The sequence below is a fragment of the Typopeltis vanoorti genome, chromosome 26 (genome assembly GCF_054136105.1).
Source record: "Typopeltis vanoorti isolate ZY-2024b chromosome 26, IOZ_Tvanoo_1.0, whole genome shotgun sequence".
NCBI classification, from domain to species: Eukaryota; Metazoa; Arthropoda; class Arachnida; order Uropygi; family Thelyphonidae; genus Typopeltis; species Typopeltis vanoorti.
In genome coordinates this window covers 13,810,726-14,078,476 of record NC_143574.1, presented here as the reverse complement: position 1 = coordinate 14,078,476, position 267,751 = coordinate 13,810,726, and the positions used below count along the sequence as shown (strand labels likewise).

The following is a 267,751-nucleotide window of genomic DNA, read 5'->3' as shown; positions in this document are numbered from 1 at the left end:
TGGAGATTTTCGACAAATGATATGAAGCTGACGTAGCGAAACTTATGAAGAAAGCAGCAAAAGAAAAGCCCGTTTGGAGGCAACTCCGCATTACAAAATCAAGGGGAAGAACTTGGGGGGTAGGAGTGGAGCAAAGAAATGCTATTCTGATCCTAAACAAATTTTATCTGGTGGTAACATATTACTAGCTTAAAAATAGCGCTTTTTAAAAATATATGAAATTCGCTCTGAGTTCTATACGGCAGTGAGATGAGATCTTATCTATTTTGTATTTTACTAATACGTGATTTTTAATGATTCTCTTCTGAGCATCATCATTTTTGGTGCTTGTTTTATATTTATATTATATTATAGAATACAGCGATCTCCTTGTGGTTTACTTATCTTATTCTTGTTTTTCTTTAGGTTTTCATTTGGAAAAGAGCCAGGTGGTCAGGATAGAAAATAATAATCTCTCAAATGTATCCTTTTGACTTTGACAGCATTCACCTTATGCTGAACAAAACACGTAGCTAATACTGAATCCCCGTTTGGTATGAAAATTTATAGATACCGTGATATTCGAAATAAACAACCGACGTATTATTGTATAAAAATTATTAATATAAAAAAAATAAAAATAAAAATCAGCTAATGACTTTTTGTTCCCGTATAGGGAGTAGGCGAGACCTTTATACCCTATCTAGCTTTTGGAGACTGAGTGGGCAGTTCAATCTCCATTGGTAGCCAATCAGAGATAGCTGGCCCAAGACTACCACTAAGGAATCAGCACGCAGTCAAGAAGGCGGCTAGTAAGTGCATCTGGTAGTCCCTAACCCTAACACAATATATTTAATGTCTGAAAATAGTGTGGGTTCGACGGCCGATTTTCTTCAGTTTGAGGGACGAAAAACCCAAGTTTCCGGGAGGAAACAACCTCTAGTCCCTGTCAGAGATCGATTAACTCTGGAACCGGTCGAGAAAAGGCTTAGAAAAAGTTCCTCTAGTCGGCGAATAGATTCGAACGCCTCTCGTCGTGCGGTCAAGCGCTATAGAGTGCAAACGCCACTTCTACTGAGCTACACAGGCTCTAAAAAATATTATTATTATTTTAATTTTAAAATTAAAATTTTAATGTAAAAATTCTGAATTCAATAACAGAATGGAAATAAGTGACTATCCCCCCAAAAAAGACTCTATTTTCCACGTCAACATCAGACGCATTCAAAAATACTGGCTGACCCTGCAGGCTTATCTGAAGGAAGATATAGACAACATAGAAATTTTAATACTGACTGAAGTATCTACAACAAACGAAGAGGCAACCATCTACCAAATGCCACACTTCCAACAACACAAACACTGCAGACAAACTAAACGAGGAGGTGGTATAATAATATTTACCAAATATAAACTAAAAGTAACAGAAATAAACTATAAACTATCGATACAAAATGAATAACGGAAAAAACTCACGTACAAAGATTATAATCTTTGTACATGAAAATTTAAAAATATATAAATAATTATTTATATTTTTTTAAATTTCCTAAAAAAAAAAATCAATACAATAAAAAGTTAGGAGAGATTAGCTAATTTGTAAAGTACTATCTCCCATAAAGAGGATAGACGTATTCTAATTTTTCCTAACTTTTTATTGTTTTGATTTTTTTAATTTTTTTAGGAAATTTATTGACCTTTTTAGTTATCTTACACCAGCTACTTAGGTGGCGCTTTTTGGAATTGTCAGTTATTGTTTACTTTGAGCTTAATATGTACTGAAGATGCCTGTGACACACAAGCGAAAATTATACTATTAAATAATCTTTGTACGTGATTTTTTTCCCCGTTATTAATTTTATATCGATATGTCTACTCACGGTATATCTCTTTTAAAACTTAAACTATAAACTAGAATAAGCAGAAACATATGCATCGAAATTAAAAACATCAAACAAGAAAACTCCTTGATATTAAACGCAATATACAGACCACCCAACTTAAGCACCACAAATTTTCTGGATGAATTAAACAGATGGCTTTCAGTCACGAAAGAAGGCGCCTCAGAATACTTAATAATAATAGGAGACATGAATATAAACATTAGGAACATAAATAACAACACAGAACAATACCTAGACCTCTCATCAGCATATAACATAACCCCATCTACACGAGAAGAGATAATCGAAAATGCAACAACCTCATCCTGCATTGATCACATAACTATAAGGGTCCCTCCAAACACAGCAGCCATCATAACATGCAAACTGGCAGACCATTATTTCACAGCATTACAGTTACACACTGAACCAGAACCCATAAAACTCACTGAGACTACAGAACAGTATTATAGCATTCTAAACGAAACAATAGTAAACGATGAAATCAGAAAAACATACTGGATGCAGATAGCATCTTTAGACTCTGCTGAAGCTGTATATAATAATCTTAAACTTGCATTTAATAAAATATATAACAAAGCATTAACAAAAATAAAAATACGCTCCCAAACAAAACAGAATCCGTGGATAACAGACAACATATTAAGACATACAAAGAAAAGATGCCCTATGGAAACAACTTAAGAAGTCACCAAACAATATCGCTTTACAAGCTGAATACAAAAGAAAACGGAATCTCCTAACAACACGGATTAGAACGGCAAAAATAAACTATTACAGCAACAAATTAACAAAGCTCAGAACGACATAAAGGAAACCTGGCACTGCCTCAGAATCAATAAAACACAGCTTTGTCTGCTACCCCGAATCCCTCAAACAGTTGGCAAACAACTTTTGTCAGTTGACGCTGTCCAAAAACTACAAGAAACAACCTTTCCTCACACAAACGAACATTCTCCACTAGGTCCACGAGCAACCCAGTCGATGTGGTTCCCCACAATAACAAAAGAAGAACTATCACTGCCAGTTCAACAAAGGACCAGGGATAGACGGAATCAGACCAAAAGACATCAAGAAACACTCAACCAACCTATGTCCAGTTATACAAAAACTGTTAAATAAAATCTTCAAAACGGGACACATACCTGAAACACTAAAGGCTGCATTAATCACACCCATACACAAACATGGAAAAAGAAACATTATAAGTAATTACAGACCCATCGCTACGTTGTCTGTAATCAATCAAATCCTAGAGCACATCGTGCATTGCAAACTCTCCACATACGTGGAAAAATTTCAAATCATACCCAAAACACAATATGGCTTTCAAAAAAATAAAGAAACAGCAACAACCCTGGAAGATTTCATAGACCTAATAAACGCTGCATTGGATAAAAACAGAATAACATTAGTCGTATTCATTGACTTAACAAAAGCATTTGACACACTAACACACAAAACCTTGTTAACGAAACTACGCATATCGGAATCGGAGGTCGTCTACTCCAGTGGTTTAAAGCATACATGAAAAACAGGAAGCACATCACATGTATAGGATCAGTGCAGAGCAAAGAGGTACCGATAACCTGCAGTGTACCTCAAGGAGCTGTCATATCTCCCATTCTATTTAACATATACACACACAACATAAGCCATCTTCCCTTAAAAAGTAAAATCTTCCAGTACGCAGAGGACACGGCCATAGTATCCATTCACAACAACGCAAATATCGCTTATACAAATATGCAACAAGACATCAATCAAATCACTAACTGGTTAACCGAAAACGGCATATATATAAACCCTGGGAAAACAAAGCTAATGATATTCAAAAACTCCCAAACCCTGCTCATAGAAACTAAACTCCTATACACAAAGCTGAACCTAAAACCACAACCATCACACAGGCGAAAACAACACGCTATCTCGGACTTCATCGATGCTGATCAAAGTTGGAATAGCCATACAAACTATCTACACATCAAGCCTAGGATAATAGCAAGCAAACTATACAGATTAAAAGACATAGCCCCAACACACATAAAAATACTAATCTATAAAGCACTATGTGAAAACATTTTAAGATACGCAATCACATTATACGCATTCTGCGCAGACTTAACAGGTTACAATGGTTGCAAGATAAAATGGTAAAACTGATATTCTGGGAACAACCCACACTTATGCAGGCAGCATGGACACAACACAAAATATTTAAGGTGAAACAAACACATATGCCACTACATAGTCATGTTAAAACATTACTACAGCCCAACCTATAGAGTAACCAGAACAACATATCAAATAACAAGACCACAGTCAACACACTACATAACTTATAAGTACGATAATCATTATGGGAAAGCACCCGAAACTTTTACATACCTGACATCATAAACAAACTGCCGTTCGACGACAGATATCTAGGAACATACAGAGAGCTGAAACACCCTCTATATAAATATTATAGCGACAATAAAAATTAGAGCAATTCCTGTTTCTCTCTCTTTTTCTCTCCCTCGCACGCACACACACACACACACACACACACACACACACACACACACACACACACACACACACACACACACACACACACACACACACACACACACACACACACACACACACACACACACACACACACACACACACACACACACACACACACACACACACCGAAAAAACCTGACAAACCCCTCTCAAAAAAACACCACTACAAGCACACAAACAAACACACCATGTCCAAATCAACACCTGGCTTGTGACCAGTGTAGAAACATAACCACGAAACTATCACCATCTATTATCTTCCTCAGATAAGCTCTGCAAAGAATCTAGGAAAAAATCAGAACTGCCTCCCAAACTATGATTATTATATTAGTTATTCACTTTAAAAAAATTCTGTATAATTATCACTGTTAATATTAGAGCATGCATTGTAAATGCACAATACACAGCAAAGTGTTATTAAAATTCTTAACTGAAACCCAATGTTGAAAAATTTTGTAAATTATTCTCAAGATAACTATTGTATATATACAGGGTGTTCGGGATAAATTTGACATATTTATAATTAATTATATTTTTCCGTAAGTTACATGTATTAACACACACTTCTCTTCATTTAAAAGTTTGGACCCTTCTTCATTCATATACAAGATGTCAGAAAGGATGAATAGCTGGAACCCACCTGAATCATGGAAGAGAATAACTTGTATCATGATGATTCGTGCCCGCCATCAAAATAAGGATATTACGACTGCTGCCCAATGCTCCCTGAATACAGTAAAAACAATCAGGCATGAACTAGAGACTTGCAATGGTGACTACGAGGATGTAGCAAGAAGAAAGATCCCTAGCAGACGATCTGATTGCGTTCGTACAGCAGAATTCCTCGCAAATCTGCAGGAACAGGTGTTGAAGAACCCTGGCATTGGAATTCGGGCTTTGTTCGTGGAGTTGCTAACTGTAGTCAAGCCCTGGATAACAAGGGTAGCCAATGGTAGGCCGTATGTATGGCAGCAGGATTCGGCCCCTTGCCACACCTCTGGGAAAAGTCAAAAATGGTTGTCTGAAAATTTCTACGACTTCACCAGTCCAAATGTTTGGCCTCCAAACTCCCCAGACCTTAACCCCATGGATTATTTTGTATGGGGCGCAGTTGAAAAAGACACCAATCGCACTTCCAGTAATACAAAAGCCCAGTTAATGGATAAAATTAAAACAGTTTTTGCGGCCCTTCCCAGGGAGACTGTAGCATCAGCTTGTTCGAGGTTCCGAAGCAGAATTGAAGCTGTGATCGATGCTAATGGTGGTTATTTTGAGTAAATCTTGTTGATAGTATTGTAATTAACTCTGCCTGTAATGTTTTTTTGTCAATTCATTAAATTTAATAGATACAAAGAAGATTTTCTTTTTCCTTACGAAACTGTCAAATTTATCCCGAACACCCTGTATATTTGTAAATATTTTAGCAATGAACAAAAATATTATTTATTAAAAAAATAAATTATTAAAAAAAAAAAAATCAGCTAACGCCTTTTTATTCCCGTATATACGGGAGTAGGCGAGGCCATTTAGCCCTATCTAACTTTTGGAGACTGAGTGGGCAGTTCAATCTCCACTGGTACCCAATCAGAGACAGATGGCCCAAGGCTATCACTAATTAAGCGGTACGCAGTGAAGAGAGACGGCTGAAATGTGCCGCCATCTCGTGGTCTCTAACCCTAACACAATATATTTAATGTCTGAAATAATGTGGGTTCTACGGTCGATTTTCTTGAGTTTACAGGACGAAAAACCCGAGTTTCCGGGAGGAAAAACCTGCTTGCCCGTGCCAGAGATCGACTAACTCGGGAACCGGTCGAAAAAAGGCTTAGAAAAATCTCCTCTAGTCGCCGACTAGACTCGAAACCAAGACTTCCTTCGTGCGGCCTAGCGCGATGGTGTGCAAACGCCACATCCACTGAGCTACACAGGCTGGCAAGTTTCTGTTATTCACAATTGTAATGTATTATAAATATTATAAATATTATATATATATATATATATATATATATATATATATATATATATATATATATATATATATATATATATATATATATATATATATATATATATATATATATATATATATATATATATATACAGAAAAAAAAAAGAAAAAAATCAGCTAACGCCTTTTGTATTCCTGTATAGGGTGTAGGCAAGGCGTTTTTAAGCCCTATCTAACTTTTGGAGACTGAGTGGGCAGTTCAATCTCCGCTAGAAATCAATCAGAGATAGCTGGCCCAAGGCTACCACTAATTAATCGGCACGCAGTGAAGAAGGCGGCTAGTAAGTGCCTCCATCTGGTGGTCCCTTTTCTTAACACAATATTTTTAATGTCTGAAAATAGTGTGGGTTCGACGGCCGATTTTCTTGAGTTTACGGGACGAAAAACCCGAATTTCCGGCAGAAAAAACCCGCTTGCCCGTGCCAGAGATCGAGTAACTCGGGAACCGATCGAAAAAAGACTTAGAAAAATTTCTTCTTGTCGCCGACTAGATTCGAAACCAAGAAGTCTTCCTTCGTGCAGCCAAGCACTGTGGTATGCAAACGCCACATCCACTGAGCTACACAGGCTATGAGACAATAAAATATTTAAAATAAAAAACATAAAAAAAATAATAATAATACAATATTAGAAAAAATAATAATAATTAGATCTCGGAGTCAAGGACTTATCGAGAGAGGCCATACATCACCCACACTTGCTGTCATACTTTCTTTTAAACTCATTCACCCAAGATGCACTCACTACTTCAACATGCAATCTGTTCCACTCACTCATGGTATGAAAGAAAATCTAGCTCTTACCCCCTAACTTCACACAAATTTAACTTCCTTGGATACCCTCATGTCCACTTCCCACCTTCCATATAATGGATCATTTTATCAACCGGTATCCTATAACGTCCTCAAAAGTTTATAGACCCCTCTCATATCACCCCTGTTTCTCTTGTCTACCAGTGTCAACGGTCCACATACTCTCAATCTATCCTCGTAATCTACGTCCCATAATTCCGATATCATCTTGGTGATTCTTGCAGCTTTTCCCCAGCTTCATTATCCCTTTGAGCCTCCGTAGCTCAGTCAGAATAAATAAATTAAACCTTTGGAACCCAGTAGTCCAGGTGGTTTATGTCAACGCATTGCAAACAGGTAAAATGGCTTCCATATCGTTACATCAATGATCGTTTTAACATTATAATTATTCTCTGAGTTATATTTGCAATTTTTGTAATGTGACCTTTGAACTTCAACTTGTTAGTAGAGGACCCACCAAACCAGTGACCGTAGAGTGCTGCCATCACAGTATGAGAGTGACTAATTCACTTTTAGTTGATAAACTAGCCTCAAGGAAATATATGTGTTAGAGAATAATCACTAGAGGTTTTAAGGACAATCTCGAAGCTAATATTTTAAATTCTTTATCTAAGTTCTACCAATGGTACATTAATACAGTGGATGGGGATTAGATAACGAATCCTACTCTAGACATCAACATAATCTTTTTATTCTGTTATATTTATTTACTTAAACGATTGAGAGAGAGGGAAAATAAATACCGATTTTATTTGTCGAAACGAATAATTGCAGATACAGCTAAAGAGCCAAAACAACATACCACAAATAAAACAAGATAAAGCTTAGATTAATTTCACTGGTGATCTTCCAATAATCTGACATCAGTACTGTATCGCTTAGTATAAATAACGCATACGTATAGCCAGGATCTCTCTCTGACACACACAATCTATTTCTTGGGGATTTTTTCTTTTAATTTGTGTTCAAGTTGTACGAGTGTTGCATGTAATGATGGTTAAACATCAAACGAATGATGCCTCTTATCACAATCCAACTAAAGAGAAGAAAAACAGTCGTAGCCTAATATATATTTCGTTCGTATGTAGGTTGAACTGTTTTTAGCTATATCGACAAGTGATCTACAGGCTGGTCGATGTGGCTAAAGAAGACATAAGCCAACTATGGATTATGGTTTTACGTGAATTGCATCACTGGACGTGATAAGCTCCTCTTCGCAATGAAAACAGAGGATCTCTGACCTTTTTCGCAATTAATTTGAGTACAGACATACGGAAGCACTCAGCTCTTGTCGAACTGTCATCCTGATGGCTATCATAAGTCAGTAGAGAAATAAGAATCACAATATTTAGTATCTAGGGAAAAAAAAATGATAATGGACAGGGTAAGCGCTCTGGAATTTTTATGAAAGTCTTGTTATCTGCCACTTGATGTTCTTTTAGAAGTGTTTGATATTTCCTTTTATTTCGTTACACAGCCATTTTTTGAACCGGATATTTATGACCTAAGCAGACGTCACCTTTTCGTTGTTCGCCATTCACCGTAGCCCCCACGCGCTGTTAGACTACACGTCGTGGGCGATGAAGCCTTTTGAAAGCTGTCACCCACGTCCAATGATTTAGTGTTGTCAACTTGTCTTCGAAACTTGCAACAGTCACTCACTGTTTATTTAGCCAGGTTTTAAAACTGCAACGGGCTCTGTAAAATTGTGTAGAAATGTGACTGTTCAACAATCTACTAGTTTGAATTTTAAAAATGTATTAACTATTCAAAAAATATTCGCTATGAACTGAATAGGTTCTTATTTAGTATCTCATTATTTCAGAAGTTGTTAATATGGAAGTTTTAAGGGGCCCTTACCCCTCCTCCAAAAGGAAAAAAACACTAGAACAATTTCCAAAAATGTCTTCCTAATTAAAATTCGTTTTTTTTTATTTATGTTGTGTCGTGTCTTCTATTTCTATACTACTTATGAATTAGCGTTCACATAAGGTGGATATCATCTATAGGTCTCGGGAATCATGGCCGCTGCGAACGCAAGGCGAACGAAATAGTGTTCGGGCGGACGGAGCGCAACTTCATTTGTCCGAGCTGGGCCAACGGAGATCACGGGTATCATGTATTGGCAATCACAGCAGATGCTCTGTCATAGGTGGTATGAAATGTGTATTCTCAACTCGTCCCCCCCCCCAAAGATTAAATTCTGAGTGCGTCACTGTAACTTACACATTATTCTATACATTTTATGACGAAGTCTTATATACTTGGTGCAATGCCGCTGCATCATTTGCAATGCACTAAGAAAAAAGTCTTTCCCTTGTTGCTCAGACCAATCCTCAGCTGCAAAGATGACTTCATCATCTGTGGTAATTTTTTTTTTCTTTTAAGTGTTTCTTTAAATTTTCTTTGAGACATCAGGTGCCCTGATGTCTCAAAATGACCCCAATCCTTTGAGATTGGGGTCATTTTGAGATTGACAGCAGATTCTCTCTTTTCGTTGGCATTTAAACATTTGGAGACCCACTTGAGAGCTTCGCAGTCCAACGCAGTGCTTCTGCATGTCCTGATGGTGGATAATTAGCCCAACTCGTTCCCTGGATATCTCTCAGAGTCTTTGCATTATCTTTAGCTGGTATTTCTATCATCAGGGATCATGGCATGCACTGCATCGATGTTTTCAGGTGTGACTGCTGATGCCTCCTGACCTGGAGGCATCAGCAGTTGTCTCCGGATGCACAGTTTTAAACTTGACCACCCATCGGGCAGCTGATGGATATGCTGGGACACAGTCCGCTAAATTATCATCCAAACTTTAGTGAATCTCAGTTGCTGACTTTTCTTGCAGCACGAAAAAACTTGATGACTGCCCTCACCTCTGTGTCTTCGAATTTCTGCAAATTATTATAATTTGATGAAACATGGGTTTAAAGGGTTTTAAAATATGTTCTTTCTTGTGATTATATTAGTTATCCAAAGGGTAGCCATAAAGAATTATCGAAGTTTTGACACGGATGGCTATCGTTAAATATGTAGACTAGTTTTTCGCACTAGCACGACAGGATCCAAGACACATATTGTACAAAATATTGTACAATATATGTACAAGCACAAACGGCATGTACAATTCAGTATTAATAACTAATTAATTATTAGTTTACACCAGTGCATCTTCCTGTGTCTTGAAAATGGAGTGAAAAATAGCCTCACGAACAAATTATTATTATTATTATTATTATTATTGTACGGGCACCTCAACGGAGTCCCAAGACTCAACTGGGAGATCCAAACTATCAACATGATATCCATCGTATTCCTTCTTGAAACCATATTTACTACTCCTTTCCCAACTTTCAGGGATGACCCCTTGTTCTGCTCCCTCTAGCCAAGTATTTAAACATTTCTCTGCATCTATCCTATAAAATCATTTAAGCAACTTAAACATTTCTGCCATATACTCCCTCTTTCGTCTATCAACCAACTTTTGCAATCCACAAACCCTTAAGCTATCCTCCATACACACTACTCCCCATCTTGGTTACTCGCCCCTCGATCCTCCCCACCATTTCCTCATTCGCAAGAAACCCAGGGAACCAGACCTCAGTGCAATAATCCAGATGTGGTCGTATCAAGGCCTTATAAAGAGGAATGAAAACTCCCTTATCTCTGCTTGTTAGTGTGTTCTTCAATAACTAAGTAATCTTGTGTGCTATCGTGGCTACTTTAGCAATGTGCCCTCTAAATTTCAACTTTCTCTCTACTACTACTACTCCCAAATCACTGACGTCATCAATTTCCTGGAGTACAGTTCCCTCTATGCAGCACTCAGTCTTTGTATCCTAAAATGCATAACTTTACACTTTTCCTGATTAAATCGACATCCATTTTGTATTGCCCATCTTCTTGAGTATTCTGCAATTGAGCAGGTTATTCTCTTAGTAGCAAATACTTTCTTTCCACTCTCTTCTCTTCTGAGCCTTCTCTTTCAAGGTTGTGTACTTGTCTCCATTCAGCATGTCATCTAACATTGTTTTCCTTATTCTTCCTCTGGGTCTTTTCCCGTCTATTTTTCCTTCGATGGCATCTCTTATGATTCCATTCCATCTCAGAATATATCCGATCCAGTTTTCCTTCCTTCTTTTTATCTTCTTTAACAGATTTCTTTCTTCTTCTACTCTTTCTAAGACTTCTTCATTAGTTATTTTATCTGTCCATTTGATTTTTTCCATCCTTCTCCAAATCCACATCTCAAAGCTTTCCAAAATCTTAATTTCTTCTTTCTTCAATGTCCAAATTTCAGCAGCATAGACGGCAACACTCCGCACATAACATTTTATTAGTATTATTATATTTACGGCTATTTGCCTGCTTCTGTTTAGAAGTGTCCCAGTTTAAATGCCATTGGCTCTTTTCTCCCGGATTCTTAGGGCATTGAAGATGCATATTTATCAATAAATATATGTTGCATAGAGGACAAGAAATTTGCACATACTTTTTTCTGGGTGTTGTGGCTTTTCTCTTTTCGCGTTGTCCAAACTATTGTGTGTGTGTGTGGGGGGGGGGGGAGTGGGGATTTTGGCAAGTGGGAGAATTGAAATAACAAATGGAAAAAACCCGGGTTTTTTTGAATAACATATATATACATATATATTATAAGGGATGGGCGGAGAGTTTTTTAATATTTATATGAGGCGAGAAAGAGTGAAAGGGGTTGAAAACAGCAACTGATTTTTAGACGGGGGGGATTGACGGGGTTGCGTCCGTTTCGACTATTCTTGGTCGTCGTCTGAACACATGGAGAAAGTGGATGCTATGTCAGGTCGAGTAGGTGCCTCTGCTTTTGAAGTGTTTGTGTTATCGCCTATTGGTCGGAGTTGTGACCTCAATTTTATGTTGTGTAGCTTCCAAACCTCAGAGATTATGTAGGGCCTGTGTACGTTGATAGAGTTCGCGTCACACTTTATGGCTAATGTTTCCGATATTCTAAGCATTGTTTCATTGTCTTGTCTACTATGATGGCCTTGTCGATCTGCGGGGTATGTTTTTGTTCAAGGGCGTGGACAACTATTTCCATTTTTCCTGTGCTTGGATTCGATTTTTCTTTTTGATGTTGCGTTTTTTAATATTTAAATGTTCTGGAATAGGGATGTTACAATCGCGTAACATCCCTATTCAGTGTTCTTGAAGTCTTGCCCATAAAGACCTGATGATGGAACCTGTGTAGGTAATATCACAGTCCTTTTGGCAGGGAAATGTATAGACTACGTTGTGGTGTTGAAATATTTCTTTTTGTGCCTGAGATTTAGTGGGTTTTAGGAGATTTGCCAATTTTTGGTTTGTGGTGAATACCAGTTTGTAGTCAGTGTGCTTGAAGATGTATTTGTAGGCTTTGTATGTGTTTTGGGTGTGTGGTAGTTTGATAATTTTTTGTGTGGGGGAAGTTTATTTTGGTACTTGGGTTGTTTTGGAGGTCTTGTTTACGTAATTTATTAGTTGTGTAGGATAGTTGCGATTTTCGAAGATCTGTGATAGTTTTTTTATTTCTGCGTTTAGATTACTCTGATTGGTTGAAAATTTGTACGCATTTATGAATTGTGATAAGATGACCGATTTTTTAACGGAATATGGATGGAAGACTTTATTAGTCTTTTCTTTAGGTTTCTATCCATTTTACTTCTGAATAAATTCCAGTTTCTCTTCAAGGCATCTCTTCCTATCACTATTCTTGCTTTTATGTCACTTTTACATCTTCCATCACCCTAATAACACTTCCTAGATATTTAAATGTCTTTACTTGATTCAAAAGCAGATTTAGCTTTTCCTTGGTAAACTATGCGGTAGAATCATCCTATTTCCAGATATTAAATGTACAGGTAGAAAACAGCTAAGGCCAATAACGCCAGTATATGATACTTGCTAATCGCTAATTTTGACTAGCTGTAAGAGAGTAGAGGACTAGGAAGAAAGAATTGGAAAATCCAAATTTCCACCATGGATTAACCATGCCACTCCATGTAAGATGGGTAATGAGATAAACTATTCAGTTGGAAAAATTTCTCGAATTTTAAACGGGACTCGAAGTAAACTTTTCATCAAAAGGAAAAATATTCTGATGACTTCAAGACTACACCAACTTGCAAATCCTTCGTCAGTACCGACAGCTACATCAGTAGCTCAGTCGGTACAGATGAAGCCCTTTGGTTGGTAAAGGTGTTAGGCCTTAACCCACAGCCAGCCAGGCAAACCGGACTATAGAACCCACGAAATTTAGAGACAAAGAATACTTATAGGTATAAGGCTAACCACCTTATCATCGAGTTATGGTTACAAAATCCAAGGATACTTGGAAGGTCGTGGGTGCTTGAGTGCCAGTTAGAGTCACTGATGATGATGATGCTTGGATCATAAGTGAAATGAATGCTTATGATTGCGAATAAAGCATAGACATCACAAAGAACATCCTAATTGATATTCTTCTAATACTAGACAAACAGAGGACAACAGCAGCTATGTAAGTGGATGGATTTAAACATCTGTTTAAATCGATAACGGGAGAGCGATTTAAACATTTGTTTAAATCGCTCTGTTTAAATGTGACCTTCATTCCCCTCCATTGTGAACTCGCATCTCTACTGAAGCTCTGGAAAAATGTGTCCAGTCAAAAACTCAAGCCTGTAATTCCGCTTACACTTCAGTCCAAAATAAGTGCACGAAATCATCAGCAAATCCAAAGCAGATTTCGTAAGGGCAGAAATCAATAAGCTGGAAGTTGAGTTCTCTACTCCCTAGATAAAGTTGCTGGACTAGACTTTTGCCTTTCCGGCTCTCTCTCTCTCTCTCTGTCTCTCTCACACACACATGCTCTTCACTATCTGCAAATCCCATCAGTTAATTAGTGATCATCTCATTCCTCCATTCTCTAGCAGACCTCGTTAACCTTATTCGTCCCTGGGTCACATGGATGGCATTTCCAAAGCATCTAATCGTGTCTAGCTTTTCTTTCTTTCCTTATTCTTTTTCTTTTTGAAAAAGTATTTTCCTTCCAAAACATTTCGGATAAATCAACGAAACTTCACAGGCAAATCATCCTTAAAAGGTCGCGTTCCTCTTCCAGGTTTCTGGGGTTACAGCAGAGTTTTTAACTGCATTTGTCCAACATAATATGTTGAGCGCCTAAGAATTATGACATTAAGTAATAAAATGAAGAAAATTTAAGTAAAAGCGACTAGTAGCCTCTAGTTTGGAACTCGAAAGTACTTTTTTGGAACATACGAAAATAATATTGTTAAAAATAAGTATAGGATAGTGTTAGATATAAGGGAGACTCGTACATAGGCCCTGTGGAACTGCAGCACCCCCAATTTTTCTCGATACATAAATATATTTATTAATTTATTTATATTTGCTTGTGATATTTAATTTTATCATCAAGAATCCTCTACAATTCTCTTATTTTGTATAAAAAAATAATAAAAATCCATCTTGTAGCACTTAGGAGGACGAAGGACACTAGCAACACTCTGTTTATCATAAGGCTCTAAATAGAAGGTACGCTTACTTACCGCCATTTCGGATCTAGGGTCGCCCACAGTCGCATTCGAACAACCTCCCATTATAAATGGGAGGTTGTTCTGCTCCGAATTGTATGTATGTGTATATATGTATCTATATATATTAAGGATACCAAGTAATTATATATATATATACAGTATATGTGTGTGTGTGTGTGTGTGTGTGTGTGTGTGTGTGTGTGTGTGTGTGTGTGTGTGTGTGTGTGTGTGTGTGTGTGTGTGTGTGTGTGTGTAGGAGGTATTTTACCTTGGGTATAATAAATGTTAAAGATACCAAGCTATTTTAAACCTGGTTTTACTCCATTTCCCAAGTAAGCAAACAGACAAACAAGTCAAGTTTGCGCCTGCAAGTGTTGCAAGTCTAACTGACCCTGCAAGTAGTGTAAGACCAAGGCAACTCATAGTAAAAGTAGAATAAGCTCTGATTACTAATCTTAATATTTACCCATAATGCAAAGCACATCTCCTGGAGGAGATGTATGATGCTTTGTATTAAAGGCAAGGGGCCACTACCCAGACCGGTTTCGACCTTTATTGAGGTCTCATCAGTTTGCTCACTTGGGAAGTGGAGTAAAACCAGGTTTAAAATAGCTTGGTATCTTTAACATTTATTATACACAAGGTAAAATACTTTCTACATTTATATCTCCTCCTGAGATTTTTATTTAATAAAGTTAAAACACCTTATGGTAACTTGTTCTGGTAAAATACTTATAAGCTCTGTATTACTAAAATCTTGGTATTTCTAGCCTGGCTCCCACTGATGAGACCTCAATAAAGGTTGAAACCGGTCTGGGTAGTGGACCCTTGCCTTTAATATAAAGCATCATACATCTCCTCCAGGAGATGTGCTTTGTATTAAGGGTAAATATTAAGATTAGTGATCAGAGCTTATTCTACTTTTACCATGAGTTGCCTTGGTCTTGCACTACGGGCAGGGTCAGCTAGACTTGTAACACTTGCAGGCGCAAACTTGACTTGTTTGTCTGTTTGCTTACTTGGGAAATGGAGTAAAACCAGGTTTAAAATAGCTTAGTTATGTTAACACACACACACACACACACACACACACACACACACACACACACACACACACACACACACACACACACACACACACACACACACACACACACACACACATATATACAAGGTGTCCCAAAATTCACGCAAGAAGTAATTTTGATAGAAAACACAGGTTTTAATTAAAAATTGTAATTTCTTATTGATTCATAAAGTATACAGTATAGGGTTATGCATGGAATAGCATATCGGGTAAATGGCCTCCACGGCTTTGCTGGCATATACGCACTCTTTTGTCGAAATTTTCCATGACCGTTTTGCATAAATGTGGCTGAATTTCGTTGGTACAGCGCTCAATTTCCTCCTTCAAGGCGTGGGTGGTCGTGGGCTTGTTGGCATAAACCTTAGACTTCAAAAAACCCCAAAGAAAAAAGTCCAATGGCGTTAAGTCACATGATCTGGGCGGCCAATTCTGATCACCAAAACGGGAAATTACACGACCAGGAAATGACTCATGCAGTAATTGAATTGTTTCTCGGGCTGTATGGCATGTGGCACCGTCTTGTTGAAACCACATGTCGTCCACATCCATATCTTGCAATTTAGGCACAAAAAACTGGATTATCATGTCGCGATAACGAGCACCATTAACTGTTATTGCCTTACCAGCCGCAATTTCGAAGAAGAATGGACCGATGATGCCTCCAGCCCAAAATCCGCACCAAACAGTGACACGTTGTGGATGCATTCGTTTCTCAACAATCACTCGTGGATTTTCTGAACCCCAAATGCGACAATTTTGTCGATTAACGAAGCCATCAAGATGAAAACGAGCCTCATCGCTGAAGATGATTTTGTTCGAAAAATAAGCATCCACTTGTTGTTGTTCCATAATCCATTCAACGAACTCTCTTCGCTGTGTGTGGTCATTTTTAATAACCCTGAACTGTCAGCTGTCACGCTGTCTTTTTTTTCTCGTTGGCAACACATTACCGCACAAATGGAGCTAAATTTAAATCTTGCGTGAATTTTGGGACACCCTGTATATATATATATATATGCAAACATAAATAAATATATATATATATATACTTCTATTTCAATATGAACTTTTAAAAAGCAAGCAGATATATGCAAACATAAATAAGTTATAAATTATCATTGACCTGCTTGCTTTTTTGTTTGCAGATATATGCAAACATAAATAAGTTATAAATTATCATTGACCTGCTTGCTTTTTAAAAGTTCATATTGAAATAGAAGAAAAATCTTATGAACTTGCATACAGTACCTATATTGGAAATACTGTTATTTTTTTACACAGATCACACTCGTACTTGCCGCCCATTTTGGAGCTATCTTGCCGATTAGAGCTCGTATCATTTATCAGTAAATAGAAGTGGCTGTATAACGTTCATAAACATTCATTTTTCGTGAATTCGTAAAGAAAAGACTTCCCATGTCCTTTATTATTGATTGTACTGCTTTATATGAATTAGCGATTTTGATAAAATACTGTTATTAATTTTAGAAATTCTGCATTGTCTAAATCCGCACTTTAAAATACGGAACTGAAAGTCCTGGGATTCCATGGAGGTGTCATGTAATAATATTAATAATAAAATAAAACAAAACTAGACATATGAGTTGTAATTATCTTTGAAACAATGATAATTTATAAGTAATTTATGTTTATATATATATATATATATCGTGTTTACTTCGTCTCTTTAAATATTTGGACATTACAATTAAAGACATAACATTTGTTCTAGTTTTTATTTTAGAACATTATTGGGGTTATGATAATGGATTTTATTTTTTAAGTAATTTTGAATTATACTAAACTGTATAATTTATCGATAATAAATAATATTTTTCATGTTTAATTTTTTTTTACCATAATTTTGATATTTTATCCATACACGTCTACACTGTACTTACAGTGTGCATGTATATTTCGAAAGTTGCAGATAAAAAATTTTGGTCGCCATATTTAAATTACAAATGTAATAACAAATATGCTAAACTTGCCTGTGCAGATCAAACGACTGAAGTGTGGGAGTAGAGTTTAAATAGGATTAGAATAAATGAATAAAAAAAAAACTGAAAATTCAGGGTTACTTTAAAAATTATTTATTTTTTAATAGATAATTTTATTTGTATGATTTTACCTTGCGACTAACGAAGAAATATCAAAATATTTGGTATTTATGAAAGTCGTTTAGTTTCGTATCTTCATAAAGTGGAACAAATAAAAAATAAAAATGAATGAAAGAAAAGAAAATTCAAAAATCAAACTGCAAAAAATCAACAAGAATAAGGCAAATAAATAACTTCATTACACTGCTTAATAAACGTAATATTGCTTTCCAAATTGTCTGTCTATGATATGAAACTTAACTCGGTGACTGTTCAAAATCAAGACATCGCTGGGAAGCCAAATGTATACTCTTTAACTCATGATAGGATATTTAAAACAGGAAAAAAAATAGAAAAAGAAAATACTGACGACTTCTTTGACGGGCAAAACAGCAGTGCTTTGAAGCCGCATGAAGAAGCCAAGAATATGCAGTCTCGTTCAAATTAAAGTGTTGAATAAACACTTCGGCGCCTGGTTGGCTGAGTGGATAGTGCATCCTCTCTAATTAGACTCTGGGTTCAAATCTCATACTAGCATATCTTTCGGGTGGTAGATGAATTTCATATGACCTGCCATCCTTATTTAATACGCAAGCTCTGAAGTGGTTTGTAAACTTTTTTTTTTTTTTTTTGGCCTCTATAGCAGAAATTTCCGATTACGTAACTTTAACTTACCCACAGCACTAAATGCAATAAGTTTACCACCCTCTGTGTGGGATCCACGAACGAAACCGTTGCAGAATCTGAATTTTAACTAATAAGATAGTGTCAATGATTTATTATTATTATTATTATTATTATTATTATTATTATTATTATTATTATTATTATTATTATTAATCAGTAAAAGACATTAAAATCAGCATTAACGCACTAAATAACAGGCAACTTGACGAACTCCGTCAAGAAGATCATTCTCTAAAACTACAACTACAATACGAACGTTTAAATCAGCAACAACATAAAGATCTTGTCATAAACGGTCTTCGTGAAACTGCACCTACAGAAAACCTCAGAGACGTAGTTTTAAAATTATCATGCAATCGATGTCCCCCTACAGCTTAACGACATTCAGACCTTAAATCGGATTCCTAGGAAGAGCCAAAAACAAGGCTTGTCACGAGCTGCACCAGTCATAGTTCGTCTTACAAGCAAGTCCACAAGAGACAATCTCCTAAAAGCAAGCAGACAGAAAAAACCAGTTGCCAAGGACATGAACGCATTGCAAGACAACACACCAATCTTCCTATCCGAATATTTAACACCATTCAACCAGAATCTGTTGTAACAAGCAAGAAAAAAAAAACAGAAAAAAATTACTAATTTTTGTGGATCACAGATGCCAAGATATTCTTGAGAAAGTCACAAACTTCAAAGCCGATACAAATTAAAAGCTCAGAAGACATAGAAAGGCTGCCACAGTGAAAAAAAAAACAAAAACAAAAAGTCTCCTACTTAGGCCAAAAAGAAGACCACAATAAAAATGAATGTGAACTATATCAAGACAGATGCAATAACACTAGAACATATCGGCAATTTCACTTTGATCAGACCTTTCAGATCATTCATTTGACACCCCAAACATCAGCCTACTTTCAACACAGCAATCAAATCAATAATATATATATATATATATATATATATTTACCACGAGTTGCCTCAGACCTGAAAATACTTTATGTGCAAACTTGGCTATATATATATATATATATAAAAGCAAAAAATTGAAATCTTATCCATTTGCAAACTATAAATTATCATCTATAGTAACTATCATTAACACATTATACAAAAAAAAATTGTATGAAATTCACTGTAAAAAAACAAACAAACAAACCAGAACATGTTTTGTAAATGCATAACATCCAATCATAACTTTAATAAAAAAAATCATTGAATTAAAAAAAATACTATTATCATATATATGTAATTTTTAAATTTTGTAATTTCTATAATTTTATAAGGTAATTATTATATGTATGCAAGACATAATAAAGTGAAAAAAAATTGTTATGATTCATCCCAAATCATCCCAAAACACAATATGGCTTTCAAAAAAATAAACAGATCTAATAAACGCTGCATTAGATAAAAACAGAATAATATTAGTCGTTTTTATTGACCTAACAAAAGCGTTTGACACAATAACGCACAAAATCTTGTTGAACAAACTAACGCATATCGGAATTGGAGGTCGTCTACTCCAGTGGTTCAAAGCATACATGGAAAACAGAAAGCACCCCACACGTATAGGATTAGCGCACAGCAAAGAGGTACTGCTAACCTGTGGAGTACCACAAATAGCTGCTCTTTCTCCCATTATGTTCAACATATACACACACGATATTAGCCATCTTCCCCTAAAAAGTAAAATCTTCCAGTACGCACACGACACCGCCATAGTATCCATTCACAACAACGCAAATATCACTTACACAAATATGCAACACAACATCAATCAAATCACTAACTGGTTAACCGAAAATGACATATATATATAAACCCTGGAAAAACAAAGCTAATGATATTCAAAAAATCCCAAACCCTACCCATAGAAACTAAATTTCTCACTGTCCAACATCCAACCTCCTATACACAAAGCGCTGATCCTAAAACCACAACTTATCACCTGTGTGATGGATGTGGTTTTAGGATCAGCGCTTTACACACTATCTCGGACTTCACTTTGATGCAAATCAAAATTAGAATAGCCATCTCATGCAAAACCAGCTGGAGAACACACAAAATTGACAGATTATAGACGAGTGTTATAGGAATATACTACAAACGTTTCTTATTCAAAAAAATCTTAGCTGTATCCATTACTTTGATTAATCAAAACTTCACAGTTATGTTTTTATTACTAAAACGTAGTGAAATTTAAATTTCGCATTAGATTTAGATTCTTATAGTTAAGAATTCTGTTTTGAAGCGTTTGTAACTGTATAACTACACAATAAAATAGATTTGTAGGTCGATTTGTAAAGGATCGTAAAAATCATGAAAATTAGATGTCTTAAAAAAGTCAAGTGTGCGATGTGTGTTATGACGTTAGAAGCGTAGTTTTATCATTGCTTTTTGGTTGGCTTGCAGCAGGGCTACTTGATGCATCCCTGATCAAAAGAGACGAAGGAATAAAAAGTAAATAGTATTGTCCAAAATGATCTAGAAGAGTTTTCGATTAGTCTGTCGGCAGTTAAAGTTACAACATTAAGCAATTAGCGCAATACTAAATAGCCTACATAGCTAAATCAAGCAGACAAAATTTACAGTAGAAGCCATTAAGGGTGAGTGACTGTTACCATAAATTCTCTATGCAGAGATTTGAAAAGGTTCCCACAAACCATTGCATCAGTGGCGATGGAACGTATTAGTGTTTCCCTTAATGGAAACTGGGAAGTAATTAACTAGACTTCTCCACCCACAACTTTTACATTTAGTTAATTCATCGTGAAAATATCTTAATGCTTTGTTTATTCCAAAAAGCTTTTAAAGGCTTTACCTACAAATCTACTTGCTTAGGGGAAAATTTTAAACGAATTCTCTTTCTCTTTCTCTCTCTCTCTATATATATATATTGATTTCAGTGAATATCTTTAACCCATTAAGGGTGATATTACAAAAATGATCTAGAATTGAGGTTAAACTTGAAATCTATATTTTTACAAATATTACAAACACATCATGGAATCAATACGAGAATAACGTTAGTGGATTTGATTTTATATCTTTACCTAGCATAGTTCTTCTCTTCGTTTTGTTTTATATACGTTAAAACCACAGCTTTAACTATGAAACTTAAAAAATTAACTATCCATTCACCATGCGGCAAATTTAAATTAAAATCATTAAATTAAGTTGAGCCAATTTGTGGAATAAAAGTGGCAACAGCATTTTCGTTGCACTTAGAACTTAATGTAGTCTCTCTCTCTTTCTCTGACACGCGCACACACACACACACATTCTGGAAATTAGTGTCTCCGGACAGTTAAAGAAGCCTGGATAAACACTGTCAAAGTTGAGGCCACTAAGAAAACATCTGTGCGTAGTACAATTCTCACACGTGTCACTTTGCGTTTATGGAAATACAGGTGAGTATCAAGGGAAATAAAAAGATACTATTGATTCACTAAAGAAACTCTGATAGAGAGAGGTGAGTGATTGCACGGATCTGCAGCTGCGTGTGTGATTGAAGCCAACAAGATGTTGCCACGTGCTTTATTTGGCTTTTTCTTCTTAGCTACCGAATACCATCGTCACTGGACACACTTAAGCTGCCTGTCACCAAAGTAAATGAGATACGAAGACAAAGATTCTGTATACATCGAATGGATGTTGCGCTAAATATTTCTAGCAACACCAGAATTTTCGTGGAAGGTATAGAATGATAATAATGAAAGTACAAATAAGACAGTCAGACAAAAAATAAAATATTTAAAACCGGACATATACCAAGTTAAAGACGGCCATAATCACACCCATATATAAACATGGAAAAAGAAAATTTAATCAATAATTACAGACCCATAGCAACACTACCAATTATCAATCAAATTATGGAGCGATCGTACTAAAGAAACTCAGAGCATATACAGAGAACTTTTATATTATCCCTAAAACACAATACGGTTTTCAGAAAAATAAGAAAACATTTCTCTTGGAAGATTTTACGGACGTGATTAAAACCGCCTAAGATAAAAACAAAATTGTCATGGCAGTCTTTATCGATTTCAGTAAAGCATTTGACACGCTCACACATCAAACCACATTAGAAAAGCTAAGCCATGTTGGAATAGATAGGCCTCTGCACAGGTAGTTTAGAAACTACCTTCAAAATAGAAAACATATCACACATATCGGGTCAAACCGAAGCAGAGAGCTACCAGTAACTTGTAGAGTGTCACAGAGAGCTGTTCTTTCCCCAACTCTATTCAACATTTATATACACGATATTAACCAGCTTCCTCTCAAAGGTAAGATCTTCCAATGCGCAGATGATACAACTGTAATATTCATACATAATAATGCAAACATAGCCCAAACAAATATGCAACATGACATAAATCTGCTCATCGACTGGCTCACCAAAAACTCCATACACCTAAACTCAGAAAAGACAAAATTAATGATATTCAGAAACCCACTGACACGACCAAATATATAACCATCCAACTTCCACTTTCCAACATAAAAAACACACAGAACAGCAAAACCACTACAATCACTCAGGTTGAAACAATACGATACCTTGGAATTTTCTTCGATGCAGATATGAACTGGAATAGCCACATAAACCATCTACACAATAAACTCCGAACAATAAGTGGCAAACTCTACAGATTAAAAGACATAGTTCCCACACGTCTAAAAACACTAATATACAAAGCACTATGCCAAAATATACTAAGATACGCTATAACGACGTATGCTTTCGGTGCACCCTACAAACTAAATAGATTAATGTCGCTACAGTACAAAATGATGAAACTGATCTTTTGGGAACAAAGAGAAAATAACGACCTTATAAACATTGCAATGTCGGAACACAAAATACTGACAGCAAAACATTTATGTCACTATGCAGCTTTGCAGAAACATTATTTCGATGCCAACTACAGGACAGTCAGAAATACATACCGTATAACAAGACCTCAAACAACTGATTATATCACATATAAATACAATAATCACTACGGAAAGGCCACGTAAAACTTCTACATCCCAGACATGATAAACAAATTACCTTTTGAATACAGAAACCTTCCAAACTACAATAGCCTGAATAGAGCTCTAAGGACATACTATGAACAAGAAACACGCACCCAAAATACCATACAAACTTAATGAAACACAATATATTCGTTCAGGCTTCCAGTTTAGCGACGCATCAATACATTCCAAATTATCGTGTGTGTGTGTGTGTGTGTGTGTGTGTGTGTGTGTGTGTGTGTGTGTGTGTGTGTGTGTGTGTGTGTGTGTGTGTGTGTGTGTGTGTGTGTGTGTGTGTGTGTGTGTGTGTGTGTGTGTGTGTGTGTGTGTGTGTGTGTGTTGCGTTTTCCTCCCAATAGTAATCCTACCAGGAGTTAATTTATTCCTACACGCTCCATTGCATACAATGCTTATATTACAAGTAGCTTACAAGTACTGATTAACATTTCTATTTATATTTTTGTATCAATATTCATATTTACATTTATATTTTTATATATCCATATATTAACACTATCCAGTATAATTCACATAATATTAGTATTTATGTTAGATCACAAGGACTGGAAGTTGATTTTATTAGCAAATTTAGTTCATTCTATGTAATACTTTTCGATCAGTCTCTGTCTTGACACTGGCCACTTGTCTCCGGAATCGATGACGTGTTGTATTAGGGGCATCCGGATGGAGTCCAATAGCTGACAATCGTAAAGTATGTGGTCAACAGTCTGTTGAAGGTGTGGACTGGAAATGCACGATGGTGATTGCAGGATATGGAATCTGTGAAGGTAGTGTCATAGTTTTCAGTGTCCTGTTAGTAGCGTGGTCAAAACTGGAGAAATGGCGTGTCTTTTCAGCCGAAGTCTGCTTCTGATGCTTGGAAAGAATTCTTTTGTTGTTGATCCGTTGTTATAGCAGATTTCGAGTACTTTTGGTAACTTGTTTAGAGCCGTTCTTTTCTAGCTGCTTCTTTAGCCCTCTCGTTTCCGGCTATTCCAATACCCGCAGAACTTGATTTTCCATCCCTCTAGAATACGATTTCGAACCAGATTTCTTGTCTGTTCTATCAATGCAATACGGTTGTTCTGGTTTTTAATGCCGTCTATAGTGCTTCTCCTATCATTGTAAATTGTTGCTGTCTTTTGATGAGAGGTGTTGAGTTTTAATTCCCGGAGATATAAGCGACTGAACTATAGCAAGTTGTTCTGCTTGGTTGCTGGAACAGAGAGGAAGGTTCTTGTATAATTGACTGTCTGTTGTAAGCAGTGAACGAACAACCGACGTTCCTTTAGGTTTTGCTTCCGTCAGTGTATATTTGGAATTCGTCACTTTCAGAGCTTTCCTTCTCCGCAATATTTGTTTTCTTTGCTGGGTGAGGCCACTTACTGTAGTGAAGCGGACGTTCGTAGCAATTTGGATCGATGTTGTAACTTTCGATACATCTTCCGGAAGTGACTTCATATAGAAGAGATAATCTTGTATTTTCAGGCAGATCGGTGTTAGAGCTGCAATAACGCAAGCGGCCTCGAACGATATTGTCCTGTATCTTTTAATTATACGTATGGCTATAAGGCGTCGAACTCTATTTAGTTTGGGTCGTTCTATCTTTGATTTTAATGAATGTTTCCAGGTAGGTGCAGCATAAGAGATCAGTATAGCACCGGTATATATCGTTTTTAGCGCTCATTGGCCTAATCCTCACTTAATCCTTGCCAACTTAGCTAGGAGGTTTACTACTTGTAAGCTTTTTTCGGCAACACACGAGATGTGCTTATTGAAGGTGAGTTTTTCATCTGTTATCACTCCTAGATTTTTTGCACCACATTTTTCGATGTGGAGCACTTTAGACTAGGTGCTATTGAAGGTCACTTTCTTCTCGCGTGGCCACTCTGCAATTTTAAAGAGCTCTTCGTTGGCCGTTACTTCTACCTGTAAGCCGTAGCGTCCCCGAATCATTATCATCGGCGAAGACTATGACTTTTGTTTCAGTAGTGACAGGAAGTCGTAAAAGCGAGTCGTACTGGATGTTCCAGAAACCTGGCACACAGCAGGAACCTTGCGGACAGCCTCGTTTGGCATTTTTCGTTACAGTTATGGTTTTTAGCGTCATATTGGTCATGGCTGGTCACCACGAGAACAGACTGTTTTCTGCGAACTCTTTCACCTCCATAATTGCGTCTACTGTGCTGGACTGAGGTCTGAATGTGTATTGGTTGCTACTTAATAAGTTTCTTGAGTATACGTAGTGCATTATTGGGTTTATTAGAAGTTTTTCTATACCTTACCAGCAACGTTTATGAGGCTGATTGGTCTGTATTTGTTAATTTCGTTGGATGTTTCTTTTCCTGGTTTGATTATGGGTATAATTTTTGAGTGCTTCCCTATTGAAGGAAATCGTCCTCTTTTTTAGGCATTTGTTGAAAACTGTTGTTACGAATTCGAGTGAGTCGTCGTCAGGAAAGTCTATATCTATTTCCATTCTTTGTCTGTAATTTTTGTGGATTTTTCATCTGTTGATTCATCGGGATTTATATTGGAACCAAAAGGCATCTGTTCAAGTTGATGACATTATTACAGACTCCATTAACATCAAATGAGGAGTAAGGCAAGTATGTGTGCTGTCACCTCTTCTTTTTAACATCTGCTCAGAAGCCATATTTCAAAAAGTCTTGGAAGGAAGAAAGGAAGGGATTAGTGTAAATGGTGAAAACATCAGTAACATCCGATATGCCAATGATACAGCTCTTCTGGCTGACAATATTCAGGATCTTCAAAATCTTTTGAAACTAATAAATGCAGAGAGTGAAAAAATGGAATTAAAAATAAATATAACCAAAACTAAATTCATGGTCATAAGTAAGAAACCAATTCTTAATTTAGCACTTTCTTTAAATAGGAAACAAATAGAAAGAGTGGCAAAGTTTAAATATCTCGGATGCTGGTTAAATGAAGATTGCAATCCAGAAATGGAAATAAAAGTTAGAATTGAAATGGCAAGAAAAATTTTTCTCTTGATGAAATCAACACTGTACGGTGCAGAAACTTGGACCTTGAAGACAACATCAATAAAAAGACTTGAAGCCTTTGAGATGTGGTTATACAGACGAATGTTAAAAATCCCATGGACAGCAAAAACGTCCAATCAGGAAGTACTGGAAAAAATGGGGAAATCACGTGAACTTTTAGATACCATAAAAAGAAGGCAAACTGCATATCTTGGTCACCTACTTCGTAATGAAAAATATAAGATACTTCAACTGATTATAAAAGGGAAGATAAATGGAAGAAAAAGACAAGGAAGACGAAGAAAATCTTGGCTGGCAGATATCAGACAGTGGACTGGTATGAACTCTGAGAGACTGCTCAGAATAGCTGAGAATCGCTCAAAATTTGCCAAGGTGGTCGCCGACCTCCGATAGGAGATGGCACTCAAAGAAGAAAGAAGATTCATCGGGATGAGCTTCTCTATCATAATAGCTGCAGATAGTGCTAAGTTTTTAGTGTAGGTGCCGTCCATTTTCTTGATAGTTGATAGTATAGGTGTTGTCTTGTTCTTGTTTGCTGCTCATTTATATATGCAATTCCAAGGATTCGATACGGTTGAAATTGTACAAATTTTTTCCATGATTCTGTTTCCGCGTTTGTAATTTTGGACTGATAGCTGTATTTGGCTTTATAGTAGTTCTGTCTTCTACTCCCACTCAAATCTTGGTTATTGTATGTTCTTTGGTACAGTCATCGGAGTGCGTTAACACGTTTTTATAAATTTCTCTAGGTTGATTTTATTGGTGAAGTATTTGATGTTAATGCGGTGGTTTTTGTTGTCTATTCTGTTTAAATTTTTATTTATATATATATATATATATATATATATATATATATATCTTAGTAAGTTTGACGTCTAAAAAGGCAGAAATCCATTTTCTTCTATTTCTATGGTCAATTTGATGTCTGGGTGAAAGTTGTTTAAGTGATTTAAAAAAATGTGAAGATTGTCAATACCGTGTTCCCAGATAAGGCATATGTCATCAAAGTATCAGAGCCATATTTTGGGTTTAAGTGTAGCAGAGGAGATTGCCTCTTCTTCGAAATCCTCAACTTCAAACTCAGAGTAGCCTGAATTAACACAATGTGATAGCAGAGCAAACTAGATATCTGACTCCATAAAAATCTCGATCATCAGAAAATCAACGCACACGGATAGATACCTGCGTGCGTCCCCACACCACTCCACACATGCATCCTCATACCACACACGTCCTCACAGGAAAATGTGGATGCACAGCATCCACATTTTCCTCTGTCTTCCCAGGTTAATGGCAGCAATTAACAATACATTTTTCCTATTGGCCTCAATCACACACCAGACAGCTTCGAATGAACCATCTCCTTCAGAATTACGATCTTCCTTAACTTATATTTGTATTGGTGGAAGTTCTTGAGCTATCATTAATAATATTCCTCCTGTCCTACTTCTACATTCTCTGAAAATACCTTACATTCTGTCTCCCGGATAATTTTTGGCAAACTGGAGCTGACCAATGCCTAATACCCCTTCCCTTTATTTCTGATACTTCGGGTATTCATATACATGCATTGCAACATCCTCTTGGGCCCGTAGTTACCCTTGAATAATGTCCTTACCAGCCCATTTAGATTTGAAACCTAGGATACTGTATCCGGTTGTTCACGCTCCTGTACTTACACTCATTTACCCCAGGGCATATACAAGTCCTATCCTTGATCTTCGCATCTGGAAACTTGGACTGAAAGGTCTGCAAAAGTCTAAACTTCTTTTTTCTAGACTTTTTGCAGAAAATATATCCCACGACCTTGGTGGTATTCGAACTCATTTATTTATGCGTAATAGGTTTGGGACTATTGATTGCTTCAGTCTATGTTTGTGAAATAAAAATATAAAATATTGCGGTAATTATTTGCTCACACTAACAATTTGAAGATAAACCAGAGACGCACATGCACATAAGTTTACAATCTTAAATCAAGACCCGATGATATGTAGGTGTATGGATATTGAAGATTAGCTATCTTCTTGTCTTTATTTGACCAGTGTCACCGCATGAAACGCTATCGTGAAAGCAATAAGAACAATCTCCCGAATGTTTCTTTGATATTTTCTCTCGAGAGTCTGAACAATTCTTCACAGGATTAGCTTCGTAACTGTGACACCTTGATAGATTAGCCAGTATTCGAATGGAGACAAATACTAGAAGTAAAAAAAAGCAAATCCGATAATCCTAATGGAACGTTAATCAAAGGCTGTGGTGTCATCTGACTGGCGAATAAAGATGACACGCCAAGTAGTCTGTCACAAAATATCGACACAACACGCGGCCTATATATAAATACAAGTAATAGAGAAATTACGTAAAAATATCTTAAAATGTCTCAAAACGAGCAACGATTAAAACCTAGTTCGTAAAATATTATAAGTAAGAATTTATTTATTATTTTTTTATAATTAATAATATTTTATTAATTAATTTTTATTAATATATGTATTAAGATCCGATTCTTTGACAGCAAATGAATGATGCAACTTATTATATTTGTATTATACACAAAGATACAACAACCCGAAAAAACTGCGAGAATGGTAGTGACATATAACTTAGGCAGTACAGAGTAGAGAATACAGAATATATCTTTCTATCTATACACATGCATAGACAGATAGATATATTGGCAAGGACAAGTGTTCATTTGGGTAATTTTGTTTTATAATATTTGTCAAATCAAATTAACATGAAAAAAGTCTGTTAACATTTTTTTATATATAAATTACAGACCCAAACTATCGAACACACCTGTGGCTTTTTCACATAGTAAATTTACAACCCTGGTTAATTACAATTTTGAACTTAATACCAACGCTGTAATGTTATTTAAGATCGGGCCTGGTAGTTGAGTTGGTAACGTACCCGCTCTTCAACTAACACTAGTCTGTGGGTTTTCGAATCTTACCATGGATGTGTGCGTTTGTCCTGAGTGTGGGAGATAAATTTCACCTCCCGATATAAGACTACTACCCAGTTTATACCCAGTATATATTCATGAAAGCAAACGTATATAATATAACGTCAGCGCATGAACAGAAATTTGTATTATTACTAGTGCGTTTGTGTGGAGTAAAATCATTCGCTGAGAGTCCCCGTAGCTCAGTCGGTATAGACGAAACCCCCTTGATCGAAAAGACCTGGGTTCGACTCCCATGCAAGACATGAGGAACTTTATCTGGTCTCTTCCGACTAAAGTGAATTAGCCGGTCTCATACGGGGGCAGGAGTTTTTTTCACCCAGAAACTCCGATTTGTCGTCCCCCAGAACAGGCATACCGGGACCGTGAACACAAGCATTGACAACAGACCTTATACTCGAGACGGTCTCGGTTGTGAAGTCCACAGCTAAAGAACCTCAATGATTCTTCAAGAAAGCTTTGGACAAGACAAGACAAAATCATTAGCACGACAACTGGAGTTTGAGCTATTTTTGGCTAACCTTAAACATTATTTTTGTTTTACCTAAATCTGTCATTAAAATGGTTATATTAGACTGAAAAACTTTTATTATTATTATTATTATAAGATTAATACCGCCTTAGACAAAAACAAAATTGCCATGGTTGTTTTTATAGTCCATACTAGCCACAACATATATATAAAGCATTTGATACACTCACACATCAAATCTTGTTAGAAAAGCTGAGGCATGTTGACGGGCCTCTGCACAAGTGGTTTACAAACTACCTCCAAAATACAAAACATATCACACGTTTCGGGTTAAACCGAAGCAGAGAGCTACCAGTAACCTGGGAGTGCCACAGGGAGCTGTACTCACCCCAACTCTATTCAACATTTACACGCACGATATTAATCAAGTACCTCTCAAAGGCAAGATATTCCAATACGCAGACGATACAGCAATAATATCCATCCATAATAACGCAAGCATAGCCCAAGCAAATATGCAACATGACATAAATCTGATCATAGACTGGCTCCGAAAAACTCCATACACCTAAACTCAGAAAAGACAAAATTAATGATATTCAGAAATCAACTGACCAAACTAGTTCATAACAAATATATAACCATCCAACTTCCACTCTCCAACATAAAAAACACAGAGAACAGGGAAACCACTACAATCACTCAGGTTGAAACAATACGATACCTTGGAATTTACCTCGATGCAGATATGAACTGGAATAGCCACATAAACCATCTACACAACAAACTCCGAACAATAAGTGGCAAACTCTACAGGTTAAAAGACATAGTTCCCATACGCCTAAAAACACTAATATACAAAGCACTATGCCAAAATATACTAAGATACGCTACAACAACGTATGCTTTCTGTGCACCCTACAAACTAAATAGATTAATGTCGCTACAGTACAAAATGATAAAACTGATCTTTTGGGAACAAAGAGAAAATAACGAATTTATATACACTGCAATGTCAGAACACAAAATACTGACAGCAAAACATTTATGTCACTATGCAGCCTTGCTAAAACATTATTTCGATGCCAACTACAGGACAGTCCGAAATACTTACCGTATAACAAGACCTCAAACAACTGATTATATCACATATAAATACAATAATCACTACGGAAAGGCCACGCAAAACTTCTACATCCCAGACATGATAAACAAATTACCTTTTGAATACAGAAACCTTACAAACTACAATAGAATGAAAGAGCTCTAAGGACATACTATGACCAAGAAACACGCGCCCAAAATACCATACAAACTTAATGAAACACAATATATATCGTTCAGGGTTCCAGTTCAGCGAAGCATCAAGACATTCCAAGTTATCGTGGGTGCGTGCGTGCGTGCGTGTGTGTGTGTGTGTGTGTGTGTGTGTGTGTGTGTGTGTGTGTGTGTGTGTGTGTGTGTGTGTGTGTGTGTGTGTGTGTGTGTGTGTGTGTGTGTGCGTGCGTGCGCGCGCGTGTGTGCGTGCGTGAATTTCTGAATCATAGATTTCGCAGCTTCCCAACAAGCAAACAAACCAATACATACTAACCAACTGGTGTCATCCTCAGATAAACGTACAAGCTTCGAGGATAAAAGCAGAGAAATTAGTCATCCAAGATGTATCATATGTAACCAAATGTATGTAATGGATGTAATAACTGTAACAAACATATGCAATGTAATAAAAATTAATAAATAAATTATTATTATTATTATTATTACTATTATTATTATTATTATTATTATTATTATTATTATTATTATTATTATTATTATTATTATTATTATGTAAACTGCAACATAAGTAATATTGTTTAACTTGCATAATTGTGAGTTATTAAACGTAAAATATTACTATGATTATTATTAATGGTAATAATACATGCTTTTTACTCTTGTGTCAATGAGAAATTCTACAAATGATAATATTATGAGTAATTATAATTTGTAAGAACCATTTGCTTTTTTATTTCAACAGTTGATTCAGATATAAATACAGTATGGAGCTAACACAGGCACGAATGCATTTTAAACGGATTTTAACTTTCAAAAATTTAAAACCATTAATCCAGTTTTCTTTTCTCAAAGGTTCGTGGAGCTACTAGTTTCCCAGTGAGTGGTAAAAAAAATAATAAAGAGCATCACTCTTCCTTTTATGTTGGTGTTGGGAGTTAATGACCCTTTCTTACTGCCGATCGTGAGATGTTCAATACAACTGATTTGGTTATCTCTGAAATGTAGTTGTAATCCCTGACCGACCGGCGCTTCTGGAGATAGTGCTTTGTCATCCATCTTGTCATATCTGTAAGTATTCCTTTTTTAAGTAACACACTTCTTTCTGTTGTTAATTCCGATGGGAAATCACCGCGGTAAAAAACAACAACCTGGAAGAGCACGAAACATCGTCCATGCACTTAGAGTGACTTTTTGGTCAGCGATGCAAAAAGCTGATGAAGTGTGAAATTTATGTGTGCTTTTACCGATCGTGCATGACTTTGAGAAGCGCGCATTCTTCAGATAGAAGAAGATGCTTGTGGTTATATTTAGAGTCTGATCGCTCCAAAACTACAAGCTGCACTTCGATAAATAAAATGCATATTAGGAAATATCGAAGATACCTTATATAAGAATTTGTATATATGAAATTATCAGTAGCGGCTCGTGGCTTGAAATCGTGGGGGCGCTGCAACTTTCGAAATATACATACACACTGTAAGTACAGTGTATACGTGTTTGGATAAAATATCAAAATTATGTAAAAAATTAAAAAAAATTAAACATGAAAAAATATTGTTTATTATCGATAAAATTATACAGTTTATTATAATTCAAAATTACTTAAAAATAAAATCCATTATCATAACCCCAATAATGTTCTAAAATAAAAACGATAACAAATGTTATGTCTTAGTGCCGCATTACGCTAATAGCTCGCATCTCACTATGACGTGCATATGCTTGCGCGCGTAGTAATATGACACTGTGGTAAACACAGTGCTGCTAGCGCCCTCCTAAGTGTTACAAGATGGATTTTTATTATTTTTTATACAAATTAAGACAATTGTATAGGATTGTTGATGATAAAATTAATTATTACAAGCAATATAAATAAATTAATAAATATATATATTTATGTATCGAGAAAAATTGGGGGCGCTGCAGTTCCGCAGTGCCTATGCACGAAACCGCACCTGGAAATGATGAAGAGTGAGACGGTCGTAGAAAAATCATCTCAGAAAACAATTCGAAACTTGTTACTTATTTCTTCTTAATTATGCGCTGTGTATCTATTCAAAATAACAGGAAATGTCTTTCCCAATATCAAACTATGTTTAATACAATTATTCATTAGTCTATTAATGGTGTACTAAAATAAGCCGTAGTTTCCTCTTTTAAATCGTCTTCTAGTTTTGTGATAATTTTCCTTATGTCCCTCTAGCGGCAGGATACAAGATGCAAATTGTTTCACTAATTAATACATCTGTTTTGTTGATTAATACATATAACTCATTATTAAACAAACAGATAACGTTTATTGCTTTAACGTTAGTAGATACTGCATTTAATAAGTAAAATATACTGCGTATGTTTCACTAATTAAACGACTAAAGACGCATTGAAAGTGAGGCTTTGATAAAAATGTTAAAAATATAAATAGCAATTTCTAGGTCACTCATTCACATAGTCAAGAATTTATAATCTCAGAGTAAGTTTATTATTCTGAATCTGCAGGAGAAAGACCATTATTAGGTTTGATTTACTAGTCCCAACTGAAAGACGTTTTTTTTGCCCTAGGTTTTTTTCTAACGGATTTCAGAATTTGTTGTTTGTTGGGGAAAATAGGTAGGATTGTCTTCTGGAAGAAACTTAGATTTTTAAGCATGCATTTCCCAGTTCGACAAAAATCTTCTATAGAACATACACGAGTACCTTTAAATAAGTAAAAATTATCATAAATTCTAAGTAAAATAAAAAGTTATAGGAATTTATGCACCTTATGTACATTAGTGGGTTTTCTGAATTAATGTTCAAACTTACAAGCCAACAGACAGGTCCAGTGAAGTCTTATGACATGGTTAGCGTATCCGTTCTCCAGCCAAAACGCTGTGGGTCCGAATCCCGCCACAAGAATTTGATCGATATGCTGCAAGTAAAAGAAAGAATGAATATGAAAGAATAACTTTTGTAAATGCAGATGGCGTGAGGGTTACACATGCAGAAGAGGTTGTTCAACTAATGAGTGCTCATTTTGTTAAAAGCTATCAACTTGGTGTATGCAACATTGAGCTCACTGCTACCTCACTGGATGAAGAAACTCAGGAGTATGAGGAAGAGGTATTGGCGCTGTTCACAAACTGAATAAAAATTCAGCAGTAGGGATTGACGGGATATCATCACATGCTAAAAGAGTGTTCAGCTGAACTGGCTATTCCTTTGACCAGGATGTTTAATATGAATCTCCGAACAGGGAAAATTCCGCAGGAATGGAAAGAATGTATGGTAATTCCATTGCACAAGGGTGGTGCAAAGACCGATGTATCGAACTATCGACCATTCAGTATCTCAGGAATGGTGGTGAAGATTTTGGAAAGATTGGTTAGGGCTTAGAAATGGGTTGACAGTGAATCTCTACTTTGCAATGAGCAACGTGGATTTACTAAGGGAAGGTCATGTTTTAGCAACTTGCTCACATTCTATAACAATGTTACCATTGAACTAGACAAGAGGAATGGATATACCATGATACTTCTGGATTTTGCTAAGGCTTTTGAAAGAATGCAGCATGGTAGACTGTTGCTTAAATTGGAGAATATGGATATGGGATTGGATTATAGAATATTATCGTGGTCAAGAGGATGACTGACTGACAGACATCAAAAAGTGGTCTATGGGCGATAGGAGTCTGCAATATTTAAGGTAACCAGTGGTGGTCCACAAAGATCAGTGCTTGGTCCACTGTTATTTAATCTCTACATTAATGATATTAGAAAGGATTTGACAGGCAACATAAATGATGCAAAGATAGGTAGGGTATTCAGGAATGCTGCTGACTTGCAGAATGAATTGAATAGGCTGGAATTGTGGGCATGGAAAAATCATTCAACTCGATGCGATTAGATATCCAGTGTCGTATTATATTGGCGGAATTATCTGATCAGGCTAGGGATCTTGTAGTGTTAATAGATAGCAAGTTGAAGTTCAGGGGCCATATCGCAAAGATTGCAAATAAAATTCAAAAAATAATTGCAATGCTGAAATTATCTTCACATGTAAAGTTTCACATGTAAAGATAAGGATGTTATTTTGTCTCTTTACAAGGCCTTGATTAGACCTCACTTGGACTATTGTGCACAGGTCTGGTCTCCTTGTTTCCATTGTGATTCTGATATATATTGGAGAGAGTTGAAAGGAGATTGTGAAAATTATATCAGGATTGTAGATTGAAAGAGAAAGAGGGGTAATATGATTTCAGACTTACAAACTTCTGAAAGGGTCATACAGGATTTCAGTTAATGGAATTTTTCAAATTATGGAGGGTGGGGAGAGGACAAAAGGACATCCTTGGAAGCTGAGAATGAATGTCGCTAAGAAGGGTGTTGAGGACAAAGTTTTTCTCTCATAGGATGGTGCGTGATTGGAATGGATTGCCATTGGATGCTCTGTGTGCAAGCAGTGTGAATGAATTCAAGAATAACTATGATAGCCTGTGTATGTGTGTGTGTGTAGTATGTGGCCTCCCTCGATGAATCCCTGGCTCCGTGGAGGTCTCTCTAAATAATAATAATAATAATAATAATAATTTTTTTTTTTTTTTTTTTTTTTATAAACGACTTATTTGTTTTTACAATGAAAATGATAAGGTTTACTATCACACAGAGTATCTGCACACACACAATGAAAAACATATTATCTTTTCTGTACAGTACGGAAATTCGATATACAAAATGCAGAGTACATTTTATAAATATGAACATACATTTTTTTAAACTAGCTAAATATGGATTGGCACCAATGTGCACACAATTCACGATACAATGCAGTAATGCAGCATACACACACAATTCAATAATAATAATAATATTTTTTTTTTCTTTTACATTTTATGTCTCAGTATAAGTTACATACAATAATAATATTTACAGTATTTACAATAAGGATTATACAGATTTTTTTTTTTTATGTCTCAGATGAATTGCATACATAGTTGCTGTAGTAATTATATGTATATAATATTTATAACGCATTACAAGTGTGTATAACAGATACTTGCAAGTTAGTAATTTTCTTCCTCGAAGCTTAGCAGAGTTTATCTCAGGAAGATAATAGATGACAGAGGGTGGTGGTTTCATGGTTGTGTTCCTATAGTGGTCACAAGCCAGGTGTTGATTTTACTGTTTGTTGGTACGTGCTTAAAAGACTTCGTCTGCTATTATTGCCAAAACATAGTTCTTGTTCTACAAATTATCGAACACTGAAAACAAAGAAAGAAACCTAATGAGTTGAATATCACAAGCATAAAATAGACCTAAAAGTACCTCAGTTGGGAAATAGGGCGATAACACGATATTCAGGCTTGGATGAAGAAGAGTTTGGTTTGAATCCCATTCCGAATGCAAGTGGTGAATATCCGTGCGAAACGTAAGTTCATTTTTGAAGTATTTAGGATGAATTAAATCATTTTGTTTAGCATGATTATATTTATGAATGTTTGTGTGATTAACTGTAAGGCTAGTGTCTTTAATTTTCTGATTTTTAACGGTTTAAACCGGCCAAGACGTATATATACGTCCAGGTTACCATGGATGCGAAGTGCATATTAAAATTGTAATACCATTGATATTACATTGAAATATATGATGAATACGAAGCGTATGAGGATGCGTATTTGATCCATATTGACGGCGACGTGGTTAAAAAGGTTTGATATTTGTTTTCTTGTGCACTGTATTGTGCGGCATGGCATTGATACGCAAAACAATGGTGGGGGATGCTAACGTGTGATTACGTTCGATGCAGCATGCGCAAAATGTGTGGCCTTCGCAGAACGAGATATTTTTCGAAGGAGAATGAACGAATGCCTGAGCGAAATGCTCAGGCTAAGTAACACAAAGTGTAAGGGTGGTTGTGGAATGAGGGAGGATTGCCGTTTGCGCATACTGATGGCAGAAGTATTGGATATAAGGTTGAGAAGTTACTGGTTAGCACAACATGTAATGGAGGGGACACGAAGTTTAAGAGTGCCGAATCTCATCATTCCATCAGAGAACTTAATAGTAATTAGTCTAGCTAAGCTGCCTTCGCTTGAAGGAGTTACGTAGTCTTGACTTGGGTATTGCCAGAAATGCACAGTTTTCTAGTAAGAAGGGATATATGTAGAATTACAAAGCAGGTAATTATGACAAACTGAGGAGTCAGCTTTTGACATAGTCATGGCATAAGAAGGTGGAGGGGAGAGATGTTGGTGCATGGTAGGTGTTCAAGAATGTTTGAAGAAAGCAGCATCTGAATGTATACCTAGAATCAGAAGGATAAATCAGGTAGGAGTTAGATGGATGAATAGCTTTATTAATAGTAAGCTATGAGGCCAAACAAAGCCCTAAAGAGTTATTTTGCTATGTCACAAGTCAAAGGAGGGATGACCATGGAATGATGACGTACAGTGGGGTAACAGAACCAAATCAAATAGTTGAATTACTTAGTGAATATTTTGCAGGGGTGTACATCTAGGTGATGACATTGCCATGTCAGATGTGACATTGACTGAGGGGAGAACAGAAGTTGGAGAAATGGAGCTGCTTAAAATATCACAGAACCCCAATACGAACGCAGCCATTGGATTAGATGGCATATTAGCCCGGGTATTGCAACAATGTGCAAGGAAATTATGAACTGCTCTAACCAAGCTGTCTTATTTAAGCCTCATTACTGAGGAAGTGTCAATAGAGTGGAAAGAGGGCAAAATAGTTCCACTCCGTAAAGGAGCCTCCAAGATAGAAGTAGCAATCTATAGGCCAATCAGCATCTCAGGAGTGGTGGTTAAGGTATTGGAGAAATTGTGAAAGACAGAACTCAGGATTGAGTGGTATGATATTCAATAAGTGACAACATGGTTTTGTGAAGGGTAGGTCTTTCCTTAGATTTGCTACTTTTTTATAATCAAGTGGAGCTGGATAAGGAAAATGGCTACTGAGTGATATTTCTAGACTTTGCAAAAGCATTTGACAAGATTCCACATAACACTCGATTGCATGAATCTGTTGATTTGGATTAGAGGATGGCTGATGGACAAATACAGTATCAAAGAGTGGTTAATGGAGGAGTTGAGTCCAGGATAAGTGACTAGTGGTATACCACAGGGCTCAGTACTTGGTCCTGTGATGTTTAATTTGTATGTCAATGATATAGGAAATGATTTGACAGAAAAAATTCAATTGATTGCTGACGATGCTAAACTGGGAAGAGAAATGGTAAATGAAGGTGATGCAGAGACCTGAAGGAAGACTTAAACAGACTAACAGTATGGGCAAAGATAAATGGCTGCCAGTCTAATTTTTCCAAGTGAAGGTAATGCATTGCAAGTTGTGTGCTACATTGATGGAAATAAAGTGCAGGAAACTAATGAGGCCAAGGAATTGGGGATGATTGTGGACACGGAGTTAAAGTTTAGAGGGCATATTGCGAAGATAACTACAAATAGCATATTAGATTATGTGAGTCTGGACTCCGGATTCCGTTGGGATGAAGGAGAGAATCCAGAGGCGAGTGACAAAGATTGTGAAGGATCTGTGGAATTCTCTCTATGGAAATATATTTATGGTCTGCAGGCTTCGAAAGTTAGTGATAAGAAAAAGAGGAGGTATTTGCAAAATCATCATTAAACAAAATCTCAATTGACTTTTTTTTCCTTTCAAGTCAGACAATTTATAATATCACATTATAGGACAGTGATAGTGTGATCTAGAGTCTACGAATATCAGATAGCACTGTTCTATATGAATGTGCATGCCATGTACAATCAGGATTACTGAGTTCTGAAAAACGCCATTTTGGTTTGTTTTTTTAAACAGGTATCGAATCAATAATAATATATGTGTCTTTACTTAATTGGAAAGATTTGGGTTGAACCCTCAAGGACAAGACAGTCTTTTCAAGAGGGATCAAACTTATTTTACTTAAAAAAAAAGTTTTATTTAATTAACAGATGTGAATCAGGAAAATACGAGAGGATATAGTGTTAATACTTAATGCATAAATGTAAAATGATTGGCGATCATAACAAATAACTAATTACGTATTCTCATTTCCAGCTGTTCTTCAAACTCCACTGAATAAATTAGAGTTAAACTGTGTTCGCTGGATAGCATTCACTGGCTTACAGACTAGTGAAAAACAAATTTTCAGTTCGTTGACTTGTTTGTCCTTGTTCGAGAATAGAGAAAATCTCTATTCTCGGGCTACCTCATTACAAATCAGATTATTTACAGAGTTTTATTTTTTTCTTTCTTAAATTTTATTATTTAAGTCTTAAATTCCCCGACTACCGAAGAAAAGTGACGTCCGCTTCTTAATTGATGTCAACCATTATTTACACCCATCTCTCTCATTATGGCCTGGGGAAGTGATATCCGAGGTAGGATTTTCATTTAACGACACTTCACAGTTATTAAAATCTCAGCTAGTCATCAAAGGAGGAACAATATTAAACTGTCATTGACACCAGGAAATAGCTGATTATAAGAGTTTTCCAAGAAATCGTTTGTTTAGATGTTTGTTTGAAACATATACTGCTTAGAAAGAAGTCAACGGACATTTCCATGGGAAAGATGCATCGTGTCATGTAACGAGTGACGTGTTTGTAGCCGGTATAAATTGCAAGATTATGATTGTCCCAAGTCAGTGCACCTATGTCCGGTGAAATGTCTGCGTAAAGGGAACTGATAGAGTTAAAAACAGGCTTGTGATAGGATGCCAGGTTTATCTATTCGGAAAATTGTTGAGACATTGGGCCATTGTCAACAATCAGTGATACCATACTCAGATGGAAGCGTCGTGTATGGAGTGACGAATTATATTACACCCTCCTCCGAACAGATGGACTGGTAATGCCAGGTGAACATCTCTTACCAGAGTGCGTAACCCCAACTATGAAATTCAGAATCTATGGTGTAGTAGTATAGTTCTGTTTTCTTGATTTAACCTCGGACATCTGTTTGTGGTGCTACAAACATTGAAATCGGAGAGGACTATGTGCATATACGCTTCAGATTCAAATGATCGAAAGAATTTGGTATGGACTGAAAAAATTTAGACACCAAACTCATTCTTCTAGTCCATTCTCCTATGTAATCCCTGATTCAAGGATTTTTTTAAAGAAAAATTCACTTGAAGCTAAGATTACTTATGTTTCTTTATCTCTCAGAAGTCCTAGAGAATTTTAAAATTTAAAATCTCTTTCCATCATTTGATATTTCTTTTAAAGATTTTAAGAGATGTGGTGGATTAAAATAGTCTTTTCCGGTTTCTATAATTAAAATATCCTAGGAAATATTTATGGATAGAAAAGTCTTTGTAGAAAAACCTCTTCTGGGTTTTTCTACAAAGTCTAACAAAGTTTTAAACTCTAAAAATAAGCATGGTTTCTTTTTCTTGCTTTAAGCTTCAACTAGTTGCGTCTCCAATATTCAATTCAGGTGTGTCCATCGCTTTTTTTGGGGTCTACAGCTGGTCTTTTATTCTAAAGAATTATTCCAAATTTAAATTTTATTTTGCATTCCATCAGTTCCAAATGATTTTCCATTTATAAATTTTAAGATAACTGATTCCATTAAATTATTTATTTCAATTTCCTTTCTATAATTTAATTTAACAATCGTAGCTCTGCACTTCTAGGATCATATACGACAAGGATCTTTTAGAATAAATACAAGTAGGTATTACCTAAGCCATTTTTTGTTTGCTTTTGCAATTATCATTCTAAATCTCTCGATTCTTTCACCACTAATTCTCAACATATTCGGAAAAAACTGCTGATTGTTCATGGATGATGTTTGGTATTATCTTGAAAAATAATAGGCAACTAAAAGACGAAAATGCGAGCCTTTGGACCGCAGCAAAGCCAAAATAAACTTACAAACTGCCTCTCTATTATGCAAACAATAGTTAGTCTTTCTAGAGATAAGTGGATGTAATTGATAATACGAGAGTGATTTTCTAACTGCAATAATGTGTAATTATATCAATAAAAGAGAAATTTGCATTATACATTTGTCATTCATGTTATAATAACCCAACCAAGAATTACAGTTTATCAGAGGAATAACTAGTATATAAATTACCTACGCACATCTAATCGAACCCGCTGTTCTGTTTTCTCAGGAAAATAGAACACAACTTAGTGCGTACCTAAATGTTCCTAAATATTCTTTTAAAACATCTAAGCTAGAATATACAATTCTCAGACCAAAGTAGGCTAAATCTGCAAATCTGCAAAGCTCAGGAAAATGATGTGGGTGTCTAGTGAACTTCGATGCAGTGCGGTCGTTTTCTCCAGCAACTAAATATCAACTGACTATGTCTCATGTTTGTTGGCGTGTTAGTAGCGCTGGATACATGTCCACCGCAGATAATAGGCACTAAACCATCAGGCTGGAGAAAAGTACCTAGGAGTGGATAAACATAGGCAGGGATTGAGAAAGTAGCATCCACGCCATCTCAGAAAGGCCAAACCTCTTTGGTATTTAGGCACCAATAGGTGATAGATGTGTTTGATCAATTAGTGTAATACCATCACTTTGCTAGTGGAAGTTTGAAGTTGTTTATAAGAACATTTAGACTACAGATCTAAGACCCGGTTTACTAATCCCCATTTCTTCCAGCATGCAGTATGCGTGATGTTTATAGAGTCATGTCAGAAATTATGGAGAGCCTCAACATTTCTTCCTTTAGAGGGTACACATTTAATGATATTCACTTAAATTTCAATCTTCCTAACCACTCACTTTTCCTAATAAAAATAGTTTCCCCTTCCCACTTTTATTGAAAAATATTCAACTTAGAACCATTCTCTTTTTGTTCACTTCTGTTAAAATCTTCTTTACTTCTATCAAGTTAATTTGCTGCATCTGTTGATCTTTTAATGCTGCTAACAGTTCGGAATTATCGGGGTTTTAAATGTTTTTTTTTTATTCTCCAAATTTCCTAACAGTTAAATCCTCTTCTTCGGAGCTTTCAACTCACACAATTCCGACTGGCGTTCTGGGTGTGCAGTGTACTGTTCCAACAGACAGAGATGCTGAGGCACTTGCTGTCACCAACGATCTCACACCAATTATTCACATGCTTACCAGAATGTCAGCTATTTATAACTACTCTCTCCAAATACTCTCCCTTTCCAACGATACTAAGCAATGTTTGTTATCTCCTCTAGGCAATTCAGATCACCGCATAGTGTTTATTTTTTCTTCCATGAAGTAACATACAGAACCATTCCCACCGGCCTATTGTCTGAAATTATAAGAATTATTAGACACGTGGGGATCAAAACTGCGATCATAGATGTGCTTATCCAAAAAAAATAAACTTGCATCTACTGATCAAAATATTTGCGATAAATACAGGGACGGCTCGTGCATAGACACCCCAATTTTTCTCGATACATAAATATATTTATTAATTTATTTATATTTGCTTGTAATATTTAATTTTATCATCAACAATCCTATACAATTCTCTTATTTTGTATAAAAAATAATAAAAATCCATCTTGTAGCACTTAAGAGGGCGCTAGCAGCACTGTGTTTACCACAGTGTCATATTGCTACGTGCTCAAGCACATGCACGTCATAGTGAGATGCGAGCTATTAGCGTAATGCGGCACTGTCCATCGCGCAGTTCCACTGTTGTTCATATGCAGTTTGGGCCAGTAGTAGAGTGTTCGTAGTGCTTATCGTGTTTACTCCGTCTCTTTAAATATTTGGGCATTACAATTAAAGGATTTAATTGTAATGTCCAATTTTATTTTAAAGTAATTTTGAATTATACCAAACTGTATAATTTTATCGATAATAAACAATATTTTTTCATGTTTAATTTTTTTTAATTTTTACCATAATTTTGATATTTTATCCAAACACGTATACACTGTACTTACAGTGTGTATCTATATTTCGAAAATTGCAGCACCCCCACGATTTCAAGCCACAAGCCGCCACTGGATAAATACATTACTGAAACACATTAGGAACATATTTGTATATATATCAGGATTTCCCCATTCCAATTTAAACTGTCGTCTTTTGTTTAGGCCTTCTTTATCTGAGAAGTATGTGAAGGTTGTTCCCATTTGGTTTTGTGCCACACTTCTTATTTGCATTCTTGTAATCGATGATTTGCGTTTAAGCGATATTTTGGTTTGGTTGTTTATTTGATGTTGAACAAAAGGCTGTGATGTAGCTACGATGCCTCCTAAACATATGAATAGTGCACAGCCATTTGCCATGTACTAAGGGAAGTGACAATACAATCTGTGTAAGAAGTATTCAATCCTCTGATCAAGAAAGTGTATGAGTTGGATTTTGGATGTAAAGTGGTAATTTACCAAACTTGGACTCCCTACATGTGTTGCGACAGATGTGTACGGTATTTAAGAAGATAGTTAAATGATAGACATTCTTCACTGTCATTTGCTTATCAGTGGCATGAATGAAGTAAGTCTAAACTTTAGCTTTCACAACGCTGTCATTTGTACCGAACAAATCCTGAATAGTTGTAGGTGATCACTACAACTAGTACCTTGAAGAATTTCTCGTGAATATTTCGTGCATCTATCTGACAGTGAACCACTCTGTAGCTTATGAAAATAATTCAAATCTTTCGGGTGGAAAGATATAACTTTGATGAAACGTGGAATTTATACCACAGGCTGTGTTACCTAACATTGGAGAAGTGTAGCAAGGATTTCTCTCATGAAACTTTGTCTTTTCATCCCTAACTGACAACTCCATAACCTTCACTGTTCTAAGACGTTATTCTAAAGCAGTCCAAGAAAACCTTTTAACCTGTCATGTTTCGTTTGCAGCGTAGGATGTCTTTTAGATTAATTAGATTAATTTTCCGATTGGCAATGAACCAAACACTCACCATTAATAACTTAATATTCTTTGTTCCTGCCTTTAGCATGTTCTTTTTCATTTTACCAGAGAAAATTTATACCATCAGACTGCATTAAGTCATCTGTGAGTGACGGAGAAAACCTGCATGCCATAATTTGGGACTGAAAGATTAATTTTACATCTTTGTAAAATTTCTAATTTTCTTCAAACGCATCTATTTCTGATAGAGATTATTAAAGAAGCAAACTCTTACAAAGGAAAGTGTGTGTGTGTGTGTGTGTGTGTGTGTGTGTGTGTGTGTGTGTGTGTGTGTGTGTGTGTGTGTGTGTGTGTGTGTGTGTGTGTGTGTGTGTGTGTGTGTTAATATATTAATATATATATACTAATTAATTAATCATAAATTAAATGATTTCAGTTTAATAGCAAAAAAATCATAAAACTAACAAGTAAAATAATATTAAATTAATTACCCTTACCTTTTAAAAATGTATTTTTCTGTTTAAATTTGTTTCACTATAAATTTACAATTCACTTTTAAAATTTACACTTCACTCAGTGACTCACTAAACACAGGGGGGGAAAACGAACTGGTCTCGCTGTTCACGAATCAGAAAAAGATTAATCAACAGAAAGAATACGTGCTTTATTGCTGCAATAAAACACGTATTCTATGGCTACCCCGCCGTGGGCCGAAACAGGGTGACCCATAATAACATTTTAAGACAGACAACGCATCCCAGGGTCGAGGGTGTAAGATTACATATCGCAATCAATTTTACGATTATAATTTGTGGAATTTTTTAATCGATCCCAGGGGGAAATGCCCCATTTTTCCCTGAGGAAGCCATGACCTTGCGATTGCATTTTATCGATGTACGAAACGTTCTGAGAGGACATAACGCATCAGCGCTCATCTTAATTAGTCCAATGCAATTAATTGCAGGATAACTTTGAATACTTCTTCATAGAGTGGGGGACAATCTGTTTTAGGAATAATTAGAAATTAGGCATAATTAAAAAAAAACTAATGAAGAGAGAAAGAAAGAGTATTGCAGGAATAAATATGGTTTGATGGAGCAGCAAATCATCTCGTAAAATTTGTTGCACATGTTATGTGTATTTCTCTGGTTTGTGTATATTTCGCTCCATTTTCCAAGAATTTTCTCTTGGCTATTGAGACTCAGAGTACATAACATCCGATCATTATCGGAATTATTTGATTGGTTGATACAGTAACTAATCACAGACGCTAGGTGCTGGGTGAGCTCAAAAGCTCACCCAGCCACGCCTTCTCAGCGGTTTAAAAATACTAGAAAGCTAAGAATTTGACCTGCTGCGACTTTACATCTTTTCGAAGGGCTCAAAGGTGTATGCTTTTAAAAGGTATATCCACAATTCATATGCCCTTGGGTAGGGCTCGAATTAGTGGAATATAACCAGCCTTTTATTAAGGCTGAGGAAGCAAATCAAGCTTGGATGAATATTATATATATGGCCCTGAAGAAAAGGAAGTCCACAGATGATACTGCAGCCACAATACGACAGGTAAGTCTACAATACTAACACAGGAGTCAAAGAACTTTTAGAAGGAACTGTGGTTAACTCATCTCGCCACAGATCTTACCCTAGAGAATCCGCATTTGAGAATGCGAGTTACCACAATCAATTCCACGGTGTACGACACGTACAAAACTGCAAACCGTGAACTAAAGGCACATAGAACATGAACAATAGAAAGAATGAAATAAACAGTGAATTTATGAAAGTAGAAATCCAGAAAATACAGAGAAGTACAATCATTATCTTTAAATTTTAATTATCCTCGCAAACAGGGCAAATGATTAGGAAAAATTAGTACCTGTGTTTAGCACTTGCTTCGTAAATTTAGGCTTAGTTACTTGTTAGCATGCATCATAAGAACTGGATGAGATATGTTTTCAGTAGTCTGAAGTTAAACGAAAATAGTCATAATTGCATGAAATGCAATCCAGTTTCCAATACCAACACCATCTCAGGTCCGTAGATTATGTAAATTACACAAATATAGTATGATTTGTTGCAAAATGCTATGTCACATAATCTCAAAAGATTATCTACCTCAAAAACGCTGGACTCCAAGACAAAACGTACGCTAACTTATATCTACTTAACACACATTGACAAACATGGCCGACTATATAGATAAGATTATCCTTCTTACCAAGACATTGTTTAAGTTTTCATAAAGCCAAAATTACTTATTCGCGACAGACTATCGAGTTTAATACGATAAGGGTAAGATAGGCAGTTTTTTTTAATTAATACTGGGCCAAGCAACTAAGGACTATAGAGGCGGCTAAGTGTTGTCTTTAGTTAACGTGTTTTCTAACCTACAGGTAAAAAATTCTTACCATGTTCACATAAATTGTGAGCGTAATTTTTAAATTGTTGAATCCTGCTCGAGCTGTAAGAACATGTCCTAATCCTCCATCGTGATTCAGATAACTCCGATGATGAGATTCCATTGGCAAATCTAAAAACAAAGAACTCTTTGAAGTCATCGTTTCAATAGTTAGTCTCTTCAAAGAAAATGATAGAAAGAAAAGAGAAGGCTGCCACTAAAAAACAGGGAGAACTAAAAAATAAAGCAATAAAGGAACAAAGAGTGTCAAAAAGAGGGATGGTATTGCCATGGATCCAGAGAAGAAAAGGTTGTTGATATGTCAATGCACACGGTGTCTTGAACGGTACCATGAAGAGTTTGGGCTCACCAAAGAATAATGTGGCGTATTTCATGCCCTTATGACTGTTCTTATGCTAATAATTATGATTAAAATTAATAATACTTAAAAATAATTGTTATATTCTTTTTTAAATATTTAATTTTGTTCAAGGGATTTATTAAACCACTATGATTTAATGAGGCCCACAAAAGGTATTTTTAAAGACTTGGTTAAAATATAAATTACTACAAGAATTGTTCTTATTTGTGTTTTTTTAATTAGTGATAATACAAACTTTAATATGAACCCTGTTGTTTCAATTAATCTAAATAACTGTCTAACTTATTCAAATTTTAAATAAGGTGGCCTTATTTGCCTCAGGTACCTTATACCACGAAAAAATATAACTGTCAAAGCTTCGATTTTTGTCTCCGAAAATAAAAAAGAAAAAAAAAAAAACAGATCACCGAGTTAAACTCATAAACATCCTTTTTTTTGCATGCACTTCTTTGTACCTAGATAGGGACATATACCACTGAATATTAATAAAAGCAGATTGCCGAGAAAATAGACAAACTAAAGATATAAAATTAACCTACTGTTACCAAAGAGTTTTGCACCACATAATTCCAACGATGTATTGTATTAATGTGCTTTTTTAGATGAACATCACAGTAATGATTAGTCAGCTAACAATAACAGTTGACACCTTCTTTCTTTTCTTTCTTTATTTATTTATTGTAATCACATTCTCGTGATTACAATAAATAAATAATTTAAATAATAAATAAATAATTTAAATAATAAATAAATAATTTAAATAATAAATAAATAATTTAATAAATAAATAAAAAATATACACGAGATACAGAATATCTCGTGTATATTTTTTATTTATTTATTTATATATTTTTTATTTATTTTTTAACATCAGGTTTTCTTACTATAACTAATGCATACAAAATGATTATACATGGAAACCTCGTTTAAAAAAGGTGAGATTTAGTCCTCGAAACTCAAGTGTTAATATATATCTAAATATACCCTTCAGTAATCCCACATACTTCATCTCATAAGATATGCCATTCACTGAACACATGTGGAGCCTACGCTTAAGTACACAAAATGTTATCGTTATGAATGTTTGCTTTTCTCTTTTTAGAATTTATTATGCAAGTTATCTGTTTACTTAAAGTTCTGAATTTGACATCTGAGAGTACGATGAGCCTGGTTCGTGGGCGATCCATCGACAATATTTCTTATACAAATATGAGACAAAAAAAAAAAAGAAAAGAGCACTAGCCTTGTTGTTTCATGATTGAAATATATATATATATATATATGTGTGTGTGTGTGTGTGTGTGTGTGTGTGTGTGTGTGTGTGTGTGTGTGTGTGTGTGTGTGTGTGTGTGTGTGTGTGTGTGTGTGTGTGTGTTTTCAATCAAGTATTGACTTAGCCGACCTCATACGGAGGTGGATGATTTTCTCCCGGAAACTCGGTTTTTGATTCCCTAAAAAGAGGCAAACCAGCCCGCGAACACACACACATATCTACAAACAGAATATCGAGATGGCCTCCAACGGAAAAGAACAACGGAAAAGGTGTTCTCACACTACAAAAGTGTTTCACAAACATATGCTTTATACTGCGTTTTGTGATGGAAAATATAGCATGTAGATACCTGAATTAACTTCGTAATAATAATGTTAATATTATACAAATATTGTATCATATTAACCTTATTATTACTAAGTTGACATTAGCATTAAATTAGAATCCATAAATTTTCCTATACAGAAGAATAACTAAACATCAAGTTTTCGTTTGCCTTTAGTTGAAAAGTAAAATAATGTTTGTTACACGTTTTACTGGAAATGTAAACAAATGATAATTGCTAGAATTTTTTTCTTAAATTAAAGAAAGCAAACTATTGTTGATTTGGAAAACGATCCGTGGATAACAGGCAGTTTCAAACAGAGTGATATCATCAACCCTATTCACCTGCATGTCCTAATGAAATTATTCCATCCTTAACGATACAAACACTCACGAGTAGTAAGCAATTTCTAATAAAAGAACCCAAGCAAACAATCTACGATAAATTATTCTATAGAAGGCTGTTTACGTGGGTGGAACATTTGGATTTCTTTCCAGCAACGGAAATGAAATTCTTCCTGCTTACAACAGGGTGTGTTGTAAGTGTATGTATGTGTGTGTGTGTGTGCGTTCTAGATGTCATTACAGCCGACCATTTAGACATCTTAACTCATGCTAAGGGAAGAACTGTGGCGCCAGGAGTAGAATAGTACATTTACTAAAGGAAATAAGCATTCTACTCGTTACGCTATCCTTCAACAGAGTTCTAATTATCTGCTGTATTAGTTGGGGGACTTTGTCTAATTATCTCCATAAATTTCTTCCGCGGATATTGTCATTGTCCATTACGAAGTCCTCTACATACAGAGGGCGCTATACGTGACGTAAATTCACTGAATGCATGCCGCTAGTTGTACTGTAGTTTTTCCGTCGACCGTTCATTATAAGAGGCGCATTTCGAGATTCTCTGTCATTTCGCTTGTTGCTCGTCATCCGTTTTTGCTATTCTAGTATTGAGCGCTTCTTTACTGAGGTCTGTGAAGAGACCGGACGGTATTTCACCTTGTTTTCCAAATTACTTGTAAGTACCTAATCATTATTTGCGAGGCGTTAGCGGATTTATTTTATTTATATTTGAGAACTGATGTCAATGCACGGATAATTAGTATTTAATTTGCTTAGACTCGAAATGACTTGGAAGAGTGAGCCAATACCTTTTAGGCTCGATTCTTCTTCTTTTTTGTAAGTCGAATTATTTTTAGAAACCAAGCTGCTACTTGAAAAAGAACTTGTAACTAATTTTGATTTTTACAATTATTTCGTTTTTAACATAAATAGCTAGCTAAAATCCGAAACAAAAATAGGCTAAATAGCCATGAAAATAAATCATACCTTAGAGCTCAACTCATCCTGTAAATGTATCGTTCCAGCATTACATAACTGTTAAACACAGCCGAGTAAACAGTATTCTATGTATGACTGTTTAAAGTAATTTGCATTATACTTAAAATATCAAGCAACGTCTGATACTAAAGCAAAAATAAACAGCATTAGTAGAAACTTGTTAGTAGAAACATATATAAAATTAATACAAATATCAGTTTTAATATTCACTAAATATTAAAACTGATATTTTAATATCAGTCTAATTTAAATTAATTATTTAATTAAATTTAATTGATCTTATTTTATTTGGAATATATATTTTATCTATATTATTATTGCTTACTGTACATGTTTACTTATGTCGTCTGCCCTATAATTAACATGAATTGCGTTAGATGGCGCCTTAGCTTCAAAACATTTCTTTTTTTTTTAGAATTTTTTTATTGTTAATTAAATAGGAGGTACTAGAAATAAATGATATTTGTGGAAGTAGAGTGACGTGAAATGCACTAAAACATGAAGGTGATTATGAAGTTTTTTACGAAGTTGTGTTAAGGTTAAATTTTGACTTGTTTATTTCTGGAACAGTCTCAAAGAAGATCATATTCACATAAATATACAATTGCTACTTACAATCATACTATGCTTTTGTATCTGTTTCTTATTTGAGTAGAGAAATTAAGAAAATATTAGCGTTATTACACCATACAAAGGGTGCTCCATCTTTGACATAAGATGGCTAATTGTCGCATTGTAAAAAAATCAAATGAATACCATGTTTCTTCTCAATTTTTAAAGCTTGACTATCCTAATAATTGTGTTTAATTATACAAAATTTAAACAATAATGAAATTAGATCAAAACTATTAGAACTAAAAGTAAAATAATATAACTATACGAAATTAAGAACTTATTAATTTTTTAAAAGCAACTTGCAAATCCACGGCGTCTTGTTATAGCAGAATTTCAATAAATATCAGATAATTTTTTTAAACAAAATTCGTCAAGATTGGAAAGAATAGTATTTAAAATTGCAAAAATTAAAGTCCAGCAGATTTCACAGAACTGCAGAATCAAATATACAAATATTATTCAAGTAAAAATGAAAGAGAATTTTAGAGACTCAGTGGAAGACTCTGAAGCAACCATGGATTGATTAAGTCACATAGGTATATGGTAAAGTTGTCTGCAAGAAGAGAAAAATCAGAGCAATAAAAGTGACTAAACAAAAGTCATGGGAAGGCGTAAAAATATTGAAGTTATTAACACAAAGGAGGCGACATATTTTGGAGGTAGATACTGATAAAGCTTAGATATGGAGTGGAGGAAAGAGTACTGTAAAAGGAAACAAATGATAAAGGTAGTATGAAAACTAAGGATAAACTATTCTTGATGACTGAGGTAACTATGCTAGAAAAGGTAAATGACAAGGTACCAAGAAAAAAGTTGTTCAAAACCTACACGTATATGGTGTTGAGATGGACGTCAGCAGTTACAGTGGAAGGAGGTACGGGAAGATGGTTGAACGTGTAATCATCTGCGAAACAAGGATGTACATTATCTGTGTTGTAACTATTATTATTCATTATCTATGTGGATAACATTGTAACAATACCTGTAACGAATCTGGCATGACACCAGCAATAAAAATGAAAGGGATATGAAAATAGGCAGGGACACTAAAGGCATTAGTTTCATTCTAAATTAGGAACCTATGGAACAAGTAAAGCATTTAAGCTATTTTGGCCCAATTTTAGTGAAGATCGCAATGAAATCTAGAAATAAGCAACAGAGTTAGCAAATCTGGTATGGTATGGAGGGAGTCAAATGAGTAATATTAAAAATCATATTAAAAATAAAGATATCGTGAAAGAACTTTACATTGCTTGCATTTATAAGACTTTGGTATCAGACTAGCACGCGCTCTAGCAACAAAAGATCATAAAGGGTGCTGTGGTGTATAAACTTTCGAGGGTTATATTCGCCCCAAAACTCAGACACTTCGTCATTACTAATAAAGAGCAACAGTGAATGGCCATCCACGAGTGATATGTCTGATGCAATATCAATTTCGAATAGAAGAGAAAGGCAAAAAACAAATGATTTGGGCCCAGTGTGGGACGAGCATTTTTCACTGTATAAAACTGTCACGAGAGAATTTATAAGAGAGCGAAGAGTATTATACTTACGTCGTTTTGCACGAGCTACTCAATAACATTTATGTTGTTCTTTTTTCTTCCTACTTGTGCGCTATCTAATCTATAAATAAACACCGTTAGACTTTATAGTAGTCTAACGTCTATAAAGTCTGAACTAATCATTAATTAAATAGGTATCATATTTTGAACATACTTTTGGTGTCCATTGGGCACAAATATTCCCATGTTTTGTGAAGTAACATACGTCGTTTTTCAACGATGATATATCCACACTTTTTTTTTTGTAATTATCATATTTTACGAAAACTACTACTAATTCACAACACCTTTTCTTTCTTTATCTTCTCAATTTAATTCACGAAGTTCGTGTTCTATTATTTTACCAAGCAACTGTTATGTTCGCTTTTTAAAGTGATGCTCTGTCTTAATCAAGTACTGACAAGGTAGGCGACTCTTCTAGTGAAATTTAAATGAGTCTCTGAATCAATTTCCTTTGCTTGGCCACCTCCAGGAAGAATGCGTCTTCTATTATGGAGAAAAGATAAAGGCTGTTACTGCTAGCTAAGGAAAATTTTATGGAAGCTTAAATACAACAGAGTTTAATGTAAGAGAAGGATGCATGGTTAGTAATTGACTAAATCTGTATTCGAATCCCATTTGCAAGTATAATTACAAATAATAATATGTATAAATAAATATATATATATATATGTGTGTGTGTGTGTGTGTGTGTGTGTGTGTGTGTGTGTGTGTGTGTGTGTGTTTATATATATATATATCAACAACTTTAGCGAATATTACCGACAAAATCTCAATGTAGGAAGGAAACGAGCTAATAATATCAGTGAGTTGCTTGACGCGTGTATAGCTACAGTGCCAAAAACATCAGCAAGAACTAAAATTGTTTCGTCAGCCTATGCGTACTTAAAGAACGACGTCGAGCTTTGACTGTGTATTCAACTAACTCTTCCACACAACAGAGTACTCCTGTGCATTTGGCAAATGTTGAAATCTCCCATGTGCGGATTTTTTCCAAATCAGAAGCCTCATATAACTGTACAGGTATTTGTAACGTTCTTTTATTTTTCACATGCTTATCCCATCGAACGCAGATATTCTATCCAAGTAATATGTGTAAACTTTGATTATAAAAATATCGCGAAAAAAATATACCGAATTCAGCTCTACTTAAGATTTTAGTTCTGTAATCTAACGCAGACAGAACTAAAATCTTAAATAGAACCGAATTCGGTATATTTTAAGCGCAGTAGAGTATTTTTTTGCATCGTATGGAACATTGTTTATCAACTGTTTACTTATGTTTTTTTTTTAAATATTAAACAATGTTTGCATAATCATATGCAAACATTACATAATACTATTCTAACTCTTGCGCCCTCTGTGTGTGAAGTAAAGAGATCTTGATTATTTTGCTGACAATTTCATGATAATAGTTACCACGACTTTTGATAGAGTAAGGTAGCCATATTTATTTAGGTTAGAACGATTAAAACAATGTTGTAGAGCTGTGGGAGATAATACACAATAATGTATAGTGTATTATTATCATTATTATTTATTCGCCAACATGGATACTGGCATCTTTCCAGTTTGCCTAAAATATGCCAATCTTCATAAAATACTGTAGACGCTAGAATGTTCTAAATTACGGAGGGGATTTTTTGGTGAATAGATCTGAGTAGCTAATTTTTGGTAAGGCTTGAAATATGTTCGAATATTATGTTTTAAAAATGGGTGATTTTTTTTTTCTTTTGTGAGTGTTCCGGATGTAAGCGACGTCGATGTGTTGTAATCTAGGTTGTGAAGAACTGGGAGCTTGTAGAGTTTTAAATTTTGTTGAAAGAAGCATTGGCTAAAAATGCCGTGGATATAATTGATTTTAGTGACACCTACAGTATTCCGTGCTCCTTCACACTGGCATATTTCAGTCAAATCGAGAGAACGCTGTTAATATCCTTCTAGATTAACATTAAAAAAATACTTAAATTATCTACACCACAGCCACCCTGGAATTTCAGATTTAGGTTAGATTCGATAAACAGATTCAGTAAAAAATCGTTGCTATAACAGATGTAAATTTAACTTTGAGAGAATATTTTTGGAATCTTCCACAAGTCTTCAACATTCTTCTAACCAAAATAAATATGGCTTCCTTACTCTACCAAAAATTTCAGAGACTATTATCATAAGGTTGACAACCCAACCATCGAGATTTCTTTAACTCATTCATATAGGGCGCCATTTGGCATTTGCGTTTATTTATTTATTATTATTTTCTATGTTAGTTGGGCGCATGTTCAAATTCTTATCATAAAGCATATGAAGACAACTGGTGATCAGGATATATCAAGAGCATCAGTTTTCGTGACATTTGTTAGAGTATGTTTATCGAATGCTAATCATGATATGTCACCCTGAATAAATGTTGCCTCTCCATGATTTTTGAGGGAAAACATTTTGCATAGGTAGGACATCGATTTCCCTATTAAGAAGTGGCCATGATTAACAGCAGCTGTAAAATTCGAAAGAATTTTACAGCTAAAATTCGAACTCTGAAAGAATTTTGACGTATAATTGTGATACAAACTGTGAACAAGAAGTCATATATTCTTTTATATAAATTGATATTGATATTTTATATAAATATAAATTGCCTAGCCATTGGGTACTTGCTGTATGGGATTTTTAAGTCGTTTTCTGAAGCATACTTTTGTTACGCTCGTCTTTATGAAAAAGAGTTTTACAACTTGCCCCCCCCCCCCCCAAAAAAAAATAATAATTCTCCAAGCAGTTGTACTCACTTTGGTTGATTTAATAATGTTACACCTCGTTTAATCAAGGAATTATAAAATCATTAAAACAACAAAAAATATCTGTGACGTAAACAAAAATGTATATGTGATTGGATGACGTCATCTCTCTGGAAAATTCCACGTGCATTAGGACAGATATTTTCGGCAGCTTTCCTTTCCCACTCAAGTACAACCAGTATAGAAATTCCAAAGATGATTTGTGCGGCTATCTGAAGGTCAAGGAAGATAACGAAATATTCTTTGCTTCGTGAGCTTCCGTACAGTGTTATTGCCAGATAAGCTTAGATATGTCACTCACTGTTTCTTACTTACCCTGGACAAACATTATAGACGGGTATCAAATTGAAGTGCATCCTTTAAGTGCATTCTTTTCTAAATAAAAATAATTTTATGATGACGATATGTCGTAAAGCTGGGTGGGGCACTAAATGCCCTCATTTCTTTACAAGATTATCATAAACGTCTATAGAGAAGTAAAAATTAAAATTTAATGTAAAGTAATGATTATATATCAACTCCTTATATTCATATTCATGTCTATTAATGAATTTTTAGTTCAGAATTTTATTATCTCGAGTAACTTATATTGCCGAAGCAACTAGTAACGTTTAAAATACTGTAGAATTAATTAAATCACTTATAGACGTACGTTAGATACCCTTATAAAAGGATTTAGTCGGAGCACTTTAGCTCGTAGCTTACAACTTTAGAAGATTCAAGTGTGTTGAAAAACTGTATCATAAGTGTGAGAATTAACTCAAAGATTATGTTGAACTGGCAAAACGAAAGAGAGAAGAATTGATTGAAGTCGACAGTGTAATTCAGAACATAAAGTATACCCTAGAACTGTAATACACTTGACTAGCATTTGTAATATATTTTATTATTGTAGAATAGGATGTAGAATATATACTGTAGATGTACGTCGACCTGTAAAAACGGGCTATAGATGTAGAGTTCAATAATTCGATAGGGTATTAGTTATGGATAGAGGAAATATTAAATCATACCAGTTAACCTATAAATTAACAATATTTGCTCCTTCTTCAAAGTGTAAGAACCCTACTGGATTCATTTGGTCTTTCCTTTATAAATACGACCTCTTCCAGTCCAGTCCAGAATTTCCATCTTAGCTGTGTTTCATCTGCATGTGAATCTCCAACTGTACTGCGGTCTTCCTTCTGTATCTCTTTCAAGCAGGCTTTATCTTAAACGTTTAACTATTCTCTCCTATTCTTTCCACGTGTCCAAGTCCCCTTCATTGTGCAAGCTATGATTTCATCAGATCGAAAATGGGCATCTATCGAGCTCATATAGTTCTGATTATGTCTTCTTGATCGTTCACCGATTGTGTTATCTCTTACAGTCCCAACATTTTCTGAAGATTTTATTTTCAAAGATCTGTAAAGAATGTATTTTTGCTTGTATTTCTGTACGCATTTTATTATCTCGAGTAATTAGTGTTCCAAGAATTTTGAAGAAAATCCCATTTTTAAATTTCTAGTGAGCGATTTCTTTCTTTATTTATTTAACTTAAAGCAATTCCAATGATCAGTAGGATTGGTGTTTTGAATAGAAACACGAGATGCAATATCAAAGACCATCAGGCCTAAGAATAATTAGTATTTTGTTTCCAATGTTTCGCTTTGAAACTTGTTTTTAGATAGAGTTTTTATTAAGTTGACTTTTACGAAAATCGCCTTTCTTGTATATTGTTATTACATGTATGGATTTGGCGTTAAAATCAAAACAAAAGTCCTTATTACTCCTAAGCCGTCTCGTACGGCTTAGGAGCAATGAGAACTTTGAATACATGACGTTTTCCATTGTGCTGTTCTAATTAAATGGCACGATTCCTTCTCCTTCTCCAGGTATGGCCTCATACTATCTTTCATTAAGCATGTAATACATTCCATGATTTCGCTATTACCTTGTATTGGTCTATTTAAGTCGCTTGCAGTAACTAAAGATTCTGCATTGTTTAAAGGGTAAAGAGTTCTGCGTTCTATAGATAAACTAATGACTTTCGTAAGCACTGGATCTCCACTAATTACCCAAGATTATTCACACGGCCGTCGAGCTGTTGAAATCCTAAAATATTCTGTAACAGGAGACCATCGCAGCTTTTAGTAATAATAGGAAAGGATGTCTTTCCAGCTAAATGGAGTATAACACATCCTTCGAAGCGGACACCCCCAACTATTTGAGGCGCGCTTGATACTTGGAGAGAACAAACATAGACGGGTATCAAATTTAAGTTCATCCTTTGCAAAGGGAGGAAAAGAAAATTTCAGCTAAATATCACCATGCAAAATAGGAAAACTGCGTAATTGGTTAAATTAGTTCATCCAGTTAATACGTGCTCTGAAATCGATGAGCGACAACTGCTTCTGGTATACTGTATGTTGTCTTACACATGCTTTCTTGTTAGGATTATTAACACTGAGACAACTAAAGCCATCATGAACAAAGTCAACAATAAGGTGTAGAACTAATATCTACATATATTTAATTTCTATACAAGCAATAAGAAATTGAAGTACATATTGTCATCTTGGTGTGCTCATCGTGCAAAGCCCGAAACCATTTGGGACATATTAGCCTTCACCCCTAAGTGAAAAGTCACATGTGCGTTTTAAAATCAACCAACAAAGTAGCTCCTATAAAGTTTAATGCTACAAATGATGGCAAGTGCTCTTCACCTGAAGAACGAAGATATAAAATGACGTCACAAAGACAAGCGTTTGTCTCATTAATGATAACGCAAACATACCGCTAATTTTAATTATGTTATTCGAATAGTGATGGTCAGCTAAACGTTCAATGGACAGAACAACAAGGTGTAATTAACTGAAGATATTAAAATAAAGATTTATTATAAATTATCAATTCATCGATGATATCAAAGAAACTACGGACCATTTTAAAAATAATTCTCTGATGTATATCTGCGTTTTCCAGATTCTGTATATAAGTAGAGTCAGTGACAAACTGCGGGTCTGACGTACCCCTAACTTCATTAGATTTATTGTAGGTTTTATCTTATTTTGATTTCTAATATATTCTTGAATCTTTGGAATATTTCAATCAAATGTTCAAGAATATCTTTTCATTTTTTCCGACGTTATCCAGTGCTATTTTCACAATAAAGAGTCGCCGCAGTTCTGTATTGAATTCCTAACTTTTTAAAAAATGATTTTAATCCAAATATATTGTCTTTTTTAACGTTGAACCCATACGAGAGGTTAGTTGATCCTATAGTATATTATACCGTATATATGGATAGTGGTTGGAGAAAGAAGAACTTGTTTCGTGGGTTTCGAGGGGCACTGTGAAGGGATGTTGAGCAGTAGTTGCGCGTATTCCAATGGGCTTAATACAAAGTGGGGGAATTATTGATGCTATTTTCAGATGAACATTTCCCATGGAAATATTTATAGAATACACATTGCAGACACCAAACATCTGTGCAAAAGTGGGAAGATTGAGTTGGTAAGAGATGGGTCATCAATAAATCCAACTGTTCTCCTTTGTATTCAGTCAAGCATTTTGAGGGGGGACTCTTAGGGTCCCACTCCAAATGTGAGAGCCATAATCAACCGCTGAACGGATTTGTGATTTCTACATGGTTAACTGTGTTCAGAGCTGAAGCAACGTCTTAAGCGAAAGAGAAATCCTAGTTTTTTACAAGCTGAGGATGCAATGGTTGAGATTGTTTATGCCGGAGAGTTGTGATGTTAGGGCGATTCCAAGAAGAGAAATCTCATCTTGTCTGGAAATTTGAGTGTTTTTAAAAATAATACTAGGAGAACATGGTTCTTTTTTTGTGAACAATAAGACAGAACTGGGATTTTACTAGCATTGACAAGCCAACCTCCAATCGGGTTATCTGAACCCGATTGGAGGTTGGCTTGGGGATCAGAATTGAGATGAATAGTGGTTGATGTTCTGTAGGCTGAGATGAGTTGTGTAGAGCAAGGTTTATCAAATGAAAGGGAGGGTTGGTGAGAGAACAGAACCTTGTGGAACCCCGGCATTAGTTGAATGGTCAGAGGATAAGGAATCATCCACCACCAGACAGAAAGCTGGCAATCCAACTACAGAAGTCCTAAGACAGACCAAACGATGGAAGCATGTTTAGTACGCCTTTGTGCCATAACTAGTCAAAAATTTTGGAGATATGAAGTGCAACCCAATTGAGATTCAAAAAACTTCTCCATGGTATTTGTCCAGAGATGGGTGACATATATGATCAGATCTCCTGCTGATCGGTAGCGGCTTGTACTTGTCTGTATATGATCTGCACTTTAAATCCCTGAGTGTTGTTGTTCTTCCAGTACACATTTTGTAAGATTTTTCTTTTTTGTGATTAGTTTGTTCAGCATGGTCTTTCTTTATATGCTTCATTAAGCAAACTAATGCCTCTATATATTCTTTGATATATTCTCCAGGTCATTTTTTTCTTGGTAGTAAAGCACGAGTTTTTGTAACAAAAAAGGAAAACCAACTATATTCTTATGCGCTAGTGCAAGAGGTCTTAAGAATACACACAAATTGAAGCACATATCGGCTATGTATGTCTTTCTCTCTACACAAGAAACGATCTTAGCTGCTTTCTTTGGATCATCTCCGGGATTTATTTAATTTTGAGATGTGAATATGAGTAACGTCTTAGACTTCAGATTTCACGAGGATAAATAGTCTATTTCTTTGTCAGTGACAAAGAGAAGTTTAGTGATTGATCAACCACCGACAAGTCATAATATTCATGTTGATAATAAGAAGTTATTAAACTAAACTATCGAGACCGATAATACCATTATCGTGACAAGAATAAAATGTATGGGTGATACAGAAATGATCCCAGTAATAGCGATAAAAAATTGTTGAAATATATTTTAAAATAACGTTGAGAATTTTTCTAACTGGCGCTAGGTGTCTTCTTGAAAACAACATGTACGTCATCTTACAATTTACAGAATAATTATTCGATTATATCCAGTTATCAGCTTAACGTATAACTTGACAGTTAAACAAACACTTCTTCATGATGTTTCTTATACTAACAACTCGCCACCTTTCTCAATTCCAGGTTTAAAACATCTGTGATTTTATCTTTCTTTTTGTTTCTCTCACCAAGTTTGATTTCGTTAGATGTCATGATGCCCTATGACTCTTTTAGTTTGATATAAGCCAGTATAAATAAATAATAGAATGTTTTAGAACTCATGTAAGTGTGCTGCCGACAGATGATGAGTTTACTGATGAGGTAGACCATTGAAATGCAATTGAACTGCCGATCATATACGTTATGGACTCTGAACTTTGAATGCCCTTCTAACAGCTGCGAATTCTTCACACATCTCTCTTCACGTATCCGCTAATATCTACGCAACAAGTTGCTTTTGCTGACAGAAAATAAACCTGTGGTGAGGTAGCAAATTTCAGCTCTTTACTCCAGAGAATACTGTAGCAGAACAAATAAAAAAAGCATCTTGCGAACAATATAATTTAAAAACCTATTTTAAATAGATTTTTATGGTTGTTTATGGTTGAAAAGGTTACACGATGAACTACAAAGCAGGAAATTATGCCCAACTGAGGAGTATACCAGGTTCTATCCCATGGCATTGTTTGCTAGATGGAAAGAATATTTGCAATGCATATGACGCATTTAAAAATATTTGAATGTTTCAATATCGAAATGTGTCTCTAGAGTTCGAAGAATAAATAATAAATATGAAAAGAATCCGGCTCTGCAAGCTAAAGATAACCCAAACGAATTCTATCGATATCCTGTAAGTAAAAGTAAGACTAATATGAAATAATAACGTTAGTGAATGTAGATTATATGCGTGATAGATGTAGAAGAGATTGTTTAGGTAAGGAGTGCCCGTTTTTCTAAAAGCTACCAACTTGGTGTATTCAACATTGAGCTCACTTGCTACCCCTTCACTGGGTGAAGAAACTCAGGTGTATCAGGACGAGATATTAGAACTGTTGCATAAGAATTTGACAATAGAGGCCAATTGGATATTAGCAGCGATGCTAAAAGAATGTTCAGCTGAATTGGCTATGTCTTTGACTATGCTGTATAATTTGAATCTCAGAACAGAGACGATTCCACAGGAGTGGAAAGTATGTGTAATAATACCATTACACGAAGGTGGTACAAAGAACTGATGTGTCCAACTCGACCTATCAGTTTCTCTGGAGTGGTAAAGAAATAATAATAATAATAATTTTTATTTGTTTATTTATTTATTTTTATTGATTGCTAAAATATTTATACATACAATAAACATCTTGTGTGACATTGCACCTTATAATTTTACAGAGTTCAGCACTAAGTGCTGCAATTCCTACATTGGATTTCAATTAAAATTTTTAATAATACTTTTTTGCCTTTATATTATATATTTACAACACATATTCTAATATTAACAATGAAGATTAAACAGAATTTTTTGTATATTTTTTATTTTTTGTTTATTATTTATTTTTTTAAAGTTTGAGAAAGAGTGATTATACATACAAATTTCTGCATTTGTTTATGAGGATTACTTGTAGATGAGTGAGGCAAGTTAATCCCGCCTACTTCGAAGCTTGGGTTAGCTTTTATGAAGAGAGTGGGATTTAGCCTTCACTATTTGTGTTGTTGCTACTGTTTATGTATGGGATGTAGGCATTGGATGCTAGTGATTTGTGATGTGTACATTAGTGTTAATGGTTTCTTAACTTTGTTGGTATATTTTCCATAGTTCGGTTTTTAATGTTCTGTAGTTATCTACGTGTTTTAACTTTCTTGGTAGGTTGTTGAATTGCGTGGGTATCTGATGTGATCTCACAAAAGAACCGTATGAGTTGTTGAGGGGTGTGGGGATGTAGAGAGTTGTTGTAGGTCGTGTTATACGATATGTGTCTCTGTTGTTTCGATAGATGATGTTGAAGTAATTCCTTGTTAATGTCATGTAGTGTTTCAAGTTTTTAATGCTCCGAATTCTGTGTATCGCCATGTGCTTGTCGGATATTGGTTGTTGCGTGTAAGGTGTCCAGATCACTGTTGACACGATTTTTCTGTGTAGTGTTTCTAATAATAATAATAATAATAATAATAATAATAATAATAATAATAATGTCTCAGAAATTACATACATATGATTATTACAGACATTTTTTGCATGTTTACAGATTATGTATAAATTGTAACATATTTTGTAGTCTTTGATTATTATGAGGATTACTTGTGGATGAATCAGATGTATTTAATCCCACCTACTTCGAAGCTTTGGTTAGCTTTTATAAAGAGAGTGGGATTAGCCTTCACTTTTTTTCATTTATGTTGTTGTTACTGCTTATAGATGGGATGTAAGTATTGGATGCTGGTGATTTGTGATGTATATATTAGTGTTAATGTTATATTAACTTTGTTGGTATATTTTCCAGAGTAATTTTAATGTTCTGTAGTTGTCTATTTTTTTTAATTTTCTTGGTAGGTTGTTGAGTAGCGTGGATATCTGATGTGATCTCACAAAAGAACCGTATGAGTTGTTGAAGGGTGTAGGGATGTAGAGAGTTGTTGTGGGTCGTGTTATACGATATGTGTTTCTGTTGTTTCGATAGGTGATGTTAAAGTAATTCCTTAGTAATATTATGTAGTGTTTCAGATTTTTAATGCTCAGGATTCTGTGTACCGCCATCTGCTGGTCAGATATTGGCCTCTGCGTATAAGGTGTTCAAATCACTGTTGACACAATTTTCTTATGTAATATTTCTGATTTTGTTAGGTGGCTGTTTGATGTGTTTGCATAGACTGTTGGATGGAATAATGTCTTTTACATGGAAGAGTTTCGCTGCGATGATGCGGAGTTTGGTATGTAGGTGTTCTATATGTTTTGTCCATTTATGGTGGCAATTTTTGTAAAGACAAAGGTATGTTGCATGTGTTACTGGTTTGAATTCAGGACATCGGCAGGTTTCTTTTGTTGTTAATGCAGCGGTATGTGTGACAATGTATCGATAGTGATGCAGGGCATATGATTCTTGGGTTGTGTATTATCAACATCTGTGTTTTGGTGTGCCGTTGATTACAATTGCGTTTTGGTAGAAGTATGTTGTGATTTCATTTAGGTCTTGTGCTTTGCAGAGAGCTGTGTTAATGTCTGTGTGGATTTCTAGTAGTGCAGTGTCATCTGCGTATTGAAATATTTGACTTCTTATGGATATGTTATGAACATCGTTAATGTATATGTTGAACAGAGTGGGTGATAATGTGGCGCCTTGATGGACACCGTGTTTTATTTGTACCCCGGCTGTGACATGTACCTATTTTTCTTACTTGTGTTCTGTTTGAGAGATAGTTTCTGAACCAGGTATGCAGTATTCCTCTTATGCCTATTGAGTATAGTTTGGTGAGTAGTATGTCATGTTCAAGTGTATCAAATGCTTTGGTTAAGTCAAGCAGTATAAGGACGGCGTACTTGTTTTTGTCGAGAGCTTTGTTTATTGTGTCGGCGATGTCTTCTAATAAAGTGATGGTGCTTTTTGTTTTCTGAAAGCTGTATTGGTTTTGTGAGACGATGATGTACTTCTGTAGAGAGTTCTGTAGTCTGGTGTGTTATTTTTTCTAGAATTTTTGAGATGACTGGTAGGGTAGCTATTAGTCTGTAGTTCTGAGTATCGTTTCTTTTACCATGTTTGTAAATTGGCGTAATTACTGTAGTTTTTAGTTGTTGTGGAATAATGCCAGTGTCGAATATTATGTTCACGAGTTTCAAAAGAATTGAATTCATTTGTTCAAAGTGTGTTATAAGGTCTGTGAGTCTTATTTTGTCTATTCCTGGAGTTGTTTGGTTTTAACTGTAAGAGTGCTTCTTTCAGTTCCTGTTTTGTTACAGGTGGAAAATACATAGTTTGTTGTTTACTTTGTGTCGGTAGTTTTTTGTTGATCGTTGGTAGATTGTCTTTTTTGAGTTGTGTGATATTGTTTGTGAAAGCATGGTTGAATGAGTCTGCTAGTTCATCTTAGTTTGTGTCCTGAACGAAACCTATTGTAATAAAATCTTGTGCTGAAGTTTTCTTTTTTCTAGTTACTAATTCGTTGAGTGTAGCCCATGTTTGCTTCATGTTGTTGTTATTATATTCCATGAATTTTTGGAAGTAGTAGTGTCTTTTTGTCCTACGAAATTTTGTTGTTGGTTAATTTCTTGATTTCTTGTGTTTTTAAATGTGTGTTACTTGATGACGTTTTTAGTTTTTTTTTTCCATAGATTTTCTTTTACAGTAATAGTATTTAGTATATCGCCATTTATCCATGGAATATTGTCTGTTTGTCGCCTCGTTTGTGTAGGTTTTGTTGCTTTTTTGTATATTTCTGTGAACTTTAGTTGAAAATTCTCGTATAATGTTACAGGATCGTTTATTTTAAGTAGACAATTCCAGTCTGTATTTTTTACAAGGTTGTCGACAATGCCCTTTAGTATGATCGAGTTTTGTCGACTTTTGTGGTGGTGGGAGGGGGTGGGGGTAGGAAACGTAATAAAACGAAGTTGAGACAAAGTAGTGATCGGCAATTTTTACGTTAATTACTGTGATATATGCCACCTCCTCTTTTGTTTGGTCTACATACGTTGTAGGTTTGGTAATTATTAATGTTGTATGCATAAATTTCTGTGTCGTTTATTGCAACTTCGGTCGGTATTAGCGCATCTATGTTTATCATGATATGATTGAGCAGTATTATCAATATAAGCCAGTGTTTTTTAATACTTCTTATGTTTGTGTGTATGATAGTGAAGTTGGTATTGGTGGAAATGTTGTCTGGCCATTTCTTCAAAGAGTGTCAAAGACCTTGAAGTTTGTATAGTCTGACTGGATAGATTTGAGATCTCCATTATATAGTTTTTAAGTGATTTCTAATCTTGTTCTTAAGGATGTGAAGAGATAGTGTTTTATATTGGTAGACTGTGTAGGTTGGATTCGTTTGCAATTATATAAACTTGAGTGTTTTCATTCTTTCTCATAAATATCTGTGAATCCTTAGTCCACAGGAACTTGTAGTTTTTCCTCTGTTTTTGTCTTCCTTGCTTGCTATAAAAGATTTTTCAAGTATGGAGTCCAGTGTTCAGATATAATTATAATAATAATAATATTTATTATTATTATAATAAATATTATTATAATATTATGGGGGAAAATAATTATTATTATTTTTTTCTACAAAACATTTTAATAGCGAGCAAAGAATATAATATATCGTATATTAATATTAAAAATATCTTGTTGATCAACGGATATTGTCAAAAAATGTCAAAATGATGCTTTAATAGATTTATATTTACATAAAAATTTCGCTCTATGCAAAGACGTTAATTAAATTTTTCAGTCTGGACTAAAACTGAATTTGGTTCAATAATCTATTGTCATTAAAGCCATGAAGCGTTTATTTGATAAAAGTATCACGCGATGGATAGACAGGTGCCCACAGGGTATTTTACTCTCGCTGATAAAGAATATCGGAAAAACAGCCACAGAATTAAGTTAATGTGCGAAAGTGCTTTCAGAGAATCCCCCGGTTCCGTATGCCACAAAATTTGTTGCTGGAGCTTTTAGATACTCAACGCCTTATCGGAATGACTACTTTTGTCACGCTGTTGACTACATAAAGAGGTGAGTCGTTCGCAGAACACTTACACTGACAGGTAGTCGATGCTACGAGCTGGCCTTTATTGTAGTTAATAGTTCGGAATTAAGGAAGACTGTATTGACCCTATCGAGTTTATCGCTTCGCATTAGCAAGCGAGCCTAAAAACTAGGATAAGTGAATTGCCATCCTGATCGAGGTGGCATATCCGATATCTACAGTGATACTTCCATTGATATATCACGTGATTCGTCTACAGTATTTATTTATCACTGACAAAAATAAACGGATAAAAATTTTATAAACGTTTCAAACGTTCCAAAATTTTCCCTTTTTTTTTATTTTTTATTTTTAAAGTCTGAATTGATTATTAGTAAAATTTATTCTTATCCAATCAAGGATAAGAATACTTCATTTAAAGAAATTTCTTTAATATGAAGAGAATTAAAGAAATAGGATATATGACGTCATGATATTTAAATATTATTAACACTTTGAACAGCAGATGGCAGCAGCAGCAATACTACTATCAATTGCTATATTTAATTAACAAAGAGCTGCTTTTGTATACATTGCTGGTACTGTGTTTGTCATCAAAATCAAAATAAAAGAGGGCGCGTGCATGCAATTTAGGTTTTGTTGCTAAGAGCCAATCTTTTAGCAATAAATAAATATATTAATAAGCGATATAATGAACATCCTTACGATGTACTGTTTTTCTTAGCTATTTTCTTTTAATTATTGCTTCAATTCACACGCACGCACGCACGCACGTACGTATTAGTGTTTTTTGGTAGACAAGCAATATAATGAACCACCTTAAAACAATGAATAAAAAGAAAAGCGACCAACAAACGAGTTCTTTAACACAGTTTCTTATATGTAAACCATCTTTTCTTTTTTTAAAATATAAAACAGATGGGAGTTCATAAACATAATCAGTCTTTGTAATACAAACGTCCAAAACAATCAAAAACACAGTTTCCTTTTATTTTTATATTCCTTGATTAAACTGTGTACTAAATTTTGTTCGTTATAACTATCAGGCTTTAAAAGCGTGAATCGCGTGATGTATGTCACGTCATTGACTTAATTCTTGCATCATTCTTTATCTCGATATAAAAAAAAGGCAATTGCGTAAAAAGTGAGACACGTTCTGTCATTACCGTGCCCACGAGAAGCTTTGTGTTCTGCTAATTTAGTTTTTGGAATTTCCCTTACTGCGAATTAAAATCGTCTCGTGGCGTCGCTTTATATCGGATTCAGTTTCACTTCCGTTAATGAATGAATACGTCTTAAAAAATGTTAACCTACTACTCTAAGAAGAAAGCACTCTTCATTTCGAAACAGAAATGGAAAAGCCAAGAAATTACTCTTCACGTTGACATTTTGTAGTAAGAAAATATTTCTTTTTGTTTTTTATTTTCATCGTTATATATACGACTCCACACACACACATCTTCAGGGTACATAACTGATGTAAGGCACTAAAAAGTAAAAAACTGTTACAAACTAAAATCAACCGATTCCAATTATGTTAAACAAAGAACAGAGCGCGTGCAATACATTCATAGAGCGTGGATGATCTCACTTGTTATTTAGGAACGTTCTATAGTTGGCACTATAATTCAGTTCTGGCGAGTTGAAGGATCTGATAAGGGTCTTTCAGATCACGGGCAAGATTAGTCCTTGGTTCCTGCTAAGGTTTTGTGTACAGCGGGCAACTGTTGTGGCCTCCTTAAAAATTCGGGAGCGGAAGTCCTCCTCCATGTAAGGAATTGTGCTTCTATCCCACTCTATGGTAGGTTCGTTCTTGAGAAATGAAAAGCTAACCCCGATTTTTTTTCTTCTCTGTTATTATTATTGACGTCACCTATGGTTCTTTTTGTCTAATTTCAAGGCTCCTTGAAGTTTGGCCGATGTAATTCAACCCGCACTAGCATGGTATGTTATAAATTCCAGCATATTTGGAGAAAGGATGGCTATCTTTTGGAGATCTTAAGAATTGTCTAATCGTTTCTGTGGGTTTAAAGGCCACTCTTATTTTATGTGGTCTAAGGAGTCTAGCAATCTTATTGGAAACTGTCCCTAAGCATGGAATGACGATGGTAGAAATATAACGTACATCATCTTGTTGTCTTTGTCAGGGTTCAGAGAAAAGTATCTTGTGGACGAGTCTTCGAGGAAATCCATTCATGATAAGGTTGGTGGATATCAGGGATAGTTCTTCCTGGAGGTCTTGTTGATCTGTTGTAAGGAGAGAGGCACGGTTCTTCAACATGTGTACAATACTACGTTTCTGAGAAATGTGGTGGGAGGAAGTGAAATGTAAATAACGTCCTGTATTGGTAGGTTTGCGGTAAACTGAGAGGTTGATACCACCATTCGGAAGCTTCTTAATTAAAGTGTCCAGAAATGAAAATTGGTTAACTTCTTCAAGTTCTAGAGTGAATTTGATTGTGTGGTGTAGAGAGTGATTTTCTTAAGAAAGTCGAACAGGTCCTTTTTGTGTGGTTCCAAACGATAAAGATATCATCCACGTATCTCCACCATACTGTGGGTTTAGGGTCTGTTTGAGTTAAGATTTTACTTTCAAAATCCTCCATAAAGAGATCAGCACAAGATGGTCAGAGGGGGATACCCATTGCAAGGCCAGTCAATTGCTGATATATGGTTTTATTCCATAAGAAAAAGTTTGATGTTAAACAATGACGGAACAGAGAAGTAATGTCTTGTGGGAGCAAACTTCCTAAAACGTTGATGACTTCCTCCACAGGGATGTTAGTGAATAGAGATGTAACATCCAGGCTGGCGAGTAAATCCGTATTGAAGACAGATATGTTGTTCAGTTTCTCAACGAAATGTTGCGAATTTCGTATATAAGTGTCCGAATTATGGATGTGAGGTTTGAGGAGGCCTGTCAGGTGTTTAGATAACAGATAAGTTGGCGAATTGATTCCGTCCACAATCGGGCGTAGTGGTATTCCATTTTTGTGTACCTTAGGAGCGCCATATAGTCTTGGTGTTAGTGGATGCATGGATTTCAATCTTCATTTTAAGTCTATAGACCAGTTCTCCATATGACGTATTAAATCGTTGGTATCATTGTGGTTCTTTAGTGTTGGGTCTGTGACTAGGACACAGTAGGTTGATGTATCCGACAATAAGCTGTTAATCTTATCTTCGTAATCACTGGTGTTTAAAATCACTGTTGAATTACCCTTATCTGCCTTCAATATGATAATGTCTTTCTTTTTCTTTAAACTGTACAATGTTCTTTTTTTCCAGAGTAGTGATGTTTTTGTTAGGAGTTCTGGAAGATGAGAAGATGATACTACTTTTTAATCTAATATCATTAGCTATGGTTTCCGGTAGCGAGACTGCGTTTTCTATATTACAAATGATATCCACTTTAGGGACATTATGAGGTGTTATCGCAAAATTTAACCCTTTTTTAAGTATATTGATCTCCGGTTTTGTTAATACATGATCCGACAAATTAAAAATAACTTTGCTGTCTGGTAGAGAAGGTTTTGACTTAAAACGTTTTGTATAAAGATCGTTAAATTTTTTGATTTGGTTTCGTTTGCTTGTTGTAAAGGCTTTATCATAGCTAGTAGTGACCATTCTATCCAAATGCGACCATATATTTTCCAGCGCTTTTTGGGCAAGAAAATTAAACGTTTTTTTAACACTAAATTGTTTCTTCAACCCGTTCGCTATGCTCTATACAGCAGTGGTCTCCAAAGTGGGGATGCGCGTACCCCAGGGGGTACGTCAAAAAAAGTTTTATATTGATAGGAAGAAAATTAAGTAATTAATTAAAGATAAAGAATATTACTTTCTTTCATCAATTAAACATATATCTAATATAGACAAAGACGTTATAAAGATCCTGTAAACTTAAATTTGCGAGTAGCGCACATTGGGCGACTTTGCAGGTGGCAGCTGTCATGTTTTTTAAAACTAGGGGGTAAATCTCTTACTTCTTATCATTGCCATTGTTTGTAGCGCATCTTAGTGTTGACAAGCCCAACTAGAGAAGAAAAATTTCTTAGTTATCCTGATATCTACAGATGACACCACAGTTGTATTAATTATTTGACTATTAGTAGTAAGTTTAACGATTTTTTATCTTATTTAATGTCTATCATAACCTCTTTTCCAAGTTTAAGGACTCTTATATATGCCATAGTTTAAATTTATTTCTATTGTACTGTGTTGGATAACGATAATTTCAGCAGCTTCTTTGAATTTACGAACATAGATATTTAATAATTAAAATGTGAAACCAGCTTTTTTTATACATCGATTTGCCGAGGTCTATTGATTTCTTACAGACCAACTTCATTTTCAAATACTCAAGTACAAAGATCGAACATCGAAAAACACATAAACGCAATCTTTCGATCTTTGAACGAAGCCGATAACTCATCGTACTTTTCCGAAATAAATAACGGAAAGTTAGAGAATATGAACTGATTTTGGTGAGAAAATTTATGCGCAAAGTTTGAACACATTTTGAAATCTTAAATGAAAGAAACTTCAAAAAAACTTTCAAAATTCAAAGTAAATTAAACTTTGAATTTCGAATGGCATTTAGATCATTAAACTAAGACTAATTAACTTGTCGGAACACTTGATTGACATATGCTAATGATTATAAAAGACGAATATTTTTTTAGGAACGTTTTTTACCATTTCAGTAACACAACAAAGCCTTTTGTGTACACGATGTCTGTCAATCGTGTAATGGATGCCTTCTCTTAATTTGTTTGATATTTTTATTTATTTTTTTATGTTTAGTGTAGGGAATTTTTATTAAAATCTCAATCCAAGAACGAGACAGCAATTTGTTTTATAATTTTACTTCAAATTAAAGTCTATGCGTTATAATCCACATTATAAAAAAGCAAGTTCATTACTGGCTGGATTTGTGTACTTATCAAGCTAAAGTAAGATATTTAATGTCTGATTTAAAAAAAGTTAATGGCGAATATATTTTTTCCTAATAGATTCTTATCTAGAGACTTAATAACTGAAGAAATTTTAATTTTTTTTTTTTTTTTTTTTGGCACATCATCATTATAAACTACATATCTGTTTTATCAGTTAGGACAGCATACTCAAAGAGCACATTTTCCTCCGTACCTAAACACGTCCATCAATCGAGGTTTCGAGGTAGCATTGTAATTATGTGGGAGTGGCTTTTCATGACACAGGCTTAATCACAACTATTAGGTCATACGTTGTGGCAATTATATGATATACCGATCCATACCCCTTCCGAAGAAAAATCAGTGTTATAAAGCAATGACTGTAAATGTGTGGTTTAAAGAGTTCCTTGCAGTACTCGATTCGATACATTTTTCAACTTGTGGGGAACAAATCGCGAATTCAATTAACGAAGGCCCAAACTCTCGGTCAAAATGTTGTGCACAGTTGATTTTGGAATCCCCAATTCATCTACAATCAATCAATCAATCTCACGGACGATTTCGGGTTTTCTTTGATGAAATCCCGCACTTTTTTGGATGTTAACTTCACTCAGTCCAGTTTTTGGACTGCCCGGCTTTTCGTCGTCCTCAAGCGTCTCACGACCACTTTGAAATCGCTTAAACCACTGGTAAACTTGAGTACGGGATAAGCTTCATCACCGTATGCTTTTTAAAGCATTTGGTGAGTTTCAGTAAAACTTTTACCAAGTTTAACACAAAAGTCAATCGCAGCTCTCTGTTTGAAACTCATTTTCCGACCGTTCGTCAAAACACACCGTCACTCTTAGCACTATAACTCGGCTTCTAATGAAACAAATGTCATAAACAGTTGACGCAACACTAATGAAGGTTGCCGCTTTCGACAACAAAAAGATACAACAGGTGGCGCCACTAGTTCCTTCTATTTTTCGAAAAGTTCGGTTTCTTTTTGGACAGAGGGTATACATTATCTCAATACATACTTAATTATATCAATTATGAAATATCAAATGTATTTATTTTTGTGTTCATAAAATAGTTTTAACGTTCATTCCAAAAATTATTTTGGAGCTTATTAACACTGTCGCATTAAAAGTAATACCTATTCTCACAGTATGAAATTTAATACAATAAATTCTACAATATACGTAACATTTTGTTTAAATATCAGTTGCTGTTTTGTATACAGAAATTCTAGAAATTGCCTTTCGTATTAGTGGTGAAAATGTTCATAAGAATCCAATGTTAACATGATCCTTTTGTTATTTTCAGTACACTAGTTACACAATTTCTTGTGAAAAATCAGTCATCCGAAACAAAGCAGTAAACATTTGTTCTTGTTTGTTTATCAGTGTACAGCGTAACTTCCAAAGTGTAATTGGTTTAATTGCGAAGACAGAACTACTTTAATTGGGAGTTTGATAGTTTAATCCGCGGAGGAGTATTAATTATACGTTTCGTAAAATAGCTGCAACTCACACAGCTCCGAAAGAAACGTACCAATGACTTCGTACTCTATAAAGTATCGTGAAAATCGAAGAGAAAATAAATACGATGCCAAAAAAAGAATGAGGCCCGCAAGCTTGATAAAAGAACATCAAAACCGATGATACTCACGTAGTTTTAACGTTGATTGATGAGCTTGCGCAAACTCATTAATTGAGAAAGAAGTCATACTTATTTGTTAATAAATGCATGCATTTATAAGCATTCCATTTAGGCTTTTATTTTTGTAGACAGAAGACGTCTTAAGCTTGCGCGGCAATAATTGAGCTTTGCGTTGTGTATCGAAGGCCGATGCTTGCTTTGTAAAATAAATGTTGTATTTGTATGATTAAATATACATAAGTTTCAAAATATATAGTTTTAAATGGTCAGTAATTCATTATTGTACGCAGTTTATTCAAATATCCCGCTGTGTTATCAGTGAAATGTTTAAATTACATACAACATGCAACATGCGATATTTATTTACTTTTGTTTAATTCCAATGCGTTATCACTTCCTGAATTTATTTATATTATTTCTCAAGTGCTGTCTGTTGGTCGTTTGATACAAAGAACAGAATGCGTTTGACCGATTCGCTTACTACAATTTCAAAACGAACAGTATACAGATGTTTCGCAAGCTAAGAACTTAGTTATAATAGTGAAACGCATGCGCATTCACAACGAACAGCAAGCCCAGAACGTATTGCTCTAAAAAAAAAAAAAAAAACATGATGACCTTGAACACACAACGCCTTGTACATTTTTACTTCTGCCTTCAGGAAAAAGCCATATTTCGTTAATAGCAAGGACTCACAAAAGTAATTGACGTAATATTATTTGTCTTTGACTGGCAAGCGGATATATTAATTATTCAGAAAATTAAAATCTTTATGCTCCACAAATGTTGTTTGTAGTACTACATTAAAATAAACACAGGATGTTTGGGTTTATGAGTTCTCCGAAATCAGACAAACGTATCGAACTGTAAGGGCTGTATGCTCGGTTAATTTAAATAATTTCAGAATAGAGGCAGACGAGTGTGTGTGTGGGCGCTCGCTCGCTTGCAGGCATCCTGATTGAAGTGAATGAATAAGTGAATTTTTCTCAAGTCGTAAAAGCGAGTGGATAGTCAACACGATGTATAATATTGTTATGTAGATAGAATATAAGAGGTATAAATTTTTCAGGGAGGATAAAAGGGGCAGGATGGTGGAAAGATTTTGCTAATGATAGCAGAATTTCTGATTTAAAAAAAAAAAAAAAGACTGCTGGCTCACCGAGAAGACAGAAATGCGGTAGGCAGTGCATTAAGCAACTATACGCAACATATATCCAAAATACTTTGTCGAGTGCGTCACCACATGTTCTAGACAACTACAGGGTGTCCCAAAATTCACGCAAGATTTAAATTTAGCGCCATTTGTGCGGTAAAGTGTTGCCAACGAGAAAAAAAAGACAGCGTGACAGCTGACAGTTCAGGGTTATTAAAAATGGAGCGCTACACGAAAGAACAACGCATTTTCATTGTTGAGCAATATTTTAAAAATAGTGAATGTTTGGCTGCTACAGTTCGCAATTTTCGTACAAAATATGGTCGGAATAGTGATTTAACTTCAACTGTGAAAAGATTAATTAAAAAATTCAAGGAAACTGGATCAATTAGTGATCTTATCACTTTGGCCGTCCTTCAACAAGTCGTTCAACAGAAAACATCGAAGCAGTTCGTGAGTGTTGCTGAGAGTCCAGAACATCAATTCGGCACCGTGGTCTTGAATTGGGCATTTCGAGAAGCTCTCTACAGCGTATTCTCTCTACAGAGATTATGGAACCACAACAAGCGGATGCTTATTTTTCGAACAAAATCATCTTTAGCGATGAGGCTCATTTTCATCTTGATGGCTTCGTTAATCGACAAAATTGTCGCATTTGGGGTTCAGAAAATCCACGAGTGATTGTTGAGAAACAAATGTATCCTCAACGTGTCACTGTTTGGTGCGGATTTTGGGCTGGAGGCATCATCGGTCCATTCTTCTTCGAAAATGCGGCTGGCAAGGCAATAACAGTTAATGGTGCTCGCTATGGCGACATGGTATTCCAGTTTTTTGTGCCTAAATTGCAAGATACGGATGTGGACGACATGTGGTTTCAACAAGACGGTGCCACATGCCATACAGCCCGAGAAACAATTCAATTACTGCATGAGTCATTTCCTGGTCGTGTAATTTCCCGTTTTGGTGATCAGAATTGGCCGCCCAGATCACGGACTTAACACCGTTGGACTTTTTTCTTTGGGGTTTTTTGAAGTCTAAGGTTTATGCCAACAAGCCCACGCCTTGAAGGAGGAAACTGAGCGCCGTATCAACGAAATTCAGCCATATTTATGCAAAACGTTTGACAAAAGAGTGCGTATGTGCCAGCAAAGCCGTGGAGGCCATTTACCCGATATGCTATTCCATGCATAACCCTATACTGTATACTTTATGAATCAATAAGAAATTATAATTTTTAAGTAAAAACTTGTGTTTTCTATCAAAATTACTTCTTGCGTGAATTTTGGGACACCCTATATTTAAGAATGATGCTGTCAGTAATCGTCAATAGTGTTGATCACAATGGGAGAAACAAAGATCTTTCGAAGTTCGATAAAGGGCTTGTTGCCACGATTTTGAAAACAGCAGAGCTGACTGGTTTCTCAAAAAGATGACATATCCCATGTGTTTAATCAGTGGAAAAATAACCCACGCTGTCTAAGAGGCGTGACTGTGGTCCGAAGGCAGTCTGTTAGGAAAGAGCCATTGTAAAGGCTTGTACAGACAAACAGAATTTCCTGGGTGCAGATATTTAATCGAGAGAGGGTTTTGAAAATGTAAATAAACATAAATTTAAGGAGGTTAAAAATACAATCGAAGTTAAAACAACGTCTCCAGCACTGTCGCATTACAAATAGTTTAAAGCATTTTTTTTGAAAAAATCTTCATTAAATTGCCTGCACAAACACAGGAACCTTAATTCCTTTAATTCTATGATTTCAAAGTTAAAATTTCCTGTATTTACGGGTTTTTTTTTTTTTTTTTTTGTTAACACTAGTGACACGGGAAGGGAGATTATGATGATATACGAGATGTGAGAAAGAGCGGTAGGAGGAGGTCAAAAAAAGTCCTGATGAAAGTCTGACACTGGGAGTTACGTCATTGCTTGGGAACTTGCGTCACTGTTACTTTCTTGAAGCCTCGGTTTCTAAGAATAAAGCAAGAGAAATTGCCGTAGCTTTGTTTATAAATGCGAATTTTGATCCTCTATCTACTGTATTTATATAAATATTTATGGACATGAAGAAAACTGTTTGTTTTGCCTACCGACTTTGATAATGCATATGCAAAGCTTCTGTAGTAACCTCTAGTTCCTTTTTTTACTACTAACCTAATGATGGCGCTGTATTTACAAGTAATACAACAAACTGTTAAAACGGGAAAAGATTGAAATAGTTCCAACTAAATAAACAAAATAGGTCGTGAGAGAGGTTAGCAGCTCATAGCAGCTAGCTGAATATTTTCGTGTTCCAGATATTTCGAAATAATTCTATCATTGCCGGGAATATACCCCATCTTGAAGCACGTTTTATAATTAGCGCTTATAGCCTAGTATTGCCTTTGGAGGAGTATATTAGCATTGCACTTCTGTACGGTTCGTTGATTGGTTCAGCATTTTATTTTTTCTTTTAAATATCGAAACTGTCAGGCATATGAACTCTAAGAACATATAGTCTTTCTTACCACTTTTCTATTTCACGGGGTTTTCTAAGAATATTGATCACATGATCTTACTGACCTATGAAGAGAGTGTCTCCTTACGTAGGCGCGCGCACCCACACACACGCACAACGCACACTCACTAGGTAGACTGTAAACGCACAGTTATTTGGTTGTATACGAACAAGTGGTTTAGTAAGAAATCCGTTGATTTTTTTGTTGTTTTTATTATTTTTGGGTGATTAATTGAATAATATCACCGCTTACCGATACTGGCACACCACAGACTGATAATATGAAATTAGGGAATATCACCTGAATAAGGGAATCCCAGGACCAGGAACATTTTTCCCTTTTGTGGCTTTTCTCCCTTTAAGGTAATTAAGCCTAACGCGAAACAGACAGCAAAGGCAGGTTATTAAAACGTGCGTATGATTGGTGCGGTATTAACAAAAGATCGCGCAACCGAAAGATAAAAGCATAGCTGACAATTGAGTTGAAATGCTAACTCTCTTCAACCGAATTCCATATGTGAAACTGCCATAACATTCATTATATATATATATTACTTAGTTTTAACACTTTTACGAATTTTAACACGTTCGGTTGAATTTTATTGCTGCCTTGGGAAATCGAACTCACACACATCTAATTAATAACAATAGTTTTTAGTTAGATACTGTGTTTGCCCATGCAACATATGGCTTTGTTTCAGTCTATACAGCATAGTTTCTGTATGAGGGGACATGTGAATCATTACTTAGTGTGTTTTTATCCCAGTTGTCTCTAATTGCACTATTTGTTGAGAAATATATTACACAGACTCCTCATACTTATTCACTGGCATAATAAAAGTATTTGTTTTTATTGCCTCTGCAGTATAGTGGCTGTTAGGGAGGGCGTGTTGTTTACCACTGCAAGGGAGTTACCATCCCCCCACATGAACTTGTTTAAGCTTTTTTTCATGTGTGAAGTATATGCGAAACTTTTATTGGTAACAGAAAACTAGCTGGGATGACAGCGATAATATAAAACGAGTTTTGATATGTATATAAAGTCAATATCAACAGTCCCTGATTACGAACGCGTGATGAAAGGGACAGGAAGATTTGGAGCTTCCCTGGAGAGCATTCGAAGTAAATACAATTAACCACTGCTTTGAAATGAAGCATATGAATAAGCAATATTTACTAATATTCGTTAAGCGCCGAAATACACAGGAAGCAAAGTTTGTGAACCAACACCAATGTGTGAATTTTTCCATTAAAATATAAAAAATAACAAAAAGAAATAATAAATAATAAAAGTTAAATACGTTTCTTTTAAAATAAAAAAATCTGCTCAGTCTTAAAACATTTTAAATTTGTTTTCATTATTTTCATTATTTCACGGCCCCCCCCTTAACAAAACCTACGGCCCCCAAGGGGGCCGCGGCCCACAGTTTGGGAAGCGCTGGCATAGATGACCATCATCAACTTCATCAACTGTGAAAAGATTAATTAAAAAATTCAATGAAACTGGATCAATTAGTGATCTTATACAATCTGGCCGTCCTTCAACAAGTCGTTCAACAGAAAACATCGAAGCAGTTCGTGAGAGTGCTGAGAGTCTAGGAACATCAATTCGTGGTCTTGAATTGGGCATTTCGAGAAGCTCTCTACAGCGTATTCTCACGAAAGATTTGCATCTTTATGCTTACAAAGTTCAATTGACTCAGGAACTGAAGCCTACTGACCACACACAGCGAAGAGAGTTCGTTGAATGGATTATGGAACAACAATAAGTGGATGCTTATTTTTCGAACAAAATCATCTTCAGCGATGAGGCTCATTTTCATTTTGATGGCTTCGTTAATCGACAAAATTGTCGCATTTGGGGTTCAGAAAATCCACGAGTGATTGTTGAGAAACAAATGCATCCACAACGTGTCACTGTTTGGTGCGGATTTTGGGCTGGAGGCATCATCGGTCCATTCTTCTTCGAAAGTGCGGCTGGTAAGGCAATAACAGTTAATGGTGCTCGCTATCGCGACATGATAATAAAGTTTTTTGTGCCTAAATTGCAAGATATGGATGTGGACGACATGTGGTTTCAAGAAGACGGTGCCACATGCCATACAGCCCGAGAAACAATTCAATTACTGCATGAGTCATTTCCTGGTCGTGTAATTTCCCGTTTTGGTGATCAGAATTGGCCGCCCAGATCATGTGACTTAACGCCGTTGGACTTTTACTTTGAGGGTTTTTGAAATCTAAGGTTTATGCCAACAAGCCCACGACCACCCACGCCTTGAAGGAGGAAATTGAGCGCTGTATCAACGAAATTCAGCCACATTTATGCAAAACGGTCATGGAAAATTTCGACAAAAGGGTGCGTATGTGCCAGCAAAGCCGTGGAGGCCATTTACCCGATATGCTATTCCATGCATAACCCTATACTGTATACTTTATGAATCAATAAGAAATTACAATTTTTAATTAAAAACCTGTGTTTTCTATCAAAATTACTTCTTGCCTGAATTTTGGGACACCCTGTACTTATATTGTAAAACAATTTCCAAAACATTCGTTTAAATACGGAAACTGTTGATCTCTAAATTATTAACTTCATAAGTGAAAACGAAACCTCCACGCAATTTGGAAGATACGTTGGGCTACTCTGCACAAAACTAAAGCTGAATTCACGTAATTGGTTTGTCTACAGTAGTAAATAAACTAATTAAGTGAATTCGCAAATAATCATAAACTAAATATAAACCAAGTCTCAATATAATTATTTGAAACGTGCAATAATTGGGAATATATATATATATATATATATATATAAGTTTCATAAACGCGTTATCAGACTAGATAGTGAGAAGCATGAGTCCATTCCATCTAATCTAGTATGGTGCTGTGAACTTCCAAGTACCGAGAAGGCAGGAGATTAGTTCCAATATAGATGCTATTATTAATGCGAATCCCACCGACAAAAGGTTATAAATCTATTATAACATGTTAATACTTTGGATGAGATAATCTGGCATCTTCCTCTAGAGACCAAACTTCTTTTCTCAAGCTATCTCACGCCTCGAATAAGCAGGGGAGTCTCCAGTCGAACGATGAATATCATCTGCCACCTAAAGACATTCCCAAAACATTCTCATAGAATCCAAAACTGTTGGTTAGACACCAAAAACATTCCACAAACAATTTATTATAACAATCTATAATATTATTAAATAATACATATTTTTTAATGTCAAATAATACTTTATTATCTGTCTAATAAATTACATACGTATATATACAATTTAATTATACATAGAATTTATGTCATACATATAATATGTCATATTTATATAATACATACAATTTAAAATAATTACATACAGTTTAAAAGATAATACTACAATATTTCACTTGTGATTCAAATCAGATTCCAATTTATCTTTTACTTTGTACAGTAATGATATTAACAATGTGTTTTACATCCATTTAAATTTACAATAATTCACTTTTTATTAAATCGATTATAATATTTACTTGTTTCTTTGGGTGGCATTTATGATTTATTCCTCGAAGATTTGCAGAGCTTATCTGAGGAAGATAATCGACTGCGGTTTTCGTGGTTTTGTTTTTATACCCGTCGCAAGCCAGGTGTTGATTTTACTGTTTGTAGGTAGATGCTTAGAAGACTTCTACTGCTTGTGCACGGTTTAACTTTTTTGCAAGTGGGGTTGGATTTGGGTTCGGTATGTTTGCATCCTTGTAATGGTGTTTTTTGAGAGGGGTTTGCTATAAGTTTTTTTTGTGTATGTGTGTTGTGTGTGTGTGTGACTGAGAGAGAGGAATCTCTAACTTTCATTCTCGCTATAATATTTATATAGCGCCTGTTTCAGCCCCTTGTAGGTCCCTAGGTTTCTGTTGTCAAACGGCAGTTTGTTTATCATGTCAGGTACGTAGAAGTTTCGGGTGGCTTTGCGGTAGTGATTGTTGTACTTATATGTTATGTAGTTTGTTGACAGGAACATTGCACTCTTCGATTGGAAAAGACCTAGATTAGATTCTCGTCGTGACGAGGGGAATCCTTATATGGACTTTTTCAATTAAAGGTGAGTTACTATCTCATACCGAATTAGTAAGGTTTTTCCTTCCCGGAAAACTCAAGTTTTTTATCCCGCGCACAGACAAATTGGCCTCCCGAACACACGCAATTTACAGACAAAAAATACTATTGGTGGTGATGATGGGCGGTAGATGGCGTTGATGGTAGTAGTATTGTAATAAGAGAATTAAGTAGTAGTGAAGAGGGAGAGATGTATTTAGCGAAGTAAAGTAGAGAGCCCTCCCGCGATGAGTCCTTGGATTCCCTGGAGGTGTCACGTAATAATAATAATAATAATAATAATAAATCATTTAGAATATATCCGATACCTGCCTGGATAATGTGCCAAGAGAATATCAAAATAAAACATTTATCAACAGAAATAGTTTTTTTTCTTGTAGCTTGTTTTTGTATACAACAGAGGACGACACTTTCGAGTGTCGTCCTCTGTTGTATACAAAAACAAGCTACAAGAAAAAATGTATACAAAAACAAGCTTCGGAATGTCCTACTATTCAATAAAAATAGCTACTATTTTTATTGAATAGTAGGACATTCCGTGAAAGAATGAAGAAACATGCAAAGTCTTTTTTTATTAATAATTTAAGCTAGTGTCTTTAAAGATTTTACGGGTCGACAACCATTCAAGGAAGAATAATGCGAAGAACTTTTCTTCCTTGATCAAAATGCTTTTAAACACACATAAGTCAGTACGCCTTCTTTACTCATAGTGAACAACAACAAGAACTACAGCGATCTGTAGATAAGTTGTATATACGAGAGTGTACCAGCTGGCCATCACGTATCCCAGTTTGACGATGCCAGTTAGTTCACGTAAGCATAACCCTCGCAACTGTGGAATGAAAATAGGACGCCATCGGTAAAAAATCATGAACGAGTTTTCTGATGATGGTTCAAATTAATAGTATATAATTAATTCGTATTATCTTAATTATTAATACGATGGAAAACTTTAAACTAGGCAAAGACAAACAAAATAATATATGTCCACGATATCAGAAACTTCACTTTCTTCAATCTTTGACATATATTATACATTGTTACGTTCTAACCTACACCAACACTCATCATACTGTTAAGCACCTGCAACATTTTTCTGCGCGATGAGCAAATTTAGTGTAACCATATCGAATATTAAAACACTGTTTTACATAATATAGTGTGACTTTCTCAAACAAATTTATGAAAGAAAATGTAAGTCCAATACGCAAAATGGCAGTGTGCATCCTTATATATATAGCAGCGAACAGGATGTGGCTGCCACGTGCAACCTTAAAGGGTTAATAACCATCATCTCTCTCTCTCTGTGTCACTCTCAACTCGTCATAGCGACCTTGGAGGACTTCTAATTACGTCTATATTTGTCGGTGAAAATGAAGGGCACCTAGAGCAAGCCGTAGTTACCAGTGAAATTTGTAGCGAAACTTAAGCAAGGCTAAACATCGAGTTATGTCACGAAACGCGACTTCCAGCAGAGGGTTCTGTGTGTGTGTGTGTGTGTGGTGACACAGAACCTTGTTGGTTTATACTGCAACGCTTTTAGATTAATTTGCTCTCTATAATATAATTTAATTTGATTAATAAATTTTGGGAGATTTCAATGTAGAATTTTTTTCCCCATCGTACTCTGATACAGTTCAAAGATCGTTTTTGCTACTTCAGCCCATCTAATTGGAAAGGTAGTGGTGATGTCATAATGGATGATGAAAATCATCTATCACGTAGCTTTTTTTTTTAAAAAAAAACAATTCTAATGAATTTTCAATTTCAAGAGAGTTTTAAAAACACTACTAGACTGAGTCATTGATGAAAAGGATAGTCATTGATTTCTTTTCGTTTGAATAGTTAGCTGGGGAACATTAAGACCAAACTTAGGCTAAAGCGTATTGTAGGGTGCATCTTTTCATTTAAAAATTCTCCATGGCTTTGAAGGAAAACTAAGAAAATGGAGAAAAGCTAATAAAACTGCTAATGGAGAAAATGCTAATAAAAATTTTGTTTCTTGTTTGCAAAACAAATCGAAGATCAAAGCTCAAGAGAAAATGGTTAGCGTTGAAGTTCAGGACAAACGAGTAGAGGGACATCGGTAATCTAAAGAAAAAAAAATATCGCAAGGGGGGAGAAGAAAGAGAAAGATATTGGGAAATATAAACATCCTATACATGCACGCGCAACAGTTATGTAAAGAAATCCGAACTCCTTTTCCGTAATGTCAGGCGGTTAGCGAACTATGACCTTGTTCTCGTCATATGGTAATCAAATCTATCCTACCGAAACTCTACTGCTGTTGCGGTATAGAGGGATCGTGTTACTCTGTCAAAACCACGATATGACGATGCTAGCAACGTGCGTGCGTGTGTGTGTGTGTGGTGAAAGGCTAATCTGTTGCGACAGATCATCTCCGTTAAGGCACTTCGCCCTAGACACACCTTTTTCTGTTAGAAAATGATTGGAGACGTGAGCTTCCCACCTACCTTTGGTTCTTGAGTTTGGATTGGATGATGTAATCACTTACAACTTATGACGTCGCTGTAAAGAAAAAAATAAAAATAAACTTTGGTCAAGCAACTGTGTTAAAAAGGACGCTCGTGTGTATCTGGTCAGAGTTTTTGTACAGCGTTTGAAGTAAACGTAAACGTTAGTGAACGCAGCAGCTAGAATACTTAGAAAGGTAGGTGCGCTCAAGTCTTTTAAGTTGGATTAAAGCTTAGTACTCTAAAATGATCACTCGTAGCTAGTGCAAAATTAGTTATGTACAATGCTTGCAAATAACCAACAACTGACTCTTTTTTTTTCCCCTAAAATAATATTTTAACCTCATTGGCGCTGTACTATGGTGTAAGTGTCTTTGTTGATCAAATAATATTAAGAAATATATTTCGCTTACAGTTATCTATTACAGGAATAATATTTAAATGCAGTTGATTACAAATGAAAGCAATGTGTATATTAGCTCAGTAATAGAAGCGTGTTACGAAGAGATCAATCATTTTTTTTTTTTGTTATTGTTCGATTTCAGTTTCTTTTGAGTTGTAAGTCAGCAGTTAGAATTGAAGGAAGTACAGGAAGATGGTTTAATGTTAAATCTGGTGTGAGACAAGGATGCACATTATCCCCTCTGTTATTCATTATCTTTATGGATCGCATTATGAAGGAAAGTGGTATCAAACATGATATCAGAATTGGAGATGTTAATGTCAGCTCTTTGCTTTATGCGGATGATGTTATACTCCTAATTAAATCTGCTACAAGTCTGCAAGATTCTCTGACTAAATTGAATAACTGTTGTAATAGATATGGTATGAAGGTCAGCAATAAAAAGACAAAGACAATGAAAATAGGCAGAATCATTGAAAATGTCAACTGTGTTGTGAATGGAGAACCTGTGGAACCAGTAAAACATTTCAGCTACTTAGGCACGATTTTTACTGAAGATGGTAAATTAAATATAGAAATAGACAACAGAATCAGCAAAGCTGGTAAGGTGGGAAGTCAATTGAATAAATTCCTATGGAATAAGAGAGAAATTAGTCGGAACACTAAATTAGCTGTATACAAGACAGTGTTCAAACCAATTTTAACTTATGAATCTGAGAGCTGGGTCAGAAGTAAAACACTTGACCACAGACTAGAGACTGCAGATATGAGAGTCTGAGAAAGATTAGGGGCATGAACAGACAGTACCAATGGCAATATCATATTAAAAACGAGGATATTAGGAAAGAACTTGACATTGTCAGCATCTAGGAATGCGTTAGCAGAGCTAATCTCAGGTAGTATGTTAACTTGAACAGAATGGGAGAGGAAAGATTAGCAAAACAAGTGTTCTTTGCCAGGTTGGTAGGATAAAGACCCAAAGGAAGACCAAGATATAGGTGGATTGATACTGTACAATGTGCCTTAGACGATAGAAATATAATAAATAAAAATAGAAATAAAAGTAGCGTGTTGAGCTGTAACAGACTGATTTGGAGGAAAATTATAGATAGGAAGTTAGTAATGATGTATTTGTTTTCATGTAGTACTATCATATCCTGTATATAAAGATAGATAGATAGAAAAATTGAAATCGGAAAAATGCACAGTCTTAGACATGTGTGCATTTTTCCGGTATCAATTTTCAACATTCTGATGAATATATACTCAGATATATAAAATTTAATTTTATGTTACTACCGGAGACATTTAATGCAAGTATCATAGAAAGCAGGCATTTATTAGAGACATCCTTAGATATTAATAGTCATGGGTTAAAAAATAACTCGCTCTTAACCATCCTACAGTGAAATTAAGCTAATGGGTGTGCGTTGGAGAGGATAAGTAACATAATCTCTTCATGATCCAGAGTAATTAGTGTTGCCTATCAAATCTAATTAACAACGGTGTCCAAATTCATCTCTCCATTGGTGAAGCATGTTGGCTCATTAGTCGTTTAATATCTAAGTTCAAAGTTTTAACGAGGCTAAATGAACTGTTCTTTGAAGCTAGTTGAAAAGTAGAAGACTTGGGAAAATTTTATACTTTCAACTGCAAGTAAAGGATGACACGTGTCTTTTTTTTAACTCATCCAATCATTAGGATAGTTCGTACAATGTTTATTTATACCCGGTACGCTTCCCTACTCTCTTGATTAACGTTTTGTCTCTTCTAGATACATCAATAAATCCTTCTCTTCAATTCTTAAATCAATAGAGAAGGAAAAACACGTTAAAGTTTTAAAAACGATTCATATACTGTTGTTTATGCTAGATTTCCCACTAAGCGGATGGTTTTGCATATAATGCATCCAAAGAAATAAAAATATTTTGAAGATCATCTTGAAGATTATCTTGAAGATTATCTTTGCACGCTACTTTGAAAGTAGCATGCAAGATAAATAATTGTCGAATGACTCACACATTGCAATCATTTTCCGTAGCGCATTGAGTACTGTAGATGGCACGTTGCCAGTGTCATAATAGAAGTATGACTTTCTAGCATTCGCGTCAGTAGTGTAATAGTTTTGCATGTTCATATTATAAACTTCCGTTAGGAGTGTTCACAGTTATTTTTCTTATCTTCCGTAGGTGAAAGTCAAGCCGCAAAATGTGCCACCTGACCTTGACCCTTGTTATCTTTTGTTTTCCTATCGTACTGTGCCTCCACGTAGATTACGCACGTATCAGAAGAACTCCCGAGGTAAGTGTTATTTCAGGCATCACAACATCATAGTATTGTAATTATAGTATAATAATAAAATATATTATTATAATATATATAATATATAAATAAAAAAATAATAATAATTCCAAGCCCGTGAACACACGCATCTACAGGACTTAGATGATTTATGTCTTCTTCTATTGAAATATTTAAATCTTGAAAGATTTTTAGCTGTTTGTAAATGATTATCAATATTTTTCTCAATGCTATCGATGTTAGATTCTACCACCGACAACAGTCTGGGACTTATGTGTTTTGTTGCAAATATAAGTCCCAGACAACTGAATAAAAATGAATTCAAAATCAATAATAGAGAAAATAGAGAAATTCCCCCATTCACTCAACGCACTGGTAATTTGCCTCTGTTGACATCGCTATTAATGGAATGGTTTTCTGGAAATCAACTCAATACATATGTGCTGATTTTCGTCTATTACTTAATCTATTAAATAAGAATAATCTACTTAAAAGATAGTAGATGTACCTTAAGAAACTGATAAGAAATTCATGATCATTTTTATTATTTTATAGATTGTTCTAGTGAAGCCAGCAAAGCAAACAAAAAGTAAGTGACTTATTTTATTAGTAAATGATTGTAAACAGATAACGTATCATCACTAAATCATTATCAGTCATGATTATAATTCCTTATGGTTAGAATAATAGTAATTAAAACAGTGATTTCAATCGAAGGTGAGTTAGCCGATCTCATACGGAGGTAGCAGGTTTTTTCCTCCCGGAAACTCGGGTTTTTCATCCCGCATACAGACAAATCGTCCCTTCAGAACACACGCAATTTACAGACAAAGAATACTAGTTGTGGAGGTGGGCGGTAGATGGCGTTGATGGAGATGATTCGTAGTAGAGGTTCGGTGTAGTGGTTGAGACAGTTGTATAGTGGGTGTTCTCCTGCGATGAGTCTTCGGACTCCTTGGAGGTGTCAGGAATAATAATAATAACTATTCCATTCTCGATTACGCTGCTTAGTTTTTTAATACGGACAGCCTAGGTTTTTCAAGTTGTGCTGAGTTAGTCAGCCTGAACTGGAAATGGCCAAGTTTTGACATCAAGAAGTTGTCATTTCCACAGCTGTCGGCTCACAGAATAACAATCGTTCACTCGTTTTTATCTTGACTATTCTGTCCCAACGCATATTATCATCAAAACGAATAATAACGTAAACAAGCAAACCGATCAGAAGAACACGCGGCAGTTAACAGCCATAAAACACTAAAGTCGAAGCCCTTAGTCACGCCACTTTAACTTCCCTGTCCCCTAATGAAAATAACAATAATAAAATAAATAATAAAATCTTTGTGTGCTTTCTCTGATTAGTAAGAGCGATGGACAATAAAACTTGTTGTATTTTAGGTTTCCATGGATCGGATAAACAAGTAAAACCCCATCTTAAAATCCATAACCAGCTACCCGAAAAACTTGAATTGTCTTCCTCAGAAAGTAAAGTGCTGGAGTGTGAAGCAGGAGGTAATCCTCCACCAACAATCCACTGGTTGAGAGATGGACACAGAATAGCACAGGTAAGAGGAAGATAAAGCATCTTCCATATGTATATAATGAAAATGTTTTCCTACCATTATTTGTAATTGTAAATAGAATGAGATCGCTTATCAAACAAGCTTCTTGTAATCATAACAATAAGCTTGGCTTGCTATGCTTATAAATGTGTCCACCCTCCATTTAGTAACTAAGCTATTGCATATCCATTGAGAGAAGTGTGGAGTTCTTTGTGAGGAAATCTATCCGAGTGCTTTCTCACTACTCTCCAATAATTCATTTCCTAAAACTGCGTAACTTGCGCTGATCGGATATAATAGCGCTTTTGTTTGATCAGATAGTACCCCATTCATTACAGGTAGATTAACAAAAGACTTGGCTCAGATCGATTACGAATGACAATGGAATTTGCAGAGTTGAAGAGCTTCCTCTCGCTGAAGAAGTATATACGAACAATTCTACTTACGAGTAGCAAGTTTCAAGCGAAGAGAGTGTCTTGGATCCAGTTCTGAGCTTCAGTTCATCTCACAGATATTCTACCAGATTCAGGTCGGTGATGAATGTGCTTGCTACCACGATATTGCGATGTTATTCTCTTCGAACCAAGTGTTTGCATAATGTCCATGTCACATGGGGTGTTATCATTTCTGAAAGCTTTAGTATAAATACTGTTACACTATCACAACAGGATACGTACATGACTAGAACACCAGTACAAGACCTAAAAGCCACAATTCCATGTGTTACGATAACCTGCCTTACCTTACCCGATCTTCTTCGCTCCCTGCGGAGCATAGGGCCTCAACTATTGACTTCCATCTGACTCTATTCAATGCTTCTTTTTTATCTCTTTCCAGGAACATCCCAGCCGTCTTGCCTCTTGCCTCTTGGGGATTCCATTCTAGTGCAATATTTGCTATCTCTTTATCTGAGTTCCTGATTGTGTGATTGATCCAGTTCCATTTTCTTTTAGTGATTTAATTTCTGATGCTGGTTTGACCTGTTCTCTCCCAAAGTTCTATGTTTGTTATTTTATTTGGCCAGTATATTCCTAGTATCTTCCTCAAGCATTTGTTTATGTAGACCTGTATTTTATTTATGCTTTCACAGATTGCATTCAGTGCTTTCTGGATTCTATTTTGTATGTCCTGTTTGGTTCCTCCTTGTGTGCCGATCACTGATCCCAGGTAGACATTGACCTACCTGTTCCATTGTTTTCCCTAGTATTTCAAAGACTGATTCTTGTTTGGTGTTTATCTTCATTACTTTAGTCTTGTTATGATTTATTTTCTATCCACATTTATTTGCTTCATGGTTTAAATTATCTATTTTCTTTTGGAGGTGTTGATGCTTTTGTGCCAAAAGGCTTATATTGTCTGCAAAATCAAGGTCACTGATTTTATTTGACCATCCCCATTGAAAGCCAATTCTTTCTTCAGATGTTTTCCTCATCACCCAATTAATAATAATCAGAAAGATTGTCTGGGAGAGTATACATCCTTGTCTTACTCCTGTGTTTGTTGCAAATGGTTCTGATAATTTGCCATTATTTATCATTTGGATTTTATATTTTTCATGAGTTTTCTTTGTTATATTTATGATATTCTGAGAAATCCCGTAGTGCTTCATTAACTTCCATAGAGTCTTTCTGTCTATGCTATCAAATGCACGTTCAAAGTCGACGAGTCCCAAGTATAGGCTACTCTGCCACTCTATTCACTGTTCAACAATTATTCTTAATGTTATTATCTGATCAATACAAGATCTGTTTGGCCTGAATCCAGCCTGTTCTTTCCTCAGTTTAGTTTCAATTTCTTGTTTCATTCTTTCTAGCAAAATTCTAGTAAATACTTTACTTACCACATTTAGAAGGGAAATCCCTCTCCAATTTTTTCAAAGTGTTATATCTCCCCTTTTTCATGTTACGTTATATTTGTCTTTTGTATCCTTGTGTTTCAGTTTGGATATATTGTATTTAATTCTTTGGTTCTTGTCTTTAAATATTTTTCTTAGTTTCATTTTTATTTTTTCAATCAATAATAAGTGGTCTGTAAAGGCATCTGCACCTCTCCAAAATGTTACATCCATCAAAGCGGTTCTCCAAGGTCTGTTTAGTAAAATATGGTCTATTTGGTTTTTGGATTTCTTATCCAGTGATATCCAAGTCTGTTTATGGATGTCTTTATGTTTAAATAAGGTTCCTCTTATGATCATATCATTAAAAGTGCAAGTCTTTTAGGATTTCCCCATTTTCGTTAGTTTCCTAAACCTTCTTTTCCCATTATTCGTTCATATCCCACGTTACTATCTCCTACTTTTGCATTCATGTCACCAATTATTAAAAGCATATCTTTACTTTTTACTTCATCGACTTCTTTCTGCAGCTTGTCATAGAAGTCTTCTTTCTCTTCTGTTTTTGCATTGTTCGTTAGTCCATATATGTTTATTATAGCCACATTTCTATGTTTAGTTTTAAATCTAGCTTTGATGATTTTTTGAGGAACTGGTTTGCATTCAATTAGTGCTCTTCTAGCATTTGTTGTTAGCATGAAAGCTACACTTTTGCTATGTGTGTCATCTTCGTTTTCGTTTCCAGAATATAAAATGTGTTTGTTGGTTGTTAGTTGGATTTCTCCGCTACCATTCCATCTGGTCTCATTTAGACTTAGTATTTCTATTTTGTATCTGTCCATTTCTCTGGTTAGTAAGTTAGCTCTTCCACTTTCGTACAAAGTCCTAATATTCCAGCATTCAATTTTGGTTGAAAGTTTTGGGCTAAAGGGGTTTTTTCTTGGAGTTTTTCGCCTGTGACCTTCCCCAATGGGCTTTCACTGGCTTGCTTCATTTCCCCAGTACTTGTCCCTCGGTTTTGTGTCAGTTTTCCAACAATGGTTGAGGTTTCTGTAGTAATATGTTTTTTCTATATTATGGTTGCTAGCCACAAGTACAACCCTCCTCCTTTCTCGTCTGGGCTTGGGACCGGCAATGGCGGAGTTGTGTTACGATAACACTGGACTTAATTCAAATCACTTCAAGTACTTGAATAGAGAGGACACTCAAGTAAAATGCATTCTTCAGGCGTCCTCTCTACTCAAGTACGCTCATCACAGAACCGATTTCTATTGCCCCATGGTCCCTTTGTGTCTTGACCCACGCTAAGTGATACAGTTTATTCGTTAGTGTTACGCAAGAGCTGCAGCTACAACCCTTAAAAAAGAGTTGTGGCTGCAGCTCTGACGTAACATTGCGTGCAGCTTTCTACTTGTGGAAATACTTATGGGACTGATTCTAATTATACTGTATATTTGGTTTAATCCTTCATCCAAGTGTAAGCAAATTACGTTTGCACCTGAATTATCTTCAGGACTGGGGCAAAGGTAGTATAAGTTCTCATCACTTGCCTTAGTATCCCATAATGCAAAGCACATCTCCTTGTGGACATGTATAATGCTATGCATTAAGAGAAAAGTCACTACCCAGACCGGTTTCGACCTTTATTGTGGTGAAAAAGTAAAGGGTTGCTCATCATAGGCTTAGAGTAGTTAGTATGGGGGAGAGTGTTTGATAGTATTAGGAGAAAAAAAGACAGATAGCATGAGAGAGAGAGAAAATGCCTCAGCTCTTTTATATCATCATATAGCCAAAAGCTATCAGTTTTCCTTTTTCACCAATCTCATATAGATGAACAACCAAAAAACCAACTGAAACTAAAGCGCAAAGATGAATATTGCATAATGTGGGTGGTCTACACCATCTAGTGATAAATTTGATATCTCCCAGAATGCTTCTTTCTAAATACAAAAAACGTCTGACTGACCAATAAAATTTGAACAATACAATATTCTAAAGCATTTGGATGTTTTCAAATCCATGTTTTTTCTAACCTTCCATAAATGATGTTTTAATTCATTAATTATAAAGATTAAAATTCTTTTCCCATTGCTGACAGGTGGTGGGTATTGTAAAAAAAATAACCTGTTCTGTTGTGAATAGTGACATGTCCAACACGTTACCTAATCTGTTCCAAATAAGCAGAAGGAAGAAGAGGGCAGCTGTAGAATGCATGTTCTACTGTTTGGATCTCCGATGTTCAAGTACCTCCATTGACTGGAAGGCGACCATATCCAATTCTCCAAGCAAGATCCTTCTTGTTAGGGTACCATGGAACTTCATCAAGTTATGAAACAAAATATTGTTGACAAAACCCAATTGTAGGATTTTGCAGCGAAAGAGATTCAAGATTTCTTTAGACTGAATTTTACTTTTTTTAATTGAAAGAATGTCACATCCGAAATGTTTTAGTAGTCTTAGAGTTAAGCACAGTGTTGTAGTATTCAGGAACAATCTCATCTTTTGGACCTTTATAATCATCAAATCCAAACAGGAAAAAGTTTTAAAAGAGGTAAACCGTGAGTAGACATAACTATACATAAAAATATAACGGAAAAACTCACGTAGAAAAATTATTTAATGGTATAATTTTCGCCCGTGTGTCACAGGCATCTTCAGTACAATTAGGCACAAAAATTAAACATTAACTGACAATTCCAAAAAGCGCCACCTAAGTAGCTGGTGTAAGATAACTAAAAAGGTCAATAACTTTCCTAAAAAAAAAAAAAAAAAAAAAAAAAAAAAAAAAAAAAAAAAATTAATACAATAAAAAGTTAGGAAAGATTAGCTGATTTGTAAAGTACTATCTCCCATAAAGGGGACAGACGTAAGCCGTCTGTCCCCTTTATGGGAGATAGTACTTTACAAATCAGCTAATCTTTCCTAACTTTTTATTGTATTAATTTTTTTTTTTTTTTTTTTTTTTTTTTTTTTTTTTTTTTTTAGGAAAGTTATTGACCTTTTTAGTTATCTTACACCAGCTACTTAGGTGGCGCTTTTTGGAATTGTCAGTTAATGTTTAATTTTTGTGCCTAATTGTACTGAAGATGCCTGTGACACACGGGCGAAAATTATACCATTAAATAATTTTTCTACGTGAGTTTTTCCGTTATATTTTTATGTACAAACAGGAAAAGATAAAAACCCATGTAGTAATGGGAAAGATCGGCACGTGTGTGATTAATTTGCCATAGTTTATGGATAATTTGCCATAGTTTATGGATTTTTGAAGCTGTATTGCTTCAATAGCAGAATTTTTTTAAGACTGGAAGTCCAAGTCCTCCATGCTTCGTTGATAGTTGAAGAAATTCCTTTTTAACTTCTTAATATCGGCTAGACCAAAAACATTGCACAGGTTTACTATATAATTGCTTTTCTTCGGTTTCTGTGATGTCTGTAATATTTATTATGTGCAACTGAGCAGGAAAGATTATGGTTTTGAGTACTATGGCTTTAGAAGAAAAGGAGAGCGGACCTATTTTCCATTCTTCTAACATTTCCAAGTTCTTGTATATAAGTTCTTGGACTGGTGATATTGGGTAAGTGGAGAAGGGAATTCCAAGTATAATCAGGGGTTCTCTCTTAGCGGTTGGTCCAAAAGGAATACCTCCACGATCTCACTTTCCATAAACTTTTAATTTTGTCTTGTCTGCATTAATAATTAATCCGCTGCTTTTGCTGGATTTTTCCAAAATACCAAAAAAATATATATATAGAATCATTATCCTTCCAAGTTCCGACTACATCATCGGCATATGCTAATACCTTATTTTCCTTTTTAGTTTAAGGAACTGTTATTCCTCGCAAAGCATGTGTATTGTAAACTTGTTATAAGAAAGGTTCAAGAACCAATGCAAAGAACAGTGGACTGAGAGGACAACCTCGCTTGACTCCTTTTTGAAGTTTTACTGGGTTTGACAGGAACCCATTTACTAGGAGGCGGGTGGTTGAATTGGCAAGGCGCCTTTGATAACAGATTAAAGTTTTTACCTACATCACTTTGCTGGAGGATGTGGAATAGAAAGGGGTGCCAGACATTGTCGAATGGTTGAGTAAGGTCTACTGATAGCACTGCCATCGACTGCTTTTTCGTGTTAACTAAGCGGATTAGATCACGTAGCAGAAATAAATTAAATTCTACTGCTCGACCTGGTACTTCCTACATATTAGGTTTAGGAATGAGGACAGTATGGCTTGCTTCAAATTCACTTGGTATGTGTCCTGGTGATAGAAAGGAATTAAATAGTGTAACTAGAATGGGAAGAATAAAATTCCAGGCTTCACGATAAACTTCTATCCCTGGACCATCAGGGGATTTTCTTGTCTGGCATTCTTTATAGGCTATGGTAACTTCAGATGCTGAAATGAGGCTGTCAAGTCCATCTTGGATATGAACAGGAAAGCCATTAATGTTCCAACAGTACTATTGTTTTCAAACAGATTTTTATAGTGTTTTTGAAAGGAGTCAAGGATGTCTTTAGTGGTAGGCATGTCTTCTACATCAACACAAATTTGAGTCTTTTCTTTGCGAAATTTTGTAAATTGTCTATTGAAGAATGCAGCTGAAGGGCTATCTACTAAGTGCTGTTGTATTCTTATCTTAAAATTTCTTTCTTCTATTTGTTTCTGCCTTTCCAGTTCTATCTGTATGTTAATGTTTCTAATGATGTTGATACATTCTATACCATTGTGATGGTTTGTTACAAACCAGCTTCTCTCTTTATACAGATCTTTCAACTTTTCCCTTTTGAGGAAAGCCTGTTCCTTTCCCCATTCCATCATATTCTATTTTACTGATTGTTTGAATTTTAACCACATATCTCAATTCCAGGTAGCATTATTCCAATTCAAACAGACGGTCTGGAATTTAGTTGAAAAGATCAACGGAAAATTTGGTGGAAGTCTCCATGGTCCAGAAGAGATCTCTACTTTTTTCATGCAGTGGAACTTAATTATAACTGGATTATGATCTGACATGTTGATGTCAAGATGTTTTATTTGAATTATCCTATTTATAAGGGAAGAAGAGATATAAATTGGATCAATACGGGTACTAATACCTTGATTCATGTATGTGTATGCCTGGTGATTAGGATTGAATTCTCCATATATATCTACTAGTTGAGCATTGTCAACACATGTTTTTAACTGTGCATATCCCACTTTTCCACTCCTGGGGGATGTCCTCCTATTTTGTCTAATGTGGGGTTTTCAATATGATCCGTCTCCAACTGCTATGATGTAGTGGGCACCATATAAATATGGCTCCAATTCCTGGAAGAATTTGCGTCTAACTTCTATTGGATGTGCATAAACATTTATAAACCTTATTACACATCCACAGTATTTCCAATCTATTGTCAAGATTCTCCCTTCTGCATATCAGAATAAGAACTCCTTCTCTAGCCGTGCTAAATCTTTCAAAGCTCCAATAAAAAAGAAGTGGATATCTATCTATAAATTATGGCGTAGCATAAGTTTCCACATAGTTTCCTGTTTCATTTGCCAATGGAATCATCGTACATTTAATGGGGCAATGCAGAAAGGAGATGGTACGATTATTGAAGTGTCACTGGTAAGTCTTTAACTTCTAAATTTTGGATGAACCCGACGAGGTCTTTAATCTGTGAGGAAGCAATTGTGTAACTTCTTGTAAACTGTTTCCCGGTTTTTTTTTACAGTTGCTTCCCATTACTTGACTTTCATGGCTATCGTTTTTGATTTGAAAGCTAGTTATTTTCTTTTCGTGTAGATGATAACTCTACTGAGAAAACCATGAAGCAGTAAGCTTTGTTATATTTTCTTTAATTGGATCTCTTCTTTCTCTTTATTAGCATGAGTTAGCTCTTCATAATCCATAAACTCTTCTGAGCCTGAAGAGTTTTTATTTGATGATCCACGGCCTTCTCCATCTTTACATTTTTTTATTACTTATTTTTCTTTTAGTCGTAGTTCTTTTTTTAAATTTTTTTGTTTATCTTCAATTTTTTTATTAATTCTTTTTTGATGATCTTGTCTGCACATTAAGTTCTTTCAGTTGCCTTACTTGCTTTTCTGTTTCTTCTCCAGTTTCTCCTTGTAGAACAGTTGAATGTTTTTTGCATTTGATTACGTACCTGTTTAGTTGTTATTTTAGGTTCATTATTGGTAATTTCAACTGATATTCCATCAGTATTTGACTGGAAAAGTTGCTCCTTCAGATCTGGAATTTTGGGGCTAATTTCTAACTGATTTGGTCGCACACTTTTTGTGATTTTACCCAGTGTAGTTTGCTTAAAACTCTTCATTATGCCTCTCTGATATATATGGTGTTCTAATTGGCTTTAAAGGAGCTCCCACTCTTTCGTGAAAGTTCTAAAAGAACAGGTGTTAACGCGATGTTCAGAACTTTCGCATTTCTGACAGATTTGGGGCACTGATTAGCGATATGTCCGATCTCCATGCAGTTGAAACATTTAGATTTGGGACAGTTACCACCTAAGTGATTATGAACCGCAACGCAGGAATTGACGTTGTACTCCGGGATAGTTTACCATAACTCGGGTTGTACCGATGTTGACAAAATTTGGTACGGGCGTCTTCATATCCATTTTGAAGGTGACATCACCAGAAAACCAATTTGGATCTTCAATTGACAAACCCTTTCGTATATTACTAATCTTACCCCATTTCGAAAAGTCCCTTGTTTCTACATCTTTAACTACAATAGAAAGAATAAATCTTGTTTGCGCCGACTATCTCTTTTTAAACCTTAGTTACCCATCTCGCTTCTTCACATCCAGGAATTTCAATTCTTAGAATTCGCACCCTTGGAAGAATTCGTACCATTATCTCAAGTGGGAAAAAGACTATAACCGTTGATTTTAATTGGAAGAAAAAACTTTCAGTCGTAAGACTGAGAATAAAATAATCTCGTGATACAGAAATAATTCGACACCACCAGCAAATGTTTGTTTGAGCTACGATAAATGGCGGCCGTGATGCCGCTAAAAGTAATCCAGTAATGCAGATACTAACAACACTACCAGCAATCTTAATATTTATTAAAAGACACCAGTGCTAGTGGGGACGAAACCACCACTAGCACCAGTAAAATAAATTAAAGTGAAAAACAAACGAAAAAAAAAGCATAAAATCAAGTATTTTATGCTTTGAAAAACTAACAATTACTGATTCTTTCTCTACAGAGCTTCATGGAAACAATAGAAGCAGAGGATGGCGGAAATGAGGATGTCACTCCTTTACTCGGACTTAGTTTAACAAAGTCTAGATTGTTTTTGGATTGTGCGACTCCAAAAGACGAAGGTATATATACCTGCGTAGCAGAAAATCCTTACCATAGAGTGAGCACAAGTACTGAAGTTACCGTGATGAGTTGGGAAGATGATGAAAACAGTGCGCTGTGTTTAGCCAAGAAATCATTTGGTACGTTTGTTGATTTTTAGAATGTGTGTATGTGTGTATAATTAAACTAGTAATGTCTTACGTTTCTTCTACTTTCATTAAAGCAAATGAAGTTTATTACCTAATGTTTGTACCTGCATAGCCTTAGATTTAACTCCTACGCTACTTAGGAAGTTACTAGTAGCTACAGTGTTGTTGTTTATTTTTATAATTTGTTGTTTCTAGGTACTCCAGCAAGGATACACATGTGGACTCGTACACGCCTTGAGTTGATGGGCAGCGATGTGCAACTGTTCTGTCGTTTTGATGGCCATCCCCAACCAGAGATAATTTGGCTTGGCGTGGATGACACTCCCCTAAAAGAAGGGGACAAATATCAGGTGAGTTTTTACCCTCCATACTTTATGTATTACGAAATATATGACATCATATGATTCATATGTACAAAACAACTACTCCAAAATGTGTAACTAACTGACAGACTGCTAATTTAGCTTGACTACTTGAATATGATGGATAAAAACTTAATCACCATATAGTATTAAATGCTGCCATTAGCTGTTTATGTGGCTTGTACAGGCCATTGGCTTGTATGACTATAGAAGACAGTACCGTATTATTGTGTTAACGAAATGCTTCCAGAGGTTTCGAATCATAGCGACAACGTCATCATCAGCAGAAGCACCCATAGTTCCAACGCCCATTGGTGTCCGATGGGATTTTCACCATTGTTTGCAATTGCTAGATGACTAAAATCCTGCAAACTCTTTCCCCAAAATGCATTCACATCGTCTACCCCCTCTCGTCTTGGTGTCTTCTTTTGTTTATAGAGTTTATTGTAGCGAACATTGAGGTTTTAATCTTTCTGCTGTTATCCATCCTGCAAATATGTACAAAAAGAAAAGGGTTTCCTTTGAATTGTTTTTGAATTTTGAAGAAATTTGGAAACGTAAGCTACAGCACCGCTTTCCTAATCTTCGGCATGAGTTTCCTTGGTATTGCATTGCTTAATAAATACACTATGTGCCAAAAGTGTCCGGACAGTAACTGTTTGTAATTCCTGTCACTACAGCATTGCTGTCGATATGAGGTCGAGCCTCCTTTCGCTGCTGTCACAGCCATTATCATTCGGGATAGGCACTCACTAAGTTGGTAAACTGCTGCTGGAATTCGTTTCCATTCTACCTGTAGTATGGCAAACAGCTGACGAGTGTTAGTTGGTTGAATAGGTCTGGCACACAACCTTCACTCCAGCTCATCCCAAAGATGTTCAATAAGATTGAATTTGGAGCTTTGAGCTGGCCGGTTTAGTTCTTCCACCTCCATGTCTTCAAACCACAGAACTAGGGACATTGCTATGTGAACAGTTGAGTTATCGTGCTGATACAGGAAAAGGTCTGTTCCAAGCTGTTATCACAGTATGAGAACGGAATTGTCCAAACTGTCATGGCAGGCATCAGCGTTTAAAGATCAAAACACAGAAACCGATAGGCCCAGTCTAAACCAGGAAAAACAGCCCTAGACCATTATACTATCGTCTCCAAATTTCACGGTCAATACAAGACATTCCTGTAAAAATCGTTCATCAGGCATCCACCAGGTCCACACACGTTCATCGGATTGCCAGTTCGTGTGTCGCGATTCATCGCTCCACAGGACAATCTTCCATTGATTTACAGCCCAATGACGGTATTGTTTACATCATTCCAGACAATTCCAGGCATTGACATGTGTAATTAAGGACTTGTGATCAGTAGCACGACCATGCTGTTGATTAACACCTGCTGGTGAATAGTTTTGCCAATGGTCCGTTGCAGAGCTCATGTGGAAGTCATTTGCGATGGTCGCTAAGGTTGACTGACTATTTGCTGTGACAACACGGTTGAGAGTTCGCCGGTCCGGATTTGTCAATTTCTTGGGTCTACCACTTTGGGGGGAAAGGTTTGGTGGTTCCATCACGTTTCCACGTCTTGATAACTTCGCTGATAGTGACCACGACAAGTGCAATATGGCAGAAATCTCACGGACCGAATGTGGGCTCCGACTATCATACCAGTTTCAAACGGACTTGACTCTTTTTTGTCCATTCATCCTGACGGCAAGAATGTCTACACCGCTAATGCCCACATGCCTATGCTTATATAGCGTTGCAGACGTGCATCTGCGTCACACGGGCGAGGCAACGTAGGGCTATGGGGATGTACGGACACTTTTGGCAACTTAGTGTACCATTCCAACGTCTGCCACCTTTTATTAGTGGTTTGATCATGAGATTCATTGATCTGGAACATTTAATCAAAATTCAGAAGCATTTCGTTTTGGGTTATACCCATAGGCTAGGAATAGAAACCATTAGGTATGAACTAGACTGGTAGACAAAATCATAGTTCAAAAGGAAGAGCCTTTAAAAATCTATATAATGTAATATTAAGGCTCATGCTGTAGAGCGAGCGAGTCCGCAATGTTAATTAATTTTTGAATCCCCTATAGAATACTGGGAACATTTCCAAAAGATTTTTACCAGAAGATCAGCAAAGGTTGGTCGATTGGTAGAGCCTCTGCTACTAATGGCTCACGCAAAAAGTTAAGCAAGTTTGAGCGCGGTTAGTAGTTGGAAGAGGATCAATCGTTCGATGCTGTTGGCACACTCTCCTTCGATGAGTCTTTGGACTCCCTGGAGGTGTCACATAATAATAATAATAATAAGCCAGCTGTTCTTATACGAGGATTGTTCTCTGATAGGGTTTTAATTTCTGGATCACAGTTTTCCTCCAGAGTTAACTGACTGTAGAACAACCTTACTTAACAGACATAATACATTGACATCTTTGTCTTATTTGTCTCTTCGTAATCAGAAACATAACAATTTTTCTCGACATTCACTGAATAAGAAAGTAAACTATAAAAACAAATAAAAACAACAGTAATGGTTTTAATTTTAAATATATGTAGATACGCTTTTTAAAATGTTCTTTAACTCATTCAGTTTACATTTGAAGCTTTAAATTAAGATAGATATGAGAAACACTGCATTTGTCCATGACAAAAAAAAAAAAAATAATTAAATGGTCACTGTTCCTGAGCTCAATTTATTTCAAGGTACAAATTTAACTGAATTCTTTTACTGTTATCAGTTTGAGACGTTACTTGTGCTGTGCAGAAGACCAAAACAGTATGATTATCGGTACTCAAATTGCATAGCGATAATTTGGACATTGAGAAGGCCATCCCATGCTTAAAGATAGGAAATGGCTAATCAATAGTCTAGACTCTAGAGCGTTCACACTGTTCTGTTTATTGCGTGTGATAAAATGAATCTATGAGAATGGTATTTTCAGCGCTGACAGACGTCAAAAGTGATCGCTTGCAAATATTCAGAATACGTTATATATATATAACTAAATACATAAAAATATCTATTAATTGATTTTAAAAATATATAATATTATTTATTTATACTTTTTTTCTTCCAGGTGCTAGAAAATGGTGATCTTATCATCCGAGACATTGAATGGTCGGATATGGGAGGATATAACTGCGTTACAGAGAATTCCCATGGGTCTGACAGGACGCTAACTTTCCTTTATCCTACTAGCGTAAGTAATTTAAGTATACTCCAGATGCTTTTGTTGCTGTTGTTTGCTTTCTCTTCATTTGCATATATTTTAAATACTAGAAATGTGGTTAGCGTGATTTGGAAGTGCGTAATCTTCTTTATTGCCTCCAATAATGAAATGATGAAATACGTATCACTATTTCAAATGCATTGCACTTTTTTCCTGTTGCGAAGGAACACAACAGCAGCAGATAACAAGAGTGTAAGTTGCATATTTATAATCATGGTATGTATAAAGAACTAAAAACACCATTTGTAATTTATAGCCATATATTTACCTTTTTAACAATTTTTTTCTTTTTGTAAATAAAATATATCTTAACTACAAATCCCTGAAACATTTGCATTACCTCCAGTTCACTGCACTGACTGAATAATACAATCCTAATACCAAATTTACGGATCTTACGTAGCAGAAGACAACTGTTAGAAACAAAAATGTTATTGTAAATACTACTAGATGGCGCTATGTCATCTAGTGGTGCCATCTATTGCCACAAAGCTTTTAACGAAATGCTTTTATTGATATATTTTAATGATAAAAATTCTATTCATCATAGTTGCTGTAAGTGGTCTAGGAGGCTTGGTACCTTTGGACGCCTTGTTTAAGACATTAGCTTCATGTTACCTGTGATTCATTTCTTGGGCTTATTTTAGAAGCCCAAGAAATTAGAATTTAAAAACACCTACATAGGTGTTTTTAAATTCTATAGGTTACTCAAACCGAATTACTCAAACAGTTACGCAAACCGAATGGTAAAACATTACAAAACTTACAATAGCAACATTTACATCTATTGAATGGTTTAGGTCGGCTCACAACAGGGCAATTAGCGCGAACTTTATTTATTATTATAACGCGACACCTCCAAGCAGTCAGTGGGAGGACATTTTACTCTACTCCACATACATACATGCACTCGCCTACTATTTAATTTAACAATTACAGCACGACACTACTATCATCAGCGCCATCTACCGCCCACCACCACCAACAACAGTATTTTTTTGTTTTTATTTATTTTAGCTAGTCTTACTACGATTTCGTGCCTTTCTCAGTAGCTAATATGTTTAATACTAATAAAAGAAATGTTAAATGATTTATTATGATATAATAATTACTTTTTTTTAATATATTTTTCTAGGAAAAGAGTCGGAACTCGTCACCTTAATACTGTTCTACTGGTTCTCATAACAGCCCTCGAAATGCTTATGGACAGTCAAAGAGAGCAACGATTTAAGACAATAAGCATAACACACCATTTGTTAAGAATATCACTCACTGCTGGGTTTCGGTGCTTCTATATTTCATTCCATGCGTACGTGTGTGCGTGTGTATATGTGTATTTGCGGGCGCTGGCTTACGTATCTTCAACTCGACACCAAGGGAAGTTTATGGGAGTCTCCATTGATATTTCTTTCTTTTCGCCATGCTAAAATTTAAGAAATTATCACGTACACGACAACACATTTTAATTTATTCATAACACAGTCTAACTGACTCCTTTAGAAGTTTGTTATTATTTATTTATTTATTAGTATTTTGGAGAAATATTGTAAATATTTTTCCCTTGGTGTCTGCTCGTCTTTAAGTGTAGACAGTTGGTTTTTCAAGACGGAAAAAAAATAAAATCTTCGAAACATAAACTTGATTATTAGATCTGATTTCTTTTAGTTATGCAAGTCATAATTATGTGTACTGTATTCTTCATACTTCAATTTCAATACATCAACAAAGAATGTAAGATAAAAACAAGAAGGGGATATTAAATATAAGTTTATGGTATTAAACTTATATTTAATATCCTTTTACATTATCCTTTTCATTTCACATATTTTTACTGGATAATTTCATAAGCGCTTTTTCTACGAATAATGTAAAGAATATTTAATGAAGTGATCACGCAAGTTGTCTTCAGACACTAATTTGGTATCGGTTCAAAAAAAAAAACGAATTTTTCGAAAATAGAAGAAACTAGTGGCGCCACCTGTTGTGTCTTTTTTTTGTTTGTTTTCGAAAGCGGCAACCTTCATTACTGTTGTATCAACTGTTTATGACATTTGTTTCATTAGAAACCGAGTTATAGGGCCCAGAGTGACAGTGTGTTTTGACGAACGGTCGGTCGTCACGATATTCATGCCGTACGCAAAAATTCTCGCTAACAATCGCTTCGAGATAAAACTCACCATTGATCGTTTGGCCAAGCGGAACGAATTTTTGTGGATAATGCCTTTGGAATCGTAGAAACAAATCAGCAGTGTCTTTACTGTACTTCTCCAAGCGACTTTATTTCGGATACCCCTCTTCTGGTAGTCTCCACTCAGCACTCTGTTTCGGGCTCATAATCATACTCACGTTTCGTCACCAGTAACGATTGTTTCAAGGAAGTTTGAGTCCTTACTAGCGGTTTTAATGAGGTCATTGCAGTGTTCAATTTGATACATTTTTTGGCGTCGGTCAACTTGTGGGTAACAAATCGCGAATTCAATTTACGAAGGCCCAAACTCTCGGTCAAAATGTTGTGCACAGTTCATTTTGGAATCCCCAATTCATCTTCAATCAATCTCACGGACGATTTCGAGTTTTCTTTGATGAAATCACGCACTTTTTGGACGTTAACTTCGCTCAGTCCAGTTTTTGGACGGCCTGGCTTTTCGTCGTCCTCAAGCGTCTCACGACCACTTTGAAATTGGCTAGACCACTCGTAAATTTGAGTACGGGATAAGCATTCATCACCGTATGCTTTCTGAAGCATTTGATGCGTTTCGGTAAAACTGTTACCAAGTTTAACACGAACGTTAATCGCAGCTCTGTTTGAAACTCATTTTCCGACCGTTGGTCAAAACACACTGTCACTCTTGGCACTATAACTCGGCTTCTAATGAAACAAATGTCATAAACAGTTGATGCAACACTAATGAAGGTAGCCGCTTTCGACAATAAAAAGATGCAACAGGTGGCGCCACTAATTTCTTCTATTTTAGAAAAGTTCGGTTTCTTTTTGGACAGCCGGTGTAATTTTACACTTTGATTTTTATGTTCAAGTTATGATATATCCCTTTTCATTTTTGTAGGAGAATAAAGATTTCTTTTGTATTATTATCGAAGACATCAAATACAGAATATAATCTGACACGGTATCAAGGAACGAAGTGATTTTTTACATAAATCCCAATCATGGAAGATTATAAAGCCGTACTGCATCAATACTGTCACGGCTTTTCTGGAAAGTCATTGTTATTACAGATGTTGTTACCGATCCTGCATTTGTATTCAATAAAAACATTCGCCAAGAAAAAGTTGACAGTTTTGAAGTCGTTATTGGTTAGTTGCTTAAGGCATCATAAGAATGTCAACAGAATTAGACCAAAATGAAGCTGAAGCGAAGGAGTGGCAGTGCAGACACCATTACAGGCAGCTCTGTAACAAACTGGAACAAAATCATGGATACAAAGTTACCGATGTATAGAGAAAACACGAAGTTGAATGCAGTTTAGAACACGCTACTTGGGTGACATTATCGGTTCAGTTACTGAGAACTGAAATTCCTTTTTCTAAAGTCTAGCAGAGCGAAAACATCAACGACACCCACTAAAAAAAAACAACATCGCCAGAGTAGCCCCTCATGAACTGCTACCAGCCTCCTGCTTTCTCATTGCATGACTCGCATTTTTACTGAAATTAAAGATGTATATACTGTACTGAAATAATTATTTGTGCATCCCTGTAGTTCAGAGAAACTTAACTTGCTTAACCTCAACAGAGAGTTGATCTTCTTTTTGACTTCACACACTTTTCAGTCTTCTTTCCGCATATTCTCCACCATTCAGTGATAATATGAGTCACGTATTTTAGACCATTCTTCGTTTAACGTGATCCCCAATGTTACACTGGTCTGGTCCTCACTGATCGTTTCCGTTTGTCCCAAAGGTATTCTTAGAGATCGACATATTTCGTATGCACGCTGGCAAATTCTGGGTTGCATTCACGCTGGGTTGTATATTGGCCGAAGAATTTTAATAATTGATACTAAGAAAAAAACACCAATAAGTTTCGCCAACTTAGTTGTCTGGCTTCGTCAGGGTGTATAAAAGAGATACAAAACAACTTAAACTGTTCATGAAGGAATGAATCGAATCCATTTCTTTTTTAATTAAAGTATCCAGGAATGGCAATTGTTTGTCCTTCTCAAGTTCCAAGGTGAACTTTATTTTGTGATGGAATGAGTTAATCTTTGTTAGAAAATCAAAAAGATCTTTTTCTGTGTTTTTCCATACGATAATGTGGAGTCATTGAGCTCAGTATAATATTCATTTCTATCAGAAGGCATTATCCCCTAGGCCTACTTATTACAACACTCTCGTAAATACTAAAACATAAAATAATCATTCAGTGTTTAATATCTGCAGATATAGAACAGCTGGTTAACTTTTAAAAAATACATGGTAAGTGATTGTGGTGACACATGGCATAAAATTCAACACAGTAACAAAATCCTTAGTTGTTTGCCGTCTAGCTGTTATTAGTTTTCCACAATTTTCTGGGCGAGCAAATAACTAACTTATAAAAAGCAAAATATCATTTGATACTATTACCGTATAAATCTAGCTCACGCAGCAGTTATTTACTATAGGCCTTGCGATCTCTAGTGTGTGAAAGTGACATTAAAAATGATAAATAAATAAATAAATAAATAAATGTTTTTGTACAGTAGCTCAAAGATAAAAAACGAGAAATAATGCTGTACGTTTTAGATAAATCATTTAGAGAAATTAAAAATTGATTCAGGAGAAAATTGAAAGCTTTTAGATGTAAAATTATCGGGTTCATAGACATAAAATATCTTCCCTCCAACATCAGACTCTGTGACAAGTCGGTTGGGATTTGCGTAGAAGTCGCATCATGTAAAAAGACCGATCCCAAATAGATGGGATAAGGCACAAGAGAAAGAATAAGAATATATTGCTGTTTATGTCATGGGGATGTTGCACCTTTCTTACAGTTATAAAGTTATGAGCACTCCAAAACTATTTCTCTTACATGTCACATGTTTAGCGATAGTCATTTTTACAGCCAGTTAGATTGGTGATGATTTTGATGTACAATACCTCATGCTTGATATTCATTCTGATTTCTTATAACCAACAGCGATTATAAATTGATTAAAATGATTGAACCAAATATATAGTACAAAGACAGGGCCATTTAATTCATTATTTTAAATAAAATAGTGCTCATTGTTAAAAATCAAGATCGAGAAGCTTAACTTGTTTCTGTTTATTTTATATATTTTATATATACAATAAGTTTAATTTAATTAAATGAAAATAAAAAAGTTAACAAATCCTCTTTACTAGGCCGCCAGAAGATAGACTTGAACTTGTCTAGTCGCCAAATAGAGGAACTTTTTCTAAGCCTCTCTTCAACAGGTTCCCAAGTTGGTCGATCTTTGGCGAGGACAAGCGGATTTTTTTCTCCCGTAAACTCGGGTTTTTCGTCCCATAAACTCAAGAAAATTGATTTTATAGCCCACACTATTTCAGAACAACTATATATCCTATTAATTATAGACCACTTGCTTGCCAATCTCTTCATCGGTTGCCGCTTATGATTAGTGATAGTCTTGGGCATGTTATCTCTGATTGGCTACCGGCGGAGATTGAACTACTAAATATAATATTAACTATTATTATGACATTATATATTCGATTTTTTTTTGCCTAAAAGTTTTTAAAGAAAATTATGTGGCAATCTCATTCCCACAGAAATATCGATATGTTACTCTTAATGTTTTAATTACAGACTGCATAAGCAAAACCAACAGTTCACACTGGTAGGGGAAACGTGGATGCTGGTGAGCAACAAATGTTTGGCACCTAATTCTCTTCATGGAAGTAGTGGCTTTGAAAACATTATCTTTAAAATATTTTATATATACTATTTATTATTATTTATATATTTATATATTAAGAAAACAAAGTAACAGTATGGAAAACGTTATAGTAACTAACCGAGCATGAAATTATGCAATTAACTAAAAAAAAACAGTGTTTAGGTATATGAATGTTTTAACTATTAGTCTGCCAAAATGTTAGTTTGTATGGCATTCAAACAAACAAGAGAATAAATTCGTTTCCACCAAACTACTACTATCTCCATTTATTAGTTGATATTGTGGTTAGAAGTCTCTGTCCGTTTTGAAGATGTCTTTGGATGAAAAGACCTGGGTTCAGATCTCCTCTAGACGCAAAGAACCATTATCAGAACCAGCTGAAGCCTTTCTTTTTTTAAGAAACTCGGATTTTTCATCCACAAAACAGGCAAACTGGCCAGAAGAACAAACGCAATATAAAGACATAATTTTCCACGGGAATAAGAATTAACAACCTTTATACAATAAGGTTTAGTTCACCTGCATGATACAATGGGGAGAATCTAGGGATAAGCGTAGAATAGCAAGAAAAGGATTGTCAGGTTCAGCGATTTCTTTATAAATTTATCTTAGAAATCTTTATCGATTTTTTTAATTAAATATGATAACGAGCTGATATGATAGCTCAGTCGGTATAGACGAAGCCCATTGGTCGGATAGACTCGGGTTCGATTTCCGTCCATGACTTGAGGAACTTTTATCAGTACTTGTTCGTGTTATTATAAGCTTAAAGTGAAGGAATGACAGATGTCGGTTTAGCAGGACAGCGCCCTAAGGGAGTAAGTACCTGCAGAGAAGCATAAGGCAGTAGAGACCCTACGCCCTCTGTCCAAAAAGAGACAGAACTTTTCGAAAATAGAAGATACTAGTGGCGCCACCTGTTGTAACTTTTTGTTGTCGAAAGCGGCAACCTTCATTAGTGTTGTGTCAACTGTTTATGGCATTTGTTTCATTACAAGGCGAGTTATAGTGCCAAGAGTGACAGTGTGTTTTGACGAACGGTCGGAAAATGAGTTTCAAACAGACTGCGATTCACTTTTGTGTTAAACTTAGTAAACGTTTTACCGAAACGCACCAAATGCTTAAAAAAGCATACGGCGATGAATGCTTATCCCGTACTCAAGTTTACGAGTGGTTTAAGCGATTTCAAAGTGGTCGTGACACGCTTGAGGACGACAAAAAGCCGGGCCGTCCAAAAACTGGACTGAGCAAAGTTGACATCCAAAAAGTGCGTGATGTCATCAAAGAAAACCCGAAATTGTCCGTGAGATTGACTGAAGATGAATTGGGGATTCCAAACATGATGTTCTGAGTATGAGTCGGAAACAAAGCGCCAGAGTGCTGAGTGGAGACCACCAGAAGAGGGGCATCCGAAGAAAAAAAAGTCGCTTGGAGAAGTCAAAAGTAAAGACAATTCTGATTTGTTTCTACGATTCCAAGGGCATTATCCATAGAGAATTCGTTCCGCCTGGCCAAAGGTCAATGGTCAGTTTTTCTCGAAGTTTTGAAGCGATTGATAGCGAGAATTCGTCGCATACGGTATGAATATCGTGACAACCGACCGTTCGTCACAACACACTCTCACTCTTGGCACTATAACTCGGTGAAACAAATGTCATAAACAGTTGACACACAACACTAATGAAGGTTGCCGCTTTCGACAACAAAAAGATACTACAGGTGGCGCCACTAGTTTCTTCTATTTTTCGAAAAGTTCTGTTGTTTTTTTGTTTTTTTTTTGACAAAGGTTGTAACTCTTGTGAATGAATAATGTATAAAGTAGAATAAGGCACGTGGAGCTCGGAGAAAAACATATTGAAAGAAACACTATTTTCTCTTTCTTTTATTTTTTATTTCAATTCTTGCGTATTGTAAGTACACCAGACTTGATTATGATGCTTACGTATTCTCCAATTCCTTCCCATCTCCAGATACACACAATCTGGTGTGTATGGCAAGCATCTAAGGGAATAAACCGATTATTAACCTTAATTCCTTAGGATGTGACGGACACAAAGATAAAAATGAAAATTACACAACATTTTCAAAGTCATTCTTTATATATGTTAAACTTTATAGACCAGTGAGAGTAAGACGCTAAGTATCCGGTGAATTTTACTGGTTGTTGTATGGGAGTATGAAGAATTTGTTAGAAACGTTGAGTTGTTAGAAACGGCCTTGGGCACAGCTTGTTTTAAGTGTCGCTCTGGATTAAAAGCATAGAATTACATGACTGTTAATTGTGTTAATCACTGATCTCGCAAATCTTCAAATACATAATATTTGAATGCTTTATTGATTACACAAAAGCTATGCAATACAAAAAAATAATAATACAGTAATAAATAAAAGCTGTGAGCTATTTTAAACCTTTGATCGGCAAGCGCTTGATAGGTAGAAACACTCCTTTCGCAGTAGCACAAATGAATGAGGGAAAACAGGCATTCTACAATCGATACTTTAATCATTAGCAACATGTTTAATTTTCGTAGGCGTTTTGCTAGCCAAAAAACACGGTGAAGTTTGAAAATATTGTTCAAGTGCCTATGCAATTCATTTTCTTTATGTACAAAGCATGCTTTTAACCCTGTAAATAAATAAAACATCAATCGACTTCCTTCTTATGGAACACCACTTTTGGTGTCTATTATAAAGCGGAAATAAAGGAGAAGGATAACTCCGTCTATCTCCCGAAGCTATATACCACAATGCATAAAACATGGTTGTCGTGCTCTTGTTGGTTCACCGATGGCCTGTGCAAACAGCTAATACATAATTTCCAAAGAAAGTTTGCTTTTGTTTAGATGCGATATGTGAATATAGCTGAAGGACAATGCCCAAGACGACAGTGAGTACATTACGAACGGTCTACAAATGCATCAAAGTAAATATGCGTGTTATTTATTTTTTTAAGAAATGCTGTCATTTTTGAAAGTATCGATAGAGTGACGTTCTGAAAATGTCTTTGGTAACCACGAAATTCAAACATGAATTTTAGAAAGAGTACCGAAAAACAGGGTGTGTGTGGGGGGGTTGCTAAAAGCGTGTGAGGCAATTTAATAACAACTTTTATTTTCTTTTATTTACAACAAATGATACGATTGAAAGAGTAAATAAAAAGATCCAATTTTACCTTGTTTACTTGTTAGAACAAATGACTCTATCACGGCCAAATTGACACCCACACAATTGTCACACAAAAAGCGTATTTATTTATTTTGGCTGTCAATTCTAATTGTCGATTCGCTTTTACCACTAAAATGATCAAAACAGAACTAAGACATGGCATTTTACGATCTGTACGTTTGCCGCCATCTAGCGTGAAACTGGATAAACTGATCGAACATTATAGTGTTGGTTGCAACGTTGTAGACCCATAAAAAAAAAAAAAAAAAAAAAAAAAAAACATTACTAGACAAAAAATACGCTTTAAGTGCAGTACATGGTGAATTAAAGTATTCATATTTGAATTTAAAATTACCCTGCAGAAATTTCCAGTAAAACATGAGTCACAAAAGTATGTTAAAAGCATGTCATGATTTACATTACTAAACATTCGTCTGTTGCTTTATCTAAACCACAAAATAAGCTGAAATTCCTTCCAGTGCTTCTTTAGATCATCATCTTACACAGTTTATTTTAGAACAAACCTTCGCATGCATATTTCAGAAATTATATTTAAAATGCAATTAGCTTTAGTTATGGCCATTATTCAATGTTTGCTTCGATATTAATGAGAATCAATTTTGTTCTCAACTTACATGAATTTGATGCAATGAATATTTATTCTATTATCATTAGGTTATATATATATATATTCTGATTTCCATTATTCGGCTGTAGGAGCATAATTAAACAACGTGCGTCATCATTATTATTCTAAAGTGTTTTTCCATTATCATTCGGGTTTTTTTTTAGAAATCTTACTTAGCAAAATTCTGTTAAATTGTGATATCTCTGAATAGTGGCGAACTCAGGATTTAATCCGGGGGGGGCACACTACGTATCGCATACGACCTATGACTGAGCAACTGCAATAATCGCTGATTCATAAGTACTATAGAAATAGAAGACACGACACAACATTAAAAAAAAACAAAAAAAAAAAAACTTTAATTTGGAAACGGTTTTTGAAACTAGTGTTTTTTTTTCTTTTTTTTTGGGGGGGGGGGGGCCCTCTTGGTGTGCCAGCTGTCTCTGAAACGTTATTCAGATTTTGTAAGATAAGTACGGATAGATAGCATACAGTTAGCAAAGTACGTCTGATTTTTTTTCACATACGTCACGTATGACGTATGTTTTTTCCTGATTTTGAAATAAAAAGAACGTTCTGTTTATTACATATTTTCAGTAATATCTTACTTGATTTATATCGCAAAGAATTGAAGGAATTTAGACATTCTTGGTCTCCGTTAGTAGTTATTAGGTTGCTGGGTAACTGGCCTGTCTGATCTTACTCTCTTTGTGGATCAAAAAACAATCACCGACACTTAATAAAAATGACGAGATCAAGAACCCCGGTAACTGAAGAACAAGAATAAAATATTAACCTTCCTTTACAGATCAATTACGTGATACTGTCCGATCTCTTTCATTGAATCAATTACCCGCCCACAACAAGCCACATTACGCTTTGTGAAGCAGCAACAGATAACAAAAAAAGACTGAAACACGAGAGCAGACGAAATAAAATTGTTAGCGACGCAAATAGCTTTCTTTTATTAACTTCACTAGCAGTGCCACCTACTCCATAAAATATACTGATTTAATTAAGCACACTGTTATTTAATTATACTTTTGTTTAAATAATGGTAGCGCTTGGGAAGGTATCTAACGAAGTTACATACAAATAGTGGCCTTTCGATACTGGCAGAGTCAATTAAAAATAATTATGCCGATATTCGCTGCTTACCCAGAAGTAATGTCACATGGGAATTAAAACTAAGCTAGTTTCTTAACTTTGACTGAATAATATTTGAAAACTACATGCAAATCTTGATTGCCAGATAATTTTTTTTTCGGAGTTCACAGATTTATTAACAGATGCAGAATTCGACTGCTTTAAAATCATCTTTCATTTATTTACTAAAATCAAGACTCTATAGTCAAGAACTTCAATTTAATGACTTACTGCTGTTGCCGTTATCTTTATAGCCATTTAATATAGCTATAAAGATAAAGATAAACATATTATGAAAACTTATGAATATTGATCAACATAATGACTTTAGATGATCATAGTGAATGAACAATTTATTAATGACGCTTACCCAGCGATTTTTTTTTTAATTTTTATATTTTGTCGCTGTATTGTCTCACATAAGTGCAGATCTACTCTATAATTAATTTTTCAATAACTAAGAAACCTAAACGAATTTTTAAACAAAAGGTGTGTCTTACCATGTACTGACCCCTGTCGGACGACGGCACAATCTTCCAAATAGATAATTTGAACTGATTTAATTTTTTTTAATTCAAACAGTTCGAACCACGTTCGGAACTTTCTGCTAAATTACTAAATTATTATTATTATTATTATTATTATTATTTTAAAAAATCAAATATAGAACCGAATCTCACTAAACTAACCTTTTCCCCAACAAAAAACAGCTTCATTTGTCTTGTAAAACTTTTTTTATTATTAAAAATTTAAATTTTAGTTTTGGATGCATATTACTCTAAATGATTTTTTTTTTTTTTACTTGCCTATTTACGTACCTAACTTCTTACATAGGGAATGTTCAAAATTTCAACGTCTTTATACACAGATGAAGTTGTTTTTTATTTTTATTTCTTTAGTTACTTAATTCGGGGTGAGTTACTTTTTACTTATTAGCCTCAGTTCTAGTCAATGACTAGGATAAAATTCCCAGGATTCTTTTTAACGAATTTCAACCACAAATCATTTCTGTGCAGTAACTCCGTTGCATGAATATACACCCTCGGTTCAAAAAGAAACAGAACGTTTTGAAAATAGAAGTAACTAGTGGTGCCACCTATTGTATCTTTTTATTGTCGAAAGCGGCAATCTTCATTAGTGTTGTGTCAACTGTTTATGACATTTGTTTCATTAGAAGCCGAGTTACAGTGCCAAGAGTGACAGTATGTTTTGACGAACGGTCGGAAAATGAGTTTCAAACAGAGCTGCGATTGACCTTTGTGTTAAACTTGGTAAAAGTTTTATCGAATGCTTCAAAAAGCATACGGTGATGAATGCTTATCCCGTACTCAAGTTTACGAGTGGTTTAAGCGATTTCAAAGTGGTCGCGAGACGCTTGAGGACGACGAAAAGCCGGGCCGTCCAAAAACTGGACTGAGCAAAGTTAACATCCAAAAAGTGCGCGATTTCATCAGAGAAAACCCGAAATCGTCCGTGAGATTGATTGACGATGAATTGGGGATTCCAAAATCAACTGGGCCCACCATCTTAAATGAGAGGGCCTTCGTAAATTGAATTCGCGATTTGTTCTCCACAAGTTTCCCGACGACCAAAAAAAAAAAGAATATCGAATTGAACACTACAAGGACCTCATTAAAACTGCTCGCAAGGACTCAAACTTCATTGAAACGATCGTTACTGGTGACAAAACGTGGTGTTTTGAGTACGAGCCCGAAACAAAGCGCCAGAGTGCTGAGTGGAGACCACCAGAAGAGGGGCATCCGAAAAAAAGTCGCTTGGAGAAGTCAAAAGTAAAGACAATGCTGATTGTTTCCACGATTCCAAGAACATTATCTACAAAGAATTCGTTCAGCCTTTCCAAACGGTCAATGATGAGTTTTATCTCGAAGTTTTAAAGCGATTGATAGCGAGAATTCGTCACCTACGGCATGAATATCGTGACGACTGACCATTCGTCAAAACACACTGTCACTCTTGGCACTATGACTCGGCTTCTAATGAAACAAATGTCATAAACAGTTGACACAACACTAATGAAGGTTGCCGCTTTCGACAACAAAAATATATAACAGGTAGCGCCACTAGTTTCTTATATTTTCGAAAAATTCAGTTTCATTTTGGACATGGGTGCATGTATGCAGTTATATGTACATATTGAGAAAAAAATTTAAAACAAACGCTTCAAAAATATTTCTGTCAATCTTAAATGTGAGAACATCCATCTATGACAGATGACAACAGCGGTTATTGAAGAAGGCACTAGAAGTAGTGGAAACCTATTTCATCATATTGGAGAAGCAAAGAGATAATATGGAGCGGGATTCTTGATCAAACAGAGATGGAAACCAAACATAATACAGTCTGACTACTCTGAAAGCCTAGTCATTTTGAAAATTAAAACATTTAAAATAAAATAAAAATAAAATTAAAACTTTCTATAAAACTTCATCAACAAACATACTGAAACTGATAACTTCTGCAAATTAACAGATGATGCCATAAACGAAGGCAATTAGTCGATGATTAAAGGAGATTTCAACATCAGTTGGGGAAGTTACCAATTAAAGAAGCATCTATTGGACAATATGGTATTAGATTTCAAAATGAGAGAGACGAAGATTTGGTTCATTTCGACATTTTCCAAACAACAATTTACAGGATGGAAAAATAATTTTAATTATAATAGAGATTATAGACTGGTTAAGCGCACGTTCCAACATATCACGACAAAAAGCAAACAAAAAATACTTAAGAAAAAGATACCATTCCAGAGTATTTCAGAATACCATTAATGAACATAAACTTTATTTCGACAAGGAAGTAAAAACATATTTCTGTTAAGTTTCAAATAATTAATGTATCATGTCCTCATGAAAGTAGTTAAAGAATCATTAATAAATTCAAGGATGGATGGGAGAAGAATTCTGTCACGAAAATGCCATAAATACAAAGAAAATTGTTGTTTGAACTAGAATGGCTCACCAACAAATGAATTCTAATATAAAAACTCGATTCGGAAAGATGGAGATTTGAATGAGGAACCCTAAACGTACATTAATAAAGGATGCTTTAGAACAAAATAGGAAACTTGTTTAGATTTAATGTAAAGTATTGTATTCCTTGGGAAACACATCAGGCGGAAGACTGTTCCACAATACAGCAGTAGTAAGGATGATGGAGCAATAAAAGAAACTTGTTCTGTGGGGTTCAAGATGCACCGTGAAGGAATGTCGGGCAGCAGCTGCACGTGTTTCAACGGACTTAGTATAAAGTGGGAGGACTATTGATGCAATTTCAGATAAATATGGAAATATGTATAGAATACACATAATGCAGAAATCAAACGTCTGTGCAAAAGTGGGCGGAGTGAGTTGGTAGGAGATGGGTTATTAATTAATCTGATTGCTCTCCTCTGTATCGAGTCAAGCATTTTGGGAGACTCTTTCGGAACCCCACTCCAAATGTGAGAGAAGTATTCAATAGCTGAACGGATTTGTGATTTGTATAAGGTTAACAGCTGTTTAGCGGAGAAGCAACGTCTTGAGCGAAAGAGAAATACTAGTTTTTTAGATGCTGAGGATGCAATGGTTGTGATGTGTTTATGCCTGCAGAAGTTTGATGTCAGGATGATTCCAAGAAGAGAAAACTCATCTTGTCTAGAAATTTGAGTGTTTTTAAAAACAATATTAGGAGAACATGTTTTTTATAAGACAGAACTGGGTTTTATTAGCATTGACATTGATGAAGTTATCTGTATCCCATTGTAAGATGGCTTAGATATCAGAATTGAAGGAGGTGGTGGTTGATGCTCCGCAGGTTGATGTGAGTTGTGTAGAGTAATATTTATCAAATGAAAGGAAGAGTACAATATTCTGTCATCTGCAAAACTGTGTATTTGGTTGGAGGTCAACTGACGTAGGTCATTGATATATTGCAGGAAGAGGGTTGGTGAGAACAGAACCTTGTGGAACCCGGGAATTAGTTGAATGGTGAGAGGATAAGGAACCATTCACCATCCCACGTAGTGTGTGTTCAGACAGAAAGCTGACAATCCAACTGCAGAAGTCCTGAGACATACCAAATGATCGGAGTTTGTTTAGTAAGCCTTTGTGCCACATCCGGTCAAAAGCTTTGGAGATATCAAGTGCAACCATTTGAGATTCACCAGACTTCTCCCTGGCATTTGTCCAATGGTGGGTGATATATATGTGGGTAGATTTCCTGTTAATCTCAGCGAAGGAATCCATACTGGTGGTCATTTATTAGCTGGGTGCCTTTGACGCAGCGTAGGAGCTGGAAATTGATGGTTCTCTCCATTACTTTAGATAGGACTGAGATGAGTGAGATAGGCAGTAGTTTCGTGGCAGTAATTTGTTGCCCTTTTTGGGTTTTTTAGGAATGGGTTGAATATAGGCCAATTTCCAGACTGTGGGATAGATATCAGTGGAGTAAGAGAGTATGCACAGGTGACGTAGGATAGGAGTCAGTTCTGGTGCACAAAACTTCAGGACAATTGGAGGAATGCCATCAGGGCTAGGATACTTTTTTTTTAGTCTAATTTGGACAATATTTTTCTGATCTCTTTCTGGCAAAAGGACATCGGGAGCATTGTTTATTAGACATCTGGAATGTTGGGGGTGGGCAGAGGGGGGATTTACAATTGTCAGCTATGCGTGCATGGGGGCAAAGTGTGAAGCCAGGAGATAGACTTTTTCTGTAGTTGATAATGCAATGGAGCCATCTGGGAATACTAAAGGGAATACTGGAAATAAGGTTGGGCAAAAGTTACGACCGATGCAAGAGACCAGAAGGCTTGGCCGCTGTTTGGACCGGCTGTAAGTTTCCTGCATTTTTGCTCTTTCTAACTCTGTTTTTGAATCATTGATAGTTTTCTTGCAACAATATTGGGCTTGAGTATAAGCACTAAAGGAGGATGGAGTTCTTGATGTGAGCTAGTTGAGGTATGCTTGATTTTATATTTATACAGTCTTGTCACATCTTTTGGAGTAGGGTTTAATTAGGGAATAGCAATTTAGTGTAGTGTGGGGAATGCATGTTTCCATGCTAGTAAGGATTATTTTGGTGATAGGTTCAGTGCAAATGTTTGGATTGGAACGCTGCAAGCAATAGTCCAACCCATGGGAATGAAGCATGGAAGTCACGGAGGCTGCCCCACTTGACACTGTTATAAGCTAAACTACCCTTGTATGGGAATGGCTGTGTTGTTAAGTGGGGGAAGGGGAATGAGCACTAGAATGTAGAGTCAGTTTTAAACAAATCAATTATAAGAGAAAGTAACAAAAAAAAACATTTGTGCAGTAATTCCATGTATATAGTAAATCATATGGAAAAAACAATAGAAGAAATGTCCGTGCTTCGATTTGAAAACAATCTATTCTGGACCGAAAGCATCATTCGACACTTTGACTAGACGAGTTTTACCGAAATTTTTTACTGTATGGAATCCTAACAAAAAGGGTCAAGCCTTTCTAACAATTCGCAACTAACCGAACTGTTTGCTGAAACAAAATGCAGAAAAGCGTATTAATTGTGAATAATTTCCCCCTGGCATAATGGAATTTAATTACGTTTGTATTTATGATGAAACCAAGACGATGTCCATGTAGAATAAATGAATTCATTTGCAACGCATTTATTTTCATTGGAAAAGATCAATGCAGCCGGCTTGCATTCCTCTGCTGCATGTTAACACTGTATTATGTCTTTAAACACTATTATGTGTTTTTTTTTTGTTTTGTTTTATTTTGACAAGATTCAATAATTTACTAACATAAATTTGTCACTCACATCATTGATGGATAGTTGTCATGAGAACAACAGAAATATCGACAGTTGAAAATTTCACTGAAAATTTCTAATATGTAAACAATTAGAACTTGTTAGTTGCGAAGTATGTTTGTATTTAGCTCTGTTGGTACGGTAGAGTGCGATAGATTATATTTTAAACCGGTCTCTGTCCTAGATCCGAAACTGGTTGCTGAATTAACTTTTCATTCATGAAAATTATAACAGACTCCTTGTTTTTCGCTATAATTCGCTATATTTCGTTGACCAAACAAATTGAAACAAATTGTTTTTACAACGAAAATTGTTTCGTCAAACAAATTATTTTGTCAAGAAATTTGATTATAAGCACTGGTGTTTATAATCAAATTTGTATTTAAAAATCTATGAAAAGTTGCCTATTTTTATGATTATATGAACTTAAAGGGAAGAGGGCATAAATGCAACTCCTTTATCCGTAACATTTTTGGAAGTCGTATGGACTCCCGTCTCCACTTTTATCATCGCACCAGAGATAATAAGCAGCCAAGGTACATGAGAATACAGAGCAAACTTCCGCCATCTAGCGTTCCTAATCTTAACTATTGTATTAGTATTGCGTATAAGTGTGTTCTGCATTCGATTTTTCTGAATGGCGGAGCTAACAACCTCAATTATTTTGCCGGAGAAACAATCCATACATTCATAAGCCAAAGATTGACTAACTAGAATTGGTTGGGGAAAAAAAAAAAAGCAATTTTTCTCTAGTATTAACTGTGATCACACTTGTAAATTCTACTACCGATCTGGAGTCAACGAAGCCATTAGGAGAATACGCAAGCATTTCATTTTGGTTTTGGTGCATTTCTAATTTTGTTAGAAATTTGTTTTGAAATTCTTATGATGTTCATTCTCATATTGATTCAAAATTTATTCATATCCGTTATTATTTATTCACTATCACTGCAATTTGTCAATTAGATTTTATAAAAGCAAAACGAAGCTTAGAAAACTTCAATAAACACCAGTTTACTATTACAAATATAGTTGCAGTCATTTTTAATCAATATTTTAATGATGAGATGGACGTAATTTATACTTGACAAGAAATTATACGATTCTTGTTTTCATTTTCGTTTTACTTATTAATGCCTTTATATTCTCCAAAGAGAGTAAGTAGCATTTTTTTAGTCCTAACAGTGCGGAATAAATATTTAAATGAAACGCCTTTTTCATTAAATCAAACGCCATCTATTGGAATTTTAACTGCTGAAATTTACAGTAAAATCAGAACTTATTTATATTCCATGAATTCTAAGCTGACTGTTTGTAAAGCGAGATAACAAACAAACGCCTTTTCTTTAAATGAAACGCCATCTATTGGGATTTTAACTGCTGAAATTTACAGTAAAATCAGAACTTATATTCCATAATCATAGAATATATTCCATGAATTCTAAGCTGACTGTTTGTAAACAGAGGTAACAAACAAACGTTTTTTTCATTAAATGAAACGCCATCTATTGAGATTTTAACTACTGAAATTTACAGTAAAATCAGAACTTATTATATTCCATTAATTCTAAGCTGATTGTTTGTAAACATGGTAACAAACAAACGCCTTTTTCATTAAATGAAACGCCATCTATTGAGATTTTAACTCCTGAAATTTACATTAAAATCAGAACTTATTTATATTCCATGAATTCTAAGCTGACTGTTAGTAAACAGCGGTGACAAACAACGTAGCTTATTTGGCCTCATTTCTATTATGACATCAATCAGCATGGAAGACATTACGAAATCTGTGGCTCTTATAAGGTTTCTTAATTTGTTCGTTAAACTAACGCCTTGTTTCGTAACTGAAAGTAACAAAAGCTGGTTTGGGAAAGAACGATAGCAAACAGGAAGAGTGTAGAAACGCTTCAGGCTAATCAAAAGCACCTAGGGCTTCCTACAATGTGTCTTAAAGTGAAAACACAAGTTGTAAATTTGCCTTTGAAATACGAAGTTCAATCTTACAAGATATTTTGCACTAAAACTCCTATGGGATGGTAAACTGTTCAAGATTTAACTTGAATGTTGTCTCCGATTTCAGAAAATTTGAAATATTTTTGGAAATACTTAGAAAATTTACAAACATTTTTAAAATTTAAAAATTTTAAATTTGAATTTTCAGATTTACAATAAACTTGATGACGAAAGATATAGACATAAATTTAAGTTAAATAAATCCACCGTGCCCCTTTATTCTCTAAAGAGAGTCTTTTCTTCTATTTTATATTATTTTATTTTATTCGTTTTTTTTTTAAATCGGTAGGTGCACAGTCTCCACTTTGGCCATCGCCGGATGATTATTCTAAAATTGACGATGAGTTTCTGAAATACAATAATTCTGCTTACTATGCCAAAGATCAACTTCTGTTCTTTGGAACAATCTTCCTCACACTCTTGCACTGTAGAGTGAAGGAGGATGCCGCAGACTGTGTCATTGCATAATTGGAATTTAAACATTTTTATGATTGTGCCCAATATACTAAAACTAACAATCTGTATAAGTTTCAATAAAGGAACACTGTGAGCAGATATATAGATACAAAATTAATAACGGAAAACTCACGTACAAAGATTATATAATAGTATAATTTTCGCCTGTGTGTAACAGGCATCTTCAGTACATTTTAAACTCAAATTAAACAATAACTGACAATTCCAAAAAGCGCCACCTAAGTAGCTGGTGTAAGATAACTAAAAAGGTCAATAAAATTCCTAGCAACAACAACAACAACAAAATATATATATATATATTAGGATAACCAAGTTATTTTATAAACTTGGTTATTTAACTCCTAATCCCAAGTATGCAAACAATTAAGTTTGCGCCTGAAACAAGGTTCAAGTCTAAAGATGGTACAACACCATGGGAAAATACTAAGAATAGTGATCAGAGCTTTACCCACCTTTACATTGAGTTGCCCTGGTGTTGTACCATCTTTAGACTTGAACCTTGTTTCAGAAGCAAACTTAATTGTTTGCATACTTGGGATTAGGAGTTAAAATAACCAAGTTTATAAAATAACTTGGTTATCCTAATAAACAATATCTCCAAGTTAAAAAATTTATTATATATATATATATAATAAATTTGAAAGAAGAATTATCGAATCAAAAGAAATAGTTCTGGACCCTTCACATTTAAACAACAATCTAAGCTACAATTTGCCTGATTCCCATAGCGCAGTAATTCAGTACTGGCGCTCTAAAATTAGCTGTCGCACACATTCAACTCATGCCAACAGTAGCACGCGGTCAGCTATTCCAATATGACTGTTACTATTCTACTTTTTATTAAGCTGGAAAGTCCATGTATTTTACCATGTTATTTGTATATCTTATGTTTTTTATTTCTCACCTGAAGAAGTCGGAGCACCGATGAAACTAGTCGTGATGTATTAAAGGTTTTTGTTATACTTTCTCGGGTTCTAGTCGGTTAAATTTATTTTTATAAATATATATATATATATATACACACAATAAAAAGTTAGGAAAGATTAGCTGATTTATTATTATTATTATTATTATTATTATTATTATTATTATTATTATTATTATTATTATTATTATTATTATTATTATTATTATTAATCGCGTGTGTAGCTCAGTGGATGTGGCGTTTGCACACCACCGCGCTAGGCCGCACGAAGGAAGTCTTGGTTTCGAGTCTAGTCGGCGACTAGAGGAAATTTTTCTAAGCCTTTTTTCGACAGGTTCCCGAGTTAGTCGATCTCTGGCACGGGCAAGCAGGTTTTTCCTCCCGGAAACTCGGGTTTTTCGTCCTGTAAATTCAAGAAAATCGACCGTAGAACCCACATTATTTCAGACATTAAATATATTGTGTTAGGGTTAGAGACCACGAGATGGCGGCACATTTGAGCCGCCTCTCTTCACTGCGTACCGCTTAATTAGTGATAGCCTTGGGCCATCTGTCTCTGATTGGGTACCAGTGGAGATTGAACTGCCCACTCAGTCTCCAAAAGTTAGATAGGGCTAAATGGCCTCGCCTACTCCCGTATATACGGGAATAAAAAGGCGTTAGCTGAAAAAAAAAAAAAAAAATTTGCTGAATTATTATTATTATTATTATTATTATTATTATTATTATTATTATTATTATTATTCGTGACACCTCCAAGGAGTCCGAAGACTCATCGCGGGAGGACACCTACAACTGTCTCAATCACTACATCGAACCTCTACTACGAATCATCTCCATCAACGCCATCTACCATCCACCTCCACCACTACCACAACTAGTATTTTTTGTCTGTAAATTGCGTGTGTTCTGAAGGGCCGATTTGTCTGTATGCGTATTATAAAATACTATCTCCCATAAAGGGGATAGACAGGTGTCTACTAGATTCCGTGCTCTTGTGGATTATCTTATTTCGAGCAAACAGGAAGATCTGCCTCTATTCGGCTAGAAGAACACCAATCTTATATTGAATACTTTAAACCTGAACAGTCTGGACTTGCAGAACATGCAGGAGGATGTTCGATCTTCTGGATGTTCGATCTTTCCAGATCTTCTGGCAAGCCTGGATATTATATCTTTATTCACCAACATTCCAGTAAAAGAAGTGATCCACATTTTAGGGAGCTTATTCCGTCAAGACATCATTTCTTTGTTCCATTATTGTTTAACATCTAACTTTTTCCTATGTAACAAAACTATTTATCAGCAATTAACAGGTCTTGTGATGGGAAATCCTCTTTCACCACCCTGTGTGGATCTCTTTATGGAGAAATTTGAAAGTATAATTTTATCTCAACTAGACCCTAAACCCACAGTTTGGTGGAGATATTGATGATATTTTTATTGTTTGTAAAAATACAGAAAAGGACTTGCTAGATTTTCTAAGCAAGATTAACTCTTTGCTTCAAAAAATTAAATTCACTCTAGAGCTTGAGAAAGATAACCAATTACCATTTCTGGACATTTTAATCAAATCAATAGATGGACGTGTCAACATTACAGTTTATCGCAAACCCACTAATACAGGTAGATACTTACACTTCACTTCTTCACACCATATTTCTCAGAAACTCAGCATTGTACACATGCTAAAAAAATAGAGCCTCTCTCAATACGACAGATGATAAAGACTTCCAAGCTGAACTTTCTCGGATATTAAATGACCTTACAAAGAATGATTATCCTAAGAAATTGATCCACAAGATACTTTTCTGCGACCCCCCACAAAGACAACCTGAAGATATACATTATAATTCTACCATTGGGATTCCGTTTGTAGGGACAATTGCTAATAAGATTGCCAAACTCCTCAAGCCACATGGTATATGAGTAGCTTTTAAACCTGCAGAGACCATTCGCCAATTTTTACGATCTCCAAAAGACAGTCATTCATTTTTAAAATATGCCGGAGTTAACAATATACCTTGCTCGTGCAGCTTGAGCAATATTGGCCAGACTTCAAGAAGTTTTGAAATCAGGAAGAAGGAGCACAAAAGAGACGTCAATAATAATAGCGAAGACAAATCGGGGTTAGCCTTTCCTTTTGCTAGGACTAATCACATTACAGAATAGAATAAAAGCTCTATGCCCTACTTAGAGTACGACTTCGGCTCCCGAATTATAAAAGAAGCCACAACTGTTCTCCGCTCAGAACAAAACCTTAATAGAAACCAAGGACTGAAGATCTGGAAGACCCTTATTAGACCTTTTAACATGTCAGAACTGAATTTTGCCGCCAAATACAAACCGTCCAGTAAGTTTTGATAATGGCAAACTGCGAGCTGACATATAAATTCAAAATTAATAACGGAAAAACTCACTTTAAAAGATTATTGGAATTGTCAGTTATTGTTTAATTTGAGCTTAAAATGTACTGAAGATGCCTGTGACACACAGGCGAAAATTATACTATTAAATATTCTTTTTACGTGAGTTTTCCCGTTATTTGTTTTGTATCTAACAATCTGTATCTTCAATACACGAAAGCATTATAAGCCCATGAAATTGCGCTTATGCTGGAATCGAACAAAATATCGTGAGCCTCTATGAAAACTTCACAGAACGTAATGATGTAATATTGCTGCTACTTGAAACATTGATAATGATATTGTTGCCTTGCTCGGTCAGAAGTTGATTCCAGGTTCCAGTGATATTCATGGAGAAGACGGCTTCTCACTTTTGCAGCAAGACTATAAGTGGGCGGTTAACGGCCTCTGTCGGTGAAGGTATTCTGCTATCTGTTCTTGTGTATTGAAGGTAAAAGTTGAAGCACACATTTCATGGTGTCCATCTGTTCATCTAGGTTTCCATATTCCAATGTTGCTAGTGGTTGGGGGAAGGTTGGTGGATAAGATTTCTCCGACGACTCTCACACCACGCCACCTGCATGCAGGAAAGATCTGCTTATCTGTGATGGGATTTCTTATTAGAATTACAAATTACGTGAAAATAAAAATTATATCTTAGTTATTTCACATTGTTCAGTGAATGCTCGTAGCAGGAAAATCTCTTTCTTGCCATTTGAGGAGAGGGAGGGATGATGATGTTACTGCTAAGTTGAAAATTGGACTCTGATACAGTTTTGTCGCCCTGCTCAACTAGGAGGTTGATTCCGTTCATTCCAATCTTGGTGGAAATGATCTAGGTTGATGGTCTGCTGTAGTGATGATGCTCCTTGGGGAGACTGCTTCTCACTTTTTTGTTTAAAGGTAACAAGCAGATGGTCAGCTGCCTCTCTCAGTGAAGGGGTGCTATCTGTTCTTGTTGTCAAAGGTAAAATCAGTATATCACTGCTTCCACAGCGATGAAGAGGTAGATCCAGATTCAATAGTTTTTTGGCTGTGCATGTACAAGATTGAGATGTTCCTCTTTTAAATAAAGATAACAGTTTAAGGCTGCCATTGACCGAGACGAACGGATTAATTTGCTATTAACAGGACACTCTAAGTAGATATGCGGGACCGTGAATTCTGAATGTCAGCTTTTGGTTTGGTGGCTACAGTGCGATACGATAAGTCCCAGTGGAATAGTGTTTACTGGGATGACAGAGAATAATCCAGTGAGGACTGCTGGACTATTGTATTAGGGCTCTGTAGAATTTGTTTATATTAGGGAGTATAAGTCTTTTTCACGCACTGCCAGTTTTTATCAAAATGATAGGCACCGGATCTTCTGTCTCCGAAGGTCTTGGTACATCTTCCATTATGCTATCGGACATAGCCATCTGAAGAACAAATTTCACAGTATCTATCTGCTAGATAGATACTGAGAAACCAACTTTCAAGTTCTTAAGCGATTTTCGAGAAAACCAGGTGAGGCTTGGGAAATGAACGTCGCCCAAGTCCCTGACGCCTCGCAAGCTCCTTGGAGAGAAGGTCTATATATATATCTGAGTGATGGGGTTCCTTACCATCATGCTGTGGAAGAGGGGTTCCAAGAGGATTTCAGGTAGGATAACTGGCTTCACTGTGTGCTGTAGGCTTAAGTTCTTCCATCTTCGTAGAACATCTCTGTAGAAATTTTTTAGACTTATTGGTACATGAGCTGCGATCATTCTTGAAGTTCTGGCGATCGAAGTTCTGTATCTCACAGAAATACAGGATTACAATGGTTACTTCAAAACCAACTCCACGATCTAGATTTTGCAGACGATATCTGCTTACTTTCACAGAAGCACCAACATATAGAACAAAAAACAACACTTGTAGAAACAGACAAAAAAAGTTGGTCTTAGGATAAATAAAAATAAAACAATGTTGATGAAAATAAATACTAAGCAAAATAAAGAAATAACAATAGAAGAAATACCGCTTAAAGAATTAGAACAATTTATATACCTGTTCAATAGTATCGATAAAAGGAGGAACCACTGAAGATATAAATAGAAGGAAACAGCTGGCTTATTCAACTTTCAACCAACTTAGAAATATTTGGAAGAACAAGAATTTGTCTATAAAAACCAAAATGAGAATATTTAACTCAAATGTAAAGGCAATACTAATATATGGATCAGAAACTTGGATGTTAAACAAAGAGATAGTTAACAGTGCCCAGGTCTTCCTAAACTAGTGTTTAAAAATGATACTGGGAATATATTGGCCAAAAACAAATATCAAACGAAGAACTATGGCAGAGAACAAACCGGAAACCCATCTTGCAACAGATACGAAAAAGGAAATGGAGATGGTTGGGGCATGTGTTGAGGAAAGAAGATAAATTAATCGTAAAACAGGTTCTAGATTGGATCCCACAGGGTAAAAGAAGACGAGGAAGGCCAAGAGAAACATGGAAAAGAACAATATTGAAAGAAATAACAAATATTAATAAATGGTGGTGGAAGACCTATGCTCCCAGGTGAAGTGAAGAGGATTAGGTAAGTAAGTGATTCTTAAGGTCCAGAAAATTAACTTTCGGTACTCCAAATGCAGTTTAAAAACAGTCCCTGGATAGGATATTGCTGATTATTATTTTTTATTTCATTTCATGCCATTCTGGTTATCATATAAAGACTTAGGTTTGCCTATAAATCAAGTATCTTAGTTGTAATACATGTGTATATTCATTGTAATAATTTAATCACTTCTTCAGCTATCTGAACCTCTAAGGCTTGCTGCATATACCAACTTCTTCCATTCCTTTTTGACTTCAGCTTCTTTCATTCCAGTCATGGATTCCTATCTCAGTTAAGAAATCAACCTTGCATGTGACTAGAAGTGGGGATCCATAGAGTTCATTGTCCTTAATTATGTCTTCTCCATTCACCTGTTTCGTTATCTCTTACAGACCATATACTTTTCTATGGATAATTGTAACTTCAAGTTGGGAAGTTGTTTTATGTTGTCAATCCAACTCTTTTGTGGTCTTCCTCTTCTCATTCCCTCAATCTTCCCCAACATAACCGTCTTTTCCAATGAATCATTTACTCGCATAATATATCAACGTCTGTTTAGCGATCATCGCCTCCAAGTACTCTCTAAAACTTCCTTGTTGGCCATTCTTTCAGTTCATGGGATTCTTAATAGTCTCCTTCACACCCATAATTCAAATGAATCAATTCGTTTTCTGTCTTTCTTAATAATCCAGCTTATACATCCCTACTGGAAATACTATTGCTTTGACAATTCTAATTTTCGTGGCCTTACTCGCTTTTCCCCCCATAACTATCCTTCTTTTAATATCAACTTCAAATTTACCATCATTTCTAATTCTGGATGCCAGTAAATCATAACTTTCAACGATTTCTATTTTATCTCCCTCTATTATAAATTCATTTAAATTGCCAGAAGCCATCACTTTTGTTTCTGATGTTTAAATTAAGCCTTGTTTAAATTAACCCAGCTTTGTTACTCTTCCCTCTTAACTAAGAGATCTTCTTTAGTTTCTACTATGAGGGTTGTATCATCTTCATATCTTAAATGATTTATTTTCTTGCCATCAATCTTAGTTACAGCTATATTTTTGTCTAGATTAGCCATTCTAATAATATGTTCATTATAAATATTAAAAAAGTAGGGCGACAATATACAACCATACCACACCCTTTTCCCACTCGAACACTCTGTTTCTCCAAAGACTGATTTTACTGAAACTTCTTGGTTGTCATACAGCTCTCTTATCAAGAGGATTAGATGCTCAGATATTCCCATTGATCTCATTACAATCCACGGTCTGTTGTGATCCATGCAATCAAAAGCTTTCTTATAATCAATAAAACAGGATAATTCCTTCTGAAATTCTCTTGTTCTTGTCATAATCCATCTCATGTTTGCTATTTGGTCTCAAATTCCTCTACTTCTCTGAAAGCCTTCCTGGTCTTGTGGCATTTCTCTACTCACATATGGCTGCTGCCTTTGTTGGATTTCAGCATAACTTTACTTGCATGTGAAATTAAAGCGATGGTTCTATAATTCTTACAATCTCTTGGATTTGATTTGTTTTTTTTTGGGGGGGGGGGATTGGGATGAATCCCGATGTTTTCCAATCTCTAGGCAGTATATTTTTCCAAACTTGTTGGCAAATTTCAGTCAATATCTACTTCATTGACTACTTCATCCCCAGTTGCTTTCAATAATTCCACTAACATTCCATCAGCTCCAGGAACTTTTCCTTTTGCAGCTGGTCCATTGTTGATATCACTTCACTTTTCATTATCATGGGTTGCTCAACAAATTCTATCCTTTGTAATTCTTCTTCAGTATTATTATCTTTCTTATACACATCCTCTACAGACTCTTTCCATCTTTTTTTCACTGCTTATTCTTCTATCAGATATTTTTCCTGAATTACTTTTTACAACTCCTAATCTAGGGATAAACTTCCATGTAACATCATTTATTTTTCTAAACAGATCTCTTCTTCTATCCGTAATATTGCTTCCTTCAGTTTCCTTGCCCCTTTCGTTTAGATGTTTTTCCTTATCTTGCCTAGCCTGTCTGTGGAAATCTACACTTAGTTGTTAACCCTTCGTTTGTTTCTCTGAAGTTTCATTTTTATTATTTCCTCTGCTATTTGAATAGCTTCTTCTGACCACCATTTATATAAAATCTTTCTTTCTTTACTTAGAGTCTTCTTTGCTGCTTTTATGACTGTACATTTTATTTCTTCCAGCAGTTCTAATTCTCTTCCTTTCTTCTCCAAACGTTTTAATTTATTTCCGACTTCTACTCTAAATGCTTCATTTATATGATTTAAAGGGTTACATCATCCCTTTATCGGGATAATGTGATCGTGGTTATCAATAATCACAGTTCAATCTTCACTGGTAGCCAATCAGAGACAGCTGACCTAGGCCTATAACTAATTTAAGCAGCCAGCAGCGAAAAGACGCTTCAACAAGTGGCGCCATCTCTCGGATTTCTCCTTTATATTAGATGATGATGTGAGACTGTATATTTGTTCAGATTCCTCTGGTGGCTATACTTTTGAATAAATACCTTAATTTTTACCCTTAATGAGTGACCACCAATCAGAAATTGGTTGGGAAGTAGGTATATCTCTGATGAGAGAAGCAATATAGTTGCTGGAGTATTTGAGATACTCTGTGTTCTACAGCAAGCTTTTATTAAAGAGCATGCTCCTACATTGTGTCCAGGGATAGAGATGATTAGAAGGATGGAATCATGATCTGATACATGAGATGGAAGATATGTGATCTCCTTATGAAGAGTATTGTGTGCATGGATGTATAGTATCTATCTAGTCTTGCCTGGAAAATGGTCCTGGTAGGACAACCTTTGGCTGTCCAGGAGAATACTTTTTTCATGCATGTGTAGGTATCTAATGATATAGGTCAGCTCGTAGTTATTGATGACATCCTGTAGAAGTTAATCTAAGGATGTTGCTGGCATCGATGCCTGTCCATTGCCGGATTCAGAGTGCAATTTAAATTCCCTGACAGTATGATGTGGTACTCATTGACATGCATAGGTGATTTTGAACAAACTCTACTTACCTGTAGAGTTATATACATTAATTATGAGTGTTTTCTTCCCAGTCTGAGTTGTAATAAGCACATAAATTACACATCCAGGAAAGGTACTGATGATCTGTAATTTTAGGGGATTTGTTGGTGAATACCAATAGTGACGTCTAATGGCAGGATTGTGGTGCATGCTTCCAGTGCTGATCCCTGTGTGGTAGTGGTTAGTTTGTTACTAGTGTCACACAATGCCCTTCCATATGTGCACATTCCAACAGACATACATGTCTCAACTCCCTACCCGAAGATGCTTTGGAAGACAGCGATGGCATGCTATCCTATCCTATACGTAAAACTGTTCTGTTACATGTCGGTATTATTTACTTGTTCATAAAAATATCAATCTACAATCAAGGTTCTAAGCACCATATTATTTTCTTTGCCAGGAACTTTTTCTACACATTTTTTTTTTCATATTTAGCAAGCCGGTCAGAAATACACTCACTAAACACACTGAATATATTGGCCTCATAGCCTCGACTCCTTCGTCCGCTATTCAAAGCAACCAAAAAACCAGGTTCGCATCCACCATGTTTGGCTCGTTTTTGCCATAATCAACTACCAGCGTTGAGACATACACATTCTTGTATAAGTGCGAAAAAAGCCTGTTTGGGAAATGCGCCTTTTCGTATTTGCATATTACAGAAAAACAAAAGGATCTAATCAAAGAGTTTTTTCTGCAGTCTAAGCAAAAAAAAAACTACACTTGAACTTTAGTCTAACTTCGAGCGACTAAGGCAGAGGACACAAGCGCCACTTCCACTGAGTTACCTGAGAATCGTTTAACAGGTTAATATAACAAAGAAAATATTCATCTAATGAATAAAGTAAATCGTAATAAATGGATTGTTTATTATCATTATGATTATTTTTATTTTAAAGATTAAGACATTCGTTCCATTAGACTTTTTCAAATAATCTTTCTGTGTTTCTGAGCGACTGTAAGATAAGTTTTAATCGTTCTTTAAATTTCTCCTTTATATATAAAAAATACAGCTAATGCCTTTTATTTTCTTATAGTGAGTAGGCGAGGCCGTTTAGCCCGATCTAACTTTTGGAGACTGAGTGGGCAGTTCAATCTTCACTGGTAGCCAATCAGATATAGCTGGCCTAGGGCTATAACTAATTTCAGCGGCTAGCAGTAAAAAGACGGTTCAACAAGTGGCGCCATCTCTCGGATTTCTCCTTTATATTAAGACAGAATTTTCTAGTTTATTTTTGATAAGTACCTGTTCCTAATTGGCGAATTTTATTGGACTCAGCTGAATGCAAATTATGGCAAAATTATTTAGTAATTTGCAAAACTACTAACAGCCTATGTAGTTCAGTGGAAGTGATGTACATATTTATTGTTGGATTAATAAAATAGTTTCAGTAGATGTGACATTTGCATTCAAAGCGACAGACTACCCGAAGAAAGACAAGTCCAATTCTACATACTGACAAGAGGCCTTCTTCTACATGCCTTCTTTCCACCATCTCCTGAGATAGTCAATCTCTGGTAGGGGCAAGGGCTTTTTTCCCTGGTGGGAAACTTGTGTTTTTTGTTCTGTAAATTAAGAAAATCGACTATAAAATTCACACTAATTCTGACAATAATATATTGTGTTAAGATTGGAAACCGCGATGTGGCGCCACTTGTTTGCTCTTCACTGGGCATCACTTACAATAGCTATTTCTGATCGATTATCAGAAACTGAACTGCCCAAAATTCTCTTGCTCTAGCCTACTTCCAATTAGAGAATAAAAGGGATTAGCTGATTTTTCGATGTAATTAATCATAACAATAATAATAATATTTTAAATACATCTGCTATTAACTGAATCATGTTTTTTTTATTATTTACATTGAAAATATACAGAATAACATTGTACAGTTATATGCATGATGCACAGAATTTCTCTGTTTGTATATATATAGTGCTTTGGGGGGGGGGGGGGAAGGTGCCGGTACTCAACATGAAGATGTTATTATAGCAACTTCCATACTTTTAACATATCCTCCGATATACCCTCGTCGTCTAGATCGCTTCTTGCTTTTGGTATCAACTGCAGAATGACGATCTCGGAGCAGCCATGATTCCACATATTTGCTAGGGTTGAACTGAGCGAGAGGAGGTCATACTATCCTGATGAACATCAGTGCAGAAGTTGTCCGTACACGCAGAGATGACCTAGACCAGTGATGGCGAACCTATGACAAGCGTGTCAGCACTGACACACTTGAGGGTTTCAGGTAACACACCATGGATGTTGAAAAATATTAGTATTCTAATGAAAAAACTCATTTCAGTAATTTCAGTTTATTAAATGAATTGTATAATATGAATTCACAGATTGTATATCAATGTCCTATTAAATAAATAGCCTAATATGATATATATAAGTATTATTACATCTATGACTATGTAGTTAAATTTATAATGCATGTATGCAAGTGGCACATCAACAACGTCAATATTAAAATAAAAATGATGTTTGATACGCCTGAGTAAAATGTTCGCCATCACTGACCTAGACGAATAAGATTCACCTGAGAGAAACTCCTTTCACATTCACTGAAAGACATTGCAATTGTGCCCAAAGTGTGCGTTAGAGGAAGTAGTATGTCCGGGACTTTATGTTCCTGAAGATAATCATGGAAACCACGAATTGCTTCTCTTTCATTTAAGCGAAATTTTCGTGCTAACTTTTTAATTTCAGCTCCACCAAATGTTAGATGCTTCCCAGGATTTTCTGGCCAATACTTGGAATCTAAAATCTTAGCATTTCAGTCAAATCAGCATCATCTCCTAAGCACACGCTTTCCAACAGCTTCTTTAAGACTTTTATAGAAAGCAAATGAACTTATTGCAAGACCGTGTCTTTCATTTTTGTGGAGCTCAATCTCTTTGAACTTCATGTTCTTCTGACTTTGAAGAGAAATACTGTAGTACGAACCAGGATTTTCAATTCTTTCTTCAGAAAGTTAAACTGTATTTGGAGTGACTTTCTTTCTTGACTATTGTATTAGAAACTATAACACATTTTAGGAATGTTAATCAAGTAATATTTATTATCCTACTAGTTTCACAGATTTTTGCCATCGGCATCTTCAGGGATACAATTGGTAAGTGATATGAAGGTAACAGACAAGGTTTTAACTGACAGTTCTAATTCATACAAAAAGAAGCTTCGAAACGAGACAGAAGGAGCACATAGGCTATGTTAGAAACAACAGACAAAATATTTCAGGCCTTTCTTCCCCACTTCACTACTACCAACCATCTTATTGAGTGGGATAAGCGTCACATGCCTTATATAGAAGAGAACTACCATTCCAGAACCTTAAAGGAAGCTGCTACGGTTGCCCATTCAACAGGAAACCTAAATTAGAATCAAGATGTAATCCTACCGGAAATTTGGAAAACTTTAATTAGATCACTAAACAGCAAAGAAATGAACTTTCACGCCAATTACATTATGTCTCGTAACAAATAAATCATGTTCCCGAGACACGCGCATTGTCTCGCACAATACTAATTTTGTATGAATAAGAACTGTCAGTTAAAACCTAGTCTGTTACCTTCATATCACTTACCAATTGTATTCCCTGAAGATGCCAATAGCAAAAATCGGTGAAACTAGTAGGATGATAAATATTACTTACTTGATTAACATTCCTAAAATGTATTATAGTTTCTTAAACTGTATTTTTTATCTTCCTGTCTACTTTGTACAAATCAATATTTCTCTCTTGTAAATCTAGACTTAGTTTGCCGAGTTCTTGGAGAGCATCACACATAAGGCCCAAATCAAGAACAAACTCGTGTGACGCTATTTTTCTTAAAAGGCCCTTATAAAGAAAGAGATCTATTTTGCTTCTTCTGTTGTCTTCTTTTGCCTCCAGAAAGTGATTGACCAGGGCTTCAAAGTCTTGTCACACTGCAGAAACCGTGCGAAAGCTAGATGCAACCCAGCAAATGTTTAAATTCTACCAATTTTAAGAAGTTGAAGTTTTAGAGTCGCTGCACATTCCTGTAGTTCCCTAGCATTCTTAGGTGAAGCATGATAAGTCACATAAAGTTTGTCCATGAAACTCTTAAAGCAATTCACTCCTGCCACATTGTTCCCTGTGTCACTAACAGACAATTCAAGGCTAGCACAATGTCAGAAAATAACATTAGGAAACTTCTCTTCATTAGCCTCCTTACACCATTACGCACACCAAACAACACGGCTGATCCATCACAACTTACAAACAATAAATACTCCTTTAAGTAATCTTCAGATAATCCTAAACACCCAAAATGACTAATTAAAGAGGTTAGAATTCCTCTAGCAGTTATATCTGATAATTCAATCAAATCTAGGAAAAGATATACAGGAGCCGAAAGTCTAGGAAGAACTACACGAACAATAACAATCAAGGTTGTTGTGTTACAGTTGTCGATTCATCAATAAGTAACGATATTTTGTTCTTGGAGTTCACTATATTGTCTATTAATGTTTTTTCTCATTTCATTTGCGATATGGCTCACAATGTTCATGCAAGCATTTGCAGAATGAAGAATATATCCCACGTCTAGGCCATTAAGTTCCTGTAAATTTATTTCATCTTCAAAGTTGTTAAATGATTGATTTCTCCTCGCAACTTAGTAAGCGGTTCGAAACACTTTTTCTGTTACGTCTTTATATTGAGACAAAGTATTTAGGAAAACTTTGTCTAATTACTTAAATATAAAGAGCCAATAGGCTTCATTTCGGCGATATAAACATTATTTAAATTAAAGGGATATTAAATCCCACATTGTTTTAAAACTGAATAAGAAACTCAAAGATTGGAATCAGATAGTTTCATGCCGAATATAGTAGACTATAAAAGTATCGGCGATTACTAGCATGAGCTAATGCAAGTGACCCTAGTACGTAGTACAATACCGGACGACTCGTTACAAAGGTGGGGAAAGTTCTGATCACTATTCTTTGGTATTTTCCATAATGTAAAACACATTTCCTAGGAAATGTGTGCTGTTGTTACATTATGGTGGGAGGTCACTACCCAGACCGGTTTCAGCGCCTTTACTGAGGCTTCATCAATGAGTAGCTAGACTAAATTAATACCAAAGGGTATAGTGAAAAGAACTTATACTCTGCTATACGAGTTGTCAAAAAGGTGCCCCATTAAGTTACTTATAAAGAGCCATTAGAGCCACCTTTGCTGTGAGTTGCCCGAGTTTGTGCTACGTACTAGGACTACTTGCATTAGCTCACGCTAGTAATATCTCCTTAATTTAAATAATGTTTATATCACTGAAATGAAGCCTGTTGGCTCTTTATATTTAAGTAACTTAATGGCGCACCTTTTTAACAACTCGTATACCAGAGTATGTTCTTTTCGATATACCCTTTGGTATTAATTTGGTCTAGCTACTCTCTGATGAAGCCTCAATAACGGCTGAAACCGGTGGGGGGGCTATTATGAGTTCACTCTCTTAAGGTTTTTGCCTTAAGGGAGCAATTTTAGTCTCCGGGGAAAGTGTTTTCCGGTACGGCCCGGTGAGGGGCTTTGTCGGTGAATGCTTTTCTTCAGAATATATAGTTGTTCTGCACGGTGGTGGTGGTGGTGGTGGTGGTGGGTGGAAGGCCATCACTGAGTGGAGACAACGCTGAGATGGACGGTCTTTCGCCCACTATTGAGTGGTCTAGGGATCGTCCGAATTTTTAGAGCCGGCTTTACTTACACATAAGGCTGAAACCGGTCTAGGTAGTGACCTCCCACCATAATGTAATAACAGCATACATTTCCTAGGAAATGTGTTTTTACATTATGGAAAATACCAAAGAATAACGATCAGAACTTTACCCACCTTTGCAACAAGTTGCCCGTGTTTGTACTACGTTCTAGGACTACTTGCATTTAGCTCTCGCTAGTATTCGCCGATACTTTTATAGTTTTTTATACTATATTCGGCATGAAACTCTCTGATTCCAATCTTTGAGTTTCTTATTCGGTTTTGAAACAATGTGGGATTTAATATCCCCTTAATTTAAATAACTTTTTCTAATGTTTCGTTTTTTTACTTCAGATTTTGTGCACAGCACTCTTCTTATAATCGTAAAACTTTTTTCTTAATTTACCATTAACGCATTAAGTGTTGTTTGAGAGATTCTCCAAAATGACTGATTTTACCATTTGCCCACTCCGCTGAAATTTTCGCTCTCGTGTGTTTATCGAAGGCAAGACTTCGGACACCACGACACACTTTACAGCCCAACATTTTATTCTTGACATACAATCACTCGTTTCTCTTGCAGAACTCATTTTCCTGAAAAAGTGTCCAACACTGGCCAGTCATTATCAGAATCTGCTTCCTTTTGACCACGTGGATCTTCGGTCTTGGTTTCGTGATCCTCTGGCATAAAGTACTTACTTACTTTACTCATTTTGAACAATGATTGCACTGATTTAACTTAGATTAATTCAAAACTCACGTGAACACCTGCCTGTTGCAGAGGGAATATAGAACTAATAAAATGATATTGGAAGCAATCGGAAGTGAACGCAACTTCCTGTTTCCGGTTGCATACCAACCCATGAGACAGGAAAGGCAGGGTATCAACTTATGAGTAATCAAAACTGAAAATTCAGTTCGTGATCACAGTACCATCTACCGGAATATTTATAATATATTTTGCTGTCAATAAATTGCAAATTTTAAAAATTTACGAAAAAAGGTGCCGGTACTGCGTACCGTTTTTGTACCTTCAGAAAAAAAAAAATAACAAGCAATTCGAGTGTTATGGAAAAAACTGTGGCTTTCTAGAATTTACCAAGATAACTACAGTGATATACAAAAAGAGTAAATTCAAAACGTGCATAATTTAGTTGAAAATATAAATCCAGATGTTGATATTTCACAAACAGATGTTATGGAATGGGTTACAGGTAGAACCGAGAGTGAATTCGAAACCGAATCAGATGCTGAAATTATAAATATGACGCTACAGAATGAATAAGATGATGATGATGACGATCAAAAAAAAAAAAATCAGCTAACGCCTTTTTATTCCCGTATACGGGAGTAGGCGAGGCCATTTAGCCCTATCTAACTTTTTGGAGACTGAGTGGGCAGTTCAGTCTCCACTGGTACCCAATCAGAGACAGATGGCCCAAGGCTATCACTAATTAAGCGATACGCAGTGAAGAGAGACGGCTCAAATGTGCCGCCATCTCGTGGTCCCTAACCCTAACACAATATATTTAATGTCTGAAATAATGTGGGTTCTACGGTCGATTTTCTTGAGTTTACAGGACGAAAAACCCGAGTTTCCGGGAGGAAAAACCTGCTTGCCCGTGCCAGAGAAAAGAACTCAAAGAAAAAAAAAAACGTGAATAGGCGGTTGACAGTTTTAATATGTGTATAGAATGGGCTAAGCAGAATGATAGGCAGTTCCACAAATTTTGTTGTTAATGCAGCTCGGAGAAGAAGCATTCGAAAAAAGTTTAGCTTCCAAGAAGCCAAAGAAAATCAGTCACTTTTTTTTTACAAAGAAATAAAACAAAACTTTTTTTTGTGTGTTGTGTACAAGAAAGTGATGTTTTGTACGCAAATTATGTACTGAACTATGCAATTTTATTAAATAAGAATCCTCAATAACACAGGTACATACAAACTAATTTTTTTACTAAAATAAACGTGTGTACTGTGTTATTTTTTAAGTTTTACATTACAGTACAGTAGCTTATTTTCTATCAGTTACTTCATTTATTTACAGAATTAAATTGATGTACCATTAGAATCTGATTATTTTCGTTTTAAATGCTAGTTATTGTTGTCTCTTGAGGGCAAATTCACCAATCCGAACTTTTCGCTAATCCTGTCGAGCACGGTTTTTATTTGTTCGGATTAACGAGATACCACTGTACATATATCGCTTCTATTCACTCGGCTTGAATTTGTCTTCTTGCTGAGGTTGAGGACCACCTCAAAAACACATTCTTGAACAACGGCTATTCATCTCGAAGTATAACTAAGCGTCTATATCCAACTCCTCAACCTCAGCAAGAAGATAACTTCAATCCTATTATTACACACATTCAATTGCCGTTGCTAAGCTGTCTATCACCAAAACTGGTGAAAATTATAAAGAAATTCAACATTAGAACTTACTTCACCACCCTTCCAAAACTTTGTTCTTTCCTGAGTCAACCCAAACAAAAACACAACCAACTTCAATTTCCAGGAGTTTACAAAATCATCTGCAGCTCCGGTAAATCTTATTATGGACAAACAGATAAGTCTGTCTCATTACGTCTTGAGGAGCATCAACGTGACATCTCTTACAAGAGAACCCGTGCGAGCGTCCTCTCCAGGCATGTTCTTTTCTCCTCTAACTCCAATCTACAAGAGTGCCAACCAGATAGACTGGAACCTTACGACCTCTATCCATAAATGCGGTGACGAACTAGAGAGGTGTATCTTAGAATCAAAAGAAGTAGTTCTGGACCTTCACACACGTGAACAATAATTTAAGCTACAGCTTGTCTGACTCTCACAGCGCAACGATTCAATTCTGGCGCTCTCGAGTCAGCAGCCACTCACGTATATCTCACGCTACACCTGCCACGCAGACACCAGTTTAAAGTTGACTGTTACTATTCCCAATTTGCTTTATATGAGGAGTCCATGTTTTTTAACTTGTTATTTTTTCCAGTTCTTTTGTAGTTATTTACACACCTGAAGAAGTCGGAAACTAGTCGTGTTTGATTAAAGTTTATATATATATATATATATATATATATATATATATATATATATATATATATATATATATATATATATATATATATATATATATATATATATATTCTGTGTGGGAGTTGAATATTGAGAGTTTGTATGGTGCATATTGGAGTTGAATTTTGGTATTTGAATTTAGTGATAAGTCATTGAAGGTTCTGCTAGTGACTCTTGAATTGTGGTAGTTTTTTTTCACCTAGTTTTCACGATGATTAGGCGATGGATTTGACTGGAAGGATTTTGCCGATTGGATTCATTTAGCACAAGGTAAGGTTCTAGCTTTAATACAACTTTCTCAGGCCCTCTCCTGTTCCCTGCGCTGTGCCCGTCATTAATCTTCGCGTCTACTAGGAGATTTCGACTGCCAGCTTCTTTCCACTTGGTGGAAAGAAGGGACAAGGCAGGTCCTGAATCACACAGCTCACATTAAATCACGGGTTGATTTAATTTAAATCATTGCTGCTACTTCGAGCGTTTTGCCAACGCTCGGTTTTGCTGGCAGTCCTTTGTGATCGTGGGATTCCCTCTGCGAGTAGACCACTGCTTGGGTTTATGGGACTTTTACGTGGTCTTACGGACGCTCTTAAACAGTGCTTTTACACCTCATTTTCTCAAAATGGGTGAAATTGACGCTGATGCCTTGGTAGAGTCACTTAACAGAGGGCTAGCCATAAACACACTTAAAAGTGATTCTTAAAAAATTTGAAATCAATTTTTAATCAATGTCGGGGGATGACGAAAAGGATGACCACAATGCTCCAACAGAAGAGAAGCTGGACTTGGTGATCTCTGTCCCCTCAGACTTCACAGACGACCGAGTATGCAAGAAGCGAAAAACCACGGCCTCTGAACCTCCAAAAGAGGATGAAATGGAAGAAGATTGTCCAGTTTCAGACCCCTGTGCCTCCACTAGAGAAAAGGTACCTGTGATCTTTCTCTGCGAAAAACAAAGATAGATGTCACTTATGGCCACCATGTCCAATGAATGCCCTGGCATTCATTTCTCCTGTCACACCTTCTCCTGTCTCATTTCTCCTGTCACACAATTTCTCCAGTATCACACCTTCTCAATCGGCTCAGAGAAAAATCTGAAGGTGATGCTCAGAGGAGGAGGATCTGAAGACGTATCCACAAAAGTGGCTGCTGATCTATGCCATCAGGCCCTGCCACCCATCAAGGTCAGCAGAACGACCAAAAAAGATAACATTCCGATGCCACTACCGTAGGAGTAGTTGAGATCCATCAATATCACAAATAGATTTATGACCTGATATAAATCTGTGGACTTTAAATTAGCCCAGTACCCTTAAGGAAAAGGGCTTCAACAAGTCAGTGCCACAAATATCAAAAATTTGGCCACGCCCAGAAAATATGTAAGGCTGAGTTTAAATGTCTAAAACGAGGGGACAGCCACCCAATCAAAATCTGTACAAAGCTGAAAACTACCCCGGCTAAATGTGCCAACTGCAGTGGCCCACACACAACCAACTACAGAGGATGCATTCAAGACCCAAAAAATAGAAGATCGGAGACAGACAGACACTCTTTCTCCACCAATAGATCCAAGCCAGAGGCCTCAGCTCCACAACCTCTCAATGACCAGCAAAAATTGTCCGAAGCTCATCTGCCACAGTCAGAGACCTTTAAAAGAACTACTCAACAACGACAGACAAGGACATATGTGGATGTAGTCTGTTCTAAACAGATAACTCATGAACGGGATCAGCCAGTACCACACACAAACCAGACAGCTATCATCACCTCTTCTCTAGCAAATATGCTACTAGACTTCAGCAGATCCAACCCTACACCATCTTCTACGAAAAGATTCCTACAGGATACACAAACCATCCTCACAGCGCTCATTCATGAACAGGAATAAACTAAATTCTGACTCTCTGCAGATTATCGCATGGAACGCGATAATCTGAATCGAACGGCCTCAGAAATAAGTTCTTGGATCTCCAAGAATTCATCCAAAAACATCAGCCAGATATAGTTTTGATAAGTGAAATGCATATGAGATCATCGGTCAACCCCAAAATCAGGGGATATCATCTGTACAGAACTGACAGGCTGACCCACAGAGGCGGCGGTACTGCCATTTTCATCAAGAATTACATTAGTCATCACTCTGTAAATATCCAACCTACCATTAATCTTGAGGTTGCAGGTGTCGAGGTTCTACAAGCTCGGCTGTTAGACTAAAAATCTATGCAGCATACAATCCTCCATTAAAATCATTCCTGTGCTCGGATTTGGACGCCATCTTGGGCATCAGAGAGCCTGTCATCATTGCCAGTGACTTAAACGCCAAGCATCCGACCTGGAACAGTCGAACTACCAACAGGAATGGCCACATACTTGCTAACTATACAGCATCCAACAATGAGTTTGTGGCAGGTTCCACTGAACCTAACCACCATAATACGTATGGCACTGCTGATGTCTTGGCCATAGTCATACTGCAGAATGTGAGACTCCGGCACAGTTTAATGACACCAAATGATCTTTCACCCGATCATAATCCAAAACTCCTGCAGTTGGGAAACGAAGAAAAACTGTCTCCCCCACACTCATTCATATCATCAGAGAGATTGTCCAAAGTATTCCCGAAATATATTGGTCCTGTTCCACTTATAAAATCCAAAGAAGAGATTGAAACAGCTGTTAAAGACCTGACCCAATAAATTAAGACAGCCTTTAGAGTAGTCACTGCTTCCACAACTGTTCTCAGGCAAAACCACTTACCAGATGATATTCCGAACTTGATCTTGGAGAAAATAAGGCTAGAAAAATGCTTCATAATACCCGCGCACCACAAGACAAACGAATTCTGAATAGGATCAATTCTACAGTGAGAGATGTCCTTAAAGCACATAGAAGTCAACTTTGGGAAGAAAGATTGACTTCTATCTCTCCTGACAATCACTCCATTTGGAATCTAATCAGAAAGAACAAAATCCAAAACAAATCTCTTCCCCCTCTCCAAACAGATCTGGGCCTCATCCACACCGATGCAGACAAAGCAAAAGCAATAGCAGATAACTTAGACAAGCAATGTAAACCCTCATGTGAATATCTAGACTTCAATCACATCTACAAGATCCAGTACATATCAGATGTTCATTAAAATCTTCTGCAACTCACTCCAATCAAATTGCATGCAATCACCAGCAGAAATACAAGGCTCCTGGACCTGATGGCATCGCCAACAAGGTGATTAAGCTACAGCCTCATATAGCTATTGTACATCTGACCAACATAATTAATTCCATCCTCCGTTTCAAACATTTCACTTCTGTTGGAAGGTGGCGGGTATAATTCCAATCCACAAGACTGGAAAAGACCCACACCTACCTCAAATTATTGGCCAATCAGCATCATCTCAAACTTGGGTAAAATCGCAAAAAAAACGTTATTCTTATCAGACTCCAAGCCTCCGTGCACAAGTTAAACATTCTTCCTAAAGAGCAGTTTGGATTGCGTCAATTCCATAGTACCACACAACAGATACAAAGACTAGTCAAATATATCTCCATTGGATACAATTGGCATCAATGCACTGGGGCTGTTTTCCTTGACATAGCCAGTGCATTTGATAAAATTTGGCATTTCTGATTATTGCATAAACTGATCTCAACTGGAATACCATTCGAAATGGTTCACCTAATAAAATTATACCTTTTTGACAGGCATATGAAAATCAAGATCAGCAATACAGTATCAGCACAGAAACGTATCTGGGTTGAAGTTCTACAAGGATCCTTACTAGCACCGATTCTGTTTTTCATATACATGTCTGATATTCCGCAAATCCATTGTCATCTATCATGGCCATCTAGGCAGACGATACAGCAATATTAGCCAGATCTCTACAACCACATCTTGCCATCAAAAAACACAAAGAAAACCTACTACAGATTGAAAAATAGTTCTGCAAATAGAGACTGCAAGTGAATTCCCAGAAGAGCATAGCCATGCCATTTACTAGAAAACCAGTGCTTCCTAAAGGGGACATCTTCCTGTTGAACCCAAAAATCCCGTGGCAAACAGAAGTCAAATACCTTGATGTACTACTGGACAGAAGCAGAGGCGTAGTTAGGCTATGGCCAATGTGGCCCCGGTCATAGGCGCTAATTTTACGTAGCCACAAAAATTGAGATTTTTAAAGTTTTTTTTTTAGAACGGCGCAGTTTTCGTTATAAATTTTACCATTCATTGTTTCTCTCTCAGATAACGGGGAGTATGAAAAGCATTATGATTCACCCTTTATGTCAAAAATGTTAATCATTAATTACTGTGTGTATACGAAGGGTGGGCTGAACAGTTCTGATAAATACCTAGAACAAAAACGATATTAAAGCAACTGATATAACCACAGAGCCTCCGTAGCTCAGGTCTTGCCGACCAAAGGGCTTCGGTATGGACGAAGCTCTTTTGTCAGAAAGACCTGGGTTCGATTCCGTCCAAGACGTGAGGAACCTTCTGGTCTCTTTCGACTAAAGATGAGTTAGCCGGTCGCATACGGGGGTAGGTGTTTTTTCACCAGGAAACTCGGGTTTATCGTGCCCCAGAAATCAAACCAGCCTCGTGAACACACTCATCTACAGTCATAGGACACACACCGGGAGGCATTAGGGCTAACCACTTTATCCTTGAAGCGGTCGCGCGGATTCAAATCGTAATACGCCATGTCTAATACAAACATAACAGACCACGAGGCTTAATATACGTGCAGGGGGGGGGGGAATAAAACATATCTTAAACCCTTTAACCCCTATGTTTCAAGTTTTGAAAAAATTCGAAATTATCACAAGTTTTTAGCACATCCTATATATATATATATATATATATATATATATATAAATATATAAGAGTATGAGAAGTATTGACTTATTGAGATAATTCTACAACAAGTGAGTGCATTTTTCATATCAGCAAAGTAAATAGCTTCAATCGCATGATCCCTCTTCCTATCAGCACTTTAAAACAGGTGATATTTTTATCTATTCAGCTTCCTGCCACTGAAATTTCCTTTCTTTCTGCTTTATTTTTTAAAGATCTGCTGTTTTCAGCAGTTTTATTATTATGGTTATTGATTATGAATATGCACTATGTAGGCAAAAGTTACCAGACTATCACCATCACCACCAATAGCATATACGTGGAGCGTACTAAATTTGAGAAAGGGATCATTATAAGAGCTACATGACTGGTGTTTTCACACAAGAATAAATAGACTAGTTTAGAAATTTCTGAGCAACTATAATGGATGCAATGCATTTCCGGCAGTACAAAGTTGCTCAATACAACGTATCGAGCAACTTTGTACCAGCGGAAATGAAGAAAACCAGCGGATGAAGAAAACATTGATCAGCATAGTCAATTTCCAGCTTAGAACTGACCACTACTCGTTACAAATCCTGAAGCGAGTGGTGACAGAGCGTAGACAGTCCACTGCGAAAGATATTTGCATGTCGTTCCTGGATGTTTCAGATGTTTCCATTATATTATATGAAAAAATATTGTTTATTATCGATAAAATTATACAGTTTGGTATAATTCAAAATTACTTAAAGATAAAATCCATTATCATAACCCCAATAATGTTCTAAAATAAAAACTATAACAAATGTTATGTCTTTAATTGTAATGTCCAAATATTTATGGAGACGGAGTAAACACGATAAACACTACGCATATAAACAACAGTGGAACTGCGCGATGGACAGTGCCACATTACGCTAATAGCTCGCATCTCACTATGACGTGCATATGCTTGCGAGCGTAGCAATATGACACTGTGGTAAACACAGTGCTGCTAGCGCCCTCCTAAGTGCTACAAGATGGATTTTTATTATTTTTTATACAAAATGAGAATTGTGTATGATTGTTAATGATAAAATTAAATATTACAAGCAAATATAAATGAATTAATAAATATATTTATTTATTGAGAAGAATTGGGAGTGCTGCAGTTCCGCAGTGCCTATGCACGAGCCGCCATTGTTGTTTATGAATTTGAGACTAGGTTTCTGAGATCGGCTGATCAACAAGGATTTCTGAATCCGAATTCCCATAATACATCTTTGAATGAATTGGAGTGGTAGATTATGGTTATAACAAATTGTGCATTTTCAGTCCAAAAACTGGCAGTGACATTACAAGAGGGATCGAATCACACTCCTCTTTCACTATGAAATCCCAGGTAAAAAACATTCCTGAGGCTGGAAGTAAATATCGAGGCTACCTGTGGCCAATCCATCACTAATTTTAAAATCTGATAGTCTTGGGTCGGTTGTCTCTGATTGGCTACCGGTGTAGATTGAACTCCTCCCTTGTCTCCAAAAGTTAGATAGGGCTAAAAACAGCGCCTTACCTACTCCATATATGAGAATGAAAGACGTTAGCGGATATATTGATAATTTAGGTGCGCGTAGCCTAGTGGAAGTTTTTGTAACTAAATCCACAGAAAAATGTTTTAGGATTTATTTCATATAAACAAATTTGTTTTATATGAGCATCACCGTATATAATGCAATCATAGACTGAAATTAGTTATAGAGTGCATAATAATTCTCTGACTTACATTTGGTTCACATTCTTACCATTTTCACATTTCTGAATGTTTTGCTGATGTCGTTATTTTTATTTTTTCATTTGAAAATACCATAAACGACAGAAAATTCGTGTTAACCTAATTTAATTATAACCATTTTTGCACGATGTGATTGATTAATGTCATATATTAGAATGATTTACGAACCATTAAGCAATTTTGAAAAATAAATAATGATTTATTACGATTTAGTAAAGGGGCGGCTCGTGCATAGGCACTGCTGAACTGCAGCACCCCCAATTTTTCTCGATATATAAATATATTTATTAATTTATTTATTTTTGCTTGTAATATTTAATTTTATTGTCAACAATCCTATACAATTCTCATATTTTGTATAAAAAATAATAAAAATCCATCTAATAGCAATTAGGAGGGCGCTAGCAGCACAGTGTTTCCCACAGTGTTATATTGCTAACACGCAAGCATATGCACGTCATAGTGAGATGCGAGCTATTAGCCTAATGCGGCACTGTCCATTGCGCAGTTCCACTGTTGTTTATATGCAGTTTGCGCCAGTAGTAGAGTGTTCGTAGTGCTTATCGTGTTTACTCCGTCTCTTTAAATATTTAGGCATTACAATTAAAGGATTAAATTGTAAATCCATTCTTTTAATTGCAATTAAAGGAATGGATTTTATTTTAAAGTAATTTTGAATTATACTAAAGTGTATAATTTCATCGATAATAAACAATATTTTTTCATGTTTAATTTTTACCATAATTTTGATATTTTATCCAAACACGTGTACACTGTACTTACAGTGTGCATGTATATTTCGAAAGCCACGAGCAGCCACCTGGTAATGACTTAAAGTGGAGGATGCCCACAAGTATACTGAAAGTTAGTTAAGACTAATGTCTCGCCCGTGTGGAGAATAAAATGTGTTAATAGACAGCAGCAGATGATTTTTAAATAATTAATTACATGCAAAACTGGAAGTCACTTAATTCAAATAAAGTTCATTTCTTATAGCAGAAAGAAAACTCCGTCGAATAACAGTTCTCAAAAAAAAAAAAAAAAAAGATTGAAGCGATTATGCAATACGTTGCCACACCTGTGACATTGAAACTGATAACACACAAGAATGAGGCAAGTGTTTTTAATCTGATGATTAAAGACAACTGAATTCTTCTTGGATTTAGCAGTAAATTGAAGAACCAATTTGGTAACGTGCAAAGCTTAAGAAATGTTGTCTGTAGAAAACGTAATGCGCTTCATCGTATGAAACGAAACGCATATCATCTCAATTTCGGAGTAATTTATGCCTTTCAAAATTTGGTAAGTGAATTTTAGTACGAAGTTAAAAGTGTGACGTTAGTAACATTTAGGTGTCGCCAGAGGGATAATCGTATTATTTTAAATAGTTTGTTAATATTTAATTCTACGATAATAGAACAGCGTATGAAAGCAATTAATGAACTTGCTGTTAAATATTAGTTGATTTATTGATTATTTATACGTTATATTAGTCTATTTAAAATTCAGTACAGATATCAATAAATGTCACGAAATATACATCTCAAGTCTAATACTACATATAAATAATAATTTCTAATAGCAGTGAAATAAATAACATTCATTTATATAAATAGAAAATAAATAACATTCATTTATATAAATAGAAAATAAATAACATTCATTTTTAGTGAAAAAAATTAATAGCAGTGAAATAAATAACATTCATTTAAATAAATAGAAAATAAATAACATTCATTTTTACATTTTTTGTGTTTTCAGTGTATAGTTATCAGACGGAGTAGTGTAGCTATGTTTTTTACTTCCCTGACAAATTCGTGGTTAACACTGCTTCAGCGGGACAATTTAGATAACTGGTAAAATATTCTATCAGTGGCGCCTTTGGAAAACAGCCATGCCGTAACGTTTGTACGCTGCTGATCAGTAGTCGGTATTAGTAACTTGAAGGATTTTTTTTTTTTTTTTCTGTCTAATGATTTTTCTATTTGATGGAAAAAATTTTCAGTACTGACAACAGGTGGTGCACTATGCAACCTTTATCATAGTAGAAGTACAAAATGTGCCAATTAATCTTCTTGCATCCGAGAATTACTGACATTCTATGAAGAGTGGCAGCTCGTGTCTTGAAATCCTGGGGGTCCTGCGATTTTCGAAATATGCATACACAAGTACAGTGTATACATGTTTAAATAAAATATCAAAATTATGATAAAAATTTTAAAAAAAATTAAACGTGAAAAAATATTGTTTATTATCGATAAAATTATACAGTTTAGTATAATTCAAAATTATTTTAAAATAAAATCCATTATCATAACCCCAATAATGTTCTAAAATAAAAACTATAACAAATGTTAAGTCTTTCATTGTAATGTCCAAATATTTAAAGAAACGGAGTAAACACGATAAGCACTACGAACACTCTACTACTGGCGCAAACAGTGGAACTGCGCGACGGACAGTGCCGCATTACGCTAATAGCTCGCATCTCACTGTGACGTGCATATGCTTGCGCGTGTAGCAATATGACACTGTGTTTAGAATTATTCCCCAAATTATGCTGAACACAGTGCTGCTAGCGTCCATCGCCTTCCTAAGTGTTACAAGGGGAATTTTTATTCTATTTTTATACAAAATAAGAGAATTGTATAGGATTGTTGATTGGGGGTGCTGCAGTACCTATGCACGAGCCACTCCTGATTCTAATGAATCTAAGAAAAGAATGGCGCTACTTATTCAAACAGGGAGAGGGAAAGGAGAAGCATTTAAGTTGATATCTATTTACTGATACTATAATTTTCATAGCCTTTGTACTACAATTATATTACTAAGCAAAACAGGAATTGATGGAACTGTTTCCTCGATATGGCATAATAAGCGTCAAAATCCACCATTTTGCTTCTAATCTCCTATTAAATGTACGAAATACAAGCTTTTCAAATGAAAATGAGTTTGCCATTCGACAATAGCAAGATTTACCCTCCAGTAAGCTCACAAACCCTCTTTTGCGAGATTACTGGACTTTTCATGAAAGCTGGCAATCGTCCAAAAGAACATCAATGTCTATCAGACAGAATATACTGTACTCTCTATATTTTTAGTTGCTACGACCATAATTCTAAACAACAGCAATAACATACATGCAAGTGACATCTTTTTGTCATTAATGAACTACTCGAATCTACATTTTAACCTCAGTATTTAAAATTCAGTAGAGATATCAATAAATGACCTTATACTACATATAAATAATAAATAAATCCACTAATGCCATTTATTCCCAAGGGAACAGGCTAGGCTGTTTCAACTTTCTGTAACATTTGAGATGCAGTCAGACAATTGGCGCCATATTGCGATTCCTACCCATAACATAATATATTATTGCCTGATATAGTGCGGGTTCTGTGGTTGATTTTTATTGAGCTGGGGGGGATTAAAATTATCAATTTTCGGGAGAAAATACGCTACTTGCCGGTGTCAGTGATCGTATTATTATTATTATTATTATTATTATTATTTGACACCTCCAGGGAGTCCAAAGAATCATCGAAGGAGAGTGTGCCAACAGTATCGAACGATTGGACCCCTTCCAACTACTAACCGCGCTCAGACTTTCTTAACTGAGCCATTAGTAGCAGAGGCTCTACCAATCGACCAAATCGGGAACCTGTCGAAGAAAGGCTTCGAAAAAAACACGTTTCTCTCGTCGGCGATTAGAATGGACCCAACATTTCCGCAGGTCTACAGGAGGACATTTTATTTTTTTTTATTTTAAATTTTAAGGCTAACACTAAAAAGTAAAATGTACTTCGCAAACATACGTGAATTGTTAATAGCCGTAAGCCAATCCTGAAAGAGCATACGTCAACAAGTTTATAAAAGCTGTTTCATCCACTCGGGTCATGAGAAAAAATATAATTATACCAGAAATGCTTTTATCAGGGTTATATTTAAGAAAAAATGGAATGTATGTAACTGCTTCAAGAGGCGAATGCTTTCTTTAAATACTGTCCTCTCTTTATCCTCCTGTAATTCTTTTTTTCCTCAAATGAAGTACACAGACTTTTTTTTAACACTAAGTTTTGGAGATCAGGCAGTTCATCTTTAACAATTATTGTCTCCATAAGTTGAATCCATTTTGATCAATATTTTTATTTTATTTTATTTTCGATGCAAACGTGATACATTAGATAATTGCGATCTCATACACCTAACCATAACTAGTATTACTGTATGAATGTTATCTGAATTCTAGAGTCCTTTTTTTTTTCAGAATATAGTCCCGAGTTTTTTCATTTAGATGGAAACCCTACTTATCTTGATTGAGGATCAATTCTCGGAGCATTTCGAAATTTGATCCAAGGTCGTTTAATATTCGACGTGCATTTTACAAATTCAATGCTTGCAGTTGACCCAAAGCTTCATTTGCTAATCCCTCAGAAAGATATGTAACAGTTTACAGAACGAGTGCAAAGGAAATCTTATACTATTGGGGAAAAAATAAACGAACTTCTTTCTTTAGTCACGAAACGCGATTCAGTCAGTTCTCTTTCTAAATCTTCTTCGGTTTGAAGGCATTTATGTCAACATTGAAAGCTTTTTAGCCTAACCAGTTTCTCTAATAGCAAGCTGATGTTATTTTTTGTTCACGATTTCAAAACTTTCGGCTTTTCTTACCCAGAATAACGAAAGATAATCACTACATTCAGAATTTTTCAAAATGGTCCTGTTTAGAAAAAATGTCTTGGCATGAAATAGTATTCAAAGTTAGGGGTTGATGCATTTACTTAATCCAAAATCCAAAAATATGCTTTTTCTCAACAAATGTAAAGATAAGGTGTAATATTGTTACTACATGTCATTCAGTTCGGCAACCAGAGTCCCCCTGATTGTTATTCGAATTTTCGATATTCGAGTGAATACTGGTGGAGAATGATGTATTCATTATATGTGTATAGTTTTGATGTGATACGATGATGCAATGCTACTTTGCACCGAACTTTTATTTACATAAATATATGAATGAACAAGAAAATAGTTCCCTGTCGATTATATTATGCTATTCGCTCCAGTTGAAAAACTTGCTGCACCTGTCTGAGAGTATACTAAATATGTAGTAATTCTCCTTTATAATTCACGAGAACAAATATTGCTTTTGGCAACGACATAAAACTAGATTAAAATATGAATGAAAATAAACTATGTAATCAGAAATATCCGGAACCCATTCGTAGTAGTGATATGGCTATATACATCAAAAACACGTATAAAAGGAAGCACACCTTGCATTCTTGATAGACAATCATTAACAGTAAAAATAGTAATACTGAAGTGTTAAGTAGCTTTTGACATTCCACTATTATATGATGTGCACTTTGCAACCACTCATTCTGAGAATTTTCTGCCCTGTAGAAGCATCTAGAAATAATAATAGTATAACAGCAACCTCATAGGACGCATAAAATCAAAGTGGGACTGTCAAATATTGAAGAGCGTAGCGCGAAAGAATCGCTGGTCTTTGGTCGGAACACTCGCTACAGAGTTCCAAAATGCCTTTGCAAGCAACGCCTGAAGCTAACGAGTATGATTTTCAATTTCGCTCAGTCACACACAAACCTAACACCAGCAAGGGTAATGAAAATCATCCAGTGGATTGATATAAAGCTCGCTGCCATTGGACTCTGTTCTTTGGAGTGATAAATCATGCTTCATCTGGGTACCTGGTTCCAGTGATGAGAAATCTTAACGCCGCGGCTTATAATGAGATTATAGACAATGAGATTATAGGCATGAGGAGATCTTGTCCTGTCGAACACTTTTAGGTTGAAATTGGAACGTCGATTTTGAGTCAGGCCGACATCATTGAGCCACCTTCTACATAAGAGAGGCAGAACGTATGGCACCTCTCTGGTCTGAAGTATGCAGATTTCTATTGGGAATCGCACTTTTCCCTAATCTAGTCTCTTTAATCTGGACTCACTAGTAGATCAATTTTTGTCTTTGTTTGTTTTGAAGACAGTCATATATACTCATTCACAAATTACTACTGATGATAATGATGATTCTCTTTAGCATTTTCACTACTTAAATGGCAGTGTCGGATATCTTCGAACAGGTATGTAGGAAACCCTTTGGGCTGACAAGACTGAACCAAAAGATGTATAGTATTATCTTTCATCTAAAGAGATTTTAATTTTTTGTTAATATCCTTCCATTCTAAAGAGGTCGCCACGAAGGCAAAATCTGTCTCTTTAGCCATGGAATTTTAGCGATGGGTTACATTATTGTACTTTTAAATTGTATGTTGCAATGTAATTAATATTTGCGATGGCATTGCTTTATTTATTAGACGCTTTTTCAGATCCAGATATAATTTGGGCTTTTTCAGTGATAATTTTAATATAATTAGGTTTAAAGCAGTGTACTGTCATAACGTGGTTCTCACACGACAGCCGGTGAGTTTGTTGATAAAAGTTCAGTAAACAAATAGATGCATGCCGCTTTAAAAGAAAACTATTTTCACACGCGTATTAAGTTTTTGAATTCAATTGATGTATACAATGTAAAATCTGCAACTTGAACTAATTAATGCAAGTTCTCCTGTTCGGATTATCAAGTTCTTTGGATAACTGGATTAGAACGTATGACCACATTTTTAAGGGGGGAGAAATGATAATGTTAGATACATTAACTCAGTGAAGGCTGAAATTTTATATACGCAGATATGTTTACATCTTTTTAAATTAGCCATTTTTGTTTGTTTCTCATAAGCCTGCTCACACAGCTGACTAATCACATAGAGAGTGATTAGCAAACACTATTTTTTAGGACGTGTTTTTGCTGAAAACACATCCTTCCTTGTGTTTTGCTTAATTTTCCTTAGTAATGTCAGTTTCATTTTTATCTTTTTCATCTATATCAGTGTTTCTCAACGTGGGGCGTACGCCCCACAGGGGAGAAATTTGAATATTTTGGGGGGAAATTAGAAAATGATGTCGCATTCGTCACCTCATCACTGATATACTCCATTGTCACCATTGTCGGCGAGGCGGGGGGGGGGGCTTAAAATCTTTGAGGCGTTGAGGTGGGGCATGATCCAGAAAACGTTGGGGAATACTGATCTATATCCTCCTTATTTTTTTCACAGAAGTTACAGTTTCCTTACCAGAAAATATTTCTAAACATTCATTGTTACCTTTGTTTATACCTCATGCTTTTGCTTCATTTTGACTCATATTTGCACCCAATGAGATTGTGCTTACATCATAATAAGTGACAGCAAGTTATTATTATGTGACACTCCCAAGGACTCATTGAGGGAAGGCACTCTACTTTACAGCTCTCCTTCACCACTTAATCTACCAATTACACAGAACGGCACTCTCACCATCATCATAATCTACACACAATGCCATCTGCCTGCCTGCTAGCCACTAGTATTTTTTGTCTGTAAATTATGTTTTCAGGGGTGATTTGTCTGTATACAGGATGAAAAATCCAAGTTTCTGGGAGGAAAACCCTGCTACCAATGTATGAAATTGGCTAACTCACCATCAGTTGAAGTTCATTACAATCATTATTGCTGTTTTGTTAAAGCCATTTCATGTAGGTTATAATTCCTCCCACAGTTTCTGAATGAGACACTAGGGTTTGCTAACTACCATGTTCTGCTAGAAGAGTACATCTTTTAGGTTTAAATTTTACTATTGTGATTAATGCATGTCTTTCTTATCTAAGACATGCATTAATAGTTTTTATGATAATATAATTGAACAATCAGGATAACGTTGTATTCAATTAGTTGGAGTAGCAGTAGACCATATGTTTGGGAGTGGAAATATAAGTTATTTGGCCAGCCTAGTTTATTATCTAAAACAAGATTTCTGAACTTCATGTTGGAGGCTTAACGGATTTTTTACAACACTTAAAAAGAATTAAAATAGAATTTAATACTTCCTATATTTAATTTAATATTTATAATAATAATTTAAAATTTAATACTTCCTAAGCCTCTACACACAAGTTTTCTGAACGTACATTTCTCTCCTCACTGTATGCTGTTCTTAAAGGGTAGAGAAACACGAAATGGATTGAAATGAAAGGTTTTAACAGAAATCAGAGCTATTCAACCGAAAAATTTCACCATTTATGCTTTAGAGTCTAAATATCACCTTTAAAGTCTAAATGTTTACTGTTTTTCTATTAATAGAAAAACAGTAAACATCAATACTCACAAAATAACTGGTCATTAAGCACAGTGAGTCTCCAAGGACTCCATGGAGGTGTCACATAATTACTCATATAATACAAATACTCATAAAAAAAATTTTTTATGGCTAAATTTCTTTAAATGAAACTTTATATTTGATGTTGAGAAACAGATTGGATTATTGGAAATTTAGATTACTATAGGCTTATATTTATAGAGATTTTGCTTGTGTGTGTACATATAAATATAGTTCTCATAACAGGTAAGGTTGTTGATGAAAGTTCATTAAACAATAAGTGCATGCCGCTTTAAAGCAAAACCTATCTTTTATCCCATATATCCCATCTTTTATACACACTGGTTTCCGTGAATTAAGGAACAAAGAAAAAATCACTAACTCAAACTATGATGAATTTTTATGCAGTTCAATGAAAAACAGTATGATATATGAGATGTGAAAGAAATATCCACAAAAATAGTTTAATTCAGTAACAAATGGATACATGAAGATAATGGTCAAAAACAAGAGTTCAAAATGAAATTATCAGAATGTTTCAATAAGGAATATAGTCATCCAAAAGCAATACAGATTCACAACAGTTTCATTTCATACTGTTTATAGTGGTGTCAAGGAGCTCATTTCGTGATGACAACCATTGTTGTTGCAAACTAAATCTTTCAAGGTTTTGGGAAAGGGAGGGGATTGAGAGTAGCAACATATCTACCTAGATCATCCTTGTAGATATGTTGCTGCTCAATAGAATTAAGGTCAGGAGATGTCCATAAGTATGATAAGTATGAAGATATTGGTTGATGAGTTTGCTCAAAGAAGACGTGCATTACCATCTTGTAGGATCAATTTCTCTCCTATTGCATCCACATATGGATGAACATGGTGTCAAGGAACTCATCTCTATAAGTTGCAGCATTCATAGTTATATTAGGAAGTACATATACTTTGGTGCATCCACCCAGTGAGATACTCTCCAAACCATTACACTGCCTCCACCATAAGTGTTCCTTTCACAGATATTAGAGAGAGAGAGAGATCATAATATGTCCCTAGTCTTCTCTCCAGATCAGAGCATTCTTGGTATCGCTTTGTAGAGCAAATTTGGACTCACCTGTAAAGATCCATTGGTCTGCATTATTTTACTTCTAAATAACAAATTCTGCTGAAATATGCCCATCAGACTACTCTTCTTGCACCTTGTATAGTGCTTCTAAAAGTTCCCATGTGATTTTCCTCCTTTCATTTCAGATGTTGAACTATAATCTATACTGATTCACTGTGGTTTCTTTTATTATGTGATTCCTCTATACATATTGTCCCTTGTTCACAAGCATTGGCAAAAATATCTGGTTATGGCGTTAAATATGGAACATTTTATTTCAACAGATCATTGTAATAACTGGGTATTTTGTTCTCTAGATAGTACTAATTAATACTGAAGGGAGCACAATACTGATTGCATTCAGTTGACTGCCTCATCATTTTTAATGTTATTGAGAGATTTTTTCTTCAAAAACAATACAGTAATATATATATTAAAAAAAAAAAAAACAGAGTGGTTGTTTTATTTTATTATATTTTTGTATAAATTGCTTTAGATGCTTGATTTTTGCTGAAATTGGGTGAATGTCTTGCTTTTCCATCCTGTTTGCTTATTTACCCCATATTCTGTCAAATTTTTTAAACACAAGGTAACAAGTGGAATTTGCTTTACAAAGCAAATTCCACTTGCCAAGAAATTATATTTTTCTGTTTCATATCAGTTGCTTTAGTATATCATAATGGAAAACACACTTCCTTTTGGACATGCATAATGCTAAGCATTATGGGAGAGTTACTACTCACTGTTTTTGACCTTGATTCAGGTTTCATCAATGGGATCCAGACCTTGGAAGATACCAAAGTTGAATTAATGTAGTAGTTGTATGTTTCTCATATACAAGAAGTAAAAAGGTATCTTATTATTAAAATACTCTGGATCAGAGATAGTAGTTGTAGAATGTTTGCTTACACTTGGATAAAGAATTAAACAAGAATATAATTTCTGGACAAATTTAATTTACTAATATTTTAATAATATTGGTAATTTCTGGACAAGTAATTAGTAATTAATTTCTAGACAAATTTAATTTATTATTATTTTAATAATAAGTTGATGCACCTTTTTACTACTTATATATGAGAAATATATGACTACTTCTTTAATTCAACTTTAATATCTTTCAAACTCCTGCAGGCCAAATTTCCACTAGGACTGGTCAAACTTACCAAATCTTACCTCAGCAATCACAGATTGAGTGAAGCTACAGGGAATTAGATTGTCTGATGCAACATCACTGTAAGTGTCCTTCCCTATGGCTCCCTGCTATCACCTTTGTTCTTTGCTATCTATGCCGCTCGTATCCACCCTGTTACCACCACAATGGACCTATACAGATGATACTGAAATAATGGTCTACCCCTTGCATCCTAGATTGCAACTGCAAAATGCAGTATTAGTACTAGAACATTGATTCATAAAAATGGCAAATTGAAGTTAATGCAGACAACAGCACTGCAGTACTATTCACGACAACACGTGATCCTGTAGGGTGAAGTTGTCATGTTTGACACCATTCCATGGCAACCAGTAGCCAAATACTTAGGGGTACAACTACATTATTATTATTATATGGGCACCTCCATGAAGTGTGAAGACTAGACTCATCACGGAATATCCAATCTATCCACACAATACATCTTCTTGAACCCATTAACAGACAAAGCACTCAAAACTGACTCTGGCAACCCATTCCACTCATTCACAACTCTCCAAGCAAAAAATCTAGTCCTTACATCCCTACTAGCCACATCTTTATTCAACTTCCAAGGATGGCCTTTTGTTCTGGTCCCTCTAGCCAAGTGCTGAAACATTTCCCCTGCATCTATCCTATAAAATCCTTTAAACAACTTAAATGTTTCCATCATATCCCCTCTTTTTCTTCTATCAATCAACTTCTGCAATCCACACACCTTCAATCTATCCTCGTAGGGAACATTCCACAGGTCACTCACCTCCAAATCCTCTTCACTGCTTCCTCATCCTCAAGAAACCCAGAGGAAACCCCCTTTTTCATGAATTTGCTGTCACCTTTCTCTTTATGTACCCTTTACAACATTTTCTTCTTCTGCAGCTTATGCTTTAATATTACTCATCCATCTAACTCCTACCAATTAACCCTCCTTACCCTAGGTCAGTGTTTTCCAACATGGTGCATACTCCCCACAAGGGGGAAATTTGAATATTTTGGGGGGTTAATTAGAAAATGACATGGCATTCGTCACCTCATCATCGACATACTCAAGAAACTCGCCATTGTCGGCGATAAATTGTCGATGTTGCAACCCTGACTTTCCGAGAAAAAAAGCTGACGTCACTATTACAGCAGTCAACATAAATACAGTATCAAAAAGAACTCTCAGAAAAGCAAAATGATGAGTCGGTTAACCTCCCAACCGGCCAGGACGTCTATAGACGTCCAGCTAAATCTGGATACGATGCATGCTATCTGTTGAAAGAACATGGATAAGAAGTGCAATTCGGCCAGCATGTCCATTAGAAGGTGTCGTAATCCCTCACGCTGAAGAGAGCACTTAATCAGATTATCTCAGGCTCATAGCTGTGACTCAGTTACCTATAACAAGAAATGCAGTTCCTTGTTCTATGCTGGGTGACTGAATTTTAGTTATATTGGATAAACTAAAAATATAGAAATTATTTTTATTTTCTCTTTTTATTGTACAATACAATTTTAATGTATTGTACAATAATGGCTGGACAAAATAAAGATCTTTGCATAATTTCTTCACTTAAATATTGCGTTACTTTCGGGAACCAATTTAATTTTTAATTTTTTTTTTTTTTGTGCTAATTTTTTCTAATCGCTTACTCCACAAAACATTTTCTTTGTTCTCGAAGAAATTTATTCATGATAATTATTTGAAATATTATTTAAAAAAACTGGCTGCCAACATTCGAGATTATGTTTATTTTTGTTCAAAATCATGATTCGAAGAATACTTCACAGATTTCCTGAAGGACATGCTTGAGCGACTTTGCTTTATAGAGAATGATGAAATTCTTTAATCATATCACTAAATTTTTTTTCTTTATATTGTAATCCACTGTTCTTTGCACTTTCACCTTCTTGCTTTCCCTGTATAATTGGTCATTACAAAATAAAATTAATGGCTACGATTTAAATTGATATGTATATATTTTCTGCTAGTTCAGATATTATGCTCCAATTTTATAATAAGCAATACTTTTTCTTATATATATATATATATATATATTTAAATTACAAAGTTCTGTATTAAAAATTTCCACTACAAAAGTTCGACAGAATCAACAATATTATTGTCATACTAAAATTAAGGGGATATTAAATCCCACATAGTTTTAAAACCGAATAAGAAACTCAAAGATAGGAATCAGAGAGTTTCTTGCCGAATATAGTAAACTATAAAGTATCGGCGAACACTAGCGTTAGCAAATGCAAGTGATCCTAGTACGTAGTACAATCTCGGGCAACTCGTTGCAAAGGTGAGTAAAGTTCAGATCGCTATTCTTAGGTATTATCCATAATGTAAAAACACATTTCCTAGGAAAAGTATGCTGTTATTACATTATGGAGGGAGGTCACCATTATTGTCATATTTCTTTTTCTCATGTGGGAGAAAACGGTAAAATGTCACTCTTATAATTGTATCAGATGTTATAATGCCAAAAATAGTAAGAAAAAAATTATTTGTACTTTCTTTTCAACTTTTCAAAACACAAAGAAAGAACATTGTAAATTCACCCAAGGAAAAAGAAAATACTCCATATTTTTCTTGTGTTATCTGATTTTTTTTCTTGTGGTACAAAGAAGAAATCACTGCACATAAGATGGTAGAATACAAGAGGGCAAAAATCTGTAGATTGGTTACACTATAGCTGACAGAGAATTCATGCCAGAAAAATTATTTATGAAGAGTTCTAGCATCAGCAGATATAATGATGTTTTCTTCTAGTTTAGATACGTGGCATTGTTGAAGTAGCTAAACCTTTGCTACTATTTTACACTAAAATGAATGGGCATGTTCCCCAAGTGATTTACGTTCATAACAGTTTCTTGCGAACGATTTATAAAATAAATTCTCTGAAATATCTGCAAATTGGATAAGTCTTCAATATAACCTTCTTGCCCTCCCCAAAAAATAAGATTATGTGAAACATATGCTCCTTTTCTTTTTGAATAATTCAAGTCCTCTTTTTCAAGATAATTATATGAAATAATTTATACTTTTTCGATAATAAAAATGAAACTGATCATTATAAATTAAGAACTTGTTTCAGCATAAATACTGTATCAGCCTGTAAAAGAAATGTTAGGATGTCTACTAATCAACAATTGAAAACGAAACACGACATTCTTGATGTATCTTGCACTATAGCTTGAGGCACTTTAGTCCTTTCTAGCTAAGTGTTCTCAATTTTCTTACTCAATAGCACTGAGAGTAATCTAAGCCTTTACCTTTTCCTCCAGCTAAGAGGATTACTAAAAGTATTTCTACGATGTAGATTACTTCAGAAATAGCAACCAGAAGCATAAGTAAAGTAAAAATATTTAGATTATTTTAAGAAAAAGAAACTAAAATAATACTACTGAACTTTCTTTTGTGTGGTATGCATATAAACAATTTTATATGGTGAAAATATAGCATAGTATTTCTAAAATTTCAGATAATTTCAGCAGACAGTAGAACAGCTGGTTTTAGATTGCAAAGAAATAGTACAAAATTAGAAGCTTCAGGGTACAACAATATTATTGTCTTATTTCTTTTGTCGAAACGGTAAAATGAAGTAATAGATTTTGAATACTGTCTGGAAAGTTACGAACCTGTAGAAATTTAGAGTGGTTATGTAATTGAATTCCAGGAGAGGATAAGGATGGGGGGTGGGGGATAAGCATTAGAAAATCTTCAAAATGAGCATAAATTTTGAATCATTCTGTATATGATATCCTTCATATTATATTTTCAACACATCTACGGTGGTTATGCACTGAATATTATAGTAATGTGAATCCTACAAAAAAAAAAAGAAAGAAAGAAAAGAGGAAGAATCCCTGCTAAAACATCATTGGATATAAATTTTTGATACTAAAAAGATTCAAGGTATACATTTTTGGTCGTTTTTATAGATAGAAATACACTTTTATTAATACAGACCAGTATTTTACAAATAAACATTTATTAAAACCTACCAGTTTCGCCAGCAAACTGTCTGGCTTTTTCAAGGTATTACGGAGATATGTAATATCTCATATCTCCGTAATACCTTGAAAAAGCCAGACAGTTTGCTGGCGAAACTGGTAGGTTTTAATAAATGTTTATTTGTAAAATACTGGTCTGTATTAATAAAAGTGTATTTCTAACTAAAAAGATTCACAATCGGAAACTGAGTTATGCAATATAACATTGTTTGTTGTTCAAAAAACAAAAAAAAAAAAAATTCGTTTCTAAAACTGAAATGTGATGATCCATTTTGCTAGGAAAGAAATCAAAATGTCATATTTATTTCAATAAATATTATTTAAAAATATAAATATGTGACATAATATGTTCAATGCAAACATCAAAAATTAGTGAAAAAAGTTGTTTCTATATTGGAACAACCAGTGCAACTGTTCCGTTGCAGTGGATTAAGATTAAGGAAGCCGATCAGACTATTAGGGGATATCACCCCTTGTGATTTATGCCCAAAAGCGGGTAAGGTTAAGGATAGAATTGGTAGGACAAGGCCTACATGCATGGCATAACTTCCTTGTACTGCCCAGAAACGCGTGCCTACACTTGGAAATAATTTTAGGTGAGGATTTCCTGAAGAAACATGGTTTCTCTTGTGATTATCCCAAAGCAACTGTGCTGTTCCGTGGAGGAAAGAATGATTCAAAGAACGATCAAGAACTTGTAAGCAAAGGAGTAGAATCAGAAAGCATAATTGAAAGTCAGAGCACGCGTCATAATGAGCAGCATATTCAGACCGAAGGGACACCTACAGATATCATGCCATTACAAAAGGGTAGTGTGGTAAACAGAAAGGTATCACCCCACCGCGGAGAACTGAGAGAAAAGATTCCTTCGGGAGGGACCTCTAATAAGAGTGAAAAAAGGGAAACAAAGGAGAAGAGGGCAAAGAAATTTTGTAATAACTTAGTTAAGAAAAAATTTTATTAAAGGGGGTGCCTTTGTTGTGTCGGAAAAAAATGATGAGTCACCTTTTTTTCCCCACCCAACATTAAGTTGTCTCAGAAGGAGTGGATAAGGACATGCTTATGCCTCCGGATGGGAAATGTACCGACTAATGTCCCAAGAACATGTAAATATCCAAGTGTGTAAGCTCTGAACAATGTTAAAATAGCCCATGAGTCTAATAGGGAATAGTTGTAAATGAATTAGAATATAAAATCATGTATAAATTGCCAAGTAAATATGTATAAACTAGAGCATGTTTTAAGCCATGTAAAAATAGTCCGTGGCCACGGCGTCCAATCGGCAGTCACCCTATGCGTGATGACACCACCGAGTGAGGGAGCTGTTTTTGAGGTATAAAGGTTTCAGCGGGGATTCGAATCGCTCTCTTTTTCTCTTGTCTCCGGGTTTCGTCGGCACCTAGTTTCATGTCGAGAGCGGTGTAGAGCTTGCCGCCACGTGTAGCAAGAATTCCCCCTTGCTATGCATGCTGCGTGGGCCAAGGCTGCAACTACAATGTATTCAGATCCATAAGAAGAAAGAGCCACTGATGAAATCAACGTCAGTGTTCAAATCTGTGTATGAGTGTTTTCGGTTCGTATGGAAACAAAGGAATAGCAAGGCCGCCATCAGTGAAGATACTGTAAGCAGACCAGAATATCCAGTTCAAAGCAAGAACGGTAAGCGTAAGATTTTCTTATGTTAAATGTTGGATTAAAGTAACTGTGGAATAAGGAAGCAGAAGTTAAGGAAGCATACTACTTCCGTGTAGTGCTACAAGAACAGTCAGCAATTTGGACACTTTTGTCTGCGGTTGAGAAGAAAGCATATTAGGCGCCAGGCGAATAGGAGGCTGAGGTCCGAACTGTTTGTGTAATTTAGGAACAGTAATGTTATATGGTCAGAATGTAATTAAATGTTAGCTAAAATTTTGGAGGGAGGATTAAGTAAGAATAAGAAGTATTACCCTAGAGAAGTTCATGTCAGAATTATTGAGTTGTCTTGTGTATACATGCAATATTACATGTGTGATAATATTAGGTAACTTAGTTATAATATAAGAGTCTGAGAATAGATGTTGCGTATAGAAGTGAGAAATTTGTGTCAAGTAAGGGACTATAATATAGAAGTTTTGGATGTGATTTATTAAGTATAGGGAACCCAGACTCTTTTAAGATTAAGGATTTGATTAACATGTATACTTGTCTTTGTGCCATAATAAATGTGTTTCTTTATATACAATCAAATGAGTTTGTCATGCTTTCTGAGGATTGAGCTACTGTTTGAAAATTTACGTGCCGTGCATTAAGGGGGAAACCAATAGTGATATAAGAATCGGGACCACGACTGCATGCCTCATGATCCCTACAATTTCTTTAAGTACTCTTGGATATTGTATCAGAGTTTAGTTACCGGCTGGCACAGTCTTTAATCAATACAAATTTGTCGGCAAACGAATATCTGATATTAAGTGATACAAAAATTAATGTTAACTGTAAAGTTAAAGTAAAGACAGTTAGAGATATAACAATAAGGCAGTCACACAGCACACTAGACGACACAAAAATAGAACATAACAAGTGATTTGAAGAATAAATTTATAATACAGCAGAATAATACAGTAACTTTGCTACTACTAAATAGATTCATTTCAATTTTTAGAAAAGAAACACAATAAATCATTTTAGAGGCAAACCAGTCAAATATTTTAGGACAGTAAAGAAAATTCCAAGTAAAACAGTGTGTGTAAAGACAGGTGACACAAACTGTTAGTCAGGCACTAACAGTTAATCCACGAATGGCTCTAAAATAGCCGTAAAGGGATTAACGGTGGAGGGAGGTAATGGCATGATAAAAGGTACAATGCCGATGAAGTTTTGATCCGTGCAGAATGCTATGGTGGGCTGGATATTTCATCCACTTCAGCCGGTAGGAAGGTTAAAAATTTATTTAATATAAAAGGAACAATGACATGGCTTTCTGATGAGACAGAAACGAAATACCGAAATTCAACTAGTTTTGCAAAAAAAATACTGTTGCTCTTCCCATCGTCATATTTAGTTGAATGTGGCTTTAGTGTAAATGACTTGCTACCGAAAAAAAAAAAAAGAAGAAATCATCTGGTATCACAAACCATGGGGATTTGAGATTGAAAATGACTAAATTAGTACCTCAAATAAAAACTCTTTGCAGCAGACATCAAGTTCAAGGATCGCATTAACTTGGATTTTATTTTCCCGAGTTCAGTTATATATGTTATAAAACATAAACAAAGTGTAATATAAAATTTATATTCATTGAAGAAAGTCAAATTAAAAACAGTTTTACCTATGTTCCTTTTTTATTTAAAGTACATATTTATATTATACTTTTTCAGAACTTGGTTGACTATTATGCTGGGGGGGGGCATCAAAATCTTTGAGGTGTTGAGGTGGGGTATGATCCAAAAAACGTTGGGAAACACTGCCCTAGATATACAATTTAATACTACTTTCTCTAGATGACCTTAACTATATCCCATGCACTACTAGCATCCTTACCTGCAGTGTTTTATGCCATGTACAGATTTCAGCTTTTTCCTAAACTTGTCATAATCACCTGCCTTGTAGCTTCATATATACCCCCTTCTTGACAGAATATTCCTATGTTGTACAATCCTCCCCCTAGTCAAGATCGTATGGTCACTTTCACCAATTGGAGGCAATGTTGTCACCTTGGTTATGGATAACTCTTCTGATCCTATGACCAGATCCAATACTCTTCCACCCTTAGTCCCCTTCATCACATGCTGCCTTAAGTAATTGTCTCTTAGCAGGTGTATAAATTCTATTTCCTTCCTGCCATGCAATCTCTTTTCCTTCCAGTCTATATCTCCATAGTTGAAGTTCCCCATGATAATCACTCAACCTGTACTCGTACTAATTTGGTGAGGCATGTCTTCCAGATCATCTGTGGAACTCCCTGGCCTATAGCAACACCAACTCTATATTTTGTATTACTGGCCTTAATCTCATACCAGATTGTGTCAAATGAACAGCCACCCTCCTACCTGTCTCCTATTCTTTTTGGCTGCAATTCATCTGCTGTTATCAGTAGTACTCTTCCGCCCATCCTATTTTCTCTGAAAATACTAAAATCCTTCACGTTCAATCCCTGTAACTACTACATCATCTGCTATTAGCCAAGTCTCACTAATGCCTATGTATAACTTTTGGCAAGGTTGCACTAACCAATGCCAGAAACTTCTTCCTTTTGTTCCTGATGCTTATGGCATTAGTATATAGAAGCTGCAGCATCCCTTTAGTCCCCCACCCACCTTTACTTTCTGAATTGACTACCTTATTGAATATTTTTGTTTGAGTGACTAGATTCTGAATTTGGTCATTCTCACATTCATTTGCTTCATGGGTGCCTTTAAACAAATTCACTTGCTTCCACATTAATTACTTAAGTTTCCCTGAATTTACACTTCCAGCATGCTTGGTGAACATTCCTTCAGATCACTTACTTCTTTCTTTTTTCAGCCCTGCTTAACTCTTGCTGTTTCTGCAATTTTTCAATTTTGCACTTTTTCCTATGAAGGATAACATTTAAGTATGCTATTTCTTTATTAATATCCATTTCATTCTCATCTATTTCCATGGCTACACATTTGACATAAATAACATCACATTCCATCTTACCGACAGTATTTGTTTCATTCTTGTTACCTAACGGACACTCACTTTTGAAACACAATACATTTTCTCTCTCTCTCTCTCTCTCCAGTTTCAATTTCCTTCCACGTGTTCTTTAATTTTCTCAACGAATACATTTCACACACACTGCACTGAATAAAATCCTGCAAATTCAAATCGCTGGACAACATGGTCTTTGCTGCCATTGTTCGTCGCGTTAGTGCCATGCTGGCAGTATCACAATAAAAATGTTATAAAGTTACTATTCTAAAAACACGAAAATCTACACTAATTTTATTAAGAAAAAAACACAACAAAACAGATAAAAAAACACTAATTTTCTGGCATCACGAGTGTTAAATACATGACCACTCATAATATAACCTCAAACCAAAAAAGAGCAGAAGAGCTAGATAAATAGTTTCACTTTACAACTTGTATTGATCATGTCTGCTCAAAAGCAAATAGAGCAATTGAGTAAACATCTCAGGAAAACATCTGAAAAACCATTCCAAATAAGTAGATTTTTTTTTTTTTTTAAGAAAGAGGAAAGAAAAAAATCTCACTGGTAGTCAATAGTCCATAATGGGGGGGCAAGCCAAGTGCTTAATAATATTATTCCTTAACCCAGAAATTTCATTGCAAATCTGACAAATGGATTAAGGATCACAGGTCCAGTCAGTCCATCGTGCCAGAACAGTTAACAGTAACCTTGATATCTTCTGGGTCTGGCTCTCACTGATATGGTTTCTCACGGATGCAGGACTTCTGAAGTAGTCTTTATTACTGCATTCCATTAGATTCTTGCCTATTGTATGGTGTCTATTGATGTGGCCTTTATCGATGCCCTTCAGTGGATGCTTTTCCTTTGGAGATGAGTGGTTCTGTTCAGTGGTAGGGTGTGCCTTTTACTGAGTAGAACCACCATTGAGTATCTTTGAATGATTGAGAGTTAAATTGATCGGAGGGATTGCCTAGTTTTTGGAGAAGACCCTTATACAAAGGTCAAAACCAGTATAGGTAGTGACCCTCCCGTACTACTTATCATTATGCACATATGAAAGGCAATGTACTCTGCATTATGGGATATTAAGTCAATTGGTATGCAGCCTTGAAGATACTTCAAATGCAAACTTTACTTTTGCTTGATAAATGATTAAACAAGAATATAATTTCTTAGCAAGTTTAATTCACCGAGAAAATCTCATTGTTTTTGATGTGATTCTTCATGTTATTGTATAAGACCTATGGGATTTGTCAATTCATCGTGGAAGATCATTCCTGCTCTCTGATGATGTACTGTTGGACTATGTTATTTATCTGTTAGTGCTTTCCACATGGCTGTCATTTTCATGCAAGGATATTTATTCTTGCATCAAACCTCTCATGCTTAAAGTTCCTAAGTTATTAGTTCCAGTTAGTCAGCTGACTGTATTTCAACTGCTCACCATGTATGATATCAGAAAGTCCTTCACATTCCCTTGATCAGAAATTCTTCCCTAGCTTTCATGAATGGCTGAATTCTATTCTCAGATATTCTTCAACAGTCATTATGTTTTTTTTTAAATAAATGTGAATGTTTATCAGTGCTGTAAAATTTCCATGCTATGCAAAACTGCACTGTTTAAAACATAATATGTTATAGTGTGATGCATTGAAAACAATTGCAGTATTGGTAGTAAAAAAATAATTACACATCACTTCTTGACTGTATGCTTGTCAGAAATACTAATTAATATGCACAGAAAAATTTAAAAGGATTAAGATAAAATGATAAAAACAGTAAAGATTTTTTATTGTTGATAACTGAACATAAATTTTTATCCTTATCCTTATAAGGACTGGCTTAAAGGGGTGAAGTAAGAATGCTTTTCATCTTCCCCGTTATCTGTAGAGGACAGTGTAGGGATAAGGTGTTATTGAGCTATTATAGCTCTGATCATGGCAAGAGCGTAACAGCAATAGCCGAGCCTCAGTTAGAGCTTCATTGGCTACAGCATTGCCATCCATTATCCTCCAAGGGTATTAATCACCGTATCTCACGGCTGATTCATAATATAAATTTTTAATTTGGAAAAACTATACTTAAACAGTGTGGTTTGCACAGGTTTTTTCTTCATTATCTCCATGTGCATATCTTTATAACATCGAATGGCATTTTGCAATGGATGCCAAACTTGCTTTGTTATGTTTAATAACCACTTTTGTCACATAAGATTCTATTTTAGCATACAATGCTCCTCCTCCGTGTTTATAATTTTAAGTTTTTGTTCTCATGTTAACCATTTGTTAGATTCACAAGCTTCATCGTATTTTCTCTTTCCATTCATAATCATGTATGAAAAGATACTTATATGTAATAAAATAATAATAATAATAATAATAAACTATAGAGTGACTGTGACTTTGCTGCATCAAAACTGAAATAATACTAAAGCATGCATCAGTATTGCAGTATGTTAAATCACCGTGGTACTGTTTTAGTAGAGTTGGAATGTTGATAATGCAGTACAGTACTGTACCGTACTGTACTACTGTTAAAAGAAATTTATTATTATTATTATTTCGGGCGACTCCAGGGAGTCCTTAGACTCATCGAGGGAGGCCCTAAACATCATGTCCACACAACTATACAACATTCTCACAGTATCTATCATGCCCCGCCTTGAACTCGCTCACTGTCATAGCACCCACAACAGACTCTGGCAGCTTATTCCACAATATGTTTAAATGTTTAAATAGTTAAACATAAGTATGCTCTAGCTAACCTGTGCTGTTCAAAATCGTGCTATGCAGGGTATTGCTGTGTACCCTACTCCTTTTTTTACATAATAATCATTGTGATATATTGAGGCATTGAGTCTTCATATTTTCTGCAGATGTCATTGAATTTTTCATTGTGGAACCATATGTATGTGACATTACAAATCAATTTATACATTTCATTCATTTAGTTTATCTTGATAATAAACTAAATTTTCTGTATGTTTCAGATCAGGAAATTTCTAGAGCACTATTTCTTGGTTAGGTAATAATTAGAGCTATCTATACTTTCAACTATTGGCCAAAGTGGGACATAATGTTTGGTTACTTGGGAAACCTCATAAATTCTTGGAGAGCGAGTGTGATGTAGCAACAGTTATTACATTATTACCTACCCAAGAAATTAGCGTCAACCCAAGGAGTTGTTAGGCCATTCCCCTCCTATATAACACATAACACTTCGTAAACAAAATTAAAAGCACATAATGCTCAGCAAAGATGATTCATTAGTCAGTTTTGGTGTTTCTGCCTTTTTCTCACACATCATCGACACAATTCTTCATTTACAGAACAAAATTCCACCCAGTATTATGGCTTAATAATTTTTACCTACAAAAAGGTGCAGCTATGGGTTCACCACTATCTCCCCCAATTTGCTAACTTTTATATGGAAGCTTTGAGCAATGTGCTCTAAATTCCTTTACTTTACTACAGTTTGGCTTAGATACGTTGAGTGTTTTTGTTATCTGGCCATATGACCGGCAAACTTTAAACACTTTCCTCAGCTGGCTGAACAAACAACGAGTGCATACAATTTATCATTGAAATTGAAAATCAAAACTCGCTTCCTTTCCTGGATATACTGATCACACGTTTTCTCTCAGGCAGTCCATCCTTCACCTTTACCACAAGTCTACACATACTGTCCAATATATACGTACTCTTACCACAAACCTTCACAAAAAACTCTCAAAAACATAGCTATGACAATTTACTCTAATAAGCAAGCTCTTAAACACGAATTACAAATTAATAAGCAATTATAAACAACGGCTAAAGCAAAAATACAATTAATAAAATTCTTCATAAAACTTCACCAAAAAATTCAAATAATATAGATTACAGTAAAGCCATGGCTATACCACAGTTTCCCAAAGCAGGCTCCATGGAACCCTAAGGCTCCCCAACTGAAATTCTAGGGCCTCTGCGAATCATGTTTACAAACATTTGCTTATTTTTTATTTTTTAAATTAACGAATTTAATGCAATATTTGTTTGTTTTATAGCTATTTTTTTTGAGTCAGCAAACACCTTAACACGGGTAATTGGTATTTGCCTCCCTCACACATATGTAAAATTTTATTTGGCCAGAGATTTTAGGGACAGAGTTTACGGTTTTTGATTAATAATAACTTGCAGGTTATATTGCAAAAGCTATGAAAATCTTTACATATTCATGTTAACATTGATGAAGGTATGTTTTAATCAGATCTGAATCTTTCTTCTATATCTGGCAATCAAATTCTTCGGTTTACATTCACATAACTGCTAATCATACAGTGTTTCATATTTGTGAATCTGTTTTGGAAGTTTGTCACTACACTTTACTTTATCCTCCAGCTGCCCTCAAAACTGAGCATAGTGATCTGCATTAACCTAAAATAATTCATATATTGTGAATTGTGTCAAGTTGTCCAAACTTTTTTTAAAAAATTATAAAACTAGTCAGATTGTTAAAAACGTGCTTTCATCGTTTTATATTTTAACACCTAATTTTCATCGTATTCCAGTAATTCCAGATGAACAGAGCTGGTTCTTATTCGTGTGCAGATAACTAAAATGGCCTATACTAAGAATGCAATGGAATGTGTAAATGGTTATTCAGCTCCACGTAAGTGAAGTATTTTTCCTGTTAAAGATGGTACGCTTTCAGATATGTTTTACAGATATTTTTATTTAATATTTTAAAATAATGTTCGGAATTATGATATTTCTCTGCCTTATTAGAGAACATGAAGAATGATTGATTTATATATTTTATAAATTAAATTTGCTCTTCTAAATCTACTTTTCTAATTTTTTTTATCTATTATTATGAATTACATTTTCATATTTGGACTTTCATTTTTATATGGTTGGAAGTAGATGCTTTTTTGAATATTAGCTGAAGAATAATTTTTTTAAAAAATATAATATTAGAGGAAATGAGAAATGTGGAATACTATTTTACACACAAAATGAAATTCTGTATTACCTGTTTCTCTAATAAAGTTCCTCTACATTATTAGCTAATCAGAAACATTGTTTTTCTTAAGTTTAATTCATTGCTATATGCTGATTCATTTGGATTTGGTACATTTTCTTAACATTTAGTGATATACATTTTCTGATATTTCTTCCCAAATAAGTATGCTCTGAATTAGTATTTAAATTTTTAATTAAATTTAAATACTAAAATATTACCACTATTTACTATATATTAATAATAAAATACTACCACTATACATTAATGCCTATAATTTCAAATTTGTACCATTAGAAAAAAAATTTGGTTATCTGGATTTTTGGGGTGCTTAAGAGTAAAAGCTATATAACTGGGAAGAGATCTCCACATAGCCATTTTAAGGAATGCAGAGAATTGACCAGGTCTTACGACCTAATGTCCAATCCTTACCTTCTCGTGGTGCATCCAGTTAAGTATCTACCCAGATACTAAACAAATGAGGATGGACTGGCAATTTGAGGTTAAGCCAATCAAATTTTATTCTTATTGGCTTAAACCACAATGTAAAATGATGTTACAGCATGACAGAATTTCATGCCGGCTGGGGTGTCGCGTGGATAAACAAGACCCCATTGTTTTTTTGTCAGGGAACCAGGACGAAGTCACAAAGTCAGCTACTGGAACACATCCCAACTCAACATCAGCAGAACTCAAGATTGGTACTATCAATGTAAGAAGCATCAATGAAAGAGAGAAATGGAATTAATAGAAGAATTGGAACTACCAGATCGGCATAATATGCATGACTGAAACAATCATCATCAATTTCCTGATATATACCCCCGAGGGTTGTTCATGTTACTATGACAGCACTACACGATTGAGTTTACACTATTATTCATCTCCTATAATTTTCTTTCAAATTATAAACATTCCAATATTGTCATATCTAACATTTCAATCTTCTAAGGCACTTCTGACTGAATCAATCCACCTAGACCTTGGTCTTCCTCTGGGTCTCTTTTTTTTTTAGGGCATCTGTTAACCTTTCCTTACCCATTCTATTTAAGTGGCCATATTACCTTAGATTAGCTCTGCTTACACATTCTTGAATGCTAATAGTGTCAAGTTCCTTTCTAATATCTTCATTTTTAATATGATTCTGCCATTGATGCCATTGGTTCACTCCCCTACCCAATTCTCAGATCCATAATTTAAAACTGGTTTGAACACTGTTTTGCTAGTTTGGTGTTTTGCCTAATTTCTTTCTTATTCCATATAAATTTATTCAGCTGGCTACCCACCATACCAGTTTTGCTTATTCTGTTGTTTATTTCCAGATCTGCCATCTTCACTGAAAACTGTACCTAAATAGCTGAAATATTTTACTTGTTCTATAAGATCTCCATTCAGAATGCAGCTGAAGTTTTCTATGTTCCTGCGTATTTTCATAGTTTTGGTCTTTTTATTGCTGATTTTCATGCCAAATTTGTTCCATCTGTTATTTAATTTAGTTAGAGAACCCTGGAGACTTGTACTGTTTGACATCTCCAATTCTAATACCAGGACTAATGTCATTTTTTTTCATAATGTGATTCATATAGATGATGAATAATAGTGGAGATAATGTGCATCCTTGTCTTACCCCTGATTTTACATCAAACCATCTTCCTGCAATTCTAACTGCTGACTGACAATTTAAATATAGACTATGTATTGCTATGTGTAATGTTCCATTCAATGCCTTTTTCAGATCTACAAAACTTAAATACAGATCCTTGTCATTCTTACTAAATAGCTTAAAGAAATTACAACATACAATAGAATATGTATTAAAATAAATTTTAATACACTTCCAATATTTTGGCAATGTCACATTGCCATTATCACAGGAACTTAAATACAAGACACGTGTACGCAAGCACAACACACAGTAAATGAGGAACGAAGCAGGAAGCTATTCTTTATCCTAAAAGTCCTGATGTTGCCCCCCCCCCCCCAGAGGGCAATGGTATTCTTGGCTGATTGGGCTGAAGTTCTTCTGATGTGGGTTTCCCAAATTTGGGGCAGTCTCATGCAACCAAATTTGTTTAGGTTTGGATTGTTTTTTTAGGGCTGAGGCTGATTCCATAAATAGCCTTTCATATTTGAATTTACTACAGTGTATTATCGTGGCTTTCTTCCACTGTATTCTATGGCAGTAATCCAGCGCATGGTCTGCAAAACCAGACTGGCTGTATTGGTGAAACCGGATGTAGTTCTTGTGTTCTGAAATTCTGATATTAGCTGTCCTACTTTGGCCAAACAGGCAGAACAGCTAATATCAGAATTTCAGAACATCATGCAATTGATTCATTATGCAATGAATCAATCAATGTCTTCTTCAGAGTTTGCCACCCACTGAGACTCCAAGATTTGGTGCTTGTTTTCAAACTGCTTCAAATTTTCTTCAATAATCTTTGCATAGTTCAGTCTACAATTTACCTGTGAAAGCTGCTCAAATTTAATTATTTTCAATGTGATATCCATTTTTATCCTACTCAGTACTAAGTAATGGCCATTTCCAATTTTGAATCCGCTATACATTCTTGTATACTGAACCAGCGTTATGATATCACTATCGACGATGTATCTTAAAAATTTCTTTTGTCTTATTTCCATGTGAATTTGTGCACATCTTTATGTGGAAATATGGTGTTAATAATGACTCGTCCATGTCCTGAGCAGAAGTCCAGTAAATGCTTACCATTATTATTAGCTTTGCCCTTTTCTCAAAATTTTGTGGGATTCATTTCCTACTCTGCAGTTCAAGGTCTCCAACAAGGACCACTTTTTTTCCATTTTCTTTATGTCAGCTGCCTGTTCTAATGATTCCTCCCTTCTTTCTTAAAAGAACCTTCTGTACGACCATAAGCACAAATAAATTTCATTTTCCACTTCCCCATTTTGGAGTTTGCCCACATTACTCTATTTTTAACTGCCTTCCAAGCAAGAAGTTTATCTGCAGGTTCGGGGTTGAATGCTATCACTACTCCTTCCTTTCCTCAATCATTATTTTTCTAAAAGAAAAAAGGTTTTTCAAGGGTTTTTCTTTTAGAAACTGATAAATGAATAAATAAAGAACCAAAGATTGAATCCATCTTTCCAGAAATGTTGTCCATTAACTATGCTATAATTTGCATATCTGATAAAGGGACACAGGTCTAATCAATTGATTGTGCCAGAACAGTTAACAGTGCTGTATATATTTAACAGAGGATTGTTACTTTTTTAAAATTGCTGCATAGTCTCTGATCAGAATGAACAGTTCATGATGATTGTCAGTCCATCTGCTGAGCATGTTTAGTATATAGCAGGTTTTTGCCAATTGCTACTTTGAGCTGACATTTTGTGAGGTGGTGGACTTTGTCAGATGATGTTCCGTTTTAAGAGATCCAGTTTAGGAGCTACTTATGAAAGTGACCTTTTTTAGGTCATTCACAAGTTTTTGAACTTTGGCAATTTGAACAAACTTATTGTATGGTCTAATGATGAAAATGAACTGTTCAAAACACCTATCAAATCAGTGAAACCTAATGCACTAATGAAAGGTAAATATATGAGTTCCTGTGCAGAATTTGTGTCCTTTAAAATACAAGAGGGTTGTTTATAAAATTTGGTAAATTTCCATTAGACGGCGACACAATTTGTTCATTCATACCAGTGTCGGCACGTATAGTTCGCCCACCGATTAGAGATCCTTCGACACTTCTGCGCATCTCAGAAAAAGGAGAATCCATTCCGATAATAGGGTAATCAGTCCATATTGTGGGATGAGTTGTTTATTATTACGGTCGGAAAATTACTTCTCTTTTATGATTATTGTAGTTAACTATGTTGCTTGTATAACAGTTAGAAAATTTTACCTATAAAGCACGTGATTTCGCGTGTTGGCGACCAATTCGGACGTCCTTCATTTCTTTCTCCCCTTCGGCATGAATCGGCTATTCTTGGAAAGACACGAAGCAGGGACCTACAAACAGTGGGTGAACTATATCATCTTTTTCATACCCCTGGCAAAATTTTAGCCACCTGCGATGCATAGTTCTCATTTGGCAAACATTTAAAATGACCGCGTTTTCATTTTTCATTAAAATGGAGAAAAATGAGTTTCGTACAGTGATAAAACACTTTTATTCGAAGAAGTGGACAGCCGCACAGATCAAAACCGAGTTAGATGTAGTTCATGGGGACTCTGCACCAGGATTAAAGACTATTTATTTTTGGATAAATGAATTTGAACATGGTCATAAGTCCGTCGAAGATGAAGCGTGCTCCAGACAATCAACTGAGGTCACTACGAAGGAAATGATTGACAAAATCCATGGTATCGTTATGGAAGACCGTAGAGTGAAAGTGCATGAGATTGCTGAGATTGTAGGCATATCAGCTGAATGGGTGTATAATATCCTACACGAAAAAGCTGTTTGCGCAATGGGTGTCGCAATTATTGACTGTCAATCAAAAACACATTCGAAAAAACATTTCAATGCAATGTTTAATTGCAATTCGCAGGATTTTTTGCATCAATTCGTGACTGTAGGCGAAACTTGGATCCACCACTACACACCTGAGTCCAAGCAGCAGTCGAAACAGTGGACAATGTCTGGTGAAAGAGCACCAAAAAAAAAGCAAAGGCCGTTTTGTCAGCTGTGAAGGTGATGGCCACTGTTTTTTGGGATTCCCAAGGAATTATCATGATAGACTATTTGGAAAAGGGTAAAACAATAACAGGAGTCTATCGTGTGTCATTGTTGGACTGTTTAAAAGAAGAACTGAAGAAAAAACTGCCAATATTGGCACACAAAAAAGTGCTCTTTCATCAAGACAATGCACTGTCCCACACATCAGCCATCGCAATGGCAAAATTGCATGAATTGAGGTTCAAATTGCTTCCACATCCACCATATTCTCCAGACTTGGCCTCGTGTGACTTCTTCTTGTTCCCAAACTTAAAAATTTGGCTCAGTGGGAAAAAATTTTCTTCGAATGAGGATGTCATCAAGGCTGTCAATGACTATTTTGCACAATTTGACAAATCCTACTTTTTAGATGGGATGAAAAAAATTGGAAACTCACTGGACCAAATCTGTAGATCTCGATGGAGGCTATGTTGAGAAATAAAGGTGATTTTTTTCCAAAAATATGTATTTAACTTATTTTTTTACCAAAATTTTTCAAACAATTCCTCATATAGTGCAAGCCAAGGCAACTCCAGTGATGCTGATGGTTATGTTATATGGCTCTCTGGTAAATTTTTGAAACTTTAAATTTCTTTCTACATTTGGCTATAAAATATGATTGGATCCATAGTATTCTCCAAGGTAAAAAACTTTCAACGTCATCCAGAGATTTTTGATTAATAAGGTCTTGCACTTTTGGCTACTTGTATATGATATATATATATGTATATATATGGCTTCTGCATTACTTCAACCTGGTATCTCTCCCAGGTCTGGCTCCCACTGATGATACCTCAATAAAAGTCAAAACTGGTCTGGATAGTGACCCTTTCCATTATGCATAGCATTTTACATGCCCGAAAGGATGCGTGCTTTACATTATGGGATACACTAAGGCAAGTGATGTGAAGTCATTAGCCTCTATGTACAAGTAGCTCAGACGTGAATATATTTAACATGCAAAGCATTGTTTTGTTTCCTTGGATAAAGGATTAAAACCAAATATATAATTTCTTGGTATCTTTAATGTATATTTTTCCCCAGTTCAATGTAATAAAACTGTCATTGTATTTTTAGGGGACATTTATTTTAAAAACAATAAAGTATTAAAATCAGTACAATTATTTCTTCAAATAAAAATGGAAATATTAACAAAACTTTTATTTTAAATTGTGAAATATGGAGTATAATTATGGTGTAGAAAAAAAAATTTTTCAGAATTTTTGGGAATAGCCTACATCTGGATTCTTCATGCTTCTGAAAAACTCTTTCGATGAATAAGCTGGTAGGTGGTTCTGAAAGAAATTTTCTCTAGAGTAATTGCACTGCAGAATAAGTTTACTCATTAGCCTTGGTATTGCAAGCATTAGCTAATGCAATTATTTCAGCCATAGCTTAATGCAAAGATTTACAAATTATTTTCCAAATTCATCACTATGCTTGCATTTTTACATGATTAATCATAAATGTGTATTTCCTTTTTTGTGTATCACCCAGATATTTTGTGTTTGCATATTTTACGTTTTGCAAATTTTGAATCTTCACATAAACCTTAAAACTTCCAAATGTTTTTTTTTCCTTTATTCATGGCCCAAGCTGTACTCTTTTGCAATACAAATTTGAATACTTCTAATATAAACTTTTAAAACTGCATAATATAAATAAAATAAAAACACCAAAAAAAGTACCTATAAGTAAACACAACAAGCCTTTATATGCGGTCACACAAGATAAGGGAAGGCTTTTCCCAATTTGTTGCATTGTTATGATGCAAGTCATAAGAATTTTTCTCCTTCAGCCAGCTGAATACAGAATCTTTCTACTGCTTTGGCAGAATATTTGAAAAACATGCTGAATATTTGGCACATCCCTAGTTAAGTCATCCTCGCTGAATAATTGCAATATTAAAGAGAACACTAATTTATAGGGAATCAGGAAGTTATTCTCCCACTTTGCAAATTCAAGATATCACTTGGATAAGATCATATCTCGATTACTGTGCACAGATATGGTCATCATCATCATCAAGGTTCCAAGGAGATGGAGAGACAATTGAAAAGATTCAGTGGTAAGTAATCAAGATGATAATAACTCTCTTACGGAATTTTGCATATGAAAACAGATTGAGGGAATGTGGTCTTCCAAGTTTTTTAGAAATAGAGGGGAGATGCAAGATAATAAGAGGATCTTACAGTATATACATAAGTGAGATTTTGCAGCCTATCGATGTTGGAGCTAGAACTCAGGGTTATCCCTGGCAGTGGTATTTAAGTATGAATGTATAAATGTGCCTCCTCTCCCTCAACAAATTCTTGGACTTATTGGAGCTGCATTCATAATAGTAAATGTTACTGGCAAGTAATTTAGAATAAAGAAGAATTTCTTCCATTTCTGAATGTCTTGATTTTCATCTCCATTCAGAACTAACCTGCATACACAGCAAAAAAAAAAAAAAAATCCTTAAATCAAAAGTAACCACTCGAATGAGAACCAGTATCATCAGGAATGATGCTGTGTTCCTCTAAGTGGTTATAAGAGAAACTAGATATGCTATAGCAAATGATGGCAAGAATAAAATCCCATAGAATACTTAAAATATATCTGAATTCAAAATGGGTATAATACAAAAATGCTAGCCTGGTTGGCCAAGTGGTTATTTGCTCTTCAGTTAAATGTCTGCAGGTTCAAATCCCTGTTAGGCATCATAGATGTTTGTGTTGTCTTTCATTCATACACATTCATATATGCACTCTTCCAAGATAGACCGGGTCACCATGGAAGAAGTAGACCCAACCCTTCCCCATTTGGGGGAGGGAGGCTTTCTTTAGCAAAGAGTGACATCAGAGGCAACTCATACTCATAATACCAAATTAGTTAATAATATATTTGCAAGAATGCAAGAAAAACCAGACCACCACCGTCCAGTTATGACTGACTGAATACTTTAGATTGTAAAACAGTCTTCTCTATACTGCAGTTACTGAGGCCACCTCATTCACCCTGAAAGAAGCCAGGAGTTTACAAGATATATTTGCTTGTGGAATTTGTTACCAGATAGAATACTTCAGAGAAATCTGATTAGATAAACTATTAAGGATGTACATAAAATAATAATAATAATAATAAAGATGAGAGAGAGATCAGGTTTAGCTGCCATGCAGTAAAAAAGAATTAATAGCAGCATACCAAATGCCTTATACTTTATATAATAATTACATCTAGAAATTTACAGAAGCATCAGAAATTATTTAATTTACCCACTCAGTTCAATAAGAACTAAGGTTTAGTACTCAGTTACATGTAGTTTTTCTCTCTTTCTCTCTTTTTATAAAACAGTTAAACTTTTTCTACAACAGAATATGAAAGGACAGAATAAGAATATGATGCTCATATTCACGAGTCTTCAGCAATATGAAGACTAATTGCTGTTATATTCAAAGCTGTTTATAATGGTCTTTATTGAAAGTTTATTTTCCACTTGGTTAGAGTATAATAAATTTAGTTTAATCCTTTATCCAAGTGTGAGCAAACAAAGTTTGCGCCTGAAAGTATCTTCAGGACTGGGTTAAGGTGGTACACACCAGGGCAACTCGTTGCAAAGGTGGAGCAAGCTACCAACACTCCTATCCTAGTATCTCCTATAATGCAAAACACAAAATTGAATTTTATTAAACTGCCGTGACCAGGATTCGAACCTGGGTTATTGCGGCCACAACGCAATGTCCTAACCACTATGTGTTTTGCATTATAGGAGATACTAGGATAGGAGTGTTGGTAGCTTGCTCCACCTTTGCAACGAGTTGCCCTGGTGTGTACCACCTTAACCCAGTCCTGAAGATACTTTCAGGCGCAAACTTTGTTTGCTCACACTTGGATAAAGGATTAAACTAAATTTATTATAATGGTCTTTATTCTTGAATGATACAGAAATCATTTATTTCCAACCCCCCCCCCCCTCATGTGACTCTCATCCATGAAAAGTTATCAAGCAGTACTGTGCATGAATTAAAGTTTTTTTATTTTTGTTATTTTCTAAAAGACTTTTTATCTATTTTTTAACATAATCTGAAATCCTGCTCAGGGACCAAAAAAAATTTTCAAGCTACTTCAGACCCTAAAGACATTTGCAAATATCCATACCTGTGTTCCATTAAAAAAAAAAAAAAAAAAAAAAAAAGATTGAACTATTTGCCAAGTTTATTCATTGATAATATCCAGGTTAGGAGAAAATAAATGCAAATGCTTGTTGCATCTCATTCATCTTTAATGATCAATAAAATGCAACAAATAATCATGTAGCATGGCTACAAGATTTCTGTAATTGTAATTTTTAACACTTAAAAATTGGCTGCGAAAGTTTTGAATGCCTTCATTTTTTTTAGTGTATATATATATATATATATATATCATTTAAGACATCATCAAAATAACTGTCCTTGAAATAATGAAACCATTCTTTTAAAAGCATCAACAAAATTTTTCATCAAATTGAATTTGATGTAACATGGTGGAAAGAGAAAGAACTTTTCAGGTTTCACAAAATTGAAGATATGAAATGCTTTTCTCCTCAGGCACTAACTCTGTTAGACTCCATTTCTCAACCTCACAATGGCAGTTTTTAACTTGACTATCCAAATCACATTATTTTGCAAACTATAAATGCATGTTCATTAAAACTGTTCTTATTCTGAGGTTCATATTCCACTTGTATTCATGTTAGTTAATGTATTTATGAAGCAAAGTCATTTTCTTATAGGATTCCTTCATATGGATAGCATATGTTACTGGAATAAAGGGCTATTTATTTCTAGTGTGAAAAAATACAATCTTCAGACTAAGCTTTGATACATCTATAAACACTGTTCACTGTATCATGTTTTCTCCCCAGCATTTCCATTAATATAATTGCAAAATGCAATGTCATCACTCATGGCAAAAAATAATTCTGAATTTTCTTAACACTTTCAAAATGTGCTGATCTTCATATCATCAAAGAGGTTCCATCCTTGCAATCTAGACCCAAAGATTTCAGCTTACAATTTGTTAAATTCAGATCTATCAGAATATTATTAACTCTGCTTGGGTTATCAGATAAGATGTTTACATAACTGGCATCTGAACATATGTATTCATTTCGCAAGAACATGATGCCGCACTTTCAGATTCAACAGTAGTTTTCTTCATTTGTAGTCAATGTTTCAGTTGGTTTTGGAACTGGTAAAATACTGTCATGATGTACTGATTTCATCACTGATTGCAAGTTTGTTTAGATATTTTATTTTATTACATGTTCTGATCTCTAGACTTTCCATACTATTAGATTAGCAGAATGCATTTTAAATGCGTATCCTTTGGGAGCCTATGTCCAATCTTGATCTTTCACTTTGCATCTAAAATATAACTCATATGCTCAGTGATCTGAAGAGTTTAAGAGAATATAGCAAATGATGGCAAGAAGAAAATCCCATAAAATACTTAAAATATATCTTAATTAAAATGGGAATAATACAAAAATGCCAGCCTGGTGGTGTGGGTGATGTTTGGCCTTCCTCAGTGAGTCCTTGACTCTCTTGGAGGTCTGTGATATTAATAACAATCATAGTTCTTTTTTTTTTTTTTTTTTTTTTTCCCGGCATGTGTGATTGGTGCAGTGCCTACATGTAAATTCATGATCTTTTGATTGCTAGATTAAGCTGATAATGACAAGTCATGTTTTGCAGGCATAGACTTCTGTGGCTAATTGGTTCAAAAGATATATTTCGGTGATTACACCACATTTTTTATTATTCAGTTATACAAAATACTGAAATAATAGTTCCCGACAAGTTTCGTGAATCGTAGGATTTACATCTTCAGGGGGTAAATAGTATAACTTAAAGTTTAAACAAGAGAATTACTAAATACAAATCATAACCGTCTGGCTATTCATAAACTCAAATAACAGAATGCAGATATAAAACGTTATTGACATTGAACAATACTGGACGATGTCACGTGTTCTTGTTCTCGTTCATACAGTCCGAGCTCAGATTGAGGTAGATTTTTTATTAGAGCTGACCACACTTGATGGAGAATTAAACCTTAGTTTTTGTTTTTCAAAATATGACTTTTAAGTCATGTTTTGAAAAACACTAGTGATTTTATCATATTACTTCTATCCTATTCTCCTCCATTTCATGCAGTATCAAAATATTTTTATACCATTATAGTTTTAATCATTAAGTAACTCTTTACATACAAATGTTTGTTTCAACACATTCTGGTAACTTGTTTACTTTTTTTAAATATATCAAAAAAATCCTAGTGGAGTGCTTGATTTTGATAATGAAATAAAGTAGTGGCCAATGTTTTTAATGAATGATGAAATATATAGTCTAAAAACATAGAATTATCTAGAAATGTGAAATGTATAATAATGAATGCATATCTTTTTTTTAAAATAGCAATGCCATGGTTTGGCATGGATGTTGGAGGAACACTTGCCAAATTAGTATACTTTGAACCAACAGATATTACACCAGATGAAGAAGATGGTGAAGTAGAGACACTGAAGAAAATTCGTCATTATCTTAAAAGTAATGCAGCATATGGACAGACAGGCAGGAGGGACGTTCATTTGCAAGTAAGATGTTTTCAGAAGCAAATTTATTCGATACATCAGGCTTTAAGTTGTGCTTAAAATATATGTATAGGAGGAGGGAAAAGATAACAGGGTCACTTAAGGATCATAATTAAGGGTGACCAGTACAATCTTCTTCTTCTGCAGCTTCTCCCACTTAAGTGGGGTCACCGTTGATGATGAGTCTCCTCCACATCCTCCTGTCTTGGGCTGTCACCACATCCAAGTTCTTCATCCTCAAGTCCTCTTCTACCAGCTCCCTCCATCTCTTCTTTGGCCGCCCACGCTTCCGCCTTCCTTGCACATCCATCTGCATGACCCTTCTTCCCACATATTCGTCCTCCCTCCTCATCACATGACCAAACAATCTCAACCTTAACTCCTGTATTTTTGCTACTAAGTTCGTAACTTTCACTGTTCCCCTGACATAGTCATTTCTCAGACGATCCTTTCTGGTCACACTGCACATCCACCTAAGCATTCTCATCTCTGCTACCTTCCATCCTGCTGATGTTATTTTTCCTCAGGGCCACAGTTTCTATAGTATATGTCATAGCTGGCCTCACTACTGTCCTATAGATTTTGCCTTTCAGATTGATCGGCACCCTCTTATCGCATAACACTCCAGCCATCTCCCTCCAGTTCCTCCAACCCACTTGTATCCTGCATCCCACTTCCTTCTCAGCTCCTCCATCTTCTTCCACTGTTGAAGCTAAGTATCTAAAGTCTCTCACCTTCCTGATGACATTTCCTTCCAGCTCCAGATCTCCTGTCTGCTGCCCACCGTGCAACACATATACTCGTGTCTTACTTCTTCTCAGTCTCATACCTCTCTCTTCCAGTACTTTTCTCCATCTTTCCAGTTTAGTTCACGCTTCTTCTCTTGAATCTGCACACAGCAAGATGTCATCTGCATACAACATTGTCCAAGGCGCATCTTCTCTCACCTCCATCACAATATTAAACAGAAACGGACTTAATGCTGACCCTTGGTGCAAGCCCACTGTTACTTGAAAACTTTCTGTCTGTCCCAGACTGGTCCGAACACTTGTCTTCACATTTCTGTACATTTCCTGCACCAACCTGACATATTTCTCCGGCACCTTCTTCTCCCTCAGACACCTCCAGACTTCTTGCCTTGGCACTCTATCGTATGCTTTCTCCAGATCAATAAATGCCAGATGTAGCTCCCTTTGTTTCTCTCGATACTTTTCCATCATCTGCCGTAACTCAAAGATAGCATCTGTTGTTGATCTACCAGGCATGAAGCCAAATTGTTCCTTTGCAATCTCCACCTCCTTCCTCAATCTACCATCAAGAACCCTTTCTAGGATTTTCATTGTGTGGGACATCAACTTTATTCCTCTGTAATTTTTACAGTCTTGTGCATCCCCTTTACCCTTGTAGATGGGGACAAGAGTACTCTCCCTCCATTCCTCGGGTATATTTTCCTGTCGGCAAACTTTCATGAACAGGTCCCACAGCAGGTCAATTCCCTCTTCCTCCAGTACCTTCCATGCCTCCACTGGAATTCTGTTGGGGCCCACTGATTTTCCATTCCTCATCCTCTTCATGGCCTCCGTCACTTCCACTCTACTGATGTTCTGCACCATCCCCTCAGAAGGCTGCCCATCTCCTCTGTGAGTCCTTGCATTTTCCTCATTCAAAAGTCCTTCAGAGTATATTTTCCATCTGTTTCTTATGTCCACATCCTTCCATAATACTCTTCCTTCAGCATCTTTGATCTGCCTCACATGTAAGATGTCTTTGCTGCTTTATTTCTACATTTCGCTAGTTGGTAAATTTTTCTCTGTCCTTCCTTTGTTTCTAATTGATCATACAGATCTTGATTTGCCATGGACTTTGCCTGTGCCACAACTCTCTTGGCTTCTTGCTTTCTCTCTCTGTGCACCTCTCTGTCCTCTTCCACTCTTGACTCATCCCACTTCTGCTTTGCCTTCCTCTTAGCTGTCACTGCCACTTGTACATTATTATTCCACCACCAACCCTCCTTCTGCTCTCTAATCTTTCCAGATGTCTCACCAAGCACCTCGATTGCACAGCTTGGGATTACTTTTGAATTATGTTTCCACCAATGTTGTACACTTTCCAGTCCATCCGAAATCCTCTCTAACACCCTCTCCCTAAAACGATTCCTCACACTCTACTCTTTTAAGCAAAACCACTTAATTGTCTTCATCCCATGGCATCCAGAGGTTCTTATCTTCGATCGTATTTTAAAGTCTGTGCACAGCAGTCGGTGTTGCTGTGCTACTTGATCTGTTGGAATTACTTTACAATTTGTCACAACCTTAAGATGTTTTCTTCTAGTCAAAATGTAGTGAATTTGTGAACTGTTGTTACCACTCCTAAATGTTATCAATGTTCTTCCCTCTTGTAGAAAAACGAGTTCACAATTGCCAGATCAAACACTACTGCAAAGTCCACAACCCTCTCTCCTTCCTGGTTCATCATTCCCACTCCGTGGCCACCATGCACCCTTTCACAGTCTCTATTCTGTCTTCCTCTGTGTCTGTTCAAGTCTCCTCCGACAATTACATCTCATTTTCTTCCAATTCCCTCATTTCTTCATCTAACACATTCCAGAACTCATCTTTCTCCTCTGCTGTACAACCAACTTGCAGGGCATATACACATAATACGACCACCCGCTCTTCTCCAAGACCCAATTTCATTCGCATGATCCTGTCGTTCCTTCTACCCACTTCCAGTACTTCACCCTTCTTGTAATATTTTTATATTTATGCTAAATTCTTTTTCCATGCAGTTTCTGCTGCCATGGCCAAAGCAATATGGGCATTGTGCAATATCTGATATTTCTTCAGTGTGAATGTAATTTTTAATCAAATTTCTATATGCATATTACAATACCCTTATATGATGTTTATATGTTATGGGCCAAGTCACTTTGGTTTTTGACTCTTTCACTATCATTGTCAAATACGCTGATTTTGTAAAAATTTGAGTGACCTGGACAAAGTTCCCTTCACATCTTCCAACAAAAAGAAATCCAAAGAATCTCTCCTCCCCCAACCCCTACCGCCTTGAATACTCCAATACGCCTCCAAAGAGGTATCGTCATTATTATGTTGCCTGACCAGATGATAGCAGTATTCATATTGACCCATCAATGTGATGATTTATGATAAACAACGTAAAATTTATTACAGTGCCCGATTTTGTTGGTCATTATTCATGATGGCCGAGCATTATAAATAATGCCTGCCTTTCTACGAGAAATATATAAATATCTAGTGATATTTCTGTTTTATTATTATACTGCTGGATATTGTTTGCAAAAACATCAAAAGAAAACAAAGGCAATCATTATTTTTTTCAGTTAGTATTATCTTCCTCTTATCTCTAAAAACATAGTTGTACTTAGCAAACAAGAAAATAATTTATGTTAAAAGTTGAATGGAGTGAAACAGCACTAGAAAAGGATTAAAAATAGTGTTTAATTCTTTCAGTATTTCATCTCAGTTACGAAGACATTGTCAGGGAGTGCAAAATGAGACATAACACACACACACACACACACACACAAAGGCAGCACAAAGCTAAGTAAAACGTGGACGAAAGACTCGAGTTCAAACTAGGTGGGGTGTCCTCTTTGGACACCTGTTGGCAGCCTAGGATGTTAACTGGGATCTTGAAATATTAGTGTTTCCCATATTTTGGAAAGTTTTATGCAACCATATTTATTCAAATTAGACGAATTTTTAAGAGCAGCAGCAGGTTCTAAAAACAGTCTTTCTCTTCTAAATTTACTGTGATGGAGCATGATGGGCTTTTTCCCATTGATTCTGTGAGCCATATCCAAAGCATGGCCTGCAAGGCCAGATTGACCATAGTGACTACAGATGTATTTTTTATGTTCTTCCATGCAGATAATAGCTGATCTTCCTGTTTGTCCATATTAGGCCAACTTGCAGGAACATGGAACTATATATACACTTGGAACTGAGAGGGGGGGTTAGAGGTTGTCTTTAGTGTAGCAGATAAGAATAACTAAATTTAAGTAGGGCTTAAAAGTGGTGCAAAGATTGTATTTCTTTAAGATTCTGGATATTTGTTCTGATACTCTTTGGACATAGGGGTTGATGATAGCATTACTAAAATCTTTAGTAATTTTATTTAGCCAAGCATATAAATAAAATCCCAAAGAATTCTTTTCTATGTTGTGAACAAAAAGAATAATGAAGGTTAACTGTTATGAATGTTGATAAAAGTAGAAAGAATATCGAAGACTAACTTTAATGAATGCTAATGGTAAGATGACAGAAGTAGAAGAAATGCTGAATTACTAAGTGATCATTTTACAGATGTATATTGTCCATGTGGAGATAATGCAGTGACTGAAGTGAGAATAAAAGTAGATTAACTCGAAATGGCAAGAAATCTCAGTATGAATGTAGTTGTGGGATTGAATGAGATACCAGCCTATGTGTTATGAAAAAGTACAAGAGAAATGGCAGCACCCCAAACTAGATTTTCATTTGTGTCAACACTTGCAGATTGCCAAGGGAATGACATGAAAACAACTTAATTCCATTATACAAAGAAGACTATGGTGTCAAATTATAGACAGTTTAATGTCTTAGGAGTAGCAGTTAAGGTGTAAAAGTTGGTTAAGAGCAAAATCCAAAATTGAGTAGATATCGGTATGATACTTTATGGAGGATAGCAGCATGGTTTTGTGAAGTATAGATCTTGTCTTAGTAATTTAATACTTTCTAAAATAAAAGAGCAGCTGAGTTGGATAACTGGAAATAGTTATATCATGATATTGCTCTATGCAGTATCTTGTCAACTTTACAAAGCCATTGACAGGATACTGCATGATGCTCTATTACATAAGTTGGAGCAAAAGGGGATGGATATGAAACTGATATGCATGAAAGAGGACTGATGGACAGACATCAAAGAGAGAGTATTATTATGTATGCTCTTCCAGGGAGTCCAAGGACTCACTAAGGAAGGTTCATTTTATCACTCAGATACTTATTCATATATCTCCTTAACACACTTGCCAAAGACAAATTTACAGCTACCTATTCTTTTCATGGCTGACAAATAGCCATGAAAAGAATCTGGACCTCACATGTTTTCCATCTATACTCTTAGCCAGTTTCCAGAGATGACTCAGTTCTTCCTGCACCAGCCATAAGCTGCAAAATCTGATTGTATCTATACTGATCAAAATATAATCAAAATCAAAAATATGATCAAAACACAAGTTCCCCTTGTGTTTTGATCATATCTCCTTAGTAGTCTGTTCTTCAAACTTTCAAGACCTTATTCCTTCAGCTTCCTTATATGCACAGTTTTCTAGGCCAGTTATCATCTTGATCATTTGCCTCTGGATCTTCTCTGCTATCTCTCCATCTCTTCAGATTCCTGCTGACCATAACTGCATGCAGATGCAATCTCATCAACACATTCTAAGTGGGAGAATATTTTTTTTTACCTTACAGTTTTTATAATGATGGATTTGAATCAAAGAAAAAGCATACAGCTACTGGTGTGCCACAGGGGATATGTACATGGATTGCTGTTCAGTTTGTACATCAGTGATATTGGGAATGGCTGGTTTAAGGGGGGGGGGATATCCATTTATTTGCTAATGATGCAAAACTGGAGAAAGCAATAGCTGATATAGAGGTCATGTACAGATCTTGTGGAATGATCTAAATAGACTGGGTGGTTTGGGCAAAATGGCAGTGTACCAGTTGTAAAGTTACACATTTTGGGATGGGGGGGGGGATTTGATATAACCAGGGCTCCAAAAATCCACCATTTACAATGGATGAGCTATCAGAGACAAGTGGCAAGTGAATTTGCAACTTCATTCTAAATGTGTTCAAAATGTAGTGCCTTATTTTCTTTGCATAATATACACTTTTTTTTTTTCATTTTTCATTTCATTGTATTCTCTGTCAAGTTATTTAATCATGGGTGGCCTCCAATGAATATAATAAAGAAGTTTTATTTTCACCCAGGAGATAGTATTTTATGCAATTAATAAATTTCAATAAAGGAACACCGTGAGCACAATTCCTATCACTATTTTATCTCTCACTCTGTTATAAACTAAAACCTATATCTGTATTCTGTATCTGCCTATTAATTTTGAAATAAATAGACAAGTATTCTCATGCCTTTTATTTTGCATAACTTGCAATTCATTACCATTCTTATAAAAATCAGAGATACCATTAAACAACAACAAAAAAAAAAAATTAACTTAACATGACCAATTTTCTTTTGCTTCACTGCCAACTATAATGTTCCCAAAACCATCTTTATCCATCATGTATGCACGTGTAATGTAGTATTGCCTTAAGCTTGTTTTCACAGTTCACAACATAAATTAGCTTAGTGTAATTATATAATTGAATGTACATAATAAAAAGGCTTTTTAATAGTGTTATTTAAAAATCACCGTTATCTTGCAAAGCAGAGTCAGAGAGAGTAGATCACATTATTGACATTGCGTCGTGAAAAGTTAGTCTGGCTTTGTTTCATGTGATAACCATTTTCTGTTGTTTTTGTAAAAACTTATTTGTCTTTTCTACTAAATTATTTTATATTATTTTATTTTATTAAATGATTTTCATCCTTCATTATGGATAATAAATGAAAGGAAGTGCAAACTACACCTTTTATTTTTGTGAAGCACAAAACTGAAGGTGAAGGATCAGAATATATTAAACACTGGAGAAAAGAGAGTTCTGTTGTGTCATAAACTAAAAAGCATCAAGACTTGCTTTCAATACGAATGGCTCAAGGAATTCAAGTGGTAGTGCTGCAAAGACGAAGTTGTGTTCTGTAATGTATAAAAATTATCCTGGGACTGCTGACAGAAATTTTCTCTAGATTACGACAAGGTTGTTGAGGCCTTTTTAAAGTGGAGATATTTAGATTTCACGAGACTTCAGTTTTTACAAAAAAAAACAAAACAAAACATGCAGTGATAGACTTGGCTAGAAATTGCCATGAAATATATCTCTAGCTGCTTTCCAAAGAAAGATAGATTCTAAAATATTTGAATACCTGAAGTGCTTTTTTTTAATACAGTTTATTATAAAGCTAAATTCAATAAACCATTTACTAACTTCAAAAACTTTTACACCCAGTTACAGAACAGTATCAAAATGCCATGAAATATACAGAATTTGTCAACTTACTGCTGAGATATGCATCTCATAGATGCATACATAAAAATGGAAGAAGCATTTGTTTACCTCTCCCTAAAACTCAGCTGCAGGGTATGTTGATAAATGAGAGATTACTAGTTTTCTTGCCATGGAAAACTAGTAATTGGTTAGTAGGCAGTGGAAGAGAAGTAGCATGTAATATGCTGGGCTAAAAAAATTGAATTAGTGATAAAATTAAAAAGAGAGATGCCAGATCTGACAAATAATTGTGCATTAATTTGAATTTTGAGCTTCCATAGCGCTCAGTCAGTATGGAGGAAGCCCTTTGGTTGGAAAGACTTGGGTTCGATTCCCATCTATGATGTGAGGAACCTTTATCTGGTCTCTTTCGACTAAAGCTGAGTTAACTGGTCTCATACAGAGGTGGAAGGTTTTTTTCTCCCAGTAACTCGGATTTTTCATCTCTCAAAACAGATAAACTGGTCCCGTGAACACACACGGCTACAATCGCAAAATATACTACGGCAAGGAAGGCAACGGGAAACCATCTTGCAGCATATAGCTACCCCCACCAGCTGTATGGCTGAGGGAATAGGATAGGGAATTTGAATTTGGTTATTTTAAATTCTATTATTAGTAAAAATATATAGATATGTCTGTTTATCACCAGGTAAACACACATACACACACACACACACACACACACACACCTTTTACCACAATTCATGCTGTGGGTGAGTAAATATTTTTTTTTTTTTTTTGATTACTAGTGTGGTATTTCTGGAGCCCTCAGTGTAACTACATCCAGGGCTCCAGAAATACCACATATGTTGTGCATAGATTTAATACCACATATGTTGTGCATAGATTTTATCAACTGGGTTTCTTGTGATATGGAAATGGAGACTGAAAGTTTTATGGATCAAAGTTAGCCGACAGGCAGAAAACAGGGGATATGATAAAAACATATAAGTTATCAAAAGGGTTTTATGAATTAGATGTTAAAGAAATTTTCATATACATGACTGGACAGGAGAGAACAAGAGGTCATCCTGGAAGTTGTGTAAGAGAAGTGTGGTTATCATGGGTATAAGGACTAAATTTTTTTGCTTGTGGAGCAATGAATGAGTGGAATAGGTTACCAAACCTGTTTGTTGATAAAGTGCTTTAAATAGAGAGAGATAAGCATTATGTCAACATGATTAGTGTAGGCTTGTCACAACGAGGTCTATGGAACTCCATAGATGCTTCTGGAATAATAACGAGGATTAGGAAAGATTAGTTTCACATGGTAATTTCAATGAAAAATTTAAGTAAATTATAACTAAAAGTAAGTTGAAAGCTTGATGGTACAATGTTTATAACATGTTTCATTACCAGGAAAAATAATAATATAAGTAAGATTTGACTACACATCATTTTTGTTAATTATCTGAAACAGAAATAAGCATTATGATTAATGTTGTCACATTTCTCTTTGGAAATGTTTAAATCCCACAAAATTGGTCTTCATTTAATTGACGTAACTAATCTTTACTTTTTGTTGCAGATGTGGTTTGTAATGTACAAATGGTGCTTTCACTGTCATCACAGTTTTGTATCACTCAATGATCTGACTTCAGCAGTCATTGATAACTACTATGTAATGTGTCTTTATCATTCTGATGATGTGTCATGATGCTTGAGAAAGAATGTGTATTTAAATTTATAAATACCTTTATTTCTATTCAATGTTTTTTAATTTACAAACAAGATGAGATCACTTAATTGATCTTTACTTTCTTCTCAGAGAGAGTTGTAGATCACAGTGTTGGACCATGTTGCAAATATGATTCATATTATAAGTACATGAAAGATATCTCAAATCAAAATACTTTCCTCAGCAAGATAGTTGAGATAATAGTTGACACTGCTGAGATAATTGACCCTTTAGTGTGAATTATCTCTGCAGCCTATTCCCTGAACATTGGATTGGATGAGGATTTGACATGACATGGCTTCTTCAAACCCTGGACTTAATAATATATGGAGTAATTCACTTTTAAGGGTTGTAAAAGAGAATGTTTTTCGAGCATGAATAACAAATAATAAGACTTCATAATTAACTACTTTTATGGTATTTAGCTTTTGGCTATGAAAATATCTAAAAGAATATGAAGTGATCAAGACATTGCAGAAAATAGAGACATACTCTAATTTCAAGATACAGAAGACTTTGTGTTCAACATGTGTAACTTTCAGCATTGTAAAATCAAATCATTAACTACTACCTGATGTTATTCTGCTAAGCAATGATTGAACTTTTTCAGAAGACTTCTTGCAGAAAATTAGACAATGATACTGCATATATATATAAAATGATTCAGAATGTCGTCATCATCATCAAATTCCTGACATTTACCCTCAAGGGGTGTACAGGATATGATAGTACTACATGAAAAATTTACATCATTACTAACTTCCTACCTACAATTTTCTGCCAAATCAATCGGTTACCTGTCAAAGCTACAACATTGTCAGATCTTATATTTATATATCTATCTTCTAAGGCACTTTTTACTGTATCAATCCACCTACATCTTGGTCTTCCTTTGGGTCTTTTTCCTGCCAACCTTGCAGAGAACACTTGTTTGGCTAATATTTCCTTGCCCATTCTGTTTAAGTGACCAGAAATTAGCTCTGCTAACGCATTCCTGGATGCTGACGATGTCAAGTTCTTTCCCAATATCCTCATTTTTAATGTAATATTGCCATTGATGCCATCTGTTCACGCCCCTAATCTTTCTCAGAACTCTCATATCTGTGGCCTCTAGTCTTTGGTCAAGTGTTTTACTTCTGACCCAGCTCTCAGATCCATAAGTGAAAATTGGTTTGAACACTGTCTTTATACAATTAATTTAGTGTTTTGACTAATTTCTCTCTTATTCCATATAAATTTATTCAGTTGACTTCCTACCATACCAGTTTTGTTGATTCTGTTGTCTATTTCCATATTTAATTTACCATCTTCACTAAAAATCGTGCCTAAGTAGCTGAAATGTTTTACTTGCTCCACAGGTTCACTGTTCACAATGCAGTTGACATTTTCAACAGTTCTGCCTATTTTTATTGTCTTTGTTTTTTTTATTGCTGACCTTCATACCATATCTATTACAACAGTTATTCAATTTAGTAAGGGAATCTTGAAGACTTGTAGATTTATTTAGAAGTATAACATCATCGGCATAAAGCAAGGAGCTGACATTAGCATCTCCAATTTTGATATCAGGTTTAATACCACTTTCCTTCATAATGTAATCCATATAGATAATGAATAACAGAGGTGATAATGTACATCCTTGTTTGACACCAGATTTAATAAACCATCTCCCTGTACTTCAAGTCTTTATTTGAGTTGTAAGTCAGCAGTTAGAATTGAAGGAAGTACAGGGAGATGGTTTAATGTTAAATCTGGTGTCAAACAAGAGAGAAGCTATTCAAAACGATCCACTGACACCATACAACCGTAGCGTTTTGAATAGCTTCTCTCTTGGCACCTTGTCATATGCTTTTTCCAGATCTACAAAACTTAAATACAGATCTTTGTTATATTCCCTTGACTTTTCAACTATTTGTTGTAAAGTGAATATCTGATCCTGACAGCCTCTGTTTGGCCTGAATCCAGCTTGTTCCTCACCAAGCTTCTCTTCCACAATCCTTCTCAACCATTTCTTAAGTATACTGGCATAAATCTTACCAGGAACACTCAGTAGAGAAATACCTCTGTAATTCTTACAATCAGTTTTATTTCCCTTTTTATATATGGGTACTATGAGAGCTCTACTCCAATCATCTGGAATTCGTCCTTCTGTTCAGGCCCTCTGAACTCTGCAGTGTAGCCGCTGTAAAATTTTTATATCTCCATACTTGAGCATTTCTGGTCTAATGTCATCTACTCCAGCTGCGTTTCCACATTTCAGATTTTCGATCGCTTTTTCTACTTCAACCATGGATATGTATTCCTGATCACATGCCTAGTCAGTGTTTTTTTATCACTGTGCTGTCATCACTGCTAGTTTTATTTAGCAATTTTTTGTTTGTAAACTAATTTAAAATAACTTGATGTACTAATGATGACATACATATTATCTTTAAAAATTTTGTTCTTTCCAGATGAATAATGTGAAAATTGATAGCCGCATAGGAACTCTTCACTTCATTAGATTTCCCACAAGTGAAATGGGAGTGTTTCTGGAATTGGCCAAATCCAAAGGAATGGCAACTCTGGCTAGTACCGTTTGTGCAACTGGTGGAGGAGCCTACAAATTTCAAAATGATTTCAGACGTGTAAGTCAAGTTCTAAAATATACTATGATACAATACTGACATATTTCAACTTTGTATTCTTTACATGAAATATGATAAAGCTCTCGAACCTAGAATTGCAGTATCCACTGTCACCCACACACTGTAGTTTTTAATAATATATCATAGTTAAACTCAAATTGCACATGCTCACAATCCAGCTATATTTGACTTATATTTTGAGTAGCTATAAATATACCAATTGCTAGAGTCATCATAAATAAGAAATATCTAATATTTGTTTTATTGAATTTTATTTGCAGTTAGCTTCCACTAAAGCAAACCTTCATATAACAAGGGGAAAAAATCTTGCTTAAAAACTAATTTGTGTCATATTTTAAGCCATACACTATTGTTAATTTTGGAGTTTATTTTTATTGTGTTGTGTTGAGGTGTATGGAAAACATTTGTTTCCACATGAAAATTTTCTCTACTAAGTAATCAGTAAAATTGAATATACCTAGTTTTCAGGAAGGAAAATCAATAAAATTTCAATAAAAGAAAAATACTTGTATCCTAATGAAAATGGTGAATATATAATATTATTAATATCAAGGGAGACCACATATTACTCACATCACATGTGATACCTTCTGTTAAATGCATTCATGTTATATACACTAACAACTCTCAAAACTTGATTTTTTCTCTCATAGAGAAAGTTAATAATTCATATATAATTCATAATAATAATTACTTAAATAAAAGAGCCAATAGGCTTCACTTCGACGATGTAACATTATTTAAATGAAGGGGATGTTAAATCCCACATTATTTCAAAGCCGAATAAGAAACTCAAAGATCAGAATCTAAGAGTTTCATGCCGAATATAGTATAGTAAACTATAAAAGTATCGGTGGATACTAGTGTAAGCTAAAGCACGTAGTACAAACTAGGGCAGCTCGTGGCAAAGGTGGATAAAGCTCTGATCACTATTCTTAGTATTTCCCATAATGTAAAACATCTCCTAGGAGATGTATGATGTTATACATTATGGTGGAAGGTGGAAACTCTTTGATTCCGATCTTTGAGTTTCTTATTCGGCTTTGAAATAATGTGTGATTTAACATCCCCCTTCATTTAAATAATGTTACATCGCCGAAGTGAAGCCTATTTACTCTTTTATTTAAGTAATTTATGGGTGCACCTTTTTTTGACAACTCATATAGCAAAGCATATAAGTTCTTTTCGCTATACCCTCAGTATTAATCTGGTCTGCCTACTCACTGATGAGATCCCAATGAGGGTTGAAACTGGTCTGGGTAGTGACCTTCCACCATAATGTATAACATCATACATCTCCTAGGAGATGTGTTTTACATTATGGGAAATACTAAGAATAGTGATCAGAGCTTTATCCACTTTTGCCACGAGTTGCCCTAGTTTGTACTATGTGCTTTAGCTTACGCTAGTATCCACCAATACTTTTATAGTTTAGTATACTTTATTCGGCATGAAACTCTATGATTCCGATCTTTGAGTTTCTTATTCGGCTTTGAAATAATGTGGGATTTAACATCCTCTTCATTTAAATAATAATAATATTCCATCTAGTCTTCATTTATGAGAAGCTAGATGGAGTTTATAGTAGAGTTCTTTTCATTGGAAGATCATTTGGAACTGCTCAATTAGTGTACTCCTATTGACTGAACAGTTATTCTTCACTCCTTCAGAAAAATGAGGAAAAGATGCAGATGCATTAAGGAAACTGGCACACTGAAAGAAGACATATGCAAGTATATTAGTTAAAAATTATGAGAAATAGGATAGAATGAACCAATGAGCAAAAACAATAAGTAAGTGCTGCAAAGGAAGTTCTCATATGGCCAAGCAAAACTACAGGACTTTCAGCTGAATGCCATGTTCAGTTTGTTTTGTAAAGTATTGGATATTATTTCCTTAGAATTGAATTTAACTATGAGAGTCAGAAAGTGAAGGAAAATTTCTTTGAGCAATTCTAGAATGGCTATTAAAGTTATAGAATAGTATAAATTAATTTACTAATTATAATTCTAGATCTCTTTACAGAGAATTACTTATTAGAGAATTGTAGCTATTGTATATAATTATATGTTTATAGTAAATATTTTGATTTCTTACATACTCAAGTTTCATTCTTTGAATATACACAACACATTAATTTTTGACGTTAATGCAACATCACAGATATGAATCTGAAACATTCTAACCAACTAAAATAAAACAAACATAATCTTACTTCATGACTGACTTTAATATATAGGTGGGAGAATAACATATTGTAGCAATCGAACTTGTGGATCTCCAGGTAGCGAAGAAGCTGATTGTCGATGACCTTCTCCATCACTTTTGAGAGTTGAGAAGTGAGAGCAATGGGACAGTCTGATGGCTGGCTTTTGTCTCCTTTTTTTAGATACAGACTGGGAAGAGATTGGCTTCTATTGGGAAAATACCAGATGATTATATAGGCAATACAGGATGGGTGTTAATTGTGGAACACAAGTTTCGAGCACACCTGGAGCAATACCATCTGGACCAGGAATCTTATTAGTATCAAGATTAATCAGGATTTTCCTTGATGTCCTTTTGGCAAAAGATCAGTGAAAAGCAAAGTGAAAGATCCTTGTACCTTCTCCAAACCACCACCACCTGCACTACCACAGTTTATGGTAGTGCAGGAAGTGATTTGCTTTAACCATCTAAACAAGAATTTGAAGGGGAAAAAAACTGATGCCAAGAGGTCTGCCTTTTCCTTGGATGATGTTGCAATTGTACCATCAAGAAGTTAAAGAGAGAGAGGTGGGAACAAGGAAACTGAGATGTTATGCCCAATAGCCTTAGCGGAGGACCAGAAGGCTTGACTGTCAGTTTTTTATTTTATACGTCTGACTCACACATGAAAGGTCACTAGACCTATAGCAGATCAGTAGGCAAGAATATAAGAAGAAAGGAGGAATCTGTTTACATTTTTTTGGCAAGTGATGGTTGTATTCTTTGGGGAAGGCAGAGTGAGCGGAGGCAGTGAAGTTGGTTTGGTTGTTTCAAGATGGACTGTAAAAAGGTGTTGGTTAGCAGTAGCTCTCGTTCTAATGATTTTGGATGAAAGTGGAAGAATAATAGTGGCCAATTCAGCAGAGAGAGAGAGATGGGAGGGGGTAATTAAAGTGGATATGTGTGAGAGAGGGATCATTAATTAACTGGATTGCCCTCTTCTGGATAGAATTGAGCAATCTTAAAGAGAATTTTGGGTACACTACCCCAAATATGGAAGCAATATTCCATTGTTGGTAGATTTGAGATTTATATAGCTAGCAGCTGTGAAGGTGTGAAATAGTGTCTTGTGCGAAAAAGTACAAGTTTTTTGTTGGCTGTAGAAGCTATGGTTGAAATGTGTTTTTGCCAGGAAAGGTTGGAGATATATACAGTCCAAGAAGCGAAATCTGTTTGTGGTATTATTGAGCAGGAGGCAAGTTTATTGCTTTCATTCTCATGAACTCTGCTTTGGAATCATTGATATTTTTACACTTTTTTGGATTGTTGTGTAAGCTGAATGAAAAGAAGTTTTTAATTTAAGCCAGTGAACATATATTGCATTTTTATCATGCACTGCAGAAGTGCATTATATGTGTGTGTGTGTGTGTGTGTGTGTGTGTGTGTGTGTGTGTGTGTGTGTGTGTGTGTGTTAAAGATGCCAATTTTAAACCTGGTTTTACTCCATTTCCCAAGTAAGCAAACAGACAAATAAGTCAAGTTTGCACCTGCACGTAGTGCAACTCGTGGTAAAGGTGGAATAAGCTCTGATCACTATTCTTAATATTTATCCTTAATGCAAAGCCCATCTCCTTGAGGAGATGTGTGATGCTATGCATTAAAGGCAAGGGGCCACTACCCAGATCGGTTTCAACCTTTATTGAGGTCTCATCAGTGGGTTCCAGGCTTAGAAATACCAAGGTTGAGTAATACAGAGCTTATAAGTATTTTACCAACATAAGTTACCATAAGGTGCTTTGACCTTATTAAAGAAAAATCTCAGGATGAGAGATAGATGTAGAAAGTTTTTTACCTTGGGTATAATATATATTAAAGATGCCAAGCTATTTTAAACCTGGTTTTACTCCATTTCCCAAATAAGCAAACAGACAAATAAGTCAAGTTTGCACCTGCACGTAGTGCAAGTCTAGGCAAACTTTCTACATCTATCTCTCATCTGAGATTTTTATTTAATAAGGTCAAAGCACCTTATGGTAACTTATGTTGGTAAAATATTTATAAGCTCTGTATTATTCAACTTTGGTATTTCTAAGCCTGGCTCCCACTGATGAGACCTCAATAAAGGTCGAAACCGGTCCTGGGTAGTGGCCCCCTTGCCTTTAATGCATAGCATCATACATCTCCTCAAGGCTTTGCAATAAGGGTAAATATTAAGAATGGTGATCAGAGCTTATTCCACCTTTACCATGAGTTGCCTAGACTTGCACTACGTTCAGGCGCAAACTTGACTTATTTGTCTGTTTGCTTACTTGGGAAATGGAGTAAAACCAGGTTTAAAATAGGTTGGCATCTTAAACATATATTATACCCAAGGTAAAAAACTTTCTACACATATATTTTTTTTTTTTTTTTTTTTTTTTTTTTTTTTTTTTTGAGAACCAGGATTTGAATGGTGGGAATTAGAGGATTTGCAGTAGAGTGGGAAATGGAGGCTTTCATGCCATTATTTCAGTTATTAATTCAGTGCAGATGTTGTTTGGATCAGGAGAGCAAAAACAATAATCAGACAATAAAAGAGACCTAAAAATTCTGGAGGTCATCTGAGTTGGCACATTTGTAGTGCCATAGGGTATGAGGCTGAGATTGACCTTGAAGACAATAAACTGTAGAGAAGGAGACTTGGATAAGATTGGGGTCAAAGTTGCAAATGAAGAGAGCAGACATCCACAGCATTTTTTTTTTTTTAAATGTTGAGCCCATACACGAAAGGTTGGTTAATCAATCTATAGTGCATTAGTACCGTGTATAGGTAGTGGGTTAGGAAAGGAGAAACTTGTTTACATTTGATTTAAAAGTCTGGATATTGTATTCCTTGGGAAACACCTCAAGGGCAAGACTTCCACATTACAGCAGTAGCAGGGATGGAGGAGGAAAGGAAACTAGTGGGTTTCAAGGTGTACTGCGAAGGGATGTTGGGCAACAGCTGCACATGGGAGCTCCACTCAGTACTAAGTCCGTTGGGCAGCAGCTGCCAACGGACTTAGTACTGAGTGGAGGAATTATTGATACTATTTCAGATAAACATTTTCCATGGAAATATTTATAGAATACACATAATTCAGAAACCAAATACCTGTGTGAAAATAATGGGAAGAGTGATTTGGTAAGAGATAGGTTATTAATCAATCTAATTGCTCTCTTCTGTATTAAGTCAAGCAGTTTGAAGGAGATCTTAAGTCCCCCCCCCCACTCCAAATGTGAGAACAGTATTCATTAGCTGGGCAGATATGTGATTTGTATAAGGTTAACAGCTGTTCAGATGTGAAATAACATCTGATCAGCTGAAAAGTGAAAGAGAAATCCTAGTTTTTTAGAAGCTGAGGATGCAGTGGTTGTGATGTGTTTATACCAGAAGAGGCATGATGTCAGTGATTCCAAGAAGAGAAATCTCATCTTGTCTGGAAATTTGAATGTTTTTAAAAATAACATTGGGAGAAAATGGTTCTTTTTGTGAGAAATAAGACAAAAATGGGGTTTTAATAGCATTGACATTGATGAGGTTATCTGAACCCCATTGGAGGATAGCTTGGGGATCAGAATTGAAGGCAATGGTGGTTGATGATCTGTAGGCTGAGATGAGTTGTGTAGAGTAAGGTTTATCAAATGAAAGGGAGGAGTGCAATGTGCTATCATCTGCAAAACTGTGTATTGGTTGGAGGTCAACTGAAGTAAGTCATTGATATATAGAAGGAAGAGGGTTGTTGAGAGACTAGAACCTTGTGGAACCTTGGTATTAGTTGAATGATGAGAGGATAAGGAACCATCTACTATCACACACGGTGTGCATCCAGATAGACAGAAGTCCTGACACAGAACAAATGATGGGAATTTGCTAAGCTAGCCATTGTGCCAGACTGGTCAAAAGCTTTGGAGATATCAAGTGCAACCACTTGAGATTCACCAACCTTCTCCATGGCATTTGTCCAGAGATGGGTGATATATGTGAGTAGATCTCCTGTTGATCAGCAGTGACAGAATCCATACTGGTGGTTGTTTATTAGCTGTGTGCCTTTGAGGTAGTATAGGAGCTGGGAATTGATGGTTCTCTCCATTACTTTAGATAGGCAGTAGTGATTTGTTGCCCTTTTTGGGAATGGACTGAATATAGGCCAATTTTCAGGCTATGGGATGGATACCAGTGGAGTAAGAGAATATATGGAGGTGACATAGCATTGGAGTCAGTTCTGGTGCACAAATCTTCAGGACAATTGGAGGAATGCCATCAGGAGATTTTTTGTGTCTAATTTGGATAATATTTTGCTGATCTCTTTCTGGATATGGTGACATTGTATTGTATATTGGGCATCTGGAATAGTTGGGGGTGGGGATTTTGAGGGAGAGCTAGTTAAGAAAAGATCCAGAGTGTTGGAAGAATGATCTGAATTGTCTGATTCTGGCTGGTAAGTTAACTATTTCTTCAATTATTCACCTTCCCTACTGTATTGATCTGTGAAGTTGGAGAAGGGGAAACCAGTTTATGTTGTGGATGTTAGTCTCCTAGGAAGACGCTCTCACAATTTGAGCAATTAGTTTGTATGAAACCGACTTTAGTAATAAGTAGTCATAAAGAGCAGCTTGGTTATCAGAATTAGAGGAGCAGTAAAGACTGCAAATATAGGCTATAAAGTGATGTAAAGAAATCTTGAGCCTTTAATCAAATATTGTGGTCAGTAGTACGATAAAATTTCTTTAATGCATTATAGAAGATTTTATACTGATTGCTAGCAAAAAATTGGAATGTTTGGCTCCACTCCCCTCTTAAAGCATCAATAAATTCCACTAATGAAAATGCCACTTTGACCATGTCTTAATTCTGTGTTCCAATTCATCTATAAATTTCTGGTTTATAGATGTCCTGTTTCTAGTTTTTAAATTTCTGGTTTATAGATGTCCTGTCCTGTCCTGTTTCTAGCTCATCTTACAGATGAGCTAGAAACAGGACACTGGACACATTAGTAATATTCCAGTGTTAGCCTTTGCAGATCATATCTTTTAATAATTGTTATGTGACATGAAGCATTATCTGTTGGAAAGTATAAGAGTTGGTACCATAAAATAGCTCCACTTCAGGACCTAGCAGTCATGATTCCATGTATTATAACCGGTGTACCTATACCATGAGAAATGATCCTGCATCAATATGCTCCATTTCAGACTTCATTAGGACACACTCCAGATGAAATCATTCTGCAAGCATGATGCGTAACCATATACATCCATCAAACTGTAAACGTATATAGTGTGACTTGACACTACAGAGACTTGATGTCTGTTGTTCTGCATGTGGTCCAGGTTTTGTGTTCTTTGGCTCATGCCATTTGATGTGTATTTTGTTAACAGAAGTTAGTGAATGTCAGCACGGTTAGCCTAGTGGCTTCGCTTTGCAACCATATGCCTGGGGAAGGAGTGTCCTAGGTTTAATTCCCATCGGAGACGTGAGGAGCTCAAGGATCTTCCTCAGCCATAGCCAAGTTAGCCAGTCTTGGGCGTAGACAGTAGGGTTTTTTATCCCACAAAACAGGCAAACCGGCCTTGAGAACTTAACACTAAAGAACATAGGATACACCGGGGCATAGGGCTGACCACCTTATCCTGTGAACGGTTTGAGGTCTGATGATTAATAAACCCTCGACACTACAATGTAAAAGAGGGTAAAAAGAAGATGAGGTGAGGTTAGTGACCCGCAGCTCTCTAAATGGGATTGCTTGTGTCTTGTCACATCTCTGAACCCATATTCCCTAGGATCTGAAACAAAATGAGATAATTAGTCTTCTAGCATCAGCACCTTTCAGTCAGTATTTAAGCTTACTTGGTTTATATTGGGCTGAGGGTTACCCATGGATTTCTGTTTCTTAGCACATTGCTGTATGTATGTTAGCATGTACAGACATTTTACCCACTGACATTCTTTTTCTGAAATGATGTTAGCTCTCTCTCTCCCCCCCCCCCTTGTACGTATTATTCAGCATAAAAATCAAATTGACTTCTTAATGATCTGCTGATTTTTTCTCCCAAAAATGTGCCTATTGCTTTATTTACATATAGTTTCCTGCAATTGGGCAGTTGCATGACATTTGGTAAAATAGCATATCACCAGTAATGCAACAACTTCTGATAGAATAACATATCAGCAAAACATGATAGCTGTGACAGAGAAAGCGATGTATCACTGAATTTATTTTGTTTTGTCTATCTACACCCAAGGAGTACTGGTAAAAGTACCAGACTGGATGTATCACCAGTAGGTTAGGAACACTATTAGTGTTTACACATTCACACACAACACAAAAAAATAAATAATTGAAAATTCAGAATTTTTTTCATAGTTAAAAAGATATATTTTTTACAGGAGGTGAACTTGGAACTTCATAGGTTTGATGAGCTTGATTCTCTTATTCGAGGCATCCGATATATTGAAGCATATAATCGTCATGAATGTTACTATTGGAGTAATCCTGTGAATGAAGAACTGTGCCATAAAGAGCCTTTTGACTTCAGCAACCCTTATCCTTTCCTTGTGGTAAATATAGGATCAGGAGTTAGTATTTTGTCTGTTACATCACCCATGCATTACAAAAGGGTGACAGGTTCGAGGTAAACTTTACTTCATTTTCCTTTGACAATTTTTATTCAAATTATTTATTTATGTATAGCTTTTTAGAAGAAATATGGGATAATTATTTATTCTTCCAGTTGTTAGTAATATCACTTATTTCGTCAATACAGTAAGCCGAAGTCTGTGACAACATATATCATGCATCTATGGACCTGCAAATGTAATTCCAGTGACATGACAGGAGAATTGATATTTCAAAAGGCAGTTGCATCTGCTTATATTCATATCAAAAACCTACAATGGCAAGAAATCTTTCAGCTGAGCTGTGGAATAATCTAAACCAATGTTTCCCATCTGCTGGTCCATAGTAAATTTTTACTGATCTGCAGAACTTTTATGCCAATGGCCCTTATTTTTTTTAAACCATGTAAACATGTTAAAAGAAAAAGCATGTTGGACGAGGTGAATTGCACATTAATTTAGTATTCCTTGGAACTAGCATTCTTCAGAAGACAGTATTTCACAAATTGTTTGGAAAATAATACCAGCAAAATTCAAATGTAATAGTTTCTAAATAGCGCACTGAAATATTGAAATGTGTTATATAACAATAAATTTATTATACTTTTCTATTCCTATCTTTGACCAAAGCCAGTATATGTCTGTGGCCAAATATTGTTAAAATTTTTAGACATTGTTAGATGTTATGATATAGCCTGTGGCCAGATATTATTAAATATCTGTTGTTAGATATTTTGACATTAAGTTTGATATTACAAAAGGTTTCTTTGGTTGTCCCATAAAACATCAGTTGAAGCAGTTGACAGAACACTGAGGGATATTGGATTATACAATCAAAGAATGGGTGGAATAATGATTTTATTTGCCAGTGATTTTCAACAAGCACTGTCCGTTGTATCCTATGGAACCTGGACAGATGAAGTGAATGCCTGCTTTAAGAAATCATCACTATGGCATGATATAGAGAAGTTTTCTTTCAAAATAAATATGCGTGTTCACCTATGTGGAGACTTTAATGCACATTCCTTCTCCTCAAAATTGTTAAAAATTGGCATGGTGAAGTACAGCAAAGAGATGGAAAAATTATCTTAACACGCCTAAATATTGGGAAAATTGTCCAAACTGCAGACAAACTGTTGTTCAGTGTCTACCCATCTATTGAGAACATAACAGAAAAATCACCATCTTGGTTCAGGGAGAGAGCTATCCTTGACGCCAAATTCTTTGAAACTGAATATGATGGAAGCTGTGATGTTTACAGATATCGGAGAAATTGTCTTCATTTCTCGGATACCCCTCATTCCTTCAGACTATCCATTTGCATTCAAATAGTTACAATTTCCAATAAGAATTTACTTTGCAGTGACAATTAATAAATCCCAAGGACAGACCCTTAAATATGCAGGTTTAGATTTAAGAGGTGAATATTTTGGACATGGGCAGTTAAATGTAGCATGTTCTCGAGTTAGCATTCCTAAGAATTTAATTATTTTTGTCGAGGATTAAACTTCTAATGTTATTTACAAAGGAGTGTTATAATACTCATGGGTCAAAGCTATATAACTGAGAGGAGACCTCCATATAGCCTTTAAAGGAATGCGGAGAACGGACCAGGACTTCTGACCTAACGTCCAATCTTCACCTTCTCGTGGTGCACCCTGTTGGGTATCTACCTGGATACTGAACAAACAACGATGGGCTGGTAATTTGGGATTTAGCTGACCAAATTGTATTCTTATTGGTTAAACCAAAATAAAAAATGATGGTACGACATGACAAAATTTCATGCCGGCTGGAGCATCGCCCGGTTAAACAAGGCCCCGTTGTTTTCGCCAGGGAACCAGGGCGAACAGCGAAAAGTCAGCTACTGGAACAAATCTGAATACAAACCCCAACTCAACATCACCAGAGTTAAAGATTGGTACTATCAACATAAGAAGCCTGAATGGCAAAGAAATGGAACTAGCTGAGGAATTAGATAAGTACCAGATCGACATAATAGGGGTGACTGAAACAAAAAAGACAAAAACTGGTGAGATCTTTCTGAGCAATAAATACAAAATGTTATATTCAGGCAATGACAATCAAGGAAAAGAAGGAGTAGCCATAGTATTCAACACAAAATATGAGGCTAATCTTCTTGAATGGCAGTCGGTCTCAAGTAGAGTAATGTGGGCAAATATGAGAATGGGGAACTGGACAATGAGACTTATTTGTGCCTATTGTCCCACAGAAGGTTCTACTAAGGTAAAAGTGGTGGAATTTTTGAGGCTTTAGAAAAAGCAACTGACACAATGGAAAAGGAAAAGTTGGTCCTTGTTGGGGATCTAAATAGCAGAGTAGGAAATGATTGCGAGACATACAAAAATATTTTGGGAAAATTTGGAGAAAAGAGCAAAGCTAATAATAATGGCAAATATCTGTTGGATTTCTGCTCAGGACATGGACTGGTTATTACTAACACCATGTTCCAACATAAAAATGTGCACAAATTCACATGGAGAGAAGAGGCAAGGAATAAGAAAAGTCTCATTGACTATGTTATTGTTGATAGTGATGTTTTTTCCCTGGTGCAGGACACTAGAGTGTACAGAGGATTTGAAATTGGAAGTGATCACTATTTAGTCTTCAGCAGGATAAAATTCAATTTCATATTGAAAAGAATAACATGTAAGAAAGTTTTAAAGCGAATAAAAGTTGAGAAGCTCTCAAATGTGAATTGTAGACTAAAATACACAAAGATTATTGAAGAAAAAATGAAAGAGTTTCAGAACAGGAATCAAACCTTGGAGATTCGGTGGCAAACTCTGAAGGAAACATTGATTGATTCTGCCGGAGAGGCATGTGGTGTGGTTGTCTGCAAGGGTAAAATATTCAGAACTCTCTGGTGGACACAGGAAGTTAAACAGGCAGTGAAGGAAAAGAAGGAAGCATATCAAAAGTTCCTGTCAAATAAGTCTGCTTGTTCTCTTAGAGAATACAGAGACAAATGCAAAAATGCTAAACACTGTGTAAAACTAGCTAAACAAAAGTCATGGGAGGACTTTGGCAAGAATATAGAAAATAAATATCAAGAAGGTGGCAAAATATTCTGGAGGTTGTTGAAGAAGCTTAGGAATGGAGGAAAGAGTGCTGTAAAAGGAGTTAGAGATGATAAAGGTGACATGAAAACTGGAGAAAAAGATATCCTTGAGATATGGAGTAATTACTTTGAAAAACTGCTAAATGAAACAAGCAGTGATGACAGCACAGTGGTAAAAAAACACTGACCAGGCATGCGTCAGGAATACATATCCATACTTGAAGTAGAAAAAGCCATCAAAGGCTTGAAATGCAGAAAGGCAGCAGGAATAGATGATATTCGACCAGAAATGCTGAAGTATGGTGGTATAAGAGTCTTACAGTGGCTGCACTACATAGTTCAGAAAGCCTGGACAGAGGGACGAATTCCCGATGATTGGAGTAGAGCTCTCATAGTACCCATATATAAAAAGGGAAATAAAACTGAATGTGAGAATTATAGAGGTATTTCCCTACTGGGTGTTCCTAGCAAGATCTATGCAAGTATACTTGAGAAACAGTTGAGAAGAATTGTGGAAGAAAAGCTTGGTGAAGAACAAGCTAGATTCAGGCCAAATAGAGGCTGTCAGGATCAGATCTTCACTTTACGACAAATAGTCGAGTAATTACTATTATTACGGGCAACTCCAGGGAGTCATTAGACTCATCGAGGGAGGCCCCAAATCATATTCATCACAACTATTCAACATTCATACAGTATCTATCATACCTCGCCTTAAACTCATTCACTGTCACAGCATCCACCACAGACTCAGGAAGCGCATTCCACTCATTCACTACTCTAAAAGTAAAGAACCCAGCTTTAACACCTTTACTAACCACACTTTTGCCCAGTTTCCATGGATGTCCCCTAGTCCTCCCACAACCAGCCCTGTTCTCAAAAATATCTTCTGAATTAATTTTATAGAAACCCTTCAGTAATTCGAATGTCTCAATCATATCTCCCCTCCTCCGCCTATCAACCAATTTTTGCAACCCACAAATCCTCAACCTGTTCTCATAAGGTTCATTCCACAGACCTGCTATCATCTTGGTCACTCGCCTCTGGATCCTCTCCACCTCCTCCCCATCAAGAAGAAACCTAGGTGACTAAATCTGGGCACAGTAGTTAAGATGGGGTCTTATCAATGCTCGATACAGATGAACAATAACCTGCTTGTCAATGTATTCTTCAGCAACCACGTGATTTGATGAGCTGATTTGGCCACTTTTGCAATGTGTCCCCTAAATTTCAATTCCTTATCCACCAACACTCCTAAATCTCGTGCCTCATCAATTTCCTGGAGCACAGTTCCACCAATGCAGTAAACTGCCACCAATCTTTTCACCCCAAAATGCATAACCTTACACTTTGCCACATTAAATTGACATCCATTCTCCTTAGCCCAGACTTCCAATCTATCCAAATCATCCTGCAAAATTTTGACGTCATCTGCATTCACTATTGCCCTACCCAACTTCGCATCATCCGCAAACAAATGAACTGTTCCTCTCAGATCCTTTCCTATATCATTAATGAACAAATTAAACAGCAGTGGTCCAAGAACAGATCCTTGTGGCACACCACTAGTCACAGGCCGTCTTGTGGACTCTACTCCTGAGTAAACCACTCTCTGATATCTCTCCGTCACCCACCCTCCTATCCATCTCACCAACCCTATGTCCATCCCCATATGCTGCAATTTACTGATTAGAATTCCATGTGGTATCCTGTCAAAGGCCTTAGCAAGGTCCAGTAGAATCACTGTAAACCCATTACCCTTATCCAGTTCAGCCGTCACTGTTATAATACGTGAGCAAGTTACTGAGGCATGACCTACCCTTCACAAAACCATGCTGTCCCCGATACAGTATCCCATTTTCTTCTATCCAATCTTGTATTTTCCTCTTGACTATTTTCTCTAAGACCTTGATAATGGTTCCTGTTATATTGATTGGCCGGTAATTTTCAACAGCAGCCTTGGAACCACCTTTGTGCAGAGGTAACTATTTTCCCCTCTTTCCACCTCCTTGGGACTGACCCAGACCCGAGGCTCAAATTAAACAAAATGGTCAAGGGCACTGACAATTCTTTAGCCACTTCACGTATGATACGAGCTGGTATACCATCCAATCCCACAGATGTATTGATATTGATGTTCTGTAATAGACTAGTTACCTCTACTTCATTCATCCCAATTCCAGTATAAGCTGTTGGTTCTTCCATTCCTGCAAAGTCACCACCTGGATGATATACTCTTGCAAAGTGCTCGCTCAGTAATTCCACAATATCGACTGATTCGGTTACCTCCCTACCCTCAGCATTTTTTAAGATCATTCTACCATGAGCATTTTTCCTTTTACTTGCAACATATTGAAAAAACTGTTCGGGATTCTCTTTAGCCTGCATGGCCAATTTTCTTTCGTAATCTGCTTTTGCTTTTCTTACCACCCTTGTTACCATCCTGGCCTGAGCTTTATACTGTTCCTGCGCCTGATGGTCGCCTTTCTCCTTAAATTCCCTCCACAATTGTTTCTTTTTTTGCAGCTCAAGCTTAATAGTGTTATTCATTTATTTAACCACTACTTGATTTATTATTCGGACTCTTGGTATACAGTCAACCATTGCCTCCTGCAAACATTTCTTAACCACCTCCCATGCACTATCAACATCCAGCCCTTGCAGTTTTACATGCCATGGCACTGAGCCAAGCACACACCTAAGCTTGTCATACTTACCAGCCCGGTAATTCCACATGTACCCTTTCTTAATTGTAAATTCCACTCCTTTAGCCACCTCCCAAGTCATGACCTTATGGTCACTCTCACCAATTGGTGGCAACATGGTCATGTTCGTTACAGCCACAATGGTTGACTGTATACCCTTTCTTGGTATACAGTCAACCATTGCCTCCTGCAAACAGTTCTTAACCACCTCCCATGCACTATCAACATCCAGCCCTTGCAGTTTTACATGCCATGGCACTGAGCCAAGCACACACCTAAGCTTGTCATACTTACCAGCCCGGTAATTCCACATGTACCCTTTCTTAATTGTAAATTCCACTCCTTTAGCCACCTCCCAAGTCATGACCTTATGGTCACTCTCACCAATTGGTGGCAACATGGTCATGTTCGTTACAGCCACATTCTCAGTCGCAATTACAAGGTCCAGCACTCTCTGCCCCCTGGTATTTTCACAACAGGGATAACTATCTATGGCTACATGTTGCCGTAGATAGTTGTCCCTTAATAACTGCATAAAATCCAATTCCTTCCTCCCATGTGCCCTCTCCTCTTTCCAGTCAATGTTACCATAATTGAAATCACCCATAATAATTACCCTCCTTCCACTCATTTCTTCTATTTGCCTATGTATACTATCCCCACCATCTATTCCATCACCTGGTCTATAGCAGCACCCAATTGTATATTTTGTTCTGCTAGATTCTATCTCACACCAAACAGCCTCAAATGTGCTCTTTTCTCTATCCTGCAGTTCAACTTCTATTCTCCTTGGCTGCAGCTCATCAGCTATCATCAATAACACTCCTCCCCCCTTTTTATTCACCCTGTCACTCCTGAACACGCTATACCCGTTGCATTCAATCCCACTAGCTTTATCATCTTCTGTCAGCCATGTGTCACTAATACCAACAACCTGTGGCCTGGAAGTGCCAACCATGGCCAAAAACTCTTCCTTCTTGTTCCTAATACTCCTGGCATTAGTGTACATGAATTGCAGAAGCCCATTTGTCCTATCCCTACTTTGATGCCTTATACTAACTATCCCATTCTGATTTGTTGTCCTTCTTACTCGCTCGGGCATAATATACTCATTCATACACTCAACTGCCTCCCTAAAGTCTGCATATCTACTCCCCCCCCCCTTAATAAATCTAGTTTCCCTGAGTCTGTACATCCACTTCCACATCATTCATTAACACTTTTTCAAGTCTCCGTACACCAACTCCATTCAAATGTAACCCATCCATCTTATATAAGTCGTTTCGCCCATTGAACTCATTCCACACCACTCTCCATGCATAACCCATGCATAAAGTCATTGGCAATTATGGCCCTCCCTTCTAAACACTTCGCTGTCATACCACGGTAAGATACTCACCATCCTAACTCTCTCACTCTTCTCTTTTGCTACCTCAAATAATTCCCTCACATCCTCTATCATTTCCATTTTGTCCTCTTTCAAATCATTTGTTCCTGCCACAATTATCATCTCTTTCACCCTCTGTTTTTGCAGTCGAATAGATTCGCTGACGTCATTTATGTTCGCACCCGGCTGGTACGACTTCGTTAAACTCTCAACTATTACACCTCTTAATAGCGAATCCCCATACAGCACTCGCTCCTTCATTTTATTGATGTTTACGAACATTCTATTATTTGCCGTCACAGGCTTTCGCCAGTTATTTGTCGGTACGTTCAGCACACGTTTTTCCATACGCTCCAGTTGCCTTTTAGCTCTGTGTATCGCACTGTACAAATGGGCAATTTCACTACTCGCATTTATCTCACCATTTTCATTATCAATCAAATCATCCATTCATTCTGTATTTCTACCTTCATTTACACTTTCAACGACGCTCTCACACCTATCTGGCACTACCACGCAATTCTCTAGCACACCGCCATTTTCTACATTCTGACTATCGTTAACGATATCACTCTCGCCACACGAGACACACTTGAAATCCTCATTCTCTTTACACTTTCTGCACATATTAACTCCACTATCACTTTTTAACCAGACTCCCACCGCTCTTCGCAAGGCATACATCTCACAGACAGCACATTGCATAAATTCGTTTACATCAAAACTCTTAAACAAACATGGCAACCTGGCCGCCATTTCTTTCTTTATCGGTGCCATATGTACGCTATCTTATCTTAAAATTAATAATTAAAATAACAGAAAACACTCAAAAATTGCACAGACACACCAAGAAACAAAAAGCAAACAATACTACTTAAATTCTAGTAAAATTTCTAATGTTAACACAAAATAATACTAATCTTTTCAGGAGCTCTCGACAAGCCGACGATCTAATCAGTGCGACACTAAGCATGGGAATATAACAGAGATCTGTATTTAACTTTTGTCGATTTGGAAAAGGCATATGACAAGGTGCCAAGAGAGAAACTATTCAATACGCTACAGTTATATGGTGTCAATGGGGCATTATATCAAGCAATACGTAGTCTTTATTTGAGTTGTAAGTCAGCAGTAAGAATTGAAGGAAGTACAGGAAGATGGTTTAATGTTAAATCTGGTGTGAGACAAGGATGTACATTATCCCTTCTGTTATTCATTATCTATGTGGATCACATTATGAAGGAAAGTGGTATTAAACATGATATCAAAATTGGAGATGTTAATGTCAGCTCTTTGCTTTATGCGGATGATGTTATACTTCTAAATAAATCCACTACAAGTTTGCAAGATTCTCTGACTAAATTGGATAACTGTTGTAATAGATATGGTATGAAGGTCAGCAATAAAATGACAAAGACAATGAAAATAGGCAGAATCATTGAAATGCCATCTGTGTTGTGAATGGAGAACCTGTGGAACAAGTGAAACATTTCAGCTACTTAGGCACGATTTTTACTGAAGATGGTAAATTAAATATAGAAATAGACAACAGAATAAACAAAGCTGGTATGGTAGGAAGTCAAACGAATAAGTTCATATGGAATAAGAGAGAAATTAGTTGGAACACTAAATTAGCTGTATACAAGACAGTGTTCAAACCAGTTTTAACTTATGGATCTGAGAGCTGGGTCAGAAGTAAAACACTTGACCAGAGACTAGAGACCGCAGATATGAGAGTCCTGAGAAAGATTAGAGGCGTGAACAGATGGCATCAATGGCAATATCATATTAAAAACGAGGATATTAGGAAACAACTTGACATTGTCAACATCCAGGAATGCGTTAGCAGAGCTAATCTCAGGTGGTATGGTCACTTAAACAGAATGGGTGAAGAAAGATTAGCAAAACAAGTGTTCTCTGCCAGGTTGGCAGCAAAACGACCCAGAGGAAGACCAAGATATATAGTGGATTGATACGGTACAAAGTTCCTTAGATGATAGAAATATAAGATCTGATATGTTGAAGCCTTGACAAGTAACAGACTGATTTGGAGGAAAATTGTAGATAGGAAGTTAGTAATGAGGTAATTTTTTTCATGTAGTACTATCATATCCTGTACACCCCTTGAGGGTACATGGCAGGAATTTGATGATGATGATGATATTCTACACCATGATGAAAGTACCAGCACCAAATACTCAAGCAAATACCCTGAACTGAACCAGCTGGCAGTATAAATTCACCTCAGCATAGTGGGGGGGAGGGGGGGGGGGCTCAGCTAGTTAAGTCGTAAATTGTCATATTGTGCACATCTACATTAGTGGACGTTCTCACACCATGTGGGAAATCAAATGTCTTTATCCAAAACCATAGCATGATCACTGATTCTGTTGGGGCTGTAAAGACAATCCCCTACATCACCTTTAAGGGATGCACATAATGAACTTGGACTTTCTGGCTTAATATCCAATCCTTGCCTTCACATGATGCGCCCTTCAGTAGGTATCCACTTGGATACTGAAGGAATGAGGATTGGCTGGCAATTTGGAATTTAGTTAGCTAAGTTTTATAGTCAAAAAATTGGTCAAAAACTTATTCTGTATTGGCTTAAACCAAAACAAATTGATGATACAACACAATGAAATTTCATGCCGTCTACAACATCACCCAGTTAAACAAGGCTCCTGCTGTTTTGTGAGCGAAACAGGGCAAACAGTAGAAAGTCAGCTACAAACTAAACAAAATCAGCAGAAATGATAATAGGCACCATCAACATAAGAAGTATTCAAAGGAAAAGAAGTCAGTCTGGCACAACTACAAAAAGTATTCAGTAATGTCACTTATATCATGTTGATATAAGTGGCATTACTGAAACAAAGAAGACTAAAAATAGGTGAGATTCTGCTTAATAGTAAATATGAGATATTATATTCAGGAAATAGTGATCTAGGAATGGAAGGAGTAGCCATAGCATTCAACACTAAACACAGAGATAAAGTTTTTGATTGGCAGGTAATTTCTGTAGTGATATAGGCAGATGTCAAAATGAGGAATTGGTCAAAAACTTATTTGTGCCTTTGCTCTCAATGAAGGTTCTAGTAATAAAGAAGTGGAGGAATTTTTCAAGTCATTAGAGAGGATAGATGACAAATGAAAAGCTGGTCCTTGTCAGAGACTTTAACAGCAATGTAAGAAATGAATATCAGAAATACAGAAGTGTTTTGAGAAAATTTGTTGAAAGGGACAAATTAATATGGCTGTAAATTTTTCGGGAAATGACAGCGTATACCAGAATAATAATTAAAAATCTTTAATCGATACCTTCCTATATTTTGTTAATGTTACATACATTGCCATCTTCAGGGATCACAAAACTATGATATGTGTATGCAGGCACTAACACTGAGCAAACGAGGTTGAAGAAGTTAACTGAAGTTGGTCCTAGAGTCCTAATGGTGTCCCCCCCCCCAGCAGGCTAAATTGGGTTATCTTGGCTGATGTTCTTAGTATGCATGCTTCCCAAATTTGGGACAGTCTCATATATCCAAATTTGTTGAGTGTGAGTGCTTCAAGCTTCAGCATAAGGGAAGACAGGTTTATTACTTTGTTGAGCAGTACTTGAGGTTTGGAAGCAGAGTTCTTTTTTAGACTTTCAAATTTTTTAATGTGTCGGCATCGTTTTTTTTTTTTTTTAAATATGATGTTGGCACATTAAAAATTTTGAAAGTCTAAAAAAGAACTCTACCTCCAAACCTCAACTACCGCTCAACACAGTAATAAATAAACCTGTCTTCCCTCAGCCTGAAGCACTTAGTGCACTTACACGTGGCCACAATTTCGCTTTAGTACTAGGAAAAAAATATACCTTCTGAAGAAATAATGATACAGGTAGAACGTGGTATCTGCAACCTTCCCAACCATATTGCCAACAATATCAGACTAGATGTAGTTGGTGTTCTTACCAAATCTAAACCACCAAAAAACAACAGCAAAATAATAATCACCGAAGTGGATAAGGGAAATGCCACTGCAGTTCTCAACGAAACTGACTACACAGGTAAGCTTACCTCGTTATTGTTAGATCAGTCTGTCTACCTCCCTATAGAATATGTTCCCACCAGCTCCCAAATCAGAACAATCCAAAGGCTCCTTAAGAAGGTTATGTAAATATTATTATATTTACTTTTTATTAATTTAAGTTTTTTAACAAATGGATGTCTACTGCATCATTGTAATATTTTCTTATTTATTTTATATCGTAGTTGCTTGAGCTAGCTCAAACTGTCTATAGACTTCGATTTCTAATTCACACATAAAAACTTTTACTTCTCCCCCCCCCCCCCTCTTCTCTCTCAAGGCCGTAAATATGCTCTTGCACATGCTTGAATCGTAGACTTAGGAAAAGCTGGAGCCAAGTCCTTAATCTACTTTGTCGTATTTCACTTGTATTGATCCTTAAAATTTTTTTTTTTATCAACTGCGCCATTGAGGATCGTGTAAAAGAATTGTTGTTCCTTCCCTTACATACAAGAAATATTCAGCTAAGCACAGAAATAACTTGTAATTTTATTCTATCTCAAGCAACTTCTATTAATTAATCAGTCAGTCGTGGCTATTGCTACTCTTAGGTCACACAGATTCAGTATTTTTATGAGAAGTGCATTGGCTAAACAAGATCAGGCAAACTATTAACAAAAACATGTTTATTCTTACTAAGACAAATTATATACAACGTTCAAACAACACATATCACGTGTCTAACTTTCCACAAAGTCAATTAAGCATTTTGCTTAAGCTTTAAGACAAAGAAATCATAATTACATATAACTTTTCAGACACTTGGATGATACTTAACACACTTAACTTTCTCTCACGTCGTAAACAATAAAAGGTAAAACTCAAACCACATTCACTCTTAGCATTACATAACATGAGCAAATCTGTAGATCTCTGTATTCTACTATTCACACTCAAACTAAAATACGACTTTCCAATTCTTTCTATGCCATTAGATAACAGAATCAACATTTGTCATTTGAGCTTCCCAATCTAGGATCTTACATGAAACATTCTATTTACAATCTTTCTAGTTCATTACACAGTCCTACATCCTAAAGGCTTACAGACATGTTCTGCTTCTTCCTAGCTAACTTTTGATCGGGCACTAGGACATGGCTGTGATAATTCAGCACACAAGTAGATCATCAGGGAATCTCACGGTGGAATATCTTGAAAAGGCCGTCTCTGCTACTAGCGAACTTCCCATCTTCGTCGGAACTGCTGCTCGTGGGGAAACGAGACTCTCCCTGTCCTCAGAAAAGCCTGGCACAGGAACAAACTTAGAAACGAGAGGCCCCCCCCCTAGCAACTCAATCTCTGTCTTTTATATCATTTTTCCGACCTTGGCGTTTCTGCTCTAAAGTCCCCCAGATTTACTGGAGGGTTTTCTCCGTCACCCATGCTGTTGCTGGGTTTTGGTGGGAAAACTCATAATCCGTGACCTTCGCAACTGCTGCTAGCCTTAGGCCTCCTAGCCTAATCCTGTCTGAGCTTAATTTTAGTTACAAATCTAGTGGTTCCCCCCCCCCCTTTCATAACAGAGATTATGCTAAATCTATCGCCATTCCTTATATCTGGGGGTACATCTGAAAAGCTAACAGAAAATCCTAAAAAAATATGATCTGACTACCTGTTACAAACCATATAAGAAGTTGGCATCCCTTATCTGCTCCACCAAAGATCAGCCACTTCTAGACCTACCTGGAGTATACAGGTCCCTTGCAGTTGTAAACTGTCCTAATATGGCAAAACAGGCAGGACAGCTAATATCAGGATATCCAAACACAAAGACTACATCTAGTTTCACCAATACAGCCATGCAGGACTTGCGGACCATGCACTAGATACCCACCACAGAATACACTGGAAGAAAGCCACTTTACTACACCACAGCCAATACAAGTATGAAAGATTATTCCTGGAATCAGCCTCAGCTCCCAAAAAATTTACCAAACCTCAACAAATTTGGGTGCATGAGACTGTCTCAAATTTGGGAAGCATGCATCCTAAGAACATCAGCCCAACAGCCAAGACAACCAATTTAGCCTGTTAGGGGGCACCTTTAGGACTCTTGGACCAACGGCAGTTGCCTTCAACCTCTTTTGCTCAGTGGTAGTGCCTGTGTGCACATATCATAGTTTTGTGATCCCTGAAGGTGGCAATATAATATTGCCGAAATATAGGAAGGTATTGATTAAAGTTTTTTAATTAATATTGTAGTATACATTGTAATTTCCTGAAAAATTTAAAGCCATGTTTAACTAACATATAAGTTTATCTACAAGAATGACAAATTAATCATTATAGTAGGCACATGCTAGTATTCTTTAGGACACAGACTAGATATCACTAGCATCATGTTCCAACATAAAGATGTGCACAAATTCACGTGGAGCAAAGATATGAGAAATAAGAAGTCTTATTGACTGTTATTTTGATAATGATATATATATGCATGCTATTTTAGGATATGAGAGAATAAATACGATTTGAAAAAAGGAAGTGATTAACAAGCAGGATAAAAATTAATATCATGTTGAAAAGATAAATATGTAAGAAAGTTTTAAAAATGAATTAAAGTCAAGCAGCCTTTGGAGGTGATCTGTAGATTCAAATATTATTAGGAAAAAAATGGAAGAGTTCAAACACATGAATCAAACCTTGGAGTTTCAGGAGCAAACAGAAAACAGTGATTACCACCTAGGCATATGGTGAAGTTTGTTCACGAGTATAGAAAAATCTTAGTCTACTGATTGACTTACAGAGGTAGTCAGGCCTGGAACAGATGAAAGTATGTTGAAAATTACTAGCATATAAGTCAGTATGTGCAGTGAGAGAGTACAGAAAAACATGTAATCTCTCAGGTACATGATAGAAACATGTAAGAATGTTATGTGTCATTTTGCTTAACAAAAGTAATGTGAAAACTTTAGTGAACATAGATAAATATTAGGAATATGGCAAAATGTTCTGGAGGTAGAAAAAGCTTAGAAATTGAGAAAATAATACTGTAAAAAAAATAATAATGAATAAATAAAAAACCCTGAAGATAAAGATATTCTGGATGTCTGAAATAATTTGGAAAGATGGTTAATTGAGACATGCAGTGATAGAACAGTGGTAGAAAATATTCACATAGGATGTAATCAGTGGTATGCATCAGTACTTGAGGTTGACAAGAATATCAGGAAATGTCGAAAATTCAGCTGAAGTAGATGATATTTTACCAAAAAATGATTAAATTTGGAGGTTTTGCACTAACTAACTGCACTGCATAATTCAGAAGTCATGGTCTGAAGGTCAAAGTCTAGATGATTGGGATAGAGCTCTCCTAGCATTCAGTATACATGGGGAATAAAATTGAATTGGAGAATTGCAGAGGAATTATCCTGCAAAGTATTCTAAGTAAGATTTCTGCAAGCATACTTGAGGAAAGACTAAGAAAAATTTTGGAAGAGAAACTTGAAGAACAAATTTGTTTCACACCAAATAAGGGTTGTTAGGACCAAATTTTTATGTTAAGACAAGTGATTTTGAAAAGGTTGGGACTATAACAAGGTTCCGTTTTTTATCCTTTGTGTTCGAGTCTTGAAAATTGTGTTGTGACTAGTGCAAAATGAAACTGTGCTATAATGTAGAATAGATCATTACTTTAGAAATTTAAACATTTTTAGAACATGTCTGAACCGAACTGCAAACATTTTTTGCCACTTGGCATGTTTTGTAGATGTACCGAACTTTGAGAACTGTGCTCTTTTAGGTGTTGATCAGTTGTGGAATCCCATGACTGCGGTATCTTCCTCTGTATAAGCAGCATCACTCAGAGCAGAGGTTGAAGTTTGCCGTTCTATGTCATGTAAAATGTGAAACATGCAATTTGTTTCATATTAATGCTGAAATTATGTCCATACTGATAGACATTTAGAGGAAAATGCAAGTAGAAAGTATGAAATTTATTTCCGTATTTTTACAAAAAGGATATGGCTATGGAAAAAATGCAACTAGAAAATACCTGGAAAGTAACTTCATGCTTTCTCTAAATAAAAGCATGAATTTGGAGAGAGAGAACATGACATTACTTTTCAAATATTTTCTAGTTTTCTAGTTTTTTTTTAATGACTATCCATATTCTCTTGTAAAAAATGCAGAAATGAATTTCATGCTGTCTAATATATTTAAGTAATTCTTCATGCCTTATAGTTTCATTTTCCTCTGAATACCTGCGATATTCTACAAAAAAAAACATGCAGATAGATTATGTCTATGCACAAATGCTAGGAGTATCAGAAACAAAGGGGTAAGAGTTTGTTGCCTTGATCAGTATGTTGGGACCTCAGATTGTGGGCATTAATGAGACCTGGCTATCAGAATTAGACATACTAACTGATATTGAGTTTAAAGAGTACAGTATTTTTAGGAAGGATAAACAGAATAGGAGGGGATGGGGCATACTGCTAATGATATCAGATGACTTGAATGCAGTTAGTGTTGAGACCCATGATTGGAATACTAGTAACAGTATTTCATGTGACAGTGAATCTGAAGCCATCTGGTGTGAGTTGGAATCTAACAAGAATAATGACATAGTGGAGTGTTGTTACAAACCTGGTGGATTGGTTGCTTGTGATGAAGAAATGCATCACCAAATAGAGATGATGGGTGCGAAACGAGTTATCGTAACGGGAGACTTTAATTATCCAAATGTTGATTGGATAGCAGTAAAATCTCATGAGAAGAATGAAAATTAATTTATTGAGCTGTTGAGTCAACTTCCTCAAGCAGCATGTAAGAGAAAGAAATCAAGGTTAAAGAGTGTTAGATTTAAATATAGTGTCAGAGGGCTTTTCAGTTAAAGACGTAACTATTCTGCCTCCGGTTGGTGACAGTGATCATGTGGTACTCACTTGGGAAGTGACTTGATGAAGGTTAAACGCTGAACTACAAAGCAGGAAATTATGACCAACTGACAAGTGTACTGAGATCAGCAGAATGATATCAGTTGCTGGATGGGAAAAATTTAAAAAATACTTAAATGATGCAATATCAGGATGTGTCCTGAGAGTTTGAAGAATAAATAGGGTAGGAGTCAAATGGATGTTTAAGAAATACCCTGTGCATAAGGATGGTGTCTGTTATGAAAATTATAAGCAACAGGCCAGAATAGTCACAACTCTTGTACAGAAAGCTAAGTCTGAGTATGAAAAAAAAACTGCCCTCTGCAAGCTTAAAGACAACCCACAAAAATTCTATTGATGTGCTGCAAGTAAAAGAAAGAATGGATGTGAAAGAATAACTCTTCTAAATGTGAGGGTGACAGATGCAGAAGAGGTTGTTTAGCGAAATGAGTGCCCATTTTGCTAAAAACTATCAACCTGGTGTATGAAGAGGAGATATTAGAGCTGTTGCACAAATTGAATAACAATTCAACAATAGAGGCTGATTAAATATCATCATGAGTGCTAAAAAACTGTTCAGCTGAACTGGCCATTCCTTTGACGGCTATGTAATTTGAGTCTCAGAACAGGGAAGATTCTGCAAGAATGGAAAGAATGTATGGTAATCCCATTGCACAAGGGTATGCAAAGACTGATGTATCCAACTATCGACCAGTATCTCTGGAGTGGTGGTGAAGATTTTGGAAAAATTTATTATGGCTTGCAATCAGAAATGGGTTGACAGTGAATCTCTACTTTGCAATGAACAGCATGGGTTTACTAAGGGAAGGTCATGTTTTAGCAACTTGCTCACATTCTATAAAAATGTTACCATTGAACTAGACAAGGGGAATGGATATGCCATGATACTTTTTTGATTTTGTTAAGGCTTTGACAGAAAACAGCATGGGAGACTGTTGCATAAATTGGAGAATATGGGTTTGGATTATAAAATATTAAAGTGGATAAGAGGATGGCTGATGACAGATATCAAAAAAGTGATATATGAGTGGATGTGAGTCTGCAAGATTTATGATTACTAGTGGTGTACCACAAGGATCAGTCCTTGGTCCACTGTTATTTAATCTGTATATTAATGATATTGGGAAGGATTTGACAGGCAACATGCAGCTATTTGCTGATGATGCAAAGATAGGTAGAGTAATCAGAAATGCTGCTGATATGCAGTACTTGCAGAATGATTTGAGTAGGTGGAATTGTGGGCATAGGGAAATGATGTCAGTTCACTGTCAGTAAATGCAAAATCATGCACTTTGGTGTGATTAGATATTCAGTGTCGTATTATATTAGTGGGATTATCTGATCGGGCTAGGGAGCTTGTAGTGTTAATAGATAGCAAGTTGAAGTTCAAGGGCCATGTAACAAAGATTGCAAATAAAACTCAAAAGATAATTGCAATGTTCACATGTAAAGATAAGGATGTCATTTTTCCTCTTTACAAGGCCTTAATAAGATCTCACTTAGACTATTGAATGAAGGTCTGGTTTCTGTTGTGATTCTGATACAGTGGAGAGAGAGAGTGTACAAAGATAGTACAAAGATTTCAAGACTGTGGAATACTGATTATGAAGAAAGACTGAGGATTTGTAGACTGCAGACACTAGCAAACAGGAAAAAGAGGTGTGATATGATTGAGACTTACAAACTTCTGAAAGGGCCATACAGGATTTCATTTGATGGAATTTTTAATTTTATAGAGGATGAGGAAAGACAAGAAGACATCCTTGGAAGCTGAGAATAAAGAATGGAATGAAGGCTAGATTTTTCTCTCATAGGGCAGTGCGTTATTGGAATGGATTTTCATTGGATGTTGTGTGTGCATGCAGTGTGAATGAATTCAAGAATAAGTAACCTCCCTTGATGAGCCTCTGCCTCCTTGGAGGTCTCTTAATAATAATAAAAATAATAATAATAATAGAATGTGTGGTGGGAGTGATTAATTTGAATAAATATATGTATACACACAGCATGCCTATTAACTAACAAAACAAAACTCATCTAAAAATAAAGAACAGCTACAGGAAGATGAATTGTTTATTTATTTTCAATATATTGAAATAGTCCCCCCCTTCCTTAACAATTTTGGTATCTCCCCTTAACTCAGTACAATGTTTATATCATTTATATAAATTTTCAAAACATTACTGATAGGCATATGGTGTTGATCTCAGTGGTCATACTCTTGTCATCCTAGTCAAAAATTCCTTTGAATTTTGTTTTTTCTTTTTCAGTTTTAGAGGGTGGGGGGGGGAGTTTAATTAAAAAAAAAAAAGCTAAAAAAATCTTATAAAACAGTTGCATTTTAAGCAACATATCTTAATGAAAATATAGGTTAAAAGTTGATCCATTTACAATTTAGTAATATATTTCTAATATCTTTTAATTTATAACAAATTAAAAATATCTGGGTAAATTATGACTATTGACTATTTCTTTCTCATCTCTGAGGTCCAGTGATTATTGTATCCGCTTTCCAGCCAAAAGGCTGTGGGTTTGAATCACGCTGGACATTGATGTTTGTGATTGTCTGTGAAAATACTAGTGGTGGTGGCGGTGGCAGTAGATGGTATTGGTGTAGTTGTGGATTGAGTGAAAATGGAGAGTTGTAGAGTAGGTGCCCTCTCTTGATGAGTCTTTGGACTTCTTGGAGGTGTGATGTAATAATAAAATATGGAAACATTGTTCCTTAAATGAAAAATTTTGCACCCCAGAGTTAGGCAGTGTACACATTTGCTGAAATGCTGGAAAAGTTTCACTTTTTGGTTCAATTAAATTCACTTTTAATAACATTATAACAAGTTAAAAAGCTTCAGTAATATTGAAAATCAGTTAAGTCAGTTATTGAAAAAATGAGGCTGATTGGTATAAAATAGACTCCCTGTTTTTCCTTTCTCTCTCTCTCTCTTCCTTTCTAAAAATAGAGTAATCTTCCTGAATACTTGGTCAACAGTTCATATTACAAAGAAAATCTGGAATTTTAGAGCAAGAATCATCTTCATAGATACATTATCATAAGAAGAGGAATGGAAATGATTTTACACAAGTGCTGAGGAAAGTGTAAAATCGAGGAAGTGAAAATTACGCCACCTAAAGAAAACTGTAAATTGCTTTCTAATAAAACTTTGGCAAGCCCTTTAAAATACAGTATGCATTTTGAACACAGCTTAGTTAGTCCAAAGTAAAATTTAGTCTTTAGTGAAACATCATGTTAATCATAAGCAAAATATTCAACAGAAATGCCCCGGGTTAAATTCTTAGCTTTTTGTCATGCTCCTGTGATTTCAGTAAAGTCTGCTGCTTTTTTCTGCTGGATATTGCATAGTCATGAACACAATGAACAACTTGGCTGAACTCAAGAGAAGGAGAAAATCTATAACTTTAACCTAGATACATTTCTGTGGAATAGTTTTCATTTTTTTGGTTTGTGAGACGTGAACTGGTCGTCTCATTTGGTTACACAGATTAGGAACAAAGCTTTAACGAGGTCTCATGGTGCATGTGCAAATCACATGCAGCCATGCATCAACCAATTGAAAGTTTGCATTTTTAGAATGAACCATGTATACCTGCTAACAAGGAAATCCGTCCATTTAAAAACTATGAAATTCTGAAAATTGAACTGGAAGTGTAAGCAAGCTTTTTGTAGTCAGGGCTATAAGATGAAGTGTAAAATTTGAAGAAAAATGTAAAATTGTGGAAAGAAATCAGTTAAAATTTGGTGTCTGTGAGAATAAAATTAAAGTTTTGCTTTACAATGAATCTTCAGCCAGATTGTCAGATACCATAAAAACCACTTTACCTTGAATCTTAATAACTGCCAAAGTATATTCAGCTTCTGGGGAAACACTTTTTTAACTAATACTAGTGGTCTGGTGTGTAACTGTATTGATCAGCAATGACAACCCAACATGTAATGTTGCATCCAGGTCTTTTTCTTCTTCTTCTTCTTCTTTGGACTTCCTTATCAGTTAGTTTATCTCCAATGTTTAAAATAGTTTTAATCACGAATGCTGATATCTAAACTTGAAGTAATTTTAAGCCATTTATATTATGTTATTTTTATTGCTGAAAATTCTGATATTCTAGAGTGTTCTTACATCTTCATATTATTAAAATTATGGATTATATAATGAGTATATTATTTGAAAAGTCATCATTAAGTGTTTTTGTTTTGTTTCCTTATTCAAATGCAGTTTAGGTGGAGGCACTTTCTTGGGGCTCTGTTGTTTGCTAACTGGTTGCAACACTTTTGAAGAAGCCATTGCTTTGGCTGAAAAGGGAGATAGTACTAAAGTAGATAAATTAGTCAGAGACATCTATGGTGGAGACTATCCAAAATTTAACCTACAAGGTGATACTGTAGCTAGCAGGTTAGTATATTTGTTTGTCACAGTTTATCTTTTAAAATCAACTCAGTTTAGAGCTGCATAATAAGAAACCTGAAGAATTCTTGAGTATTAATTATATTAAAATTTGGGTTTTTTTAAATAATTAATATATATATATATTATTATATTTAAGGGCGCTACTTTGGGAAATGAAACAGGGGCAGGGGAGAGCGTTAACGGGGTGCGAGCCGTTTCGATTGTGTTATCGTCATTGGAACATTCGGGATAAGTGTAGGGCTATTTCATGGCAGCTTGGTGTATCTGCTTTAGGACAGCTTGTGTTATTGCTTATTGGTCAGGGTCGTGACCTAATTTTTATGTTGTGGAGCTTCCAACACTCAGAAATTAGGTAGAGTCGGTGGATGTTGATTGAGTTTTCATCACATTTTATGGCAGTTGTTTCCGATATTCTAAGCATTGTTTCGTTGTCTTTGTTTGTCTATTATTATGGCCTTGTCAATTATAATTTATACCTTATATACCTAATTTATACCTTAATTATAATTGTTTTGGAATGACTTAAAAATCATGGATCAGCATTTTTGTATTTTCAGGCCACCATTTTCCATGTGTCTCATAATAGAAAGTTGATGGGCTAGCCATTAGGTATTAGAACGTAATAAAGAAAGACATTGCTAATTTTGTTATGTACTAGGAGCTTGCTGCTATGACCTCCTAGTGCCCATTGTAAACTGAGTTCACATGTCATCATGTACAGTGGTCACATGGTGAAAAACAAAATTATTATGGCTTGTTGATGATTTTGAATTCAGATTTCTCTGACTTGATTTAGCTAGTAGAAATATATATTTTTTTATATCTTGTTCATTAAAAAAATGCAAACTTATGGATTTATTTTTATGCATATATTCCTAATAGAAATTTTAGAAAACATGAAATGTCAAATTTTTTAGCTTTAAATTTTATTTTATCAATACAAAGAATAAAAGTGTAGCGTAAGTGGGACATTTTGTTTTAAGAGCTTAACATGTAAATTTTGGATCATTTTCAAGAGGAAGAGAAAAAATATGTTTTTGGAAAAGTCAAAAAGTTTAATAAATCTTAATTTTTGAATTTTTCTAATCAGTTATACACCAAAAGCTACCCACTTGCATAATTTTAGCTTCTTGGTCTAATGGGAAATGAGTAAATATTTTGTCTATGGACAAACAGGAAGATCTGTAAATAAACATATCTCTGAACATCAAGACCATATCCGTCTTATCAAACCTCACAAATCATCTGGCCTTGCGCAACATGGAATTAAAAACACTAATCACAGGATCCAATGGCAAAATGCTAAGTTGCTACATAGATCCATAGATAAACATTTATGAAAGGTAGTGCTGAAGCCCTACTTTATAGACCTAATCTCAATCAGAACAACTGCCTCATTATTCCAAAAGTTTGGGATTAAATTTATCTTTTATATATTTTCATTTAAGATATTTTGTTTTATTAATTTTAATTTCAACATAATAGAATGGATTAATGTTAATGGATTAAAAATCCATTAACGTGCAACTGTATACCTGGAGGGATTTCAATTTCCTATTGTTGTTCAATAATTCTACTGATGTCTTATCTTATGATACATAAGATAAAATATTTACATAATAAAATTTAAAATTTATTTTACTGTGGCAAAAGTGTTATACTCTAGTCGTGTATATAATTTATTTAGCTGACACTTCCAACAGAATAAAATGAACAAATAGAAATCTTATCAATATTCCTGAATGAATTAGGTAATTCAACAGATTTTCTTTTCAAAGCTTTCATACACATTTTTCTTTTCAGTGTGATCATTTTTATGCTGCTCCAAACTAGCTGGTGATCATATCTTTTTTCAGATTCCTTGTACTATCTTATATTTTGTCCAGAGTGATATTACTGTCAACACTAACATAATCAGACTTTTCTTGTTTCTTATAGCAGCTCCATAGTACATTTACAAAGACAATGCAATATTTACCAGTAATAAATAGTTTTAATGGAACATGTCTATGTAACATTGGATGAAATATATTGGAGTTTTTAAATAAAATTTTATATAATGTTTGTTACATGTGTAACCCATGAAAGTTATTTAAATATAAAAATTTACACTTAATATTGGAAGCGATACACTCGAATCTCACCTAGGATGTGAAGAACTTTTGCAAAGTCTTTTCATCTGAGGGTTCATTAGCTAGTTTCATAAGGAAATAGCATGGTTTGCCCTCCTGGAAATTCAGTGTTTTCATTTCTTATAGTATAAATTGCTTTGGTTCTTAACTATATCTGAACCAAATCTCTTTATGTTTTCTCTGGGTTAGAACATGTATTAGCCATCACTAACACATCCATGTCCATTAAATCACATCATTTCTCATTTTCCACTCTGCTTTGCAAAAGTGTAGAATGCCATTTTGCAAGTGTCTACTCTTGCTGTCTATCTCTCTCTCTCTCACACACACACACACACACACACACACACACATTGAAATCTAGTTTTTTTTTTATCAGATGCTTTTTCTAATGATAAAAAAATTCCTCTGTCTCTTTTCTAGTGGAATGCCCAGTTCCTATTTTGAAATTCGCTCTCATCACTGTACTAGAAATCACTTTCCATCAAAGTTCACACTGAGCTGTGTATGTGCACACTGGTCAAAAAGGAACAGCACACTCCTAGTAATAGCACGCACAAAATTTTTGCTTTCAGAATTTCTAATTTGCAGTCAATAATTTTTGAATATACTATAAAAATGAACTATATGATAAATTATACTTGTCACTTATTTTACTTAATAATTTCTCCAATGTCTCCACTCCAATATTACTCTAAACCACTCCAGCTCAATACACTGTAATTAGTTACTTTTACTAGACAGTAGATTCACTTGAATTCAATGCAAAAGGTGGTTGATTTTTTGTAGCTACATGGATTTAAATGAATTAATTTAGTACCTGCAGTTTTATAGGTTATAGCTAGACAAAAAAAAAAAGGGCAACATTAATATGAGCAATATTGCATTAGTGACTTTAGTGCATTTAACCCTAGAATTTCCTCTAGGGTTTAGGCACAAAATTTCCTATTTTAGAGCTTGACATAATTTGTTTATAAATTACACGTCTATGCAGCATTTAAATAGCTGAAGGAGTAAGCAGGAGGTTGCTCTTATAAAAATATTTAGCATGCTATGTACAAGATCTTTTAACAAAGATAGTGTCTCCAATTTTAGATGTATGAATTAAGAATCTGTGGCTTGTGAATTTTGCTATTGGGAGCACAGGCTACTGGACACATTGAGTCTGAGACTGGAAACTTGTGCACAGTGTTTTTTATGCACACATGGACCAGCAAAAATTAGAGGGCACATTGCTACCCATTCAAGAAGTGTATTTTTATGTTTAGTGTTGAATACTTTAGCTGTCTCTTTCTTGTTCACTATTTTCTAAATAGTCTTATACTTATTATCTGTTTCAGTCTTCTTTGTCCCTGGTTCACCATTGTGCCTAATAGTATTTCTGTAATTTGTATTTCTGCTGATTTTGCACTTTTTGATTGATACTTCATTCATTGATGATGGGTCTATCTTCAGTTCTCTTTTGAATTTATTCCATTAGCTGACTTATTACTGTTTGCTTTAGTTCACTAATGAAAATAACAGGAACTTTAACTTTGATTTCCCAGCCAATACACAATGCAGCATAGTTGGCTAAGTTTTATTTACCAGAACATCCTCAGTTGTTCAGTGTCTGGATGGATATCTACTAGCAGAATGTATCCTGTGTACCAACTCTCACTGTGGAATGGTGGGGGTTTGTACATTACAGCCTTGATTCTCTGCATTTGTTACAAGCTGTATAGATTACTTGTCAGTTTTGTTTTAACCCTCAAGCAATCCCATTTGATAGAAGCCAACAGAAAAACAGAGAGAGTTTTAATTTATATCAGGTACTTTTATTTGTTTTCTGTATAGAAAGAAATTAAATAGGAACATAAAAACATTTAAACATTTCATTTAAAACTTCTGTTTTTTGTGTGGAATTCCTGATATGCTTTTAAGCAATAAACAACTGCCTCCATCTTGACAGAAATGGACTAAATATCGGTTTTTGGTTTAATTTGCAACTCTTGTCATCATCATAAAACAACAGGGTAATATAAAGTATTCATTTCATCTTTCATGCCTAACAACAGTGTTAAACAAATGCAATGTACTTGTACTGTTAGCTTCTTGGTCTTAGTTGCCTCATCCATAATTCCAGTAAAAAACAAGCCAAGCTAAAAATAGCAAAATGCAACAAAGAAGGCTTATTCGAACAAAGTCACACCCTTATTTGAAGAGTCAGAAATGTGATAATGGGAAGAAGAAGGATATATCCAGCATGAAGATGCATCACATAGTTCAAACATTTTCTTAGACAATTTATAAAAACACAGTAGTATAATATATTATTTCTGATTCTTGATTGTCATTAAAAAAAAATTGTTGAAAACCGTGAGAATCTAGTTTTATTAACTAGTAACTATAACTGTTTATAATTTAGCTGAGAATTTTAAAAGAAAACTTTGTGACAGAAGAGAAACAAGAAGTAATGTGGGGATGGGGCAAGGGATCACATAAACTATGTGCTTGTTTGTTTGAGTTATATGCACTGAGTAAAGGGCAAACATATTCAGGATTTTTACAGAATGATTGTAATATATTCTTAAGTTAAATTAATTTTATACAGAGAGTTTTGTGTCTACTTATATTTTATCAAACTTAAAATCAATTCACTTATGCACTAACTGTATGTATATACATATATCATTCTGTGATTTTCCTTAAATAGTATAGGTTTTTAGAATGAAGTTATAAGACTGTTTGTAGATTTATCACAATACTGTTTGTATCTAAAATGTAGTATATTTTTATGCTTTATGGAATAACCCATCATGCTTACTCATGACTAGTTTTTTGATGCTGATGACAGGGAAGTGTTTTCTAGGGATATTCATATCTGTTACTTACTGAATACTTAATGAATATATGATAGTTACTGTTTGTGCAAGTTTTTTGAGGGGTGGGGAAGCCAGACTGGGCAGCTTATCACATAGTCTTCTGTTTTGGGAGATTTATGACTAAAAAACGTAGGATTAAAGCAGGCTTTGTTTTTTATATTGGGTCATTTATTTAGAAACTAATATCCAACTTTATAAGAAATGGAGGTGTGTAAGTTAGGTGGATGCATTTAAACTATGGAAAATTATATAATCAAATTCATTTAATTAAAGATGGATAATTTTTCATCCCTTGAATCTTCAAATTAATCTGGATTTATTATTATTTTTCTCATTTTTATATATCATATATATATATAGACCTTTTCATGCAGGATAAGCTGCTTCCTTTTTATAGAGGAAATGCATATTTTCAGAGAAACATGTGCAGTATTAGCCACTGAGTCACTCAATATTTATATGCTATAAGGTTCAGTCAAGTAGAGATTGTTGAGTTTCTCCTATAGATCTCGCCATGTAAATGCTATCTTATGCATGTTTTTTACATTTGCTAAGAACATGGAAACATTGGATGCTCTATTATGCAACATAAAGCATATAATAATATTGATTGTTCAGAATTTTTGTAATTTTTTTTCTAGTGTTCCTTTGAAATAAATTGGAGAAATAACACCTCTGAAAATAGGTCCTTCTTGCTTTTGTTCTGTCATTGTTTATTGAAAAATAAAAATTGTCAAATTCTCAATTTCTCAAATTCTTGTCATTTGAGAATTACATCAATTTTTCATGATTTTACAACTTAAAAACATAGGATTAAAACAGGCTTTGTTTTTTTTTTATGTTAGGTCATTTATTTAGAAACTAATATCCGACTAGTTTTGCTCATATTAAACTGGTGGCTTCATCAGAATTTGAAATAAAGCACAATATATATATATATATATATATATATATATATATATATATATATATATATATATATATATATATATATATATATATATATATATATATATAAAGATAAGCCAAAATTTGAAATGTTTTTATTTCATGTTTTTTTGTCTCTTCATTGTTTTGAGCCGGGTTAAGTCGTTAAGCTGATAAGCCGAAAGTTGAAATGTTTCGTGTCCAACAATGTATTTGCCTTCATGAGGCAACAATTTGTTGGACTTTTCAAAACAATGGAGAACCGGCTTACTAGCCCAGAACTCAGAGGGTTGGGTGGGGGTGGGGGGGGCAGAGTCCCCTAGTGTGTGTGTGTGTGTGTGTGTGTGTGTGTGTGTGTGTGTGTGTGTGTGTGTGTGTGTGTGTGTGTATTATGTGTGGTTATATTTTCTGCATGTATTTTTAATATCCAGTGCAAGTTTTTTTTTTTTTTTTTTAATAGATTGACTCCATATATCTGGTTGCATATATTTATTTCCTGAGCACTTCTAAAATATGTGCCACTATCTTGATTATTTTAGGACATCAAGGGAAACTGTGGTACTGTTATTATTTGCTTCCACTCTGAATTTAATCAAAAGTTTAATTGCTTGAGAAAGACTGATGACATCTTCAGGCTAAGATGTCATCAGTAACTTTCACCTGAATATTTTATTTTACATTATTCAGCTAGGCAGAGGTTTCATATTGTATCATAAACACGTGTTGCAAACACAGTGGAGATTCCATCATCACACCTTTAGTTTGTTCATAGAACTTGTTGCAAATAGAATAACTTTAAAATAGGACTGGAATAAATATATCTGGTGGGAAAAAAGTTCATTCAAGAGATCTCAGCTGCCTGCACATTAGTAAATAGCAATGTTATGCCTAGTCCTGATGAAATAACCTTTCTTTGTGATGTTAATTTTCTTTAATTTATTATTAGTATTTTTGATTCTTTTGTAAATGTTTTCAATATGAGCATCCATCCTCTTATACCAAGGTTGTATAATCTTGCTCGAAGTACATAACTATTTAGAATAAATAATGACCAAGATTCTCCATGTACATCCTTTCAGGATATTTAATTGTACTATTCTCCAAATTAAGTGGATATTGATTCCAACATTATTTCAAAGCCGAATATATAGAAACTCTGAGTTTCATGCCGAATATATAGATAGAAACTATAAAAGTTTCGGCTGATCCAAGCGTAAGCCAACACCTGGTTCAGGTTAGGGCAACTCGTCGTAAAGGTGGAGTAAGTTCTGATCACTATCCTTAGTATTTTCCATAATGTAAAGAACGTCTCCTTACGGACATGTATGACACTATACATTATGGGGGGGAGCACTACCTAGACCGGTTTTGACCTTTATTGAATGTTCAAGTTACAGGTTCAAACTCCAAAAACTCAGAACTGGTTGGCTCTACTCCGTGGCAGGCTACCCCACTACCGAGCAGAGCCGATCATCTGGAGGGGTAACAGCAACAGCCGAGCCTCGGTTAACTTCTTGGGCTGCAGCATTGCCATTCATTACCCTCCCACCCAGACCTAGGTGACAGCAACAGCCGAGCCTCAGTTAAAACTTCATAGGCTACAGTATTGCCATTCATCACCCAAGCTTCCCACCGGTTTCAACCTTTGTTGAGGTCTCATCAGTGAGTAGGTAGACCCAGATGTAAATACTGAGGTTGAAGTGATGCAGAAGTTATTCTTTACCATACGAGTTGCCAAAAGGTGCACCAATTTATATAATTTGTAAAATTATACAAATTGGTGCAAATTATATAAATTGAATCCAACATTATTTCCAAGCCAAATATATAGATAGAAACTATAAAAGTTTTGGTGGATCCAAGCGTAAGCCAACACCTGGTTCAGGCTAGGGTAACTCGTAGTAAAGGTCGAGTAAGTTCTGATCACTATTCTTAGTATTTTCCATAATGTAAAGCACATCTCTTTATGGACATGTATGACGCTATACATTATGGAGGGGGGGTGGGCCACTACCCAGACCAGTTTCGACCTTTGTTGAATGTTCAAGTACAAACTCCAAAAACTCAGCGTTGTTCCCCTCAGTAACAGGCTCACCCTGCCACTGAGAAGAACTCTCAGAACTAGTTGGCTCTACACCATGGCATGCTCACCCCACCACCGAGTAGAGCCACTCATTTGCTCATATCTCATCCAAGGGGTAACAGCAACAGCCGTGCCTCAGGTAACTTCACAGTCTACGGCATTGCCATTCATCACCACTACCCAGACTGGTTTCCCTGTTTAAGTGCAGGGTAACCTCCACAAACTTTTGAAATTCAGAAACTCAGCATTGTTCCTCTCAATAACAGGCTCACCCTGTCACTGAGAACTGGTTGGCTCTATACCATGGCAGGCTCCCCCACCACCGAGCAGAACTTTGTTGAGGCCTCATTAGTGAGTAGGTAGACCCAGATATAAATACTGAGATTGAAGTAATGCAGAAGTTATTCTTTACCATATGAGTTGCCAAAAGGTGCACCAATAATTACTGAGATAAAGAGCCCAAAAGGCTTCACTTCGACAATGCAAAATTATACAAATTAAGTGGATATTGAATCCAACACTATTTCAAAGCTGAATATATAGAAACTCTAAGAGTTTCAGTTTCATGCCAAATATATAGATAGAAACTATAAAAGTTTCGGCAGATCCAAGCGTAAGCCAACACCTGGTTCAGGCTTGGGCAACTCATAGTAAAGGTGGAGTAAGTTCTGATCACCATCCTTAGTATTTTCCATAATGTAAAATGTAAAGCACATCTCCTTATGGTCATGTATGACACTATACATTATGGGGGTGGGGGGGCACTACCCAGACTGGTTTCGACCTTTGTTGAGGTCTCATCGGTGAGTAGGTAAACCCAGATTTGGCACGAAACTCATAGAGTTTCTATATATTCGGCTTTGAAATAATGTTGGATTCAATATCCACTTAATTTGTATAATTTTTCATCGCCAAAGTGAAACCTTTTGGCTCTTTATCTCAGTAATTCTTGGTGCACCTTTTGGCAACTTGTATGGTAAAGAATAACTTCTGCATCACTTCAACTTCAGTATTTACATCTGGGTCTACCTACTCACTGATGAGACCTCAATAAAGTTCGAAACCGGTCTGGGTAGTGGTGATGAATGGCAATGCTGTAGCCCATGAAGTTAACTGAGGAACGGCTATTGCTGTTACCCCTTGGATGAGATATGAGCAAATGAGCGGCTCTGCTTGGTGGTGGGGTGAGCCTGCCGCAGTGTAGAGCCAACCGGTTCTGAGATTTCTTCTTAGGGGAACAATGCTGAGTGTTTGGAGTTTGACCTGTACTTGAACATTCAACAAAGGTCAAAACCGGTCTGGGTAGTGCCCCCCCCCCTCTCCATAATGTATAGCATCATACATGTCCATAAGGAGATGTGCTTTACATTATGGAAAATACTAAGGATAGTTGTCAGAACTTACTCCAACTTTACTACGAGTTGCCCTAGCCTGAACCAGGTGTTGGCTTACACTTGGATCCTCCGAAACTTTTAACTTTTATAGTTTCTATCTATATATTCGGCATGAAATTCTTAGAGTTTCTATATATTCGGCTTTGAAATAATGTTGGATTCAATATCCACTTAATTTGTATAATTTTGCATCGCTGAAGTGAAGCCTTTTGGCTCTTTATCTCAGTGTACTATTCTCTACTCATATTGGAAAAACATTAATATTGGCATGATATTATATTAACTCTATTTTGTCTTAATAAAGTTCAATGTTTTTATTTGTAGTTTTGGAAATATGATGTCTAGAGAAAGAAGAAATGTATCTACTAAGGAAGACCTTGCCAGAGCAACACTTGTAACTATTACAAACAACATTGGTTCAATTGCTCGGTTATGTGCTGTTAATGAGGTTAGTATATGCATGTTTCAGAAAGATTGTTTTGTCCTACATTAATATAACTGTTGTGTTCTTAAATTTTTGTGTGCAGACTAGGTTCTTTACTTGGTGAATGAGTGGAATGGAATTCCAGAGGTGATTGTCAGTGTCCCAACAGTGAATTAGTTTAAGGAGATGTATGATAGGTATTGGCTTAACGGATAGTGTGGTATCATGCAATGAGTCTTTTAACTCCATTAAGTATCTGTATAAATAACAATAATAGCTATTGCCCTTCTCAGTTCTGCATCATCAGCAACCAACTGAATATCCTCCTTCCTTAAATCTTTCCCTATATCATTAATATACAAATTAAAGCAATGTCCTAGTAGAGAACCCTGTACTGTGGCACTCCACTAGTTACCCTCATTCTCTAGATTTTCCTCCACCATATATTACTCCCTGATGTCTGCCTGGCAGCCATCCCCTATTAATGCTACCGACCCAATTTCCATTTGCTCCAACTTTTGTAATAGTTTTCCATACAGTATTCTGTCCAATGACATTCCATCCAGCAGTGAGACTGGATGGCATGTCAGCCCATGTGCTATGCAAACGTGCAAGAGAATTGGCAGTGCCTCTTTTATGAAATGTAAATTAATAAGACAGGCCCTACCTTTTACAAAGCTCTGCTCTCCACTTTAGAGTATCGTATTCCTATCCACCTACTACTGGATTTTAAATAACTTTTACAGTACTTTAACCACCACTACTGAGATATAAATTTGCTACTTCTGTCTTAGTGCCACCTTTATGTAATGGCATTCTCTTACCTGCTTTCCACTTCCTTAGAACCTCACTAGAGCTGAGACTTACATTGTACAACTCCATCAGAGGCACTGCCAATTCTCTTGCATATTTTGCATAGCACATGGGCCAACATGCCATCCAGTCTCACTGCTGTATTCACATTGATATTTTTCATTATGCTGTGAATGTCTGCTGTTCCTCTTCTCAATTGTAACTTGTCTCCCTCACATCAATAACTGCAAAATCTCCTGAATCTTACATTCTTGATTAACTATTTCTTCTTAACTATATTTTCTGCTTCTGTCACCTTCCTACCATCAGCATTGATTAAAGCTATACATCCTCTTATTTATTGCATAAGGAAAACTCTTAGATTTACCTTAGCTGATTTTCTGTTGTAATTCCAACCACACTATATTCACCCTTCTTGCCTGCACTTTGTACTGCTTATGGGTATGCCGATCACCTTTTTCTTTATATTTCATCCACAGTGTTTTTGTTTTTTGCATCTCTTGCTTTATATGTGTACTCATTCACTTAACTCCTACTGGTTTATCCTCCTGACCATGGTTTTGCTGCCTGTTATCTCTGCCCTCAAACAATCCCTAACCACTTTCCATGCACTGCTACTGACTTTTTCCTTGTAACTTCTCAAGCCATGGCACTGCTTAATAAGTCTTCATAATTACTGCATTATAGTTCAACATCAACCTTTTGTGACAGAATTCACAAGATCAGCAACCTCCCAGAACAAGCCTGCATGGTCATTCTCCCTGATTTTGAGGTATTGTATCTACCTTGGTTATGGATATACCTTCTGATGTTACCAGATTCAGCACTCTCAAACATCATGCCCCTTACATTGAACACCAAATGTAAAATGCCAAGGAATAATTCAGGTAATTATTCCTTGGCAGCTATATAAATTCCACTTCCAACTTGCCATGTTCCCTTTCCTCCCTCCAGTCTGTCCCCATAGTTGAAGCCTCCTCCCTATAATAATTATTCCTCCTGCACTCATGCTAATCTGCCAATTCTTGGCATCCATATCTTCCTATAGACCCACTAGTCTATTATAGCAACAAACAGTATATTTGTCCTGTTGGCTTCTATATCACAAAGATAGCCTCAAATGAACCATTTTCCCCAGGCGTAAAATTAACTTATAATTTTGTTGGTTGAAATCCTTCAGCTATCACACGATTACCCCACTTCCTGTCCTGTTTCCATTATCCTCCCTGAAAATACAACACCCTTTACATAATTCTCTCCCTGTAACCATATCATTTTCTGTTAATCAAGTTTCACTAATGCCTATTTTTGCAAACTTGAGTTTCCATGCCAAAAAGCTCCTATCCCTTATTTCTGAAACTTCTTGGCATTCATTTCTTGGCATTTCAACATTGCCTTGGATCCACAGTTACCCTTGCATAAGTCATTACCAATTCATTCAAATTTGAAACCTGTGAAACTGCATTCAGCCTTCCACACGACTATCTCTCCCCCCCCCCCATCTCCTAATCTTTCTAGTGTCCCTGATTTTATATTTCTAACTTCACTAAACAGCACTTTCACTCCATACATCTGGAAACTCTATAAACAGCACACCAGTCCACCTGCACAATCTTCTCATTGATTCCTGAGCAAGCATGCCCTTCTTCTCAATTAATTTCTGTCATAATACAACAACAGACTCACAATCATTACTTTCTCACTCTTTTTTTGCTTCTATTGGCAACTCTTTTATATCTTATCTCATTGTATATTTCTCACCTTTCAAATTATTCATGCCAGCCAAAACAATCAGTTCTTTCACTTCTTCTCCTCTACAAACTAATAGCTTCATTAACATCCTTGATCTTTGCACTTGAAAACATATTTTCGTCACTTTCTCATTAAGTCCACCTTTTATCATTAAACCTCTATACAATACCGTCTCTGTACTCCAAGTTTCTTGCACTTTCATGCTTTTACCATTCACTTTTTTTTTTATTCTTCCTCTTGATGTACCATACAACAGTTGTTTCTACAGTCGCTGTAGCTCACATATTGTCCTGTGAAAGATGCTGCATAAACATGCTATTTTTCATTCTTTACTGTTATCTCAAACGCCACTCCTTTCATACTCTCATTCATGTTTTGTTCATTCCTTCCACATTGTCAACAACACTTTCACTATCTTTCCTTACATCATTAATATTAATTCATTCTCTCACTTTCTACATGACTTGCAATTTTTGCACAAGAAACATTTCTGACACACATATGCACCCTTTCCACTCTTGCTTTCCTATACACCATTCACTCTTGGCAGTGAGTACATTGAACACATACTGCATTCTACAAAATCCCTCATACTAAACTCAGTGAACAAGGAAGGAGTGGCTGGTACACATCAGCATCATGAAAAATGCTTTCTGAATGATATCACATATTAAAATTCACACACACTCAACTTTACAGTCTATGGTAGGTGAAATACTACCAAAAATAATTACTAACATTTACTAAAATACTTATCTATAAGCCACATGCAACACCACCATTATGCTAATGCCACCATATATTAGCTAATTTCTTTGACTGAGCATATGAACATGCTTCAGCTACTTACAGTGCTGCAAGTAGAAAAGATCAAAGACCCAGTGATATTTTAGCATGATGGTAGCATCCATACTCAGATTTTGTGAGATTACACTGAATGTTGTACAAACCTGGCAAATTAAAACTGATAGAGAGAGAACTTGAACTGTTTAAATGAGAAATAGTGGGAGTTGCTGAGACAGGCAAGGGAAAAATTGACATAAAAAACGCAAGCATATTTTACTCAGGAAGGAAAGATAACCATCACAGAGAAGGCATTGCACTGATCATTAAAAAATGGCTCCTAAACTCAATAGTTGATGCAAAGACAATTTCCTTTAGAATCATCTCAGTAAGATTCAAAGCAAAAGAAAAAGGACTATATATAAAAATATCAGAAGTTTATGACCCAGACCAATCACATGAAGAGGAGTAATATAGTTAGTTTCTTGAACAACTGCAAGAATCAGGTGAACAAGTACAAGAGATATCCTGATTATTATGGGAGATTTTAATGCAAAGATCGGTCAGTACTCTGAAGATAAAGTATAAGTAATGGGAAAATTTGGTCATGGAGAGATAAATGAGAGAGGAATGGACTTTATTAATTTTTGCAAAATAAATCAACTGTTAATCACAAATACCTTATTCTACCACAGGCTACAACACAAATGCACTTGGACATCACCAAACAATGAAATCAAAAACTATATAGACTCTTGATGTACCATTTAATCGTTAATAAGAAATGGAAACATTCGTTTCAAAATGTCAAAACATTAAAAAAGATTGACATGGATACAGACCATGAACTACTATCAGCCAAACTAAAAATCAGTTTTGAAAGAAAGTGAATAAATCACCAAAACAAAAGAAGATGGACATCTAAAAAATCAGTGATAGCTTTACCAGATCTAAATATCAGAGAACATTGAAAGAAAAATTAAATAATCATGCTTTGCTTTAGATACAGTCTTGGAGTCTGGAAAAAAAAATAAAGAAATTATTAAAGAAACAGCAAGATTTCATTTACTCTTGTCTGGTTGCCTGGGCTACCAGACAAGAGTAAATGAAGATTGGCCTACACCAGAGATTTTGGACTTATGGGAGAGAAAAAGAATATCCAAAACTAACCTCTCAAAAGAAGATAATGAAGAAAATAGAATATTATACAAAAATTTGAAAAAAGAAATAGACAAAAAGATGCAGATTAGCAAAAATCATATTCAGAAGAAAAAGCAGGAATGTGTGAAGAAGCATACAAAAAACATGACTCCAAGACCACTTATGAAATACTTAAAGAGATAACTAAAACATACTCACCCAGTTTTATTATTGCAAAAAGGTGGAACCACAACAAGTAGCAGTGAAGCAATAAAAGAAATATGGACTAATCATTTTAAAGAAACATTCACAGCTGAAGAAAACATAGATCAAGACATCTGCCTTCAATCCAGAAGAAACTTCTAACACAAAAGACATCTTAAATGAAGAAATACATAGAGCAGTCAAACAAATGAAAAATGATAAAGCACCAGGCAACATTCAAAAAGAACTTCTAGAAAAAGGGAGAGAAAACATAATAAATTACCTAAGGAAACTGTTCAACAAAATACTAAAGAAAGGAAATTTACCACCAGAATGGAGAACAGGCCAGATCATACCCATCCACAAAAAAAAAAGATGTCAGATCCTGCCCTAACTATAGACCTATCGCCCTTCTAAGCCACTGCTATAAAATATTCATCAGGATTCTTCAAAACAGAGTTAAACATTTCTGTGAAAAACAGATGAAAGAAGAGCAAATGGAATCTCAAAGCAGAGAAGCACAATAGATGCAATTTTGATATTAAACAGATTAGCAGATCTTATGAGAGACAAAAATAAAATAAAAAAAACTCTACCACTCCTGCTTTATTAACTTCAAACAAGCTTTTGACTCAATAAATAGAAACAAGCTCATTAAAATTCTAGAAAACAGAGGGTTCGACAAATACCTATTAAATTGTATTATATCAAGAATTGCTATTCATAAATACAAAAAAGGAGTTATGCAAAGCTGCCCATTGTCACCATATTTATTCAATCTGTATCTACTACTTCTTTTAGGTACAGATTGAATAAATATGGTGACAATGGGCAGCTTTGCATAACTCCTTTATGCGAAGGACTACAGATGTGTGAAGGCATAACTGTAAATGGAAGAAATATAACACATTTAAAGTATGCAGACAACATAGTTATCACTACAGACAGCCAAGAAAATTAGAAAATATCCTGACCATCATCATCATCAAATTCCTGCCATGTATCCTCAAGGGGCGTACAGAATATGATAGTACTACATGAAAAATTTACATCATTACTAACTTCCTATCTACAATTTTCCTCCAAATCAGTCTATTACTTGTCAAGACTCCAATATTATCATTATCAGATCTTATATTTAGTCAGGTGGTGACTCAAAACATCATGGGGTAGCTGTGATACTGAAGACAGCTCAGGCAAGAAGCCTTCTTGGTTATAACACCATTAATGATAGGATACTCTTTATTAGACTTAAGGCTCTGCCTACCAATGTATCAATTGTGGTAGTTTATGCACCCCACACGGATAGGCCTGAAGAAGAGAGTGAAGAATTTTATGAAAACTTACAAACTGTTTTGGACTGCCTATCAAGGAGAGGCATACTGTACATCTTAGGAGACTTAAATGCAAAAGTGGGAAAGAGGATGAGAGTCATGCTGGAGTGTGGCATGTTTGGTCTGGGTGAACATAACACCCATGGTGAAAGACTTGGAATTTGCCCGTGCTAACAGATTAGTTATTACCAATACCTGCTTCCAGAAACATCCACGACAGACCTATACTTGGACATCTAACATTGATAGGTCAGGGCACCAGATTGATTACATCCTGGCTCTCCAGCGGTGGAAGACAAGCATCTCTGATGTGCATACTTGTCCTGGAGCAGATTGTGGTACAGACCATCAGCTGGTAAGAGCCAAAGTAAGACTAAGACTCCGAAAACTTCCAGGTCAGGCACATTCCACTAGATTGGATGTTAGAGTAATTTCTAGTGGGTTCACAGAAGAAACATCAACTCGGTTGGATGATTTTTTGGAGACCAATGAGGAAATCTCACCAGAAATGCTTTGGGAAGGAGTCAAGATGATAATACAGGATACAGCAAAGACGTATCTCAGCCCAATAAGAAAACCAAGCGACCCATGGATATCAGATTCAACATGGGAACTAATCAAAAGAAGGCGGTTGGAAAAACAATGAGACACAGGGACCGAAGAATACAAGAGGTTACATAGAGAAATCAGAAGAGCCATCAAGCAGGACAAGGAAAAGTTCTATACTAATAAATGTGAAGAAATAGAGTTCCAGATGAGAAGGCATAATTATAAAAGGATGTTTTATTTAGTTTGTGACTTAAAGCACAAGTTTAAGCCTAAATTGAATGTCTTCAAAGACAGGAATGGATCATTACTAACAGAAGTTTTGGAAACAGAAGAGTTGGAAATCAAAAACAGATGGAAAGAATACTGTGAGGAACTGTACAGCAGAGTGGATAAAGAAAATGTGGAGTCCTCCCACCAAGAAAATTTTGATTTGGAACCTCCTCCACTTAGGCATGAAGTTGAAAGAGCAGTTAAGCAGCTCAACAGCAATAAGGCCCCAGGTGCAGATGAAATCCCAGCAGAGTTAATTAAGGCCACAGGGGATGGAGGGATAAGAGTGTTTCATAGATTGATTACAAGGATATGGGAGACAGGATCATGGCCTAGAGACTGGAAGAAGTCAGTTTTCATACCACTACACAAGAAAGGTGATATGAAGGCATGCAAGAATTATAGAACTATTAGTTTGGTATCTCATGCAAGCAAAATTTTATTAAAGATCATGCTAAATAGGATTTAGGCCAAAGTTGAGGCAGAGATGCCCGAGGAACAAGCAGGTTTTTAGGAAAGGTAGGGGCATCAGAGATCAGATCCTTTGCCTTAGACAGATCATAGAAAAATATAAAGAATTCAGATTCCCCTCTGGTAATGTATTTCTTAGACTACTCTAAAGCTTTTGACTGTGTTGAGCATGTGAAACTGTGGGAAGTAATGAAAAGAATGGGTTTTCCTCAACACACTATCAGGTTGATAGCCAACTTGTATGAAGAACAAGAAGCCACAGTAAGAACAGGTGTTGGATTGACTGACTCGCTTCAAGTTGGAAAAGGAGTTATACAAGGATGTTTACTTTCTCCTCACTTGTTTAGTATATATGCAGAGGACATCATGTGTGAAGCATTGGATGAGCTCAGGACAGGAATTAGGATAGGGGGTAGATTGATCAGTAATCTGAGATATGCTGATGATACAGTACTCCTTTGTAATGACATGGAAGAACTAGGACTAATTCTTAACAAAGTTAACAAGATCAGTAATAACAGAGGACTTCAACTCAATTCTAGCAAGACAAAGATCATGGTTCTCAAAGGAAAAACAAACAGAGAAGCTCTTGAGAAACAAGTGTACCTTAATGGAGAAAGAATTGAGGAAGTCAGCAAATTTGAATACCTGGGATCCATTATTAATGTGAAGAATTGCTGTTCAAAAGATGACAGAAAAAGGTTAGGAATGGCTAAAACAGCAGTCAGAGACCTGTCTAAAATCTGGAAGGATGAATCTATCTCCATGGGAACAAAGATGAGGATTTTAGATGCAGTTGATTTTCCAACAGCGACTTATGGATGCGAGACTTGAAACCTAAAGAAGTCAGATAAGAAACGGATATCTGCTTTGGAGATGTGGTGTTACAGAAGGCTGTTGAGGATATCATATACTGAAAGGCGTACAAATGAATGGGTGTTAGAAAAGATTAGTAGAACTTCAGGGCTCCTTAAGGATATTGACAGAAGAAAGTTAAAATATTTTTAGGAAAGGTATATTTCTATCGTCTAAGGAACTTTGTACCATATCAATCCACCTATATCTTGGTCTTTCTCTGGGTCGTTTTCCTGCCAACCTGGCAGAGAACACTTGTTTTGCTAATCTTTCCTCGCCCATTCTGTTTAAGTGACCATACCACCTGAGATTAGGATGCTGACAATGTCAAGTTTTTTCCTAATATACTTGTTTTTAATATGATATTGCCATTGATGCCATCTGTTCAGGCCTCTAATCTTTCTCAGGACTCTCATATCTGCGGTCTCTAGTCTTTGGTCAAGTGTTTTACTTCTGACCCAGCTCTCAGATCCATAAGTTAAAACTGGTTTGAACACTGTCTTGTATACAGCTAATTTAGTGTTCCGACTAATTTCTCTCTTATTCCATATGAATTTATTCAATTGGTTTCCTACCATACCAGCTTTGTTGATTCTGTTGTATATTTCCATATTTAATTTACCATCTTCACTAAAAATCGTGCCTAAGTAGCTGAAATGTTTTACTTGCTCCACAGGTTCGCTGTTCACAAGCAGTTGACATTTTCAACGATTCTGCCTATTTTTATTGTCTTTGTTTTTTTATTGCTGACCTTCATACCATATCTATTACAACAGTTATTCAATTTAGTCAGGGAGTCTTTCAGACTTGTAGTGGATTTATTTAGAAGTATAACATCGTCCGCATAAAGCAAGGAGCTGACATTAACATCTCCAATTTTGATATATGTTTAATACCACTTTCCTTCATAATGTGATCCATATAGATAATGAATAACAGAGGGAATAATGTACATCCTAGTCTCACACCAGATTTAACTTTAAACAATCTTCCTGTACTTCAATTCTAACTGCTGACTTACAACTCAAATAAAGACTAAATATTGCTTGATATAATGCACCATTGACACCATATAACTGTAGCGTATTGAATAGCTTCTCTCTTGGTACCTTGTCATATGACTTTTCCAGATCGACAAAACTTAAATACAGATCTTTGTTATATTTCCATCCTTTCTCGACTATTTGTCGTAAAGTGAAGATCTGTCCTGACAGCCTCTATTTGGCCTGAATCCAGCTTGTTCTTCACCAAGCTTTTCTTCCACAATCCTTCTCAAGTATACTTGCATAAATCTTACCAGGAACATTCAGTAGGGAAATACCTCTGTAATTCTCACATTCAGTTTTATTTCCCTTTTTTATATATGGGTACTATGAGAACTCTACTCCAATCATTGGGAATTCGTCCCTCTGTCCAGGCTTTCTGAACTATGCAGTGCAGCCACTGTAGGACTTTTATACCACCATACTTTAGCATTTCTGGTTGAATATCATCTACTCCTGCTGCCTTTCCACATTTCAAGCTTTTGATAGCTTTTTCTACTGCAAGTACGGATATACATTCCTGACTGTATGCCTGTTGAGTGTTTTTTACCACTGTGTTATCACTGCTGACATTTTTCGAATTTAGCAATTTTTCAAAGTAATTACTCGTACTTCAAGGATATCTTTTACTCCTGCTTTCATGTCACCTTTATCATCTCTAACTCCTTTTACAGCACTCTTTCCTCCATTTCTAAGCTTCTTCAACAACCTCCAGAATATTTTGCACCTTCTTGATATTTATTTTCTATGTTCTTACCTGTACCACGTGTACTCTGGTACAGATAAGAACACCCTGGTGTCCTGTACCAGGGAGAAAACATCACTATCAACAATAACATAGTCCATGAGACTTTTTTTATTCCTTGCCTCTTCTGTCTATATGAATTTGTGCACATTTTTATGTTGGAACATGGTGTTAGTAATAACCAGTCCATGTCCTGAGCAGAAATCCAACAGATATTTGCCATTATTATTAGCTTTGCTCTTTTCTCCAAATTTTCCAAATATTTTTGTATGTCTCACAATCATTTCCTACTCTGCTATTTAGATCCCCAACAAGGACCAACTTTTCCTTTTCCATTGTGTCAGTTGCTTTTTCTAAAGCCTCAAAAAATTCCTCCACTTTTACCTTAGTAGAACCTTCTGTGGGACAATAGGCACAAATAAGTCTCATTGTCCAGTTCCCCATTCTCCTATTTGCCCACATCACTCTACTTGAGACTGTCTTCCATTCAGGAAGATTAGCCTCATATTTAGTGTTGAATACTATGGCTACTCCTTCTTTTCCTTAGTATTGTTATTGCCTGAATATAACATTTTTGTATTTATTGCTGAGAACGATCTCACCAGTTTTTGTCTTTTTTGTTTCAGTCACCCCTATTATGTCGATCTGGTACTTATCTAATTCCTCAACTAGCTCCATTTCTTTGCCATTCAGGCTTCTTATGTTGATAGTACTGATCTTTAACTCTGGTGAGGTTGAGTTGGGATGTGTTTTCAGATTTGATCCAGTAGCTGACTTTTTCTGTTTGCTCTGGTTCCCTGGCAAAAACAACAGGGGCCTTGTTTAACTGGGCGATGCACCAGCCGGCATGATATTTTGTCATGTTGTATCATTTTGTATTTTGGTTAAAGCCAACAAGAATACAATTAATCGGCTAAATCGCAAACTGCCAGCCCATCCTCGTTTGTTCAGTATTCCAGGTAGATAACCAACTCAGGGTTCACCATGAGAAGGTGAGGATTGGACATTAGGTCAGAAGCCCTGGTCGGTTCTTCACATTCCTTTAAAGGCTATGTGAAGGTCTCCTCTCAGTTATACTGCTTTGACCCTTAAGCACCCCAATTTTAGTAAACGAAAAGTAATGGTAATAAGAAGAAAAAGGGAAGCAATCCAAATGAAAATAGGAAACAATAATATAGAACAAGTAAAGCAATTCAATTACTTAGGATCGATGATCACTGAAGATTTAGACTATTTCGAAACCATAAAACACAGAATCAATATTGGATGGACACAAAAAATATGGAACAAGTAAAGATTAAGCAAAGAACTCAAATTAAAGCTATGTAAAACTGATAATTCCCACAGTAGTCTATGGCTCAGAATGCTGAATCTTAAGAAATAAAGAAATGGATAAACACAATGCTTTTGAAATAAAATGCATAAGAAAAATCAATAGAACAAGCTGGACATAAAGAAAAATAAATTAAAAAGTCAGAGACGAACTTAACTTTAAAGAAACAATAATTACAGTACTTTAAAAAAAAAAAAAAAAAGAGCCAACTAAGCTGGTTTGGACATGTTTCAAGAATGAAACCAGAAAGACTACCAAACATATTATTAACCCTTTGACATTTAAATTATTTTTAAAGTTGGAACAGATAAAACTACTATTTATTTAGTTCATGTGATTTATTTCATTAATTGTTACTTTATTATAAAAAATATTAATAATTTTGCAAGGTATGATACTTTTTGAAACACTTAGGTAAATGTAACGGTATCAAACATTTTTTACATTGCCATGTAGTCTTACTTCTTACATTATGCTTGGCACATACATGGGATCTTTGCTGGATGTTGCTTTTTATCAGTAGGGGGTATATGTTCAGGGAAGTGTCCAATTTTTTGCCTGTAGTCTAATTGGGCAGTCCTTTTACGATGGACATCCACGGGTACTATAATTAGGTAAGGATATATTTGATAACATATCTTCTGCTATGTTCAAACAGAAATTGACTATTGTTAGTTTTGATGTATTGGGTAGTTTGGAATATAAAACATAAGCATTGTAAATAGCGATATCATAGCCTTTAAAGGAATGCGGAGAACTGACCAGGGCTTCTGACCTAATGTCCAATCCTCACCTTCTCGTGGTGCACCCTGTTGGGTATCTACTTGGATACTGAATGAACGAGGATGGGCTGGTAATTTGGGATTTAGTGACTGAAACAAAAAAAAGACCAAATTGTATTCTTATTGGCTTAAACCAATATAGAAAATGATGATGCAACATGACAAAATTTTATGCCGGCTGGGACGTCGCCCGGTTAAACAAGGCCCCCGTTGTTTTCGCCAGGGAACCAGGGCGAACAGCGAAAAGTCAGCTACTGGAACAAATCTGAAAACAAACCCCAACTCAACATCACCAGAGTTAAAGATCGGTACTATCAACGTAAGAAGCCTGAATGGCAAAGAAATGGAGCTAGCTGAGGAATTAGATAAGTACCAGATAGACATAATAAGGGTGACTGAAACAAAACAGACCAAAACTGGTGAGATCTTTCTGAGCAAAAAATAAAAATGTTATATTCAGGCAATGACAATCAAGGAAAAGAAGGAGTAGCCATAGTATTCAACACAAAATATGAGGCTAATCTTCTTGAATGGCAGTCAGTCTCAAGTAGAGTAATGTGGGCAAATATGAGAATGGGGAACTGGACAATGAGACTTATTTGCACCTATGGTCCCACAGAAGGTTCTACTAAGGTAGAAGTGGAGGAATTTTTTGAGGCTTTAGAAAAAGCAACTGACACAATGGAAAAGGAAAAGTTGGTCCTTGTTGGGGATCTAAATAGCAGAGCAGGAAATGATTGTCAGACATACAAAAATATTTTGGGAAAATTTGGAGAAAAGAGCAAAGCTAATAATAATGGCAAATATCTGTTGGATTTCTGCTCAGGACATGGAATGGTCATTACTAACACCATGTTCCAACATAAAAATGTGCACAAATTCACATGGAGAGAAGAGGCTAGGAATAAGAAAAGTCTCATTGACTATGTTATTGTTGATAGTGATGTTTTCTCCCTGGTGCAGTACACCAGAGTGTACAGAGGATTTGAAATTGGAAGTGATCACTATTTCGTCTTGAGCAGGATAAAATTGAATTTCATATTGGAAAGAATAACATGTAAGAAAGTTTTAAAGCGAATAAAAGTTGAGCAGCTCTCAGATGTGAACTGTAGACTAAAATACACAAAAATTATTGAAGAAAAATGAAACAGTTTGAGAAGAGGAATCAAACCTTGGAGATTCAGTGGCAAACTCTGAAGAAAACATTGATTGATTCTGCCAGAGAGGCATGTGGTGAGGTTTTCTGCAAGGATAAAAAAATCAGAACCTCCTGGTGTACACAGGAAGTTAAAGAGGCAGTGAAGGAAAAGAAGAAAGCATATCAAAAGTTCCTGGCAAATAAGTCAGCTTGTGCTCTTAGAGAATACAGAGACAAATGCAAGAATGCTAAACACTGTGTAAAATTAGCTAAACAAAAGTCATGGGAGGACTTTGACAAGAATATAGAAAATAAATATCAAGAAGGTGGCAAAATATTCTGGAGATTGTTGAAGAAGCTTAGGAATGGAGGAAAGAGTGCTGTAAAAGGAGTTAGAGATGATAACGGTGACATGAAAACGGGAGAAAAAGATATCCTTGAAGTATGGAGTAATTACTTTGAAAAACTGCTAAATGAAACAAGCAGTGATGACAGCACAGTGGTAAAAAACACTGACCAGGCATGCAGTCAGGAATACATATCCATACTTGAAGTAGAAAAAGCCATCAAAGGCTTGAAATGTGGAAAGGCAGCAGGAGTAGATGATATTCGACCAGAAATGTGAAGTATGGTGGTATAAGAGTCTTACAGTGGCTGCACTGCTTAGTTCAGAAAGCCTGGACAGAGAAACGAATTCCCGATGATTGGAGTAGAGCTCTCATAGTACCCATATATAAAAAGGGAAATAAAACTGAATGTGAGAATTACAGAGGTATATCCCTACTGAGTGTTCCTAGCAAGATCTATGCAAGTATACTTGAGAAACGGTTGAGAAGAATTGTGGAAGAAAAGCTTGGTGAAGAACAAGCTGGATTCAGGTCAAATAGAGGCTGTCAGGATCAGACCTTCACTTTACGACAAATAGTCGAGAAAGCATGGGAATATAACAAAGATCTGTATTTAAGTTTTGTTGATTTGGAAAAGGCATGTGACAAGGTGCCAAGAGAGAAGCTATTCAATATGCTACAGTTATATGGTGTCAATGGGGCATTATATCAAGCAATACTTCGTCTTTATTTGAGTTGTAAGTCAGCAGTTAGAATTGAAGGAAATACAGGAAGATGGTTTAATGTTAAATCTGGTGTGAGACAAGGATGTACATTATCCCCTCTGTTATTCATTATCTATATGGATCACATTACGAAGGAAAGTGGTATTAAACATGATATCAAAATTGGAAATGTTAATGTCAGCTCTTTGCTTTATGCAGATGATGTTATACTTCTAAATAAATCCACTACAAGTCTGCAAGATTATCTGACTAAACTGCATAGCTGTTGTAATAGATATGGTATGAAGGCCAGCAATACCAAGACAATGAAAATAGGCAGATTCATTGAAAATGTCAACTGTGTTGTGAATGGAGAACCTGTGGAACAAGTGAAACATTTCAGCTACTTAGGCACGATTTTTACTGAAGATGGTAAATTAAATATAGAAATAGACAACAGAATCAGCAAAGCTGGTATGGTAGGAAGTCGATCGAATAAATTCATATGGAATAAGAAAGAAATTAGTCGGAACACTAAATTAGCATACAAGACAATGTTCAAACCAGTTTTAACTTATGGATCTGAGAGCTGGGTCAGAAGTAAAACACTTGACGAAAGACTAGAGACCACAGATATGAGAGTCCTGAGAAAGATTAGAGGCGTGAACAGATGGCATCAATGGCAATATCATATAAAAAATGAGGATGTTAGGAAAGAACTTGACATTGTCAACATCCAGGAATGCATTAGCAGCGCTAATCTCAGGTGGTATGGTCAAGTGTTCTCTGCCAGGTTGGCAGCAAAACAATCCAGAGGAAGATCAAGATCTGATAATGTTGGAGTCTTGACAAGTAAGAGATTGATTTGGAGGAAAATTATAGATAGGAAGTTAGTAATGATGTAATTTTTTTCATGTAGTACTATCATATCCTGTACACCCCTTGAGGGTACATGGCAGGAATTTGATGATAATGATCAAATAGGAAAATATTTTTTTGTAACCTTTGATGCATTTTTGCATAATTGGAAAACAAGCAAGTAGTTGGTGTTTCCTATCCACACTGCCCATTCCACAATTGTATTCAAGAACACATTTAGGTTTTATTACTTTTTGTTCATTGCCCCTCTTACTTCTCCTTAATTTTCCTGTATCTACATTTCTTCTTTTGAATGCTTTGTGCTTATCATGTAAACATCCTTCTTATAGTGCCAACGTAATGACAAAATTCCTCGACAAGATAAAGTTTTTGATTCGCATTTTTTTATTTTATATGTTGTCAATTTCTTAGGCATATTCTTGTTCTTTTTTCTAACTGTCCCCACAACATTTGTACTATTTTTTCTCAAGAAATAAAATAATTCTGGTGAAGAACACCAATTATCTAAGAATAACATATATCCTTTTCCTAAAATAGGTTCGGCCAACTGCATGATGACATTTTGAGATGCAAGTGTATCGCTTCTCGGAATTTTATCCTTTCCTGTATAAATTTTGAACTTTGAACAATATCCAGAGTCTGATTCACATAGCTTGTAAAATTTCATCCCAACTCGTGCTCATTTGCTAGCAATGAACTGTACATAATTTAGTCGATCTCTATATTTCATAAGGGATTCGTCAATTACTACATTTTTATCTGGTGTATATAATTGCTGAAACTTATTATTCTGGTAGTCAACTATATTTTGCACTTTACATATTTTGTTGTCTTTCTTTATTGTTTCATTATCCACGAAATAGAGAAAATGAGATATAGCCAAGAAACGTTTATGAGGCATAATTTTTGAATATATGGGTGTCTCGACCACAGCCCTCTTTGACCAATACATGTCTATATTAGATTTTTTTTACCTGTGATATAATTATACGTAATGCAAAATATGCCTGCAATTCGTCACTTGTTATTGAATACCATTCTTCAATCTTTTTAGTAATATCCTCATTTATTGCTTGAGCCGCATATCTATTAGTATCTAACTATCATGTCAAAGAAATCATCACAAAGTATTTGTTTCAAAACAGAAAGAGGTGTCGGATTTGCACAAAATCTTAGCAAAGCAATTGCATTGATGCTGGGAATTTCCGTAAAATTTCTGTTACATCGGAATCATCGCTACTAGACGATATCGGTCTCAAACGTTTACGAACGTTTCCTCGAACCGAATTTCCACTGCTACTGTCACTGTTGTCACTTAACAAGTCAAAAATGCAAACACTTTGATGATATAAATTTGGCTCACTGTTTTTATCCAAACTGTCCTCTCCACTTTCAGTATCACTTTCGGCTAACATATTATAAATATTTGCAGACATATTAGGTACGATAATAAATTGCAACACAAAGTAACTAGTGAATAGGGTTTATATGCATATATGTTCACTGCCTAACACCCTAAATTCGTTTGAAATTGATGTGAACTTCATAACATCTGCGATACGTCAAAATCAATTTTGGTGCAATTAACAAAAGACTTGTTACAGACGTCTTTTTATGTTAACGGGTTAAATGGTAGAATTGAAGGATGGCCCGGCAGAGGAAGACCAAGAAAGAAATAGATTTACAATCCTTTCTTTTAGTGTTGCATGGTGATCAGCATTCATATTAGAAATTATGGACTTTACAACCGTGTTATAAATAACTTTTTTAATTTTTTTTTTTTTCACTAGAGGTCATGCCAGTAGAATAACCTATGATCAAATCATTGTTTCTCTAGCTTACTGTATGTAATGTAACTCAGCTTGTCCTGTATATTTGTATATGCTCCAGATGATGATCTTAATAAGAAGATCGAAATGTTGGAAAATTAAGAGTTATTTATAACACGGTTGTAAAGTCCATAATTTCTAATATGAAATGGATTTACAACATTAAAGACAGCACCCACTTAAACTCCATAATAGAACTTCATAAAAAGACAGCAGACAGAAAGAAATGGAAAAAATTTGTCTTTGAGGAACTCAACCTGCCATGACCGGAAGAGAAGAAGAAGAGAGAAATCAGTAGCTCAGCAGGCATTGCTCCATAGTGTGGATCTCCAGCTACCCAATTTCTTTTGCTGCAGTATGCAAAAGGTTATCTGAAGATGTTTCAGATATACTAACTCACCCTCGATTGAAAGAAACTGATTTGGTCATGGAGTTCTGAATGAATATGATCTGTGTAACAGTGTTCACACTAAGACATACTAAGAGTATAGCAAACAACTTTATTGATTCTACCTATCCACTGACATGGTTTCCTCATACATAGTTACTTATTTTTCTTTTATATTAAAACTGTTCATAAACTTTTGTCCCACCCTGTGTGTGTGAGAGATTAAGCTTTTAAGAATATTTTTTCAGTATTCTTTGAATCTCTTATTAAGTTATCTTTTTTGAAAATAAAATGTATATACTTTATTTAGAAGTTCATGTTTAAAAAATTCACAGATATTAATAAAACAAAAACAAGTGACCCAGTGGGGGGAAACTTAATAATACTATCCACAGTGATTGTGCTATAGGTTTTGCAACCTCTTTTTTAGATTAATAATATATTAATATATCTAGATTAATAATATAGTAATAAATAAATTTCCATTTTTTTAAATGTCTTTTTTAAAAACAAACTGATTCTCACAATGTAACAATGTACAGTTGCCAGTCACCAAAGACACTCTCAAAGCAGAGGAAGCAAGTTTTAGCAGATGCTTAAATTCAAATGAATAATTTTAAAAAGTAAATAAAATAATCCTCTAATACCTTTAATCCTAAATATATTCAAGTTATTATGTGTATGGGGTCAATGTTTAAAAAATGTTTTGCAAGATCATGGCTTTGACTAGATGTTTTGACGAGTGGAATGAATTGACAATCTGTTGTAAAGTGCCTTGTCAGCAAATCACTTTAAAGCGAAGTATGTCAGATATTGTGCAAATCTTTTAATGCTTGGTGGCATGTTTAGAGCTCTATCGATACAGACATCTAATGATATTTCTATATAATCCATTTTTCTTTTTGTGATTAGTATGTCCAACAATGGAAGTTTGCCTTTTTTTTTTCTTTTTTTCAGTTTCAAATGTGTAATTAATTTTAGAATTATAGTTATTAAGGAAACAAACAAAATGATAGGTTTTCTGGAATATGTTTCTGCACAATGAAAATATCCACATAACACTACCATGTGTGTGATTTTAAAGTAGTTTGTGACAAAACTCCTTCACATTTTTCCATATACAAATTGGTGATAGGAGGCAATATTGAGAAGTCTATCACTAAATCCTATTTCTGGTAATAAAACTCTCCTTACCAAGTAAACGATGATGATTGAAGGCAGTGTAAAAAAAAAGTTCATGGTGTCAGGTGAAAATAGATCTTTGAGGATGATGGTAGATTCTTCAGTAGGAAAATTTGTGAATAATGACACTATATATAAACTGGCTAAAATATCTGGCAGGTTGATTTGAATGTTTTCATTCTCTCTATAAAATTAGATGGAATCTTGAATGTCCAGTGTGGTTCTTGAGAAGCTTGGATAAGTATTGAGAGAGGTAGTTGGTTTGTGAGGTAGAACATCGCCCTTGTGTATTTTTGAAACCCTATATAATCTAAGAGTGATTGGATGTTGTGATTTAAGTTTTTGTGAGTTCTGAGAAACCAGTTGCACTTGCAATATAATCATTAGTTGTATGCAAAGACCAAGTGGGACCACAGTCTCTTAAGTAAAAAAAATAGGAGTTGATGTTGGTATCATATTTTACCAACACTACTGTATGGAAGTGAAATTCAGACAATAAAACAAAAAGATAAGCAAAGAAATAATTTTCAGTCCTAAAAGAGAAAAAATAATGAAAGAATTAAATTGGAGGAGACCAATAATAGAAAAAATAAAGAAATATAAATGCATTTAGATAGAGCATGTTAAAAGAGTACAAATGGAAAGACTACCCAGTGAGGTTCTTCATTATAAACCATCATCAGAAAAAGAAAATCTGGTTCACCCATTGAAGAGACTTGCTGATAGCTTTTGATGTTGGAACAGCCATAATAGACTAAATCCTTGAAGTTCTTAGTGATAGTGATGATAAATTCAGAACAACAGCAAAAAAAATTTAATAAATAATAAAAAATAAAAAAATCCACAAAGTAACTCATTTTGAGGAAATTTCAAAAGAAATTTTGAAATTGCTACAAATTGATGATCATCTTTCATTTCAAGAATGTTTAGCAGTTTTCTTTCTAAAATGTATTAAGCTTAACTTGTTACAAAAATAAACCTTGAGTTTTGTTAAATTTGGAACAGTTCCATTTCCTCTAACCTTTGCTATTGTATTGGTATTAAAACTAGAAACTACATGAAACGTGTTTCAAAAATTCTAACTAGTTGGTTATTATAGTTCCTTGCTCCCTATATACAAAACATTGACTTATACTAATAAGTTAACTAATATCTTCAAGTTTTTTTATCTGCTTATTGATGAGATATCAACAGTATTGAAATAATTGCTCTATAAAATCCTCAGATTTCTATAATGAAAAGTAATATATGCCCTCAATAGCAAACGGGTTTTACTAGTACACCAATTACTTTAAGCAACTTATATTTCAGTCATTATGGTCATCATGAAAATATGAATATAATTTCATATGCAAACTCATTTTGCTTTACCTTGGTTTGGTGATAACAGTAGTTAACTTGTTTACTGTTGTTATTATATCTATGCTACAGATGTATGCCTTCTGTGTACATTATAGCACTGATATAATATGTTTGTATGTCTCTAGTATTTCACAATTTTCTGAAATCTTCAAGTAAACCTTTCTTTTCATTTTACAGGGAATTAAAAGGGTAGTTTTTGTTGGTAATTTTCTACGTGTAAATCCCATCTCAATGAAGCTCCTTGCATATGCAATGGAATTTTGGTCTAATGGAACTCTGAAGGCTCTTTTTCTAGAACATGAAGTAAGTTTTAGACTTTCTTTTATACAATATGGCATGAAAAAAAAAACCATACTGAATAAATACAATGATATACATTATGGAGTAAATGGGTTTATTAACAAGGAAATATATGTTTACGCATGTTGAGATATCCACAACTATCAGTGGAATCTTGGTTGAATAAAGCATTAATGACAGTAGATTATGTACCTTGAAATGGGCACCTTGTCTTTCATGTAATGTAAAAATAGTTCTATCATTCATAACATCTCACACAGAAATAGAGGCTATTAAACGAATCGTTTACATAAATTAGCTGAAAAGTGTAATTTTGATCCTACCAGAATTTGATCTACCTGAGTTGACACAGTAGGTGCACTAATTGGTAAAAGTGACTTGTGAGCAAATCGGAACTCAGAATAGCTGTCATCAGTTCAAAAGCACTTTCCTCAATTAGGCATTCAAACTTAGCCAGTGCTTACCTTTGCTTGGTGGTACAGAGACAACAGTTGGATGAAAAATGCCAAAATCATGATGAGCATTGGCTACAAAAAAAAAAAAAAATGCTGTTGGAAAAATCAAATATCATATACTGAAAAGCAAACAAATGGATGTACTAGAAAGGATTGGTAGAACTTTAAGGCTCCTTAAGAATAGTCGCAGAAGAAAGTTGAAATACCTTGGACTCGTTGAAAGGATGAAAGGAGAGAGTTGTGAAGTCTCCAGTAAAGCTTACAACAGGACCACTTGGCAAGGACTGGTGTGGCACATCACTGAGCATCTGTGACCATACGACATAAATGCATAAGAAACGTGCATGTCCTGGTGGGGGGGGGTAACATAGTTAAAGGAAGAATAGAGAATAATACAATCACCACACTATTGAAAACCTACAAGAAATACTACAAGATTATAAATCTATCAGAAGCATATATAGTAATTTTTGTGTGACAGCCATAATTTAGAAATTTAATCTAGATGAAGCAGTTCACTTATGCAAGTGAGTTGATTCATCAGGAATATTGATTTCCTGGGTTTCACAGAGACTTGACTAAGAGAAGATGACTTTCTGCATATTGGGGGATATGAGTCTGTAAAAAAAAAAAAAAAAAAAAAAGAGTGGATAGTTTAATTCTCTTCTGTCTTAAAGAAAAACTCTATGAAAGTGTCTGGTATGTTGAACTTTTGCTTAAGAATATTGACTCTTTCTCCTTGCTTTTATGGAGAATAATTATTGATAATATGACTAGAATGAAATCTGAAAGTATGTTAATAGGAGACTTGACATAAAATATGTTTAATCCAGATAAATCAAAAATGTGCTAAATTTTGATGACTTCACTAACAAATACAATTATGCATATATCCACATCAGGAGCCCTTCAAGATCAATTGTATAATAATGCTAACTCAGAGGTTACACTATCACTAACCTAGATTATAAATGTTCTCCCAGATAGAGGAAGATGAAAAGCAAATCAGATTGTTTGGTTTCTAGAAGAAAATTTCTAAAATATTTTGTCTTTAGCCCAAGATTTACATATGATTATCTATAAGGTAATATGGTAAAAGAACGAATCTTCCAGCAATCTGTGAACTAATTTTCTAACTAAGATTATAAATAAAAAATAAAGAAAATAATTTGTAACAGATGGAGGCTGTATTTATTTTGAGGTTCGAATTTTTATGAATTTATAAAATAATTGTTTGACAAAAATAATTATCTTGAATCAGGTTCTGGGAGAATAAAATGTATTGGTGACTAAGATAATTAGCAAAAAAAAAAAAAAAAAAAACATGATAGTGGCATTGTTTTCCAGAGTGATACAATCTTAAGTGAAGAAATATGAAAGGATCTCTTATTTGCACTGGCATTAAAAACTATAATTGTGCAATAAAACAAGTAGCAGAAATAAATGTAACTTGTAGGTAATATAATTTAGATTCCAGTTACCGAGCAAACAGCAAGCAACTGTGCTTCTGGCAATAGGTAACTGAACGTAGCTATGTACGCGAGGTAATCTGGTTAAGTATTCTCGTCGGCATGAAGGATTATCGCACCTTCTAATGGATATGTCAGTCAAATACACTTGATATCCATTTTTTTCAACAGGTGGTCTGACTCATATCCAAGATTTGCTGGATGTATATATATGTCCTGGCCGGTTGGGAGGTTAACCCTGCAGAGGCCGCGGTCGAAAATATTGCAGCTTAGGTTCTGTGTATCTGAGAGATACATTCATTACTAGTATGTTCTGAAATGTGATAAAACTTAAAAAAAAAAAAAAAAAACTACAAATATAATACACTATGGTTTATTTATTTTTAGTTACAATCTAGAAATTATTGAAAAAAAGAAATTAAAAAAAAATTTTTTTTAAATAAACCAATATTATACTGACATCGGAATTCGCGGTATCTCTCATACAATTTACTATCAATCACTTTCACCTTTGCATTCGATTCGATCATTCTCATCATCGGACTCCAGTAACATTCGCTGAATCTCTTCAACCTAACCCTTGTTAAGTTTTAATTGTTTATTTTTTATTAAACTCTAATTACATAATAATGTGGTCTCAATACCAAAAACTTCCCACAGCAGTATATTTATTATTCCTTATTATTAATAATAAGTAATAACTATACTTAATAATAAATATTACAGCACCTCTGTAACACAATCAGAAGAATAACAGGACATGACATCCTTTGAATTGGAAAAGACCCTAGTTTGATTCTTACCATGATGAGAGGTATCCTTACACCGGCTTTTTCAATTGAAAGTGAGTTAGCCATACTCAAATAGATGTGGAAGGGGGTGTTTTTTTTCTCCTCTCGGTTTTTTTTTTTTTTTTTTTTTTCAAACATAGGCAAACTGGCCCTAGTACACATACAGTTTACAAGTAAAAAATATTATTACTGGGATGGTAGATGGTATTGTGTGTAAATGGAGGTTCAAACAATGGCAGTGGATTGCATAGACTGGAGCCTTTCTGTAACAAGCGTTCCAACTTCTTGACACTCTAAGTATATAACCTTTTGTTGGTGAGATTCACACAAAAATATTTTTCTTGTTTTGCTTCACCTGCAGTTTCTGAATGCTAATATATATTATCAATGTGGTAGTTGAAGTGGGGAAGACCGTGAACATAATCTAAAAGGAATGCATAGAACCAGAGCTTCTGACCTAATGTCTTATCACACTTCATTAATAGATATTCAACCAGATACTGAATGAACAAGAATCAGATGGCAATTCGGGACATAGCTGACAACAACAAACGTTATGTCCAAGTAGGATATCACGTGTGATGCATGCTTGGGCATCACCTCGTTAAACAAGAGCTCTGTTTTAATCACATCTATAATTTATATATATATATATATATATATATATATATATATATATATATATATATATATATATATATATATATATATATAGTAATAGCTGCTGTAGGGAAATGTGTGGTTTTTTACATATGTTAAGCAACGGCCTGAAGATTCTGTCAGCCATATAGACTGCATGTTGAGGAAATACATAGAGTATAAATGAAAATTTTTTATCAGTTAAAACCTGGTTATTTATGTGTGTTTAAGAGCAACAATGTTATATACAAGGCTGTATTCATGGGTGTGCGAACTGTGTGGTGGCACAGGGCCCTGCAAAGCGTAAAAAATTGAAAAAAGAAAATCGATTAATTTTTTTAATTATTATATAAATTAATATTGTAATTATTATATAATAAAATATTATTATATAGAAAAATAGATGTATATAATTTTGCAACCAACTATTGTTGTTTTAATAAGGGAAATAAGATCGTAGCGCTAGAGCGGTAGTGTTTGAAACTACTCTAAAATATATAACAATATCGTACAACATAGCTTTAAATAGGGAAAAGTGCATTTTGAAACAGGTGTTTTTAATAATGTTAAGGAGTTTTTTGATTTTAGTTTATGATTTTATGAACAAGTAAGTATATGCACGTACTGTCATGGCAATTTTTTTATGTGACATTACTTGCAAAACATCTTAAAAAATATATTTTGTAAACTGGTTTTAGGTTATCCGACATCAGAATTTTTCTTCAATAGCAGTTTTCAATCTATATTAGATTTATTTATTTTCTAATATTATCTATTGTAGATATATTTTATTTATCAGGTAAGTAAATTTGTTTTAATTTATTAACTTATTTTATAATTAAATCTATCTATGAATCTATCTTTATCTATGGATAAAGGATTAAACTAATTTTATTATACTCTAACCAAGTGAAAAATAAACTTTCAACATCTTTCTCTAAATCCAGAGTAATTTATTAAAAAAGGATGGCACACCATTTAGCAACTCCTATAAGTAGAGATGACCTGCTAATGCTTCTGCCTGGTATCTCCACTTGGGCATGGCTCCCACTGAAGAGACTTCAATAAAGGTCAAAACTAGTCTGGGTAGTGGCCCTGCCCTTAATGCATAACATTAGACATATCCGCAAGGAGATGTGTTTTGCATTATAGGAGATACTGAGATAGGAGTGTTGGTAGCTTGCTCCACCTTTGCAAGGAGTTTCCCTGGTGTTGTACCACCTTACCCCTGTCCTGAAGATACTTTCAGGTGCAAACTTTGTTTGCTCACACTTGGATAAAGGATTAAACTAATTTTATTATAAATCTATCGTATTTAATTCTAAAGTATGACTAGTCATGAGAGAGATTATTATGGAAGAAAATACCCGGTGGGCATGAAAAACAAAAGCAAAAACAAGAAAAAGAAGCTGGAAGTAATTCACTGTTTAAATTTATGAAGTTGAACTCATATATTTGTTCAGATATATCAGTTGATAATGGGAGTTCTGAAATAACTACAAACAGTTCTTCGGCTTCAACATTAATTAATAATGATAGTTAGTTCTGAAATACTCAAAGGAAAGCGGAGAACATGATGCATTTGGTCAAACAATGAGTATTGAAGATTCTAAAACTGAGACACCAGAGGAAGGTGAACTATTTACTATTGATGATCCAGCAACATGGCCCAAAATTTTGAACAACGCAACACTAACATAAATTGTATAACGTGGTCCACTGTCTCCTCCGACTGAAAATGATTTTCCAAAAGATGACAAGAAGAGGTGTTTTTCCACAGCTCACTATGTTAGGACAATTGCAAATGGAGAGAAGCAAAACAGAAGATGGCTTGTATATTCAAACTCTTCCAACTCTATTTTTTTGTTTTTGTTGCAAATTATTTTCTGACTGGCGACATGTAAGTGAAAGATTAGTCGCATGAACAAAATCCGGTGCACATGAAATGCATGTATTCATGGATACAAATGGAATGTAATTTAAAAAATCACAATACCAATTGATCAGGCAAATCAAAATGTCATAAAATTTGAAGCAGAACGGTTAAGAAATGTTTTGAGGCAAATAGTAGCAGCAATTCTTTATTTATCCTAACATAATTTAGCTTTTAGAGGTAATTTTGATACTTTGTACACAGCCCATAATGGTAATTTTTTTGGAATCATAGAATTAATTGCAGAATTTCATCCACTTTTAAAAGATCATTTAATGCGATGTTTGGGGAAAAAATTATAGGTAAGAAACAAAATTCTTATCTATCACCCATTGGGCAAAATGAATTAATTGTTGATATGGGAACCAAAATTCAACAAAATATTGTAAATATGATACAACATGGCAAAGTACTATTCAATAATCCTTGATTTTACTCCTGATGTTAGTCATCAGGAGCAAATTTCAGTAATTTTTAGATTTTTACATATATTTGAAGCAGATATTGAAATTCATAAACACTTCTTGACGTTTTTAACAACTAATGACACTACTGGTAAAGGTATATCTGAAAATATAAAATCACTTATGAATAAATTAAATCTTAAATTGTCATATTGTAGAGGGCAAGGGTATGATAACGGATCGAATATGAAAGGAGTATATAAGGGAGTCCGTGCTTACATTTTAAATGAAAACAAAAAGGCATTTTATGCTCCTTGCATAATTTAAATTTGATTTTAGGGGATGTCTCAAAAACATCAATTATAGCAATAATTTTTTTTAATGTTATACAAAAAAAATATATACATTATTTGCTGCCTCAACTTCACGTTCAGACATATTAAAGAAATCTGTTAAACAATTAACTCCAAAAGCGTTATGTGATACAAGATGGGAATGTAGAATAGAATCAGTTAGAGCTGTACGTTTTCAAATTCCAGACTTTTTAAATGCACTAAAAGAATTATTTAAAACTGCATCAGATTATACTATCAAAGTAGAAGTGGTTTCAATATATGAACAAATAGATTCATTTGAGTTTATACTAAGCCTTGTAATTTGGTATGAGCTTTTGTCAAAAGTTAATTTAGTAAGTAAAGTATTACAAAATGCAAAAATTCCCACAGATGTAGCAACTAAGCATATTAAAGAGTTAGTGCAATACTTTGAAGAGCAGAGAATATCAGGATTTGATAGCTGTTTTGAGATTACTAAGCTAAAGAACTATCACTATTAATCGTGAGGAAAATTTATCGTGGAGAAAATTCATCACAGACACTATTCATCACTGAAAATTTAATCTTGGGGGAAATTAATCACGGATATATGCAAAAAAAAATTTCCCATATAAGAAAAATTTTTTAAAAATATTTTTTAAAAAATGTATGTATAAAGTTATTCATATTCTTTGTCTGCATGGTTAGCCTAGTGGCTTTGCACTTCGCAACCATATGCCTGGGGAAGGAGTGTCCCAGGTTCGATTCCCGTCGAAGATGTGAGGAACTTGAGGATCTTCCTCAGGCATAGCCAAGTTAGCCGGTCTTGGGCACGGGCAGTTGGGGTTTTTTCGCCAGTTTATCTGGCATTTTTCATCCTGCAAGCAGGCAAACCGGCCCCGTGAACATACACCTCTACAGCCAAAAATATGTGTGTGTCCCCCGCCAGCGGCAGACTAGGCGACAAGTCGGTTGGGAGTGGTACTAACAAGTAGTCGCATCTAAGTAACACACGGACCCTGCATAGGAAGCGGGAATAACGTGTAGTGAAAGAAGAAGAAAGTTATTCATATTCTTTCTTACAGCAGGCTCTGTAGATGGAGTATTGATTGTTACAGAACTGCATATTGTGGAAACCATGGAAACCCATGTTACGATCTTTGATTCTGAATGTTTTTATGCAGATTTGTGTTCCATTTGCTGCCCCATACTCCACATTCAACACATCGGCCAACAAATGGTGATTTTTATATATTATCCTTCATAGCCTCCCCCTACTGTCAAGTTCATTGAGTGTGATGGGTCATCCATTGCAGGTGGCACTTGCAATTGACTCCTTGTGCTTCAATCTCAGTATGGTATAACTGACTCTTGACCTGGGGACCTGGGATGGCCCAATTTGTCAAACAGATAGACCTGCAACATGGCATCACAATGTCTCTTTCAAACTCTGTTAGTTCCCTTCTTACAGTTATTACACCCAGACATAGTTGCACTGACTTGGGAGCATCATATTCCTCCAGTTTATATCAGCTACATGGCATGATTCACCTTGCCTGTGGGGGTATCCATTGACTTCTTTCCAAGCATATGAGACCTCCAGGGAGTCAAGAATTCATTGAGGGAGGCTATAAATCACCCAAACCAGCTGCCATATCTTCCCTTAAATTCATTCACACTAGATGCACTAACTATCCTAAAGGCAAACTATTCCACTCGCTCACTGCTCTGGGAGAAAAACCTAGCTCTTACCCCTTTCTTGACTGCAATAACTTCCATCGATGCCCCCCCCCCCCCCGTGTTCTCTCCCTATCTTCCATATTAAGAAATATTTCATCAGATGATATCCTATAACACCCATTCAAATGTTTATAGACTTCTATCATATCAATCCTCTTTCTTCTGTTAACCAGAGTCTGAAATCGATATACTCGCAATCTGTTCTTATAATCTTTGTAAATCTTCTTTGCACCTTTTCCATAGCTTCTTTATCCCCTTGGAACCCAGAAGACCAAATCTGCGCACAATAATCCAGGTGTGATCTTATCAAAGTCGTATAAAGAGGCAAAATGACTTCCTCATCCTTACATATCAATGTTCGCTTCTGAATCACAATTATCCTCTCTGAGTTGTATTTGCAACTTTTGCTATGTGACCTTTGAACTTCAAATTCTTATCCACTAATATGTCAAGATTCCTTGCCGTCTCAGTTTCTTGTAGCATAACCCTGCTAATATAATATGCCGCTGGAACTAATCATGCCAAAGTGCATAACTTTACACTTGCTAACATTAAACTGACAGCCATTTTTGTTTGCCCAAATTTCCAGCCTATTCAAATCATTTTGTAAGTGCTGAATATCAGTAGCATCCCTGATTGCACTACCTATCTTCACATCATCGGCAAACAATTGCACATTTGATATTAGCCCCTGCCTGGTGCCATTAATGTATAGATTGAGCAATAATGGCCCAAGGACAAACCCTGAGGTACATTACTGGTCACCTTAAATCTGACAGATTTACACCCACTGTATACCACTTTTTGATATCTGTCTGTCAACCATCCCCTGATCCAAGTCAAGAATTTATATTCCAATCCCATATTCTCCACTTTATGCAACAGTCTTTCATGTGGTATCCTATCAAATGCTTTAGAAAAATCCAACATTATCATAGTGTATCCATTCCCTTTATCCAACTTGGCCATAATGTTGTTATAAAATATGAGCAAATTGTTAAAACATGACCTTCCTGTAGTAAACCTATGCTGTTCCTTTCAGAGTATAGCATGTTTGTTTACCAATTCTGTATGCGAGTTCTTACCAATTTCTCTAAAAATTGTTAAAACATGACCTTCCTGTAGTAAACCTATGCTGTTCCTTTCAGAGTATAGCATGTTTGTTTACCAATTCTGTATGCGAGTTCTTACCAATTTCTCTAAAATCTTCACTACCATCTAGAGATACCGATATGTCATGAGCTAGACACATCAGTTTATGTACCATCCTTCCATTCCTGTGGTATCGTTCATGAGCTGAGACTCAAGTTATACAAACATATGAAAGGCCTAGCCAATTCAGCTGAACATTCCTTCAATAAACGGGCTGACGAACAGCTTTTATATTCCATCTGTCCCTATAGACAAATTCTTATCCAGGTTATGCAACAGCTCTTCAACCTCATTTTAATGAACCTCTAGCAGTACCATGTTACATACACCTGGTTGGTATATCATAGCAAAGTGAACACTCATTAACTGAACAATCTCATTAGCTTCCAACACTCAAGAACAATCTGCATTCATTAAAGGTATTCTTTGACATTCATTCTTTCTTTTGCTTGCAGCATAACAATAAAATTCTTTTGGATTGCCTTTAGCTTTCATAGCCAATTTTTTTTCATACTCCGATTTAGCTTTCCACACAATACTCATTAATTTTGTGGCCTGAGCTTTTTATATTTCATAATTCCTCTCACTCTTATTCTCAAGATATTCTTTCCACATCTTCTGGATCTCTTGCTTAATAAGGTTGCACATCCATTTCACTCTCAACTATTTATTCTTCAAACACTAGGGATACATTCAGATAGTGCCTCATCTAAGCATTTTTTCAAAGATTCCCATGCATTGCTGACATTTTTCCCATTCACTAACTGATACCATGGATGTGAGGAACCTTTATCTAGTCTGTTTCCAGCTAAGGAGAGTTAGCTAGTCTCATACGAAGGTAGAGATTTTTTTTCCTCGCAGAAACTCAGGTTTTTCATCTCTCAGGACAGGCAAACCAGTCCCGTGAAACACACACATACTGCTACAGTCTATAATAAATTTAGTTTAATCCTTTATCCAAGTGTAAGCCAACAAAGCTTGCTCCTGAAGTATCTTCAGGACTGAGGCAACTCTTGTAAAGGTGGACCAAGCTATCACTCCTTGTCTTAGTATCTCCTTGCGGACATATGTAATGCTATGCATTAAGGGAAGAGCCACTACCTAGACCAGTTTCGACCTTTATTGAGGTCTTGTCAGTGGGAGCCAGACTCAGAGGTGGTGATACTAAGGCAGAAGCAATGGAGAAGTCATATTTACCTATATGAGTTGCCAAAAGGTGTCTCACCTTATTATTAAATTACTCTGGATTTAGAGAAAGACGTTGAAAGTTTTTTCCTACTTGGTTAGACTATAATAAATTTAGTTTAATCCTTTATCCAAGTATAAGCAATGTCGACAAGGAGATGTGCTTTGGGATGATGTGCTTCCCATAATTTGCATTATGGAAGATACTAAGACAAAGGATTGATGAGAACTTGGTCCACCTTTACCACAAGGTGCCTCAGTCCTGAAGATACTTCAGACGCAAACTTTGTTTGCTTACACTTGGATAAAGGATTAAACTAAATTTATTATAATCTAACCAAAGTGGGAAAAAATAAAATAAAATTCCCCCCCAGCGGCTGGCTCGGAGACAGGTCGGTTGGAGGGTTGTACTAACAAAAGTCACATCAAGTATAACACGCAGACCCTGCATAGTAAAGTGGGATAAACGCACAGCAGCAGAAGAAGTAACTGATACCATGGGACCAAAGATAGCATTCTCCTAAGTTGATCATAATTTCCAGTTTTGTAGTTCAGCATGTAACATGTTTTAATCAGAGCATTAGTATAATTAGATACTCTTCAAGAAAGCACAGCATGATCACTGTCACCATAATAAATTTAGTTTAATCCTTTATCCAAGTGTAAGCAAACAAAGTTTGCGCCTGAAAATATCTTCAGGACTGAGGTAAGGTGGTGCAACTCGTAGCAAAGGTGGACCAAGCTCTCATCACTCCTTGTCTCAGGATCTCCCATAATGCAAAGCACATGTATACCTTGCAGACATGTATACTGCTATGCATTAAGGGAAGGGCCACTACCCAGACCGGTTTCGACTCCCATTGAGGTCTCGTCAGTGGGAGGCAGACCCAGAGTGGTGATACTAAGGCAGAAGCAATGGAGAGGTCATATCTACCTATACAAGTTGCCAACCGGTGTACTACTTTATTATTAAATTACTCTGGATTTAGAGAAGGATGTTGTAAGTTTATTTTGCACTTGGTTAGACTATAATAAATTTAGTTTAATCCTTTATCCAAGTGTAAGCAAACAAAGTTTGCATCTGAAAATATCTTCAGGACTGAGGAAAGGTGGTACATCCCTTGGCAACTCATAGCAAAGTGATAAGAGCTTGGTCTGCCTTTGCTACGAGTTACCACCTAGCCTATTCTTGTAATTAGACATGCAATATGTTTGGTCTTGTTCTAGAATTTTCTCTTTTACCTCCCCAGACATACTTAAAAGGTCCGAATCCAAAGCATATTTTTCCATCCCTTCACCACATACATAACCACGTTCAAAGGCATTCATATCTTTATCACGTTTATATACCATAGCTGAACTATCACACAAATTTTTTCCATTCCTCCCTTGATGATCTAGTTTCCCTGACTCTGCATTAGGTCTCATACCAAGAAGTAATTTCTCCAGGCTCCTGACCAAATGAATTCAAGTGCAATATACATATATCTCACCCTAGCATCTAAGAAACTGGGCTTCACATGTTGCTTTGCTTATGAATCAATTAACTATGTACAAATTGCAAGTCCATCCAAGTATAGAATCATATTCTCACATCTATATTTATCATCATCCTAAGAGAACAAAATTAGCTTGGATTTTTTTGTGCATACTGCTACTTTTTTGCTCTTTATGCATTTGTTAGAGATTTTTCCAAAATCATGATTCATCAAAATTGACTTAATTTTTCCACTTTCTTCTGAATTTGGTAAGACAAGTACTGCACTCTGTTGAACATGGACAGAAATTGTGAGAATTAGAACTCACAAGCAAACCCTAACCTTAACATCACTAAATACTAATTTTAATTCTAACAGTAATGATCTTCTTTGATAACATATAATGCCAACAAGTTAACTTCTATTGAATTTTAAAGACAGTAGTATTAAATTCATTATTAAAGAAAATTTAATTAATAAATAAAATTATTTAATTCCTTTTTGATTCCCTAGAGGGAGTAGGTAGTACACTCTTTTTAGAACTGAATAGGAAGCCTTTTCTGCCAACATTTATATGAAAAGGTGAAGAAAATACAACAGCTACTATCATTTCATGGTGCTCTTCCTGACTATTGTATGCTGAGCTCATTCGCCAAGCATTTAGCATATTTGCTCTCCAACTTGGGGTTCAAATCATACCATGGGCATGTATGTTGACTATCTTTAGGTGATAGATGCATTTCATTTCTTCAGACTTCAGGTCTCCAATATGCTGGGCAGCTTATTGGAGGTCTGATATTGCTTTAAAAGTTTCAATTTCAGTCCTCCTATAGCAGGGTTTCTGCATTATGTAAAAATAAATTGAACTTAGATAAAAAAAAAAAAAATTTAATAAATAAAAATAAACCTTAGCCACACCTAGGGTACAAATATGAAAAGTTTTTCTCTAATCCAGAGTAATTTAATAATAAGGTGAGACACCTTTTGGCAACTCATATAGGTAAATATAACTTGTCCATTACTTCCACCTTAGTACACCATCTCTGGGTCTGGCTTCCACTGATGAGACCTCAATAAAGGTCGAAACCGGTCTGGGTAGTGGCCCTTCCCTTAATGCATAGCATTATATATGTCTGCAAGGAGATGTGCTTGGCATTATGGAAGATACTAAGACAAGTGATGAGAGAGCTTAGTCCACCTTTACCACGAATTGCCTCAGGCCTGAAGATACTTCAGGCACAAACTTTGTTTGTTTACACTTGGATAAAGGATTAAACTAAATTTATTATAATCTAACCAAGTGGGAAAAAACTTCCAACAACTACCTCGTTAGAGTAAAACTTCAGTTTAATATAAACCAAATAAATCACTTTTTTGACCTTCACATTAAAGTCATCATCTGGAGTATACACATATATACAAGAATATACAATATATATACAATATATAATATATACAAGAAACAAGCTGTACTACAGTCTACATGGTATGCTAAAGTTACATTGATTTGGTCACCATTTTAAAAGGCCAGCCCGACCTCTAGTGAAAAAAAAAAAAAAAAAAAAAAAAAAAAAAACTTATTCCATCAATGCTAGAGTCCTGTTATTATCATTATCTATTTGGTTACAAATATAAATAAAACTAGAGAGCAATATGTTCACACAAAGTTACTCACATAAGTATAAATAAAACAAAACAGTATGGATGGTAGCCAATAAAAGCTGAAATAATTGCTTAGAGTACTAAAGTCAGGTTTTAGTGGAAAACTTGAAGAACTAAGTGGTCTGAATGTGTACCATTGAAATTCTTGAGATTTTTATGCCAACATTATTGTTAAGATGAGGATGGTTAATCAAAATTTCAGACTTCTTTAAATTTGCATTCATATCAGGTTTTTGTATGATGTAAAGGACAGGTACTTTTCCAGTCAATTTGGTGTAAAGTGTTAAGAGGGTGATCTGAGAGGCCTGCTTCATCAAAATTGTTAATTTTATGTGTCATTTGTGTTCTTTTCTTTTTTGTTGATAGATATTGTATGTCCAGTTTCACCAATATAAGGTAAGTTACAGATGCAATAAATAAGATAAACTCCAGGATTTTTAATTTTATAGGTGGTTTAAAAGTGGCATTAAGATTATAATGGTGTATAATTCTATTTGTTTTTTCTGATAAGCCTTTAATGAATGGGATAGCTACGGTTTTACTGTAATCTGTATTACATGTATTTTTTGATGAAGTTTTATGAAGAACTTTATTGATAGTATTTTTGCTATAGCCATTATTTATAAATGTATTGCTAATAATTTCTAATTTTTGTTCAAGAACTTATTCATTAGAGCAAATTGTTATAACCTGTTTTTTGAGGGTGTTAATGATCCAAGTTTTTGCGAAGGGTGGTGATATGAGTTGGCATGTATATATTGGCTGGTACAAGGGCTAGTTCAATAAGTCCGTGCAAAGTCTAAGAGATGGCACCATCAGTTATCAAGGTTATTTTTAGTTGCTGACAACTCTTGGAGGATCACACACTAAATTTCAGTCAGATCTATTACTCTGTGTTTGGTATTCATTTGAATCAATCAAGTACCGTTATTTGTGAAAAATGGATGAGAAAGAATTTCGTGTAGTGATTAAACATTACTTTTTGAAAGGCAAAACTGCTCAGGAAACCAAAGCTAAGCTTGATAAACATTGAGTCTGCACCTTCGATTAGAACGGTTTATAAGTGGCTTAGTAACTTTCGAAGTGGCCATATGAACACATATGACCATCTTCATTTTTGCATGGACTTATCGAACAACCTTCATATGTGTAGTCTTGTGGTACACTGCCTAAGGGAAGATGTGTGACCAGTGTATCCAGGAAATCAGAACTCTCTTCCTTTCCTGGATGCACTGGTCACACGTCTTCCCTCAGGCAGTCCATCCTACACTGTCTACCGCAAGCCTACACATACCAGCCAATATATACATGCTAACTCATATCACCACCCAATGAAGTTCTTCATAAACCTTCTTCATCAAAAAATGCATGTACTATAGATTACAGTAAAACCATAGCTATCCCATACATTAAAGGGTTATCAGAGAAAGTAAATAGAATTCTGCACCATTATAATCTTAATGCTACTTTTAAACCTATAAAATTAAAAAACATATTCAACTCCTCTAAGGATTTTGCTCACCCTGGAGTTTATCGTATCTAATGCATTTAGAATATATATAGTTTTTTATATTCTAAATCATTTAAATGTCAGATCAGAATATTTAATAGTCAGTTTGAAGTTTAAATTTTTATTTGTATCATTCTTATTGTTTGCATAGTAGTTAACTATTCAGTATAAGAAATATTCATAACTAAGTTTACATTTTTTAAAGAAAGGTAATGCAATTAATTATATTTTTTAGGGATATTTTGGTGCTGTTGGGTGCTTGCTAGAGCTTATGAAAACTGCTAGCTAAATGGCTAGCATACTGAAATTTGATACAACTTAGTTTCAAGTATATGCTGCTATACTACAGATATTGGACAAAGCTGATTCTTAAAAGGTTGTTTTCGCATGACAAGAAATGCGATCTGGAAATCAACTTGCGATGAAACCTGCATCTGAGATTATGCATTGCTATACTTGAAGATTTTCAATCCTAGTGGGATTTCTGTTGAAGCAGAAGCTATATTTTTGCCAAATTGTGTTTGGATAAAGTGCATTTCCTTGTTCTTTGTGCTTGGTAGTTTTTAGGTACAAAAAGTCAGTGACGAAAAAAAAAAAAAAACACTCTAGATGCAATCTTAATAATTATTAAGATGTACCATTCCACGCAGTGTGTGTGTGTGTGTGTGTGTGTGTGTGTGTGTGTGTGTGTGTGTGTGTGTGTGTGTGTGTGTGTGTGTGTGTGTGTGTGTGTGTGTGTGTGTGTTAAGTTGGACCAATATGATAGGTTAACTGATACAGAATGTCAAAAATTATGGAAATAAAGCATAAATAAAAATTTTCATCTTCTAATAGCAGTTTGTTTCTTTATTTCCTTTAGGTATATTTTTTATCCATTATTAGTACTTCATAATACAGTCATTATCAAATATATACCCTAAAGGAGTATATATTTGATAATGGGTAATATCATGCTATGATATTACTACATAATAAATTTATATCATTCCTATTTCCTGTCAAAAGTATTCCTCCAAATTAATCTATGGTCCGTCAGAACTTCAGTATTGTCTGATCTTATATATTTTGCTTTTCTAGAGCCTAAATACACAAATTCATGTAGATTTTAGTCTTCATCTGGTCTATTTCCTGACATCAAACACCTGTTATGTTAACTTCGGCTGCACTTCAGATGACACTCTTTGCACATTCAAGAATGTGTGAATATTTGGGTTCCTTTCTAATATTTTAATTTTTGATATGACTCAGTTGCTATTGCCATCTGTTCCTCTCCTCCATTTTTCTTGTCGCTATCATATCTCTGGTCTTTTGATAAACTTATTTTTTCCCCTCAGATTCCCATTCTCATATAGCACAAGTCAAAATTGGTTTCAAAGCTTGCTTGTATATAGCTAATTTAGCCTTCGGATAAATTTTTCTTTTATTCCATACAAATTTATTCAACTATGCACTGTGCCATGTTTGTTTTTATTCTGTTTATTACTATATTTAATTTGCCATCTTCACTTAAAATAACATTGTGCCTAAATAGTCAAAATAGTTTATTTGTTCTATAGGTTCTCCATTCAGGATGTAGTTTGTCTTCCTTGTTCTGCTTAATTTCATAGTCCTTGTCTTTTTATTGCTAATTTTCGAGCCAAATTTATTACCACAGTTATTCAGTTTAGTTAGGAACTTGCAGACATGTACTGGAATTGTTACACAGTATAACATCATCTGCATAAAATAAAAAGCTGACTTAACATCTCCCATTTTGATATCAGCTTTAATACTGCTTTCTTTCATTCTGTGCACCCTTGTCATACAAATGGTTTTTCATTATATTATAACCACCTTCAGTTGTAATTGCTAACTTACAACTTAAATATAGATAATGTATTACTTTGTATAATGTCCTGCTTATACAATACACTGAAGCATTTTGAACAGCTTTTCTCTTGGTACCTTGCTAACCTAACCTAACCTTCCCCCCCCCCCCCCCAAGATCTGCAAAACATGAATACAGATCCTTTCCTTCATGCTTACATGGTGATCAGAATACATCTTTAAAAATTATGGAAACTACCACGTTAGAGCAAAACTTCAGTTTAATATATACCAAAATAATCACTCGACATTTCGACCTTCACAATATATCTATTAGGTTATTAAATTAAGCTAGAGAGCAACATGTTCACACAAAAAATTTTACTCATATAAGTATACATATAAATTAAAACAAACCAGATGGTGGCCAATAAAAGCTGAAAAATTGTTTAGTCCTAAAGTGAGGGTTTGCTGGAAAACCAAGTGGACTGAATTTGGACGGCACACATTCAGCCCACTTAGCAAAATCCACACCGTATTATAAAACATGAGCAAGTTACTGAGGCATGACCTACCCTTCACAAACCCATGTTGTCCCCATATAGTATTCCATTTCTTTCTATCCATTCCTGTATTTTGCTCTCGACAACTTCTCCAGTATATTGACTATGACTCCTGATTGTTCAGTAATTTGCTACATCAGTCTTAGAGCCTCCTTTATGCGATGGAACTATTTTCTCCTCTTTCCATCTCCACTTAGTACTAAACCAGAGCCAAGACTTAGATTAAACAATGACAATGTGGTCAAAGGCACTGCCAATTCCCTAGCACTTTCTCATAAAATTCGAGCTGGTATACCATCTAATCCCATAGCTGTATTCACATCAAGGTTCTGTCATGTGGTTTGCACCTTCAGTTCATTTTTCTCTGTTTCCATATAAGCCTTTGCCTCTCTTGTTACTGCAATGTTTCCACCTAGATGATATACTCCTGCAAAGTGTTCACTCAGTAATTCTATTTAGTTACCTCCCTACCATCGGCATTCATTAAAATCATTCTGCCATGAACATTCAACATACCAAAAGAACTAGAACTCTTTGGGATTTTATCTTTAGCCTGTAGCTAATTTATTTTCATACACTACTTTTGCCTTTCTTACCACACTGGTTACCATTTTGGCCTGTGCCTTGTATTGCTGATGTGCTTGCTAGTCACCTATCTCCTTGATTCCCTCTTTTTTAGCTCAGTCTAATGATGCTATTCACCCATTTAACTCTCACTTGATTTATTCTCTCCTTTACTACATCCTACATGCTATCACACACCATGGCACAGATCCAAGCAATCTCCTAAGCTTTTCATACTTATCAGCCTTGTAATTCCACATACCCCCCCCTTAACTGAAACTTCCACATATTTGGCTGTGTGGAATTTTCAGTTAAGAATAATCAATTGGTGAGAGTGATTATTCACTCTCACCAATTGGTGGCAATGTGTGCATATTGGTTATAGACACTCTTTGATGCAGTTACTAGATCTAGCACTCTCAAACCCCTAGTACATTTACGCTCCATCACATGCTGCCTCAGATAATTATTCGTCTGTGTAACTGCATAAATTCTATTTCCTTCCTCCCATGTGCCCTCTCCTC

At 35.4% G+C, this 267,751-nt stretch overlaps 2 protein-coding genes across 6 annotated transcripts; both read left to right on the top strand.

Annotated features, from left to right (window-relative positions):
* The first annotated feature begins 49,586 nt into the window (after nt 1-49,586).
* ImpL2 (Ecdysone-inducible gene L2) lies at nt 49,587-101,247 on the top strand. Of its 3 annotated transcripts, none has more exons than XM_090414976.1 (8): nt 49,587-49,703; nt 85,035-85,146; nt 85,702-85,735; nt 86,542-86,708; nt 95,763-96,000; nt 96,205-96,359; nt 99,453-99,575; nt 100,741-101,247. In XM_090414976.1, exons 2-8 carry the CDS (start codon nt 85,054-85,056, stop codon nt 100,765-100,767), a joined length of 837 nt encoding a protein of 278 aa, XP_090271102.1. In that variant the 5' UTR covers nt 49,587-49,703; nt 85,035-85,053; the 3' UTR covers nt 100,768-101,247. The 3 variants fall into 3 exon arrangements, with proteins under 3 accessions (XP_090271102.1, XP_090271101.1, XP_090271103.1); XM_090414975.1 differs by lacking the exon at nt 49,587-49,703 and adding an exon at nt 53,099-53,229; XM_090414977.1 differs by lacking the exon at nt 49,587-49,703 and adding an exon at nt 82,613-82,639.
* Nucleotides 101,248-144,269: 43,022 nt separating this feature from the next.
* On the top strand, nt 144,270-265,125 carry LOC150092343 (pantothenate kinase 1-like). 3 transcript variants are annotated; one of them, XM_090415166.1, is made up of 9 exons: nt 144,270-144,408; nt 166,837-166,937; nt 178,435-178,613; nt 189,944-190,117; nt 198,735-198,979; nt 219,344-219,520; nt 229,260-229,383; nt 249,440-249,565; nt 264,530-265,125. In XM_090415166.1, the coding sequence occupies exons 2-9, from the start codon at nt 166,886-166,888 to the stop codon at nt 264,581-264,583; spliced, it is 1,131 nt and encodes a 376-aa protein (XP_090271292.1). In that variant the 5' UTR covers nt 144,270-144,408; nt 166,837-166,885; the 3' UTR covers nt 264,584-265,125. The 3 variants fall into 3 exon arrangements, with proteins under 3 accessions (XP_090271292.1, XP_090271291.1, XP_090271293.1); XM_090415165.1 differs by lacking the exon at nt 144,270-144,408 and adding an exon at nt 149,349-149,561; XM_090415167.1 differs by lacking the exon at nt 144,270-144,408 and adding an exon at nt 149,633-149,747.
* Nucleotides 265,126-267,751: the final 2,626 nt, after the last annotated feature.

Excerpts from the sequence above, each read along its gene's own strand:
- ImpL2 (XM_090414976.1), top strand. The coding sequence starts at position 85,054 with ATGTGCCACCTGACCTTGACCCTTGTTATCTTTTGTTTTCCTATCGTA. Across the intron at positions 85,736-86,541 it reads GCCAGCAAAGCAAACAAAAA|GTTTCCATGGATCGGATAAA; the intron begins GTAAGTGACTTA and ends GTTGTATTTTAG. Across the intron at positions 86,709-95,762 it reads ATGGACACAGAATAGCACAG|AGCTTCATGGAAACAATAGA; the intron begins GTAAGAGGAAGA and ends CTTTCTCTACAG.
- LOC150092343 (XM_090415166.1), top strand. The coding sequence starts at position 166,886 with ATGGCCTATACTAAGAATGCAATGGAATGTGTAAATGGTTATTCAGCT. Across the intron at positions 166,938-178,434 it reads AAATGGTTATTCAGCTCCAC|CAATGCCATGGTTTGGCATG; the intron begins GTAAGTGAAGTA and ends TTTTTAAAATAG. Across the intron at positions 198,980-219,343 it reads AAAAGGGTGACAGGTTCGAG|TTTAGGTGGAGGCACTTTCT; the intron begins GTAAACTTTACT and ends ATTCAAATGCAG.